The sequence below is a fragment of the Lissotriton helveticus genome, chromosome 6 (assembly GCF_964261635.1).
Source record: "Lissotriton helveticus chromosome 6, aLisHel1.1, whole genome shotgun sequence".
Taxonomy (NCBI): Eukaryota; Metazoa; Chordata; class Amphibia; order Caudata; family Salamandridae; genus Lissotriton; species Lissotriton helveticus.
In genome coordinates this window covers 488,240,298-488,484,090 of record NC_136067.1, presented here as the reverse complement: position 1 = coordinate 488,484,090, position 243,793 = coordinate 488,240,298, and the positions used below count along the sequence as shown (strand labels likewise).

The 243,793-nt window shown below is 45.3% G+C and overlaps 1 protein-coding gene across 2 annotated transcripts; it reads right to left on the bottom strand.

The window, feature by feature from the left end:
• Window positions 1–211: 211 nt before the first annotated feature.
• TMEM14A (transmembrane protein 14A) lies at window positions 212–175,660 on the bottom strand. 2 transcript variants are annotated; one of them, XM_078647936.1, is made up of 5 exons: window positions 175,540–175,660; window positions 155,282–155,364; window positions 131,728–131,829; window positions 62,114–62,201; window positions 212–545 (listed from the first exon to the last, which is right to left on the bottom strand). In XM_078647936.1, exons 2-5 carry the CDS (start codon window positions 155,355–155,357, stop codon window positions 506–508), a joined length of 306 nt encoding a protein of 101 aa, XP_078504062.1. In that variant the 5' UTR covers window positions 155,358–155,364; window positions 175,540–175,660; the 3' UTR covers window positions 212–505. The 2 variants fall into 2 exon arrangements, with proteins under 2 accessions (XP_078504062.1, XP_078504061.1); XM_078647935.1 differs by having other exon boundaries at window positions 175,369–175,591.
• Between the last annotated feature and the right edge of the window lie 68,133 nt (window positions 175,661–243,793).

Here is a 243,793-nt window from a genome sequence, read left to right as displayed (position 1 = left end):
CTTACAACCTCCTAGGATAACTACTAAAACGAACAATAGATTTTCTTTTAGTTTGAACGCTGACAGTACACTTGTGCATTCTACTTCAACAGCCGTGGGAAACCGATATTTGCTCTAAAGTGGCGTTTTCTCTCAGAATACATTTTTATAAACAAATCAGACACTAAGAAACTGGAGCTGGGCCTCAGTTATTAATGCAAGACAATACAAATCTGTTTTCAAGCACTGTTTATTTCACTCACCTTTGTAAGTTATAGCGGAAAGTGACAATTTTGATTAAAAACATTCATATAAAACTTTTAGAATACAAATGTTATATATATATTTGATTCATTTAGTAATAGCTATCTGCAGCATTTACATAGTTTTTTCTAAAGATCGATACCAGGAATGTATCATATTTATTTATGTTTGCATAGGAATGTTGTTTGAATCTTAGGTCCACAGAACATGATTGCTTGTCAGTGTAATTAATGCCATGGTCTCCGTTCCCTGCATCTGGCTTCTACAGGAGCATACAAACAAGTCTCAAGATCATGAAGAGGCTGCAAAAAAAAACAAGAAAAAAGAAACACGATTTAAAGATAATTTTCACCACCAAGATATGGAAGCTAAGCTTTTTGCAGGAACTATTCATAATTAGCATTATTATAATAGTTTGCTACTTGTTAGAAATTGAGTTTTTGATTCAGGAGGGTGAAAACCTTTCACAAGCAACAACCAAAACCCTTGTCAGGGTGAACCTCAAAAGTCACTGAATTAGCCTGTGCTTAACTTTCTGGAAACTTGGCACAAAAGCATCAGGTTTAACAGAGAGGCAATGTAAGAAGTGAAAACAACACACGATAAATACCAACCAATTTATAAAATAGAGTAAAATGTAATAAATAATTTGGCACAAAAACAATAAAAGTCAAATCAGTAGAAGCAGAGTTAGGATTTTTTTTAAGTTCTTAGTAAAAACTGGCACCTAAAAGATCAAAGCGCCAATCCACGAACATTTAGCCTCAAGACCAAGGCAAAGTAAAAACGTATGGCCGACCGCGACAGAGAGCGGTTAAGATGCACAAAGTGAATTGGGCTTGGTCTCGGCTTACCTTCAGACTTGGAAGAGATTTTGAGTAAAAATGTTTGAGAAGGTAAAGTTCAGTGGGTATGGCAGCTGGTGGTGTCTGAGGAGGCAGCCTCATCAGGTGGGCCACTGGATGTAGTCACGGTGAAGATTTCTATATATTCGGACGTAGTCACTTTTTTGGAAGTCACAAATCTCCAGTGGGACTAATCTGCTGGCTGCAGCCGAGGAGGGCTCCACTAGGCCGGATACCCCTCTGTGAGGAGCCACTAAATAGATGTTGCTGTTGCGGAGAAGAATATAGAGGAAACTACTACGTCAGGCCGACCGGCAATGCACCCTGGATGGATCGGCGAGCAGGTAGGTCCTGGTCTCCTCTAGTTTCTTAAAGCACTTTTTGGCTGAAATTGTTTTTAAGTCCAAAGTTTTGGATTTTGGGCACATTTGGCACCCCTACCAAGGGTCCAGAACTGGGTGGGCACTACTTGGAGGGTAAGACTCACTTCACGCAGGGTCTAGGTGTCGGGTTCAAGTTGTTGGAGCTTTCTGCTTCTCTGTAGATCAGAACAGGAGGGAGGCCAGTCAACTAGCCCTTGTAGTCACTCTGGGAGACCTGAGTTCAAGCAGCAAGGCAGTCCTCCGAGGATACACAACACAGCAGGTGTCAAGCAGCAGGGCAATCCTCTGGGAACAGTAGGGCAGTCCTCCGAAGTGCAATGCAGACCTTATGAGTGTCCTACGCAGGTCCAGGAATGAATCGAAGAATGGGTTTGAGGGTCCTATTTTCATACCTGGTGTAAGCATTAAAGTTAAAGAAACTTCTAGAGTTTTCCCGCAACAGTTGGATCTGTAGTTTTCTTTCTCCCGAAAGGCTCCAATAGGACTAAGCTGACAAAGGGCTAGGGTAAAATTCTTTGTGAGAGTGCTGAGGCAGCTCCTTTGAAATGTAGGTGGGACAGGGAACAGCCCTGCTCCACACATCCTGGCGCAATGGTCCATCCTGCCAAAACCTAGTCCCTCTTTGTCTCACTGTCTGTGAGGAATATACAAATGCCAACTGCCACTCCAATCACAGTTGTGCGACTCAGGACACAAGCTGTGAGTTCCAAATAGTTAGGACAAGAAAATAAATTTTTCTAAAAATGGCATTTTCAGAAATGTGACTTAAAATCCGACTTTACCAATAAATAGGATTTTAAATTGCAATTCTTTAGAAAATCAACATGACATGTCTACCTGCTCTCAAACAAACATTCTCACTTAGTAAATGTATTAAGGTAACCCAATGTTAGCTGATGGAAGAGGTAGGCCTCTCAGTAGGGAAAAACAAATGTAGGAGTTTTTCACTACCAGGACATGTAAAACTTAAAAATACATTTCCAATTTTTTTTAAATACAATGCTCCCTGCCCTATGGGCTGTTTAGGGTCTACCTTATGGGTGACATATGTATTAAAAAGAGAGGTTTTAGGCCTGGCAAAAGGGTTATTTTGCCTGGTTGGATTGGCAGTTTAAAACTGCACTGAGGAAGCAATGACAGGCCTGATACACATTTTAAAGGGCTACTTAATTGGGTGGCACAATAGGTGCTGCAGGCCCCATGCTAACATTTAATTTACAGGCCCTGGGTACGTTATACCACTTTCCTATGGACACTTAAGTAAATTAAATGTGCCACTCGGATGTAGGTCAATTGTACCCTGCTTCAAAATGTGAGCGCAACAATTTAGCACTGGTTAGCAGTGGTAAAGTGCACAAAGTCCTAGAGCTAACAAAAACAAATTTCAGCAAAAACAGGAGGGGGGGATGGCAAAGTATTTGGGGGAAGGGACAGGTCAAACACTACATAGAAAAAAAAGTATGGGTCACCATCGCTATGGGGCTCAGCTGATTTTTCCAAAACAAGCAGTGTAGGAGAGTAGGGTCTGCAATCCTATGGTCACCCCAGATTTTAGCTTTTTGCTTCACTGGTTTACGAATTTCCCTGGCTGTGGGCCTGCTAATCAGACCCACAGCCTAGCTGTTCTCTCTCTAAATTGACATCCATGTACTTTAGGTGCATTTACCAATTGGTACTGGGCCACCTTATCAGTCCCTGTACAGTGTACCTTAGGTACCCAGGGCATAGGTTTACCCAGGGCCTACCAGGGGCTGAAGCATGTATTATGCCAACCCTGGCTGGCCATCTAAACAGACACAACTGGCTGGTAAGACAGCTGGGGCAAGGTGGTGTAATCACCCTTTGCTATAGATATAGTATACCTATATCTAACCCTAAAATGGGCACATATATTCCTATCATTCACTCCTATGGCAGGCTTTATCAATCCTGAAGGCAGAGTGCTTGGAATTATGTGAGATGGTGCTCTAGCATGAGCTGAGCCTGTCTGCAGCTTGCGGAATCAAGTCCTAATAGCTGTTCCATTATAACGCTATACCATATACTCTTAAGTGCATTATAATCCTTGCGGTTGAATGCTAACTTTGGTATAGCATTATCAAAACATGTCGAGTAAGGTGTCATACGAATTGGAATACTACCCCCTCACCAATTCTGGCGACGGGGGTAGCATTCCACCCTTTTAGAGGGACACGACATGTATGTAACTGTGAACCCCGGTTAAAGTTATACGAAGCCTCAGCATCACAAAATGGATGCTTCCACCACAGACACAAGTCTGACCTCCTGCTGCTGTGAGTCCTTCCAGCGAGGGAGGCCTGGACAAAGGGTTTCCTGCCTTGGGAGGTGCTAGCACCACCCCAGACAGGATTTTGTGTATTGAGGTAGGGAGGGCTGAAAGGAATGAGACATGCCTGGGGCACGCAAGGTGTCCCTGTGCATACCCCGGTTCAAACCAGTTGCTGGGGCACTCCAGCCCCAGCTCTGGTGCGAAACCGGACAAAGGATACCTTCCTGGTCCCACCCATGGGAGGGACCTAGTCAGCAGTACAGCCCCCTTTAGCAGGATAAAGGTAGGAGCTGGTCACATTCCAAATTAGATTTATCCTGAACTACTCTACAAGAAGAAACTCTGGACTTCGACGTTCTGCTCCACAGAAGACTGAAGAATCTCCCTTGTGGGCAAGGAGTGTCCACCCTGCAACTGCAGGCACCATCAAGCGTCCTAGCGGTTCTCTTTGTCGTCCTTCTTGCCGGAACCAGACTTCAGAGCCTGATGAGACCCGGACTCCCAGACCTCTCCGACCTCTACCCGCATCTGCAGCACAGCTGAGACCCGTGGGTGCGACGAGACACGTGGGACCGGCCCATCTTGAAGAAACTGCACTTCGCTTCCAGCACGACTTCTGAGGCATCCTCAAGTAAGTGCTTTGGGGATTGAGAATCCCCAGCCCCGAGCAGCTCCTGCACCGAAGACCAGCCCTCCAGCATCCATGAGATCTGCGTGGGGCCCTTTTGCTCGACTGCTGCTCGACGCGTTGTCTGGTCACTTGCCGGCTGGCTAGTGGCCTCCTAGACGAAGATCCTTGAAATCTACACTGCTGGTCTGGTTGCTCCAAACTGGCCCTTGCTCCCTTCCAAAAGAGGAGCACCCCGGACCCTCCTGGTCCGCACCAGACGCCGTTTCTACTCACCGCGTGGGTTGCCTTTGCCAAGGCCTGTTGACTCCAAATCCGGATCCGACACTGCTGACAGCGAGAGCCTGCGTGGGACAGCTCGTGCCTCCATCCTGGTCGTCGAAGACACCTCCTGGTCCACGTGGCTACAGAGTCAAGCGTCCACTCTTTACCTGATCGCGACGACAGCACCTGGTTCCTTCCTGGTTCCACACCGGTCACTGGCTAGTGACTTGAACACCGTCCCCTCTGCTTTCAGGTCCTCTTCTTCCTCGATCCACCCTTGGATCGCACCGGACATCTTCCTCCTGGTCACCTGCAGCATCTTTCTTCAAGGCTCCATAGACTTCTACGCGGAAACCCAACACACTTTCACACCTATGCACCCGCAGCCCGTGGGTGAGGTAACGAGAGCATTTCGGTGCTCATAGGTAGATGGACTCTCCTAGTGTCCAGGTATCCAGTCGTTTTAGTCCTAACTAGTCGGAACTGTCTGTTACTTACCTTTTCGTAATTTGTTCTGCCCATTGACTTTGTTCCGCATCTCGCGTGTGAGTTCACACTCTGCACACGCGTCCCGTGGGCCTCCTGCTACTTACCTAAGGTGAGGGTAGTGTTGTTCCTGCGATCCTACAGCCTCTGGGCATCTTCATTTCCTCTATCGATTTCCTTATACCATTTACTTAGTATATGGTTTGTCGTGCCCCTAGGGCACCATTGTAATTTTGTGCAACTTATCGTATTTTTCTTAAGAGATTGTCATGTGCTTAGCCCTCTGATCTCATAAAGAGTTCAGAGGTGTTTGTTATTAATAAATATACTGTTTATTTTCATAACAACCTGTGTGGTGTCCTTTCATTTGGTATTCAAGGGGTTATATGTGGTAAAACAGCTGGCTTCACATGCCAAAAGAGTTTAGCCTAAGACTGCTTTGTCCATGCTACCATTAGGATAGCTGGTCTATAAGGTTGACTTACAACCAATCACCATAAGGGTTGTTTGGACTGATACAAGGTGATCACTAGAACTAGTGAACATCATATATCAGGCCAACTTCTCACATTGGTGTGCAGCGGTTGGGATTTGAGCTTGCTGTTGTTTTTACCAAATATAATCTTAAAATATCATTTGAAAGATCACATAAGGTACCATAGGTACATATAACAAGCTTAGAAATACTCTGAGTTCTACTGAACCAGCTGTTGTAGTAGAAAGGGCCTAGCACACCCTGACTACAACTCTTAGCAAGGGATCAGTAGGAAAACCCATAGTGTAGGTAAGTGCATCACTTACACCTCACTAGAAAGCATGTCTACCCATGGAGAGACCTCAGTGACTCCCCTAGTGGTTAGTGACCCTCCACAGGTCCTTTCCAGATATGCAGCACTCAGCTTCCAGGAGATGAGACAATTGTGTACCTCCAGGAAACTGAAACAGGGTTCTAACCCTACCACTCCTTTTCTGTTAGGTCTCTTAGAGACATATGATGCTAGAAGGGCTTCTAACCCAGGCCCCTCTGATCCTGCAGATGGGAGCCTGCCCCCCTTAGAAGGTGATCCAGACTCTAACCTCCCTGAAACAGAGAATGTAGATAGTAGGGAAGAAGGGGACTTATCTGAGGATGAGGCAGACAATGGCCAACCTTTTGTCAGCAGACTTACTAGGGCCAACTTAGGCCTACATAGGGAAGGGTCTGGGGGAGCCCCAGACCTTACCTCAGGCAGGCCTAACTTTGGGATTAGAAGAGATAGGTCTCACTCCAGGGACTCCAATAGATCTGTTCACTCCCATGCCTCTCATGCCTCTGCTCAGAGGAGGATGACTTCCCCTCAGAGGAGAGAGCATGAAGCAAAGATGAAGGAAGTTAATCTGATGATTCAAAGGGAAGAACTTGCCCTTGCCAAAGAGAAACTTGCTTTTGCCAGAGAGCAACAGTTGAGTGGGGTAGCACCCACTGGTGGCAGCAATATCCCCAGGGATAAAGACAGGAGTTTTGATAATAGACACCTGAGTAAAAAAAGTGCCCTCCTATAAAGCAGGAGATGATATCCACAAATGGATAACTGCTCTGGAGAGAGCCTGCAAAGTACAGCAGGTACCCCAGTCAGTGGGCAGCAATATTGTGGCTCTCCTTTGAAGGTAAAGGTAGAGATAAGCTCCTCACTGTTAGAGATGAGGATGCTAATGATTACCAAGTCCTGAAAACGGCACTGATTGATCGGTTTGGCTTAACAACTGAACAGTACAGGTTGATGTTCAGAGACACTCAGAAAACTCAGGCTCAGGATTGGACTGACTTTGTTGATTGTGCCACTAAGGCTTTGGAAGGCTGGTTACTGGGAAGTAAAGTTACTGATTACACAGGATTGTATAATCTTATTATGAGAGAGCAAATCTTAAATAATTGTCAGAACCAGTTGTTGCATCATTGATTCAGATCTGACCTCTCCCCAAGAATTGGGAAAGAAGGCAGACAGATGGGTCAGAACCAGGGTCAAGCAGCAGAACCAGAACCAGGGTGCTGGCCAAAAGAAAGCAGACCAAAAGAGTAGTAATCAGAATCCACAAAATGACCAGAAGTTTTCAACAGGGCCCCAACAATCCAAGGAGGGTGGGTCCCAGAATTCCCAAAAGAAGAAGACTGATGTTCCAAAGAAAGCATGGTGGCAATACTTTAAAAGTAAAACTCACTGGTTTAGTGAGTGCACCAAGAAAGGCCAAACTCCTACCACTACTGTCCCTAAGACACCTGCACCCCCTAGTACAGTTAGTAGTGGTAGTGTACCACCCAAGGCTATAGTAGGGTTAACCCTGGGAACTGAGGTGGGTTCTGACTTAGTCAGAATACCTACTCAGGCTGTTCTCGTTTGTACTGGGGACATGGATATGACCCCTACTGTAAGTCCCAGTACTCTGGGCAAATACAGGCAAACACCTTTAATCAATGGAAAAATGTCTCAGGCCTACAGGGCCACATGTGCCAGTGTCACTATGGTGACACCAGCCTTTGTGGACCCTGATCAGATAATGCTAGGTTCAGACTACCTAGTGACCAATGCTAGCAACGTCACTACCAATCACAGTATGGCAGTTGTTAACTTCTCCTGGGGAGCGGTAACTGGCCTCAAAAGGGTTGTAGTTAGTTCAGACCTCCCAGTAGATTGTCTCTTGGGCAATGATTTGGAATCCTCCATGTGGTCAGATGTGGAGTACAGGACTCATGTAGAAATGTTAGGTCTCTCCTCACATGTCCTTGCTGTGACCAGGTCACAGGCCAAGAAATGCCCAGCTGAACAAGTGCTGGATCCTGGAACAATGGACCAGACACTACCCAAGAGGAAGAGCAGTGGGGTTAAGGCAGTGCCTTCCCCCCTGCCTCAGGTTGAGGATCAGCCCTCTCAGGAGGCTGACCCAAAGACCCCAGAAGGAACTGTCCTAGAAGAGCTTGAACCTGAACAGGTTGAGTTTCTTGGGACAGGGGGACCTTCCAGGGCAGACTTAAGACAGGCACAGTTAGACTGTTCCTCCCTTGAACCCCTCGGGCAGCAGACTGCTGCTGAGGCTGCAGGGAATGCTACAGGTGCCCACAAGGTGTACTGGGATGAAGGACTCCTATACTCTGAGGCAAGAGACCCCAAGCCTGGTGCTACCAGGAGGCTGGTCATCCCCTTGTCTCTTAGAGGTTTCCTTCTCACCTTAGCCCATGAAATTCCCCTTGCAGGACACTTAGGCCAGAACAAGACTTGGGACAGGCTTGCCCCTCACTTTCACTGGCCTCATATGTCTGAAGACACCAAAGAGTTTTGTCGCTCTTGTGTCACCTGTCAAGCCAGTGGCAAATCAGGTGGCACAACAAAGGGCCCTCTTATACCACTACCTGTGGTGGGGGTGCCCTTTGAAAGAGTGGGGATAGACATTGTTGGACCAATGGACCCCCCAACAGCATCTGGGCACAGATTTATACTGGTGGTAGTGGATCATGCCACCAGGTATCCAGAAGCTATTCCCCTTAGGACCACTACAGCTCCTGTTGTGGCCAGGGCCCTACTTGAAGTTTTCTCCAGAGTGGGGTTTCCTAAGGAGGTTGTCTCTGACAGAGGTGCAAACTTCATGTCAAGATACTTGACTGCAATGTGGAAGGAGTGTGGTGTAAATTACAAATGTACCACACCCTATCACCCACAGTGCAATGGGCTTGTGGAGAGATTTAACAAGACCCTAAAAGGGATGATAAAAGGGTTACCTGGAAAGCTTAGGCGAAGATGGGACATCCCTTTACCCTGCCTCCTGTTAGCTTACAGAGAGGTCCCACAGAAGGGGGTTGGCTACAGCCCTTTTGAGCTTCTGTTTGGGCATCCTGTAAGAGGACCCCTATGTCTTGTGAAGGAAGGATGGGAGTTACCTCTCAAAAAGCCTAAGCTTGACATAGTGGACTATGTACTTGGTCTCCGGTCCAGGATGGCAGAGTACATGGAGAAGGCATCCAAAAACCTTGAGGCCAGCCAAGAACTTCAAAAAGCTTGGCATGACCAAAAGGCTGTCCTGACTGTTTATCATGCAGGACAGAAGGTGTGGGTGTTGGGAGCCAGTGGCCCCAGCAGCTCTCCAAGACAAATGGTCTGGACCCCATACCATCATTGAGCAAAAGGGAGAGGTCACCTACCTGGTGGACCTTGGAACTCCCAGGAGCCCCCACAGGGTGCTTCATGTAAACAGGCTCAAGGCATGTGTCGACAGGGAGGACATGGGCTTGCTCATGGCCACAGATGAGGGACAGGAGGAAGAGAGCAACCCTCTCCCAGACCTGCTCACTCAGAACCCTGATGATGGGTCAGTAGATGGTGTGGTCTTTTCTGACAGCCTCTCTGAGAATCAACAAAAGGATTGCAAACAGGTTCTTCAATCCTTTAGATAAATGTTCTCACTGACACCCAGTCAGACAAACTGGTGCACCCATGAGGTGGACACTGGTGACAGTCTGCCTGTCAAGAGTAAAATCTACAGGCAACCTGACCACGTCAGGGACTGCATAAAGAAAGAAGTACAAAAGATGTTTGAGTTGGGAGTCATTGAACCCTCAGAGAGCCCTTGGGCTAGTCCTGTAGTTCTAGTACCAAAACCTCACACCCAGGATGGTAAGAGAGAGATGAAGTTTTGTGAAGACTACAGGGGTCTCAATGCTGTCACTAGGGCAGATGCCCACCCAATACCTAGGGCTGATGAACTCCGATACATTGGCTTCTGCCAAATTCTTGAGTACATTTGACCTAACAGCTGGTTATTGGCAAATCAAGTTTATTTATATTTATTTATTTACTTATTAAGCGCGAACTGTCACCCCAAGGGTATCCTGGCGCTGAGACTGCAACTATCCTGCTGGCGAACTGTCACTACCTAAGTTTAGGGAACAGAAAAGTTTTGAGGTTCTTTTTAAAAGGGGTAAAATCTTTTGAACACCTCAGCGGAAGAGTGTTCCAGAGTGTGGCAGCCGCGAAACTAAACGCACGGCCGCCCATCCTCACTCTATTGACCCTAGGCACTGTAACTAGGAAAGCAGAGGCAGATCTTAAAGGTCTGGCAGCGCAATACCAAGAGAAGAGGTTTTGAAGCGAGGTCGGCCCCTGTCCATGCAAAGCTTTAAAGACAAGACAGAGAGCCTTGAAACAAATTCTCTCTTGGATGGGCAACCAGTGAAGGTCTGCTAGAGCACCCGAAGAAGAGGCAGAGCGAGGGCGGGATAGGGCCAGTTTTGCTGCCATATTTTGAACCCTCTGCAGCTTTAGGATCAGTGTTTTTGGGGCTCCCAAAAGTAGTGCATTGCAGTAATCTAATCGACTGAGAATAGAACTGCGCACTACTTCTGCCCTTACCTCCTCAGGAAGAAGCGGTAGGATTTTGCGAAGGGCACGAAGTAAGCCCATACAGCCCGCTATAGTTCTATTCACCGAGGCATCAAGCTGCAGATTGGGTTCAAATAGGACTCCCAGATTTCGGGCCGAAGCGGGCGGGGAGTTCGGTCTAAAGAGCAATGAAGGACCTCTGTTTTGGAGCCGTTAAATTGGAGCGAGTTGGCTCGTAGCCATTCCGCAGTGGCCGACATGCAGCAATGGAAAGTGTCACGCGATATTGCCCTGGTACCCTCAAATGAAAATATCAATTGGGTGTCATCGGCATAATTGATGACAGATATGCCGAATGACTTTACCAGGGCAACCAGGGGGCGTAAGTATAGATTAAACAAGATCGGGCTGATCGCCGATCCCTGGGGAACACCCTGAGTCACAAGCTGCATGGCGGAGCGAAAAGGTGGTAATGCCACAGCCTGCTGTCTGTCACGGAGATAAGATGTTATCCATCTCAGAGCCAGATCAGTGACTCCTGCACTCCGGAGGCGGTCCAGTAATACTGCATGGTTTACCGTGTCGAACGCGGCCGACATGTCAAGCAGCACTAGAAATGCGGACTTTCCCATGTCGACACGCATTCGAAGATCGTCCAACACGGTAACCAGCGCAGTCTCCGTGCCGTGAGCTGGCCTAAAGCCGAACTGTGATGTATCCAAGCCGGAGTTGCTTTCCAGAAAGTTGGACAGTATTTTTGTGACCCACTTCTCTACCACCTTTATAATAAAAGGAAGGAGCGAGATAGGTCTATAGTTGGCCGGGCTTAAAGGGTCCAGAGAGGCCTTTTTAAGCAGTGGTGTAACAATTGCCATCTTCCAACTATCTGGCACTGTTGCTGTGTTCAGTGACTGGCAGCAGATGGCATGGAGCGGAGGAAACCGCTCTGTTTGGAATGCCTTCCAGATCTTATGAGGCATAGGATTCGATGGCGATCCTGAGGACACACCATTTGCCAGGACACCAAACTCCTCCAAGGAAGGACAAGGAAAGCAGGACAGCTGAGTCTCCGTAGGAGGGGGTTCTGCAGAAGGAGGCAGGGTAGATGTAGGCAGGCCACCCGTCTGCAGTCCACTCAAGATTTTCTTAATCTTATCCTCAAACGCAGAGGCCACGGCATCATCTAGATATAAGTTAGCTGAGGATGCCAAGGCCAACACAGCATTTTCTACCCCAGGAGGTCATTACCAATTTGTGATGATGCCCTTTGGTTTGAAAAATGCACCTGCCACTTTTCAAAGGTTGGTGAACCAAGTTCTCACTGGGTTGGATTACTTTTGTGCAGCATATCTAGATGATATTGCTGTCTTCAGCTCCACCTGGGAGGATCACCTGATCCACCTGAGGAAAGTTTTGGAGGCCCTGCAGAAGGCAGGCCTCACTATCAAGGCCACCAAGTGCCAGATAGGGTAGAGTCAGGTTGTGTACCTGGGCCACCTTGTAGGTGGAGGCCAGGTTCAACCATTGGAGAGCAAGATACAGGCCATAAAGGACTGGGCTCCTCCAACCACCCAGACACAGGTCAGAGCTTTCTTGGGCCTGTCTGGTTACTATAGGAAGTTTGTCACAAATTATGGGTCCATTGTGACACCACTTAATGACTTGACAAGCAAGAAAATGCCAAAGAAAGTTCAGTGGACAGTTAGCTGTCAGAAGGCATTCGATGACCTGAAGCAGGCCATGTGTACTGCACCTATTCTCAAGAGTCCTGACTACTCCAAAACAGTTCATTGTCCAAACAGATGCATCTGAGTTGGGTGTGGGAGCTGTTCTATCTCAACTGAATATTGATGGTCATGACCAGCCCATTGCTTTTATAAGTAGAAAGCTGACCCCTAGAGAGAAACGTTGGTCAGCTAATGAGGGAGGCCTTTGCTGTGGTTTGGGCCCTGAAGAAGTTGAGACCATACTTGTTTGGAACTCACTTCAAGATTCAGACCGACCATAAGCCCCTCTTATGGCTAAATCAAATGAAGGGTGAAAACCCCAAACTTCTTAGGTGGTCCATTTCCCTACAGGGGATGGACTTTACAGTGGAGCACAGACCAGGGACTGACCATGGCAATGCAGATGGTCTCTCCAGGTATTTCCACTTAGAACAGGAAGACTCACCTGGTCAAGGTTAGTTTAATGTCCCTAAGTTTGGGGGGGGGGGGTTATGTAGGAGAGTAGGGTCTGCAATCCTATGGTCACCCCAGATTTTTGCTTCACTGGTTTACGACTTTCCCTGGCTGTGGGCCTGCTAATCAGACCCACAGCCTAGCTGTTCTCTCTCTAAATTGACATCCATGTACTTTAGGTGCATTTACCAATTGGTACTGGGCCACCTTATCAGTCCCTGTACAGGGTACCTTAGGTACCCAGGGCATAGGTGTACCCAGGGCCTACCAGGGGCTGAAGCATGTGTTATACCACCCCTGGCTGGCCATCTAAACAGACACAACTGGCTGGTAAGACGGCTGGGGCAAGGTGGTGTAATCACCCTTTGCTATAGATATAGTATACCTATATCTAACCCTAAAATGGACACATATATTCCTATCAGTCACTCCTATGGCAGGCCTTATCAATCCTGAAGGCAGAGTGCTTGGAATTATGTGAGATAGTGCTCTAGCATGAGCTGAACCTGTCTGCAGCTTGCGGAATCAAGTCCTAATAGCTGTTCCATGATAACGCTATACCATATACTCTTAAGTGCATTATAATCCTCGCGGTTGAATGCTAACTTTGGTATAGCATTATCAAAACATGTCGAGTAAGGTGTCATACGAATTGGAATACTACCCCCTCGCCAATTCTGGTGACGGGGGTAGCATTCCACCCTTTTAGAGGGACACGACATGTATTTAACTGTGAACCCCGGTTAAAGTTATACGAAGGCTCAGCATCACAAAATGGATGCTGCCACCACAGACACAAGTCTGACCTCCTGCTGCTGGGAGTCCTTCCAGCGAGGGAGGCCTGGACAAAGGGTTTCCTGCCTTGGGAGGTGCTAGCACCACCCCAGACAGGATTTTGTGTATTGAGGTAGGGAGGGCTGAAAGGAATGAGACATGCCTGGGGCACACAAGGTGTCCCTGTGCATACCCCGGTTCAAACCAGTTGCTGGGGCACTCCAGCCCCAGCTCTGGTGCGAAACCGGACAAAGGATACCTTCCTGGTCCCACCCATGGGAGGGACCTAGTCAGCAGTACAGCCCCCTTTAGCAGGATAAAGGTAGGAGCTGGTCACATTCCAAATTAGATTTATCCTGAACTACTCTACAAGAAGAAACTCTGGACTTCGACGTTCTGCTCCACAGAAGACTGAAGAATCTCCCTTGTGGGCAAGGAGTGTCCACCCTGCAACTGCAGGCACCATCAAGCGTCCTAGCGGTTCTCTTTGTCGTCCTTCTTGCCGGAACCAGACTTCAGAGCCTGATGAGACCCGGACTCCCAGACCTCTCCGACCTCTACCCGCATCTGCAGCACAGCTGAGACCCGTGGGTGCGACGAGACACGTGGGACCGGCCCATCTTGAAGAAACTGCACTTCGCTTCCAGCACGACTTCTGAGGCATCCTCAAGTAAGTGCTTTGGGGATTGAGAATCCCCAGCCCCGAGCAGCTCCTGCACCGAAGACCAGCCCTCCAGCATCCATGAGATCTGCGTGGGGCCCTTTTGCTCGACTGCTGCTCGACGCGTTGTCTGGTCACTTGCCGGCTGGCTAGTGGCCTCCTAGACGAAGATCCTTGAAATCTACACTGCTGGTCTGGTTGCTCCAAACTGGCCCTTGCTCCCTTCCAAAAGAGGAGCACCCCGGACCCTTCTGGTCCGCACCAGACGCCGTTTCTACTCACCGCGTGGGTTGCCTTTGCCAAGGCCTGTTGACTCCAAATCCGGATCCGACACCGCTGACAGCGAGAGCCTGCGTGGGACAGCTCGTGCCTCCATCCTGGTCGTCGAAGACACCGCCTGGTCCACGTGGCTGCAGAGTCAAGCGTCCACTCTTTACCTGATCGCGACGACAGCACCTGGTTCCTTCCTGGTTCCACACCGGTCACTGGCTAGTGACTTGAACACCGTCCCCTCTGCTTTCAGGTCCTCTTCTTCCTCGATCCACCCTTGGATCGCACCGGACATCTTCCTCCTGGTCAACTGCAGCATCTTTCTTCAAGGCTCCATAGACTTCTACGCGGAAACCCAACACACTTTCACACCTATGCACCCGCAGCCCGTGGGTGAGGTAACGAGAGCATTTCGGTGCTCATAGGTAGATGGACTCTCCTAGTGTCCAGGTATCCAGTCGTTTTAGTCCTAACTAGTCGGAACTGTCTGTTACTTACCTTTTCGTAATTTGTTCTGCCCATTGACTTTGTTCCGCATCTCGCGTGTGAGTTCACACTCTGCACACGCGTCCCGTGGGCCTCCTGCTACTTACCTAAGGTTAGGGTAGTGTCGTTCCAGCGATCCTACAGCCTCTGGGCATCTTCATTTCCTCTATCGATTTCCTTAGTATATGGTTTGTCGTGCCCCTAGGGCACCATTGTAATTTTGTGCAACTTATCGTATTTTTCTTAAGAGATTGTCATGTGCTTAGCCCTCTGATCTCAAAGAGTTCAGAGGTGTTTATTATTAATAAATATACTGTTTATTTTCATAACAACCTATGTGGTGTCCTTTCATCTGGTATTCAAGGGGTTATATGTGGTAAAACAGCTGGCTTCACATGCCAAAAGAGTTTAGCCTAAGACTGCTTTGTCCATGCTACCATTAGGATAGCTGGTCAATAAGGTTGACTTACAACCAATCACCATAAGGGTTGTTTGGACTGATACAAGGTGATCACTAGAACTAGTGAACATCATATATCAGGCCAACTTCTCACAAGCAGGTTAATCCATATGATCGTCTTCCATTATATCTACTACGATAAATACCCAGCTGCATGCATCTATGTCTGGGCAGCTTTTAGAAGGGATTGCTTTTCTCTTTCCAGGCCAGCATTAACCTTTTGAATTTGTCCTTTCATTGGAAGGCATTTAGAGGGTAAAGATCCAAAATAGGACAAAGACCTCTGTCCTTTTTCGGTGCAAGTAAGTAGCGGGAATAACATCCGGTGCCCACTTCAGAGTCCGACACCGACCTTATGGTCGATAAGCAATGGCAGGGCAGAGCCCTACTGGACAATCCGAAGGACCCATTTGTCAGACGTGAAGTTCTGCCACCTCTGTAAGGAGTGGCAGATCCTACCTCATATAGGGTCATTGTGGGTAACTAAGGGCATACTAAAGAGGGTTACAGGTTATTGCTGGCACTGAATAAATGCACTGTCTCGGGTGGCCTGGGCTTGTTCTGCCTGGCCCACAGGCCCAGTCTTAAAAGGGTTGATACTCCTATGTGTGGGCAGCAGAGTTTAGTGCTGTCAATATGCCAAGCCTTTGGCATATCCCTGAAAAGGGAAAAACGGTTGTGAAGATTGCCAACTGGTGCAGAGACCCAAGGAGCATGCCATGGCTCAACTCTTCTAAAAAAAGCTCCAATGCCAAGTCCCCATGTTCACCAAAAATATCCATTTGGGATGCCTGGACGTCCCCAGGGAAGCCTGTAGACCTAATTCAAGTAGTGCTGAAGCACTGCATTTATACCAGTTTCCCACCCTAAACAATTAGTGTTTAGGCCTGTTGAATGACATATTTGGCCACATCCAGGGAATATTGAATGGTTTGGGCCAAGGAAGCCCTAAATCTTCTGGCATCACTAGTAAGATCTTACCAACCATGTCCCAGAGTGTAAGGGTCCCAAGAGACAAGTGGTATTGACCAACCTCAAAGCAAGGCTGGCTGTCAAAAAACATTTTCAAAACCGTCTCCTTATGTGTGATATCTCTGTCTGGAGGACTATATGGAAAGGTGTTCGGATTCACTCTAGCTAGTGGATGCTTGGACCATCACACACTCCGGGGTTGGATGCGGAGTTAAATAAATCAGGGTCGCCTGGAGCTGGTCTATGGTGAAGTTTGACTTAGCAATTGACAGGAGGGCCAGACCACTGTTTCGCCCAACTAGCCAATAGCATGTCAGTGAGGGCCACATTGAAAACCAGAAGAGTTTCAGTTGGTGCCTGACCAGGCTGAAGGACATCAGCAAGGATATTTTATCAAGAACTTTAGCAGCTCTCCTAATGGCCGTGCGCTTTCCTCAGTTGCTGGACCAGGGGAGAAACCCACACAGTATTGGGTGAGGCACTTCCAAGTCCTCTTAGCAGATGACCCCTTCAAAGTGTGGGGTAAACTCATTGCCATCTCCCCCATCATCGTCTCAATATGGCAGACTCTAATCAGAGTATTGAGTATTGGCTGCACCACATCAGAATTGGGGCGCAACCTAACTCGGGGTCAAGAGAAAGTCTTCTAGGAGACAGACACCACAATATATTGCGGCTCCTCTTATCACACTGGCAGCAGTACCTGTGTCGACATTGAAAGTACTAGTGCAGATTTTGCTGCCAGATCTGAAGTCCGCAACAACGCCAGTGCAGAACCCAAAGCAGGTTCAAGGGGCGCACAGATGGTGTTGAGGAAAGATCTGCTCACAGTAGCCCAATTGAAGATCCCTGCATATGCTTGGGGCTCCAAGACATGCCTGAGAGAGACTAAAGCATACTGAAGATACACAGCATAGCCTACCTAAAGGCTTCTATGTGCTGCACTGTTGCTCATGGACCCAAAAAGTCGGGTGCATCAGTATCGGTTCTGTAATCGGCTCCTAGGTGGACCAGGAGCAAGACCAAGAGGCTCTGGTGATGACGAACGCTGGGAAGGCAACAAGTCCTGCTCGGACCTTTTGGTTTTTTTTGGACCAGGATTCTCCTAAAGACTACGACGCGATGAAGACCTGTTGCGGGAATGACTTCAGGGGCGAGCCTGCATTTGACTTCAACTGGGAGCACGACCTGCATGGAATCCTGTGGCATTTCACCATGTAGAGCTTAACCTCACGTTCCCAGATTGCCTTTAGGTGCATTAGGGCGCAGTTCTCGCAGGTCTTGCAGTAGTGCATCAAACATCAGGGGAAAAACCTCTTTGGGATTGGTCACCTACATCGATGTGTGAAAGTTAAAACCCTGTAGTTTTTTGAAGTGACATGTACTTTTGCACACGAGAAGAATATTTTAGAGAAAAATGCCAAGAAAAAATAGCTTCAAAAGAAGAGGGAAGCTGCGGATCCATACTTGAAGCTACAGAAAACAAGCACTGGCAAAACCAATAGCTCGCCCCAACGCAAGAGGTATTGGCTTTGCCAATGTCTTTTAGCCATGTTGTACAGCAGCGTGGATGTGAAGCATGGCTAAAAGTAAAGTTAGAAAAAAGTGTGATGATGCGGCCAGCACAGGCACATCATATTGTGCTTTTTTTTCTTCTGATGGGTGGGGGTGTGCAAGATGGATAACAGAAGAAAGAGAACGGGCAAGATGGCCAATGGTAAGGCAAATGGGAAGGAGGAAAGGAAAAGGAAAAAATGGAATATGAGCGCTAGCGTCAGATTTGTGCATGTTATGGCAGGTGGATGGTGGGGGGGAGAGCAACACAGAAAACAGGAGGGTTCGGTTGGGAAAGGCAACAGGGGTGGGGGTATCAGAGGGGAAGATACAACAGGAGCATGAGGCAGGAGGGGAAGAAGCAACAGTAGCATTGTGGTGGGAAGGGAAAAAGCAACAGGAATTGGGGTAGTAGAGGAAGAAGTAACAGTAGCACGGGATAGGAGGGGGAAGAAGGAATAGTAACACAATGACTGGAAGGGGGAAAAGCAATAGGAGCACAGACGGTGGGGAAGAAGAAGCAACAGATAAGAGAGGGATGAGAGGGGAAGAAGCAAATAAAGAAAATAGTAACTGTAAAATAATTCAATCGGGTGTTTGTTAAGCGAGACTACTCACCCGTAAGGGTCTCAAGGTGATGGGGGTGGGGGGGGGGGTGAGGGAGGTCACATGTTTCAGTCCATCAAGGAGGGGGGTCTGTCGAACTGGAAGAACTTAGAAGAACACAAATAAAGACCGCCATCCATGGCCTACTGATGACTGAGTATCTCCAGGCCAACACAGCCCCAGCAGGCCTTGTAGTCCGGAATGAACCCTTCATCTTCTTACATGATAAGACATTCAAAATTGACTGGTCCAAAATCTCATGGAGATGTACCCGAGATTGGATTGTGTTAATTATCAAGACTGCTAGCAGGTTGGCAAGCGAACTGAAAGTAGAAATACAAACCATTGAAGTTCGCCTAAAAAGCTACGAATCCCCGGCTGATCTGATAAAATATCTTGATGAAATGAACAAATCCCTCAATGAGTTCGAAACCACCCTGAAGGACAGTAAATATGAGAAACTAAAAAAAGACAACAGCAGGTGGACAAAAGAGAGAGTGTACCCTTATATAAAAGACGACTTCAGATCAGCAAACGCAAATACAGACGATGAATCATCGGACACTGGGTCAAACGGATCTAGCTCGAGTCGTAATAAGAGCCCAAGGTCTCACGGGGGAAGGAGAAATTTCCGCAGACCAAACTACCGTGGTCCTAGAGGGTGGAATAACTTCCAACCCCATATGGGATACCCGCAACAACAACAGTTTGGTCCACAACCCCCCTTTCAACACCCACAGGGCCCATTTCCCGTGTGGGGATATCAACAACAAGACTATGGCTATTTTGACAACTCGGCGCCTTTTTTAGGGGCGCGCCAGGGACCAACAAGGGGAAGGAACCGGAGGGGCACCTCGGTACATTGGAACACAGGAGAGGAAGAGACCCCACGGGTAGCCACAAGAAGCATGACAGGCGCCAAGAAAAACCAGAAGTGAGTCTGGTGGTTAATCTCTCAGACTGTGAACTCACAGAAGCACAGCACGCAGTACTGGAGAAAGGCCTGGGTTATGTCCCCACTGCTAAGATGGACAAGTTTCACCTATGTAAGGAAGTCCAAGAATTCATACGACGTCTAAAGTTGCAAGTCTTCTTTAAAGACAAAAGAGATGAGACTGAACCTGGTGACACGAATCTCAGACCAAAATCCACGTTCACACCAATGAACAATACCCTACCGATCGAACTACTAGCGTTCGAGAAGTCGGTCATGAAGGAACTCGAAGACATCAACCCACGGGAAAGAAGTACCTTTCAGAACACGACCGATGCAGAAAGACAAGCACTACGGGAGTTGAGCAATAACAAACGTATAGTTATTAAACCGGCAGACAAGGGCGGTGCGACTGTCATACAGAATGCAAGTCAATATGACACTGAATGCATGAGACTGCTCCAAGATGAAAGGAACTATGAAATCCTCCACACGGATCCAACGAATAGGATAGCAACGAAAATCCGCACGATGGTAGAGGAAGCCGTGACCCATGGCTGGATTACTAAGAAGGAAGGAGAGTTCCTGTGCCAGAAGAATCCAAGGACCCCCTACCTGTATACACTTCCTAAAATACACAAAGATTTACAAAACCCTCCGGGACGACCCATCGTATCCGGTATTGGGTCAATATTGGAACCCCTGTCGAGGTTTGCAGACGCTTTCCTCAGACCTATTGTTCAAAAAACATCAACATACCTAAGGGACACTAAGGATGTATTGAATCTGTTAGAAAGCATCACCTTTGACCCCAACAACCAGCTATTAATCAGCTGTGATGTGGAGAGCCTCTATACTAGCTTGCCACATCATGCTACTTTGGAGATTGTGGAGGATGTCCTTTTCGAAGACTTCTGGGAGTACCAGACACCACGTAATGTGGTGATGGAATGTTGTTCCCTAGCCCTTAGAGAGAACTTCTTTGAGCATAAAGGGACACTCTATCTACAAAAACACGGCTGTAGCATGGGAAGCACATTTGCTCCCAGCATAGCAGGTCTATATGTGCACCACCTGGAAGTGACCAAGATACTCCATCCGAATAACCCTTTCAGAGACAATATCAAGGTATGGAAACGATACATCGATGATATCCTGATCATCTGGGATGGAGATGAGAGGACCTCCAAACAATTCCTGAGCTGGTTGAACTTGCAAGATAACTATTTGAAATTCACCAGCACTACCTCCAACTGTAATTTGGTATTCTTGGATCTGAACATCTTCCCCAAGGAAGGCAGACTAATGACCACAACGCATTTCAAGAACTGTTTACTGCTGTACAACAGCTTTCACCCGAGACATCTGCGGGACAATCTCCCATATGGTCAGTTCCTGCGTCTCCGCAGGAATTGCACAGAGATTGATGACTACAAACTACAGTCTAAAGACCTGAGAAAGAAGCTGGAGGCCCGATTGTACCCAGATAAAATCATCGACCAAGCATACAAACGGGCGAAAAACAATTGCCGAGAGAGTCTTCTGGAAGACAGAATACCTAAAGACGAGGACAAGAGACCCATCTGTGTAACCACCTATAACACCTGCTCCAACCAAGTGACCAAGATTATCAACAGAAACTGGAAGATCCTGAATAGTGGAGGATTGCAAATACCAAAACCGATGTTCTCCCACAAAAAAGCACAGAGTATAAGGGATGTCTTGGTCCACACTAGACCCAAAACAAATAGCAACACCGTACTAAATAACCCAAACTTTGTACATGGTCACCATCCTTGTGGAAACTGCAAAGTGTGTTGTCTCACGAGGAAAAGCAACAACATAACTTTTGGTGACGGGACAACTTGGGAGCAAAGAGGCTTCAGCAACTGCAATAGTACCAATGTGGTTTACTTAATCACATGCCCCTGCAATTTGGAGTATGTAGGCATGACAAGTAGGGCAGTGAAGATCCGAATAGGTGAGCACAAAAGTACTATAAAATGCAGAAAAACCAGCACAAAACTGACGAATCACTTCCTGGAATTGAACCACAAACCTGAAGACATATCTTGGACTGTGATAGAGCAAGTGACTAACGAGAGGTTCCTCTTAGAAAAAGAACAGAGATGGGTGTTCCGCATCCAATCACATAAAAGGGGACTGAACGATGACATACCGTGGGGACAGCTGTGATCCCCCACTCTCTGGATGCCTTCCTCATGTAATCAATATACATTGAACGTATCCATTTTTAGTTTAGTCTGCAGGGCTTGTTCTGGCAACCCCCGGGCTGTACTAACCCTGAGGGAATGATGCGCAACTATTCCTGGCTGAGGTAACCCACTAGTGACTGGCGGGATTGACCCATGGACTCTCCTTACAACAACAGCACTGCGTTGTCTCTATATATAATTATAAACATCTATCTTTGATGGTGAGACCTTTTCCATATTTTGCACCTTTGCCCTCGTTTTTCTAACTACAATTCGTTTTCAAAAAAATACCACTGTAATAAATTTTGCCCCTCGAGCACAACCAGGGAACATTTATTTTAAAATAGGCAGAACCACATCACATTCTGCACCAATCTCCCGAGCCTCGAGACTCTACGTGCTCTCTCAGTAATGAAAAGCGAAAAAAGACTACCGCTTACAGTCCTCACGCTGTGCCGAATAACGGCGGCCATCTTAGGTACTGCGCGCTCTAGTCCTTCTCCAGGGCGTTTCCCGCTAAGCTGAAAGGGATAGATAGACTATATCTACCCGGCAGACGAGTGATCACACAACCTCGGAGCTGCGCGGTAGGAATGACAGGCGAATTGCTGAGCCGGTAACGTGAGTAATAGACTCGGACCCCGAGTCTCTAATAAATGGGTCACAGGGCCACATTTTGTTGTAAGAAAACGATCGAACCACATCTAACTGCGGGGGCGGCAACATTTATTTATTTTTTCAGTAGACCGAGCCAATCCTCCTCCGCCTGCCAGCTCATGGGGCACTAAGAAATTACGGAAAAGTATGTATATAACGAATGTACTAATCATCACCACCATTGGTACTACTTCTGTAAACAACAATCTTGATAAATATAATATATAGGTCCTTTTTGATACCTGTGTGATTGGATGAGTGAGTGTGTTGAGCCACTAATGTATGGGTGATGAGTGGATAAGGAACCATGTCCAGTCGGATGGGTTTGGATGAAATGTTGGACATAGTGTCTAATAATACGAGGTGCATACTGATTAATACACTAAAATATGTGGCGATAGAAATGGCACTTTGCGTAACGATATTTTATCAGATTAGCTGATGTTGAGTACGCAAGCTGGAATTAATGATGTATAATCCACGATCAAACGTGAATACATGAATATGTTTGTGCTTTTTCCTTCTCTTCTTTTACAGGGACCACTGGTCACTTGTTTGGCACTGATTTTTGGTGCTTTGCTTCACCTGGGCCAGCTCATGCCCCGAAGCACAAATATCCAGCCTATTTTTGCTGGCTTATTTGTAGGACATTAGGCTTACTTTTATATAACTGAGCTATTCATAGCAGGGATCTCTACATGGTCCTGATGAGTAGGCAGGAGGGGACTGCCTATGAAACATGTCGACTTGGTAGTCAGTAATTGCTCTACCTACATCCCCTTTTTAACTTTCCCAGCCAGAGAAACCAATAAAATACATTTGTTCTACTAGCCAGGGAATTTTTAATTTTTGTATTTTTTTGCATTCACTAGCTAGATCCCTACACTTCACTGATCACCCCTGCACCCACACATAGCTCTGTCCCATTGAAAGTGCTCCCGCGTAGTCCGTCTGGTCGTAGCACGCCCCGCCCCGTTATAGGGACGGGAAGACCCCTATGATGAAGCATGACACTAACGGATTTTTTTAGTGTGTGAGGGGTATTTTAAACAAGCACACGTGCTCCCATCTTTCCATCGTTAAGGGGGAGCCCTCATTTCACTATAATCAAAAATTCTCTAAAAAATAATTTGCACCACTACACATTGATAGAATCTCTATGTTTATATGAACTGTCCAGGAGGGTGATTCTATCTCAACCTCTACGCTTCCCCCTTTGTTTTTTGTGGGTCTGTCGAAGAACCAGGTTTTGAGGTTGCTTGCGAAGATGGGGAGCGATGTTGTCTGTCCGAGGTGGAGCGGAAGGTCGTTCCAGGCTCTGGCCATGCGGAAGAAGGAGCAGCCTCCCGATCTGGTCTTTCTGGTGCAGGGGACCACGGCGTAGGAGAGCTGGGCTGATTGTAGGGTCCTTTGGGGTGCGTGGAATTTGAGTCGGCTGTTCAGGTATGTTGGACCGGTGTCGTGGAGGGTCTTGTGAGCGTGGGTTAGCATCTTTAAGGTGACTCTAGCTTCGATGGGGAGCCAATGGAGTGTGCACAGGTGCTGGGAGATGTGGAAGTGTCTTGGCAGGTTGAGGACCAGTCTTGAGGCGGCATTTTGGATGTTCTGTAGCTCGCAGGTGAGGTTTTTGTTTATTCCGGCATAGAGTACGTTGCCGTAGTCGAGCCTGCTGGTGACCAGTGAGTGAGTGACGGTATTTCTATGTTCGAGGGGGATCCATTTGAAGGTCTTACGTAGGAGGCGGAGGCAGGAGGACGAGACGGAGTTGATCTGGCGGTCCATTTTGAGCTCTGAGTCCAGGATAATTCCCAGGTTGTGTGCGTGGTCCGTGGGGGTGGGCGGGCTTCCGAGGGCGGGGGGCCAGCAGGCGTCGTTCCTGGCATCGGGGTTTGGGCCCATGATGAGTACTTCTGTTTTGTTGGTGTTTAGTTCTAGGCAGCTGTTTTTCATCCATTTGGCGACGGCTTCCATGCTTTCTCGAAAGTTGTGTCTGGCGGTGTTGGGTTAGTTGGATAGGGAGAGGATGTGTTGTGTGTCGTCTGCGTATAACAATGTTGAGTCCGTAGGTTCTGACGATGGGGGCAAGCGGAGCCATGTAGACGTTGAAGAGCGTAGGGCTGAGGGAGGACCCCTGGGGGACACCGCAGGTGGTAGGTGTGGGTTACGAGAGGAAAGGGGGGGGGGTGGAGTCTGACCCGCTGCGTTCTGCCGGAGAGGAAGGAGCGGATCCAGTTGAGGGCCTTGCCTTGGATCCCTGCGTCGTGGAGTCTGCGTATTAGGGTGCGGTGAGAGACTTTGCCGAACGCCGCTGAGAGGTCGAGGAGGAGGAGGGTTGCTGTTTCTCCTTTGTCCAGTAAGGTGCAGATGTCGTCTGTTGCAGTGAGGAGGGCGGTTTCCGTACTGTGGTTTTTTCTGAAGCCGGATTAGGAGGAGTAGAGGATGTTGTGCTCTTCGATAAATGTGGCGAGTTGGCTGTTGATGGGTTTCTCGACGACTTTCGCTAGGAACGGGAGCAGGGAGATGGGTCTGTAGTTTTTGAGGTTGGTGGGGTCCGCCAAGGGTTTCTTCAGGGTGGGGGGGGGGGATTGATCTCCGCGTGTTTCCAGTCATCGAGGAACGAGGTGGTTGTTAGGGAGCGGTTGATGGTGTGGCAGAGCATGGGTGCGATGGTGTTGGCGGCTCTGTTGAAAATGTGGTGGGGGCAGGGGTCCGTGGGGGCCCCAGAATGGATTGACTTCATCGTCTTCAGTGTGTCTTCGCTGGTGAGGGCTGTCCAGTTGTCGATCCCTGGCTTCAGGGTGACAGGGGTGGTTGATGAGGGTTCAGTGTGTTGGTTGTCTTCTTCAAAGTTGTCGTAGATGCTCTTGATTTTGTGGTGGAAAAAGGTGCAGAGTTTGTCGCAGAGGTCTTGTGAGGGAGGGATGTCGGTGGACTCACTGGTGGGTTGGGCGAGTTTTTTGCTGTTGTGTGCATGAGTGGAGATTCTGTGTTCAATCGCTTTTTTCCTTGTTTTTTAATGAATTGGTAGTGGGCGGCTCTGAAGTTGTTGTGGGCTTCTGTGGATTTGGTGTTCCTCCAGGCCTTTTCGAAATGGCAGCAAGTGCGTCTGGACTCTCGAAGTTCAGTGGTGAACCATATAGCTTTCTTGGTGTGGGTGTTGTTTTTCTCAAGTGTGTTGGCGCTGTCGGAGATCCATCTGTGCAGGGTTTGGGCTGCAGTATTGGGGTAGTCGTTTCCGCGATGGTTGGGGTGGAGTTGCTGAGTGATGAGGTTAGCTGGTCATCGGTGATTCTGGTCTAGTTTCTTCGTGGGAGCAGGTGCTGTTATCTGGGTATGGCGATGTTCACAAGGTGAAGTGGACGCATCGATGTCCAGTCCATGGGAGTTCGGTGGTATGGTTGAAGGTGATTGAGTTTCCTGTTGGGAAGAGGGGGGGGTCGAGGGTGTGTCCTGCTGAGTGTGTGGGTTCGGTCACGATCTGGCGGAGTCCAATGTTGTGGAGGTTATCCAGGAGGGATATGGTGCTGGGATCCAGTTGGTTGTCGAGGTGGACTTTGAGGTCTCCCAGTAGGGTGTAGTTGGTGGACACGAAGGCATGCCGGGAGATGATGTCTGTGATGGAGTTGGCGAAAAGTCCGCGGTGTCCAGGGGGTCGGTAGTTGAGGGTTCCTCGGAGGGTGGAGGTAGGGCTGGCCAGTTTCTTGAAGTGAAGGTGTTCCATCAGGGAGTGTGCTCAGACAGAGGGTGGGTTTGTGGACAATGGCGATTCCTCCCCCCGGGCGGGTGGGCAGTCCTTCCTGGAGATCTTGCATCCTTGGGAATGACGATGGTGATGTTCGGTCCCGAGGTGGTGTTGGTCCAGGTTTCGGTAAAGAATGCTACATCTGGGGTGGTGCTGTCGAGGAGGTCCCAGATTTTAGCGGCTGTGTTTGTGGAGGTATTGGACATTGAGGAGGATGCATGGCAGGGTCTTCGGTTCGGTTGTGTTCTTGCGGGCGGGTTGCGCTGGGTCCTTGGTCTTGGCGGTGCTGTAAGTGTGCCGGGTGCGGTGACAGCTGAAGGGTCCGTGGGTGTCGGCTGGTGATGCTAGCTTGCAGTTGCTGTTGCGGCCTGGGTTGAGAGCGTGGAGTGCCGCTGGGTTGTAGTGTTGGCGGTGCAGAGATCCAGGGTCCCTGGCGCTGGTCGCAGTTCTTTCATGAATTCAACACACAGCCACCTCTCGAGTTCACATCAATGACAACAGCAGCAAAACGCATGTCCAAAGGTAATCCAGAAAGAGGACCTATAAAATCCAAACATATATTGAACCATGGTTTCCCTGGATCTGTGATGTGCCCCATACTACTTTGAAGACCGATTTTCAACCTTTTCTCACTTTCCTTACAGCAAAACAACCTTCCACCCAACCTTTAATTTGGTCATCCATCCCTGGCCACCAAAACTCCTGTTTTATCCTCCTAATGGTCATACCTCGGCCAAGGTGACCTTCATGAGCCAATTTGAAGATGTGTAGTCTCAAACCAAAAGGTGGTACAAAACGGTCTCCTCTCATTACTACTCCTGAGCCTGAAACAGACAATTTGTCCAACAGTTTCCAAAATGGTCTGACTGGGAAAGGCACCATACTTTCTCTAGGGGCACCCTTCCTTATCAAAAGTATTACCTCTTGCAAAATTGAATCCTTTTGCGCTGACGGCACTCGATAGTTGGCAGTTGTACTGGACTGTCGAGGTGGTTGGATGCCAGTCTCGAGAACGTTTCCTTCACGAAACCACGAAGCGACAACATTTTTGGCGACGAGAATAGGATTCAAACAGGAGCACAGCAAATCACGGTCAGAGGCGATCGCCGATCACCAGGTTGCGAGACAGATCCAACCAAAATGCAGCACGAAGAAGGATCGTCGCTAAAAATGTTGTGTTGCTTCGTGGTTTCGTGAAGGAAACAATATCGAGACTGGAGCAATTCAGGTAAGTTTAATGGAAGTAAGCAACCTGGCATCCGACCACCTCGACAGTCCAGTACAACTGCCAACTATCGAGTGCCGTCAGCCCAACATTCGGATAAAAGGAACTTAGAACTGCAAGCGCATGCAGAGAATGCAATGACAGGTAAGATAACATCTTAACACCTCACTTATTGGTGGAGCTGCGAGAGAGGGAAGGCAATTTCACTGACAATGAGTCTGTGGTCTTGCTTGCCTGTCCCCGCAGCAGCCGCCATTAAGTAGGGGTCGCACTGGTCGCTCTGGTGGGGTGGGAGGGGGGGGGGATTAGGGCCGCGGCGCTGAAAACGGGCTGAAAAAGGAAAAAGGCAAAAGAAGAGAGAAAAGTGAAAATAAGGCAGCAAAAGTACAAGGAAGAGTGGAGGAAAGACGCAGGAGAGTGAAGGGGGGGAGATAGAAGGGAGGGGAAAAAAACAAGTGAAAAAGGACAGAAAAAGCGGAGCGAGAGAATGGAGACAGAGGTCCACTGGACCACCAGGGATGAGGTGCAGGTGAAACCTGCAGGTGGAGGAGGGCCTCGAACACCAACACTTGTGAGTCCAGGGGCTCGGGGGAAGGCCTGGTGGACCTGCGAGGGAGGAAGATCAATTTCACTGACAATGAGTTAGAGTAGAACATGTATGTATATAATGCTTACTACCCCTGACCGGGGGGAGTAGGGGGAAGACTACTTTAAGGAGGGGTACTCCATTTGGGAAGAGGGATTTGCAGTGTCAAATTCAGTAGGGAAGTTCTTGTGATTGGGTGTCTCCTCTTCAGCGAAAGCATTGGATAAAATGTGTGCCATTGAACTTGCTAGTTGCTGGGCACAAACAAGCTGTTGCGCATGAGCACCAAAAACAGGTCAATTCGGAATCAGAATGAAGAACCTTTATTCGATTTCAGGAGCAGCCGTATAAGTCCATAAATAGAATAAAAACAGGCGTACATATCCAGCGTCTCCTTAGCATTTACCAGCACTAATGATGTAGCATAAAAGTTCATAAATACAATAAAAACAAACAGGCACGACCAGCTTATCTTTAAGCGGTTTACATACAGTGATCATTTATCACAAAGTGTTAGAGTGCAGCAAAAACAGGCAACATATCTTAGATCTCCTACTGTCTTAAACAAGTTAAAGCCATTCAGACCTAATGACACATACATCGTCAGTATAAAAACATATAAAAGGTCAGGCAAAAAAGCAAGTTTTGTCAAAGCGAATTGTGCTACTGGAAATCACTTAAGCATGCAGGAAGAAAATTACACAAAAGAAATTCTATTGGTGATTTGCTTGAGGACATTGTCTAAAATTTCTATATTTCATAAGACTGAAAACATTTTAGTGAATCTTGAAAAAATAAAAAAAATTACATTTAGCATGGATTGAGGGAAGCCATCATTGCAGGGGCATATTCTAGATTTGAGGTTATGCTGGTAGCCTGGCTGGAAACAGAGAAGGTATTTAATCGTGATGGCCCTTACACGAAACAATAACCAGAGTTCCCATCTCCCTCCAACATTCCACAAATAGCTAGTAGGGGAGTTCTCTGTGCTTAAGTGTAAATAGGCCGCAACAGTCTGTTTAGATGTCTCAGTTTGTAGCCTTTGAGCTTGTGCCTGCGCTAACAGTAATGCTTGTACTTGTTTCTTTCCATGAGAGGCGTGTAATGCAGTATTGGAAAAGGCATTGCTGAGGCCAATGTCTTCAAATGATATCTTTACGTACACCAGCCATGGGATAGTGAGTGCTCTGTCACAAGCTAAGCAGTCAATTATATCTCTTGTAAGAGAGGCTTCTGCTTTTCCGATGGGCAACCACAATAGGGGTGGTAGGATATGGTCAATCAGATAACCTGACCCTGGGTGACAAATGAAATGCGTGGGGGGTCTGGGACCGACAGAATCTTTCTAAGAATTTTTTTCCCCTCTATTGGAAGGTCCGTAGAATCTGCAGTGCTCCAAATTTCTGCCTCATAAGATGCCACCGGGACACATTGAGAAGTGTATATATGGATCAGTGGGGCGAGTGCTCTGCCACCTGGTGGGGATGGGATACTAAGGAATGAGCCTACTGCCCTGGATATCTTTGCACCACACTACATTATGCTTGGAACCCATGAGCCAGCTGCACTTAAAGTTACCCCCAAACACGGAAAAGTGTTAGTAACGATTAGAGCCAACTAGAACACTTGGAAGGCGAGTGCCCTTAGGGCCACACGCCATTATGAGTGATTTTGTGAAAGATCAAGAGTGGTCTTAAATTCCACAAAGGAGTGAACTAACAAGAGCAGGGCTTTGGGTGTGCGGGCAAAACCGGTCAATTCATTATAGATTAAAAGCACAAATTAGATAACTGCTCATTTAAAAACACAGAATTGTGCATTTTACAAGTTACAAAAACACAATTTGAAAACAATCAGCTATACATGTAGAATATGATGCTCGTCCTAAGTCAGAATTGAATTACTATTTTGTTAACAGGGGCCACAAAATGCGATACAGCGGAGCAGCAGGCAATCTCACATTGAGCATCCACAGAATGGCGCAACGCAGTGGACCTCTGGGTAAAGACAATATTTAAGTGGAAACTGAAGGGGGATGAAGACCAGCTTCTTAGACTTAAATAAATGTATGATTCCTATCAAAGTGCCCTTTGAAACAGGCTACACAAGCAGTTGTAATATTAACCGCTACACAAACTGTACTGGAAGGGAGCGGGAGTAATAGAAACTTGATTACCGTGCAAGAGATAGAAAAAAACTAAACAACAATGCCGGCAGTAATGCAGTACCCTGAGGACATTCAAAATTGATAGTTAAGCAGAACATGCACAAATTGCTTACCAATTATCCATTTCCCTGGGGCCTGAGTCACTGCCATTCTGTCCAAGGAGTATCCAAAGATACGGTGCATACATCCGCACTATAGCTCTTCTGCTACATAAACAATACCTTTAACAGAGCCTGCACACGTTGTAAACAAAGTATCCTCTAATACAGTTGTAAGTAAAGGTGGAAGTGAAGACAGCACGCTATGGACAATTAGGAACCAGCAAAGGAAAATAACAATGAAATCAATGAATGGTAATAAATGGGCAGGCTACAAGCCTCTTATAGTAAGCAATACCCTTCATAGTGATAGATCAGGCGCTGTTGCAGGCGAGACCTAAAAAGGAACGGACATCAGCACACATGGATTGCACTTATAAGCAGCTCTCTCATCTCTCCCTGGACGGAAAGTCGTCGTTGAGGAGTTGCACACCACTACCTACAGGCGCATAGGAGCACTGCTTTTTGAGGTTGCAGATTCAGTCTGGCACCTGGGGAATATTCACAAGGCAAGGGACTCTGCAGGTAGAAGTATCCATTAGAAATAGTGGTGCTCGTTTTTGGAACACCAGTCTTCCCAAGATACTGGGGATGGTAAGGACTGGGAAAGGTGGGGTGAGCACACAGGCCTGGAACAGTGACTAATGTCAACCCCTAACCCCACCCCCTCATGCCCTTGGTGGTTGGGTTAGGAAGAGTGAGGAGGCCGCCTCCTTTGCCTCCCATCGTATGTGGACACACGCAGTACAAATGCCATCCATCACTATGACCGAGAGTCCAATCAGAAAATAGATATTGCATGGGTTGATCAAAATGTGGTGACACTTCAAACACATTCTTTTTATATTTGAGGTTTTGTATGCTATTTCTGTTCAAACCTGCCGTATCCCAGTTGCCCTAACCTGAGTAATCCAAAGAATGAAGGAAGAATTGATGGAAGCTTATTGGATCAAAATGCGTCGACACATCCTCAAACAGGAGGCCCATGTGGGCCAAGATGGAAAATGGGCAGTAACTTCTCTTACATACAGAGGATCTTTAACAAGGGCACAGAAGGACATAGTCAACATGTTCCTCGAAGGAAGTCTCACAGTTAACGAGAAACGTATATGTCCCACAGATCTTACCTCCTATACTGCCTTCATCGCCACCTATTAATTGCCCTTGTTCTTTGGACATGCATAATAAGAACACCTTTCCAATAAGTGAAGTACAACTAAAACAGGACCAAGATTGAATTAATGAATTTATAAAGTGTGAAAAACTGCCTCCAGGAGAATTCAGGTGCTTAGAGAACAGTGCTCGATACTGGACCGGAAGGACTAGGTCAGATTTCTGTAATGTTAGTACTCTGTGAAGAATCAGGTTTTCAACTTTTTGCGAAGGAACTCTTCTTATGGCACGTAGGAAAGATCAGGTGGGAGTTTGTTTCACAGGTGTGCTGTGTTCAATGCAAAGGATCGTCCTCCTTTCCTAATTTAGGCAATGTTATAAAACCCCTGCTCGGTGAAGGATTGCTACGGGACTTGCAGGTCCTATGCAAGCAAGGCACTAGAAAGCCTGTGGCTAGCAATAAGTGCTTGGACGCTCTTCGTTCATTTTATTTGTCTGGCTATAATCCAAGTAGATCACAGTTTCCAGAGTCTCCACACAATAGACAAATAGCAAAACAAGGAAACAAAGGAAAAATCTCTGGGGTCCAGCTTCTGTGGGTTTGAGCCTTCTCGTAAGGTCTTCGTCAGGTAGAAAACCTTCTAGGACTCATCCGTCCCCATAAAGCATTCAGGTGGCCCAGAAATAAAAAAAGACAAAGATCAAGAACTGGTCAGTCCTCCTGTTTAGAGCGCAACTTTTACACCCTTCACCTGTGCAGGCCGTCACCAGTGTGCGAGGGAAAACGGGGTGAGTAATTACTCATTGACCGTGCCCTCAGTCATGCCGTATCCCCCTTCAAACCCCTGTCTGTTAATTTCCTCCAATATCTTAACAAAGGCACTTGTCTGGGGCTACGGTCCTCCAGGATCGTAGCAAGGGATGTCACGGCGTCCTGGCTTCCTCTTGGACATCTGGATACACAGGTATCTTGGGTTGGGGAAGTCGCGGTCTCCCTGTTTGTTTCTTCGTCCTCAGGGCTCCTTGGTGTGTTCTCCTGGGCTCCTCCCTCGGATGGTTCTCCTCTCCGGGAGTATTCCGTCCGTCGCCCTTCCTGGCGTTCTTGTCCCCCGAGCTCGTGGTCACAGCAGCTCCTTGCTCTAACAGACCACCCCTCAGCCCATAGCGTCTTCTTTTTTTCCTCGCTCGCCGGCTCTCTGGGTGACATCTCGTAGCGGACAGGCGTCTCTCGACCGCCACTAGGCGTTTATAAAACGAAGGAAATAACTAGATCGGGCACACCTTTAAATTAAGAATAATACATTTAGCTATAATACTGGCATTATTTATTTGGATAATTGCTTTCAATTTACACTTCTAAAAACGGGGACACTTCAATTTATAAGCAATTTAGATAATTGTGGTGGTACACATCAACTAAATGCACGACCACCTAAATCAATATAATGCTCACTGTTTTGTTGTGAGGCTTTTGGCTTTCAACCAATCGGAGCCTAGCTTTACTGTGACGCTCCGGACGCCTTACCCAATCAGAGCGCGGCCACTCTGACGTAGGGAGCTGCTGCAGCTTCAGTCTCTCCCCACACGGTTTCACTCGCAAAACCAGCCCCTCCCTTACAATTTTCGATCGGGGCACATTTTAATGTTTTTAAACTACGGAGAACAATTTATAAGGTATAAAAAGTCATGCCCCTAGGGATGGGCTGGCTGCTGCTTTCTGACTTTCCGATGAGGGTGAAGTGCTGTCGGACATTGCGTGGAGCACGTAAGAATCCTCAAAGAACTTTACTTTAATTTCTATCTATTTAGCTCAGTTAGGGACTTAGGTTTTAGAAATGCTAAACTTTATATATTCACTTTAATTTTGATTCACTTGCTTAAATTGTATTTTTCTCACGTTTCTTTACAATCATACTTGCTTCAATGCTAATAAAATTCATTTATAAAACTATCAACTTATATACCATAATTTAGTAAATAAAATCTTACTTTTGACAAACAAGCTGGTCTTGGTTATTCAGAAGTGTAGGTTACTATTAGCTAGATCACGTCGCCAATGGTGGTCGTTTAAATGGTTAAGTTTTATTCTAATGACAACATTCTTTCCGCAGATGTATAAATTTGGCTTATTCCTGCTAATGAATAATAATTCTTGATTTATGCTCTTTTTATTAATACTGAATAAATCTTTCTTTATGACATTTTCTAATGCTTGTTTAATAAAATACCAAAACCTAAGTTTTTCTAGATGTGTTAAAATAAACTTTCTAAAATGACAAGCTGGTCTTGATTATTGCAGATGGTTTAAACAACTATATTTAGATCTTATCGCCTCATGATTCAAGCGCTCTATTGTTGTTATGGGCCTAGTGTTGTAGTGTAAGTTTTGTGGTAGTAGATAGTGTCATTTGTGCAATATTTTGGTGAGAGCGCTGGATCAATTTCACATCTGCGGAAAGAATGTTGTCATTAGAATAAAACCATTTAAACGACCACCATTGGCGACGTGATCTAGCTAATAGTAACCTACACTCCTGAATAACCAAGACCAGCTTGTTTGTCAAAAGTAAGATTTTATTTACTAAATTATGGTATATAAGTTGATAGTTTTATAAATGAATTTTATTAACATTGAAGCAAGCATAATTGTAAAGAAAAGTGAGAAAAATAAAATTTAAGCAAGTGAATCAAAATTAAAGTGAATATATAAAGTTTAGCATTTCTAAAACCTAAGTCCCTAACTAAGCTAAATAGATAGAAATTAAAGTAAAGTTCTTTGAGGATTCTTACGTGCTCCACGCAATGTCCGACAGCACTTCACCCTCATCGGAAAGTCAGAAAGCAGCAGCCAGCCCATCCCTAGGGGCATGACTTTTTATACCTTTCTACGCTAACTAAACTACGCAAAGGAAAGTTTTCAGAAATCTTCGACGTCCCATTGGCTGAGAGTGACAAGTGACATGTCACCCACATTTCAAAAGTTCCGTTAGGTCACTTTTCTTAAGGACCATTGTCTTTTCTGTATGCAACCAGGAGCTTCCTAGGTTTGCTACAAATGTCTCATTGCTTCCAATTGACTTCCGCGGATGCCAAGTTAAAGGCTGACAAAATATTCTTTTTCGACCTTGGCCATGTCCGACAGAATGATGATAGCACGTCAGTTTTTGCTTTGTGAACGCAGCTTTTGACGAACATTTTATTTCAGAATGGGCGTCTCGTGACTTTTGCAGAAGTAAAATTCAGCTTTTTGTAGCTTGAGTAAATTAGGCCCAAAAGCAGGCAACTTATGCTTTCTAGTATAAAACAAACACAAGAAAAGTATTAATGTAAGAAATAATGTAGATTCTGTATCCACCCCAAGATTTACTAATTAATTAACCCACCCGATTAATCAAATGTTACCTAGCCAATGTAAACAAATAAAGCAGCGTTTATATCTACCAGTCTTCGTTAATCCATGAGACTTATATGCACCTAGAATAGTAGAAATGGGGGGACTAACATGTGTGCTCATAAACGTGCATAATTGTTGCATCTTTTTGTTCGTGCAAAATAATAAAATAATTTATTGTTTTCGTTTTTGTCATTACTAACTGCTGCAAACTTAAAAGAAGCATGTGCTTGTTTTGCTTTTCCTTGTCTGTGTGATGTCATTTCTACTATTCTAGGTGCATATAAGTCTCATGGATTAACGAAGACTGGTAGATATAAACGCTGCTTTATTTGTTTACATTGGCTAGGTAACATTTGATTAATCGGGTGGGTTAATTAATTAGTAAATCTTGGGGTGGATACAGAATCTACATTATTTCTTACATTAATACTTTTCTTGTGTTTGTTTTATACTAGAAAGCATAAGTTGCCTGCTTTTGGGCCTAATTTACTCAAGCTACAAAAAGCTGAATTTTACTTCTGCAAAAGTCACGAGACGCCCATTCTGAAATAAAATCGGACGGTTTATATACGTTGTTTTTGACATACATGTTACATGCATGATACATATATGTTGGTAAATTCATAGGATTAAGTTTTAACACATGTTGAGTTTGTTTATTTTGTGCTATGTGTGTACCGGTACAAAAACTGTGTGATGAGAAGGTAGTCATGCAGAATATCTGATCTGTTTCTGTGATATCGCCGAGTATCACTGTTGGTATCGCCGTGTACCAGAAGTATTGTCGCCGTGCAATACAGTGTTGTCGCCGTGCAACACAGTTTTAGGGCTAGGTGTGAATCTTGTAATAGTGAGGGTTTTCTAAGAAATTAGAGCAGCATGAGAATAGGGACAAAGCGCCTTCCATAAAACTCACTGTGATAAGAGTATTAGTTATATTCAAGCTTGAGTGAAGGGCAGGGTAATGTCGGTGCATGATTATCTATAAACAGGTTAGAGTCCTGTACGGGTACATGTTTTATATCTATAAACAGGTGAGAGTCCTGTACGGATAACGGTGTTATTTTGCTAACGGTGCATGATTTCTATAAACAGGTGAGAGTCCTGTACGGATTTCATGTGTGTCTGAAGTTAGGGAATTTTCAGTGTGAAAGTGCGTGATTGTTTTGTAAGGTATGTTCAAGTGGAACTCTTAGATACTGTCACTTCGCGGTGCGTTCAGAGGAAAATGAGTTCATATTCTTACGTGTTAGAAGGGTAGGGTAAGAGTTGCTCTACTGGCAAATGGAAATTATCCTTAGTGTGAATAGCGCCGACTATTCCGAAGTGTGGATACTTGAATGTATGTAAACTATCCTAATTAGAGAAGCAGACAGATGAGTTTCGTTTTATGTATTCACTAAAATGTACCAAAAGTAATTCTAAGGTACTTAGGAATGTTCTAGGTAAAGTCTGTACCATTCTAAGACTTTCTAAAAAGTTGTGCGTTATTTAAATGCACTTAAAAGCACTGCACGCTATTTAAAATCATTGAAAAGTGCCCCGATCGAAAATTGTAAGGGAGGGGCTGTTTTAGGAGTGAAAGCGTGTGAGGAGAGACAGAAGCTGCAGCAGCTGCCTACGTCAGAATTGCCGCGCTCGGATTGGCTAGAGCGTCAGCATTGTAAATGAAAAGCTGCTCTCTGATTGGTTGTTGCTCGATGTTAAATTAAAATAACCACTGTCTGCCGAGAAAGTGTCTCACTACTCCCAAATTTCCCTCAATACATTAGCTCTATGGTTTAAAACAGAGCTGATATGTGTGGCAAGAAATTATAATAATATTCTATAGAGGAAGGGCTGTTTACTGTATGAGAGCGCGAAAGGGGAGAGCCTGCAGCCACAGCTCCTGCATGCGTCAGAGCTTGCCGCGCTCTGATTGGTTTATATGCCTGGAAGTGTCAGAGTAAGCGCTCTTATTGGATAAAGCGCGATTACATTTTTGAAATATCATTTAGATTGTAAACATTTGATTTTACTGATTGCGCTATTTTAGAAGGCTTGAACCCCATCCCTACGAGCTTTCCGCTATTTGTGCTCTCTTGGCAGGCTTCTTAAATAAGTGAGCCCTTAAACATTGTGCTTGGTTGTTCACGTTAACAAATCGTTTTCCGCCGAGTAATTAGTGAAGGAAGGGGGAGCTATCAAGAAGCGAGGGAGAGGGGAGAGAGAACAGCTACAGCGCCTACCACCGCGCTGCCATTGATTAGAAAGCCGACGCGTCATGCACGGAGCCGCGCTCTGATTGGGCAGAGCTCCGTGTATTGAATGGGGACTGGCCGTCTAATGTGGGTTATATAGGAGAGCCGCGCTCTCATTAAGCAAGGTACTGGTGAGGTCTTTGCGTATAAAAACGCTGTGTTTCTATGACCTGCTGGCATCCCTCAATATCAAAGTAGTTACGAAGGGACCGCACTGTGACTGGTGGAAGTCCCGTCACGTCACAGAAAAGGCCGCGCACCCATTGGATATTGACGCGCAGCGTCATAGCAGGGCCGCCCCCTGATTGGTCTAGACGCCGCGAGGCTCCGTGAGCCCCGCTCTGATTGGGCGAGGCTCTACTATTTGTTAAATAAGCTATGGCTTACGTATTACATGCCCAGAGATTGCTTGCTATTTAAAAATACTTCCCAAAGCGAAGCGCGAGGGGAGAGAGACTGCAGTAGCAGCAACATACACATTGGCAGAGCTGTTATGTTGTGTGTAATTTGTCAACAGCGCTGGAGCTGGCTGTGACGTGTCCTATTACGAATTACGACCTGATTGGTCAGAGCTTCGTGCATTAATGACTTGCTGCCAAGTGCTGAATCTGAGATAATAAACAAATCGTGCTACACTCTGAGGGTTTCTAATGTCTGACTAAGAGTTGCTGGCTTGGTTAAAAATTTAATTTGTCTAAAATTCATTAAGAACAAGCTTGATGTGTCTTGATTAGCTAGGAACACTGTAGTATTATACAAAAGCTGCGACTGGATTGGTTAAAACTCTGGCAGGCACTAGGATTAGTAGAGCATTGGGTAGCAACACGTTGATTAGCTGAAACACTTGTGCTAAATGCACATTGTTTACTTTTTGCTGGAGATTTAGTTTTTCCACAATATAAATGCCCAAAGCTTCATTTTAAGCTTCATTTTATTAATAGTTTTTTTTGAAATTTAAAACAACACATTTTGTTAATTAGTGAATAAAAATAGTAGATATATTAGGCTAATTACATCAAAGGTGATTAAAGTGATGACATTAATTATTAATTAATACAATATTAAGTAGTAGTACAACATAATTAAATAAATAAATATTTCCAAGCATTTTTGCTAGTTACTGTCATTACTGGTGTAATTAGGAAAGTTGCACTGTGTTCAAAGTGGCAACAAGAAATTATATGTAAATTAAGGCAAAACAGATTAGGTTTTCTTTTTCCACAGGTATATGTTGCAGAAGGTGTGTAAGTGAAAAATAAGTACATTTTAAACACATGTGATTATATGTTGGTATTGTTATAAATAAAATTTTTGCGTTGCTATTGTTTTTGCAAATTCATATTTTTCTTTACAGGTTAATTATAATTAGTGATACAGGTAAATTAGGAGATATATTAAATTGATCAAATTATAAAGTTTTATACACCTGATAGTATTAAATTAATTAATTAATTGATCAGCAAGCACTGCAAGGCAAATTTAGAGAGTACATTTACCAAATTAATTAAAGAAAATGTCTTCCTTATATAAGAAAATGAAAAAGGTTGTAGCCAAATGCGAAAGTAAATTAAAAATTCCCAAATTAGTGAAAATAAATAATAAAGATGTCAGAGTAGAAAATATTGATCAATGTAAAATTGATATTGTAAATATGGATCAGAACAGAAATCCAAAAAGACCCCCAGAGCAGATTAATGTAACATCAAAAGTCCAAGATCAGATTGACATAATGTCAGCTCAAACTTCTTCTAAAATTAATGCAATTGAAAAACATGATGAAATTAATTCCGCAGTTTTAAAGGTCCCATTAACTGAAAAGGTTTATTCTATTGTACTTGAGATTGAATTAGTAGGGATTGCAACTCAGCAAGAAACAGAGATAACTTCAGTTCTAGCAAATGAGAAGTCTGATACTGATCTGATTAAATTGATACAGCCTGATGAGTCAAAATTATGGTCAAATGAAAAGGAGATTGAGATAAATGAGCTAAATGAACAGTTACAAATACAGCGACAGGTAATGACTCAACAGATTGAGATGGCTTCATTGCCATTACAAATTTTTGTTAATAAACAGACAGAGAAAACAGATACAGGATTAAATAAAGAACAGGAAAACAGTCCAAAAGGATTAAATACACTTCCAGAATGTTGGAATGAAAATGATGGTCTTTTAAGTGAAGACATCAAAGTAAAGGACGCAATTGATCAACAGATTAAAACATTGACTTCTGCAGGTTCGCTTTTCAGAAATGCAAATTTAATTAAAAGATTGATTGATGATATTCAATTGGCAGAAAGGTTTGCTGTCGTGATATGTGCAGCACACAAAATGAATGATGAACATGCTTTGAGTTCACTAATACTAACATCTGTAGTTGAAACATGGCAGGTGGTCAAAGGCTTACAAGATGATGCAACTCATGAGGAGAATAACACATGGTTGAGAACAGATTTTAGACAGCGAGATGAGAATGATATTTGGATATACAGAGATGACAGAATAGTTTTGTTAAATAACATGATTACTGATATGGACAGAATGTACCATAAAATTGCAGAATTTCTTTACCAGAGGTGTCTGACATATCAGCAAGTGAACACAATTAAGAGAACAATTGTGAGATTGGAAACAGAATTACAAGAGAGTGGTTCATTGAACAGATTACAAATGGATTTCTGTAAGATGTCACTGCATTACAAACTGTGCTTCATTTTTGTGATTTACTGTTTGTTTTCAAAATGGTTTGAAACATTTCAGATGCGACATGATGATGAAATTACTGTTGCAAAGTTATCAGATAACAGAAAACATATTGAAAACAGATTGCTCCATTGTACAGATAGACTAGAAATTTCAGATGTTGAGGAGCATGAGAATGTTACTATAAAAGATAGAGATGTAAAATTGTGCCTAGCTGCAGGTACAAAGTGGACAGATGTTCTTCCACTTGTTTTGATGTTTCTGAGAAACACTACTGATAAAAAGACAGATTTAAGTCCACGTGATATTATGATGGACAAGGTCATGAGACAAACAATTATACCAGAGAAAAGAATGATGCCTATCAATGATAGCATCAATTTGGAGAATTTCAGGAATTTATCAGATGAAATGATTACTGTGTTTGATGAAGATGAAACTGAAGTGCAAACAAGAGAAAAAGAGCAAGCACTTGATCTGTTACCAGGAAAAAGAATCAGGAAAAAGGTTCGTCTAAAAGGGAATTCTCTAGTGCCAAGGTGGCAGAAAAGGAGGCTAGTCAGTCTTGTCACGATAAATGCAGAGAAGTGCAAAAGACTGAAGAGGTGGATTGACACTGGCCATACTTTTCGTGTAACTACACCTGAAAATCCTGATGAGGATAGTGTCACAATTGATGATTCAGATTCTGAAGAAGAGCCTGAAGAGAATCCAGATCTTGAAGATCGACAAGTTGGTCGACATCTGGAGAACATGAATAGAAAACAAGCCTTGATTGAAGAAGACTTGAAAGTTGTGACTGAAGACTCAGAAAATAATGGAAATCTGCCAGAAAAAGAAGCAGAAGAAGAATGTGATCAGATTGTGATTCAAGACCAGGAGAGTATTGAAAAGCAGAAAAGTAGCTCTGAAAGCAGGAACAAGAATTCTGAAACTGGGAAGTTGAAGGTAATTGAAGAAGAAGATGAATTGCCAAGTACCAGCTACAAAGATGACGTTCCTAACGGAGTGAAGTTGCTGAGTAAAGAAGTACCTGAGTCCAGAATGAAAATTTCTGACACTGAAACTGATGAGAATGATGAAGATTCTCAAATAAGAAAATTCAGAAAAGGAGCTTGGAGAACAGAATGTAATGTGACCAAGCAAAAGAAGAAATTACTAAGAAAAAGTGATAACTGGCCAGAAGAAAATGAAGGCCTAATATTCAAATTGAGACACAGATCAAAGAAACAGATTGATGAAAAATCAAGTCAAAAAGATTCTGTAAAGAAAAGTGAGGCAGGAAAGAAAATAGAAGTGATACCTGTAGTGGAGGTAAATGATGAGAGTCAAAAAGAGATTGAAAACAAAAGTGACAATGATTGAAGTATATACCTGTTAAATTTTAGGTATTCTGTTTTTGGCATAAGGCTGAAGAAATCTTGTTAGATGACACAAGGTCGAAGAAATTCTGTTAGCTGAAAAATTAATTTGTGACATTAGGTCGAAGAAAAACTGTTAGAAGGTTTAAAGAAAAAAAAAAATTGAAAAAAGGGGGTGTTAGAAATTTTTAGAAAATTTAGGTAAAATTTTTAAAATTTTTGTTTTATTTTTCTTTGCAAGCTTAATGAAAACATAATTCTGCTTTGGTTAATTTAGGTTATTGTTCTTTTAGAAATTAACAAGGAGAAGTTTAAGGTTAATATGACAAGCAAGATACTGACATTTTATTAGTTATAGTTTTTGCAACACTTTTGCTGAAGCTTAGTTGTATGTTACACAAGAGAAAGAAATAGAACTGGAGGGGTTTCTTAAAACTCAATATGAGAATTGTAGATAAACTGATGAGATAAGTCTTTAGAAATACTAACACAGGTGAAATTGAATCATGTTCATCTTAGATAAAATCTTTGCTAAAATATTGGGTGGTGGTGTGGTGATTTGTTAATCACCAGATGAGGGAGTTGATGGAGCGGGATAGAAAACAGAAATCTGTTTAAACCCGTGAAGTCACACTTCCATAAATAAATTAATAATGCTAACAATTTGTGCTGTGTGTATAATAATTCAACCTAGTTTTAAGTTGCATTTTCACAAAACACGCGGGAAACTAATATGTGTGCTCATAAATGTGCATTATGTTGCATTTTCATGTATGTAGAAAATAATAAATTAATCTTGTCTATTGTCATGTCATAACTAATAGCAGCTGTTTTTGAAATAATGGCATGTGCTTATTTTGCTTTCCTTGTCTATGTAATGTCATTTCTACTATTCTAGGTGCACATAAGGTTTTATGGAATTTTGAAGACTGGTAGATATAAAATGCTGCTTTATTTGTGCTTTACTGCTAGGTAATTTAGACTAATGGGTTAATTATTAGCAATGATGGGAGGCAACAGAACAAACTGTATTTCTTTCATTAATTATTCTTTGTGTTTGTTTATATAATAGTTTTACAAGTGAAGCTTAGAGATGGCTGCAGAAAAATAGTACCCTTTTAAAAGTGGCGCAGGGACAGTGGCGCAGAAAATTGACGCTTTCTGAAAGAGGCCTAATGATGAAAATGGCTCAAGTGAAAATAATTCTAAAAGGATGGAAAAGGCCTCTGAGCTTTTATTTTGAAAGGTTTTGGATTGAACTGCTAAAAAGATGACTCTTTGGAGAAATTTGCTAACGTTTGCTAACGTGCCACGGGAGTTTAGAGCTGACTAGCTCAAGGTTAAAAGGAAGCTGTCGCTACAAAATGTAGCAGACTAAGGAAGAACTGCCAAGACTTCTAAATGAACAATGGACTAGTGAATTTGCCCGGGCATGTAAGAAGGAGGTGTCACAGTTTACTGTGGTACGAGGTGGCTCAGCCAATGGAGAACTAGAATTCGTCTGCTGGAATATGAAAAATAGTTAACTCAGCTAAAATTAGGGTATAAGAATAGGTTCAGAGAACACATAGTTGGCTTACGCTCGAGAAAATTCTGGAGGACGATGTTATGCTGATGGACTTTACACGTGAGGACAGGAGTTTTTATTAATTACTTTATTACTAGGTGATGAGGGTAGAGACAGAAATATAGTTAGGATTTTGGAAATGCTTAATTTTACATATTCTGCTAATGAATAATAATTCTTGATTTATGCTCTTTTTATTAATACTGAATAAATCTTTCTTTATGACATTTTCTAATGCTTGTTTAATAAAATACCAAAATTGATGGTTGCTAAGGGTAACCAAGGTAATATGTTGGTTGCTAAGGGTTACTAAAGTGTTATGGTATGGAAATAGGATCGATGTTTTAACACATGTTGAGTTCGTTTTTCGTGCTATCTGTAAGCTATACCGGTATAGATTGTGTGGCGAGAAATTAGTCACGCAAGCCATCTGTTCTGTTTGTAGTGATATCGCCGAGTATCACAAGAGGTATCGCCGTGTACCATAGTGTTGTCGCCGAGCAGCACAGTTTTAGGGCTAGGTGTGAATCTTGTATAGTGAGGGTTTTCTAAGAAACTAAAGCAGCATGAGAATAGGGACAAAGCGCCTTCCATAAAACTCACTGTGATAAGAGTATTAGTTATATCCGAGCTTGAGTGAAGGGTAAATTGGCGTCGGTGCATGATTATCTATAAACAGGTTAGAGTCCTGTACGGGTACATGTTTCATATCTATAAACAGGTGAGAGCCCTGTACGGATAACGTCGTTATTTTGCTAACGGTGCATGATCTCTATAAACAGGTGAGAGTCCTGTACGGATTTCATGTGTGTTTGAAATTAGGGAATTTTCAGTGTGAAAGTGCGAGTTTGATTTGTATTTTATGTTCAAGTGGAACTCTTAGAACTGTCACTTCGCGGTGGGTTCAGAGCAAAGCGAGTTCATAATTATACGTGTTAGAAGGGTGGGGTAAGGGTTACTCTACTGACAATTGAATATTATCCTTAGTGTGAATAGCGCCGTCTATTCCGAAGTGTGGATACTTGAATGTATGTAAACTATCCTAAATAGTGAAACGAACAGATGTTGTCCTTATAGTCATTGTTAAGAATTAATTTACACTGAAAAGTGTTCTTAAAATGGCGCTGTGAAAAAAAAAAAAAAAAATTGTGAAGGAGGGGTAAGCGCCAGGAGTGAGAAACGAGAAACCGCAGCTGCTGTGTACGTCACAGAGCCGCGCTGGGATTGGGTGACCTACGTCACAAGCTATATTCTGATTGGCTCTTGAGTCTCTGACGACCTGTGAGCTGATTGGTCCTTCAGAAAAACTCCAAATTTATTGGTTGAGCAGAAAAGTGACGTAGCTCAACTGTCATTGGCTTGTTGGTGTGTTTCGCGCACGGATTGGTTGTTTTGCGGAACATCCCGGAAATATTTTACGAACGATTTTGTGAATTAGATTTAACTCTTAAAAATGAGTTATCATTTTAAACATGTTGAGAAAAAGCCAACATTATTTCAGAAGTTTAAGAATTTATTTTCACCTGACAAGAAAATCGAAACGCGAGGTGGTAAACTACTTCATAAGTATAAAACACCTGCAGCGTATATGGAAGGTGAATATGGATATCATACTGTCTTATGGTTCGATAGTTGGAAACGCTATACTAAGAACGACGGTGTTTTAACTTGGCCTGATGATGGTTCATTTAACGTAAAAGTCTTGAGAAATTTACGAGAGAAAATGAACGCTCTTGTTCCGAAACCGAGACCAACTCAATTTGAAGCTTTAGTTGAGTGGGAAGACGAGATGTATCAATTACAAAGAGAAGCTAGTGGAATTAAAAGACCTTCTAAAAATCCTCCTTGGAGAAGAGAAACTCATGAAGATAGATTGCGAATGTGGAGACAGGGAAACATGAGTGAAGGATTGTATTTAATTCAGGAAATGGTAATGGGTACTCCTACAGGGAAATCTATGGAAAGTGAATCTGAGGATGCAGTTATGGAAGAAATATATACAACTGCTAGAAAGAATCAGCCTTTGAGACCTCCTAGATCATGGTCTACTCCGGTGGTTTCTACTGAAACTTCACCGAGTGCACCTCCAATTAATGAAGCTCCTAAACTTTATCCAAATAATTGTGAAATCATTGAAACTCCTAGAAGACCAGAATTTGATAATGCTCGAAATGAAGGTAGACATTTTACAATGGCTCCAAGAGCAAGAGAAGCTCCAAAAGATTTTACAAGAGAGGCAAGAAATGTTGAAGATGTTGATTATAATGAATATTTAAGATCTAAAGAAGAATTAATAAAAAGAATGACAAAAGGCATGGAAGCTGTAACAGTTCCAGTAACGATTGGTCCTGTTCAGCCTGTATTTGACCAAAAGGAAACAAACAAAACAAGATTAACTATTCCTTTAAATACAGAAATTCAAAAGGCTGCTGAAAAATTTTATTCAGACTTATCTGAAATAAACTCTTCTAAATCGAGAATGCCTGATTTAACCTTTAATGAGGATTTATCTCCAAAAACACCAATGGGTGCTATATCAGATATAGGGAGTCCTGAAGTCAGGGTAACCACACCAAAACTTGATGTGGCCAAATTAAAAGCAAATATCGAAGAATTAATAATTGGAACAATTGGTCCAGATAGTTTAAATTACTATCGAGATGATGAACTACTGTTCATTTGCAAAAGCATACAATGGAAAACAAAAAATAAATATGATCAACTAGAGGATCTAGCAGCAGAACTTGAAATTGATGTGAGCAAACAAAAGAATTTTGCGAAACATTACAGATTAGACTTTTCAGAAAGTGACATTGAGAGTTTGAACTCAATGGGAAGAATAGTTCATATAAAAGATTTGATCGTCTATATCAAAAAGTTAGGAGAACTGAATAAATGGAGAGTAAAATGGACGAAAAAGAAGGAAGATGAAAGATTGGAAAAATTGTCAAAACAATTTCCAATGAGAGAAATTGCAGGTGGAGGATATGTTCATGTCCCTTGGTCGAGACAGGACATTCTGTTATTTACAAATGACTTTCCGAAATTGAGGGAAAAACCAGTTGAGTGGTACAGGCAAGTCGATAGATTTATCAAAGTGTCAAAAGTTCTGTGGATTGATTTAGATGGATTTTTTGATATTGTTGTTCCATCAGATCTTTGGACAGAATGCAAGATATCGATTAGTTGGCCAAAAACAGAACCTGAGCGAATCAAAGAAACAGGTGCTCCAAATCCACTTGTAATGGATTTTTATGAAAAAGTAATTGTTTGGATGAAAAACAAAATTCCACCCAAAGAAGTCGATTGGGTTAAAATAGAAAGGACAGAACAGGAAACAAAAGAATCAGTTCATTCTTTTTATGAAAGACTACTGTTAATCTTTAAACAATACAGTGGTTATGAAAAACTAGACGAAAAAGACATGAGCCATTTTGTCTATAGATTTGTTTATGGACTAAAACCTGAAATTGGAGAAATGATCAGAAATAGCATTGTCGGATGGCAATCACTATCTGTAGATGATATTCTAAGAAAGGCTAAATATTGTAGCGATGAAATAGAAGTAAAACAGAAAAAGCTCAAGGAGAAAGCCATGTGGGCTCAGGTAAAGGTGGCTGAGCAACAGATTGCCAACATGGGTAATAAGAACACTAATTTTGTTCAAACTGGAAATACAAACCAGATACAAGGAAAGTTTAAAAATAATAATTTCCCAAAGAAATTTAGCCCAAAGATTGAGGAGTTGAAACAAAGATTACCTTGTTTTAATTGTGGCGAAATTGGACATTGGAGAGACGAGTGTCCTCATCCTCCTAAAAACTTAAAGAATCCCTTATTGAATCCACAGATGCAGAATGGTGTTGACCTGCAGCGACAGCTACAGATGCAACAGGGGTTAAACGAATTTAATATTCAGCAACAGTTACAGCAACAGCAACAACAACAGGTGAATAATCGTCAAGACCAATTGCCACAACCACCTTTTCCGAATTGTGGGGGAGTTCAAAAATATAATCCAAACGTGGGATTTCAGGGAAGTGAACAGGTAATAAAACCACAAAAACAGCAAAAGCAGCAAAGAGTTCAAATGCAAAATGCTTCACAACAGTTTTTATTAACAGAAAGTCAAGACAGCGATTCTGATGATTATTGCTGACGGTGCCCGAGAGAGGAGGAAGAGTGTGTTGTTGGAGCCACTCTTGAGGTTGACCAGTCAGGTCCTTTTGTAAACGGGAAAGTTAATGATGTAGACATCACTTTTCTAGTGGACACTGGTGCTACCCGTTCTACTGTTAGATCAGTGGAAATTGAAAACCTACCTCTCTCTGGGGATACCATCCAAGTTGTCGGAGTAAGTAATCAACAAATTAAAACTGACTTAACTGATCCAGTACCAGTTGAAATTGGAAATTACAGAGACAAACACAGATTTGTGGTTTGTAATAGTAGTCCAGTGAATCTATTGGGCAGAGACATCCTATGTAAAATGAATTGTAGAATATATTGTTCTCCTGATGGAGTTGAGTTACAAACAATGGAGGAAGATGGTTTATACAGAATGACAATGATGATGATGGAAGCAGAAGAAACAAAATTGTTTCCTGCATTTGAAGAAAAGGATTTACCTGAAGAACTCAAGGAAAAAGTGAAATCTGAAATATGGGATTTTACTGGAAATGAGATGGGTCTGATGAAAAACGTAGATCCAGTAAAGATTACATTAAAACAGGGAATAGAATTTCCAAACATTCCACAATATAAAATGAAAACAGAAACAATTGAAGGTATTACACCTATAATTGAAAAATTAATCAAGCAAGGTGTATTAAAAGAAATGGAGAGTAGTCCTTGTAATTCACCAATTATGGGAGTTAAAAAGTCTAACGGAACATTTAGAATAGTACAAGATTTGAGAAAGGTTAATCAAATTGTCGTTCCATGTTGTCCTGTGGTTCCAAATCCAGCAGTAATTCTATTCCAGATTCCACATGATGCTGAATGGTATACAGTCATTGACCTTTGCAATGCATTCTTTACTGTTCCCTTACATCCAGACAGTTATGAAATCTTTGCTTTCAGATTCCAAGGTAAGACCCTCGGATGGTCAAGAATCCCTCAGGGCTATACAGAAAGTCCTTCAATCTTTAATGAATTATTAAAAAGATCATTAGAAGACCTAAACTTACCTGGTAGGTCTACGCTAGTGCAGTATATTGATGATTTGTTAATAGCTGCAAAGACAAGAGAAAATTGTGTAACAGACACAATAATTCTGTTAAATCGCCTTGCAGAAGAAGGACATAAAGTGTCCCCAGCAAAACTACAGTTTTGCAAACAAGAAGTAAAATATCTTGGTCACAGAATTGCAAAGGGAAAAAGACAAGTAACAATAGAGAGAATAAAAATGATTCAAGCAATGTTACCACCAAGAACACAAAGACAGGTCAGAATGTTCTTGGGAATGGTTGGTTATTGTCGACAATGGATAAGTGGATTTTCAGTAATTGCAAAACCATTACAAAGACTGACAAAGTCAGATGTAAAAGATCCAATTATTCTCAGTGATGCTGAGATGGATTCTTTTGAGAACCTGAAAAAGAGCTTATGTCAAGCTCCTGCTTTAGGTATGCCAAATTATGAGAAAGATTTCGAACTATATTGTAGTAAGAGAGAAGGATGTGCATTATCTGTGTTAATTCAGAGACATGGAAATTTAAAGAAACCTATTGCATACTTCTCTGCAGTTCTTGATCCAATTGCAAAAGCATTACCAGGTTGCTTGAAAGCAGTTGCAGCTACAAGTATCAGCCTCGAACAAAGTGAGGGGATCATTATGGGATTTCCTGTGAAAGTTTTTGTGCCTCATTCAGTAGAAATATTACTGACAAGAGGTAAGACTCAGCATTTAACAAGTAGCAGATTGACAAAGTATGAGAAAATCATACTAGGAGCAGATAATGTTTCGATTTCAAGATGTTTAAATCTGAATCCTTCTACATTACTGCCTGATTCTGAAATTGTTGATGACATTGAAACAGAACATGAATGTTTAGATGTTATGGAATTCTGCACTAAACCAAGAAAAGACATCAAAGACAGACCTTTGTCTGAATCGGATTTTGTCTACTTTGTAGATGGGTCATGCTTAAGATCCGAAGGAGGTGTCTTAAAAGCTTCATATTCAGTTTGTACAGTCGCAGATGTTGAAGAAGCATCATGTCTTGAAGGAGTTCGTTCAGCACAAGTGGCTGAATTAATTGCTTTAATTCGTGCATGTGAGTTACCATCATTACTGATAGTCAGTATGGATACGGAGTTGTACATGATTATGGACAACTTTGGTCACAGAGAGGATACATGACATCAGCAGGATCACCAATTAAAAACGCAGTTTTCATTAGGAGATTAATTGAAGCAATACAATTGCCAAAAGAAATCGCCATTGTTAAGTGTGCAGCGCACACTAGAGGAATTGATTATATTTCCAAGGGAAATGCCTTCGCAGATGAAACAGCTAAATACTGCGCAAGGAAAAATTATTCTTACAATCGGGAGAGGAGTAAAGAAACTGATTCAAATTCATTAATGCTAACAACAGTTGTAGAAACATGGCATGAGATTAGAGATTTACAGAATGAAGCAGAAGATGAAGAAAAAGACTTGTGGTTAAGATCAGATTGTAGACCACGTGAAGAAGATGGAGTGTGGGTTTACAAAGATGGTAGAGTAGTCTTACCAAATTGCTTGATTGCTGACATGGCCAGATTATATCATGGTCCAGCACATCTGGGAAGAGATTCTATGGTTAGACTTTTCAGAGAAACATGGTTCAATACTAAGTTTAGAACTATTGCAGAATCTTTTTGTCAAAGGTGTTTGTCATGCCAACAAATGAATCCAAACAGAAAATCAGTGGTGGGGACAGGAATAATTGGTCGAGAGGGTGGTCCCTTTACCAGGTTACAAATGGATTTCATTGAAATGCCCTTACACAATTGTTTGAAATATGTGCTTGTAATTGTTTGCTTATTTTCAAGATGGGTAGAGGCTTTCCCTACACGACATTGTGATTCAATTACAGTAGCAAAATTAATGCTCAGAGAAATAATCCCAAGGTACGGTTTTCCAGTCACTATTGAGAGTGATGGAGGAAGCCATTTTGATAACAAACTAATGAAGTTAATTTGCGAAGCTTTGAGCATTGAGCAGAAAATACACTGTGCATACAGACCAGAGGCATCAGGAGTGGTTGAACAAATAAATGGAACAATTAAAAACAGAATTGGAAAAATGTGTCTTGAAACAGGTGTAAAGTGGACTGATGCTCTTCCACTTGTTTTGATGTCATTAAGAAGTACACCAGATAAAAAGACAGGTTTGAGTCCTCATGAAATTTTAATGGGAAGAGTTATGAGGCAAGCTTTTGTACCTATAGGTAAACTGTTGAGCATAAATGACAGTGCTATTTTGGATTACTGTAAAAGGTTATCTGATATGGTAACTTCTGTGTCTAATCAGGTGGGAACTGAAGCACAATCAGATGAAAAGGTTTTGACACATGATCTGAGACCTGGCGATTGGGTCAGAACGAAAGTACATCGGAGAAGGAATTGTCTAGCTCCTAGATGGCAGAAACCTAGGCAGATAATTTTGATCACTACTAATGCTGTAAAGTGCAGAGGATTGAAACGCTGGATTCATCCTAGTCATACTATTCCAGTACCAACTCCTGAGAGTTCTGATGTTGAAAGTGATACCACAGATGATTCTGATTCTGAAGCAGAAGGCGAAACAGAAGGTGAAATAATTCCAGATTCTGAAGATCGACAAGAAAGTCGACATCTGGAAACTGTGCCAGTAAATGGAAGTTTGACAAGAAAAGACTTAGAAATCATTGAAATAGATTCTGAAGGTGAAGAGAATCTGTTAAAAGGAAAGATAACTGAGGATTCGGTTGTCTCTATCGAAGACAAAGAAGCAGAACAAAAAGAAGTTTCAGACCAGGAGAGTATCGAAAGGCAGAGAACAAACTCTGGAGTAAGGAACAGAAATCCGAAATCTGGGAAGTTGGGGGTAATTGAGGAAGAGGAGGAAGACGAATTACCGAGTACCAGTGATGGAAGACAAAGTGAAGTTCCTGAAGGAGTGAAATTGCCGAATAGATAAGTTCCTGAGTCAATTGAAATTTCAGACTACGAAACTGAAGAAAGTGACGTGGATGGTGAAAGTGAAAACAGAAAGAAAAGGACTTGGAAGTCAGAATCAAATAATTCTGAACCAAAGAAGAAGTACGTGAGAAAAGCAGACTACTGGCCTGGTGGAAGATTGAGAGTCAGATTGATCAAGAAACCAAAAGAACAAGTTGAAGAAATCAGTAGTCAAAAGAGTCCTGGAAAAGAAGTTGGAGTTGGAAGAAAAATTGAAGTAATATCGAGAAAAGGGAAGAGAATAGTAAGACCAAACCAAAAATACAAGTCTCCTGAGTGGACTTACTTAGTAATTCCACCTGTTATTGACATATATGATAGTAGTGAAGAAGAAAACGAAATCCAAGAAATTAGTGACAATGATTGAAGTACAGAAATATTAAATTGGCAAAAGGCTGAAGAAAATGTGTTAGTTGACACAAGGTCGAAGAAAAACTGTTTAGTTGAAGAAAACTTATGTATGACATAAGGTCGAAGAAATCTTGTTTAGGGTTTAAAAAAAAAAAAAAAAAAAAAAATATTTTAAAAGGGGGGTGTAAATATAAATTTAGAATTTTAAAATTTATTTTATTTTATTTTTATTTTGAGGCTAAAATTAACCAAAAATGCCTTATGTTAAGGAGAGCACTTCAAAGTGTTCTGTTTTTAAAAGATGCTGTAAGATGACTCTGGTGTGTCTGCTCATTTTAATTCTGCTCTGGTTGGTTTTAGCTGTGATTATCCCTTTGGAGATGAATAGAGAATTACACAAAGTTAACATAACAAGCAAAGCTCTGGTTAGCCAAACTAAACATAGTACGTCTGCAAAAGTTATTGATCATCAGCCTAACATTCATCAAGATAAATCAATTGGTGATTTTTCAAGTAATACATTCACAAAGCTATTGAGTGAATATGTTAAGGTAATGGATGCAAAAGACTGCTACGTCTGCGTTAAGTTACCTGCTTCTGTTTCTGAGGGAGTAACATATAATATGCTTCCTCTCACTTATGCTGTAACATGTAGTGTGTTAACTAGTTTATTTTATCAAACTGGACGTTTAGAATATTACTATTCAAATTATGATGAAATTTTTGCAAATATTAAGATTGATAATGCTTTAAATAAGCATAAGAAAGCAAAGCAAATGAGAGAATTTTTCCTTGTTACTAACGAACTTACTTATGAGTATGCTTATAAAAATAATCTAACTTGCAAATTAAGTGCTGAAGGAAAGAAATTTTTGAATATGGTTGAGGAGAGAAGAGCAATTTATAAGAGGAATGAATTAGTCAAGCAGACTAAGTCAAGTTTCTGGCAGAAAGAGGATGAGAAGTTAAATGGCAAAATGCTTGAAAATATTGCAATTCACATAGACAAACCAGTTAGTGGAAAGCTTTGCATTAGAAGAGATAATACACTTTTTGATAATTACTTTGTAGGTGCAAGTAACTGTGAAGATACTTATCAGATTTTGGGAGGTTGGGGATTCAAAGGTGGAAAGGATCCAATCTTTCCTGGGATTTATTTTGTTTGTGGTGACAAAGCCTACTACAACCTTCCAGACCACTGGTATGGAACTTGTTATGTGGGAATTGTTTTTCCTAAAGTGTTTCATGTTGACAGAGATTCAGAAGGATTGTTTAAAATTCATAATTATGTAAATAGAGTTAAAAGAGAAACTTTTACTGAAGTTCTGGGAGATATTTTTCAAGCAGTAATACCTTTTGTTGGTATAACCTTAAATGCAGGGAGAATTAGAAAATTATCCACTATAGTTGATAGATTATCAACTGACACAGCTGATGGGTTTCAATTAGTAAATGTTGAAGTTATTGCAATTAGATCCATGGTAATTCAAGATCGCCTTGCTTTAGACATACTCCTAGCAAAAGAGGGAGGAGTCTGTGGCATTTTACATGTACAACATTGTTGTACATATATACCTGACGAAAGTAAGAATATTGAAATGTAGATTAAGAATATTACACAAATGCATTCAGAGATAATTCCTTTAGAAGAAGATGATTTTACAGGGAAACTTTCAAAAAGGTTTCAAGCAATTAAAAACTGGTTTCATGATATCGGAAGTTCAATTCTTGGCAAGATTTTGGCACCTTTGATTATAATAGTATTCATTTTTATTTTGACCAAAATAGGTTGTTTGTTACATAAAAGAAAGAAACAGTTGAAAGAAAAGAAAAGAATCTATAAACTTAGAAAAGAAGAAGAAAGGGAGATCGAATTACAGGAGTTACATAGAGAGCGTTATGCTAATTCCAAAGATTATGCAGAAACAGACTTTTAGGTTTACTGATACAAATGAATTTGAATCGATTTCTTAGAAATTTAAATTATCAAAATTTTGAGTGCTGGTGTGGTGATTTGTTAATCACCAGATGAGGGAGTTGATGGAGCGAGATAGAAAACAAAATTTTGTTTAAACTCGTGAAGTCACATTTCCATAACATGAATAATAATATTAATGATTTGTGATTTGTTGTGCTAATACAACTTAGATTAAACTTTACACATGGGGGGACTAACATGTGTGCTCATAAACGTGCATAATTGTTGCATCTTTTTGTTCGTGCAAAATAATAAAATAATTTATTGTTTTCGTTTTTGTCATTACTAACTGCTGCAAACTTAAAAGAAGCATGTGCTTGTTTTGCTTTTCCTTGTCTGTGTGATGTCATTTCTACTATTCTAGGTGCATATAAGTCTCATGGATTAACGAAGACTGGTAGATATAAACGCTGCTTTATTTGTTTACATTGGCTAGGTAACATTTGATTAATCGGGTGGGTTAATTAATTAGTAAATCTTGGGGTGGATACAGAATCTACATTATTTCTTACATTAATACTTTTCTTGTGTTTGTTTTATACTAGAAAGCATAAGTTGCCTGCTTTTGGGCCTAATTTACTCAAGCTACAAAAAGCTGAATTTTACTTCTGCAAAAGTCACGAGACGCCCATTCTGAAATAAAATGTTCGTCAAAAGCTGCGTTCACAAAGCAAAAACTGACGTGCTATCATCATTCTGTCGGACATGGCCAAGGTCGAAAAAGAATATTTTGTCAGCCTTTAACTTGGCATCCGCGGAAGTCAATTGGAAGCAATGAGACATTTGTAGCAAACCTAGGAAGCTCCTGGTTGCATACAGAAAAGACAATGGTCCTTAAGAAAAGTGACCTAACGGAACTTTTGAAATGTGGGTGACATGTCACTTGTCACTCTCAGCCAATGGGACGTCGAAGATTTCTGAAAACTTTCCTTTGCGTAGTTTAGTTAGCGTAGAAAGGTATAAAAAGTCATGCCCCTAGGGATGGGCTGGCTGCTGCTTTCTGACTTTCCGATGAGGGTGAAGTGCTGTCGGACATTGCGTGGAGCACGTAAGAATCCTCAAAGAACTTTACTTTAATTTCTATCTATGTAGCTCAGTTAGGGACTTAGGTTTTAGAAATGCTAAACTTTATATATTCACTTTAATTTTGATTCACTTGCTTAAATTGTATTTTTCTCACGTTTCTTTACAATCATACTTGCTTCAATGCTAATAAAATTCATTTATAAAACTATCAACTTATATACCATAATTTAGTAAATAAAATCTTACTTTTGACAAACAAGCTGGTCTTGGTTATTCAGAAGTGTAGGTTACTATTAGCTAGATCACGTCGCCAATGGTGGTCGTTTAAATGGTTAAGTTTTATTCTAATGACAACATTCTTTCCGCAGATGTATAAATTTGTATATAATTTGTAGATAATGTGTATATAGATTTAATCTGACCACCTGATTCAGTAGGCCCAAAATATGTCAGGTTTATAAATGGGTCCATAATTTAGTATAGATTTTTGTTTATAGGTTATGAAGTTGGGTAGCGTTGTTTATGATATATTTTCTATAGGCCGCTGGATCACAACTTCCTCGTTTGGCGGTCGAGGGCTGGCGCCATCTTGGTGTTCCCGGCTACCGGGTGCTCCATTTCACAGGCAAGGTTGGGAATCTGAATGTAGTTAGCGGAGGAAGATTTAAGTGACTGTATGGGGCAATTCCTTCTACTCCGCTCCCTGATTTAAGAGGGTTCTCTCTTATGAGAAGCTCTACAAGTTATAACTAAGCTTTAAGGATTTCTTTCTTGACTGAAACCACTAAAGGTCCTTTAGATCTTTGGAAATAAACTGCCTAGTGGGGATAACGAGGATTAGTCTACTCACTGTATTCTGAATTAGTTGAAGGTGGTAGATCAAACCTTTGTGAGCCCTAGCTAAAAGGGAGATAGTATCATCAAGCCTAGTAGCGATGATCACAGACAATAAATATACCTGTTTTAATGGAAAGGATATCAATAATTTTTTGAGTGCTCAGAGAAGAGAAAAACAGCAGGCCACAACAGTGGAGATTTGGAATATAAGAGACCAATCGGCATCAAATTTCACTCCCACGTTTATGACAACATTTGATGGTGGTTGAGCCAGGCCTTGTTCCTATGGCCACCAAGCCTGAGACCAAACAGAATTCGGGGTTGTGAAAATCAGGATTTCAGTTTTATTGGTATTCAAATCAAGACAGCTGCCTTTTATCTAGATCACAATACAGAAAGACAAGCGTTGAAAAGTTTCTGAACCAGTGTAGAAATGTCTGCAATCAGGACGATCAGCTGTGTGTCATCTGTGTAATAATTCCCAGACAAAGGACAATCAAATCGGCAAGGGAAGCCATACACCAGTTTAATAGGGTGGGGCTCAGTGATGAGCCCTGAAGCATCCCATACTTCTGACCAGATGCAGAGGAGGAGAATGCGGAAAGACTGTTTGACAACGGTTAGAAAGAAATTAATGTAGCTATCGGAGTACCAGACAACAGACACCCAGCTGTTGTGATTGCTTTGTGTCCTCTTGCGGACACCGTTTGTATACTTTTACATTCTCTTGTTCTCCTCACCCGCTCTTCTCTCTTCTTCTCTTCTTTCCTCTTCTTCCTTCACCTTACCTCTCCCCTTGCTTTTCTTTCTTCCATAAGGAGGAGGATGTGTTGTCATTGCTTTGTGTCCTCTTGCGGACACCGTATTCTGTAGCCTACGTCATCAGCTGTCATCTGTGGAATGTTGACAGATGACAGCTGGCAGCAGGTGGTGTAAGATTGTACGCTCCGTCGTTACGGAGCCAGTGTTGGTGCTTATTGAATAAAGAGCTTACTTTCAACATGCCGACCTCGGATCATTCTTTACACCAGCTCCCTGCATCTGTGAAGCAATACAGTGTGTGATACTGTATCAGCTGGACTGAGAGGCATGTAGTGTAGTAAGGAGTGTGATTCCAAATAGACAGCGGAACATTAATGTGAGAAGTTGGCCTGATGTATGATGTCCACAATTCTGGGGGCACCTTGTATCAGTCCAATCAATCCCTTATGGTGGTGGTTGTAAGTCAACCTTATAGACAAGCTATCCTAATGGTAGCATGGACTAAGCAGTCTTAGGCTAAACTCAAGAGGGCATGTGAAGCCAGCTGTTTCACCATATGCAATCCTGTAATATCAAATGAAAGGACACCACACAAGTTATATATTATAAAAATATATGTATTTATTACTAGAATAATCATCTGTACTCTTTATGAGTGCGGAGGCGCAAGCGTTTAAACAAAAGCACAGTTAAACATATGAAAGTTGTACAATTAGGGATAGGCCCGGTGGCCACTCAAACCATATATTAAATAAGTGGTATAAGAACCGCTTTACGAACAGTAGTAAGGCCTAGGGCCTTGGGAATCGCTGGGACTACACTGGACTAACAGTAGTTAGGACGGGAGTAGCCCGCGGGATTCGGGTGCAGCGCTAAAATCACACGCATGCACCAATGCAAAGTCAATGGTGCGTAAAAGTTACAAAGTTACTGTTTTAGGAGTCTTCCGACTGGACAAGAACTTAGCCACTTAAAACTAGGACACTAGAGGTGTAAACCACTACAGGAGCACCAGTGTTCAATCGTTACCTCACCCACAGGAAGCGGGTGCATAGGTGCCAAAGTGTGTCGGGTTTCGTCGTGTAGATCTATGGAGCCTGGAGATGAAGATGCTGCAGGCGGCCAGGAGAGAAGGGTGGATCGAAGATGTGAAGTACCTGAAAGCAGAGGGGACAGAGTCTGGGTCACTAGCCAGTGACCAGGAAGGAACCAGGAAGGAACCAGGCGATGTCGGGCGCAATCAGGTGGTTGTCGTGAAGCTTGTCTCCGCTGCCACGTGAACTCTGGGGCACAGAGGATGACCAGGAGTGGATCACGAGCTGTCCCACGAAGGCTCTCGCTGTCGGCGGTGTCGGCTTCCGGATCGGAGTCAACAGGCCTTGGCAAATGCAACCCACGCAGGAACTGCAGATCGCTTCTTACTCAGACCAGCAAGGTCAGAGAGGTGGCTCCTTTTCAGGGGAGCGAGGGCCAGTCTGGAGCAACCAGACTAGCAGAGTAGTTTTCAAGATTCGTCGTCATAGAGGCCACTAGCCAACGGGCAAGTGACCAACAGACGCGTCGAGCAGCAAAAATGCAAAAGGGCCCCACGCAGCACTCGGTGAGTGTGGAGGGGTGAGCTTCGGTGCACGAGCTGCTCAGGGCTGGGGCTTCTCAAACCCCAATGCACAGCTTCGAGGATACCTCAGGAGCTGCACGGTCAGCACTTCGCAGTCTTTTCAAGATGGCCGGCCCCACGCTTCACGTCGCCTCCACGGGTCTCAGATTCGCTGGGACTGTGGATCGGGCTGTTGGAAGTCAGGGAAGCTGGGTCTTGTCGATCTCTGTCGCTCGAGTTGCGGCGGGAACTGCAACAAAGCAAACCGTTGGGCGCTGGATGGTGCCAGTTTGCACAGGGTGGTCACTCCTTGACCACAAGGGAGATTCTTCAGTCTTCCACGTCGAGTGGGATGTCGAAGGGTCCAGAGTTCTGTATCAAAGTTTCAGTCAGGATAAATCTAATGCTCATGGGCACAGCTCCTACCTTTATTCCAAATCAAGGGGCCGGATTACCTGCTAGGTCCCTCCTATGGGTGGGACCCAGGAAGGGGGTGGTTACACCCCTTTCCCTTTGTCCAGTTTCACGCCAGAGCTGGGGCTGGAGTGCCCCAGAACCGGTTTGACTGTATTTTGCATGGGACACCTTGTGTGCCCCAGGCAGTGTCTAGTTTCACTCGCCCTGCCTGCCCCAATCCACTATCTCCTGTCTGGGGTGGTGTAACACCTCCCTGTGACAGGAAACCCTTTGTCCAGGCCTCCCCTGCCAAGTTTCGGTCAGCAGCAGGAGGCCAGACTTGTGTCTGTGGCAGCAGCATCCATTTTGTGATGCTGAGGCTCTGGTTAGTATTAACAGCATTTACTGTTACCCACATGTCTTAGCCCTCTAGAAGGGTGGAATGCTACCCCCGTCGCCAGAACTGGCGAGGGGCTAGTATTCCAAAGTGTATGACACCTTACACGACATGTTTTGATAAAGCCAAACCAAAGTTAGCAATAACCGCGAGGATTATAATGCACTTAAGAGTATATGGTATGGCAATATCCCAGAACAGCTATAAGGACATGGTTCCGAAAGCTGCAGACAGGCTCGGCTCATGCTAGAGCACCATCTCACATAAAACCAAGCACTCTGCCTCCAGGATTGTTAAGGCCTGCCATAGGAGTGACTTATAGGTATATATGTGTCAAGATATAGGTTTAGATATAGGTATACTATATCCAAGCAACGGGTGATTACACGACCTTGCCCCAGCTGAGTGATCAGCCAGTTGTGTCAGTTTGGATGGCCAGCCAGGGGTGGCAAAAGATATGCTGCAGCCCCTGGTCGGCCTTGGATGCACCTATGCCCTGGGTACCTACAGTACACTGTACAGGGCCTTATAAGGTGATTCAATCCCAATTAGTTATGCACCTAGGGTACATGGAGTCCATTTTAAAGAGAGAGCAGATAGCCTGGGGCCCTGATTAGCAGTGTCCCAGGCCAACTAAGTCGAAAACCAGCTAAACACAAGGCAAAAAATCTGGGGTAACCATAGTCAGGTATCTACCTTCCTACAATTAATCAATGTTTCCATTATCTCAGAGGCTGTATGATGCCGGGAAATAGGCCTGAATTTAAAGACACCAGGGTCAACTGAAGGTCTCTTTAGCAATGGTCAGACCTGAGCCTATTCCCAGGACTGCTATACCATGGCTGTCCAAAGACAAGTGTTGAAAACTTCATTACGGACTAGGACTGGTTTAATCAAGTTGATTACCAATTTCAGGCTATCAAGGGGCATGGATAGGGGCATGGCTTGAGTGGTCAACATGGTGGACGGGCTTTGAGCTGGCTCCTTTGCTCATTTCGCTTATCCTGTTTTTATCTTACCTGGTACCCACCATCGCCATTTGTAGACTTGCCAACCGCACTCCCCGTCACTCCATGCCATCAAGGAGAGAGCAGACAAGGTACAGGTGTGGCAGGTTGCTGAGTCCTAGGGACCAAGTCCGCGACCCATGAGGTGTGGACACCGGAGTGGCGGCCCGGGTAGCCACAGATTGCTGTGGCAGACTGAGTGAGACTCTCTAAGGTAGATGCACCTGGCGATCCTGGGGAGTGGCTGAGTGCAGTGACCTGAGATGGCATGAAACCCAGAGAGTCCCCCCTATATGCACCAGTTCTAAAACTGGTGGGCCTCCCCCATGGAAAGCCGATCACATGTTTTGCCGCTGCCCAACTCTGAGTGGACAAGGCAGGGCTTACGACAGTGGGGGGGGGGTTTCTGCAGGGAGTCCTCATTCCCTCAGAGGAATTGGTTTAGGACTTTAAACATAGCCTACCTCTTTTCTGGCATTTGGTGAAGCACACCTTTGCTTAATGCTCCTATAACTTAAGGGTTTATCTGGGAGCACTGGCCTCTGGACTTTGAGATGTGCTTGGAACCTAAGCACCAAAAGCAGGCATCATGCAGATACGTGACCAACATCTGTTTCGGAAGTCGCCGCTTTGTTTAAAGCCTTTGTCGGGGAGTGTCGTAACTTTTCAGTAGTTTCTGAAAATCGATGAAAGGTTTTGGACCGGAGCTTTGGATCAGCGTCAAAGGGCACAAAAAAAAAGGAAATTACCCCAGCGTGTAGGGAGGGTGTCTATATCGGACTCCGTGTCAAAAATCTAGAGGGGAGATTAGGCTACTCCAGTGTCCAATGGCACACCTTCTAGTGAGTGGGAGCTGTTGTAGGAAATGTTTTCGTATTGAATCTGGTGCCATGCGGGGTAGGGGGGAGAATTCAAAAGTTGAGGAATCTGTGGTATCCCTCAGAATTAAAAAAGGTTTTTGTAATTTGTATAAAAAAAATACAAATGATCCCTGCGTGAAAACTCTCAAGAATGGTCATTAAGCTCAGTGTCTACAGAGGAGATATGAAATCCTTAACCCCAGGGGAGGGTAAGCAAGAAGTGCCTAGGGCATAAAATAATGAAAGACTATTGGTACTGGAAGAGATGGAAACACAACAAAGTGTGAAATAGTCCTAACCTCAACAAAAGGATATGTTACCCAACACGTTTTAGTAGAAGTAAGAACACAATCCAGAAGGGCAACAAGGAATGTAAAAAGTAAAAAACTAAAACTTAAAACACATATAACAATATTAATGATCAATTATCAAAACGACAAGTCAAGACATGCACAGAAGGGTCAAGAAACTGTTAGCAAGTGCTGCCACATCATCAATAAGTTTAGGGCCCGCCAAGTGCTCTGCAAGCGAACGCACACCTAGTAATCTAGAGATGATCTGAAAGTTACAACTGCTGAAAAGAGAAATACAGAACAACCCAGCTAGTCTATTCCCATCTAATATACAGGAAAACTATTTAGGTACCAAAATAGTTATGACAAAAAGAACAAGCAAAATGATGTCCTTTATGAAACTCATGGAGAGTGGAAATGAAGTCCTCGACAAAGGAATAGTGGAAACAAGCATTACAAAAGCAATAGGTCTCGATTTGTTGGGAGTTGGAGTTATTGGCATTATAAATGCCAATGTTTCTTACCAACCCATGTTACAGGGTGCAGTACTATATGTGGCGAAAAGAGGTCCAATGGGACCTATTCTAGCAACATGGGTAGGTAAAAAAACATTGACATTTAAAACTCCAATAAATATAACACTAACAAATGCAAGACCTATTGCAGTTGAAATGCTTGTTTATGTCTGAAAGAAGTGTGATTATTGTATGGATTAGGCAATACCTGCACTGGCTTAATTGAGGGCAGATTACAGTTCAAAACGTACTGAAATGGGTTTCTGAGCAAGGCACCTTGGAGCTGCACTGACACTGTAGAACGTAAGGAAGGACCTCGGGAGACAGAAGGAGCCACAGCAGAAATCAGTGCTCCTGTGAAGTATTTTAGGGGAGCGCCGATAACGAGAGGGTAGGAAGAGCGAGACGCCGCAGCGAACTCAGATAGATAGGGCACATGTTGGTGTGTGGGCAGAGGCACCCCCATTGCTTAAAATGGGAAAAAAATGTTGAGTTGGCTGAACCACACACAACAAGACGTGCGGCCGCTATTATTTAATATGGAAAGAAAAAACAGAGTTAGATGAGCCGCGCACAAGACGGGAGGCCGTCATTATTTAAGTTTCTTTTTTTAAACGAGTTGGGTGAGCCACCCACAGCAAGATGCACGGCCACCATTATTTAAGATCACGCGCAGCCTACAAACTGTAATGAGGTTAGAAAAGTACTTAGCTGATTAACAAAATAGTACCCAGTAACAGTAAATAAAACATACCGAGTAACAACACGAGTAGAAGGGCCAGTGCTCATGGGAGGTAACAACAGAAGTGAGGGAGGTACTAAGGAGGGACTAAAGTCTATTAAATCAAAAAACACCATTTACAAAGAACAGGGACTGAAGCCAATTAAAAAGACAGGCAGAAAGTGGGCGGAGCTTTATCTTCCTCTTGAATACTGCATGTCTCGAAGAGACAGCGCAAGCACTGCCAAGGCGAGACCGAAAAAGGCACAAAATAGGAGGAATAGACAATAAGCAGTAAGTATGTAACATAGGAGGGGTTTCGTTACAACTATAGTACTGCCTATCCCGTCAGACTAAGGGCAAATCAACAATCTGTAATCTAGACATGGACTTTCCAGGGCTGATGGTAAAATGGGTGACTTGTGTATTTGTGTTAATCCAAATTAACAGTTAAGAGAAAATGGTAGTACAACACAAGGCTTTCTACTTAAGTTGGTTTAGACAGCTGTACGTTTAAAACAGATTTGCTGCACTTTCCATTAAAAAGGCAATGCAGACATTAAAGAAGATCTGTCAGCTCTTTACCTGTGCTTGATCCATGGCAGCCAATGACACCTCCTGCATCTGTCTGTTCCACATGATTCACTTATAACTACTGAATGAGTTTAAAATGCAACATTTAAAACCGATAATTACACAAGAAACTGACCTTAAGCCAGCCACGATTCCAGCAGGCATCACTTTCCTTGACCTCCGGTACCTCACCCCCATCACAATGGCCATGATGAACGCAACAACTGTGACAGAGAATAACAGCCATCATCAATTACTGCAGTTTAGTCCTATTACATATGCACAGTACAACCTACAATGTTACTGAATGACATTTAATTCTCAAAATTAACTGCCAAAGTATGTGCCAATTGATGCAGGAAAACCTTTCCAAGTCACACTTCCCATTCAGTAATGCCAGCTAGTTTCCTGGGAATGAAAGGTGTGGTTTTGAATAAGTAAGAATCATACACATGCCACAACAGATTTGTCGTTCATATGACAAGGCCAATGTTGAAAATCTCTTTATGAAATACCTTCTAGCAGTTCCACAGAGCGTTTCAACATATGTTTGTCATGTAGAACTAGGGGAGCCTTACTTGGAAGATATTATAAAAACGGACCCAATTCTACTATGGCACAGAATATGGACAGTTGTCGAATGTGAATTAAACCGCACGATAATTAATAATGCGGTTGGGCTAGAGAAGAGTCACAAATTAAGATGGCTGTGTTATGTGAGGAAAGTCCTCACTGTATTGGGTATGGGGTATTATTTCACATAACCATCTTCTTTATGTAACATTCCTAGAAAATCCTTAAAAGAAAAGTGTATGACTTATCTGCACGAGAATAGAACTACGATCGAAATGAAGAAAATAACGGTAGTAGCCCACGAACAAATCGTGTTTTCTAGAAATGTACAACCTTATTTGAGCTTACCAATGAGTGACCATGAAAGGTTTTTATTAACCCGTTTTAGATTGAACTTGTTGTTTCGGTTACTCAGTTTCCCAGCAATGAACGATTGGTCAAAAACTTTGATAAAATGTCCCTGTGATGAATTGTCAGTACAAACAGATAAACATATATTATTCTTTTGTAAATTTTATTCTGTACCTAGACGAACGTGGGTTATTCCACTTCTGAAGACTATGGGAATTAATCGCTGTCGCCCTGCTTTTTTAGCTGTACAGAAGCTTGATAGTATTTTAAGTGTCGTATTTATTTCCTCATTCCTCAAAAATGTTTTTAAATCACGAAAATCAATTGCAATCTGAATTATGTGGAAGTAACCTTGGTGTATTGTAATCGACTGTATTGTAAATCTTTTTAATCATGATTTTCTTTTACTGTACTTTTATGGTTATTCTGTCTTAATAACCGAATAAAGTTTTGAAATGAAATGACAAGGCAAATATTTAGCATTCCAACCCAAAACATTATCAGGAGTATAAATATTAGCATAGTACTCCATGTCCTGTTGATGCTGGCTTATGCAGTCCTCTCCTAAAATGTCTGCTATAGTTTCCAGTCTTTAATCGCCTACCAAGTTTCAGAGAAAGTTCAAGGATGGCCATCAAGTTATTGTGAATAGGTTATTAGGTAGACCGATAACCGCTATAATAAGTCTATCTTCATGTCGAAGGTTGAATCCTATTCCAAACTAAAAAATACCATGGCATCTACTGGCAGGATCAAAAATGGCAGCCGTACCAAGGAGTAAGCATGCAGCATGGGGGCCACCACCGCTTGTTCCCTCAAAGCAGTACCCTCACCAGCACCCTCATGAAAAGTGCAATAATCTGACAGATGGCAGAGGGGATGGTGAACGGGTCTTGTGAATAGAAGAAAGCATTGGACTAGGATTACGAGCCGCCTATTTCCTGTTCCGCTAAACTTGCCATCCACTGGGGAGCTTCACTAACAAGGAGAACACAGCAGGGGAGGAGGAGAAAGGCGACATCACGAAACAAGCATTGAAAATGCAATAGGTCTCGCAATAGAAGAGTTTGACATTTTTCTTTTTGCAAATGGATGAGTGGCGTTGCGTGGATGAGTGGCGTTGCGTGGATGAGTGGCGTTGCGTGGGTGAGTGGCGTTGCGTGGGTGAGTGGCGTTGCGTGGGTGAGTGGCGTTGCGTGGGTGAGTGGCGTTGCGTGGGTGAGTGGCGTTGCGTGGGTGAGTGGCGTTGCGTGGGTGAGTGGCGTTGCGTGGGTGAGTGGCGTTGCGTGGGTGAGTGGCGTTGCGTGTGTGAGTGGCGTTGCGTGTGTGAGTGGCGTTGCGTGTGTGAGTGGCGTTGCGTGTGTGAGTGGCGTTGCGTGTGTGAGTGGCGTTGCGTGTGTGAGTGGCGTTGCGTGTGTGAGTGGCGTTGCGTGTGTGAGTGGCGTTGCGTGTGTGAGTGGCGTTGCGTGTGTGAGTGGCGTTGCGTGTGTGAGTGGCGTTGCGTGGATGAGTGGGGTTGGAATGCAATAGGTCTCGCATTAGAAAAGTTGTAGTTATTGGTCTTGTAAATGACATATTTAATTTATTTTTTCGTTGTTAAAATTGCTAAATTGATGGCTTTGTCATTTACAATCCCAATAGTTATAACTTTTGCGAATGTGACACCGATAGCATTTGGAATGCAACATGTTTTGTATTTACGTGACTTATATGGCAGCTCTCGTCGTTATGCTACATCTCTAGAGAGCAGGAGAGTGCAGCAGGGGAGAGAAGCACAGCAATGCAATATGGCAGCTTGAGTCAAATGTGCATGTGGTTTCTCCCTACGGTTAATCTCACTCGCATTTAAAAGTACGGACCAGTCTGTTCTTTGTGCAGCACATTAAAGATCAAATGTGAGCCCCACAAGAATGTACTTTAACAGTGAAGAACATGCCCTCCTCCTGTTATACCGGGCCCAGAGAACGCAAACTCTAACACTATGACCCTCGCAAAGTTGATACGCAGGAGTAGCCAGTGTTCAACAGTAGCTTAATATAATGCCACAGCATGTGATAGCATGTAAGGCCACTGAACGCGATAACATAAGGGCCCTGGTAGAAGTTTTCTGTTGAATTGAAAGTACTTTTTAACAACAGATGGGCCCTGCGCGCCCATAAAAGTTGCCCTAAAAGCATGGCGGCGAAAGAGCGCACACTGCAGTCGTACGACCGTCCCCCCTGGCAAAGTTGTTAACTGCTCGGTTAAGTGCGTGTAAACATTGTGACAGCGGCTTAATGTAAGCCTACTGTAGACAATAACATTACATCCTAGTTTAAGCGAATCTCAACAGTTTTAATGGTAACCCCGTCCCACCTCGCAAAGTTGTTCAGTGCTCTGTTACATATACATTGTAAGCGTAAATGGAAGCCAGGAACGCAAGGTCTGTTAAGTGCGTGTAAACATCGTGACAGCGCCTTTATGTAAGCCTCCTGTACACAATAACATTACATCCCAGTTTAAAGCGAATTCCAACAAAAGCACGGCGGTGAAGGAGCGCACACTGTAGTCGTAACACTGTCCCCCCTCGCAAAATTAATACGCAGGAGTAGGCACTGTTGATCAGTAGCTTAATATAATGCTACAGCACGTGATAACATGTAAGGCCCCTGAACGCAATTACATTACGGCCCTGGTAGAAGTTTTCTGTTGCACTTAAAGCATTTTTTAATAACAGATGGGCCCTGCGCGCCCAGAAAAGTTGCCCTGAACGCATGGCTGCGAAGAAGCGCACACTGAAGTTGTAACCTCGTTCCTCCTCACAAAGTTGGGGAGATGTGTTGTGGCTGCCTGCTGTTCATATGGCATCGCTGCTGTGGTTCCTCTGAAGCTTTGTCACAGCAACTTGTTAATTTATGTTAGTTAGAGCGCCCCAGGCCGTGACTGCATCTGTGGTAAACTTTGGCGTTAGGTGAACTTAATTTTATTGCAAGTGGGGGAAATGTGCTGCCTATGACTGCAGGAAATGTAAAGGAACTGGGTCGTAATTTTAAAGGCAGGACGCTTAGTATATTTATAATGGTGGTAAAGGGAGAGAAAAAGAGGGTAGAAAACAGAGATGGTGCCTAAAAGCAATGTGTAAGAGGATGAAAACTGTGCATACCGTTCGTGGTTTCGTTGGACGGCGGGAGAGAAAGGACCGGGCGTGTGAGAAGCAACGGTGCTTAACAGAACACGAGGAATTGCTGTGTCACATGCTTGTCCAGCCTAGGCTGCATGGAGGAGTATATACAATAAGGATCGGGGTGTGCCTAAAGAGGTAAGGCACAAGCGGAAAATATAGGTTCAATAGGCCAGGGCAAGGAAGAGTGAGAACCGCGGGCCAGATCGGTCAAGCGTGAGAGGACAAGGACGGAATGGTTGCCGGCTTGAAAGTAGATAAACAAGCTTCTGTGATCTGCGACACGGCGGGCAGGGGAGGGGGCGGAGCGGGGAGAGGTGCGACACGGCAGGCAGGGGAGGAGAGTAGGAGGAGGAGGGGGGAGGAGAGTAGGGGAGGCACGGCCTAGCGGCCGTGCGCTTGAAAGTAGATAAACAAGCTTCTGTGATCTGCGACACGGCGGGCAGGGGAGGGGGCGGAGCGGGGAGAGGGTGTGAAAACAGCAGGGGCCTGGAGTGCGGCTGAGGGAATTGATGTGCACGCGCTTTTAAGCTCAATGCACATGCGCATTGAGCTTAAAAGTCACGGGCACTGCAAGGAATCGCCACGATTCCTTGCAAGTTAGTTAAAGAGTGGTTAAGCCCCAATAGTCTCGCAAGCTCGATGCGCATGCGCATCGACAGGCGAGACCTAAAAATGCTTACAAGTAACCACATTACTCTAGAATTCTTTATCTAATTGTTCCCGGTAAAGAAGTATCAAAGGAATAGGGCCTGCTGAAGGTGTGCGCAGTAAATGACGGAGCCACCCTGCAGACGTTTCTGACAACCAAATGGCAGGAGATCACACATGAAGCTGCCTTTGCATTTAGAGGAAGTAAAAACCCATGCATGGAGCAGCCTCCTAACTGTGGTAACATATGGAGAGTACCAGTTAGAAAAATCATGATTTTTCACTGGGGGTAGAAAAAGACTTCCCTCAGTTTGTACAATTAAGCATCTCCTGACTCCAAATCTCTCTTTCATACGTTGCTTTGGACTCTTGATTCAGCCATGTCTTTTGAAATAAGCATTGGCAAAGCCAGTAGGTCTCACTTATTCAAGAGCTGTTGGCTTTGCCAAAGTGTTTAGCTATGTTGTACACCAGCGTGGCTGCTGTTCAGCATGGCTAAAAGTTGGTGGAGTGGAGTAACGTATAGTGGCATAGAATAGAGTGTCGCAGAGCGAGTGTCAGAGCGGAGCAGATTTTTTTCAAGTGGGATGGCACAGAGTTAAGTGGCATAGAGTAGTGTCGTTGAGTGGCTTGGAGTAGAGTGTTGTAGAATGGAGTAGAGTATCAGAGTGGAATGACAGAGTCGTGTTTTGGAATAGTGTGTCAGAGTAGAGTGGAGTCAAGTAGCGTGGATTCAAGTAGCATGGAGTGGCGTAGGAGGAGTTGAATAGAGTAGTGTGTTGCAGAGTGGCATAAAGTAGAATACAGTGTGGCTGATTAGAGTGTCGTAGAATGGAGGAGAGTACAGTGGCGTGGAGTGTAATGGAGTGGTGTAGAGCCGAGTAAAGGGCCGTGGAGTAGAGTGGATAGAGTGGAGTGGCATTGAGGGGTGTAGAGTGGAGGGACATGGTATAGAGTGGCATTGTGTGGAATGGCATGGAATGGCGTAGAGTGGAGTTGTGTGGTATGTCGTAGAGTGGAGTGTCATGGTGAGTCTTAGAGTGAACTGGAGTAGAGTGGACTGGAGTGGTGTGTCAGAGTGACGGGTCGTAGAGTGGATTGTTGTAGAGCTAGGTGGCATAGAGTGGAGCAGAGTGTTGTAGTGTAGAGTGTCGGAGTGGAACAGTGTTGTATAGTGGAGCACATTGTTGTGGAGTGGTGTAGACTGGAGTGGCATAGCATACAGGACTTCCTGGCAGCCGCTAGAGCATCAAGACAGCCTGATTAAAGTCTAGTGATTCAAAAGGAATTAAAACATTGGGCGCCTTTCTAAAATAGGTGTGGCCATGAATCCTAAATAGGAATCCTTCACAGGACAAGGCCTAAAACATGTGAACTAAATCATGTGCTTGACAAACTGTGCCCCCTGACCAGTATTTGGTTGCCTCTATGTGCCTCAGATAGTGCATCCAAACAAATGACAAAACAATGAATACCTAGAACAAGCCTGATCTATGCCTCTATCGATGCTTATCAGATAAATGAGTACCAATAATGATATTGTTGTGAATAATGTGTAAATTAAACAATACAAAGGTTTGTTCAAGGGGGAGTATCCTGAATGCGTCAATGACTCCAATTCTACTCTTCACATCACTTTCTTCTGCAAACAATTCATCTGTGTTGGTCACTTGTGCTCCTTTTCTCCCCACACCTCTTTCTGGAGTCCTTTCATCTGGAAATCTCACACTTACTCACCACACTGAGATGGCGGTCACTTTTTTTCAGGAGGGAAGTCTCAAAGGTAAGGGGAGTAGGTTTCTACGCACACTAAGGTCCTTTGAATGGAACCAAAGAGAGTTCTTAAAGTTCAAAGAGTACCACGTGTAAGGAAGAATCAGAGCTGACAACATCCTTTGCTTCGTCACCAACACTGCAACATCACTTCCTGCCCTCATTTGGAATTGGAAAGATTTTCTAACTTCAGGGATTAAAATTAATTATAAAATAAGGGACACTGGGTATTCAACATATGTAAGAAAGTTGGGCTAAGTTGATGGGCATGCTGGATTTCGCAGATGCTGCAGAACATTTGGAATATCTGGTAGCCAAAATTAAAGCACAGCTAAATATATTGTATGAGGCTAACATTCCCCGCTTGTAGACGTTCTTCTCAAGGGTCTGTCTTTACAGATGGGGGAAAACTTGAAATCTAGTTTGATAGAATTGCTTGCATTAAGAGGAATTTCATTACCCGAGTCCCTCTATGGGACTCACACTTCGCCCCGCACATTTCCAAAAGGAATGGTACAACATTTACAGGAGAAATTGTTGGCTTTCACCTGGAAAGGTAAATCCAAGCTTGTGTCCAAAAAAGCTCTCCAACGGGAAAAGTATGATGGGAGGAGGGGGAGGGTTGTTATTTGTATACATTTAATGATATGTACGTGCTAAACAACTGTGAGCCATGACAGAGTTAGTGACACCCAGCAGTCTTAAATTACGGGTACATCTAGAAGCTGCGTATTCATGCAACCCAATATGCGCCTACCATGGCTTCGTTTCCCTGAGATCATAAGAGATTTTAATAGTTCAATGACTTCCATATTTCATAATTCAGAGTTCCATCCAGCAACAAGTGATATGGGCTTTGGTAATTGGTTTAAGTATGATACGTTCACACTGAACAGTTTGCTTGAACCCGGTAAACCCATATTGCTGGGCATATGCTGTCAATGACAGATGAAGATAAGACACAATTTTCTCTATGAACAATTACTACATTGGCTCAATGCAGGTTATCTCAAGGCGTTAGCCACATGGGATCTCACACCTACAGAAGCCATGTTTACAGAACATGAAACAAAAAAGGTACCTCCTGATTATATCAGGAGGTAGAGTTGGGCTGCGAATTAGATTAGAACTCATTTTCATATCTGGGAACAAGCTGCTTCCTCTTCTACCTGCACCCAATATAAAGAAAATATTACAAGGTCGGTATGCTCAGTACTGGACTACAACCAGCCTCGGCGTGATATCTGGTTCCCCAACGGAATGATGGTGATGTGAAATGGAGAGGCACAATGTACCACAAGTGGTGGGGGTGCACGTTCATTCGGTCCTGTTGAAGGTTTATAATCTCAAAATTAGAGTAATCACTGCAATAGAACTGCAAATAAAACACTCAGCCATAGTCCCGGGGATACAAGAGAGGACTCCGAATCACCAGTCACAATTTTGAGTTGTTAATTACCCACGGACTCATTGCAGCCCACCTACACCAGCAAAATCTGGAGTACAAACGTTCGATAAAAATTGAGACACTATTTCGCAGTTACATTAAACAGGGCAGATCCGCCTGGTGCCTAGGTCAACTACTCAATTTATTACATGCACTTAGATTATGTGACCCTAGTTCTACCAATAGCTCCACCTCATAATACACTGGGGACTCGAAGGACCATATTTACCAATCGGCATACATATTATACATTGGGTTCCGCAAGTTATTATGTAAAGCAGAGGCGCAAGGTCCCGAGACAAAAAGCATGAAGGCGAAAGGGAGATAATGGGATTGGGAACGATTCTTTTATCTGCTGTAATTTCTTTATTTGCTGTTTGCATATGTTTATTATTTAATTTCTTTATTGTATTGCATTTGCACTCGCTTCAATTTGGTTGATATTGATGATGTTGTATCCTGTGAATCCACAAGGGTAAATGGACGTTTTATGTGATCCTACTTGTTTGTTGATAAAGATTTTGCATGTAAAGTTTCTAAACACCAATAAAAACACTGCGCAAAAAAAAAAAAATCCACAGCTTGGCTGAACTTGAAAATGCCATTTCTTTTGATTGTGCTCTAGTATGGCTGACCCTCAGATAAGGGTAGCAATGTTCCTTTCGGAACTGCAAACATTTCCAGTAAGGCAAGACGTTAGGGTGAACACAGCTGGCTCTGTGCTAAGAATAGTGGGCACTGTAAACTCAACTGCCAACAAAAGAGATAGGTGTGAACAAGAGCGCAATCCATATGAGACAGGCAACAATGGGAGAAGTTGGCCTCAGCTCCTTCATGAAACAACTCAAAGTCATCATAACACGGAGAGACCTGGTCTTATGCAGCAGTTGCAGATCCCCACAATGAAACAATTTCTTGGGGCACCCCACACGGACTGCAACTTGATCAAACAGTGCAACTGGCACTGCAGTTGAAAATGCGGTCTCCCCAAAAGCTGACTGGGTCTGGAAAAAGCTAGTAGTCTTTTGAAGTGGAAAGAATAGTCGTGCTACAAGATGCTTGATCCCTGAAAGCATCACAGATGGTGATCACATGACATCACACAAAGGGATAGCCTTGAGGACTGTTTTGGTGGGAAACCTAAAGTAAGACCGCCAGACAGGTCCTCTGGAACAAGTGAGGTGTCTATCCTTGCAATTTCTGTGGTCAGTATTGTCTCCATCTTGCACATACCATTGGCACACTGGATGATGGCACTACTTCTCCTGAGGCACAGCCGGGAGCGACGTTCTTTACTTCTGTTTTAAAACTGTATTGTTTGCGTGTTTTTAAACACTGTATACTTGCCTGCTCCTAACTTAGGATTTCCCTTGGCTATTCAACACCCCTGAACAGCGGATTCAGCGCTGCAGCGGGCGAGGCTGGCTTTGATTACAATTGCCGCCATTCTTGCGTTGTGCAGGCCACGCCCACCTACTTAGGCCACGCCCCTTTCGCCAAACATATTTAAAGCGCTGAGAACTAGCGCCGCCTGATTCACTACTTCTCCTGAGGCACAGCCGGGAGCCACGTTCTTTACTTCTGTTTTAAAACTGTATTGTTTGCGTGTTTTTAAACACTGTATACTTGCCTGTTCCTAATTTAGGATTTTCCTTGGCTATTCAACACCCCTGAACAGCAGATTCAGCGCTGCAGCGGGCGAGGCTGGCTTTGATTACAATTGCCGCCATTCTTGCGTTGTGCAGGCCACGCCCACCTACTTAGGCCACGCCCCTTTCGCCAAACTTATTTAAAGCGCTGAGAACTAGCGCCGCCTGATTCACTACTTCTCCTGAGGCACAGCCGGGAGCCACGTTCTTTACTTCTGTTTTAAAACTGTATTGTTTGCGTGTTTTTAAACACTGTATACTTGCCTGCTCCTAACTTAGGATTTCCCTTGGCTATTCAACACCCCTGAACAGCGGATTCAGCGCTGCAGCGGGCGAGGCTGGCTTTGATTACAATTGCCGCCATTCTTGCGTTGTGCAGGCCACGCCCACCTACTTAGGCCACGCCCCTTTCGCCAAGCGTATTTAAAGCGCTGAGAACTAGCGCCGCCTGATTCACTACTTCTCCTGAGGCACAGCCGGGAGCCACGTTCTTTACTTCTGTTTTAAAGCTGTATTGTTTGCGTGTTTTTAAACACTGTATACTTGCCTGCTCCTAACTTAGGATTTCCCTTGGCTATTCAACACCCCTGAACAGCGGATTCAGCGCTGCAGCGGGCGAGGCTGGCTTTGATTACAATTGCCGCCATTCTTGCGTTGTGCAGGCCACGCCCACCTACTTAGGCCACGCCCCTTTCGCCAAACGTATTTAAAGCGCTGAGAACTAGCGCCGCCTGATTCACTACTTCTCCTGAGGCACAGCCGGGAGCCACGTTCTTTACTTCTGTTTTAAAACTGTATTGTTTGCGTGTTTTTAAACACTGTATACTTGCCTGCTCCTAACTTAGGATTTCCCTTAGCTATTCAACACCCCTGAACAGCGGATTCAGCGCTGCAGCGGGCGAGGCTGGCTTTGATTACAATTGCCGCCATTCTTGCGTTGTGCAGGCCACGCCCACCTACTTAGGCCACGCCCCTTTCGCCAAACATATTTAAAGCGCTGAGAACTAGCGCCGCCTGATTCACTACTTCTCCTGAGGCACAGCCGGGAGCCACGTTCTTTACTTCTGTTTTAAAACTGTATTGTTTGCGTGTTTTTAAACACTGTATACTTGCCTGTTCCTAATTTAGGATTTTCCTTGGCTATTCAGCACCCCTGAACAGCAGATTCAGCGCTGCAGCGGGCGAGGCTGGCTTTGATTACAATTGCCGCCATTCTTGCGTTGTGCAGGCCACGCCCACCTACTTAGGCCACGCCCCTTTCGCCAAACTTATTTAAAGCGCTGAGAACTAGCGCCGCCTGATTCACTACTTCTCCTGAGGCACAGCCGGGAGCCACGTTCTTTACTTCTGTTTTAAAACTGTATTGTTTGCGTGTTTTTAAACACTGTATACTTGCCAGCCCCTAACTTAGGATTTCCCTTGGCTATTCAACACCCCTGAACAGCGGATTCAGCGCTGCAGCGGGCGAGGCTGGCTTTGATTACAATTGCCGCCATTCTTGCGTTGTGCAGGCCACGCCCACCTACTTAGGCCACGCCCCTTTCGCCAAGCGTATTTAAAGCGCTGAGAACTAGCGCCGCCTGATTCACTACTTCTCCTGAGGCACAGCCGGGAGCCACGTTCTTTACTTCTGTTTTAAAGCTGTATTGTTTGCGTGTTTTTAAACACTGTATACTTGCCTGCTCCTAACTTAGGATTTCCCTTGGCTATTCAACACCCCTGAACAGCGGATTCAGCGCTGCAGCGGGCGAGGCTGGCTTTGATTACAATTGCCGCCATTCTTGCGTTGTGCAGGCCACGCCCACCTACTTAGGCCACGCCCCTTCCCAACCCCCTCCCTCACTCGTATATAGGATGTGTCCCTACCGGAAGCGCAGCGGACGCGCCGATTGCGCGCCGAAGGCGCGCCTAAGGCAAGCCCGTCTGCGCCCGTCCGCGGCCGGTCGGGCCTGGGGCTTGTCATTCTGCCCAACTCACCTCCTTCGCTCCTGGGGACCTGATTGCTCTACACTCACTTCGGTCACTGGACACTTCCAGCCATTTAAGACTGCAACAACTAGGTATTTATCAAGCTCGCAGTATCTTTCCTGAGCTACTGACCCTCCCGTCTCTCCTCACTTCTCAACCCACAGTCCCCTTCCCTCCTTATAATCCCCTGCCCGCTCAGGCACCCGCTAATATGGAATTAGCAATTATATACCTTAATACTCGATCACTAGTCAGTCACCAACTTGACATTTACCACCTCCTGGACTCAGACCGACCTGACATTCTTCTCCTAACAGAGACCTGGCTGAATGAGGATTCCTCCCCCGACATCTTGACAGCCATCCCTCCGGGGTATTACATACTTCAAGCCAATCGGCCAGCTGGTAAACCAGGAGGCGGCGTAGCCGCCATTATCAAACTCTCCCTCAGGTTCACTTCCCTTTCTCTATCCACCATCCCCCAGGTGGACTGCCTGGCAATAAGATTCGAATCCTCGGTGTCCCCCCTTTCCTGTGTCCTGGTATACCGTCCCCCCAATCTATGCCTAAGTTCCCTTCTCACTTTGGTGATTTGCTTTCTCAGCTCACAATTAATAATTCCAAACTCCTGGCCCTGGGAGATTTCAACTACTGGCCGTTAGACGCCCATGAAAGCTCCCAATCCTTGGCTTTTACTGATCTATTAACTGGGCTTAATGGTCTTCAACACGTTCATTTACCCACTCACTCTAAGGGCCATATCCTAGACCAGGTGTGGACCTACAATCTTGAAATCAAGTCACTTACGATTTTACCCTGCCACTGGTCAGACCATCATTTAATTTCCTTTCTCCTCCTGGTCCCTCCTCCGCCCCCTCGTAGCCGAGGCCCCAGCCTTTTGGCTCGCAATTGGAACAAAGCCGACCTGGACCTATTCCTTACCTCTTTAACATCTTCAGTTCTGCCCAGCTCTGGCCCTATTGACTCCCAAGAAGCCGCACTTGTCAAATGGCTAGAATCCGCCAGCGACAAGGTTGCCCCCCTTAAGTTAATTAGAACTAAGCGCCCTCACGACGCACATCGATGGTTCTCTGACAGCCTTAAATCCTTAAAATTAGGACTCCGCCAAGCCGAGCACCGTTGGCGTAGAAGCTATGATCCCTCAGAGAAACCACACTTTCTAAAATTACTGGGAGAATACAAACTGGCAATTTCAGCTGCCAAAACTGCCTACTTCTCCACAAAAATTCTTAATTCCGCGCAAAAATCTAAAGATATTTTCGCCATTGTGGAGGAGCTCTCACATCCGGATAGGGTGACCATCAAACCCCCACCATCTCAGACACTTTGTGATTCCCTTAACTGCTTTTTCATAGAAAAAATTAGCAAAATCAAAAATAGTATTTCCTCTAGACCCCCGGCTATACCCCTCGTTGAGGCTGCTCCCTCTTTTAACCCTCATTCCCTGACTCAGTTCCCCCCCATATCAGAAGATGTTTTCCTCGCCCTGCCTAACAAAGTCTCCTCTGGCTCCCCCACAGACTGCTGCCCTCCTGCGATTCTCCGGGCTGCTTTTTCAGCTTGCCCCGCCCTTCCGCTGGCCCTCCTGAATAGCTCCCTTCTGCTCGGTGAAGTTCCCAGCCAGTTTAAGAACGCGGAGGTAGTACCCATATTAAAGAAACCCAACGCCGACCCCACGGTTATGGGCAACTTCCGTCCCATCTCCCTCCTTCCTTACCTAAGCAAAGTACTTGAGACATATGTAACCAGCATCCTCAGTTCCTTTATTGAAGATTCCAACTTCCTAGACCCTCAGCAAGCCGGGTTTAGACCCGCCCATTCGACAGAGGCGGTCATTCTCTCCGTAATGGAGGAACTTCGTAGAGGCGCTGATTCCAACATCAGCCAAGCCTTGATTCTCTTGGATCTGTCGGCGGCCATTGACACGGTCGACCATACCATCCTGGTCGACCGTGTCAAAGAGGCTGGTATCAGAGGGACGGCCCTTAATTGGGTCCGTTCCTTTCTGACGAACCGCCACCAATCTATCCGACTTTCCCAATTTTCGGCGGACAGGATGAAACTCACCTGCGGTGTGCCGCAGGGGTCGTCCTTGTCCCCACTCCTTTTTAACCTGTACCTTACCCCCCTGATCCGCTTCCTCCGGGGAAGGAATGTCACTGCATTTAATTATGCAGATGACATTCAGCTCATTTTCAATCTTGACTCCTCGATTGAAGCGGCTCAGGACTTTCAGTCTACCCTCTGCCATATTAGTAACTGGATGGGCGCTCACCATCTCAAACTTAATCCCGACAAGACGGAGCATGTTCTTGTCGGAGGCTCATCCAACCCCTGGAATTCTACCTTCTGGCCCCTTTCCCTTGGCCCCTCTCCTTGTCCTGCTGACAAGGTAAAAAGCCTGGGGGTCTACATTTCACATGATGTTTCCATGAAACATCAGGTCAGTGCTACAGTGTCCTCCTGCTTCCACCAGCTTAGGAAAATTCGTAAAATAGCCCACTTCTTGACCACTGAAGCTCTCACCCTGGTGTTGCTGGCATTAGTCATCTCTCGGATCGACTATGCCAACGCCCTGTACGCAGGTATCCCACAGTATCAAATCAAAAGACTACAGCTGATACAGAATTTACCATCAACCAAAACATCATCACGTCCGTCCTCTGCTCAAAGCCCTTCATTGGCTTCCTGTATCGGAGCGCTGTAAGTTCAAACTAGGCTGTCTGACCCATAAATCCTTGGCCGGTATCGGTCCCTCCTTCATTTCTTCTCTTCTGCACCCGTATGCCCCTTCCAGACACCTCCGATCTTCCCATCATGCGCTCCTTCAGACACCTAGGTTTAGGCGCAAAAAGCACGGAGGTCTCAGATTCTCTCTTTTGGCCCCCTCACTTTGGAACTCTCTTCCGCTGGAACTTAGACTTTCCTCCTCTTACCCTCATTTTAGGTCTCGCCTTAAAACTCACCTTTTCCGCAGTGTTTACATATAAGCTTCTTTCTCCTCCCTCCTTTGTCTCCTAATGAATTAGTGAACAGCGCCAAGAAACCGTCCGGTGTAAGTTTCGCTCTATAAATCTTTTTTACATTACATTACAATAAGCAACAAGTAACCCTACCAACAGCAATAAGCAACAAGTAACCCTAACAACATGTGTACGGGAGTAAATAATTACCTTTTTAACTATTCTGCAATCTTGCAGCACTCGCAAAATAAGTGGGATTCCTTTTATCAAGGCTCTGTGAATCTGATTTATATGTTTGCCAGTAGGCATCACTGCTGATTCACCTATTGCACCCCAAAATTAAATGATTGCTGACAGAGTAAACGATCACGAGGTCTTACAGCCTGATCATTTGCATAGGAGGATCCAGTTTAGGATTTCTCCAGCCCTACGATACACTATGGATATCCCCAAAGGTAACTAGGTTTGCAGTTTTGGGAGGGGGTTGGTTGCGAATAAGAAACCTTTCAAAATGGAGTCAATAGGGAAAATACAGGGGATATTCAGAGGGAAATGAAAAATAGAGAAGATCAAACAACTGGTGCAGTCAGCAGAGGAGTTTGGTACATACATGCATCCATTCAAGATGTGAACTCAAAATGACTTTTACTATTAAGTAATCAGGGCATTATCACATGATCCCTCTTCTTCGCCCAGTTCATAGTAATGAGGACCCATGAACCATTAACAAAGGTCACAAAAGTACCAAAGAGTGACAGAAACAATCTGCTCTACACAAATAGGTAGTCAGCGCCCTTGCGATATTCAGAAGGTGTTGCAGATCCCCACTCTCTAAGTAAGGGGAATGGCCAAGCACTGTAAGCTTTATTTCAGGAAGAAAATGGACATCTAAAATGGTAAAAAAAATACAATATATGCCCTTCCTTGGCTAACGATCATGGGACTGTCATTGACATTTTCCAGCACTAACATGCTTGCACTCACCTAATGGTTTCTGCTCAACAATTCTGTTAGAAAGGGGGCTCTCTATTTGACAGAGGTATGCATTTTTGTCAAAGTAGGGACGCTTCCTTCTAGTCAGAATACGGGAGTTACACACTTTAGATATCCCTTGCTAACCCCCTTGGTAGTTTGGCACGAGCAGACAGGCTTAACCCAATGTCAATGTGTAAAGTATTTGCACCTAGACACCCAGTAACAGTGAAAACACTACAAATGGACACCACACCAGTTTAGAAAAATATAGTATCTTTATCTAAAACAAACAAGGCCAAACAACATAAATCCCACATACACAATTCAATATAGGACTTTTAAAAGGTTTCAAGCAAACTTGTACATAGAAATCTATGAATGCATGACTTTTGCACAAAGTACTTAAAATGTGTCAAAACCCAACAGGCAAAACAACCACAGAGAGGGGGAGCGTTGAAAAACAAAGTGCAAACGTCAATTCCCGAGTCCTTGGAGAATTAATTTGTTATATCCGGTTTGTATTTATTTATTCTATCCAGCCTACCTGCCTCCTAACTGCTCAGCCAGAGTGACAGTGGGTATTGGAATGTTGATGTGACTGTGATGAATGGAACGCAAGGGTGCCTGTGTGGATGAGTGGTGACAGTTGGAGATGGGCTGAGAAGTAGACAGGCTGCTCCTGGTGTGGCTGGCGCAATGGATTCGATTCACCTGGCGTTAAGACTGATGTATATAGCAACTTGCAACCAATAAAGAACCCTACAAAACTCTTCATGGCTACCGGTCTTAAGATTCAACCTATTTTGGCGACGACCTGGACCGAAGTGTACTGCAAGTTTTAAAACGGTCTATAAATGGAGAAGGATAAACTTCAGAAACCAAGAGTAATTACAGGGAGCAAGAGATACTACAGTATTCAACTGTAACAAAGTTAAAAGCGTCAAGTTAGAGCTACAGGCAAGCAGCTCCACCAGTGTCCGTGTCATCGGACGGTCCCACCCACCAGTGTCCTTCACATCGGACAGCCCCAGCCTGGACATGCTCCATTGGACTCGTTGAAATGGCATTTATCCTTGTGGGTAAGTGGTGCGAGTCACACTACTTCCACATCTCTATTTGGGTATTTTCTACATCCAAATGGACTTACACGTTTTGGTGGTACTTAGTATCATACAAGTTGCACATCTGTGGCGTTTACAAGAAACATGGGTTTATGGACGTGTGCACTGCAAGGGAGAATACTGCGTCTTTCTGCCTTTTGAATTGGTCATTGACAGCGTTATTTTGTCTTGCTGTACAGGGCCGTTTTCTCTGCATGAGTCTTGTTGCTGTGTATGCACACTACTTTGTCGGGAGAAATGCCTTGTTGCAAGTGGTTTGTCTGTGTTTCTATGCGTGCGGCAAAGTTGACAGGTTAACTCTTTCAAACGGAGGCATGATTCCTGTAATGCATGCGCATTACCTTCTTCTTGGAGCTGCACTGTTGTCTCCATGGCAACAAGGTTACGTCTCTGCATCTACGCCGAACAGATAGCTGCTTTTCTAATTTTAGCAGCATGACGCAACAGGCAGCCACCCGGCACTACCGTAACAGCGTGCCGTCATTTCGGGAAAATTGACGACTCACAAGCTGCGGGTTTGATTACATTGGTGTTGGCCTTCCGGTGCAGTGCTATGCACGAGCGGAGTTATTTCTTCTCTTGTGGTTGTGGATGAGCGTCTGTGTTTTCACAAGTTCACGGATGAGAGTCTCCTTCTCTGCAAGTCTGGACATCTGCATGTGTACTTCACTTTTACCGGAATTTTATGAAGTCTGGGTACGTTACATGTTCAAAATGTTCGGCAGTTTCACTCAAGAAAAGGAGCAATTTTGTATAGCACCTGCATCTGGGCCTATATTGACTATTTTGAAAGTGGTATGGCTTGTGTTTTCTCACAACGTTGTTACACGCATGGCAGTAACAGTACATTTATGTGCTTGTGTTTTTCATGTATGGGTCACAGACACTTTCATTCTTTCCAGATTTGTGTTATGCAAGATTTACATATTCATGTTTAGGTTTTGTCCATTAAGATGTACTCGGGTGAGAGGTCGCTCACCGGGGTTGATTTACAAGTTTAAAATGTTCATGTATATGGGCAATGAGTTTTTCCTTTGTTAAGAGTTTAGCGTGGACATATGTTCATCTTTTCTTTATTGCTTTGTTATATCACATGCTCACCGGCGAGGGTTATAGGTTTTAAAAATTACAAGAGGTATTCAAGATGAATTTGTATGACAAAGTTGTATTTCTAGTAAAGTTGTGTGATGCCACAGTTTATGCTTCATTACACATGGGTGGCACTTGAATTAGAGTGGGTGGGAGTCACTTTTTACTCCCTTACATGAGGGATGGTCTTGGAGATTGGATGAATTTTTTCTGCACTCCCTTACTCGAGGGTGGTTCTAGTCTGGGTGGGTGGTTCCCCACTTCTCTGTGTTGTTCTCCACTACATACAATTTGTGTCAAGTTTAATGTGTGTAAGTCGCCCTGCGCCTCACATGTTGTAGTTTTGTGTGCAAGTCACGTTTTGTTGTCTTGTGTATAAGTCGCCCCACGCCTCACTTATTGTTGTGTGTGGAACTCGCCCCGGGCCTCACTTCTTCTTGTTGTGTGTGTAAGTCACCCTGCGCATCACATTTTGTTCAGTGTAAGTCACCCTGTGCCTCACGTTGTTGTTGCTATAAGTTGCCTCGCCTCACCGAGTGTACACTCTGTGTGGTCCACCTTGTGGTCCACGTGTGCTTCGTCTTTCCCTACACGGGTTTGGTCTTTTGGGTTTTGTCCCTTACATGTTGGTTTCACCCTTTGTGCCTGTTGTGGTCTTTGGTGTTTGTCCTTGGGTGTGACCCGCCCTTCACTACATTTTTTTAACAATTCTTTATTGGGAAGGATGGCTATATTGCTTGCCAATGTTTTATTCTTGCTTGCCAATAATTTCCTTTTTCTTCAGGTTACGCAGTGTTCTGACTCATGTGAAGTTGTATTTAGCTTTGCTTCCCTGAGTTTAAATTTTTTCTGTGTCTGTATATTTCCTTGTCTTGTTTATAGTAATTCCCATGTTTTTTCACACTTTTTTTTTCATTTAAAAGGAGGGGGATAATGTTATATCCTGTTTGTATTTATTTGTTCTTCCCAGCCTAGCTGCCTCCTAGCTGATCAGCCAGAGTGACAGTTGGTATTGGAATGGTGGTATGACTGCGATGAATGGAATGCCTGGGTGCCTGTGTGGATGAGTGGTGACAGGTGGAGATGGGCTGAGCAGCCGGTAGGCTGCTCCTGGTGGGGCTGGCGCAATGGATTCACCTGGCTTTAAGACTGATGTATGTAGCAACATGGAACTATTAAAGAAACCTACAAAGGGGGTGAGAGGAAAGCTGCATGGGTAAACTGCTTAACTCTGCACAAAACCGCCAGGGTTTTAAGTGATCCCTGCTTCTCCCAGCCAGGGCCAGGTGAGCGTCTAATGTGGCAGCACGTATTCCTGCAGAGTGGAAAGCCCTTCACAAAGGTTGACTAGAAATCTTTCTGATATTAATTGCTGTATTTTGGTTATAAACTGGTACGGATTGGTGAAATCTTTCCTCAGTGTTAAAGTGAATAAAAAATTTCAAAATAATGAAGCAATGCTATTCCAAAATACGCAGCATAACATAAAATCATTCACATTTTATTCCCACACAATTTAGTCAAACCGGTCACGTAATTTGGTCCTCACCTGCCTTATAATTCCAGTAGCCCTGCCTACAAGTTTAGAATTTTTTTGTCAGGAGGGGGTCCTTACCCCTCAAAAAGTTGACAGGGGGGTCTCGGCATCCAAAAATTTGAAGACCACTGCCCTAGATTGTCAGTATTGGATGACGTTTCACAGCAGCCACAAAGTTCATGTTTATTCTAAGTAATTACTTAGAATAAACCTAGAACGCTTGAACTGCTGTTAGCTCAATCCTTGGTTGTCTACAGATTCAAAATCGCTCTAAACAGAGCTGGAAAATTAGGATCATAACGTTGCTTGGGAACAAATATCACAGAGCCATGGAAACTACAGTAGAACACGGTCAGACGTCCAGTCTGAAATTCCGTTTGTCTCGCTTTTTGGAGTTTTGGCACACCAGTTAAATTTCGGAATCTCTATTTTATTTGTCTCCTCGAAAAAGACTACTGTATACTCTCCACTCGCTCACCTTCAATTTTGTACATCGCTCATTCCCACTGAAAAATGCAAAACTGTGTAAAGTATTTTTTAACCCCACACACCCATTTCTTACTCTGAGGTTTCTACATACAAATGCTTTGAATAAAACTGCAACCACAGATTTAAATCTTTACATTCTTTTCAAGTTCAATAGTAACACCAACATTCTCTCAATATTCCCTGTTTCCGGTTAATACCTTCAAGTCCATACTACGGCCCAACCGCCGCATGAATACTGACAATAGGCATTACCCGCCTTTTGCCGATTAACACCCTTGGTCCACGCACCTTATCTCAGTGCAGACTTTTGCACTGTAAGAACTGACACCCGGACCAGGAGCGGTTTGGAATTATCACCGTTCCCCCGATAACGTATTTATATACAATAGTGCAGCCCTGAAGAGTCATTGGGTTAACACCCTTACTGACGAAACACGTGTCGGCTGGTTTCTGTTTTTTTTTGGATCTCCTCTGAATAGGAGTAACATTCATACACCAAATAAAAAAACAAGAATAAGAATTGGACACTATTGTGTGATCTTATCCATTCAGGACATTTAATTTGATTACCTATATCATTGAATTTGTTGTGTGCGCTTGATTTGACATTTACTGTACATAAGGGTAGTGTTCTCACCCTTGGGTTTCAGAGTTATAGGGTTTTCTCTGAACAAGCTGCACCAAACTACCGTACCCTTTTCACAATTACTACACCACTACATGTTGTGCGCCATTCCTTCTGAATATTGATAACCCTTCGCGGAATTGTTAATAAATATTCCCTGTTATGTTCAGTTTAAAACAAAAAATCATCTACAGTACAAAAGATAGGAGAGACAATGAACCCCATGAAAAGTTTCATCCACAATGCGCAGGAGCGTTAAGTCTCTTGTACATTTCTGCCTCGGAGGACTAAGTGCCCTGAGGTATCCAGGCTGTTTCAAGCTGCACTTTACTATGAATGTGTGTTACTTTAACACACCTCAGCGTTCACAAAGTAGTCCAGTTCTCAAACCCACCTTAAGCAATGACTGACTAATTTTAACGTTTGGCTTGGCAGAAGAGCTTTGTGCAAGCCTATTGCTTCCAATACTTTGAACCAGGGCACAAGTCCTAAAAAAAGAAGTGGGGGGACTCTCCAAGGTAGGCGTGGTCACAGGAAGTGACATCACGACAGGAAGTGACATCACGACAGGAAGTGGCATCACAACAGGAAGTGGCATCACAGCAGGAAGTGACATCACATGTAAGGCAGATCTATCATTTGCATATAATGCAAGATTTAACAATTGAAGCTGCTTGGTACTTAAGCCTGTGACTTAAGGTCCCTGCATGGAGGAATTAGCAGCCCAAATGTGGATGAAGTTTGGCGAAGGTGACATGAACACATTTTCAAAACGCTACAGGAAAGTTTGACTGCAAGATTTAGTATACATTACAGGTTCCCAGAGAGGCTGCTTCCCACACTCGATAATGACTATTACACACAGTAGGGCTCCATATTCACGTTATTCTATTGATGAGTGTTATATGTTATCTCCCCACCTATTGTAAACTAGCGACTCTGTATTAAATAGTTTTGTCCCAGCTGCCTCTCTCTAGCTGTGGCTAGATTTATTTATTTTATTTATAAAGTTTTATATAGCGCGAACTTGATCCCGAAGGATATCAGAACGCTTTACAATTTGCAGCAAAGGTAACAAATCAGAACATTAGTCTAACATTGGGAATCTTGGCTGAAGACAATGGAGCTGCCGGGGCATTAGCTTGGGTCAATGCCTAAATTTTAGATATATTAACTGGCCATTGTATTTATTTTAGCAGATTTATTTATTTCTATTTATTTTAGGAAATGTATTTAGTTTTGGTATATTTTAGTTTGACTTATTTGCCTTAATTTACTTCAGTGCAACAAAATATAAACATTGCTTTACTTTGTATTAATACTGTTTATTTTTGTGATAGTTCCTAAAAAAAGGGCCGATTATGACTCATGCATTGTAATGGTTGTTTCCCCCTTTACAGAGACTACTTACTATAAAATCGGGGTGGGCCTAGCTCATGATGTCATTTTGTGGGGACCCCTTGAAGAAAGCGGGCAGAACCTTTGCAAAACTTTGTGCCCCCCTATCCAGTAGTGCAATTATCCAAACACTGACAGGATTGAGCCTAAATTAAAAATATACTGACATACGTAATGCCAAGTCAGACGTCATCATGGAGTCATATTTAAATGAACAATCCAGCACCATCCTACACCTCCCCATTCCACAAAATTATACAATTCAGACCAACAACACAAACTAGAAGGGGGCGTTGCTGTCATCATTAAACATTCCATGTGGAAACAGCGACACACGGAAGAACACACAAGGGTACACCATCATACTACTTACATTTTGTAGCCTGGTGTCAATTGTTCAATGCAGGGCGTAATTTGTGCCAGTGCTTAGCGCCGGCACTTAATTGGCAGGGCCGGGTCTAGTGGGACTCTGATTCTACACGCACGAGGCGCACAGTGCATGTAAAATGTTTTCATTTAACTTACAGCACACTTGCTAGTACTAATACTTAATTAACTCCTCAAGTCTTGTGCAGCCGCATCGCATTGTGTTTAGTTTTTCACATCTCAGTTTACCCTTAATTGTTCACGATCACTTGAATAATGAAATATTCTGAGTGGGAGAGCTCTTTGGCAGCACTCTGCCAGGTTTCTCTCTCGTCACTCTCATGCTGCTGTGTTAAAGAGCCTTGGTTCTACCGCACAAAGAATTAGGGTGACCAACTGGCATTGGTGCAAATTCAGGACGGTGAGTGTAAAAATTCAGGACAAAGGGTCAAAATTCAGGACACAAATTCAGGACAGGAGGTCAAAATTCAGGACAAAACTTTAGGACAATAGGTACGTTTTACAGACACATCAGAGGTTGTGCAATAGTATATAAGTAAGCCCAGCCATTTCCAAAAGTATTCAACCATTTGCAAACCTATCCATCATGTATCCTTCCATCTATCATTTCACTCATCCATCCCTTCATCCATCCTTTCACTCATCCTCCATTATCCATCCACCCTTTCACCCTATCCATCTGTACACTTATCCATCCACTCTTCATCCCATCCATCCATTCACTCATCCATTCAGCCATTTACCCTTTCACCAATCCAGCCATCCTTTCACTTACTAATCCTTCCACCCATCCACTCTTTTAGTCATCCATCCATCCTCCCTTTCTCTCTCCATCGACCCTTTCACTTAGCCTTCCTTCCTTCCATCCATCCATCCACCCACCCATCCATCCATCTACTCATCCACTCATGAATCCATCCATTGCCCCTATCACTCATCCATCTATCATTTCACTCCTTCACACATCTATTCATCCTTTTGTCCATCTACTCTCCCTTTCACTCACTCATCCATACTTACACCCACCCTTTCACTCATATGTCCATTCATTTACCCTTGCACTTATCAATCCATCCATCCATCATTTCACACATCCACCTACCCCCCATCATCCACCCACCATCCACACACCCACTCATCCATCCTTTCACCCACCCACCATCCAATCCACTGATCCATCCTTTCACCCATCCACCATCCACCCACCCACTCATCCATCCATCCTTTCACCCACCCACTCATCATCCATCCATCCATCCTTTCACCCACCCACTCATCATCCATCCATCCATCCTTTCACCCACCCACGTATCCATCCATCCATCCCTTCACCCACTCTCCATCCATCCATCCTTTCACCCACCCATCCATCCATCCCTTCACCCACTCTCCATCCATCCATCCTTTCACACACCCATCATCCATCCATCCATCCATCCGTCCTTCCCCTCATCATCCATCCATCCATCCCCTCATCATCCATCCATCCTTCCCCTCATCATCCGTCCATCCTTTTCCCTCATCATCCATCCATCCTTTTCCCTCATCATCCATCCTTCCCCTCATCATCCATCCATCCTTTTCCCTCATCATCTATCCATCCATCCATCTGTCCTTCCCCCTCATCATCCATCCATCCTTCCCCTCATCATCCATCCATCCATCCATCCTTCCCCTCATCATCCATCCATCCTTTCCCCTCATCATCCATCCATCCATCCATCCTTCCCCTCATCATCCATCCATCCTTCCCCTCATCATCCATCCATCCTTCCCCTCATCATCCATCCATCCTTCCCCTCATCATCCATCCATCCTTTCACCCACCCCCTCATCATCCATCCATTCCCTCATCATCAATCCATCCATCCCCTCATCATCCATCCATCCACCCTTCCCCTCATCATCCATCCTTTCACCCACCCCATCATCCATCCATCCATCCTTCCCCTCATCATCCATCCATATATCCATCCTTCCCCTCATCATCCATCCATCCATCCATCCACCCTTCCCCTCATCATCCATCCTTTCCCGTCATCCATCCATCCTTCCCCTCATCCATCCTTCCTTTCATCCATCCTTCCCCTCACCCATCCATCCATCCTTCCCCTCATCATCCATCCTTTCCCGTCATCCATCCATCCATCCCCTCATCCATCCTTCCTGTCATCCATCCATCCTTTCCCCTCACCCATCCTTCCATCCCATCCATTTATCCTGCCCTTCATCCATCCATCCTTCCCCTTACCCATCCATCCATCCCATCCATTTATCCTGCCCCTCATCCATCCATCCTTCCCCTCCATCCATCCATCCATCCATCTCCTCATCCATCATCCTTCCCCTCACCCATCCATCCATCCCATCCATTTATCCTGCCCCTCATCCATCCATCCTTCATCCTTCCCTTCATCCATCCTTCCTTTCATCCATCCTTCCCCTCACCCATCCACCCATCCCATCCATCTATCCTGCCCTTCATCCATCCATCCTTCCCCTCCATCCATCCATCCTTCCCCTCATCCATTTATCCTTCCCCTCATCCATTTATCCTTCCTCTCATCCATCCTTCCCCTCCATCCCTCATCCTTCCCCTCATCCATCTTTCCCCTCATCAATCATCCAGCTACCCTTCCACCCATACATCCAGCTATTTACATTTTCTCTCCATCCTTCCCCTCACTCATCAATCCATCTATCCTCTCTCATTATCCATTTATTCAATCTTTCATTCATCCATTCACCCTTTCACTAATTCATCCAGCCATTCTCACATCCCTTCACTTACTCACTCGCCCACCTTTCCATATTAATTTTGAGCTGAGCCCTTTTGAGAAGAGGCCCATCAAGAACTTCACCCTCGCTGCAGGGGCCGTTCCAGGACTGGGACAGAAGCCACCCAGGGCGGAGACAGGATCCACCACAGGGGGGGACAAGAGCCATCACAGGCGGGGGTGGACTGGAGCCACAACATGCGGGACAGGAGCCATCACAGGCGGGGGTGGACTGGAGCCACCACATGGGGGACAGGAGCCATCACAGGCGGGGGTGGACTGGAGCCACAACATGGGGGGACAGGAGCAGGAGTCATCACAGGAGAGGGAAGGTGATCCACCAGGGTGGGCATGCAGTATTCTAGTATCATCTTGGGCTTCTCGCTCCCTCCTGCACAAGACAACGAGAAGACAGGCTCTATGTCCAAAATGCCACCCCCCACTGTGATATACAGTACTTACAGAAGATACTCTAAGAGAACTGATTGAACTGATTGTCCTCCATACTTTGTTCATCAGTGTGGGTGCGATTGTGCCATTTCTTTATTGTATTACATTATGCATGTTTGAAGAACCGAGGTTTGCTTACAAATTAGGGACAGTAATTAAGCTCGGTGAAGAGAAGCAGGTGCTGCCTCGGTGTAATCAGGGGTGTAATCTGGCCGAGTCTAGGATGTTTGGGGCCCTGGGTAGAAATGGATGTGTGAGCCCCCCTCTAAATAGCAGATACAAGACGCATTCAGGGCTGTTTGCATGCGAATGGATGCCCTGCTCCTGAACCTGCAGCACCTCCCTCTGTCACCTTCACGCACCTCTTAACAGCTCATCAAGGGCTGGAGGTGTGAGGGCTGCCATCCCGCTGTGCCTCTACAGTGCTGCTGCTGCTGGGGGTCGGAGCTTTCATACAGCCTCGGAGTCAAGAAGGGAGGTGGGGGCAAGCTGTGCCCGGTTCAAATTACGGAAATGCTTTATTTACTTTGTGCGCGCCGCGCTCCCGTTTTTTTAATGGTGGACGCGGTTTTGATTTAGCAGGGTGGACGGCGTCCACCCTGAAAAACCCTCGGAAATAAGTGGGGGGATGCCGTCCACCCGCGTGGTACCCCGACTCGTGCCCTGCTTTGAACTATACATAGAGTGGGCTTTGACACTACGCAAAGGAGTATTTCTCTCTTCCCTCATGCTGCTGGCTGTTTGGTGCATTATTCCACCTCCTGCGAATAGCTTGCATTGAAATGAACGAGAGACTATTTTGCATCTCAAAACTACACAGAATCATAACACACTCAATTAATGTTTAGTTTTATTCCCCATTGAGTTTCGCTGTAGCAGGCATATTTTTAATAAGTTAATTTTAATAAAGGTAGCCAGGACTCAAAATGCAAGCCAGACGCATTTGCTTTACCAAGATTATTTCGTTACGTTGCTGTGATAATGTGAAGTACAAAAAACGTGTTCACTGTTGCAATAAATATGTCAGAAGTCTCTCCTGCTATGCCAGACTCCACTCATGGGTCACAGCCTGGGTGTAAGTCGACTTTGAACTTCATGTTTACCAATGAATATCGACTTTTCTGGATACCTCCGGTGTTGGTATAGGCAGTTTCAGAGGGGCAACTAGAGCCAAATTCCGGGGGGGGGGGGGGGGGGGGGGGGAGAAAAACTTTCCGGGGGGGGGGGGGGGCTGAACTTTTAATCAGTGGGCAGAGTGGAGCTGCAGGGCCTCCAAAAAGGGGTGAAACAACAGCAAGGCCTAATTAACATTCAAATGGTCTTTTAAAGACCTGTGAAACGTTCGGGTGCGGCTGTGTGTGCGCCCGGGATCTGTCTCATCCCGGGCTGTCACACACGACGGGGGGGGGGGGCTGAAGCCCGGTGAGTCCAATGGGTGTTGCGCGCCTGGGCAGTTTTCGTACTGCACGCATGGTGCCAACAGTAAATTCACCACTGGCTGAACACCCCCGCCTCTCGCTACATCACACACAAAAACAAGCCGAGTATCGAAGGACGTAAAAATGTTTTAAGGGTTTGACGCATAGATACAGTTGTCAACGTCCTGCAGTGGATGGTCCTAGAACCCTGATGATACTCTCTCTGTCTACATCGGTTTATGGTATCAGGTTAAAAGCGACCTCAAAGTAAATTATTTTTTACAAGGTTATGGCTGTCCTTAATGTGATTCCCATAAGTGTTTAAAGTGTTCCCATCCTAGTTAAGATAAAGACAATAATGGAATTACTCCACATTAAGAAGATGGATGTGGATTTGCTACATCTACATTTTGCTAATTGATGATACAAATCAGGTTCAATTCTAGATCTAAACTTCAATTAATTAGACTGCACCAAAGATGGCAATACCCATTAAATCTTCTGCATGGAAGAGAAACATGCCTGTACAGGGGGATGCATACCTGGGTGACAGTGCACATTAAGAGAAAGACTCTTTATTTTACTTTCTGTTTATGGTCTGGAGAGTGATACGACACGGTTATTTTCTCATTTGTTCCATATGGTAGCTAACATTTTCTGAAGTTACTTGGTTGTGACAGAGGATCTTAATATAACAACAAATCAAGACCTGGATAGCAGTTCTCCAAACACAATCTTTTTAGGCCTCCATCCATGCAGAACAGCATAGAGGACCTTGGTTTAACTAATGTCTGGTGGGTGCAACATAACCAGGAAAGACGCTATAAAAGCATATGTAAAATGCAATTGAGAAAACCTTTTCGTTTTTAACAAAATACATGAAAATTAACTGGTCTCATCCTCCATAAGGTTTCCAAGCTCTTTCCGCAAACGCATCCGTCTTGGCAGCTCTCAATCCAATTCCACAGACGCCCTCACATACCTCACTGAAAACCAATGAAGTAGTATTCAGAGACCCAGTGTTGAGGCACATCATCAGGGAAGCCTGGTCACAAAAATTCACAGAAGGCATATCTTGAAATGTGATCCGAGATGTAAATGTAAATGTAAATGTGGGATTCTTGTAAAGCGCACTGTTACTCTACCCGAGTGTCCTGGCGCTGTAGACCGCTGGGGCACACCGTCCTGGTTTTCCCTGTGAGATGGTCCCTTTTCTGGGTATCTCCAGGGTGAAACCAGGCATCCCCGGCGTCTGTGGGGGGCCGTTGTAGAGACGAGGCAAGCTTAATGCCCAGAGTTACCGAGTGTGTTCCCTGGTTAGAGTAGGCACTGAGGCGAGAATTATCGAGTCCGTTGACCCTGGTCCAAGATTCTGCCGTGTCGGGAATTGAACCCTGGTCCCGGGCCGTTCTCTGCTCACAGGTCTGCCGCCTCTAACCAGTGAGCCACAACTCTCCACGGATGCGGCCGAAGATGATGTCAGGGGAAACTACTAAAACACACTCCAGCTTTTGTTAGATTAGCAAAGCAGAGAAAACAGACCTTGAATGGTCACATCAAGAAATACAACTTAAAGCAACCTGTGCCTTAAAGTTGACAGAGATGAAAAAAGTACGGGCAAAACAAAACCTTATTAGAATTTTGAGAGCTCCCTTGAAGACAGTGGAGTAGCTCTAGGCTTACATTGTCTTGTATAAGCCCAGAGCACCAAGATTCCAATATTTGTCTTCATGTTTCTCCATTTTTTATTTAGAACATTTTACCCTTAGGGGGTGGAATGTTCTAATATAGCCTTATAGCCTGCCTTGGCTCAGGGCTTTAACAAGGGAAGCAGGCCTTTAATGGCCTGTATAGCCCAGCCACAGCAGGCTATATGGCTATTAGAACACTCCACCATTAGAGGGCAGAATGTTCTAACAAAACAAAGGCATAAGGGAGCCCAAAGGGGTTTAACCCCTTAAGTGCTGCGCACGTTCAGTGGACGTCGCGTGCACTACCTCTGTAGTGCTGCGCACGTCCGCTGAACGTCGCGGCCCCGCCCGTGCAATAGAACGTTCCGCACCATCGCGGAACGTTAAGCGCAGCGGAGGGGTTAAATTGCCTCAAGCTCCCTGAGGCCTTAGCTACCAGCAGCAGCTGTGAATGACAAAGATTGGAATGTCGGAGGTCCGGGCTTTTACCAGCCATTAGAAGCACAGAGCACTCCGTTGTCTTTAATGGACATCCCAACATTCCAATGTTCTAAACGCTCTATAGCCATTATGCCACGGGGTATACCTGGTTGTTAAAGGCCCTCTTCCCTTGTAGTAACTCCGATTCAGGGCCTTTAACAAACGAAATAGCCTTCCACATCAGGCTATAAATGAGAGATGCAGCACATATGGTGCTTTACACACAAAAGCTTAACTCCGAAATGAAACCAGAGCCTGAAACCACATACACAAAATCAAAGACCACAATTGGAAAATGCAATCATCCATGAATACTATAGCAGTCTCTTTAGTGATTATCACTTCGAACTATATAAAGACCAACTGTGAAATTCTGTGAAACAAGACGTCTATCTCAGTATGTAGTTTCCCTGGTTTAGATGCACATTTGTTGGGGTCTGCCAAAAAGCCCATTACAGAAGATGAGGCACACTGCGATTTCACATTTACATGCAAAAAAGCCCCAAATCCAAATGGCTTCACAGCTGTTTTTTCCTTATTGAACAATCCTTACTTGGAGGGGCGCTAACAAATGTTTATAGTACATTAGAGCAAACAGGCTCAGTCACAGACGGAATGATGGAATCCACATTGTCACTATTATTGAAACCATACAGAGCCCTGAAAATTAAGGCTTTTATCATCCTATGACGCTTTTAAAAACTGTGGTACTAAAATGTTTACTAAGGTTCTTAATGCACAACTGGAAAATATTTGGGTAACTCATATCTCAATTAAGAACAGGCAAACTGAGGAAAACGTCCGAAGCCTGATCCAACAAGAACCAAATAATTCTTACTTCATGCCGGGGTGGAGGGGGGGCATAATAGAGCCGACTGGAAGTGTTTAAGACATTACAGAAAATTGGTGCAAGTCCAATAATGCAAATATAACCATGCATCAACTTGATTCGTTTCTCCACAGAGTTTAATATTAATGCACATTTCACAAAATCTTTTGTACTGCTGAGGGGAACAAGACAGGGATACCCAATCTCACCACTCCTATTCCTCCTCAGGATGGAACGCTTAGTGAAATAATTTAGTTAGAGTCTTCTAAACTTTGCAAAACATTGGCATTAATCAACAATGATACTTAGTGCTTTCCAACTGCCCTAACCATTTCTCGTCTGGCACTCGGGGAAGAGTTCAGGCTTCTCCAAGAAGCATCTGGTTTCAAGCTCAACTACTAGAATTCTAAGGGCATGGGAAATGGGTCGAGAAAAATGATATTGGAAAGATGCTTAATTGGTTCTCGTGGTCCACAGAAAACATTTTACATTGTTGTTGATCTTCCCTACAACCAACAGAACCTAAAAGTACTAGCCTTTCAATCATCAATATTTTTTTGTTGCTGTTTTGGTTTTAAATATCGTACATCGCACATGTGCAATGACAGACGGGTGCTTGGTGTCGAACTTGCTCTCACACAAAACAAATATTAACTACAGTGACTAAAATTGTGTATACACAAAAGACAAACAATCAAAAATTCAATAGTCGAACCTGTGTATCACATTAAATCTGTTTCCACAGCATCTTTTTCATTTAATGTAAAAGGGACTCCGTCGGTTTGCTGCGATGTCAACGAGCATGTGGTTGTTACAGTTTAAAATTGTAGTTTTGACCTGCCTGTGATTGTATATGTTATCACCTGTTTTGTGTTTTAAACTTGTGGTTTTCCCTGCCCATGATTGCTTGCATTTAACGTGTTGAATTGTGGGATTTGCAGTCCAACCTCTGTAGTTTGTCCCCCTCATTCCTTGGTGACAAATCTGTTTTCCCTCCAAATTTCGCCTTTGCTCTGTGCTAAGACCTGTGTGTTAAAACAGTGCACCCCCAGCCACCATTTTTGTGTTCACAAACCCTATTTCTCATCCTGTGCCTCTATCAATATATTTAATCTTAAATATACTTACTTCATTTATGTATCTATATACTTTTAATGTACTTATGGATCTATATATTTATCACTTTCTTCAAATTTAGCATTTCCAATGCACTAGCCTATTTCTCAGCCTATACTTCGCTCAGTATATCTTCTAGCCCAACCTTATGACTCATCTCAAACTTCTTTCTACTACTCCTTCCAATGCACTACCCTATCTCTCATCCTATACAGCTATCAATATATCCTCTACATCCACTCATTTATCCCAAACCCCATACCACTACTATGATCGCCAAAATAAAGCTTTCTAGACTCTCTCCTGTTCTACCCCTCCTTGCATCATCTTCACCCTTTTACTACACCGATCCCCTAAAACAAACCTTTCTAAACTCCCCCCTCTGACTCCTCCCCTCCCAAACTCCTTTTTACTCATCCAAAAGCCTCTTCCTACTGTTAAGACCTAAAAAAAAAAAAAAAATCCTTCACTCTTCTATCCCTCCACTATCCTTTTCAATAAAAATTAACAGACTAACATGTTCACTTCTCAAATTCCATATTCAACTATACTAATATACTGCCAAATAACTGAATAACAAATCTACTAAAATTACTTCATATTTATACTATACTAATTTTCAACACTAACCCTTTATGGGTTCCGGAGTGGCATGCTACTCGTCAGAAAAGCGCTTCAACACCCATCAGGGGTAACAAGTGCTATATGAATGCAAATCTTTCTTCCCCTTTTATCCCTCAGATATCCTTCTCAGTCCAAGTAACAGACTAATATCCACCACTGAAATTACCTCATATTTCACCATATTAATTCACCACTAATCCTTTATAGGCTTCCTGAATGCGTCAACAAGTGATAAATAAATACAAACCTTTGTCCTCCTCTATCCTTCTGCTATCATTCCAAATCCAAATAACCGACTAACCTATCCAACACTTAAAATGTACTTGCATGTTTCACTATACTAATTCAACACTAATCCTCTATGGGTCCCGGAGTAGCGTGCTACCCGCCGAAAAAGCGCTTTGACGCCTCGTCAGGGGTAGTAAGCCCTATATAAATGCAATTACAATACAATACAATAAATCTACTTAGGCAAATGACAGATAGGCCACTCAAAAAATAAATAAATCACTCGAAGAGCTAGCCAAGGTTATCCAGGAGGAAGTTTATATCCAAGACCCGAGATCGGGTTGCATAATACACAAAGGTGCACAGGAGTGTTACTGAAGGCAATAGCAGTTGCAGCAGTCATTGGTGTGGCAGTCAAACTGTATACCAGAACACACACACATAATATATGCATGAAACAGCTCACGGCTCTCAGCACTAGCTAATGCTACCGGCACAGACCAAGGTTTAAAAGTAGGAGGGAAAAAACAGCCGTCCCTCACAGTCGGAGCGTGAAGCAGCTCATCGCTCCAACAAACAATATTTGTCTGCCTGAGGAATAAAATGGAGAATAATCATGGTTTCAGACACGCGTCTGGTTAGTGCCACCAATCAGTGTCTGATTTCCACCTCAGTGAGATTGTTTTGGAAGCAGGAGAAAGAAGCCAGGATTCTGTTGAAAGGTGCAGGCGTGCCTGTGAGGTTAGATGCCCAGTACTCAGTGGGGTGTATTGCTTGGTAAGAGCTCTGGCCTGGGAAGCGTTCCTCCAGGATGGAACTGGATCTAAGGAGGATCCCAAGAGTAGGAGCATGCACTAGACCTATGATGAGCAGCATGTGTTGATACCGCAGGATAACCATAAACTCATGAGAGGGAAGAGGTACTTCAGATCTAGTCTTCGGTCCTCTCGGTTAACAAATAAAACACACAGCAAAAGATCTGCTACATGGCCTGAACTGTAAACAGCACATTTCAGTAGCTACCCACACTAAAGGTCACATTCTCGACCGAGTATGGACGGCCAACCTTGACATCTCCCCTCCCCTAGTCTATCCTTGTACCTGGTCGGATCATTCTTTTATTTCCTTCTCACTGAAACTTACTTTATTCACCCGTCCCCCACCCACTACTAACTTCATGGCACGTAACTGGAAGCGAGCTGATATTTCTCATTTTCACTCTATTTTGCTCACTACAATCCCCAGTGACATGACCTTGATTAACACGCAAACAGCCATCCTCGATCAATCGTTAATACATGCGAGTGATGTGGTCATCCCGATGAGAACCATCAAATCCAAACGCCCGCATGAGGCTCAGCGCTGGTTTACTGACCAACTTAAACTGGACAAATTAGCTCTTAGACAAGCTGAGCGCCGGTGGAGACGTAATTATGATCCTCTACTAAAAACGGCCTACATTGACCTATTAAAACTGTATAAAAAAATCGATTCTATTGGCCAAATCCTTTTATTTCTCCCAGAATTTTTTTAGCTCTGCTTCCAAAACTAAGGACATTTTTTCCAATCGTAGAAGAACTTTCCCTGCCCGACCGTGTTACTGCACAACCCCAACCCTCACAGGCTCTCTGTGATTCCCTCAATTCGTTTTTTATCGATAAGATCACCACCATCAAAAATAACATTCCTTCCCCCTCCTCAGCCAATGCTTGCTCCCTACCTCCAATGAACCCCTGCCGTTTGTACGAATTCCCCCCCATCTCCCAGTCTGAATTCACCTCCCTATTACACGCGGTCAGTTCTGGCTCCCCCAATGACTGTTGTCCCCCTCAAATTTTGAAAGCTGCCTTCTTGGCCTGTCCGGGTCCCCCGCTAGCTCTTTTTAATCACTCACTCGCCACAGGCTCTGTCCCCGATGCTTTCAAACAAGCAGTTGTTGTACCTATACTCAAAAAGCCTGGTGCTGATCCATCTGTTTTAAGTAACTACCGGCCGATCTCCCTCCTACCCTATTTGGGGAAGGTTTTGGAGACCCATGTAACCCGTTGCCTCAGCGCTTTCATTGAAAAATCCCACTTTCTTGACGACCAGCAGGCTGGATTTAGACCGGCCCACTCAACGGAAGCAGTCATCGTGGCTGTAATGGATGCGCTGAGACAAGGTGCCGACATGAACCTGGCCAAGCCCTTGTTCTATTAGATCTGTCGGCTGCTTTCGACACGGTCGATCACGCCATCTTGATCAACCGTGTCGGAAACGCTGGCATTCAGGGCTTGGCCTTAACATGGATCAGCTCCTTCCTGCACCAGCGCTCCCAATCGGTTCATCTATCCACCTTCTCTGCCCCCTACTCTTCACTCTCCTGTGGTGTTCCCCAGGGTTCTGCTCTTTCGCCCCTCTTGTTCAATCTTTATATGCAACCCCTCTTAGCCTCCCTCAGTCACACCCCTGTCACCATTTTCAACTATGCGGATGACTTACAGTTAATTTTCCCCATTGACTCCTCCCTCTCTTCCTGTACCAACTTCCAATCCACTATGCTTACCATTTCTGAGTGGATGTATTTCAGCCAGCTGAAGCTCAATCCCAGCAAGACGGAGTTGGTACTGACAGGAGGGTCTTCCAACCCCTGGAGCTCCAGTTTCTGGCCCCAATCTCTCGGCCCCCCACCCTGTCCCGTCAATACTGTGAGGAGCCTTGGCGTTACTATCTCTAGTGACTTATCCATGAGACCTCAAATTAACACCGTCACTTCCGCTTGCTTTTACCATCTGCGTAGAATTTGTAAAATTCGAAGGTTCCTCACTACAGAGGCTCTCACACTTGTCATCATGGCCCTTGTCACCTCCCGTATTGACTATGCCAACTCCCTGTATGTGGGGATCCCCGCCTACCACCTTCATCGGCTCCAGCTGGTGCAAAATCAGGCGGCCAGACTGGTCTTTCAACAGCCTAAGCACCAACATGTCTCGCCCCTGCTGAGGAGACTGCACTGGCTCCCGGTTGCCTCTCGTATTTTCAAAATGGGCTGTACTGTTTTTAAGTCACTCCTCGCTCTTGCCCCTGCCTTCACGTCCCTCGGCCTTAAGCGTCACATTCCCCTGAGAAATCTTCGGTCTTCTGCTCACAACCTCCTAATTGTCCCCAGGTTCAAACGGAACAAACATGGTGGTTCCTGTTTTTCCTTTCTTGCCCCTTCAACCTGGAATTCCCTTCCCTCTACTATACGACTTTGTCCCGATTACACCTGTTTTCGCAAACTTCTTAAAACTCACCTCTTCCAGCTAGCCTACGAATAAACCTCACTGCCTACCCTCCCTGCTTTGTCTATGAGCGCCATGAAACCGACTGGTGTCCGTGCGCAGTAAAAATCCTTTTAACATAACATAACATAACAAAGAATAATAGGGCTTTGTATATCTGTCAGTACCGATTTGGGACAGATATGCCACTGGGAAGGGCAAGACTCACACCATTGTGGCATTCCCACACTTGAATTCACCTGGGCTCAAGTAGGCTACAACCAACAGTTTGTGAAAGATGGATTCTTTCTGTTAGTTTGAAGGAAGAGAAAATCTCCCAGTGCCAGAGAGAGGAAACGTTCAAATAGTCTTCAGTATCCTTAAGTATTATTTCATTTGTGCATACTTTGATTGGATTAAAAAGATTACTAGAGATGGATTGAGGCTATTAGTCCCCTGAATAGAAAGTTGCTGCCGACATTTTACTGATCGGGAACGGTTCCGGGGGCTGAAAATGTCTGCGAAAGCCAACATAAGGGGTCAGGGTGGAGGTATTCGGTCCTCATGTTTGAGAAATGGGGGTGCTAGTGACACAAGTTGTGTCTCCAAAATTGCTTTTTTTTGTAAATACGCGATATTTGCAACGACGGCGCGACCGCCATCACGGCCCCCTGTATACCATCACAACGTCTATGCAAATATTGGTGGAAATATAAAATATATATATGTTTGTAAGCACACGCCGGTCACTGTCGCATACTTAAGTACACACACTCAAACTCAGACACTTATACACCCATTCACATACCCACTCCTATATCCAGTCAGATATTCATGCACCCACTCACATACCCACTCAGATACTCATACACCCACTTACAGACTCACTCATGAATGTACTCACAGAGACACACACACTCCCTGACAGACCCACTGATGCACTCATAAATCCACTCAGACACTCCTACACCCAGTCACTCACACAGTCACAGACCCTCTTGGAGACTTATGCACTCAGTCACTCACTCATACACTCAGACTCACACACCCACCCGATAGACTCACTCAGATATACACATACCCAATCACCCACTTGAAGACTCATGCATCCACCCACAGACCCGCCCAGATACTCGCCCTTCCAGTCAGACCCACTCACTCATGCATGCACCCATTAACTAACCCACTCAGAGAGTTATGCTCTCACTCACAGAGCCATTGACGCACTCATACACCTACTCACAAATCCACTCAAATACTTATACATCCACTCACAGATCAACTCACACACCCATACAGTCACACAAATTCACTCACAGACCCAATCAGAGACTTATTTACCCAGTCACTGATACACTCAGAGTCTCATGCACCCACTCACAGTCCCACTCAGACACTCATGCTCCCAATCATTGCCCCACTGAGGGACTCCTGCACTCACCCACTCAGAGACCCACATAGACACTCATGTATTCACTCAGACAGCCATATACTTACTTTCAAAGGCACTCATGCACCTACTCACAGATCGACAGAGACTCATGCAACCAGTCACAGACCCAATGAGACACCGATGCACCAAGTAATAGATGCACTGATGCAGTCACGCAGTTTGTTACAGAACCCTTGATAGACTGATGCACCGTTTCACAGATCGACGGAAATACTTATACAGCGAATGAGAGACTTACTGATACAGTGATGTATGCAGTCACAGGTTCCACTAAAAGAGTTATAAACGGTGTTATAGACATATTAAGGGAGTTATACATGCTATTATAGAGTCTTTTAGATAGTAATGTGTTTAGTGTGTTATAATCTATTTTGCAGTTATAGGTTTTGTATATGGTGGAGGCTATTAAATGTCTGCTTTTGTCTGGTCATTTAACAATGTCTTCGCTGTGATCACGGCTACCGATATCATTGCGGCGTACAGCATTGTGAAAACAGAATATCAGTTTAAAAGATTGTTTTTATACAAACTCCCAACAAAAATAGGACTTTAAACAGTGCAGTAATAAACCCCCAGTGTCTAAAATACTGTAAAATGTGTGTATATTATGTGTTTTACACCTCTTAAAAAGGCGCTATTGTTGCGGTTATCAAAGTCATCAAGAAGATGGAAAGTAGGGTTCAAACAGTTTTAAAAAAAAACTTACTAGAAAAATGTGTACAAAAGTTTAAACAATGATATAGTTAGTAATGTGTGTATTGTAATACTTAGAATGCACTTTTTAAGTAATTTTTTTAAAATGTGGCGGTAGTTGAATGTGTGAATTTGTTTTGCGATTACGCAACATGATCGCGATCGTGATGTGGTAAATTTCAAAAATTCAAGAAAAAAGAATTCTTTAACAAGAAAAGGAACATAATTGCGGCCCCTTGGGTGGCTCTGACAAGAGCTTTTGTGTTGATTGGGTGTATAAAACAGCAACAGATAAGACTGTTTGCAGAGTTTCAGAATGCTTAGAAACACCCTATTCCCTTTGTCTGTAAAGTGAACTCCATCACTTCTATATATTCTGTGCATGTTAAAACGCAGTTTGTTGTTGCGGATAGAGCCCATGTTATGGTCTCTGAGGAAAACAAACAGTTTTATTAACATGTTTCCTGGCTTTATCAATCAGTGGACAGAATCGATTAGGCCACTTCAATTTCTGTCTTTTGCATATGTTAGAGTACACCAAGACAGTGTGAGGGAAAAGCATCATCAAATCAGCAAAGGTATCCTTCAATGGGATTTCAAGTCCTACTCCAGTTAATATGTCTGAGTCACAGCCACCACAGTGCACAATCATGTGGAAGGTTAAAGGGACGTTATAGTTAGGAAATAGAATTTGAAAAAACCTTAGAAATTCACTGAAAAAAACAAAGATTACTGGGACGTTATAGTTAGGTTGACATTTCACTCGTACAAAACCAGACAAAATTCAGCAGTTATAGGTACCTGAGCTAACTATAACTCACGCCCCTGCAATGCACTGCTTATGACCTCACATATTACATCACTCATGGCCTAGTCAGTCACATTAGTGAAGACATCTCAGCATCACCGATGACATCATCCAGAGAAACACTGACACACCCACCTACACCCCATAAATCCCACACAAACATATTCACAGAACCCATACAAACCGTCACACATCCATACAGCCAGTAACACCCTTAGAGCCAGTAACGGAACCACTAACTCGCATATAAAGCCACTCATGCACCTACTCACTTACTAATACATGGAGACAGACACACTTACACATCCACTCATACACCCATACAGCTACTGACACAGTAAATGAGCTAACCATACACCTACTCACACACCTGCTCACTCACCCATACAATCAGTCACACAGCCACTAACTCACCTATACAATTACTCATACAGCCACTCAGTTGAATATAGTACTACATATACTCACTCACCTATGCAGTGCCTGAGGGAACCACATACTCTCCCATACAACCTCTCAGTCACTTACACATACAACCATTCAAAGACCCATTCACTCACACATACAGTCACTCATACACCCAGTCACTCACCCATGCACCCACTGACACCCATTGATGCACCGAGACAGCCACTCAAGTGTCCGGTCACTCGCCCATACAGACACTTGTGTATCTGCTCAAACATCCATTCAGCCACTGATGCACCCTCTGATTCACCATTTACAACCACTGATACACAGACTCAGTCAACTATACAGATACTCACACATCCCCTCACTTGCTCTCCTATACAAAAACTCACACCACACCCACTATCTCATGCATACAGTCTCTTATATACTCAATCACTCTTCTATACACCACTTACACACCCACTCACTTACCCATACCCACAGCAGGTTACCTTAGTATAAATGTTGTTAACACTCAGTCATTTTTAGAAAACACTCACAATCCATGGATGAGGTCATCGGTGAAGACCTCTCAAATGACAACACTGATATCATCAGTGATGCCACTGACCAGGTCATGAGTGATGATATGTGCAGTCATAAGCAGTGCATGGCAGGGGGCGTGAGTTATACTTACTGTAACTGCTGAATTTCCCTGGGTTTGAACGAGTGAAATGTCAGCCTAAATTTAACATCCCTTTAACCTTCGGTTTTTTCAATGAATTTCTAGTGTTTTTCTTTATTCTATTTCCCAAACTCTAAATCTGGCCCTTAATCTTGACTCAAGGGGCCTCCTTTCCATACAGTCCTAGCTGCTGCTTTCATTTTTACAAGGAGATGCAAACTGAGCTTGGATAAAGCCGTCAATAGACCACTTATCTTAATAGAAATTTATAAAGCGCACGGTCACCCAGAGGTTTCATGGGGCTGATCAGGCAGAAGTCACATCAAAGGGAGGTTACCCAAGAGCTTGCTAATACAGCCAGGTTTTAGGCATTCTTCTGAATGCCAGGAGATTGGTACTCGTCCGGAATGCTAGTGGCAGGGAATTCCAGAAATTTGGGGCGAGGTAAGAGAACCTACACCCTCCCTGACGTCTGAGTTTGAAGGTAGGAATAGACAGGAACTGAAGGTGGGCGGACCGTAGGTTGCGAATAGGTACATGCCTAACTAGTCGGCAGCTAATAAATTTGGGGCTACTGCCACGCAGGGCTTTAAAATTTAAACACCCTGACTTGAAGGCGATAAGTTGGGAAAGAGGAAGCCAATGAAGTTTGTCCAACAGAGGTCTAGCGGATAGCCATCTGGGATCCTTGTGAATTAGCCTGGCGGCCTGGTTTGTACCGGGTGGAGGCGCTTGAGTAGGCCCAAAGGGAGGCCAAGATAAATAGAATTGGAAAAGTCCAACCGAGACAGGACCAGGGCAATCACGACCTGTATCAGAGCAGAGTGGGTGAGCAAGTGGGCAATCTTCCTAATCCTGCGAGGCTGAAATAGGCTGGACGAAACCACTGCCCCCACTTGGCCTCTAAGAGAGAGATCGACATTAATGATGACCCCAAGACTTTTTACCGATTATCAGGGGACGGGAGAGGGACCCAATTCCACCGACCAATAGTGAGGGCCCCAAGAAAGTTCACTCTTCCCAGGCAGGATTAATTCAGTCTTGCCCGGGTTAAGTTTCAGGTGATTTAGGTTCATCCAGCTCTGAATGTGAAGCATCGTAGTTTGGAATTGGAGAATGGAGTCAGAGGAACTATCCAGGGTAAAGACCAGCTGGAGAGCATCCGCATAGTTAAACGTAGTGACCATCATATTTTTTAAGGAGTGAATCAGAGGCCGAAGATACAGATTAAAAAAGAAAGGAGAAAGAGACGAGCACTGAGGAACTCCGCATGAAGTAGCAAGTTCAGGAGCGGTGAAAGGGGCGAGGCGAGCAGCCTGGGTTCTACCCTCGAGGAAGGATTTGATCCAGCTGTAGGCAACGCCAGAGATGCAGCCTCTTTGACACGGTCCAGCAAGATGTTATGATCGACCGTGTCAAAAGCGGCCGACAAATCTAATTACACTAACGCTTGGGCGCTGCCTTTATCGGCATTGGCTCTCATAGTATCAAGCATAGCCAGGATTACGGCCTCCGTAGAATGCGCAGGCCTAAATCCTGCCTGATGCGGCTCTAAGTATTCTGTCTGTTCTATGAAATTAGAGAGACTCCTGGTCACATGAGTCTCTAAGATATTAGCCAAGAAAGGGAGAAGAGAAATGGGCCGATAATTGGAGAGATTCACAGGGTCAGCCCCCGTTTTTTTGAGTAGGGGGATGACTATACCATTCTTAAAGGCATAAGGGACCCTACCCTGCGTGAGTGACTCATTAAGGAAGGGTAGCACACTATGAGGAAGGTAGGAAAGAATGTCTCATGATATAGGGGGGCAACAATCGTTAGGTGATCTGGATTTAACACGGATCAATAGATCTGAGAGAATCGACGGGCAGATGATAGGAAAATGATACAAAGTGGATGCATTGATTATCGGATTGTCCAAAGATTCCCTAGGCAGTGTGATGGAAATACTGGCTTTGATGGTAAAGATCTTCTCCAGGAATAAGTTGTTCAGGGAGTCACATAGATCTTGAGTGAGAGTTTGTTTGGGAAGGATCCTTTCCGAGTTACAGAGGTCATTAACTATAGAAAAGATTTCCTTCGACTTGTTCTGGGACCACTGCAACAGGATACGCTGCAACAGCTGGCACAATGTTTCTGGCAGCTTGCTCAAAACATCCTAGAGAGGCATATGAATTCTCCAATGAGTAATTATTATTCCCCACGTGACAGACTGATCTCTAAGATGTAGTTCAAAAGTAGATTATTTGTTCTAGTTACAGATCATAAGATACTAGTAAGTACCATTAGCAAAAGCATATTCTCACTCCAGTCGTCCCATGCAAGTTACTGCAAATAGATACACACACATAACAGTCTGGAGTACTACAGTCTACAACATACATCATCACTTAATAAGCTATCATATATATAGGCACACATTCACACACACAAAGTTACAGCACAATGACCAAGCTCAATGCTTATATCTCAGATAAAAATCTGTACTAGGTTTCTCAAAAGAGTAAAATGATTCCAGTTCTTCCCCTCCCAACGTTAGTTTCTAAAGAGCTCCACCCTCTTAGTCTACAATATAATATAAAGAATTATGGAAGGTGAAACTTTGTGGACGGTGTTCTTCAAATATGGAATTGGAGAATTATATTCCAAGAAAAGAGAAGTAAAAAACAATTGCCTTGTTACGACTCAAGACAAAAAAGAAGGAAACCAAAATCTGTGGTAACTTTACAAGTCCATGAACTGTTACCCTAGGATAGTCTCCCTTGTAGGGTTAAGGAAAACACTGCAAAGGTGAACAGGAGCCCGGAGATTCCTCCAGTAAACAAATACATATTTGTAGTATCTAATCTTCACTGTATCTTCTTTACATTACCCATCTAACTACAACAGTAGGTGCACATTTGTTGTAATTAAACAGCGATTAGATTGAGCATTAGCAAAAGACATCTTAGTTCTAGCCGTTATCTTGACATTTAACGGACTCCATTTTGTATTCATGGCAGCCATTTTGTCTGCCACATGCTACCTCGTGCCGACCATGTGCTCTGTCCTATCTTCCTGTCCATGACACTTGAATCTGCCCAGCAACAGGCTATTATTAGCGTCCCCTTGTTTTGCCGCTGACCGTTAGGGTTCGCATCTGTTAGTGATTAGCCTTAGATTGGAATGTGTTAGCCGATACCCCCAAGACTGTTAGCTCCTCCCACTGATCGATTGTGCTTCTCGATATTCCCTTATATGTACATAAAATGTGCTCTTGTGCTTTGTACCGCCTTTTTTGAGTCCCTGTGTGGGTATAAATAAACCATGCATCCCTAGCTTCGGGGTGCTACTTCTTGCAATGCCGAAGGGTACTGTTTGAACCGTAGCACCACCTCATGAGGTGTAATAAATGTTACGTTTTCTATTTCCAGTTTCTGTGCCAACTTCTTTCAATCGGGTCTGAGGACTTCATGCAGAGAAGGGCGAACCCCTTGCACTAGCAGGTCTGGCTGAGGCCTGCACGACAAATTGGCGCCCGACACGTGGGGCTCATCGGCGACTCGGATGCCCGAAGGATTGGTCGTGACGAAGGTTTGGAACTTCGGTGAGGACGCGATCGCTGCCAGAGAAGACCAGAGTCTTGGCACCCGAGGCGTTTCTTCCCTTCTTTCCGATCTGACCATCCAGGCGGCGCCGGTCCTCGACTGAGATCTCTTCTGTTGGTTCGCCGTGCAGTGACGTTTGGTCGAATTTAGAACTTGGCAGTTGGAATCTGGACTCCTTATGATTGGTAAGAGCCGTTTTGCGGCACCTATTGTAGGTTTTGGATGCCCTTGTATGGTAAGGTAGTTTTAGGAACACTTACTGTGGCATATTTGTATTTGGAAATGCAATATATATATATATATATATATATATATATATATATCTGAAAGGGTTCCCCTCTCGATAGATCCAAGGAAACACAAAAGACTCGCACTCCAGGGTCCCTGTGAAAATCGTTTATTGGCGACGCGTTTCGACCAGGCGGTCTTCTTCGTTAGCCAGCCACAAACACACAATCACCATTTTAAAGTGCACCAAGGAAGTAGTGGAAATTGACATAGGACCACATCCCAAAGCAAACTACAAAAGTAGTAAAAACTACAAATGGGGTAGAAGAAAGACCCTGTAGTGCAATAGGTAATATGAACTAGTGCTTAAGACATAACTGAAAACCACATTTCATTATTTTAAATACATTAAACGTATGTACACCATACTGGTACAGTAGAATTGATTAAATTAATACAATTACGATCTGGCCAAGTGGCCTATGTAAATAAATAAATCTGAAGCACTGGAAGTATAGTTTCATGCATTTGCACAAAATCGAGTCCAAAAACAACATAAGTGTAGGCCAAGTGGCCTCGTATCTCCTCTAGGCAGAGAAAGATATATTGCATGTTTGAAAATAGGAAATACATTTCTCAGGGAGAAAAAAGAAAAGGAGGAAAGACAATGTATTCGTCCCGGCCAAGTGGCCAAATGATCTAAATATTAGGGGTTTTCATAGCTTATACACTAGTGTTATAACGCTACCTATTTACATGTTATCAAACTGCCGAGAGACATATTCTGAAACTACATGGGTTCTGGAAGGTGGAGCTTAGTCAAGGGGAGTGAGGGGGTTGCAAAAGAAGGCAATCATTAGATATGGCTTGATAATAAAACAGGTAGTGCTAAAATAAATCTTTTAGCGCTGTGGTTAGTGCAAGAGGTGAACCCTATACTATCTGTTGACAGCCTATTCAGACCTACATCAAAGAGTATAGTTGTGGGTGTGATTGTGCAGTTAAAAGGTGGGGTTCTGGTAGTGTGCAAAAAAGGGAATGGGGAAATATAACCGAAAGTGAGGTGGTGGTGGGTTATTCGCAGAGTGCGAGCTTCCCCATGTGCAGGCCCAGGTGGGTCGTCACGAGGTCGTCTTGTCTAAGCTATACTGTGAAGCTCCTAACTCCACAGCTATCATCAGAGAGGGTCCTCTCCGATGGGATAGTGTGTGTTGGACGTTGCAAACACAACAGCTGGGGATGGAATATATTATATATATATATTTGTAGCAAATAAAGTTCTTGAATTCAGTAAGTAAAAGTAGGTTTGATTTATTGTAAATAAATCCAAGTTAAGTTAACAATAAAATGATCCATAGATGTAATAATAAAAACCCCACCAGGAGCAGTTCTTCTCTCGCTCAGCCTGCCTGCCATCAACTGCCTCTACTAAGAGCAGTCAGGTACCAAACATTCTAAGGTGTCATCAAACATTCTACCAAACATTCTAAGGTGTCATCAAACATTCTACCAGATGCAGTGGCTAAGCAATGGGGAAATCTAAGCAAGGGAAATGCACAGGATAAGTAAGATGTAACACATCCCCCTTCCTTAGAAAACAACAAACAAAGATAAGAGAATACATTACATTCTTAAATATAACAGTTGAAATATACATTTTCAAATATAATGACCAAAGGAACACATTACATTGCATTCTTAAATAACAGTTGAAATATAATAAGGATTGCATTTTCTAATATAATGACCCTTCAATTATAATGACCCCATCCCCTTCCTAAGAAAAATTAAACAGATGTTCCTATAATCCACCACTTGGACACAAAGGTCCTTAAACTTAAAAAAATTTGAATTGGAGTACACAGCTCACACAACTTCCATATCAAATATAAATACAATATGTTATATTATATAATATAATAGAATTCACTAGAATGGAAAATTATGGATTTGATACATAACATCAACAACAGAATCCACTAGAATGGAAAATTTGGATTTGATGCATAATTTAATAAAATCCACTAGAATGGAAAATTTGGATTTGATACATATTAACATCCACAAGAATGAAATTGGATGGTTTAGATAAATAAATACATTTGTAAATAGAGCAACCAACGGCTCCTTTAAACTTAACAAACTGAACGCCTCTAGAACATTAGAGCATTTGTGTGGTTCATATAAGCCAAATAGAGTGACCTGCGGCTCTTCATAACATAAAACAATTGAACTTCTCAGAGTACATATCAAGAAAATTGATCAACCTAACAATTGAACTCCTCAGAGTACATATCAAGAGAATTGAGCAACCTACGGCTCTTCATACTTTAAACAATTGAACTCCTCAGAGTTTATATCAAGCAATGGAGCGCCTCAAATTGAGCACAGATGTGGCTCCGCAAAATACACATCCAATAAATTCAACACTAGGACAACTTATCCTCTGAAAAGAACACCTCAACATATATTCGTGGTTCATATCAGCATATCAGTATCAACACCTCAAAAACAATTGAGCACACTTGTGGTTCAAATCAGCATATCAGTATCAAACATAAAATGAGCACCCCAACAAAAGTTGAGCACATAAATAGCATATTCCTTTAAACGTAAAACAAAGAAATTAGAGGATACACATGAGATTCAAGAAGTATAAACTCCACACTAGTCATTGTTCAACTAGCCAAAATAACAAGGCACACCACGACATCACGGGTGTAAACCTGAAGAATGTAAGCAAACCATTCAACAACACAATAAGCTCCATGAAATGTCTTTTAACAACCAAAATATAGAGTGACAAATACCGCTCAGGCGTAAGCTACGCCACAAAATAAAACATGCCACCCATTGAATACCGTACCCAAGGTACCCAAACTAAAGGACATTAAAATCGAACCAATTCCAAAACACAACAAACAAACTACACCACAAAAAAAAAACACGCTGCCTTATAAAACCATGAAGACAAATATCCCTGCAAAGAAAACAAGTTAATGTTACGCCGGTGAGCGAACTCTCTAACCCGAGAAGTGCAGAACTCATCCAACGCTGATCGACAAGAGCTCTTTTCCAGTATCCACTTAGATTATCACAACAGTCACTTGCTGAAGTCCAGTCACTCGTGTGAAAAAGAACGATGTAAACGCTGCACATAGCACTAATAATGTAGACAAATGACATCATCTAAGTGCCAAGATGCGAAGTTGTTCATGAAAAACCAGTGATAATAAAGTTCCTGGACTCTGTAATATTTCTCAGATAACGCTGCACACACCGCACCAGATGAAAAGATCCGCAAGAATGTCACAGAAATGTGACATGACATACAGTTTCCTGCACAACAAGACAAGTAGATTGTTCGGATTGCCGTGGGAAGAGTAGAGATTCCAGATCGGCCAGAGTGTCTGACGTACGCTCACACACTTGCGACGTTCTTCACTAACTCCCCATGCGCATTCGACGACGTCACCAGAAGATCACAGATAGTAGTCAGGAAGGATCGCTCTGCTCCAATTAACCAACTGCCACAATGCCAGCGAAGACAGCAGGGCACACACGAGGTGATTACTACGTTTTTTATTGTTTTAAAATTCGCCTCAAGAGTTGAAAAGTAGAAAGCATCAAAACTGTGCCAGAAAACTTCGGTTTCAAAACACCATAACAGTCGCATTTCCGATGTTCCCGCAGACACCGCATTCAGTGCTCTGTTCAATAATAACAGAATTTCTCCTCCAGGGGCCATGGCAAAACTAAATGTCATTTTCCAATTTCTCACACACTTGAAGCGTCGAATACTAATGAATGTTGCACAGCTGATGACAGAAGCATGTCTCTCTTCAAACATGACAGACATCATCATAAGCAAATAGTTAGCAGTTATAACAGGTCTTCTTAAATCCAAAAGGAAACTGTGGGAGACTCTCTCCTTAAAACACAGAAGCCTTAACGTAGTAGTTCACTCCAAGTTCTCTTCAGATTCAGATCAAATCATGCAGTTATAATTCCTTCAGCTTCAATCCAAATCACGCAGTCAGAATTCAAACACCCTGGGATAGTAGGCTGTCCAGATGACTGGGGACACTGGTGGAGTGAACTAGGGCGTTTCTGTAATTTTACCTTTTCTGTTCCGGCTTAAGTAGTTCCTTAGTTGCAGTAGTAATTCATTAAAACAGTCCTCTTTCCACACATAGGTTCTGTTCTGTTCTGTACCTCGTCGCCAATTTGTAGCAAATAAAGTTCTTGAATTCAGTAAGTAAAAGTAGGTTTGATTTATTGTAAATAAATCCAAGTTAAGTTAACAATAAAATGATCCATAGATGTAACAATAAAAACCCCACCAGGAGCAGTTCTTCTCTTGCTCAGCCTGCCTGCCATCAACTGCCTCTACTAAGAGCAGTCAGGTACCAAACATTCTAAGGTGTCATCAAACATTCTACCAGATGCAGGCAATGGGGAAATCTAAGCAAGGGAAATGCACAGGATAAGTAAGATGTAACATATATATACATATACATATATATACATATACATATATATATATATATATATACATATATATATATATATATATATATATATATACATATATATATACATATATATATACATATATACATATATATAGCAACCCATATAGGCAGGCAATGTGAAGATTTTTCTTCAACTATTTGATTTGAACGGCGCAACGTACTACAGCTACTTTAAGCGCTACTTTGTGTATAATATTGCATATTTTGCATTATTTTTGGCATGCCTGTTTTTAGCGCACTTTGAAGGTTGTGCTGCTTTTGTAATGGTACCAGTTTACGACTTGAGGAATCGCAGCTGGCTCGCCCAGAGGGGACACCTAATAGAACTATGTATGTAAAATTTGGTCTTTCTGCCATAATGTACAGCACCTTGTGGCATAAATATACCAAAAATGATCCTGAGTTACGGTGGCCACTAAATGGGTCATTTGATGCACGAAAGATGTATGTATGTGGAACGATGTATGTTTGAGCGAAGGTCTAGACGTGACATGTTTGAATGTGTGCGTATGTGGGAAAAAGAAGTGCGGCAGCAAGAGAAGCGTGAGCAAGCGTTGATTGACAAGGAACAGCGAAAGAATGTGTATGAGAAAGCGCTGGAGTTGAGAAAGAAAGAAGTGAAAGAGAGAGAGGAGAAAGAACATAGGTTGCAGGTATCTGGCCAATATCCTGTCCGACAGCCTCTCTATCCTGTCCTTAATAAACCGCAAGATGATTTTTTTGGTATTAGATCGACCTCCACCTCCGTATGCCATTCCCTCCGCTCCGGGCGATGGGGATTCTGTTACAGAGCAACAAAAGGCGCGGGACACTCGATCCATGCTGACTACTGCGCGTTCGTCAGAAATTAGACAAGCTGCTCGTATAGCATTTCGTAATGCCGATTCTGCTCCCAATCTTTTAGTTATTATGAAGGACTGGTCGGAAAAGGAGCAGTTATGTTTTGTTGAGACATTTGCTGATGAAGTCGTAGAAATGTTTCGAAAACACTCCCCAGTATTAGAACATAATGATACAGCAGATGATCGTAAACAGCTACATGATGGTACTTTTGTTTCTTCTCAGGTGGACGACGCGATTAGACGATTGGTTAAATTACGAAACGAGGCGGTTCACCTGAAGGAGCAGAAAAAGCGTACGGACGAAGCTGCACAGCCCAATTTGTCCGGAGTGTCGCAGTCTCCTATCTTCGTAACAGATAAGATAATACCAGTCGAAATGAGACTTATGCGGGAAGCCGCGCCCTTGTATGTTCCTCCTAAAGGAGCGGGTGATAGTGATGATAAAAACTCTACTGATGCTAAAGGATATTTTATTTATAATTGGGTGTACACTCCTTGGAATAGAGCAGATGTAATGGCGCTTAAAGCAGCGTTACCTGATCCGCGTAAAAATCCGGCCGCTTTCTATGAAGAAGTTGAAGGCGCTTTAAATTCCTGTACTATGACCTTATGCGATATAGACTTGTTTTTCGGGTTAATTCTGCCACCAGATATGTGGCGGACTGTTCGGAAAATTGATGACAGTGTTACCTTTGGTGCTGACTGGAAGGACTTAGAACAAATGGATGTGGATAGGGAGCCCGCTAAAAAGCCACATCGGTTGATACTAGATCTCCCCGCAGCCATTTTAACTAAGCTTAAAACAGTTATCCCCCCTAAAAAGATCGATTGGACTGTCTTAGCATCGTGTAAACAAAAGGCTGATGAATCAGTTTCTGATTTCTTTACACGCTTTGAGGAAACATTTCATGATTTTAGCGGTCAGTCTTTGACGGATGATACTGGCAGACATCTGTTTGTCGACAAATATGTCACAAATCTGTTGCCAGGGATAGCTAGCCGCTTAAAAGCCAGTGAAAGTTCTTGGACTACCTCTTCTCCGGCATCCGTTTTGACGATGGCCCAATACTATGACCGTCAAGAATTAGAAGCGAAAGGTAGCGAGGAAAAGAAATCCAAAGATTTAAAAACGAAAATTATGTTAGCTCAAGTCTATGGTCCGCCCTCTAGAGGTTATGATAGAGGCTACGATAGAGGTTACAATAGAGGCGGACGTGGATCTTTCAATACCCCCTATACTCGTACAAATTTGTCTATCAATCAATGTGCGTATTGTAAGCAGTTTGGTCATTGGATGGCGGATTGTCCAGTGTTGCGTGCCCAACAGAATTCACGGGGGCGGGGACAAAGGAGAAATGGTTCAGGTTTTTCAGGGCCTAGGGGAAATACGAATGATCGTGCTCGATTTGATACTAATGTACGAAAGCAAAATGGTCAAAACACTTTTGATAGACGAAACCAATATCAAGTGTCTGATTATGTTCAGCCTGACCTTTACGATTCTGTTCATGCATAGGATTGCCTAGGATGGGGTAAGGAATCAGTTGAAGTTCCAGTAGATCAGACGGGTCCCTATGTTACAGCACATGTTTTGGGTTCCAATGATCGATTTCTGGTTGATACAGGAGCTACTCGTAGCGCTTTGTCTAAACAATTGGTTCCAAGGGCTCCCCTGTCTGGCGTAAGTATTACTTAGATAGGTTTCGACGGAACACCTTCCCTTAGCCCATTGTCACAACCACTTGCATTCCACGTTGATAGATTTAGTGCTCCATGTCCATTTTTGCTTTCTCCAAATACACCAGATATTATTGTGGGTCTTGATATGTTGAAATATTTCAGAGCCACAATACGATGTTCCCCTGAAGGAGTGCGTGTCATTTTGAACGATAATCACTCCGAGCCTGAAAGAATTTGCTTTATTAAAGGAGGATATTGCATTGGCTTCGCTTCCTGAAAGTTTGTGGGCTACCTCAGACACTGATGTGGGTCAAATGGTTATCCCACCGGTTCAGATTAGTGTCAAGGAGGGAGCTGTGTTACCTCGTTTGCCACAATATAGGATTTCACAGGAGGGTGAAGAGGCACTCACACAAATTGTACATGATCTTATCCAAGTTGGGGTTATTGAGGAAGTCCCATTTAATGTTTGCAACAGCCCGATTCTCCCGATTTTGAAGAGAGATACTGATACAAGAGTCTACAGATTCATCATAAACTTGAGGGAAGTTAACAAGATTGTCGTGCCGCAGTATCCTGTGGTTTCTGACATTACCACACTTCTTACTTTGGTTCCTCCGACTGCTACTACATTTTCTGTGATAGACTTGAAGAATGCTTTCTTTTCGATCCCTATTCATCCTGATAGCCGATACTTGTTCGGTTTCACTTTGAATAATCGATCGTATAGATTTTGTAGAGTACCTCAAGGCTATACTGAGAGTCCGAGTATTTACAGTCAAGCATTGAAAAGAGAACTTGATTCTTTTGCATTACCCGAAGGTGTAGCTCTCATACAATATGTCGATGACATCTTGCTGGCAGCCGACACTCTAGAACAGTGCGAAAAGTGTACTCTGTCTTGGCTTTCTTTTCTTGCTTCCCATCATCACAAAGTGTCTCGAAAGAAGCTGCAATATTGTAGACCAAAGGTAACCTACTTAGGTCACCTTTTGTCTAAGGAGGGACGTGCATTGACATCAGATCGTATACAAGCAATTTTAGACACGCCCGTTTCTACTACACAGAAAGGAGTACGCGCATTTCTGGGTCTTACTTCCTTTTGCAGACAGTGGATTTGGGGGTTTCATATATTGTTAAGCCTTTGTTAGCACTTTTGACAAAAGATACTCCCGTACCCCTTCCATGGACAGATAAATGTGAAAAAGCTTTTCGACAGTTACGACAAGCTCTTTGTTCAGCACCAGTGTTAGGCTCACCAGATTATACGAAGCTTTTTACACTTTACGTGCATGAGAAAGATGGATGTGCATTGTCAGTTTTAGTCCAGTTACATGGCGATAAGCAATGTCCTTGTGCTTATTTTTCAGCAGTTCTTGATCCTGTTGCTAGAGCATTACCTGGGTGTTTTCGCTCAGTTGCAGCAACAGCTGTGTCAATACGACAGAGTGAGGGAATAGTGTTGTCACATAAGCTGTTAGTGTTGGTATCGCATGCTGTTGATGCCCTTTTGAATCAGACAAAGATGCAGCACTTAACTAGTGCTCGTCTTACAGGATATGAACTGACATTGCTAGCTCCTCACATTACATTGAAGAGATGTGCAACTTTGAACCCTGCTACTTTGTTGCCGTATCCAGTGGCTCAGCCTCAGTCACAAGAAACGCATGATTGTATATTCTTGACTGAGGAACAGACAAAGGGTCGCATTGATCTGCAAGATACGCCCCTTCCAGATGTGGATGGTGAACTATGGGTTGACGGGTCTTGTTTGAAATTACCAGATGGCACAACCTCAGCCGCATATGCAATCACCACGCTTGAAACAATAGTGGAGACAGCTCGCATACTGCAGAAATCGGCCCAAGCAGCTGAATTGATAGCTTTGACACGAGCATGTGAGCTTAGTGTTGATTTATGTGTGAACATTTACACAGATAGCTGCTATGCTTTTGGAGTAGCGCATGATTTTGGCCTACTCTGGCAGGAAAGAGGCTTTCTTACATCTCACGGAATGCAAATAATGCATGGAGAATTAGTGCATAATCTTTTGATTGCATTGACATGCCCAAAGAAAGTAGCCATAGTGAAATGTAGCGCACACAAGAAAGTGACAGACAAGATTGGACAAGGAAATGCCTTTGCAGACCATGTGATATGGAAAAATGGTCCAAGACCTCTATATTTTATGATGACTCAATTAATCAGTAACTCTTTTGAATCAACAAAGTTGGGAGCATGTCACTCAGGATCTGCTCGATTCAATTAAATGTTTTTCATTATTCACAACAACAAGTTGTAGAGACAAGGGCAGCAGCAACACATAATATCTAGCCTTGAGAATTATTTAATAAACCAAGGACCACATATTAATCATTTCATACATTAATTTGAGTTATATATCAAAAGGTTACCCCAATGGAGCGTGCAGATAGAAAAGGAAGTAGAAAAAGGCGTGTGCAATTTAAGAGGGAAAGGAATTCACAGAAAATTATTGTGACAAAATATATTCATTGATAATTAACCTAACAACAAGCGACAAATCAATTGACCATGCTGTTCAACCTGGCCAAAATGGAATACCATTTCATTTGCAAGTTTTAATAAATGTTCATTACTCCTCAGTGTCAAAGATCTCCGCACATTAGTATACAGAAACACAGAAAAAAGGGAGTCCAGGTCTTTATAATTATATACGTCGACGTTTCGACTCGTCTTTACGACCTGACGGTTATTTGAGCCTGAGTCATGAGAGTCTTCTTCAGGACGAAAGAAATAGAAGGTTAACTTGGGATCATAGGTGACCCCTTCCACAAAGATGGGGGTGGTGCTTATTCCCACATACCCAAGGATTATTCTTTAATCCAATACGTCACTCCGTGAGGAGTTGATAGTAGACGTGGGATAGCGAGCAATGGCTAAAAACGAGGAGATGCACTTAGTTCAATACGGGCACAATCTTCCACAAAAAGGTGAGGGGGGTTCTCTGTATTGTGGAGGGACTGCTGATACTCATTCGGGTCGCTTTATTTATTGTAGACTACTGTATTTTAAGTCTCAATTCGGGTAGGTCACCTCCTCACTCTGTAATCACCAACCGAAAGTTGAGCCTTCCGTGCCAATTCCTAATTCTAATGTTAAGGTTGTGCTCTCCTCAAATTTCTCAATATGGCATAAGCCTATGCATAATATCCTCAAAAAACCTCCTTACTTAGGTCTCCATGTTCCGAGATGTGGACAAACAGTCCCACATGGTTGCTCGGGTATTTTCAATTAACTCGAGCGTCTCGGTGTCGTTGTTAGCTAACACCGACACCGAGACGCTCAAGTTAATTTTGAGGATATTATACATGGGCTTACTATCAACTCCTCACGGAGTGACGTATTGGATTAAAGAATAATCCTTGGGTATGTGGGAATAAGCACCACCCCCATCTTTGTGGAAGGGGTCACCTATGATCCCAAGTTACCCTTCTATTTCTTTCGTCCTAAAGAAGACCCGCATGGCTCAGGCTCAAATAACCGTCAGGCCGTAAAGACGAGTCGAAACGCGACGTATCTAATCATAAAGACCTGAACCCCCTTTTTTCTGTGTCTCTGTATACTAATGTGCGGAGATCTTTGACACTGAGGAGTTATGAACATTTATTAAAACTTGCAAATGAAATGGTATTCCATTTTGGCCAGGTTGAACAGCATGGTCAATTGATTTGTCGCTTGTTGTTAGGTTAATTATCACTGAATATATTTTGTCACAATAATTTTCTGTGAATTCCTTTCCCTCTTAAATTGCACACGCCTTTTTCTACTTCCTTTTCTATCTGCACGCTCCATTGGGGTAACTTTTTGATATATAACTCAAATTAATGTATGAAATGATTAATATGTGGTCCTTGTTTTATTAAATGATTCTCAAGGCTAGATATTATGTGTTGCTGCTGCCCTTGTCTCTACAACTTGTTGTGAATAATGAAAAACATTTAATTGAATAGAGCAGATCCTGAGTGACATGCTCCCAACTTTGTTGATTCAAAAGAGTTACTGATTAATTGAGTCATCATAAAATATAGAGGTCTTGGACCATTTTTCCATATCGCAAGAAACCCAGGTCCAGTACCTTTTGGGTCACCCCATTACTTTAATGGATTTGCAGACCATGTGACACGTGAATCTGCGATGAGAAGAAACACTACTCCTATGTATGTAGTGAAGTCACAAGCTGAGAGATGGCATGATGCTAGGCAAGAAGTACAAGAGATACAGAGGACAGCCTCTGACAAAGAACGTGAACAATGGTCTAAAGAAGGAGAGTTAGTTGACGAAGGTTGTTGGAGAAATAAACAGATGGATAGGTGGAAGCTGCCTATAGCTTTCGTACAACCAATGGTTCAGATGGCACATGGGCTAGCACATGTTGGAGCTTCCGCAATAACGAAAATGCTTACGCAAGTTTGGGAGCATCCAGAAATTGCTAGCACAGCTAAGAGAGTAGTACAGTCTTGCATGATCTGTTTACAATACAATTCTGGAAAGGGAACGCGAGTTCCATCTGGAGGCTTTGCTACACCGACCGCACCTTTCGAAGTCTTGCAAATGGACTACATCCAACTTGAGCGCTGTAATAACTTAAAGTATGTTCTAGTGGTGGTTTGTGCTTTCAGTAAATGGATTGAGGCGTACCCCACGAAGGACAATACTGCTATTACTACCGCTAAGGTGCTGCTGAAGGAATTCTTCCAGAGGTTCGGTGTTTGCAGGCTTTTATGGAATGATAACGGACCTCATTTCGTTGGGGAAGTTATCAAATATGTCTTGAAGGGATTGGGAATTAAACAGAAGTTCCATGCAGTGTTCCATCCACAATCTGCAGGATTGGTGGAAAGGTATAATGCTACTTTGAAGCTGAAAATTGCGAAGATTCAAGCTTCTACGCACTTGACCTGGCCAGATGCGTTGCCATTGGCATTGTTGCCCATCAGATCAGTACCACATTCTAGGACGGGTCTCACCCCGTACGAGGTGGTATTTGGACGACCTATGAACATTTGGGGAGTTCCAAAACAGAGTTCTGTGTATGATGTACCTTGTGTCTTGATGAGTGACTATTTGGCACAGTTAACCGACAGTTTGGTTTCTATTCATCAACAGGTTCGTGAAGCACTTCCTGACAGATCTACAGGTGAAGGCCATGAGCTCCGTCCTGGTGACCTTGTGATGGTTAAGGCGTTTGAGAGGTCAAGCAGCTTGGAGCCAAGATGGCGTGGACCAGAACAAGTGCTACTTGCTACGAGAACGGTACAAAAGGGGGTGGTGATGGACGGAGCATCTGAACCAATCAAACACTCACACCCAGTCAAAAGATCTGGGTTTGATCCATCACCGTTCTTTAGCCCACTCTGCCACCCCAGTTCAGACATGGCTTATATGCAAATCAGTCTGACCCTGTGCCTCATGGGAACAGTCCAGCCCGAACTGCCAAGCCATGCCTTCCCTGGACCGGAAACAAGCTTCCGAGGACCGGTTTCTTGCCACGAGAACAGCGGTTCAAGTCACCAACAAGAAAAATTGGGTGCATAGCACTCATGGTGGGAAGGTATTGTCGACCTTGGTGGAACCTGCTGTGCTGACCGATCACCGAGAGATCTTGACCACGGAGAAAGGCCCTGCTGTATCACCTGGCGAATCTGCGGAGTTCTTCCCGGACCAGAAGACTCTTGGAGCAACGCGATACAACTTGAGGCCGAGGAAAGAGTCTACAGTTTTTTGAGAGAGACAGGTTGAGCAACCCCCCTGGGTAGTGGAAACGGAATGCCGATATGACAAGGGAGGGGGATCAGCCCTGCGTAGTGTAGTGACACCTGTCTTGATCTGCGGTGAAGAAAACAACGTCTACCCACAGGAGAAGAGCTCCTACGATTATTTTGTTTTTGAGAAAGCTGATTTTGCTGCTATGATAACCTCTAAGAAAAAGGCATTAGGAGTTATAGGTGTTTTTGCTGTTTTGACAATTATAGCAGTGATCACTTGGTCTGTTGAGATGATGATTCCTGCTCGCAAGTTTTTTATGGTTCCTACTACTCCAGTCCCAGAAGAGCATCAGCATTTCACTCTTCCGTATCATGAGCAAAAGCATCAAGAATCTTATCTCAATAATACGTTTGTCCAGATGCTCCATCATACACACAACGCCACGAATGCTACAAATTGTTGGATATGTGGTATGCTTCCAGCACATCAAAAGAAAGGTGGAACACCGTTTATTCCACTTCCTTTTTCGCATAATGGTTCTTGTCGAGCCTGGTACACTCTTCTATTTTCAACTAAGAAACCTGCAGTAGGTGGACTTCTTTTTCGTCTGAATAAAGAGTGTTATCAAGATGAACATGGGTATCCTCAAGCAAATGGAACTATATGGGAATGGGAGGAATACCGACCGGACAATGCTTCCACACCATATGTTTTCACCCATACGAGAGACTCTACCACAAGTAACCAGTCTGTAATCACTGTTACAAGGACTGTTACAAGGACTAAAGCCGACTTATGTGTACAAAGTACTGGACGAATTCCAGTTGGAACTAGTGATTGTGTTACTGTATTAAATATAGATGGGCAAAATGACAGTTCGTTTCTGGCCTCACACAACACGTATTTAGTGTGTGGGAACCATGGATATCATAGACTACCAGTATGGTGGTCTGGCACATGCTATGTATCTTTTCTATTGCCTCCTGTTTTCCTGGCACCTGCTTCATACCATCGAGATTTTAAACTGTTTAGAAATATTTCAATGAATCGTTATAAAAGGAGTGTAAAAATAGATGATGCAGACCAGACAGACACTAGTCTGCAACAATATGTTGATTTTAATTTGGGTTTGTTTCCTTTCGTGGGTGCTGCATTAAATAGCAGGAAAGTACGACGATTGACTAGAGTTGTGGAAACTGTCACTAATCAAACTGCTATAGCTCTTGGTAATATTACTGAAGAGTTGCAAATTGCTAGAATTGTAACTCTCCAAAACAGGATGGTGTTAGATGTTATGTTAACAGATAGAGGAGGTGCATGTAAAGTTATCGGTAGTAGTTGCTGCTGGGGGTTGGAAATTATTAACTATTCTCTGTATTGTAATTGCAGTGATTTTCACCTGTTGTATGTGTATCCACTGTGGCCCAATGCTATGTTCTATGTGCATAACTGCTTGTATACCATCCAAAAGAAATACTGTGAAAGCACAACACACGTTGGATAAAGAAGTAGCTAATATGATGCGTATCGATATACGAGATGAATGTTTTGATTACCCCAGGAGAGCGTATGTCTTTAGCTAATGCTAAAAGGGTCGTCTGTTGTAATTTAACAGCGATTAGATTGAGCATTAGCGAATGACATCTTAGTTCAAGCCGTTATCTTGACATTTAACGGACTCCATTTTGTATTCATGGCAGCCATTTTGTCTGCCACATGCTACCTCGTGCCGACCATGTGCTCTGTCCTATCTTCCTGTCCATGACTCTTGAATCTGCCCAGCAACAGGCTATTATTAGCATCCCCTTGTTTTGCCGCTGACAGTTAGGGTTCGCATCTGTTAGTGATTAGCCTTAAATTGGAATGTGTTAGCCGATACCCCCAAGACTGTTAGCTCCTCCCACTGATCGATTGTGCTTCTCGATATTACCTTATATGTATATAAAATGTGCTCTTGTGCTTTGTACCGCCTTCTTTTGAGCCCCTGTGTGGGTATAAATAAACCATGCATCCCTAGCTTCGGGGTGCTACTTCTTGCAATGCCGAAGGGTACTGTTTGAACCGTAGCACCACCTCATGAGGTGTAATAAATGTTACGTTTTCTATTTCCAGTTTCTGTGCCAACTTCTTTCAATCGGGTCTGAGGACTTCGTACAGAGAAGGGCGAACCCCTTGCACTAGCGGGTCTGGCTGAGGCCTGCACGACACATTCATGCGCTCTTATCATCGGAGTGGCAGCAGTGCCTGCATCTGTTCAGCCGAGAACCTAGGTCAAGGGGACCCTACTCATACGGAACCAGGATAGTTAAATAATTGACGAAAACAATGGTTCCTGTGGAATAATATCAAAGTGATATTGATATACTTATGCACAATGGCAATGAAGAGGATTAGAGTGATGTGAAAAGGAAAAAAGACCTCATACACCTTACTTATTGTATTTCACAATCAAGTGTATATAGTTCGTGAAAGAAATCAAGATATGTAAAAGGTAATAATATCACAGTAGTGCGTAGTGTCCCCAGTGAGAAAAAAAAGGAACCTAAAATATTGGTGACAAATATTTGTGACATATGTACAAGGTTTCCAATTAATCATAGAGTCGACCATTTTTATGTATACAAAATGTACAACGCATTTCTTATGCAATGATAAGCGCTGGTTTAATGGTTCGCTTCTGTTATCTGCCGACAACGTTTCGACCCTTTGTGCATTGTAGGGTCTCTTCAGGACCTAGAAATGTAGGGACATCTGAAGGGTGGTTTGCGCAGCCGTGTAGTAGATGTGTGCCACAAGTGAGTATAGGAAAGAGACACAGAAGAAGATACTAACAAGTGTCCCAGCTGGGCGCCCATGTGAGGGTAGAGTAGAGGGTATAGTAGGGCCTGATTCTAACAGCACGACAGAGCGTGCGTTCCTGGTACGATCTCCAGTTGCTATGAATGACGTGCACACAGAAGGGGCGTCTGCTCTGTCCTGGGGGTTATGGATAACTTCCTCCGAATAAGGCTGGATTAGCATTACTTGTTAAAAACGGGTGGATGAGTGCCGGAGGTGCAGTCACTCCGTGTTGGGGTTAGAAGATACCACCTGACCGTCAATCAGTCATTTAAGTGGTCGACCTCTAAAGTATTTTGAAAGGAGATCAGCCCAGCCTGCTGATGCAGCCCGTGGGAGCAGGACAGCGTGTGTCTGTCTGCTTGGCCTAATAACGCATTCAGCAGCAGCTCTGGATGCTCAACCATTGCATGTCTCACCAACACCCGCACTGCTTATGAGCATGCGGGGTCTGGCTTAGCCATTCCAATTGGTCCTGCAAAGATGACCAACATATTTTGGTGAGGTAAAGAAGCTACTGTTTTGCACACAGAGAGGGGCCATCTTTATTATATTAGTGGTAAGTGCTTTTAAGTCTCCAGCTACAGTATGTACAAATGCACAACATCCTTAGCACAACTAGTTTGATCATGATGAAGTGAAACTTTCCAAATCCTTCTCCACACTCAGTTCCACAGCTTTCCTTGAGGCATACTAAACTCATAGGTCTTTCTCACTATTACAAACCAATCACTTTACAAATCACAAAGGCAACAACTGTTACATATGTTCAACACAAGCCTGCCGCTGTACACCTATAACAGCAGTGTAAAAAATCTAACCAATTCCAAAAATTCTTTATTTCGGCCACATAGGCCATAAAAGATACAATAAAATACAATACAAATATTTAAAAAACAATACAATATTTACATATAAAAGATCTACTGGACCTGCATGGGGTGAGGAATACAAGGTAGTACAAGTTCAAGAAGACATTTTCTTCCTTATTATCCATGCTGCCATCAAAAATGTTGACACCGCAAAGACAATGTGGCCCAGAGTGTTGGTCTTCATGACCCTGTAAGCCTGTAGGTACTTCCTGAAGCCTAGGTTCCGACACAACGGTGCTATCCAACGCCTCCTCGCGCTTTGGTAAGCGCGGCAGCCAAACATTATGCGTAAATCATCTTCATCATGGGTTTTACAGCATGGGCAGAGTTTGTCACCCCCTGTGGACCATTTGTAAATGAATACTTTGGTGGGGAGTGTACCAAACCTCCATTGCAGGAACAGTTTCCTCGCCAAGAGAGGAAAAATAAAATCCATAAAAGGTTCAAACACATAAGAATTTTTGCATTCCATAAAACGTCCCGTCAAGGTGCCACTATTATGAACATTATCCACGTCAACAAGGTTTTTGTTTTTGTACAGCTGGGCAAGAGTTTTACGCGTAATCCTTTGACAGCCCTGAGCTGGGTCATCCCATAGGTCTTGCAAATTCAGGGTGAGCAGTTCCGACTTGATAAAGGCCAACCAGGGAATTTTGCAGTTGGCATCCAGCCTCATAACATGAATGAGGTCCTGTCTATAATGATGCAGTTCCTCGGTGGTCCATATCCGGTGCCAAAACTTCACGGGTTTTGACAGGAGATCCTCAGCAATAGAGGGAAGGCCCAAGTCTAGTCTTAGGGGAAGGAGTGGCGTACCTTGTGGGAGAGCAAGTAGGCGTCTCAAAAAGCTATTTTCCACACCTGCCAGAACCTTCCCTGCTTTATGTCCCCACAACTCACTACCATACATGGCAGCTGCCTTCGCTTGGGACCTGTATGTTTCCAGGGCCGGGCTAACGGGCTTAAAGGTGGACTTGTTAGCCACCTTCAAGAGTGCGCCCGATAGCTGGGAAAGTTTCAGCCTAGATCTCGCTATTTGGCAGTCCCATGATAAGTTTTCTTGAAGTGTTACCCCCAAGTAAATAAAGGTCGAGACCCTCTCAAGGCTAATTTCCCCCAGTTTAGGATTGGGTCTGGTTTTGGTAGGAGGGTTGAAGATCATAAACTTAGTTTTTTCCGTGTTCACCTCCAGCCCATGTTGACGACAAAAGAGGCCAAAACCATTCACAATCCTCTGGATCCCCATGGGGGATTTGGAAAGCAGGAGGGTATCGTCAGCAAACATTATTGCCGGGACCCTCCTGCCTGCCAAAAGCGGGGCGTCATTGTCCTCCACAGCGTCAAGATGTTGAATGACGCTGTTAATGAAAAGACAGAACAGGGTCGGGGCCAGGACACAGCTCTGTCTGACGCCTCGACGGATCGGGAATTTGCCCGAGAGCTTACCATCCCTCCCACACCTTACTTGTGCATAGTTGTTCTCATGCAACCTAATGATGATACTAAGGAGGTGGGGGGGCACTCCTAGCTTCTGCAAAACCTCCCATAGTTTCCCTCTGGGGACTAGGTCAAAGGCTGACCTCAGGTCCACGAAGACCATGTACAATCTTCCTCCCTCTAACGTTACCGTCTTCCAATATAGGAGAAGGAGGCGGAAGATTTGGTCCATGGTCGACGTGTTCTTCCTGAAGCCAGCCTGGAGGGGGCTCAAGATGTCATTGTCCTCCACCCAGTCTAGGAGATGGTTAAGGATAAGGCGCGCAAAAAGCTTTTGGGGTACATCTATTAGGCTAATAGGCCTGTAGTTGGCGGGGAGCAGAGTGGATCCCTTCTTGTGGATTGGAACAATCTCTGCCCCCAGCCAGGACCCGGGGATTGCCATACCTCCTAAAATGGCATTGAAAAGGATGAGAAGGTATGGACCCCATATGTCCGGGTGATGCCTGAAGAGATCCCCGGGTAACCTATCCAGGCCTGGCGCCTTCCCCATCGGCAAATGTTCCAGGGCCGCCTCCACTTCCCCCAGTGATAGTTCCATAACAAGATCTTGGGAGCCTGGGGGTGCTAGCAGGGCTGTATCAGGGCAGGAATTAATATCTTGGTAGAGTGCCCCAAAGTGGGCCTCCCAAACCACGAGGGCAATGTTGGGTTCAATTGCCTTTTCGAGTTCCCCTATCCCATTATTTACAAGGGCCCAAAATTTCCGGGAGTCCCTAACTTTTAGGGCGTCATGAAGGTCCTGCCAGTGGTTCCAGTCCCACTCGGTCCTAGCGGTCGCCATCACTGATTTATAACACTTCCTAAGGTCACGTACCTTGGCCTTATTTGACCCCTCTTTTATTGCAGCGATGAGCTCAGATTTTGCTACCCTACAAGAGGAGGTATACCAGGTGGGAACATAGGTCTTTTTCTTTCGGAGTGGCACCACCGGGTGGAATACCTCAGCCAGATCCCTCACTAGGTCCTGATGTATGTTACCCAGTTTCTCATTGTATTCTGGGATTCTTGGTTCATTTAAAAGTACGTCCACCTCCATGAGCCTTGGGAGTGCCAACTCGTATAGTTTATTGATAGCCTCTTCTGAACTCACAAGCTTTCCCCACTTAACCCGGCGCCTATTTGTTGTAAGGAGCAGTTCCCCCGAGTCTTCCCCTCGATTTACTGCGGCTGTGCCCGCTGGAAGCAGAGGGCACTGGATGTTTAATAAAAGGGCATTGTGGTCGCTGTCTGACCTATTTATTACCTTAAAGTCGAGGACTTTAGGCCAGAGTGTAATATCTACCATGATATAGTCTAACCTCGACTCATGGCCCCTTCTGTTGAAAGTACACACTGAGGGGGTATCGGATGGAGTACGACCATTACAAGCCCTCAGTGTGTAGTTCAGGGTAAGGGACATGAGTTGTGTTGCTAGGGGGGGACCAGGCTTTGGGGTGAGGGGAAGACGAGGGAGGGACCCCCCAATGGTCATCCTCGGCCGTAAGGGCACCATCCAGTAGGCCCTCCAGGGGTTCAAAGTGGCAATTGAAGTCTCCTCCAAGTACCACCTTGAAATCTCCCGGAAGTTGACCCAAGAAGGTGGACAGATCGTTTAGGGTCGGTGATTCCTTTGGCGTGGCAACTGGTCGCGAGTAGACATTAACAATAGCCCACGATGGTTTGCCAGGCCATGTGAGCCGGACACACTGAATGTCCTACGAGAACGTATTTATCTGTTCCGCCTGGCACCCAGTGTGACTCGCAATCCAGATTGCCAAGCCACCTGACGGCCTCCCCCTCCCGCTCCATTTGGCAGGGATTTCAAATATTTCAAACCCTCTCCTAGTTTGGGTATCCCTCGCCCATGTTTCCTGAAAAAGGAGGATGTCACTGCCACCCACTAGGTGATCCCACTCCGGTGAGCCTTCCTTGTTTGCAATTCCTGCCACATTCCAGGAGAGGATTCTCAACCCCGGATCTGTTGGTAGGATACCTTGGCCTCCAGTAGGGGGTTGCACCCTGACTATGGATGGGTAAGTGTCTGGCGGAGCAATATCGCAAACCGCGATGGCGGATGGCCCAGCCAACTCCGCCACCCCAGGTTGCAAGATATGGACAGACCCGGTGTTAAGTGGGGGCCCCAGTTGACCCAAACTATCGTCCGTGATATCCGTTCGATCTTTTACGGTATCCTGTGGAGCGTGTTCAGTTACAGGGGCTGTACTCAAACCCACCCGAGTTTGCAACTCATCCCTCGTCTTCCCAGAGCCAAGAAAAGTCTCCCCGGTTTGTGGTCAATCGACCTGATCCAAACAGGAAAATCTATTATGGTGTATAAAATTGGCCTGGGCAGGTGGTAGGTAATGCCTTGATCTATAACGTGAGCCATCTACAGCAAAGCCTACTCTGGTCCACCCCTTCTCCCTCCCTACCTCCGTGTTGCTAGCAATCGGATAGAAGTATGAAAGGGGTACTAGTTCTATGTTGGACTTATCAGGTCTTGCAAGCCAATTGCAGATGTAGTTGGCAACGTGTGGGCTTTTAAAACTTACAACGATACAGTCCCCTACCCTATTCTTTAGAGTAGGGCCAATCCATGGGATCCTCCTGAGCATCAAAACCTCGCCTTTCAGATTTGGGGGCAGCGGCCTATTGATACTAAGCCAGCTTATAACCTTGTTACGTAGAGAGTCTTGGGGCTCCCTTATGTCACCAGTTAACTCAGGTACTCCCACCATAATTGCCGTGTGTGGAACTGCTTCTGGGGGCAAATTAACCACCCTGCGCCTATCACGGGGGGGAGTGATACCACCAGTGGGACCATGGGAGGAACTCACTACCCTCCCCGATTGCGGCGCAGGAGGTGGCTTAGATCTCCTGGGGGCCGGGACAGGGGGCCTAGACGCTGAGGGTAGCAGAGGGCGCGTCTGGGACACAGACACACCGTTTGTGCTCAGCGGTACCCGATTAGAAGCCTGGGATGGTGCAGAGGACTGCGGTCTGTTCCCAGATTGATCCCGGGGAGCTACAGGAGCATTAGTAGCTGACACAGGGCTTTCCCTTATGTGGCTGTTTTCCAGGGCCTGGAGTCTACTCTCTATGGCGTCCAATTTGACTGAAATGGGGGTTAACAAATTCTTAATGATGACTGTAAGTGAATTAATTATTGTGTCAGTACTATTAGAAGTTACCCCACCAAAGATAAATGGGCCCGAGGGCAATGGAAGGGACGCAGGAGCTGGAGAGCCCATGTGATCCGACCTAGACCCTGATAAAATGAGCTCAGGGGAGGCCGAAATGTCTGAACTATCAACCTGGTTTGCTTCAGCTATATCAACTTTGGCCCTTTTTGCCTTCTTTGGTTCCCTGGACCTTTTCCTTTTTGGCGGTTGTTCCACTCTGCTGCCTACAGACTCTGTAAGCAGGGCAGCCTGTCCCGCTTCGTGCGAGACTATTCCCGTGTTATCCGGAATGGCAGAGTGGTCAGAGATCCCAGATGGCCGGGGAGAGTTCCTGTCCCTCTGTGATAAAGGAGTTCTTAACTGCTGGAGGACCGACTCAATAGTCTGATCAATACTGTCCAATAGTGACATATGGGTGGCGTCCAAAGGAATAGGTGTACTTGCATCTGTTGAAAAAGTATCCCCATGGTCCAGAAACACACTTTCGGGACCCATCTCGAGGTGCGCTTCTGTGACTGAGTGGCATTTGCTAGTTAAAATACTCGCCTTAGGGAAAAAAAATTCCAGAGTACTTATACCTTGTTGGGCAGACTTACTCCGTGAAGTTCTAGTCGCCATTATGGAGTAAGCGGAGGGGGCTGAGGGGCAGGGAGCGTCAGAGGGGGGGCCCGGTCCGGTCTCTGCCGGCCTCTAACGGCCTAAAACGGCCCGCTCTTTGCCCGGTCTTCGCCCCGGGGATCGCCCCGCGCGCGTCCCGCGATGCGCGTACCCAAGAGCTCCTAAGTATAGCAAGGGGGCGTGGCACTGGGAGGGGGCGCGGCGCGGCGGGAAGAGGAACCAGCTGGCGGTGTTGTGAAGAATGCTGGTCCTCGCAGTCCCGCTCGCCGCGCCTCTCACCTCCACTGCGGCCGGATTTCAGCAGGAAATGCCCCAAACAGCGCGTTGGCTCCCAGCTACTCCAGTAGCGAGCTTGGCTTCACTATGGTCAAGATTTCTGGCTCGAGCGGCACCCCGCTCTAACTGTACAACACTACACAGCAGAGACACTAATCAATCCCATTCCAACATCAGCTCCACCCTTCATGAACACTTAATACAAACCCAAACTCCCACCATACTGAATAACTGAAGAACCTGGTCCTGATCATAGAACTTTCTGTAAAACAACCCAAATAGGAAAAGATCACCACATCATGCATTGCAATGTACAACTCCCAGTTCCTACTGTGCAATGACTCTACTCTCAGTAGCGGTCCAATCACTTTAGGTAAATCTAGACTGCAGCCCTCCTTAGGACATGATAGCCAGACCTACAAAGCCCACTTGGCATTCCTCAAAACTTCATCCACAAAAACACTGACTCAGCTAGCACAACTCAAAAAACCCTCCCAAAGCATACTGCACAACATCAGAACCCTTGTATCCAAAGCAGCCAATATGTCAGGACTTCTGCTCAACCAAAACTCAGACATCTTCTACCTGATCGACACCTGGCTTTCCTAATCCTCTATTCAATTCATGGATATCCTACATCCAGAACACTATGAAATAATATGTTGTGACCAGAAATAAACAGAAGCAGTGGAGGGATATAATTCACAAAAAATGTACATCTATTGCAACAGAACACAGTAAGTATACTACTCCTTCCTCAAATGTCCTGGCACTGGAAACCTAACCATCTGTTTGATTTACCACTTGCAGAGCAACAGTGTCCCATTTTGCCCGGAGATCATCAAATACTCAACCAAGCTGCTACTTTGATCCAATCATCTTTTGTTCCACTTTAAACTTTCAAGGAAAAAAGTTAGGGTCAAAAAGTAATCACACTGACATCCTTCCTCAAACTAAATGTCCACAACAACACTACCAAAAGCCTACATCTAGCAAAAGGTCCATCTTAGATAGCATCATCGTCTCATCACTCCTATTAGTGACAACCTCTAATCACGGAGTAAATCAACAACCACCAAATCCCTCTTTTTCTAGATCGTTCATATGCTATTACCAGTAACGAGGTAAAGCCTTGGACATATGGGATACCAGATGCTGTTAGGCACAATACCCACTCTCATTATGCTAATAACATAAGCTTAGCAGACATCTTGTGCACAGTGGAACATAACTCCAGTCTAGCCAAACTAACAACTTACACTCTTGCCTGAAACAAAGGTAAATTCCTACAGTCTCTCCCACCAATCCCAAACTCCTTCCTTAAATACTGGAGAAAATCTCACACAGCCAACATACTCAATCCAAAGCTACTTTCTTTGTAAAACAACTGAAAGAGCCAAACAAAATGAAAAAAAGAATTTGCCAAAAGAACTTGAGCTATTCAGACTCCGTAAACACTCCAACTCTACAATAAAGCCCTCAACTCTGATCAGTGCTCAGACGTAGCTAATATTTCTACATAAGATCTTGAAGATTAGCGAATAAAGATTAAGCTCCACATCACACGCTTTTCTCAAATATTCTCAAATAAAATTCAGAAAAGTAAATCGTCTTCTTTCCCCACTATTGATAGCACCATTGTAGGGTACATCACCTCCCACACTGAGCAATACAGCTAGTCTGAAGATCATCTGCCTCTTTACGTATCTAAAGCCCCTACACAAACCCTATGCCCCGCTGGCACACCTAAAACTCTTCCATGTTTCAAAGCATTATATTCAATGCAATAAATAAAGGTATAATTTCCACATCCATAAAACCAAAAGCCATTCCCAGCAAAAATACAATTGTAGCCCCATCTCTGGCATCCTTTCATTGATCAAAATCCTCAACAGCCGTGCCTGATGATGTCTTGCAAGTGCCGGATAACTGAAATGTCTGGCTGCTGTGATGCAGGATCTCTCGGAGGCATTCAACTCTGTGGTCCATGAAATTCTGGGGAAACCACTTAAATAACTGTCTGGGATGAATGTTCTAGCGGTTCAACTCTTGCCTCAGTGACCACTTACAAATCAAATGATTATAAGCAGCATCTTCACCCTCTCACCAACACTTTTTGGTGTGGTCTCTGTACTATTTAACCTCTACCTAGAGCCACTGGGAGACCTCCTGAACTTTATAAACCTTAACCAATATTGTATATACCAATACAACTAATAAGAAAAAGCTGGATAATTCAATAAATGCATAGACCCCATAAAAAACAGAATGGCTACGGAAAAAGTAAAAAGAAACCTCACAGAGACCTTCTGAATGTCCTCATAATTTAAAATAGAAACAGCAAATAAATAGCTTGAAAACCTAATAAACACAGGTTTCACTTCCATAAGTCTAACAAAATGGGAGTCCCTCAGGATCTATTGCGGCAATAAATTGGATATGGACATGCACATTGGGGCGTGATCCAACACCTACTTTAAAAGCACTTTTCTGGCTCCTACTAGATGCTTAATCTACTTAGAAACCTGCGCACATCACCATCATGGCTCTAAAACTAACACCCCAGAACGCTATTCGTCAAACAAACACTGTTAGATCCAAATCCGATCTCGGACTTAAAAACATCCAGTTTTCAGAAAAGCTCAAATTAATCTCACTTTTTACATATGCCCCCAAGATCAAGAATGAATTCCCGCTGAAATCAGGGAAGCAAAATCCTATCTGTTCTTCCAAACCTCAGGAACACCTGCTTGCCAAGCAACAAATCTCTCTGCGATACTCTCCAGCCATTTCTTCCTCTCCATTCCTAACCATTTTATCTACATGTGGTACAAGTAGCTCCCCACTCTCTATTTGCTCAGATACTACCTTTTTAGGAAACCCTTACTTCCATTCAGTATACTCAGTCTGCCTCACCCCCACTTTGTTATATCCCACTCCCTTACCTTTAGGCTACTACATCAATATATGGCATGCATTCCCTTCACCCTACTATGCATCAAGTTGACTTGAAGGACCTTCATGCTATGCCCAGCTTATATTCCTACATATACTTGATATCTCTCTGAAACTATGTATGTATGCATGTATTTTGCATTGGTTTCCACCGCCTTCCCTTCTAAAGGTTCTGATGTATTTTGGGACAATCTGCGATTCACAAAAAGGTGAAATAAATTAAATATTTAACTAAGTAAATTTATATTACAGTGTTAATTTACAAATAACATTAATAATCTGATTTGAACAATGTACATTTAATTAAAGTGTCTCACATGGTACAGGACATTAACATAACAAGGTGGTGAACAAGTCCTAAACTGACTACAACCGATCTGAAAAACTTCTTTAGAGAGGTTTGTGAGCAATACATTTATCAATTGGGCTAGCTCACAGGACCTATTTCAGAAATCCTGCTTCCTTGTAGGCTACAGTAAATATCAATTGCCGAAACGTTTATACAGTTCTATGAGTTAGGGAATCAAGCCTAGGAGTGGTAAGAATGTATTTCAATGATGACTCTTTATGACTGCAATACAAAGCAGGAATTAAACATCTGTTGTTATGTGATAGGTCACACATTCAGGACACAATTATGCCCTAGCTGCTTGGAGAAGATCAACCTTCACATACTGAAGGACGAAGAAAAATAGGTCCATCCAGTCTGCCCCTTTTCCATCTTTCTCAAACTATGAACGTTAATTAAAGGCTCTAGAATAGTTTCCTTCAGATAAAGAAAGCATATTTATTTGTGTTACTTTTTATTGGTTTTATCTCATTATGACAACAACAACAAAATAGTTTGAGTGTCTTGGGCTACCACCATCATTATCCCATAATGTTTTGAGAAAGTTTTCCCATATACTTTGAAATCTAAGTACTTCTAACACCACTTATTTGCATTCATGTCCTCATATTTCACAGTGCTATACTTCATTCACTGCCCCCAAGCAAATAGTTACACTATCTGTCCCAAATCTTCACATATTTTTATAGGCAGCCTCAGGCTCTATAAACCAGCTGTTTAGTTTTGGCACATAAGTTCATGTCTCGCATCTATTCGCCACTCGTGGGTGCTTTATCTGAGCGCCATTGTTCAGCGATGTTCCCCTTGGCTATTAGTACACCCAATCTGACCAGAGTTCTAATATAACATGGACCACCCCATCCTACCACGAGGCCCAGGAGCATCATCTTGGGATCAAAGATCATTCCCCTACATAACACTTCGCCCAGTAGCCATGCTTACTCTGCCAAAGGAGTGATATTACTGGACATTATCATAGTACATTAAGATATGTATTCGATTTGATGACCCTGAAAACTAACAAATATCCTCCCGTTCAAATATCTATGTGTGTAACTAACTAGAAAGGTGTGACTAAGTATTCGTCTCACAATTTATTCTGTGGATTTTAAATGTTCCTCGTATTTGTGCTCCATGTTTTGGGCTTTTTCCTTAAAGGTTAACCGGACCCTCTGCGTAACTATAAAGCAAATGCAAAGAAATTATTGTTAAAAGAGAAACTTTGTGCTCAAGTCCCTATTTTTAAACGGAGTGATATCACTGAAGAGAATACAAAAGTAAATTCCATTTATATAATTTCTTTACAAACCGTTACGGGTTGAGTGATGATAGCCTTTAAAAAAAAAGTGCCTGTTCAGGAACTTAAAAAAACAAAAAAACGAAATCACTGCCATGTGGCATCATCTAAATTGCTCCTCGAAGCAGCTGCTCCAAACTGCCCACCATCTGCACTACAACGCACTCTTTAATCACGGTGTCCTAAAGCAAAAGTACTTACAGAAAGATGGTGTCACGTTTCTGGAATTATACGTGATGCATAAAGCTCCATAAGCAGCCACAAAACCGAAGAAGAGACCAGCAGCCAGGGAGACTAAGCTTCCTACAACAAGTAAACAGAGAATTAGAGATCAGGAAAACTTAAATAATCAACATAAAAAAAAACATTTACAAGAACCCGGCCATGCTTCCCGAAAACATACCTCTTTAGAACCACGCATTATGCTTAAAACATGTTTGATCTTGCCAATGTTTGCATGGTGGGTGCCACGGTAAAGGGGGATAGCTAGTGTCCCATTGACATGCCTTTACCATGCAACAAGTCAGTGACCAATACCTGGCTGGTTCGGCTTTAATTATAAAAGTTGGCTGAGGTGCTGACAAACCCAATCAATCTAACTTTTAGTTATATAAAATACAGGTGTCTCCCCGAAACCTATCCAGTCCCTGCTCCGAGCCCAATGTTGGATTCAACTTAGAACGGATTGGTACTGATCAGACATGGTTTCTTGTTAGCCAAATCAAACCTTAAGACAGTAATGGTCTGGATTAGACAATCAAAACAGTGTTCAGGTGTTCAAGCTCTGTCAAGTGCTAAAGAAATGACACTATAAAAAGAAAAACATTTTCTGCAACCAAATTCAGATTATGCATACATTCGCCTGAATATGTGTAGAACTAAACAAGGAACAGCTTATAACAAACAATGTCTTGTACATCCCTACTCACATTGTCCACTAAACAAGTCACACAATATAATTACACATCTCACTTTGTTTTTTGGGAACAAGTTGGCTCAAAATAAACCCTTATGCGATTTTAGCTCGCATCTTAAGTTTCGTGGTTTTCATCAGGACATTAATTTAGACTGCATGCACACTATTTGCAGAAATCATTGAACACAATTATTCAAAGTGATGTTGTAAGATATCTTCTGTTTCTACAATATAAAACATAACTAAATCATTAACTTCTCAAGATTGAAAGGAAATGCGATAAAAAAAATATACTAATACCGGTGTAATACCTTAAATACTAATGCAAGGTGTTTGTCACAGTCACTTCTGTTTCCCTCAGCTTGGAAGCTGGCATTTATTCTTCCCTTAATAAGAAACCTAAGGCGGCCCGGCTATACTAAACAATTTTAGACCAATTTCTTTTACTGGCCAAATCTAATACATTTTGGAGAACTGGACCATGCGAATAGGGTTTACTTGGGCCTTCCTGCTTCCCTGACGCAAAACTCCATCCAGTCTGTACAAAATGGTGTAGCAAGATTGATTCCGAGTATTTCTGATTGGTAACCCATCTTGCTGCATTTGAAATGTCTACCCTGGCTGTCAATAGCCAATCATATTAAATGTAAAGCACTTACCATCGCTTTTAGAGTGTTTTCGGGATACGGACCCCTCCCCCTACCTAAGAGAATGATTCCGGGCTTGCAGCAATGTAAATCTCTAAGATTGAACAGCCTCAGACTTCTGCAGGTGCCAAAGATCTTGACGGCCAGAAAAGGGGTCAGATCGTTTTCATTCCTGCCGTCCAAACTGTAGAATGCAATTGCCAATCAGCCTTCGTATGTCTCCCTCTGAGCTTATGTTCAAAAGGAGACTAAAACCCTTTCTTTTTGATAAAGCCTAGATCTTTTTGTACTTTTACCTTTGGGTCAGCCTCTCTTGTTGATAGCGCAGGGACAACTCTCATGAGGCAGCCATGCGTGGTTTAAATGCCATTTAATTGATTGTGGGACTAAACCAAAAGTAAGAAGAATATTTTAAGGGTATTCATCTTGCCTAATTACCAAAAGAAAATGGTAGGATAGGATAGAAGAATAATTTCCAGAAAGAAAAATAAAAAAAATAAAAAGAATATATGTCAATGGATGGGGAACCTCCAAAACACAGATCCTATCGACACCCCAGGCCAGCATAGACACAGGAGTGGTACCAAATGAAAAAGATGATCTTTTTTCTTCACTGCTTATCTCTACTGAAGAAAAATCTAACATGGGGTAAAACTGCTTGAGCGGTTCCATCACCCCCAAAGAATTAAGTGTGAAATTTACAAGACATTGCTCAATGATAGTCTAGTTTTTCCCCATTCTCCTCTTTATATGCACATCCTCAATAGAAGATCGAATGAAAGTTCTTTTTTGATTCCTTGGGACTTGGAAGACTTCTAGGCCACCACAGATTTAAGTTATAACTCGGAGAAGAATGTTATTTCAACTACCACGAGTCATGATGCTATCATCTGTACCAATACCAAATTGCCTGGGGAGATGGAGAAACAAAAAACAACACCATAGGACACAAATGAAAAAGAGGTCTACATTTTAAAATGGAGACTTGGAGTATCAAAAATGTTCTGCTATACGATAAGTAATAAAAGGAAGTATTCCAGGGTCCTGCAATGAGGCAGTAGAAGATACATTCATGGGACTCCATAAAAATCCCATGAAGCAGAACATTTAATTCCACAAAACTACTACTGTAGAATGGTTTGCTTATTCCTGCATTTACTACAGGAAAAGAGGAAGGGCAAAATATATAGGGAGTTAGAAAACTATGGGTCTGATCTTAAATTCCACTGCAAAACATACTACAAACTACAATTCGCAAGTTATGTGCAGAGTTTTAGGACTCCGCACTGCCTATACTTATTTGTTCAGAGTTCTCGGCCCGAATGTGGAGTCTTTGCATAGGTAAGTTTACATATTAGTACTAAACGTAGTAGGAACTGGAAGGAGTGGGTGGGGAAAGGGCAGTTATACTACTAAAAAGGATGGGATTAGGGAGAAGTAAGAGGGGTTTATGGAGGGGACCAAGAAAGGGTTTATGGAGGGACATCACCCACCACACAACAGTGATCCAATTGCATAATTCTGGGGGTGTAGACATGTAAATTACACTTTTGTTGTAAGTTTACACTGGAGTTTGTGAATACCGAAAGCACTAAACTTACTAAAAAGTGTAACTAACCTTTATGGATCAGAAACTCCGAGACTCAAAAACTAAATTTCTCATTTCCCTTCTCAATAGCCAGTAACTATAAAGAACACACCAGAATGTGCCAGACTAATGCTCCAATTTCCTTTTCTACTTCCGGATTTCTTAAATTTGTAACCAGACTTCCATATGAGAAGGAGAGCTCTAGAGACCTACTGCCACTATGTTCATCACATTCACGGACCAAAGGAAGTCCTAAAATACATTGCTGAAAATGATTTTAGTGAGTTCAGAAGTTTTCTTCAACTTCACTTCCAAGAGTGCCCCTAACCACCCCATCTCCAAGCAAGGGAACAGATGGTGGGGTGAGCCTTGCTGGCAGCGGGACATTTAGACTCCTCCTGCATGCTTGCCAGCAGGGTCAGGCCGTGGTGATGGAGAGGATCAGCGGACCAGGGCCTCCATCACTGGAGGGCCTCAGAGTCAGGTGGCTGTGAGCTGCTCCTGGAAGGTTGAGGACTACTCACCTCACAAGCACCTCGGACAACTCTGGCAGGCCGGGGGGGGTGTCTGGTTTCTCGTGCCCACCCTCGCATCTGCAGCAACCGGATCAGGCGAGGAGGAAAGCCATACCACAGATTGACCAGCGGGGCCAGGCAGGCCTCCATCACTGGGAGGGCCTCAGGGTTAAGCAGCCGCAAGCTGCCCCTACTGCTGGGGGGTAGAGGACTACCCTTCCCACTACCCTTCGGTCAAATCAGAAGGCAGGGCAGCGTCTATTCTCTCGGGGTCCGCCCTTGCATTTTAAACTGCTTGGTCGGGCTACGGTGAGGAAGGGACTGTGCCGCAGAGGGTCCCAAATCACCCGACGGCTGTCCCTTATAATCGGCAGACCCGGGGTCCCCACTGAATAGACCTGCTGTTAAGGGTGCCGGGCTCGACCTCCGTTGATGGTGCCTCCTGACCCCTGGAGACAAAGAGGATTACCTTCTACACTACCAGGCGCTGCTCCTCTTGGCCATGGGGTGCCAGCGACCAGACTCTGCACCTGGTCCTCCACCTGACGGCAGACCATCGACCAACCCTCCCCCGCACAGCTGCACTACCGTGAACAGGAATGCTGAAACACAGGGTCCCGGACAGGCGAGTACTGGGGAATTGCCCAAGGAGACCTGGTGTCATACTGTAGCCGCATGGCAGGGTCAACATGGGGGAAGGACAAACATCCCCCTCCTTCCGCCTAACAAGGTGAAATTGATAAATTTACTAAGCCAATGCTTGCTCCAGGTGAGGCTTCTTCAGGCCTGCCGTTGCCCAAGGCCTCTGTCGCCCACACTTTGTCCATTTTGCAAGCAATCCAACACTCCCGGACATCACTAAAGGGCAATATTGGTGAACTCTAATAACACTCATCACTGCTTCATCAGGATCTCCTCAACAGGACAGAATATCAGAGGCTGAGGACTCGCTCCGTACAGATCAATCCTAAAACGCCACTCTTCAAAACATGTTTATCTGCTAGAGGCATGTGCAGAGGGGAGCTCTAGATGTAATAACCTTCGTATCATGGAGATCCAGGAAAGGTTGGAGGGCCCTCCTCCCACCCGGTTTTTAACAGACTATTTGAAAAACGCGGTGCCGGCTCAGAATGTATTGGGGTGCTTCACAGCGGAGTGAGCGCACAGGCCCCTTGCCCCCCAAGCCACCTCGCCCAATTATTGTCCCCATATTAAACTTTTCTGAAAGAGACGCTGTGTGACTTCCTGCCGAATGGAGAATGTGATGTGTGACTCGTACAGGTGATGTTCTTTCCAGACTAAAACCTCAGGGTTCAACAACAGCGACACTCCTTCACAGCAGTCAAACAAAAAATGAAGGCAGTGAAACTTTAATTCATGCTGCTGTTCCCGGCTCACATTAAGGTCCTTTTTGAGTACAAAATGCTCTTTTCGATGGCCCAGAGAGTGGACGCGACAAGGTGGAAGAACGACCAGACAGCGGACGAAGACGCCTCGTGCATTGAGACCGCCCTAACAGCCAAGGGTTCTCAGACACTTAGCAACACCTGCTGCGCAGGAGATGGAGAAGCAAGTGCGGGATTTGATCAGCGGAGGTAACCGAAAACTGTTGTACGAGACATCAACCTTCCTCAAAGGGGGATAAGCCGGCATCTTCCGACAGACTGGTGTCATGATTGTTGGATTGCTTGGGTTTCTGCTCATGGGTTCCTGCTGTGACCACCAGTCTGCCAATAGGTCAGTCTTTTGGTGTGGGTGGGTCGATGGGTGGCTGGGCTCTGCTGGGATTATCCCACTCCAAGGCCTGCCTTTGAGTTTGGGGTTGTGTTATGCGGATTGCTTCTATCAGTTGGGGTTTGTTTTTTGGGGAGTTTTTCTAGCTCATTGGTGTAAAGGAATAAGGCTGGGGACTACATCCCCTGTTGGCAGATAATCCTAGTTGATTCCACGACAGACGCTTCTGGTTGGAAAAGTATTGGTGTGGAGGTCGATTCTTATCTCTGTTCTTTTCTTTACCTTTTAGGATGAGGAGTATGAGAACAAACAAGAGGCACACACACAGACTTAGGATTTGGCCTTCGACAACGCTCACACTGTTGTCACGTCATGTGCTCCGCTGTCTCCAGACATGACTGACAACGCTATTACTAAATACCAATACCAGAGACACATCCTGACCTGGAATGTGAATGAGCTCCTGGACCGGGTCAAGAGAGGGGCTGTGCTTAAAAAGGCTAAACATCTAGAGGCGGATGTGCTCCTTCTACAGGCGACTCATTTACTGAGTAATAAATGCCTCTTACAGGACCATATTAATGCCCTCTCCACTCACAAAAGATTTCTTGACAACCCGCAGTGCACTAGTAGCATTGTTTTTGCCAAATGCTGGGTAAAGGGGGATGATTTCAAGAGGGTGGTTGACTGGAAGGTGGAAACGAGTGGGAATGACCCACATGGGCCCTCCCAATTAACGTGATTCATGGAGGCACAGGGCCGGTCAGACACCTGGAGAGTTCTGCACTCTCAGAAAACGTTACACACTATATTCAGGCACCAAGGAGATGTTATCTCATCTGGACATAATCCAATGCTGCGGTTGACAGAGTGGGGGTTGCACATATACATGCTCAAGGCCTCTCAGAGCACTCCTCAGTGGAAATGCAGCTGCGGATAAACCCAAGAAGTGCAAGATGGGGATGGAGGCTGGGAGTGTGGTGACTGCAGGACCCAGAGACAAGAGCGTGTGTGGCAACCATGCTAACCCACTACTTGGCTTACAACACAGGCTCAGTTACCTCACAGGGAAAACTTTGGGAGGCACTCAAGGCCTCCCCTAAGGGAGGACATTAGCAGCCTTATAGTAGATCAGACCAAACGACAACAGCTTTAAGTGACACTGGAGCTGGAGAGGATGGTGGTGGCCACCAACTCTGCTGTAGTGCTCACAGGCTTGCTACATGCCCAGACAGTGCTACAACAGAATATCCTGACTGAAGCCAGACGGTGTAGCTGGCGATGCACGTTCGCATTAACCAGCGGATCCACAAATCTACTAAAATGCTACATTAGCTCTGCACTAATTATATCAGCAGGGAACCAATAGTGTATGTCTTAGACATGGAAAGGAACAAGGGGTGCAGGGACATTGAAGTAGTCCACTGTTTTGCATCTTACTATGCTGACCTCTAGTCTCCCACAGAGAGCTCTGACATAGCTGAGCTCTGGCGGTTTGTAGAGGATCTTCCGACTAGACCTTTTTCGCCTGAGAACAGGGCATAATCTAGCAAGTGGAGGTCCTGGGCGAGATGCAGCCAGGCAAAACACCTGGCCCGGGGGATTCCCAGTGGAATTCTTTAAAACCTACAGGATCAAACTAATTGACCCATTGCTTGATTTCTTCATAGAAGCCCAGGGTTAGGACAAATCCCCCTCGATTGACGGCTAGCAGAAATAGTGGTCCTACACAGGCCAGATGGTTCTACTGAATGTAGCGCCTCTTATTGTTCCATTTTGCTTCTAAACGTCGAGGCTAAGATATGGGTAGTTGCAGCATTTGCCACCCACCTTATGATGGTGATACCTGAACTAATGCATTCAGACCAAGCCACCTTTATGCCAAGGCAAGATACCCTGGAAAACATACGCAAGGTACATAATGCGTTATCACTGTTCCACAACTTGCCTGGAACCCACGGACTGTTGTATGTTGACTTCCATAAAGCCTTGGACTCTGTGAACTGGACCTACATGTTCCTTCTTTTGTCCAAGTTAAACTTTGAGCTCAAACTTAGAAGACAAGTGTGTCTACTCTATAAAGATTTGAGGGCTCGCTACTGATTGGGACTACATTTTGACTCCTTCCTGGTGCTCAGAGGCATAAGGCAGGGATGCCCCATACCGCCTCTGCTGTTCACTACCGCCATTGAACCCCTGGCTGTGTGGGTGAGGACTGATGCACAACTCTGGGGATTTGGGTGGTCTCCGTGGGTGGCAGACAGTATGTGGATGTTGTTCTGTTCTTTGTGGTAGACCCCCGGGGTCCAGCCCCAAGGCTCTCAAGATACTTAAGGTATTTGGCAGGTTTTCGGGGCTCCATGTGAACATGGCCAAATTGTTAATATACCAAATAAAGTGCACATACCCTGACTTGGAGTAGGCAGCCGGCTTGCAGATTTGTCCTAGAGGCTTTAAATACTTAGGAATATATATGACAGATGACCTGTCATATATATTCCAGGTACAAGAACATACAGCCCCAAATAGACTGCCTGACACGAAATTTAGAGTTTTGGTCGAGCCTCCCATTATCGATCTTGGGCAGGTCTGCAATATACAAGATGGGGGTCCTACCTCACTTCCTCTACCAACAAAACTAACCCTTCCCCTTACTGTGAAAGGCAAGACACAATCTTGCAGAGCTATAAATTGAACTACCAATGCCCACGCATTGCTCTATACAATTGTTTTTAAATCGCCCTCCAAAAGTGGGATTGCAGCACTGGACCTTCAATCTTATTACAGGGCCTCCCACTTAAATATTGTAAACGTGCGGTGGTTTGACTCGTCAAGAAACTCAGCGCTCGCATCCAAAAAATGGCCAAATGGTGAAACTCCCCTGCTGCACCTACTTTATGGAGGCCCTGACCCGGGCTTTCTTCCTCCAACCTAGAAAGTGGTACGGCAAGTCTGGCGAGAGACCAATAGGGCCGTGGGATGGTGGAGGCAGCTAACCGAGTAACCACCCGTCTGGGTGTGGACCTTACAACTACAGGTGACAGCCTTACAGGGATTCAAATGCTGGGATACCATAAGACATCACTAATTTGGCGACTTGGTGACAGGGGCAACAATCAAAACCTTCACAGACCTTCAGATTTAATAGGAGCTGCATTGCAGCCAATTTTACAGATACTTACAACTCCGCCACACTTTATTTCCCTACATAAAAGATTTGGAAGAGCTACCCGACTTTAGACCCATTGAGGCAAAGATATTTCTGGATGAATTGATGACATTAAATCTCGATAATCTACCTCTCTTCGATGAATACCTTGGCAGACACATCTGACCATCTGAGTGAGGCTTGGACTGAGAATTTGGCCCCGCTGACAGACAATGACTGGAGAGAGGAAAGAGCTTCCCCTCGGGAGGTAGTGTTAGCCTCACAATAGCAATCTATACAATTAAAATATCTACACAAAATCCATTACACAAGAGAGAAACTGTGGAAAATGGGGAAGATAGACACACCAACATGCCTGTGCTAGAGAACATCAAGGGGTGACTGGCTACACAGTGTTTGGACATGTGAAAGGCTAGAGTCCTTCTAGGAAGGTATCCTGTCATGTCTGGGGAGAATCCTGGGATGAATCAGAAGCTAGTAATGAAGTGTGCTACTGGAGTGTAGGCACATCCCTGTATAGGGCACACTGATTCGGTTCTAGGCACCAGAGCAAGCTGTGCCGTAGAATTCCAATTGAAGTTCAGAAAGCAAAGGATAGTCTTTCACAAAAATGTATTCCATATAGTTCATATTTTGCTCATATGAGTGAAGGAATTGTCGATGATATCATGAAATTACACGGTGCTCCGATGCATTTCGGACAAGTAGTCCTTTATCAAGGAGCTCTACAAAGGATGCAACAGGAAAAATAATCAGTAAAGAACCTTCATGGTGAATATACAGCCATTTAAATGACGGGGTAAGTGAGGCAACCGCGTGCAGCCCAAATGTAGTGAAAAGTATAAAAGGGTCGGGTTCAGTAAAAAGTTAACGGTTGTGGGTGAAAAACGAAAATAGCCCATTAACGTGTTATGCTCAAGGGAGTGAAAATCCAATAAGGTAAAAAGCGTGCCTTTTTAACAAAAACGGGAGACGTGCATATATTAACATACCGTCTGTGAGAAAACGAGATAAGCAAATTCCTGCGTGGTATTAACTACCGCGCGTCTCAAAAAGCTGGAAAGGGTGGAAAGCAGTACTTACTAGGTTACCGGGTCGTGCAGCATGCAACGAGTCGGTGTCGGCTGTGGTGGCTCGGCAAAAGTGATGTGAAGTTAAACTAGAGGGTGGTGATGGAAATCAAAAAAGGACTGTGGCCGGTAAAAAAGGCTGGAAACATACTATGATGACGGCGGCCATCTTAAGAAGACTAAAGAGGTGAACATATCAATGGGAAATTAGGTTAAGCAGCAGCAGAATTACAGTGCAAAGCGACAATGAAATATTTAATTACAAATAACAACTGAGTTCAGTGCGGTCGTTAAGACCAAATGGCTTTTGTGACTGAAGTCTATAAATCCAAGACGTTTCGCGTTGTAAAAGGATCTTGTTGTTGTCTCTCCCTTCTGTTTTTGGGACCAACTCAAGGACCAAGTATTTGAGTTGAGCCACATTGTGGTTTGCCTCGTTGAAATGGGTGGCTACATTGGATTTAGAGTTTTTGGTAAGGATATTGGACTTATGTTCATTAAGTCGGGTTTTAATCTTTCGGCTGGTCTTGCCCACGTAGATCTTACCGCAAGGGCACTTCAAAAGATAAATCAAATTGGAAGAGTCACAAGTGGCATCCACATTCAGTTTAATGTTGAATCCTCGCATTGGGTGGTTGATGTTATTGCCTTTGATTATGTTGTTGCAATTGTTGCAATGATAGCAAGGACGTGTACCTGTATGTTGTGTGGTTCCCCCTGTCATGATCGGTCTAGATAGAATTTCCTTGAGATTCCTTGGTCTGGTGTATGCAAAGATGGGTGGTTCTTTAAACAAGTTTTTGAAATCAGGCTCTGAAGAGAGAATTCGCCAATGTTTAAGGATGATGTTTTTATAACATTTGCTTGAGGTGGAATACCTCGAAACAAGGACCAATCTTTGGTCTGCTGGTTTCACTGTTCGTTGTAGGGTTTTCTCTCGAGGTATTACAGCAGTTCGTTGGACTGCATCTTGTAGAATATCGTCGGGATATCCTCTGTTTTTGAATCTAGCTTTCATAGATTCAATTTGGGTCATCCTTATTTCAGGGTCAGAAACGATGCGTGTGACTCTGAGTAATTGGCTGTATGGTAAATGTCGTTTCAACGAATCCTGGTGAAAGCTGCTGAAGAGTAGAGAATTGTTACGGTCAGTTGGCTTGCGAAAAAGATCAGTTTCAATGCCTTGGGGAGTGAGTTTGATAAGAACGTCCAGATAAGTTATCTCCTGATCACTGATGTTCCAAGTGAACTCAATGCGATCATCTTTAGTGTTGAGTTCAATAAGGGCCAGTTCCAGATTTTCTTTTGAGTCTTTCCAAATAAAAAACAGATCGTCAATATACCGTACATAGAGTTTTAAGTTGCTCATCCAGTTGGCATTCTTGTAGATGTGACTGAGTTCAAAGTTGCCCATGTAAAGATTTGCGTACGTCGGTGCCGCACAATTGCCCATGGCCATGCCGGACATTTGGAGGTACCACTTGTCGTCAAACTTGAAGTAACTGTGATATAAAGTGTATATCATCAGCTCCAGTATGAAGGGTTTCAAAGAGTCGTCCATTTCTGCTGAAAGTAGAGCTTGTTCTATAGCATTAATTCCTCCGTCATGGGGAATCGAGGTGTATAGGCTTTTAACGTCAGCTGTGCAAAGATATAGTGTTTCATTCTCACCAATTTGTATTGTGGTTAATTTATTCAAAAATTCGGTGGTGTCTTTTATATGACTTTGTAGATTCAGGACCATAGGTTGTAGATAACGGTCTATTAGTTTTCCTGTCGGTTCATGGATCGAGCCTCTAGTAGAAACAATAGGGCGAAATGGAGGGTCCATCAGGTTTTTATGAATTTTGGGTAGCATGGTGATAGACGGGCTTCTTGGATGTTCTACCGTAAGGTATCTCTTGGTTTTGTCGTCAATAATGCCATCGGATGTGGCTTTGTCAATAATTAACTGTAGTTCATTACGGTAATCATTGGTGGGATTACCTTCCAGAGGTAGATATACATCAGGGTCCATCACGTGTTCACGGGTTCTTTGGTCGTAGAGCTGAGTGTTAAGAATGACAAGAGCGCCGCCCTTGTCAGCCTTGATGCATTGAGTTCACTTGGAACATCAGTGATCAGGAGATAACTTATCTGGACGTTCTTATCAAACTCACTCCCCAAGGCATTGAAACTGATCTTTTTCGCAAGCCAACTGACCGTAACAATTCTCTACTCTTCAGCAGCTTTCAGCAGGATTCGTTGAAACGACATTTACCATACAGCCAATTACTCAGAGTCACACGCATCGTTTCTGACCCTGAAATAAGGATGACCCAAATTGAATCTATGAAAGCTAGATTCAAAAACAGAGGATATCCCGACGATATTCTACAAGATGCAGTCCAACGAACTGCTGTAATACCTCGAGAGAAAACCCTACAACGAACAATGAAACCAGCAGACCAAAGATTGGTCCTTGTTTCGAGGTATTCCACCTCAAGCAAATGTTATAAAAACATCATCCTTAAACATTGGCGAATTCTCTCTTCAGAGCCTGATTTCAAAAACTTGTTTAAAGAACCACCCATCTTTGCATACACCAGACCAAGGAATCTCAAGGAAATTCTATCTAGACCGATCATAACAGGGGGAACCACACAACATACAGGTACACGTCCTTGCTATCATTGCAACAATTGCAACAACATAATCAAAGGCAATAACATCAACCACCCAATGCGAGGATTCAACATTAAACTGAATGTGGATGCCACTTGTGACTCTTCCAATTTGATTTATCTTTTGAAGTGCCCTTGCGGTAAGATCTACGTGGGCAAGACCAGCCGAAAGATTAAAACCCGACTTAATGAACATAAGTTCAATATCCGTACAAAAAACTCTAAATCCAATGTAGCCACCCATTTCAACGAGGCAAACCACAATGTGGCTCAACTCAAATACTTGGTCCTTGAGTTGGTCCCAAAAACAGAAGGGAGAGACAACAACAAGATCCTTTTACAACGCGAAACGTCTTGGATTTATAGACTTCAGTCACAAAAGCCATTTGGTCTTAACGACCGCACTGAACTCAGTTGTTATTTGTAATTAAATATTTCATTGTCGCTTTGCACTGTAATTCTGCTGCTGCTTAACCTAATTTCCCATTGATATGTTCACCTCTTTAGTCTTCTTAAGATGGCCGCCGTCATCATAGTATGTTTCCAGCCTTTTTTACCGGCCACAGTCCTTTTTTGATTTCCATCACCACCCTCTAGTTTAACTTCACATCACTTTTGCCGAGCCACCACAGCCGACACCGACTCGTTGCATGCTGCACGACCCGGTAACCTAGTAAGTACTGCTTTCCACCCTTTCCAGCTTTTTGAGACGCGCGGTAGTTGATACCACGCAGGAATTTGCTTATCTAGTTTTCTCACAGACGGTATGTTAATATATGCACGTCTCCCGTTTTTGTTAAAAAGGCACGCTTTTTACCTTATTGGATTTTCACTCCCTTGAGCATAACACGTTAATGGGCTATTTTCGTTTTTCACCCACAACCGTTAACTTTTTACTGAACCCGACCCTTTTATACTTTTCACTACATTTGGGCTGCACGCGGTTGCCTCACTTACCCCGTCATTTAAATGGCTGTATATTCACCATGAAGGTTCTTTACTGATTATTTTTCCTGTTGCATCCTTTGTAGAGCTCCTTGATAAAGGACTACTTGTCCGAAATGCATCGGAGCACCGTGTAATTTCATGATATCATCGACAATTCCTTCACTCATATGAGCAAAATATGAACTATATGGAATACATTTTTGTGAAAGACTATCCTTTGCTTTCTGAACTTCAATTGGAATTCTACGGCACAGCTTGCTCTGGTGCCTAGAACCGAATCAGTGTGCCCTATACAGGGATGTGCCTACACTCCAGTAGCACACTTCATTACTAGTCATTTGTAGTCGCAATTGAACGGATGCGACACCTGTGGAGCACCTGTAAACTCCAGTAACTTCCCAAAGAAACGCTAACCCACCACACAACCAGCTGTGCGCCAAGCCCCAATCCCATAATGAATCAGAAGCTAGCACTACTGCATGTGATGGAGATTGCAATAGATATCAAGCCACTTTGTTGTGGCTGTGCCTGGTGGTGGTGAAAAGAGATATAGCCAAAGAATGGAAACTGCCAAACCCGCCTACCCTGGAGTGCTGGAGGCAGGGCTCAGATAGATGCACGAGTCTAGAGATCCCTGTGTATGCAGCAAGAGGCTGTCCACAGAAACACTTAAATATGGCCCAAGTGGTGCCAATAGAGGTACATTCACTTGGATCCAAAAGGGATACCATCACAATCATTAGATAAAGAATTCAGTACCTCAGCGGACTGTGCCATTTGCATGCGGAGCGAAAATTGATACATGAACGAGCCGATAATTGAGATGTGTAACTGCTCACAGGTATTATAAACATTATGCCAGCTTACTCAATTGTTCCCCTAATGTACGATGGTGGTGTTGGTTGCATCTGTATTAAAAGTCAATAAATTACTTTCTAAAAAATATATCTTCCTCTGCATGAACTCATCTCTGTGTTTTAGCAGTATCCACTTACAAACCATTTCTGAACTACTGTAGATGCTTCCCATTAATGTGGTCAACAATTTTTTATGGTGGCAGACATAGGGAAATATACATTTTTTAAAGAAAATAATACATTTTACTTGGATTTAGAAGCAAGCATGAGTAAATGGGGTTTTAAACACATTATACGAGTAGGATGGTGTTCTCAGAATATTATAGATCTACGTGCCACAATGGAAATCCCATATTTTGGACCTGACCTTCTCTGCGTTGAAGTTACTCACACAAGCGTCTTTTGCCCAAATACACAAAGTTGTATAAAATTCAAATCGTATGTCTATTTAGGGCTCTCTAAGATTTTGGCGCGCTGCTAGAAATCTCTGTTTATGTGTTATTCATGTGTAACATCGTGTTCTTAGTCTTAGAGTCAAAAACCTTTTGTATCTGTAATGTTATTTATTGTACAATGTGTATTATGTCTGTTTTATGTTTATATTGATATGTCTTTAATCACATAATATATCATACAATAATTTTTTCTAATTGAATTAAGTCTTTGTCATTTTTGTTATTGTCGATGTTCTACGGTCAGTGTGTGTGTATCATTAATTGTTGGTCCGACCTTTGAGAGGACAAAGCGATTTCCTTGAAGTAATTTCTTCCCCGTGGCAGAACCACTGTGCTTATATTGTTGATAGTACCCAGATTCTGCAGGATACTGGGACATCCAATTGATAATATCAACCTTTATAAAGTTGGCATTTTCTTGTCCTAACCGTTTGGTGCCTGCTGCTAGGTTCCTGGGTTACATGAGTGCGAATAGCTTAGCTGTTGGCCTTTGTGTATTCCTCTCAGACAGTAAAACAAAACGGGACTAGATTTTGGCAGGATGGGCCATCCTTCGAGGATTGGGGGCAGAGCTGTTTCCTGCCCGACTTACACTTCATAGGGCTGCCTCAAATACACTCGATGGAACCTGACACTAGTCTTTTGTCACCCAAGACTTCTTGAAGCCTTGGCAGGGGAAAGAAATGACTTCCCAGAACCAGATGTGGGGAGAGAGAAGAGGTCACCCCCATTTCAAAGGATGGCACCAGGTAGAAATATTGGATCTTTTGAATCACTTCTTCAGTGCACTCCTGGGCCTGCGGACATGTACAGAACAAGGACTGGCTTGTTTCCCAGAGGACTGCCATTGCTGCTTGAGGTCTGCCTTGCTCTCCAGAGATCTATCCTGCTGCTTGAGGCCTGCCTTGTTGCTCAGAGGACTGCCCTGCAGCTACTAGAGGACTGTCCTGAAGCTGGAGGCATGCCATGTTCCACAGAGGATTTCCCTGCTGTTTGAGGTCTGCTCTGTCCTGAAAAGAAAGACCAGACCTGCTCCCTTCAGCCCAGGCTAACCTGAGTGACTCCAAAGTCCAATTGGCTGACCTCCTGTTCTTAGCTATAGGGAAACAACAAGCCTCAGAGGCACCTGCAACTGCCCAGCTGCACTGGACCTGCCTGGATCTATAATCGGACCTGGCCGAGCCTTGCTGGTCTCTGCTGGAGTGAGTCCCTGATCCCCAAGAGGTGTCTCTCCAGGTATGGACTGATATCAGAGAAGTGCTCCTGGCGTAACTGAAGGTTTCATCAAATCCAACGCAAAGTTTCACAAAGCTTTGCCACACTGCCTCATCGCAACCTCCACCATGCAAAGCGAACCTTCACTAAGCAATACCGCGACGACCTTGTACCAAGGACATAAAGTGAAACTCTCAGTGGTACAAACTTGGCTCTGCGCTCCTTGTGGTAGGCCTGAATTAGTGACTTTGTCCCAGTCCAGCACGACTAGATAGCCTCAGTTGGTGCTTTGAGGGTTTTGATGCCATTTTAACTTAAACCCTTAAAACTAAATATCTTGTTCTACTGATTTAATTTTTTTGTCCCAATATTATTTTCTTATCAAAATGTATTCGACTTTTCTAAATAAGCACAGATTTTTCTTGTATTGTATTTTCACGTTATTACGGTTTGTGTGCTGCATAAATACTTTACGCAGTGCCACCAAGTTAAGCTTGACTCAATCAATCAATATTTGTAAAGTGCTGCTTATCACTCCAGGGGGGTATCCAGGCGCGGGGGATGGTGAGAATTAGTCAAAGAGCCAGGTCTCAAGTGCCTTCTTGAAGTCGGTGAGAGAGGGGTTAGTTCGGAGGTGGAGTGAGATGTCGTTTCAAGGCTTGGTGGCGAGGTAGGAGAAACAACGATCGCCACTGCGGCTCCTGTGAATGCGTGGGGCGAGATAGGCGGATCGGAGTTGTCTAGGCAGTTAGTGAAAAGTCAGTCGGCGGTTGATGTAGGAGAGTCCGGTGTTGAGGGCATTGTAGGTGTGCGTCAGCAGCTAGAATTGGCATCTCTTCTGGACGGTGTGCCAGTGGAGGATTTAGAGGTGGGGGGCGGAGGGAGGGGGGAAGAGATGCTGGTCCATTTGGGGGCATCGAGGAGGAGTCTGGCGGAGGCGTTCTGTATGGTTTGTAGACGTTTACGGAGATGAGAGGTGGTTCTGGCATAGTGTGCATTTCCGTAGTCCAGTCGGCTGAAGTCCCTGTTGTTCTGGTGCTGGCGGGGAGCCACCTGAAGATTTTTCAGAGCATTCGGAGGGTGACTGCTTTATGGCAAGTGACGAGAGGGTTAAGCACAGTTTAATTTAGTCTTTTGTGGTTCATCCTGAAAAGGATTGTGGTTGTAGCCCATGTGGGTCTTCCACCCTCTCAACCAATAACCAGATTTCTTACATTGTAATAATAATATTTTTTTTCAATTCAAGCTGTTGCTGGGTGTCCCTGGGAATCAGGTTTCTTTTCATGTCCAACTCAAACAATGCTTCTTTTGGGATCTATGTACAAGAAATCAGAATTCAAACCCATTATTGGCATGAATTAGTGCTACCTCTATCTTGAAACTGCACCATTCCTGATACAGCTTAAACCTGAAACTTGTCTTGCTTCAACAAAGCAATTAATTCCTGAACGTTTTCTTTCCAAAGCGAGGGTAAAGGGGCGCGAAAAGTGCACTTCAGAAACTTACTGTCCAAATCTTGTGCGAAAGGTTCATGCAGACGCACGTTTTCCAAATACCCAGTTGCATTTCCTCTTTGTACACTGTATTTGTGCGTTTTTGCTTTGCAAAGGCGCTAGTTGGCAACACAAAAATAACTTAACTGTCATAAACAAGGAATGTCTGACCAGGATTGGTCAACATGCTGGCTGCATTAGCGCACATGTGCCTATATGTGAGCAAAGCAAAACCAACGGGGATGATGGACGAAGTGTTGAACACTGCAAGCACTCACCCAAAGTCAACTGATCTGGGTTTAATCTATCATCATTCTTTAGCTCACTCTGCCACCCCAGTTCAGACATGGCTATATGCAAATCAGTCTGACCCTGTGCCTCATGGGAACAGTCCAGCCCGAACTGCCAAACCATGTCTTCCCTGGACCGGAAACAAGCATCCCAGGACCGGTTTCTGGCTAATTTTCAGCACAATTTTTTAGGTAGAGGCCAACAACATACCCCACAAAGGGGCAGGGTGAAGAAACCACAAAGATGGGTCAATCCGCCAGGGGAGCGCAGAACGAGGAACAACTTCTACCAGTGGTAGTTCCTAATGAGATACCAGATCCCACAGGGGGCGTCTCCTTGGAATCTACATCAGAAATTATTCCCATCTTTAATCTTTCTAATCTAAACCTACAAACTGAACTCTTGAGATTCTTCAGGCTAATCCGTTTAAAAGCCTTTTTTCAATTACACCCTTCACCTACCATCCACTCGAGCACACCCTTCCGCCCACCGTCCACATTTCTGCCTTCTGCAAGCATGGTTCCCTCAGAAATCGTGACTTTTGAAAAACTGGTTCAAAAGGACCTTCAAGCCCTAGAGAAGAAAAAAATTGTTTATTCTCTACAATATCTCCCGCCAAGAGAAGGATGCCATAGGCACACTTAAGAACAATCCTTCACTAATAATAAAAAGTGCAGATAAGGGAGGAGGGATTGTCCTTCAGGACATTGATTCCTACAAAGAGGAAATTCTACGCCAACTAGCGAATACAGACCATTATCAAAGACTAGCAGGGAACCCCACTAAGGGCATCCAGGAGACTGTACTCCGACTCACTTCCGATGCCTGTGCTGAAGGGTATCTGAGCAAGAAGGAGTTTAATTTTCTTAATGTAAAAACTCCACGTCTACCCGTCATATACACTCTCCCTAAAGTGCATAAAAGCATTGACAATCCCCCGGGTAGACCAATTGTCTCCGCCTGCGGGTCAGTCCTTGAGCCATTGGATGCCTTTGTGGATTTCTTCATAAAATAATTCGTGCCAGGAACCATCTGCTTTGTTAGGGACACTATGTCCATGGTAAACCTAGTTGAACACTGCCCCTTCGATCCATCAGTCAATACATTATGCACACTGGATGTAGAGTCGTTGTATACGAACATCCCTCAGACAGCGGCTCTACTAGTCATCCAGAAAAAACTTGATTCTCGCCCACGCCCACATAAAATACCAACTCTTTTCATTCTCCAACTTCTTGAGTTATGCTCGACTAGGAATTTCTTCACCTTTGATAATGTTTATTATCAACAGATCAAGGGGACTTCCATGGGGGCTATTTTTGCCCCCAACCTGGCAATTCTCTTTATGGACGCACTTGAAACTGGATCGATTCTGTCAGATACTAACCCTTTTCACTCAGGCATTGGGTTGTGGCGCCGTTACATTGATGATATTTTCCTTATATGGAATCTTGACATCAGTACGCTACATCAGTTCCTGCACTGGTTAAATAATAACTGCGCTGACCTTACTTTTACACTCTCGCATGACAAAGCACAGATTGCGTTCCTGGACCGAACAATCTACCACAAGGAAGGTGAATTACTCACACGCCTCTTCAGAAAGCCGACGGAGCGGAACACGCTCCTCAGCTATGACAGCAACCATCCTAGGGCACTAAAAGACTCTCTGCCATATTCCCAGTTTTTGCGGATAAGACTAAACTGTTCATGCACATCAGACTACTTTAGGGAGGCCAATATTTTATCCAACAAGCTGAAACACAGTGGTTACCCGAGAAGGCTAGTTAAGACTGCATCCAAAAGGGCATGGTACTGCCCAAGAGAGGTTTTATTGACACCGAAAGTACGTGACAAATCAGAAAGGATAGCTTGTGTCACCACTTTTTCGCCTGTGTCGCATAAAATCAGAAAATCTATCCTCAAGCATTGGCCCACGATTAATGCTGGCCCAATTAACTTCGAGAGACCCCTTTTTGCCTCCGCAAAAGCAAGAACCTTAAGGACCATCTGGTTAGAGCGGCACTACCTGCCCCTGCCCCTAGATCAACTATTGAATCAATTTGGGACCTCCCTCCACTGCTGGGACATGTAAAATGTGGCGGATGTAATGTTTGTGAATATACAATTGAGACACGCAATTTCAGTCACAATGGCGTCAATGTTGAATTGAAATCTTTTTCCAATTGTAATTTTAATAATGTTGTTTACACGATATTGTGCCCTTGCCCTAAAATGTATGTGGGGCAGACTACTCAGAAAGCCAAGACCCGTATTTGTCAACATAGGAGTCGGATTAGGTGCAGGACTCCCAATGCACCATTGGTTGAACATTTCTCAGAAAAGAACCATACTGAGGATGATATTCGATGGACAATCCTTAAGGTTGTCAAATTACCACAAAGAGGTGGCAACTTAGCTCAACTCCTGAACCGCGAAGAACTCAAGAGCATAATCCAATTTGACACTATACGGACTGGCCTCAACAGGAGCAAGGACTGGACTACCCTGCTGTAGCTTGGAAACCCACAAATGAACTTGACCTCATGAACTGTACTTTGTACCTTGTCAAATGACCTCGAACTACTATCCAGATGGGCATTATATTGTACCACTCACCAACTACCGCATTGTCCTCTGAAATATGAATGTGTAAAAAGTTCTCAATCTGTGTATACTTCACAGTTTTTTTAATCCAATGTCACTTATGGTTGCCCTTCACTCGCGCCGGTTTTAAACGCACTTATTTAGTTATTCACGTCCCACAATCAACCCACCACTCACCCTTCCAAGATGTCTGCCACGACTTGCATGCTCCCGCGGTCATGCCTCACAAACACACAGGCACGTGACCTAGGCTCATGATCACCTGACTACAGAGCCCTTGGCTTATCAACATGGCTGCGCTTTGAATCCCAGGTGACACGGACGGCAAGAGCACCTCGGCGAATTTCCGCTGTCCTTGCCCGCATAACCTGACATTGTTCAGCAATTTGGTAAATCTATTATCCCCCTTGGCCGCCCGCCCCTTACTTTCCACGGACCCCCGGTTCCGGCTCTCCGTAACTCGGTCCTTTTTTCTATCACAGCGGATCTTCCCAATTAAGACCGCCTGGAACGACGTGTAATCTTACACCGAAGCCTATTCTTTATACCTCTACATGCTGCAGACCGGTTAAATTCTTGGTAGGTCCTTGGCATCAGCGCCGTTAACTACCAATGCATGCTATATCCCCCTTGAGCTAACTAATTCTCCATTCCTTGATTCTACAGCGCAATCGTGCTCACATTAATTTGCAACTCTTAGCCAGAGCAATCCTAAACGGCTCCAAGCTCCGTGTGTTACCCTCAGCATTACGTTCCCTCCCACCCGAGGTAAGCCTTAATGCCTTTGAGGCGGAATGTATACCAGCTCGTCTCAATCCTGCTGAGCCCCCTCACCGGCATTGCTATAGACCGATATGCACATTGCATGTTTGTAGCTCCCTATAATGCATGTTTACACACGCCAGGCACGATACGGATTTCAGATGCTTCATAATTATTCTCCTTGAAATTAACACCGCGACTCGCACTCACGTCGCTTACGCTGTTATTTCCGACCGGCACTCACTTCACAACGCGACTTTACAATGTTTTCTCAATTCATGATTCAATGCAGCTTAATTCACCTGTGCACATGCCTTCAAAAGAGGGCATGTGCATGTGCACCATCAGGCTCACTGCGTTTCCGAATAATGCAAATGTGTTGAAACCGTTTGAAATGCTGACTTCTCATACTTTGACCCTCTCAGAAAACAGTATTGTTCTTTTTTCCCTGTTCTTTCTTTAAACAGGCGTATTATTCAAACCAGGCAAAATATTCTTATTTCTAGTCCTGATGATGATCCTTCTGAATTAGAGCAATGGATCGAAACGTCGTCGACTTTTTTAAGTGGACATACATGTAACCATTGTGTATGTTCTACTCTGGAGAACACTACCTACACTGATTTAAAAAGTGTCCAGGTTGCTCATTTTCTTTGCCTGTGAAACTCCTTTTCTCTCTATATTTTTTTCTACCACTGTCTTTTCCACTAGTACGGTACAGGACTGCGCCCTACTTTCAGTAATTGAGGCCTTTGTATCTAATTTTATTGTGTTATTCTATTTAAAATAAATCCCTGGTCCGGCTGGACAGGAGAACTATATAGTACCTATTGTGTTCTATATCACATTTGTTTATATCCCTTAATTTGCTCAGGACCTTTGTCTTTTGAAATAACTCCTCATTGGTTTAACCTCATCACTGTGGCACGAATTCCGCCTCAGTGCTGACATTCCGATCGCGGGCGTGGTCATGACGGCTCCCGGCCGTCATCAGCACACGCCCACCGTCACTCATGACAGCCGGGAGCCGTCATGAGCATTGAAGAGGTTAATAAAGAATGACAAGCACTAGTAAAGCCAAGAGGGCTGGCATTGGCGAGCTGGTGCAATGGTTAAATGTTGTAAAGACAAAAAAAGGGTTGGCTTTTGGCGAGCTGCTGCAATAGTTACTTTTTCTTGCAAGCATACGGCATACAACGTTTTTAAAAAGCATGGTTATTTAGCTTATAGGATTTTGCAAGTTCCCAAGGTGGTTAGAAACATCACAAGACTTTGTTTTTAGTGGGTTGAAAAAGAAAATACAGTGCCAAAACTCAAGAGGACTCCAGCTTCTTTGATGCGTCCATTAACTATTAAATTTCCATCCTGTAAACATACATGACGCTGTGAATATTTTTCTGCACATATGCGCTGCAATATGTGTAAACTAACTTCTTTTACATATGTATATCCTCAAAAGCAACGCCGATCATGCCCTGAACCGTAGCCAGTGGTATAGCTTCCATTAGTACAGTGGCACCGGGGCTCAAATGCATAAGGGATCCACTTAATCCTGAATAATCCTGTATTTTACCATTCAAACAGCGATCCTGGGGCCCATTTCCTTCCTTGCATTAGAGCGGAGTACAAGCAAAAGCAAAGAATCAACTCAACGTCTAGCTGTTTACAGATAACCCCTAACCTTAAGTTTGCTATTTTTTTACAACCAAATATCAATGTTTAACCTTAAAATCATCCCTGCATTGATTTAACTCTATAACCCTGCTTATGATTTTATCTTCAGACTTGATTAGCAGGGTTTACTACTGGAATATTGACATTTAAATATACACATGTCAAAATATCATGGCTATAACTAACTACCAGAATATTGTGAAGGTATTATACATAGGTTTACTATACTTAAATCCGCATACATGTACCTTGGCGATATATATTTTCAAGATATGTAGATTCAAGTTTAAAATTAGTAAATCTATACTTACCAATGTGTACTTACAGTCAGGATACTCTGTATATCAATATTATGGCAGGTCTATATTTTTATACTCAATAGTTTGACATATAACCATCAGTAGAGCCTCCAAGTTGATGTTACCAAATTGTGCAACTAGCACAAGGTTGAAACTGATCATCGAGAGTGAGACGAAATCAGAGAGAAAGAGAATCAGGACACTCAGGAGGTATTTGAAAATAAATGTGTGGAATGCTTGTTTGTGTGTGTGTGTGTGTGTGTGTGTGTGTGTGTGTGCGCACTCTTGAATATATAAGGATTGCATCAAATGCAAGTAGGAACAGTAGAACATCAAGAAGCTGCAAATATTACAAAACAAGGAAACATTAACATGTGATGTATGACATTCGTTTTGTGTAACGAGTTAACACATTTTGTTGATATTGGTACATTTCTCCCATGTTTTGGTATGTCCTGCAACTGGTGTAAATGCTAGTCTCCCTTGTCCTGGGCACATCCATTATTATTAGCCTGAAAGTGCAAATAGTACTGTTGCTGGCTTGGCCCATTCAGGGTTTAGAAGCTCCTTCCATTGTTCCCAGCAGGTCTTCAGACTTCAATTTATGCGCATATATTGCTGTTATTCTGCACATATGGAAAGTTTGAGGCAATGCAAGGGCAAAATGAATACTCAACAGAAGTGTTTTTGTATCATCAGGTCTCATCCGGTCTACAACCCCTCCCACTACCAATCTTCTGCCTCGATTTGATGAGTACCTGCACCTACTTTTTTCCATTTAAAGGACTGCCCATGTGGAAGAGTTCACCTCACCCCATAAAAACAGTAAAGTCAATTTCTTACAACTCTTACCTTTCCGCGTGTAGCCCAGCACACCACCAAAAGCCAGCACGCCGGCATAGCAAAACCCAATCCAGTCCACAACCATGATTACTCTGGGGAGAGAGGGAGAAAGGGGAATCTCTATAAAACAGATTCAAACATTGGAAAACTTTTATGTGTATCGCGTCATCTACAGATGCGAAAGTGAAACTGCTCGGCTGTATCAATCTCAAACTTTGGAAAGGTTAACAGGTCTTTTGGTAAATGACTTACACAGAGACCTACATCAACTTTTTAGGTGCTGCTTACAAGAGTTGAAATATGGCTCCACTAAATCAACATCCCTCACCACCATCCCAGAATTAGTGATAGCGGGGATTCCGGTAATTCTGTGGGAGGGGGTGGGATCACAAGTGGGAACCTAAGACTGCTATGATAAAATTACTGAGGGAATCAGCACATCCAGTCCCATAAGTCTGGTCATTCCTAATTACTCCTTTCTACGACCTGCAGATCCATGATGAAATTTACTGGGCCTTGTAAATTGATAGGTCCACTAACTGCCTTTACATGCTACATGGGAAGTCGAAAGGCATTTGTTATCGCCCCCTGGGCGTCACACCCAAGCACCAGCTCCCCAAAGTGCAATCACATGCCTCGAACACCAATGTTCCCTTTACTTGCGGTGCACCACAATTCCAGAACACAGCTGTAACTTTTGCTTTTCACATTTCGTTATTGGAAATCTACAAGTAATGGGTCAGCTGGTTTTGACAGAATTGTAATGCTTGAATATTTTAAAACCTGCAACAGGCAGTCGGTCAACTGATAGATAACAGTGTGATGCAGGGGTGTCTAACAAATAGCCAGGCCGGTCCGATCCACAACAGATTTTCAATATGAACATTACCGATATAAAAACGCTCTTTTTAGATGTATATGTAAATAGTTTTAGCTTTATGTGACTAGGCCGAAAATCTGCCATGGACTGGTCCAAGGATGAGAAACCTTTGAGGTAGTGCCAGTAGCAGCGCAGCTGAAAACGAAAGCATCACACATTATAGTCGCACTCCCAATGGAGGCACAAAACAGTAATGTTTGAGACCTATTTCTTTACTGAATAGTGTTGTACCTGCTGCTCAGCCAGTGCGAGTGTGGTTTGGAATGTTGGTGTGGAATGTTGGGTGAGTGAGTTTGTCAGTTGGGAGAATGGGCTGAGCAGCAGAAGGCTGCTCCTCGTGGGGCTCTCTGTAACTTTATCTTGAACCTTCTATCTTAATAAATACCATCTCAAGTGTTACCAAGGAACAGGACCCGGTATTCATTACAACAAATAGCTGAGACTTTGCAGTATTTCTGAAACAGCAAACATCTGGTCAAAAGGCACGGAAGAGACAAACTTAGCGTGAATTGTGGTTAAAATCGTTAATATGTAATGGACTTAAAACTGGACATTTAGAACGTGCTGCACTATGAGATGACAGGTGAAAATCTAAACCGGAAAGACATTGTCTACAACTCTGATGTATTAAGAAAAGGACATTATTTACAAGATAGATAAAAGGAGAGCGTATCCCCATCACTCAAAGCAGAAGCAATGGCCCTTGCGCTGCTACAGATCTAGGGAATTCTGTCATGGTAGCTTTTACTACCGCAACATAACCATTTAAAAGTACGATAGGCTGTTAGGTAATGCTTTAAAGGATATGGATGTGAGAATACAGATATGAACTTCTAGACTAGAACTTGCTATTTTAAGGTTAGTAATGCAGACCTCTCCCGCCTGTTGCTAATGACTGAAAACATATGTATCTGTCTAAATCAAAGCCAAAGGAATAATGTATGAATGAGGCGAGATCAACGCATGTTAATCAGAGGACAGCAACTGCTCCAATCAGCAACCACTGAAGAATTGACCAAAATGGAAAACGGCCAAAACCAACAAAGCAAGGATGGCCTACAGTGACGCCATGTTGACATGACAATATATTAGTACGAAAGAGCAAAGACAACACATTTAAGAATACACTACATAATCACTTTTGAATGCAAAGAATGTATTCTCTCTGTCAGGGATACCAATCCTGCCTCTACTCCAACTAAGATAAGGTTTGTCACCGATGGGACAGGTCAACCAGATCAAAAGCAGTGGACAGGTCCATGAATCTTAAATATACCCGTCCTCTTTTAATCATAACATACTTCTCAATGATGAGATCCCGGTGGGGGGCGTGGCCAGCAGCATGGCCGACTAGACGTGCCTTGCCGGGGCTCCGGCCGAGCTGCACATACATCCGACACAACATATCCCCCACGATCCCCAAAACGGCACAAAAGGGAAGAAAAGACACCCTGTTACCTGGGAGGACTGCCTCAGTGGCAGTGTGGAGCTGCTTCCATCAAGAACTGGACGGTACGGCAACCCCAGCGGCTGCACGGCAGCCATGGTGATGACCGCGGCGCTCGGCGGAGCGCGGCGCTTTTAGTGCCCCACCTCTGGTCATCCCTCACAGTGCCCGGCCGACAGGAGCTCCGCGACCCGCCTGGCCGCCAAGAGTGACTGGATCGCCGCTGGAGGGAAGGAGGTGAACCGAGGGGACTGCGGACGACCGGCTGCCTACACCAAGATGGCGGCCGGCGGTATGTGGGGCGGGCAGTGAAGACTGAGCCCCCCTTGCTGCCATCCCAGGGTCGCGGTGGGACTGAGAGACACCGTCGAGTCAGAGCGGAGGTGAGCCAGGGGCAGAAGAGCCGGAGGCAGACTTCCCAAACCACGGGGAGTGGAGACTGCCTCACGCTCGGCGTCCGCCTTTACCAACATGGCGGCCGCGCTGCAGAGGCGCCCAGACTGACTGGCACTGGCGGAGGAGAAGTGGCGGAGGGCCGAGACCCGTGAGGAGAGTAAGGGCCCGGGCTCACCCATTGGGACATAGTCTGCTGGGAGACGAGGGCGTGAGCCGGACACACGGCCCCCTGCCTGCAGCAAAGGAAAACGTTTGTCAGTACATGGTGGGACCCCCTAGGGGAGCTCTGGGCTGCGACGGGAGGAGTGCCAGGGGGACCGCTGGTGCGGCAAAGCGGACAGGGGCACCCGGAGATTTTTACCGTCATTCGCTGCACGTGGCTGGGCCCATTAGCATCACAGAGGAAGGAGGCCTACATAGGGAGCCCCCTGGCCTACATACTGACGCAGCATGGGGAAGGGTGACCCGACGCACAGAGCCACGAGGCGGGGCCCCATGGACGATTTCACGGCAACGCGGTCTGGGGCGGCACAACAGTCTCTGCAGCCCGACGCGTGCAATGACACGGCCATGTTGATGGAGGCCATCCAAGCGTCCAGGACTGACATACAGGCATCCCGGACGGCCCTAGAGACGAAAATCGGAGAGGTGGAGTCCGAGGTGACCCTACTGTGGCAGGACTTCCGGAACCTGACGGAGAGGGTAACGGCAACCGAATCTAGATTGACTGACAATGAGGAATCGATCAATACCCTCAAGAAGGACATGGCGGAACTACAGGCCTCTCACCGTCACCTGATGTGGAAGGTGGACGATGCCGAAAATAGGTCAAGGCGCAACAACCTTCGCTTTGTAGGCTTTAGAGAGGGGATTGAGGGAAGGAGTATGTCCGCCTTCCTCCTCGCATGGCTGAAAAATACCTTCCCAACAGCGCAGTTCTCCCAGTGCTTCATCATCGAAAGGGCACATAGGGCGCTTCTAGCCAAACCTCCGGAGGGAGCACGACCGAGACCAGTTATAGCGCGCTTCCTGAACTATGCGGACAGAGACCTGATCCTACGGGAAGCCAGGAAAATGGGGGAGATCCGCCTGGAGAACACCACCATAATGATCTTTCCGGACTACAGTCAGGAGGTCTCGAAGCAACGCCGCTCGTTTGACTCGGTGAAGGCAAAGCTGAGAACTTTGAACATTACTAACATGCTCCTCTTCCCCGCCAAACTCAGGGTAATTTATAAAGACAAATCCATCTTTTTTGCTCACCCGGAGGATGTGTGGCAGTGGCTCGAAGAGCGACCTATTCTGAACAGTAGAGAGGCAGCGGGTCGAGCTGCGCTGGACAAGACGGTTCGAGAAAGGCCGCTCTGGGAGGTGCCGAAACCACAGCGGCGGGGTACACGGAGGACGCAGAAGAAAGCTCCGGCGACACCGTTCAGGCCACGAGACAAGGAAGGTGAGAGAGGAAACAGATCGGCGTCCCCGGGCAATGACTCTGTGGCGGGCTCGAGATTCAGCTGCCTGAGGAATGGAATCCGTTCAGAAGGTGATGAAGTGGAGGACTCGGAGGATCGCATGTCCGGAGGAGAGGAGGAGGAAACAATGGACGACTCAGTACATCCGCTGGTCACAGAAATCCAGCAATTGGAACACGACTCCTCAGGCCAGGGGGTGAATATGGACACTCAGGACTCACATTCGTGATCATTGCTGTATAAGGATCGGGGAAGATAGCGGCTCGGCGAAACGGAGCACGCAAGTTAACACACCCCCTACCGTTCTTTGAGTTTTTAGTACTGATTTTTGTTTAGCGTGGGGAGGGATGTGTGGGAGGGCGACAGGCCTTCTCCCCTGGATAGTTTCGGCCCAGGTTGGGATGCAACTGGAAGGGGAGGGAGGTGGGGTGGGGGGTGCGGTGGGGAGTTGGTTCTTGTATTGCCTCCTGTTGGAGTTTACGAGGGTTGTGGGGGGGGGAGGGGAATCCGTTGAGGAGACACGAAAGCACGTTTTGACACTTCATCCCAGACACCCGCCATCTGCACCGCGAACAGCTGAGAATCAACCCACACAATGGCAGGTACACTAGCACCACAGACTAAGGTTGAGGGGGAACTCTCCATTCTAACGTGGAACGTGAATGGCCTAGGGTCAAAAATTAAACGGGGATTAGTGAATACATACCTTAAGAGACTGGCACCGGACGTCATTCTCCTGCAGGAGACGCACCTCAAAGGAGAAAGATGCGCATTTATAGCGAGAGGTAGACACAGGGTCCTGGCACACGCAGGGTACACCTCAGACTCTAGGGGGGTTGCGATCTTGGTTAAGAAATCAACACCATTCTGCGTCACACGCACATGGAGTGACCCGCAGGGTACATACGTGGGGGTGCAGGGGACATGGAGGAGACAGCGCTACACTATAGTGTCGGTCTATGCACCGCCGAAGCTCCAGCCGCGCACGCTTCGGGCGATCGCGTTGATTCTCATTGACACAGCAGACACCATACAAATTGTGGGAGGTGACTTCAATGACGTGATGTCAGACGAACTAGACCGTACGGGGCAACCACGCAGAAGGGGAGCGCAGACCGTTTTGGCGCAAACAATGGCCACGATAGGACTCACCGACACATGGCGATGGCGCCACCCTACACAAACCGCTTACTCCTTCTACTCAGGGGCCCACAAAGTCTTTTCAAGGCTAGACTATATTTTCATGGCGAGGCAACACCTAAAGATAGATGATGAAATAGAATACAAAGCGAGGGGTATCTCAGACCACTCACCCCTGTACGCGAAGGTAGGTGGGGCAAGGCAGAGGAGAGGTACTGAATGGCGCCTGGCGGCCTGGGATCTCCAATCCCCGGAAATTGCGCGTGGCGTCAGGGCTGACATCAAGGTCTACATAGCCGAAAATGAGGGGTCAGTTTCCTCAGGGGTAACCCTCTGGGAGGTGATGAAACCGGTTCTACGAGACAGAATCCAGGGAAGGTTGAAAGAGGCACGACAGAGACAACAGAGGGAGATGGCAGACTTGGAAGCCTCCATCCTGACCCTGGAGGAGGACTACCAGGCACATGAGGGGGCAGACACATTGCGGCGACTATTGGATGCCCAACGACAGTATAGGGAGTTGGTCTCGAACGAGGCAAGGACACAGTCACTGGCGACCCTACATCGTTTGTACGACGTGGGGGACAAATCGGGTAAGCTCCTGGCCTGGCTCAGCAGGAAGGAACGGGACGCAAGATGGGTGGAGCGAATAGAAACGGAGGACGGTGGTGTGTGGTGCACCGATGTGGGGATAGCGGAGGCATTCGCGACCCATTACGAACGATTTTACAGAGCCAAAGACCTGGGGGACGTAGATGTAGCACTACGGTATCTGGAACAAATGGAGATACCAACGCTATCTCCTGAGTCCAACTTGGTGCTGGAAGCCGACATCTCGCTCGATGAGATAGCAGAAGCCATAGCAACACTAAAAACAGGCAAGACGCCGGGGCCCAACGGATTCCCAGCGGAATTCTTCAAGAAGGCCTCGGACCTCCTGACACGCCATCTTAAAAACCTCCTTACTGACTCATATCAGCAGAAGTCGCTGCCACCGGATCTCGCGTTGGCCACCATCGTCCCGATCCATAAAGAGGGCAAACCTAAAGAGGACTGCGCGTCCTATCGCCCCATTTCTCTCCTTAATATGGAAGTGAAGGTGTTAGCGACCATCTTAGCAACTCGCATGAGAGTGGTGCTCCCAGACCTTGTCCATATAGACCAGTCGGGGTTCCTCCCTGATAGAGCGACAAAACTGAACCTTAGGCGCACCCACAACTGGTTGCAAGAGGTCAAGGAGAGAAGCGAACCACACTGGTTCCTCTCACTTGACGCAGAAAAAGCGTTCGATGCGGTACATTGGCCCTTCCTCATGGCCGTACTGCAGCGGTTTGGCTTCGGACCTAAACTCTGTGACTGGATACAGCTCCTATATAGGGCCCCAAGAGCACGGGTGAGAGTGAACGGGAGCATATCCCGAGAATTCAAGGTTGAACGGGGCACGAGACAGGGATGCCCGCAATCCCCCCTGCTGTTCACACTTACAATTGAAATCTTAGCGATTAACATTAGACGAAACCCGGACATCCATGGCTTTTCACTAGGCCCCTCAGTGGCAGCACAGGAAAAAATATCACTCTACGCGGACGATGTACTCTTATACATTACCAACCCCGACATAACAGTACCAGAGTTATTTCGGGAACTGGGCAGCTTCGGAGCGAGAGCAGGCCACACTATAAACTGGCACAAGTCGGTTCTCTATGACCCACAGGGGAGGGAGCAATGGGGTGATATCCCCGAGCGCCTGGTCACTACCTCCACAGGTTTTCAATACCTGGGAATATATATTACACTAGACAGGAAACTCTCATTCTCCAAAAATGTCGACAGAATCATTGGGAACGCGGTGCAGGACATGGACAGATGGAAAAGGTTGCCGCTCACGCTCCTAGGCCGGGCGGCGATGTACAAAATGATTACCCTGCCTAAATTCCTATATGCACTCCAAAACGAATACTACCCACTCCCGACCAACACGATACAAAAGTTGCACGCAGATCTTCGCACCTTTCTATGGTTGGGAAAGCAACCACGAATAGCCCTGCAGACACTCCAACGACATCAATATAGTGGGGGCATATCTCTACCAAACTTGGAGGCCTACTACTGGGCGGAACACCTGACCCCGATAAACGACTGGATACATGTCCCGGCAGACCACCCGACGTACGCCCTCGAAAGACACACACTGTCGCACAGAAACATTCTATATTATTTGTATGGTGGTAGGATTAGGAGGTCGCTACTACCGGCAACGACGATCACACTGACAGCATGGCGGCAGGCGACCAAACGTACGGGATGGGAGGGAAAACCCACCAAACAAACGCCGCTGTGGCATTGCCAGTGGCTGATAGAACTTGGTAAGCTCAGGGGCTTCAAACGGTGGGACGATATCGGTATATCGCACATAGGTGACGTGATCCACAGGGGGGAATTGAAGTCTTTCCAGACACTTGGAACTGAATTCGGGCTCCACCAATCACAACTGTTTAAATACACGCAATTGCGCCATGCCTGGAGGGCACAACACGTTTCACTTACGGACATACCTGAATATGCACCACTGGAGGGCAGACTCCTCCAGGAACATATCATGGGTAAAGCGGTATCCCTCACTTACAAAACCCTAACCAATAATATGCTAGGCGACCTGGCGAGACTAAGGGGCGTGTGGGAGGCAGAGGTGGGCGAGATGGAAGATTTAGACTGGGAGATGGTCCTCATGCACCCCCGTGAAGTAGCGATCAAATCCAGGTTACGTCTCATTCAGTTAAACGTGCTGCATAGGACATATTTTGATAGAGTGAGACTACTCAAAATGGGGTAATAGTAGACTCCACATGCCTTAGATGCGGTAGTCGGCAGGGGGACTTCTACCATACTATATGGCAGTGCGCTCAGATACAAAACTACTGGACACACATCTTTACTGACCTAGGGGAGGTGCTAGGGGTGGAACTTACACAGGAGCCTAAGCTGGCCCTACTGGGCATGACCACTGAAGTAGACCTGCCGCGACCTCTGCTCATTTTTCTGGTACTAGCGCTGGTGGTGGCCAAGCGGGACATAGCAAAATACTGGGGGGCCACAACATCGCCGAGCATCGAGGAATGGAGACAGGGGATGGACCTCTACATGGCAGCGGAGAGGGTAACTTATCAGGCAAGGGGGTGCCCCAAAAAGTTCTGCAGAGTGTGGGCCAAGTGGAGACAGTACCATGGTCTGGAGGGGGGGCAGTGAGGGAGGGAACTGGAGGGAAGGAGAGGAGTGCTACATAAAATGTGATGGACAAGGACCTGTATTCAATGTGACTATAAGCTACGAGGTACCGCGGGACTGTGGGAACAGGATGTGAACTAGTTTTGTTACAGATTGTGGTTGCGGGGGGTGGGGGGGAAGGATGGGATGGAGTGGGACGGGTAGTGCATAAATGTGTTAATGTACGCGGGGAATGACCCTCGACAGCAACCCAAGGTGTGATAAGTGTCACGGCAGAGGAGTGTCGCATTTGCGGCAGTTCAGTTGAACAGTTGAGGGGGGAGGGGGAGTTGTGGGTTAAAAGGGAACAAAGTTCAATCTAAAAAAGCAGATATTCAATATGATCTGGATTGTTATTAACGGCCATGCTGGTTTTGCCTCCAACACGCACCTTACTAACGCCGCCCAACCTCCGGGGTGTGGGCTGATGGGCTGTGTGACATTGTGTTTTGCCTACGTTTGGACTCTCCCACATCTGGGACAAATGAGACTTGCATACCATGCTGGCCTTTTTCTTTCTCTGCAAAAAAAAAAAAATGATGAGATCCCGGTGGAGTCATAGCTCTTTTGCTGCCGGTCCCCTTGAAACTCCAAGTGGACTACTGAAGAATTTTCCCTTTTCTACTGTCCACTCCTGCAGCCTCCCCAAGTGGACGTGACCCAAGTTCTTACCGATGTTCAACCTAAGTGTGATATCGATCTGTAACAACTGTGATTGGTTGTTCAATGCTTTTTGAAGACTGGGATACCAATGGATAATCCCACTATTTGGAAATCTGCCAGATCCATATTGCATTTCAGACCGTGGGAAATAAAGCGATCCAGAAAGTTTGGTCACAGTGTTTTAAGATGGCTGGCGGACTCATTGACAGAGTTCCATAAATTTCTGGGAGTGTGAAAAATGGATCCACATCATGTTCAGACAGCTATTGTAATCCTATGATAGTCAGTCGCTAGCCACAACCACTCTTGCCGACTGGGCCATACAGTGCCTGAAACACCATCACACTTGTCAGCATGCAAAACACTACCAATTTTGACTTTTCCTGCAACATGCTGACAAGCCATTAGTGTGCAATTCAGAAGGGAGTCATCATAGCTACAAATGGCAGGCTAGAACCTGGGCCTCGCCTTGTCCACTTGCATGGCTTTGGTTTTTCACACTTCGGTCTACTTAAAGAGGCGAGGATGTTTAGATGATAATCACACTGCCGGGCCTGCCTATAGTCCCCTTCTGCCATGCCAGTGCACCAGACCCTACTCAGCATTCCTCCTTCCGTCGAGCCCTGAAATGCCAACTCTGAGAGCAGGGTGGAGTTGAGGATGACTGAGGGTGCCACCCTCAGCATGCTCACTACCGGAGTCTGCAGTCTCTAGTTCAAACATGCTTGTGTTGTGCTCAGTGTCCTTGGCAACCTAGTGCACATCAGAGCATCTTGCATTCTGCCCCTGGATAGGCTTGCATTCAACCACAACCTCCTTTGACAGCGCCTACTGTATATCCCACCCCTTCATAGGCCAGACTCTGACTTGTACGTCAGACTTAGTACTCCTAAGGTTCCAGGACATCATGAAACCCATAAGGTGACAAAGTAAAAGATTGCAAAATGGCACAGAAACCGGTTATGTTAAATTGTTTTTGTAAGTTGCACAGCTACCCAAAAAGGGTATCCCAGCGCCAGCCTGAGGATGGAAACAGAAGTATGGAATTATTGGTTAAACAGCCATGTTTTTAAATCCTTGGGAAAACTTGCGAAATTTGTTTCAAGACTGAGAGATGCAGGCAAAGTATTCCACAAAGTGGGACCGAGAAAGGCAAAGGAGCACCCTCCCATCCGTGAGAGTCTGACCCTGGATACCAAAACTTTCCCTTGAGTAGTGGAACGCAGTAGTCGTGAAGGATAGTAGGGTTGGGCCAGGGCTTGCAGGTACTGAGGAGCAGTGCTGGACTTGATCTTAAATAAAAAGCTTAAAGCTTTAAACTTAACAAGACTTTCCACTTTCAGCCAATGGAGATCGATATTAGATAACTGGTGATGGAAGTGGCTCTAGGAATTCGGCATAGTAATCTCGCTGCAGCGTTTTGTACTACCTGTAGCTTCCGCAATATATCTTTGTTGGCCCCTAGATAGAGAATGTTGCCATAGTCTATTCTCGAGGTCACAAGTGCCTGGACCACTGTTTTCTGGGTGGAACAAGGGAGCATCCAGACGACTTTTCTCAGCCATTTCAATACAGTAAAGCAGGTCACTGCCACTTTTACTACTTGCTGTCTCATGGACAGCCGGTCATCAACAATAAAGCCCAGATTGCGGACCTCTTGAGTGGGCTGGGGTGGAGTACCCAGTTCAATGGGCCAGTGCTCTTTATTGTTCCCTAAAATAATAACCTCGGTCTTGTCTCCATCAAGTTTAAGCATGTTTGTTTGCATTCATGCTGCAACTTTCCTTAGGCCGTCTTGAAGAGCTGACGAACCAGACACCTTCTCAGAAGAAAGAGAGAAGATGATCTGGGTATTATCTGCGTAAGAGAAGAGGGATAGCCCAGCCTCTTCTGCAATAGTCGCCAGTGGTTTAACAAACATTAACAAGCATTTACAATGCAACGGTTTCGCCTTTGGAAAAGTTTGAGCTATTGGCATTGTAAATGACAAAATTTGTATTTATGTGTTGGTTTTGAAAACAGATAAATAAATGGCATTGTCATTTACATTGCCAATAGCTCTAAATTTTCCAAAGGCGAAACCGTTGCATTGTAAATGCTTGTTCCAGACGCGTGTTCCTCACTGAGGAAACAGTAGCAGCATTCATGTCCTCCTGTCTTGCAGCAGGTTACCAACAGTCACAATCCTCAGAGCACAGCCTTCAATCTAAAACACGAACACCGCGAAACACCAGAGTCAGGCATTTCCAAGAAAAGCAGGATCTTCTGGGTTAAAATGAACTCCGGAAAAGCGCTTGCAACAAATCTTTACCTCCTTTGACAGCTGCCCAAGCCGGGGTCCGTAATTAGCGCTACTGTTTTCACGGTCTTAATTCGTCATCCTGCGTCGGATTAAAAGGTGACCCAACCTGTCTGGATTGAAGCATCCAGATCAGAGATCACTGCAGCAGAAGCTTTCCACCACAAAGCCACCTAACCCAATAATTCAGCTGCTGAGGGCGATCTGGGCTGAAACAGTGAAGGCAGGCAACTGTAAGGAAGGCACAGTGCTATGCGAGCTGGTTGGAAGAAACTTTACGTTTGCCACTTGTCTGTTTAGATCTTAACGCGCAAGTTTCTACACTGAAAAAACGATAGTGGGTGTGGGTTTTTTTTGTGTGTGTTTTTATGACCGCAGACGTGGGTTTCGATGGAAACACTTGCCCCATCATCTAATGAAAACCTGGCACTGCCATTAAGTAGGTTTACATTCCCGGCCAGGTCCGGTTGCAGCACTCAACACATTCCTCTTCCACCACGTTCGACTCCACCTAGGAGCACGTTCTGCGCAGACTAACCTTTGCCACATCGCCGGCTGCCTGCCGTGCCTTCATGCTTGGCAGAGTCATGCCAAGTCTTCCACCCACAACCCGAGCCCTGCCACCTCGCTCGTCTCTCCAGGGACCGCAGCGTACTTCGTGTGGTAGAAACCTCTCATGACTAAGAAGTAGGTCACAGGTTATTCGAGAGGGTTGAACTCAGCCGAAACCGCTCCCTGGAAACGGGCGGTGCGGCACGCGGACCCACCCTTAGTGCAAAGGAAGCATCCGGGCGGTGCGGCACGCGGACCCACCCTTAGTGCAAAGGAAGCATCCCAGGCTCCAGCCTCTCTGAAGGGAGGGTACAGGCAGCCACGAGCACAGAATGAATACGTCAGACGTGTCGGAAGCACGTCGCTGCTGCACTCCACCTGTGGGAGCGTGTAAATAGGCATGAGTGATTATGCACACGCTGAACAGGCTAACCCTACGCTAACAAGGTTGTTAACTACCAGTTACAATCTTACAGCAGCCTTCGATGTTAAAAGAAAAAAACAAGCATTGGCAAATCTAATAAGTCTGGCCTTGGTAGGGTTGTGCGGGCGGAGGGAGGGGGGAGCGGGACTAAGGAGAGCTGGGGGAGGGGGGGGAGCGGGACTAAGGAGAGCTGCGGGCGGAGGGAGGGGGGAGCGGGACTGGAACAGAGCAACAGGTCGTTTCGCGATTCGGGGGCGTATTTGCGTGCTCTCCCCTTCCCATTGGCTGGAAGGTAAAATTCCAGCCAATGGGAAGAGGAGAGGGCGTGACTTAAAAAAAGACACGGAAACGCCCCCGAAGCGCGTCAAGGCGGGCCCTGAACTCAGTGACGCTCCTCTCCTCCAATGGCTGGCCAGCATTTACGAGGCCAGCCAATGGAGAAGAGGGACATGTTCAGGCCCCCATACTACTAACAAAAGATTTCGGCTCCGCCCACCCACTGCTTACGCAGTGGGACGGTAGCCGAAACCTAAAAAGCAGTGGACTAAGAATAGAGCCCTGAGGGACTCCACAATCAGATGAATAAAGTTTGGATGTGGCAGCAGAGGAAAAAATGTGAAAAGTGCGGCTGGTAAGGAAAGATGTCAGCCATTTCAGAGCTAAACCAGAGATGATGAGGGATTGAAGGGATCGTATTAACACGGTGTGAGACACCGTGTCAAAAGCAGCGCTCAGATCTAGTAGTATGAGGGCTGCTGGGTCCCCCATATCCAAGCGGTGTCTTTGCATTTCCGTAACGCCCAACAGAGTTGTCTCTGTTGAGAAACCGGCTCCGAAACAGGACTGATAATCATGTAGAAATTAGGAGGATTCAACGAACTGTGTAAGTTGGTAGTTTATATGTTTTTCCAGAATTTTAGAGTATATCGGAAGAAGGGAAATGGGCCTAAAATTGGAAAGTTGGGCAGGGTCAACATTGGCTTTCTTCAAGAGCGGAAGAATCATAGCATGCTTCCACTCAGGAGGAACAATTGATTACTGTATGGAGGCATTAAGAAGACCATAATTAGTTCAAGGGAAGGGGTGTCAAGTTGTTGCAGCACCGTAGAAGGTAAAAGATCCCGAGGTGAACCTGATTTTATGCTGGCCACATTTTTTTAAAAGGAATTAATGTCTAGTAGTGACCAGGATTGCAGTTTATTGGTGGGTTCTGTCTTATCAGTGGACTACGGACTAAAGCTTTGTTGCATAATCATAGCTGTCAAAGAGCCGCTCAGCGTGGAGTGAATGCTTTTAACTTTATTCACAAAGAAATAGGCACGGTCATTGCATTGTGAACCTTTTAAGACAGGGGGCGTAGTTTGAGTATCTGATCCCGAAAGTTTTTTAACCATAGAAAACAATGTTCGCGAATATTTCTGTGCATTGGAAATAGTACGTGCGACGTAATTTACACGCGTTTCTTTGCAGAGCGCTTGATATTTTTTTAAGCATTTTTGTCTTTTATTTTGGACTCGATGGTGTAATTTCTCCTCCAGTGTCTTTCTAAGTTTTTGCATTTGCTTTTTTCTACTTTTATTTGCTCCGTGAACCAAGGGGCAGGGGAGCGGTGGTTATATGATTTTTTATTAGAGACAGGAAGGCAATTGTCACTGGCTTTAAAAATTCAGCTATGAATTGCATCTAAAGAAGAAGTAGAGACGTGGGGAAAAGAAGGAGAACTGTCAGAAAGAAGCTTATTAAAGGCGTTCATATCCAGTTTGCTCCAGTTTCTAGATTTCTGCTGTGGGCCAGAGATAGCTATGGGCAGATTGATTGGAACAGTGTAATAAAATTTGATTGCGTGATGATCTGACCAACATAGGGGAAGAGATGGTGAACATTCGATATCAGACAGGTTGGAAAATATGGGGTCCAATAAGTGGCCTGCCTTATGAGTAGGGCCCGTATTACACAGCAGCAAGTTCATTGCTGCGAAATCAGACATCAGCGTGCTGCAAGAGGGGTTATCCAAATGTATGTTAAGGTCGCCCAACATGGTGAAATTTACCGCCTTGAGAAGGTGAGGGGAAATTAATTCTGGAAATGAAGCCGCCCAAGAAGTCGGCAAGCCAGGGGGGCGATAAACAAGCATGCCAGACAAGGTAAAGTGAGGGGTCAACAAGAGTTGAAAAAGGCCTGCTTCACAGCCTTTGAAGTTTGCATGAGTAAGATTTTTTTTTTAATTATGGCGATACCACCCCCTATCTTAAGTTCTCTGTCAACCCTAACTATAGCATAGTTGGAAGGTAAGCGAGGCTACGTATGGGCCTGAACTCGCGTGCAGCCATGTTTCTGTTAGAAACATAGCATCAGGCTGTTTACTACTTAATAGGTCGAATATATCCAATTTGTTTTTGGGAAGGGAGCGGAAGTTAATATTCCAGAAGGCAAAAGTCGTGTTAGTTGATTTGCAGCAGGAGGAGGGGCAGTTATTGTGTTGATGGGGGACTATTCACAGTAATTGCACTATACTCCCCATTAAGACATTATTTGTCAAATTTAAAGCTACAGCAAGGGCATTTAGTAAACTCATCCAAAGGATCAAGATACTCATACTCAGGCTGGGGAGGCAATGATGATTCAGTAGCTGCGCATATGTATATCTTATTGAGACAGGGTATTTTAAAAAATATTGGACAAGGATTGTGGCCCCTGGTCCCGTCGGGCGCAGACGGGCTTGCCTTTGGCGCACCCCCTGCGCGTTCTGCGATGCATCCGGTTTTTATCGCGGGAGGGAGGAGCCGCTACAACGCCGACCTCCTCACGACCGGAAGTGGTGTAAGGTGGTCAGAGTCCCTCCACAACAATCGGGATATACCCGCGGTGGACCGGGGACCGATGTTTAGGTAGGTGTGAGTGAAAGTTACTTTAAAAAAAATGCAGCGAGTCAACAAGCATACCAACCAGCACCATTGGTACATTTCCTAGTATAATCTACCACATATAGCATAATATATACCACTTCATTCTATCTGCCTTCCTCAGATTGATACACCAATGCCTTAGAATGACAGACCGCTTTCAGGAGAGGTGTGGCGCCGCGGCCAGGGCGACTGATGCTGGAATCTGGGGACCACGGTTCGATCCCCGGCTCAGGCGGCAGGTTAGCCCAGCACCATGTGACTCTGGGCAATAGCTCGCTTAATCTTCCCGACGGCCCCCAGCGCCTAGAGACCCTTACGGGTGATTGTGCGCTTTACAAATGTGGACTTTTTTTTTTATATCTGCAAACACCCTGAAATATGCTCACCCCCTTTGTTCCTGTGCTCTACCTGAGACGTACACTCCCATCCCGAGGATTATACAACAACCCCAAAAGCACATGCACTCACTTGAGACCCTCAAGCTAATAATACAAAGTAATAGAAACCTGCATCCTAGCCAAGGCCTCTAACCCCCAAACATCATAGATGACCTTCACTCATGAGATATACATCCTACTCCTGTGAAATGTATCACACCTTGAGGTCCTTAATCACAGCCTAAGACCTGCATACATTCCTCATATTCAACTACTTCTGACTGACACTTCACCACTGAGAACTGTATTCCAGATATGTGCAACTCTCAGACACAAGCACCCACCTAATGCCTGTACCATCCTCCTCACCTTGAAGATATGTTCCCACTACACTGAAAACTACATCCCAGCTACTAAGAACTGCAGCTCACCCCCAAGAAACCGTGCTAGAATGAGAATCACATATAAATGCATATAACATTTACACAGACAAGAATCTTCTATTGGCCTTCAAATACATTTGCATTTCCCCAATAATCAACATGTAAAAAGCACTATCAAAGCCACTATGTCTGTCATTGGTTATCAGAGTATGTGCTCTGTCAATGCTTGTTTTGTTTCTGTAAAACTATAATGTTGAGGGGCTGCCAGGACATTACGAATATAAAACAAATAGCTAATAGCAATCCTTTATTGTCTCAAAAAGCCAAAATTGCCTCAGCAGTCTCTCCCACTGAAAAGAATTACTTTGTAGAAAAACAACAATATATCCTTCGGTTGGCAAAAACTAAGAGAACTCTTACTCATTCACTCACCTAAACCACACACATTTAATCATGGGGGATACCGTACCAATTGAAAAAGCAGTGCGCCAGTACACAAGAAAAATATTAGAAATGTTATGTATCAACTTATAAAAAAGATTGAACCCTAGTCATTTGGTGCACAAAGGGTTCCTCTCATTTTTTCATAGGAATTACTTTGTATGCAGGTGTGTTCTTTGTGAAAGAGGAGAATGATGTCACTCACTGTGAAGTTCACCAATAGTTGAAGTGTGCTAACCCAGTTGCCCATGCTGTAGTCCACCGAAGACAAATGTGAACAAGCACTGGCAATGCCAAAAGGTCTGGCTTTAAATGAATGTTGTGTGTCAATGTGAAGTATTACAAGTAAATAGCATGGGAATAGATATTATTTTTGTGGAAGCAAAGAACCATAGAATAAGATAGGAGAAGGTTACAAGGTCAGGTGATAGTTGCACTGTCTAGCAAGACCTACAATTTCATGGAGGCTAATAACTGCCCTCCTCTTATCTGTGCTGCTGGCAGACAAAAGCAACATAAATTACGTAGTTATCTAAGACACTTTAATAACATTCCAATATCACGCGTGTGACAATGAACGTTCAAGCTTTGGCAGCTGGATAAATAAACCAAAAAATCACAGCTGCCAGAGGGCAAGCGCCTCTTTGTGGAAAACACAACTTCTGCTGAATCAAGCCATGTACTCATGGCTCCCAACATGTAGGCGGATCCAAAGCCCCTCTCTAGTGCAGCCCGGCCAAGTGCCACGCATAAATTGTTAGACTACCGCATTTTAGCGCTGGTGTCTACATCACTGCATTGAAATGCAAGTTCACGCATTATCAGCAAGATAGCGCCTATGTGCAACGAGGCGCTTCAGCAGATTGAGTCACAGGGTTGGTAGTTCACCTGTGTAGTGTGAGACAGGAGAGGTGCGTTGCTATTGAGATGTAAGCCTGGGACTAGGAGTTGTTTACTTTAAAGAAATTGCAACAGTAACATTATTCCAATTGCTCCAGCATCCGGCACTGTTCGTATTCCGGACCAACCTCAGTGCTGTAGCCTGTTTTAAGAGCACAGAGAGCAGCAAGTCTGTGCACTGCTGCGTAGTGCACTGTAACATAGCATTCATTTCGATGGAGGTCAGTCCTGACTCCATGCCTCGACCTGCCACCGGGGCCCAGTCTGATAAGAAATTCTCTGGCTTGATATAGAGAAGAGAGCAGCACTGGCAACATTCGGAGGGCGAGGCTGGCTCAGGATGGACTAATTTGAAACTAAGGGGCATATTTACTACAAAATGACGCAGCGCGCCGCTGCAAGGCATCTTGCTGCGCTGAGCTGCATCATTAGGAAAGTGCAGGGTGCGTCGTATTTACAGCAATACTAAGCATCCCTGTGCTTTCCTCTGCGCACAATTGGCGGCCTAGCGCCAACACAGGAATCCTTGAACCATAATGCAAGGGTGCCTGTGTTGCAGCCATGATTTTTTTGTGTGCAGGAAGTGACACCTTTCTGCACAAAAACAATCATCGATTGTGTTTTCCTCCTTCTGTGTGTGCTGCATGCACAGAAAGAACATAAAACGAGGAGAAGTAAAGGTATTTCTACTTGTTGCACCACGGTAGAATCCGACGCATTCCCATGTTTATGCAACATTGCAAATCTGGGAATGCATCAAAATCCATGGGTGGTGGGTGGAAACGCCCACAGCAACACCCATGGAACGCCCCTTTCACGCAGAGTAATGCGTGAAAGGGGGCCACATGTACAAGGCCATGAAAAGCCACACATTGTTGTTTTGCCTGGCCTTGTAAACATGGTTCAGCATTGTGCGCCAATGGAGTGTCAAAAAAAGTGACGCTCCAGTGGTGGAGAGGCCTTGTAAATATCCCCCCAATTTCCTTAACACAGGACATTCCAACACTGTCTGATTTATTTTTAAACATTCCACCGCAGCATATTTTTCTTAAAAAAACACATACACCACAGCGCCCTCACAATGCCGCAATAAAGTAAGACATAGATAACGAGGCAAGTTAATGGTGCTTATTTTACGTTGACGAAATCGCAGTAAATCTGGCCTGAACTAATAATCACTAAGCTAAGATAAAACTCAGTCTGTGGTTTTGCATGAAAGGGAATAGAACTATTATATTTAGGGCAGTATTAAAGTTTCAACAACCATATATGAAGAAGGCTTTTGTTAAGTATGTGCTTTAGAACTTATAAGAACTGTTAACCCATTATAAATTCAGGAAAAGTTCCCAGAATGCAAAGGAAAACAAGCATTGCGAAAGGCACTAGGCAAGCAGGTGTGAAGGTTCTTTTTCTTGCTGGCATATGAAAAAACATAAAATGAAGAACAGATGCCTACTTAAACATGGCAGCCACATGCTTGCAGTAAGTGTTAAATTAAAAAATATATATAATCATCAAATTATACTGTACTACAACAGTAGGAGTGCTTCCTACCAGGAGGTTGAACTCTGAACAGGTAGACACCAATTTTTCAGTTTAATGCACAGAGCAGGAACATATGATTCTTAATACCACAAAAATAGGAGCTCTTGCAACTGCTTTACTGTAAGGCGGAACAGCTTTAACACACAAGGTTGACTGAAAAACAGAAGTATAATGAACGGAAAAAAACGAACTGGCAAAGTATTGGCCCACCTGCCATAGCACTGAAGTGAACTTCTGTTTACAAAGATGTGCACGTTATTACATAGGTGCAGTCTTTCGTAAGGAAGCCAAAGGCTGAAGTGAGCTACCCAGTACCGTGGTGGGTGGATTCTTTTATTTAAGCTTTTTAAAAATCAGGCCACAACTATAAAATATGCTTCTAAGCCAGGCCTAAAAATGGAATGGGCCAGTTACTCGTAAATGGGCCCGAGAAACTTAAAAGCTCTGCAGCACTACAGAGCCCACAGCATGCTCTGCGGGGACACACGTCGAGTCTTTGCATACGTAGCAGACACAAGCATTCGTCCTTCCACCTGCACAGCAGGGACCTCAGTCCCCCCTTGGATCTGGCCCAGCCATTGTCGACGCGTACGTGCCGCGAGCTCTACCGGGTTGTGAGCAAAGCATGGGCACAGGAGACGCCCTGTGCTAGCTAGGTGCTTCAAAAAGGGAAACGAGGGTTGGTTGAAAGTGCATCAACGAGGCAATGTTTCTCAGCTAAAGAACGGCTGTTGTGCAGCAAGAAAACGCACTTTGCTATAAATATACATTATGGCAAGTGCATGACGTAAAAAAACGAATATCACAAGTTAACCCTTCATTAACGGCCCCGGGGTGCAGAGCAAATATACAGTTTACGAGATTCTTGCAAAGGACGCAGGCTACCACCCATATGTTGCTTGGCGTGGGAGTGCTAGTGTAGGGATCACGTTACGTGTAACCAAGGTGCCCCATTCCATCAGAGACCCCGCCGCACCCCCTGCCCTCGACCCCGAGCGCCTCCTTACCGCGGCTCTTCAGTTCCCCGCCTTCTTTTTCTGACCTTCCAACTTCAGCATCTAAAACTCGTTGTTTCTATTTTCCAGGTCTAAATTGCAACCCAACTCTTTCCAGCTAGCCGTCGGCAGGAGAAATGTGCTTGACCCCTCAGAAAGAAGAAAAAAATCGTAAAGCCTCACATGCTGTAAGTGAAATGTTTACTTATTTCTTAACCGCCAGGGACCGAGCCTCACTTCCTTCCTGTAACAGTCAGCGTTGCCGTGCGATCTCAGCATGCCACCTAGTGGTAACATTCAGTACACTTCAGGTCCACACACTTCTTGAATAACAATACAATTCGGTAGTGCTTTATTAGCAAGATTAACAAAAACATACTGCTAAAGTTGGTGGCATACATCTTCTTCACATGTAGCTATATTTCCGGTAACATATTGTTTTCTGCAAGCTGTAAACTATTTAGCAGTCTTTTCATTGAGTAAAAAATCCATCTGTAGCACTGAAAGAAAACAACACATGATATTTTTGGGGTCGAGGTTGGTTACACACAACCATTTGTGGGCGTACCAAGAATTTACAATCCGCCCATTGCTTAGCATTGGTTGGCGTTATTGTCACTCTTGTGTGTGTACTGGCTTCTTATTCGATTGCTTCCTTATCCCACTTGTAGTGTCGTCCCTACAATGATGACAGACACGTGGAGATCTTTTAAGGAGCCTTTATTCTTGCATCTGCTCTCTACCCCGTCCTTCTCCTAACTGCCCCCTTCCTGCGCCTGCTCCTCCTCTTCCTGCAACTCCCCGACTCCACCTCCCAAACACTAGACTGCACTTTGCATTATAACATCTCCCCCTTTCTTAACAACAAAGAAATTAAAGTTCTGACTTGGTCATAGTTCTTCAATCAGCCGTACAGGTCGGCGAATGGCCCGCTTGGGCCACAGGAACACATCTTCATTCCCAGATTCAATTTCAGTCTGATTTTCAGGCATATGTGCGACAGAGTCAATTTCGGACCTCTCTTTGCTTGGTCGTTCAGTCACTTTGCTGAGGGCATCTTTCACTGCCGGAGTTGCACCGTTGAAAGTGTGAGACGTTACGTGTGATTCTCTTGTTCTCTGCTTCCGCTGTTATCATGGTCCCTTTTTGTTGTGTAACTACTAAAGGTTCAGCTCTGAACTCGCAGTCTGTTTTCTTTTGTTGTTCCTGCTTGACCAGTACCCAGTCCCCTTCTTGAATGGACGGGGATCTAGCTCGCCGCCGAGCATCGGCATAGGACTTCATCTTGTTTTTGTTCTCACGATCAGCAGCGACCAGCTCTTCATGTGCACTCTGGGAGGACACTGGGAGTAAGGCACCTTCCCAGGTAGGTATCCGTGTCCTGATTGGTCATCCCGACATGAGTGTGGCAGGACATTTCCCTGTAGTGGCATGTGGAGTTGTGCGCTATGCTCGCAGAACTTCATTTAGCGCCGCTTGAAGGTCTTTCTTGTCAAGGGTAGCCTGCTGGAATGTCTTTTTTAGCATGGCCATGAACCTCTCCACCAAGGGGCCATAAGGGAGTGATTTTGCGATGCCTAAAGTTGAGATGTTTCGCAAACGCACTGAATTCATGGCCATTGAATGGCGGGCCATTGTCCGTCTTAATTTCCTTCGGAACACCCCATGCAGGGAAAACTTCGTCCAGAACGGCAAACGTGCTGGTGGCATTGGTGGACGGCACGAACTGGGCTATGGGAAATCTGCAGTACTCGTCCATGAGAACTAAGACGTATTTTCCAGACTGGAGGGGTCCATAGAAGTCTAGAGCGAGTTCTTGCCATACACTGCTGGGTAGTGTCGACATCTGGAGAGGAGCTGGAGGATCTCCTTGACTCACAAGTTGGCACTGAGGACAATCCTTTAAAGTGAGTTCAACCATCTGGTCCAATAAAGGGAACCATACCCTCTCTCTGAGCGCTCGTTTAGGGACCACCACTCCTTGGTGGCCCTCATGTGCAAGATTAATCACACCCTGACGGAGTTGCATAGGGATGAGTATGCGGTGATCCCTCAGTATGAGTCCCTCTTCAGTGGCCGACAATTCCTCACTCACGTGTTTGAAGGCCTGCATCTCTTGTCGGAAGTTCGTGTCTTCATCTTCATCCTCATTGGAATGACGCCAACTGTTGGTCTTCACCTTCTGCAGGATGGCGTCTTGGGCTGTGGCCTCACATATGGCTTCCAGGGGGACCGCTGGTGGTCTGACTTGGTCCACTACAAAGTGAATGTACTCTTCGGCCAGGGATGGTTTTGATACATGCACCATCTGAGGGTGTCTTGACATATAATCAGATGGATTGGCTGACTTTCCAGGCTTGTGGACTATGGTGTAGGTATACTCTTGCAAGCGTAATCCCCAGCGCTCAATTCGAGGTGGCATTTTGGCCCTGGGGTTTCCAAATATAGTTACCAGTGCTTGATGATCAGTTACAAGTGTGAAATGCTTGCCGTATATAAAAATGTGAAAGTGTTCACAGGCCCACACTACGGCAAGACTTTCCTTTTCTGGTTGTGAATAAGCCTTTTCAGTATCCGTCAAACTTCTGCTGGCATATGCCACAATGTGTCTCTGATCCTTGTCATGGTCAAATTGAGCTAGGATCGCTCCCAAACCGACTGGGCTGGCATCAACGGTGATCTCCGTCTTCCTTTTGGGGCTGAAGTAAGCCAGGTTGTCAGCAGACTCGACGGCCCTTTTGATCTCTTGGAACGCGTGCTCACATTGTGGAGTCCAGATGAATGGCTGCCCTTGTTTGGTAAGAGCACGTAACGGATGACTGATGGTAGCATAGTCTTTAATATACCTGGCACAGTAACTCGCCATTCCCAGGAAGGATCTAATGTCACTCACGTCTTGTGGGCTTTTGGTGTCATTTAGAGCTATCACTTTCTCGGGATCAGGTTTCATCACAGCTCCTGAAAATACATGTCCAAAGAATTTTAGGGTGGACCTGTGGAATTCGCACTTTTCTTTGTTGAGTGTGAGGTTGGCCTCAAGGAGGGCATGGCACATTCGGTCCAATGCTTTGTCGTGTTCATGAACAGTTGCGCCGTATACTAAAATGTCGTCACTGTAATTCAGCGAATTTGGTATATGATGTATGATCTGGCGGATGGCTTCTTGGAAAATCTCCGCGGCAGACGAGACTCCAAAACGGAGTCGCTTGTAGCGGAATAGTCCGAGATGAGTGGCAAAGGTAGTTATATATCGTGATTTCTCATGCAATTCTAACTGGTGGTATCCCTTGTTCAGGTCTAACTTGGAGAAAACTCGCGCGCCATTAAGGGCGGAAATCATATCACTCAAGTGAGGTCCCGGATGACGTTCTCTCTCAATATCTGTGTTTGGGACCCTCATATCTACGCACAGGCGCACCTTTCCTGGAGTGCCTTTCTTCGGCACGATCACCACTGGTGAAACCCACGGGGTTGGGCCTTCTGTCTGTTCGATGATGTCTGTTCGCAGTAACTCTTGAATTTCGTCTTCCACTGCTTGTTGAAGATGGAAGGGAACTCGCCTGTGGTGTTGCGCTACGGGTCGTACCTGTTCGTTAATATGTAAACGAATTTGATACTTGGCCATTTTTCCGAGTCCAGAAAATAACTTGGGGAATTTGTGAATGATGTCAGGGTCATCGCTCACTCGATACAGGATTTCCACAATCCGGAGACGTTCGGCTGTGGGTAGACTGAGGAGACAGTCAGCTTCCGGCCCATCGATGACATGGATGTGGGCTGGCACAGACATAGTTTTGTGTGTGAGAGTGGTTGCAAATTTTCCAATACATGGGAGGTTTTTTTTTTACATCCACGTATACACTCTGACGTTTGCCGGGCTGAGGGCAGGCTGCGGCTGCATTTTCTGATATTCAGTGACTGGGATGTAGTTTAGCGATGCCCCACTGTCTAGCACAAATTTGGTTGCATGTTCTCCTACACGTATGTCTAATCTGGGTATTTTTTTAACTGGTCCGGGTCAGCGACCATGCTGATGTATTCATCGCTGTACAGCGATACTGGAGACGCTGACCTTGACTCTCGGGATAGCGATCTTCTCATCCATTGCGACTTGCGAGACTCTCTGCTTGAGTGGGAGGAAACAGAGGATGACCCTTGGCGATCTTGAAACGCTCTTGCGTGATGTCGCTTAGTGACGGGCGAGAAGATCTTGTTGTCTCCTTTGGCTTTTCCTTACGATGTTCCCCACCGACGTTCTCGAAGTGGTTCTCACTTTCGACACTGCTGTCCAAGCGCTGAACAAGCATCCGTGTGTGGAAAATCATATCTGCACCGATAACACTTAAGTGGACGTTCTCGTCTCTTGTCTCTGCGGCCTGACTCATGGCGCTTGTGTCCGGTATAGTGTTGGCGGGAAGTGGGTCTGACAGTCCGCCGTCTCTCTCGAGAATGTCTTCGAGTGGTACTGGCTTGTATCCGGTATGCTTGTTCTCGTTTCTCAGCACGTCCCGCCTCCATTTTCTTGGCATGTGCCTCTGCTTGTTGTTGTAACAAAGAAAGGAACTTCAGGAGGACAATTTTTATCGGGGTCCAGTGTGCATGTCCAAGTCACTAGTAGCACAAAAAAGCATAAAGTTCCCCAGTAGGACTAAAAAGAAGGAGTGTGTGTGTGTGTGTGATGTAAGTGGAGAAATCCAAGAGGGAAGGAGAAAAGGGGAATTTCCCTCTTGGGAACTAGAACCCTCACACACCCAGCGAGCTAGGTGTCATGCTTCATCATATGGGTCCTGCTCCTCGTCAGACTGGCGCTGCAATGTCTGATGGGCACCCGCGAAGGGGCTCTTTAGCGGAGATCTTTTGTTCCAGCCATATGGTGCATGCGTGTGAGAGGGCAGGTGAATGTGTAGTCGTGGAAAGGTGGTGGTGATTAAAAAAGGTTAGTTAGTCCACAAGGAATTTTAATAGCGTGGCTAACTCCCTTGGTTAAAATAGTGGGAGGGGAGATAGACGCCACAAGTGTATGTGGCGAAGATATCTGCAACCCTCTGTTTAGGTCGACATGTTTCTTGCTAATCTAGCAATTCCTCAGGACCTTGGTGTCAAGTACTACACCGTGAATTAAAAAATTGATTTCATACAACCTTTAATTGTTAAGGTCTGTGATGGGGCAGGCCAACTGGTCCTGCCTCAAGTGGTGCAACCTAGAGAGAGGGAGAACATATAAGGAGATGTGTCAGAATAGTTCTCCTCAAGATCATAGGTGCATTTTCCTATATACAGAACACACACACTAAATTGTTTAAAGTACTGTTTAAAAGACTCAGCCGAGTCAAAAGAAAAGAAAAGAAGATTGGACGAAAGCGCGTACCCTAAGTTTGTCCCTAAGGTGCCCCGCAGTCTGCTCCTGTGGGACCTGCACAGAGGAGTCAGGGACCTAGGAGAAGTGAGGGAAGGGGAGGGAACAATTGGTTTCCTTAAATGTAAGCAGGTGTTCAATTGTTGGAAAGGACCATTCACAACCGGGATAGCCTAGCCAATTCCACTGCTGGTGTCCAGTGCTCACTTATCAGAGCAGTAACTGTAGCAGAATAAGGCAATCGGAGGAGAAACCGGAGGTACACTCATTTCTGAATTAGTGGTGATTGACAGGGTAAACACCGAGCCTTGCCGTGCCCCTCGAGCCTGCAGCGTCAACAGGGATTGAAGACCTGAGAGTGCGAGGAGAGGAAAAGTCCGTGCTCTTCTGTCAGTGTAACATCCACTAAAGGGAATGAAGTTAAGATTCTCGTCTCCTGTATAAGCCCATGTGCCCCAGGTTAGCCGGTCTCTGTTAATACAATAGACCTCAGCATGCAATTGCACGAAGAGCCACGAGTGTTATCATGGTGCCTTACCCGTAATGAGCCGATACCAATTCAAAGAAACTTACCCAAACGGAGTGCGGTCTCTGCCTGCACACCTACCCCCACGCGTGATCCGTGCGGGATCTGGAGCGACTGGTAACGAGGTAGCCGTGGGTGTAGCGTACTTGTACTCTGCGCCTCCATGCTCCGGCGGGTGCAGCGGGGGGCGTGGTCACGCGTTCAGAACCCGCGCATGCGCGTAGATTGACAAGAGCTCGCCTCGGTCAGAGAGGACGGAAGGCAAACGTCTGGGCATATCCGTCGGCCATGTTGGGTGGGTAAGAGTTATGGTGCTGAGCAAAGGTTCCTTGGACCCAAATGATCGTGAGATCGGCAAATACGGTGTAATAATACTATGTTCGGGGATATGGAGACGTTGGGTCTCATATCATTCCAGAACGTGGGGAGACTCAACGTAAATAATGAGTTGAGAGCTCGTAGTGGTGGAATCGAGCCCGAGTTGGTCAAGCTGCAGGGGCGGAATGGGGAGGGGGTAGGAAAGTGGATAAGCAGAGGGTCTGGATGTGGGTATACATTGTTAGTGCAGGTCACTAGAATGATCTAATTATGAAAAGATGACCAAGGTACGGCGTCATTCAAACCAAGTGTATCTAGTTTGAGGCGATGGACCCATCTTTGTTCAATCCTGAACAAGCCTTCTTTGGTGATTCCAGGGTGGCATTCTAGAACCAACCAGCGGATACTGTCAGCTGTGTGTCCCATTTGTGTGTAGTGTTGGTACAATCTCGTGTGCGTTTTGAGGCATCTTATGTTGCTTTTGTGTTCTTGAATGCCCAGTTTTATTTGTCTCATTGTCATCCCAATGTACTGTTGATCACAGGGACAAGTGAGGAGGTAAATACACTTGGCGCTATTGCAATTAGTATGCCTTCGCAATTGCCAGATAAAGGTGTTAAGATAGCTGGATCTCTTTGGTAACATTGGTTTGGGGGCACACAGTACAACCACCGCAAGGAAAGTGGCCAACTACTGGAGGGAGATCCCATAAGGTGCTCTGATTATTTGTATTCAGTTTTTTAGGTCTTGTATGCACCAGAGCATCCTTTAGATTGGGTGTGCATTTGAATGCTTGGTCATGGACTCGGGTCATTTCTTCAATTTCATCTAAAGTATGACTTTTCCGTAGGAGGCGCCTTCTGATAATTCGTAGTCTGATGGCATCTTCTGTGGAGAAGTTGTTGAAATCACAATACCTGGAGAGTCGTCAAAGCTTTGTTATGAACGTACTCATTAGTTCGTCTTTTTCCTGACAGGCTAGGTTGAAAAGATATCTTTCATAATCTACGTTTTTCTTGTGTAAAACTTTTTATTCAGAGCATCACGTACTTTCGTATACGATCCGGTCTCGTCCGTCGGCAGTTCCTTGATTAGTTTGCAGACCTCTTTTCCAACCAGGTTCCGCAGGGCAACTAAATTTTCATCATCATCGGTGACCTTTGACCCCAGCATAAAGTCCTCGAAACTTGAGCCATTCCTCCCACCTGATGCCCATTCCACCTCCAGCGATGAGGGCAAGTGGTTCTGGGGTGCGCAAGTATGTGACACCTGTTCTGGCTGTTTGAGTTGGTGCAGGTGCCGTTGCAGCTGGACCCGTAGCATTCCTGTGCGGTGATGTCGACATTGTGTTTTCTTTGGTGTTGACTTTGTTCGTGCTTGTTTGTTCCCCTTGCTGTTGCCCTTGCTTGTGCTTGTTTTCTACTTGTGGTTGCCTTTGCTTGTGCTTGTTCTACCCAATTTTTCACTGGCCTGACCTTAAGATGGCCGCTCTGTGTTTTTGATAGGGATTGGGAGCCACTGCCTGACTTCAAGATGGCCACTGCTGTTGAAATCTCGTTTCCCACGAGATTTGGCCTCATTTAATCTCCCGGCCCCGGCTTCTATCAATCAGCACTCACCGAAGGCAGCCGGTGTTTTTCCAGGCAGACGGTGAGTTCGGGGTGGGCTCCCAGCAGCGGCCCTGCACACTAGCTAGAATCAGGGGTAAACTCCAACTCTCAGCGCTCGACGGCGCTCTCGCAGTTCACTCCACGCAACCGCTCGGTTATGGAGCTGCAGATCTTCACCGCTGGCCACTGCAATCTCGGCGGCGGTTTCATTTTCTTTTGGCGCTCAGACTCAGCGCTCAACAGCGCTGTCACGGCTTCGCTCCACGCGGCGGGCCAGCCACGAAGCTGCGGGCATTCACCACTCGCCGATGCAATCTCGGCGACGTCGGTTGCTCAGGGTGCGTGTGTCATGGTGGCGCCTTCCTGCACGCTCTTCATCGGACGGGGTCACTCGTTTCCAAGAGTCCGGGTGGTGGCATAGCATGCCATCCCACCCTCGTCGCCAGTTGTAGTGTCGTCCCTACAATGATGACAGACACGTGGAGATCTTTTAAGGAGCCTTTATTCTTGCATCTGCTCTCTACCCTGTCCTTCTCCTAACTGCCCCCTTCCTGTGCCTGCTCCTCCTCTTCCTGCAACTCCCCGACTCCACCTCCCAAACACTAGACTGCACTTTGCATTATAACACCACCTTATCCATCTTGTGTTTGTCCCTGCCCTGGAGCATAGCCTGTTTACCCTTTTTATGGCCGGGACGGAATACTAGTCACAGTCAGCAAATTGCTGCCAGCTCTAACGCTCTGGCATCAATTTGTAGGCACACATGCATAATGACACATGCGCATGCGTGCACCTACAACATAAATGACGCTGCTACTGTGACGATGTAATCGATGGCATTGCTTCTTTTTTTTTTTGACCATGCTGCATGCCAGCACCCCAGATTTAGGATAAAGACCCTAATTTTTTAGCTCTCCCCTTCACTGTCGGCAATAGCCAAATGGGCTTGGAGTCCACCCCTGAGTTGTGATTCCATGGCTTTTTTTGTCTAATTGGCCATTGTGTGTCATGTAGTTGCTCTGCTCTCTAATGGCCCTTATGCCCTGGGAAATGTCTTCCAGCTTGTGAGGGTTATTTTTATTTTTCCTGTTATGGACAGTCATTTTTTTCCTGGTGGTCCTGCACAGGACAACTGTATGTCAGAATGTCTGCTTTACATAGGACGGTTGGCCTGAGGTACTAATAGACTAATGTCCCTGGGTCTGTCAGTCTATGGTTGTGTTGGCGGAACCACAGGAGGCTCAGAAGGCAGAAACATCACAGATCGCCTGACTATACAGAACAGACGGACTGAGAGTTTGGCAGACAGGGTAGTCTGCCACAGAAGTGGTGGAATACCCCGCCCCACCAAACTCTAAATAACTCATTGAATTAGTAAGCTAATGGAAGGTCTAATTCAGTAGCTAGGGTATGTAATACATTCTTTATTGATTGGTTAAAAAAACCATTTACAATTACAACATGACAAGAAAATTAGTAAAAGTGAATCCGATAAAATGAGTTTAAAACAGTTAATTTAAAATAACTTAAGATTCAGAGGACCAATGAGTTCTAGTAGTGTTCCGGTACAGTACTTAAATCTGAATTATTTGTAGACTGGTTCTGATATTGTGTCTGTTAACACCACCATCTGCTATAATGAGGAAACTTTGGGTTGGAGAGTGGCTTCGAGGGATTTTATCGCTTTGTGGACAAATTTTGAAAGCCCAATGTTTAGCTTGACGTTGTCAGGGTCAAGAGCGGCCATTATTGCCTGGCGGCAAGATCGAACTTCCAACTGGATAAATTGGCCTCGCAACAGTGACCGTCTGACTGTGAGCAGTGCAGGACATGCACAGACGATATGTTCAATTGACTCTGAATGGTAGCCGCACAATCTGCATTTCGTGCAACTACTTGGCCGCCGCCATTCCGGGAGGTTCTTCAAAAAGGGCCATTCTCCCATCCTCAGGGCTAAAAACTTGCGTTTCCAATAAAGTGCGTATGTGCTTGACAAGTAGAGCGGTGGAGCACCCACTTTAAGATTGGCGATTACAGCCCAGTCATGTCTCCTCTTTGAAAGGATCGCCCTGTCAGAGTGGAAGGACCACAATCTAACAGATTTTTTGATAGCAGACTTTAGCACCGGGACAGATGGATTTATGTCCCAGAGATCTTTTGCACCTAATAGCTGTAGGCTGTGGTCCAGGAGTTGCCGATGCTTGTAGCTGGTCTGTTTATGCTGTATTTCCTGCCAGAGTCGGGCCTTCAAAGAACCCACCTCGGCCTGGCGCAGACTATGGCACAGTTTGATGAATGCACCTGCCTCCACTCCATGCTGGTCTTGGAGACCCAATTCAAGTCTCACTTGAGCTGGTGAGGCAGATTTTGGCAACCCAAATGCTCTTTTGAAGATTTTTGTTATTAACTTGTTTAATAGAGTACTGGTTGCACCTTTGGTGATTTCGTGGCCATAGGTCAGGGAGTTGATTACTTTGGTTTTCATTACTTTCAGCATAGGTATTAAGCTGGGACCTAGTAGCTGTTTTGCCAGCTTTGCAGCAACCACTTCTAGCGACAGAGCTTTCATTTTTAAGGCTTCTTTGTGCTTGATAAATGAGCCTTTTCTATCCAGATGGATGCCCAGGTATTTGTAGCTGTGGGTTGAGTCTAACTTTGTTTTGCTAAAATACCACCTTTCTGTTGACCTTTTTTGCTTCCCAAAAGAGATGGTTTTGGTTTTTGACAAGTTGAGCTCTAGATGATTACTTGTCGTATAGGGTAGCAATTCATCCAGCAATCTCTGGAGACCCACTTTTGTGTGACTTAAAAGCACAAGATCGTCGGCATAAAGCAGGTTAGTGATGCGAGTCCCATCAAGTTGAGGAGGGTGGCAGTTTAAACTGTCGAGAACTGGAGAAAGATCAGATATAAACAAGTTGAAGAGAAGTGGGGCCAGTACGCACCCTTGTTTGACGCCGGTTTCGGTTTGTATCTTCCTGGAGACATGGCTGCCTTCGCCTAGCTTAATTCTTATCCACGTTTCAGTGTGGAGTTGAATAATCGCCTGAAGGAGAGACCGCGGGATGCCCCACGATTGTAGTTTCTGCCATAACAGGCCCCTAGGCACACGATCAAAGGCGGCTTTGAAATCTACAAAGCAGCAGTGCAGCGGGATATGTTGGCAGGTCGCTTTATCCAGCAAGACGGTTAGCGCTAGCAAATTGATTGTGGTACCGGTATTAGCCACAAAGCCCGTCTGATTGAAAGGAAGGAGTGCAGTTGATTCGGTCCAAGCCTGTAGCTCCTCCAGTAGAATATTTGCGTAGTACTTTGACTCCACATCAAGAAGCGCTACCATTCGGTAATTTTTTGGCTCATTTCTCTTCCCGCCTTTGTGGATTGGATGGATAACTGCACCACGCCAGGATTCTGGGACCGTGTTGTTTAGACTGCAGTAGAGAAATAAAGGGGTCAAGTATTCTGACCATAGACTGATGTCAGATTTAAACATAGCTTGGGGGAGACCGTTTGGGCCTGGGGCTCCATCGGCTCTGGCTTTCCTTATGCAGCTTGAGATCTTATTTTTTAAGGCGACCAGCGACACCGTAGGCTCCAGTGCAGTGTCACTCGATAGTTCCTTGTGTGACAGATCTTCAGATGGAATTGCTGCAGGGGAAGCCCGCCTCAAACTCTCCAGTCCCAGAAGAAATCTCGTGGAGTTGACAGGGCCGGCAGAGTTGGTGCAAGCTTCGTTTGTGTCGGTGACTCTGAAGTGCAAAGATAAAAACTTGTACCAAACTGCTTCGCTGATGTTTGCGCTGCCGTATCCACTTGCACTTTGATTACTCCTATTTACGAGAGACCAGAATTGCTTTGGGTTAGGATTTTTAGTTTCGTGGATAAGCTTTATCCAGAATTGATCCGATGCCACTCGTTTTTCCTTTTGTGTGGCGATTCTGAAGGCGGCTTGAGCTTGCTTATAGTTATTAAAATAGGTTTTGCTGCTGGGGGACTTTCTTGATTGACGGAGTGCTCGATTCCTTTCGGTTCTTAGTTTCCTTGTGGCTTTTGAGATATGGAATTGTAAGATTTGGTTTCTTTGGCCCCTCTTTATTGGAAGTTCCTGGAGAAGGAGATTTGTAAGAGAGGTCCAGCCGCTGACAACGTGGGTATTTAGCGCTAAAGAATTTTGTAGTAGGGCTCTGCTTTTTTCCGTCAGGGATGGAGCCGAGGATTGTGACCACTTTATCCGCTTTAAATCCTCTGTGTGACTCCCTGAATGGGAGTGGGCCAGTTCTTGATGATATGAGTTACTGGTAGAGAGTGTTATTATTTGTGCCCGATGATCACTCTCTCCTTGTGGAGCAATTTGATAGTTCTTAATCCTTGCCAGTATTTCTCTGCTCCCTAGGGTAAAGTCCAAAAAGGAAAGGGATCTGCCGTCTGACCGGGTCCAAGCGTGAGGGATGTCAGATGAGAGGCGCCCATTCAGTATGGTAAATCCTAGGCTGTTAAACTGCATTGCCACGTATTCACCCAATTTTGATGATTTATTTCCAACCGGAATTGACGGGGGTGCAAAGTGTAGGGGAATACTGGGAGGGTCTGATCCTGGGTCGTCGGCAAGGTTGCAATAAAGATTAGTGTTGAAATCACCTGATATTATGCCTGGTATACTGCCATACTTGCCAATTAGATCGCAGATGGAATTGATCAGGGTATCCATTTTGAATTTTTTCTTATTGGTGCAGGGGGATATATAAACATTGAGAATGAGCAGCTCGGGGTCCGTGGGTGAACTTCCTAGGATTATTCCAGAGAGCCAATTCTCTTCAAATTTAATCTGTTCGATGCATTGGGCTATTTTTGTCGAAGCATAGATCGAGAGACCGCCGCTTGGTCTACCGAACTTGGACTGCCTGGTGGCAGGGGTCATAAACTCCAGATAGCCCGCTATTGGAATACTTTCTCCTGCCCATGTCTCCTGCAAAAGGAGGATGTCATATTCTTTTAAAAAACCTAAAATGGCGGGAGATTGTTTTTCCCGACCAAATCCGTTAATGTTCCAGGAGCATATCGTCAAACTATGGTTAGTGATGGTTCAATCGGACTGGTATCTAGATAGAATCCCCGGCAGCCATAACCAGTCTGCTTCACCAGGATTTCGATGGTTAATTGCTCGGTCGGTGGTTCCCGTTTGAGAGGTGCCTCTTGCGGACCTCAATACAGAATAAGGGATTGAGGAGGAACTAGGAGTATCTGCCTGGTTATTTTCCAGTATTGAGGGATAACGAGGGGGACTTGGTATTGTTATTAATATCCCCCATGCTTTAAATTGATCGATTTTCGTCAGAACCAAATCCCGAGTTGCCGGTGATGCCAGTGTTACTAGTGTAGCTTCGCCCATGTTGGAACCGATGAATGGAACAAATTTGATAGCAATTATATCTCTCGATTGCAGTTGATTCAAATCTGGTAGGGTTTTAAAAAGTTTTAATATATTCCCTCGGTTAAGGAGGTCATGGGGGCCCCTTGAAGTAAATTCTGGGATAAGCAACAATTCGGTGTTCTCATTCCTGCTTTGGGGCAAGCTGGATTCATTGACAGTTACTGACTGTTTTTGCTTTGGTTTTTCCCCCAAGTGCTTTCTTGGATCTGTGGATATGGTGAATGATAAAAGGGGGAATTCCTTGTAGTTGGTGTTTGAGGAATATGGGGCTTGGCTTTTGTTTGGAGGCACCAGCTTGCGACAGTTTGCTGGATTGCCGACGTGCTTGCGACCAGATTCTGTGGCTGTGCTCTGCGTGCATAAGTTGTTCTCCTTAACGATGGGAAGATGAGAGAAGGTGATTTCCTGAGATGGCAAGTGAATAGTTGCGAGGCTGTGTTGCTCTGCTTCCGATACTGGGTGCTCTAAAGATGGTTGTATAGAGCTAGAGTTTACTTGTATGGGCGGCAGGAGAGGGTTTCCAGGGACTCGAGGTGGCACTGACAGCTGGATGGGCCTATTTGAGGGATCTGTCTGAGGGGACTGCAAGATCAGTGATTGTTGGAGACTTGTCAGATCTCCTTTCAAAGATAGTGCCAGTGCGGCCGGTGGAACGTTTCCTGAACGTACTGCGTCGCTTCTAGGAGAGTTGCTTATGTTTGAGTTTGTTACGTCAATTTTTAATTTGTTCCGGCTTTTTCGTTGTCTTTTCTTTTCCCTTTTCGACATCCGATGTAGATTATGATTTCTAGATGGTTCGCTGGTCGGTAGATTGACTACAACTGATTCTACAGTGTTTGGTGAGGATAGACTGGAGTGGGCTTTCTGGCAGGGTGACTCATGTGCCTGGCTTGGCGCCTCGGTTGGAGAGGCTAACGACTTGGACTCCAATGGTTTTTTTATTTCCGTTAGGACGGCTGAAAGAAATTGGGGCAAAGATGAGGGGGAGTCAATTATGGGGGAGCAACAGCACACTGATTGCACCAGTTGAGTTTGGGCTTGAGCTTTTATAATAAGGGCGTTTAGCGCCTCCAATTTTTGATCAATCCCGGCAGTGTACACCGCAAGTGTGTTTAGTAGGTGCACCTGCATGTCCATCTTATCGGAGTGATATGTTAATGCTGCTGACGTTGTTTGGAAGGTTTGAAGTAATTGGGTCCATAGATTGTTGAAGTTAGCCGAGTGGTAACTGTCCTGCCTTTCGGGCTCTTTTGGTTCAGTATTAAAAAACGATAAGTCCAGAGAGGTATTGATTATATTGATATTTGACCCCTCATGCATGACCTTTTGACCCGCTTCTTCGCCTTGATTTTCCTTATCCAGAGAGTGATCTGGATCTCGTTGGGGTTGGGCCCCGGCCTGTACAAATGAGGCTTTTGGGCTCTTTTGGGGCTTGTACGATTTAGGAACGGTTGGGGGGTAAAATACGGGTGAAGAAAGCAGGCTTAAATTTAGTAATGGTTGGAAAGTTGGCGGATCAATATTGCTGTGCAGCGTTACATTGGATGAGGCTTGTTCTAACGGAATTAAATCATGGGCTGGTGGTTGAAGAAGGGGCTCTTGAGATGGACTGAGGACAAGGACTTCTCGGCCGCTTTTGCAGGGGGATTCTGTTACTGATGATATAGTGTTAGGTTGCCCTAGGTCGAAGTGCCCTCCATCAACAATGTGAATCATTGGCTGAATCGTAGTTTGATATGGCCGTGGCTCAGGAGCTGCAGGGGCAGGTGCCCGTTGTTTGTCCTGAGTGCTTGTGTGGTTTTTTCTTGCTGTGGCTGGGACTATGACCCTAAAGTAATCCCTTAGAGTGGGTTTAATGTTTGTTGATTTGAATTGATCTTTGGGGCCGGACAGTTGTTCCTCGACAGTTGAATAGGGGTATTCTAACCCTGGATCGGACACAGTCCTTTGGTTTACTGGTGTTTGAAGAGGCAGGGGTACCACCGGGGGTTCAGCCAGAGGATCACAGAGGTCCATCTTCTTTACACCTTTTTTGGGAGGTTTTGGTGGAGCTGTCCTTGTTCGTCCTGACCTCATCCCGGGTGCCCCAAGGCTTTCCAATTGATACGAAAAAAATTCCTATTGGCTATTTTGAAAAGTGGTCCGGGTTAATAAATTGGGGCAAAAAATTAAATTGATGTGAACCTTTTTTTCTTTATGTTGAAATTTACTAGATATTTGAAAAGGTTTACCAATACCGGGAAGATTCTTGGGAATCCGCTTTTCCAGAGCCCAAACAGACGTTGTGGATTATATTTCCTGGTTTTTTCCTTGTTTTTTCCTTTTGTATTCTTTTCGGCTATTGTGTTTTAACATTGGGTATCTTTGGTTGTTCCTTGGTTGTATCTCAGTAATTTAATTTATCTGAATTATTAGGTTCTCCTTTTTTCCTAATTTGATGGTTATTGACTCTGATGTTGCGGATAAAGGCGGCTGATTATTACTTTTGTTCCTGTATGATTGTAGATTTTGAACTGTATTATTCAATTAGCTGCTGTTCGGGTGTTGGAATTATACAGTTTTCGCTGGAATGCTTTGCATATATTTTGATATGACCTAGACTGAAGGTTTTCCCCCTCATGCAAGGCGAAAGTTGGGGCAGGACGGGGTTGGTGGATAGATATGGGGGGGTTGCGCTCCTCAACCTCCTTGGCCTGCCCGTTGATGGACTCCCCCTCTTACACTGCCTTTTGATGGACCATTGTAAGCTCGAGAAGCTTCTCCCCCAGGGCAGAGGGACAGAAGGGGTGCCTCTCACCTTCTGGACTGGCTTCCGCTGCACGATCCCCTGGCTCTCCTCTCCTCCCCCTTGGAGATAGAGGCAGTGGTAGGGAGTGATAGTCGTCTGGGCGTCTGGACGTCTGGATGCGGCTGAACGTAGAAGCCGGGCAGAAGCAGAGGAGCGGGGGAGCTGAAGAGTAGAATTCACGGCTCGACCCCTGCTCAACTCGTTCTCACGCCGCACTCAACTCTCAGCTCTCTGCCTCTACCGCTGAGAGGTCCGCTGCTGAACTCCAACTCCGGCCCCGAACTCCAACTCCCCTGCTGAGCGGCCACAGCGCGGAGGAGCAGAACGGGGAATCGGGAATCGGACCGCCGAGATGGGCCGCCTGCCTCGACTGCAGGGCCGCGGAAACACAGGACAAAGCAGCAAAGCAAATGAGCGGGAGGTCAGGGGTACTGTAAAGTGCTGTGGCCGCAGTTTTTTCCGCAAATTTTTCCGCAGCCACTCCTTTGCCGCCTCGCCACGCCACGCCGCCTCGTCTCTCACTGCTCTGCTCTGCACTGCACTGACGACGAACTGCAAAACCCAGACTGGATACCTGAAGCTAGGTAGCTAGGGGAATGTCATGTGAGGGAAGAGTCATGGAAATCTAAAGACAGTCAGGGCCCATGGCCCTATGCCTTTACATGTATACTCTGCAATAATGCATATTAAAATATTCAAGTGTTTCCGTAGGAGATATTGTTTGAAATACTTCTAGGAGGAAGGGATAAAAGTTGCTATTCTGAGATGTGGAGTAAGGGCATGCAATGGTATAGGGGCATTCCCTGAGAAGTTCAAGTAAAGGATTGTCCTTTGTTTTTACATTTGAGACCTCCAAGTAAAAGTCGTTTTGCTTCCCACATTTATATCCCTCGAAATCTCGATAATGGGAGTCAATCCGGGGAAGACAGAACAGGTGCGATATGGTTGGATTTCATTATGTTAAATAGTGGTTATGATGTGTAGTGTATATACAACTTTTTTTTGGGGGGGGGGGACAAAGTGAGTTTTAGGAAGACCAATTATTTAGAGCTGCCACACAAGACATTTCCAGTTCCTATATTGACATGCTAAGGTCAGAGCTGTCAATGAAGAGTTTCATTTTTCTAAGTAGTCTAAAGTTGGTGGCCTGAGTATCTTGCCATATCTTTGTTGTTTGAATCTAGATGCAGGGAGGCATTTACATGTGTGGCAATGCTTTTAAGTGTATATTTTGTGTTACATCCAATGCAGGTCGGATTGCATGTAGCACAGGTGAACATAATAATTGCTTCTGCATTTAAAATGAACCCAGCAAGTGTTTCATGTAGGCTAAGCTGACATTTGTGCAACTAATAAATATGTGCTGTATTGATGTGTTTTTGTGATTTAATCTAACAAGACAGGGTCTCACTCACTTTGTTAACGGAGGTTTCCAGGCATCAAAGACTTCACTGCACCAGCGTTCCTTTGCACTTTTTGGACTAGCCCACGAGGCTCCCTGCTCCAGCTGCAAGAACTCCTCGCCGCACCCGCTTCGCGGGTGCCGCTTCGTCGGAGGGATTGTGCGTCTGCAGCAGCGCGGGAGGACAGGCAAGGCGGCAAGGCGGTAAGGGGCGCGAGGCACCGGCGGGGCTGCGAGCGTGCAGGGACTTCGTTTCCCAGAAGTCCCTGCGAGACCAAGGAAGAGCTTCCGGTCCGCTCTCCCCGCCGGCCCGCCCCCCGCCCACCAAAGGATTTTAAAAATCTCCCTGCAACCCCCACTTTGTGTCTCACTCACTTTGTTAACGGAGGTTTCCAGGCATCAAAGACTTCACTGCACCAGCGTTCCTTTGCACTTTTTGGACTAGCCCACGAGGCTCCCTGCTCCAGCTGCAAGAACTCCTCGCCGCACCCGCTTCGCGGGTGCCGCTTCGTCGGAGGGATTGTGCGTCTGCAGCAGCGCGGGAGGACAGGCAAGGCGGCAAGGCGGTAAGGGGCGCGAGGCACCGGCGGGGCTGCGAGCGTGCAGGGACTTCGTTTCCCAGAAGTCCCTGCGAGACCAAGGAAGAGCTTCCGGTCCGCTCTCCCCGCCGGCCCGCCCCCCGCCCACCAAAGGATTTTAAAAATCTCCCTGCAACCCCCACTTTGTGTCTCACTCACTTTGTTAACGGAGGTTTCCAGGCATCAAAGACTTCACTGCACCAGCGTTCCTTTGCACTTTTTGGACTAGCCCACGAGGCTCCCTGCTCCAGCTGCAAGAACTCCTCGCCGCACCCGCTTCGCGGGTGCCGCTTCGTCGGAGGGATTGTGCGTCTGCAGCAGCGCGGGAGGACAGGCAAGGCGGCAAGGCGGTAAGGGGCGCGAGGCACCGGCGGGGCTGCGAGCGTGCAGGGACTTCGTTTCCCAGAAGTCCCTGCGAGACCAAGGAAGAGCTTCCGGTCCGCTCTCCCCGCCGGCCCGCACCCCGCCCACCAAAGGATTTTAAAAATCTCCCTGCAACCCCCACTTTGTGTCTCACTCACTTTGTTAACGGAGGTTTCCAGGCATCAAAGACTTCACTGCACCAGCGTTCCTTTGCACTTTTTGGACTAGCCCACGAGGCTCCCTGCTCCAGCTGCAAGAACTCCTCGCCGCACCCGCTTCGCGGGTGCCGCTTCGTCGGAGGGATTGTGCGTCTGCAGCAGCGCGGGAGGACAGGCAAGGCGGCAAGGCGGTAAGGGGCGCGAGGCACCGGCGGGGCTGCGAGCGTGCAGGGACTTCGTTTCCCAGAAGTCCCTGCGAGACCAAGGAAGAGCTTCCGGTCCGCTCTCCCCGCCGGCCCGCCCCCCGCCCACCAAAGGATTTTAAAAATCTCCCTGCAACCCCCACTTTGTGTCTCACTCACTTTGTTAACGGAGGTTTCCAGGCATCAAAGACTTCACTGCACCAGCGTTCCTTTGCACTTTTTGGACTAGCCCACGAGGCTCCCTGCTCCAGCTGCAAGAACTCCTCGCCGCACCCGCTTCGCGGGTGCCGCTTCGTCGGAGGGATTGTGCGTCTGCAGCAGCGCGGGAGGACAGGCAAGGCGGCAAGGCGGTAAGGGGCGCGAGGCACCGGCGGGGCTGCGAGCGTGCAGGGACTTCGTTTCCCAGAAGTCCCTGCGAGACCAAGGAAGAGCTTCCGGTCCGCTCTCCCCGCCGGCCCGCCCCCCGCCCACCAAAGGATTTTAAAAATCTCCCTGCAACCCCCACTTTGTGTCTCACTCACTTTGTTAACGGAGGTTTCCAGGCATCAAAGACTTCACTGCACCAGCGTTCCTTTGCACTTTTTGGACTAGCCCACGAGGCTCCCTGCTCCAGCTGCAAGAACTCCTCGCCGCACCCGCTTCGCGGGTGCCGCTTCGTCGGAGGGATTGTGCGTCTGCAGCAGCGCGGGAGGACAGGCAAGGCGGCAAGGCGGTAAGGGGCGCGAGGCACCGGCGGGGCTGCGAGCGTGCAGGGACTTCGTTTCCCAGAAGTCCCTGCGAGACCAAGGAAGAGCTTCCGGTCCGCTCTCCCCGCCGGCCCGCACCCCGCCCACCAAAGGATTTTAAAAATCTCCCTGCAACCCCCACTTTGTGTCTCACTCACTTTGTTAACGGAGGTTTCCAGGCATCAAAGACTTCACTGCACCAGCGTTCCTTTGCACTTTTTGGACTAGCCCACGAGGCTCCCTGCTCCAGCTGCAAGAACTCCTCGCCGCACCCGCTTCGCGGGTGCCGCTTCGTCGGAGGGATTGTGCGTCTGCAGCAGCGCGGGAGGACAGGCAAGGCGGCAAGGCGGTAAGGGGCGCGAGGCACCGGCGGGGCTGCGAGCGTGCAGGGACTTCGTTTCCCAGAAGTCCCTGCGAGACCAAGGAAGAGCTTCCGGTCCGCTCTCCCCGCCGGCCCGCACCCCGCCCCAATCACCAACTACATAACGCCATACTACTCCCGCAGCGCGGGACGCAGCCCGGACGAAGACAGGACAAAGACTGGGCCGTTTTAGGCCGTTAGAGGCTGGTAGAGACTGGACTGGGCCACCCCCCTTGGTTCCGTATAGGGTTGTCTGCCCTCAGACTGTAACTGTAGTGAGCACCACACAGAAACTGTAACTGTCACGCATTATGTGTACTCGGGGGAGTCGTAGTAAGACTGCGATGGGGTTAACTAAGCCAAAAGGCACTCTGGACGATTTTCTCGTTAAGACAAATTTGGCAATAGACGCCGAGATCACTAAAATGCAGAAGAGGGTTTCAATGGAGTTAGATGCTGCACGCAGGCTTTCCCAAACATTTGCAAACTCAAAAAAATCCTCCCTGGGAAATATTGCGTTCGCTGCATCTCCCCAACAGGTGGAACGTCCGCCACCTCTGTTGATCCAAGTTGATGTTCATCATTCTCCCACTCTCCCTTCTCCACCACTAATAGACTCCTCATTTATTTTTTCCCCTATGACCGCCCAACCTAGTGAGGGTGATCCACCTAACGAACAGGGAAATCCCACCATTTTGTCGCTTAAAAGTGTCCCCTCCTTCTCGGTAACAAAAAGTACAAACCCAGGTAGTCAAGCCTTGAAGAAGAAAAACAAAATAAAATCCGCTTTTGCTCGAAAAAAAGCCAAAGTTGCTAGGCAGCAGTTTTTCAACCGTAGAAGATTTTTACACAACGAAGGGGACCCTAAACGAATATCACCCCCAGTTATCCATCAAATAGGTGGTGATAGTAACCTCATTACTGTCCCCATGGGAGAGAATCTTATCATCCCTGAAGATAACCTTACACTGGGAGGGCCAAATGAAGCAGGGAGGGATAAGGATAAACTGGGCAACGATGAAGACTTTCTTCAGACAGTCTGGGTCACCTTAAAACAATTATTGACACCTTTCGAACTCAGACTGTCACGCATCGAGAACCACCTATTGGAAATGGACAAAACATTAGTATCTCTAGCCACGCTCAGCTTAAAACAGCTAGAAGTAATACATCCTCATATTAATGAGAGTCCATTACTGGCTAGAAATGATGTTATCCAATCTCCTTTAGCCTCTAACATTGGCACCAAAACAGCGACAGCATTTAAGGAGGTCCATCCTGCCCCGTTGATCTCGACTGCAATTTTACCCCCCACTACATCCAAACCCACTCCGATCCCTAAACCTAGGACACTTGTCAACGTTGCTGACAATCCCCCAAAAATAGAGGAAAAACCACCTAAAAAATATTTCCAGCCCAAACCCCCCTCTAGAGTTGAGCAGAAGGTCAATAATCCCATTACCCCTCTATTAGAACATACCCCAAAATTATACCCGAACCATCAGAATTTTCGAGGAGGCTACATTGATCTTCCCCCTGAGGTTGGGCCCTATGTGGCTATTTTGGCAGGGGCACCTCCGCTTGCCCCTGAGATTGTGGAAACCCAGTGGTCCTTAAAAAACAAAGTGATCCACTGGCTAAACACCAATAGGCAGATTCCTCATACCAACAAGAGCAGGGTATTAATGGTCAGGAGAGTCCCCTGGGTGGGCCGTACCTACAAATCGATACCAGGAGATTGCATCGTGGTGTCTTTTGCGGACCCTCATACGGCCCATCTTATTACCACATGGGACCAACACATGAACGTTGAACAAACTATCGTCACTAAACCCCTAACCTTTTTCTACCCTCCAAAACAGCTAGCAGAGTGTCCTGGGGCTTGGACCATAGTCCACAACCATAACTGGAGGGGACAGGGGCAGCGATGGCAACCTCCTAATAATTGGTGGGAGGGTGCACCCACCATGAATAGGTTTGGATGTTTAGACCAGGTGGATTGACTGGGAACAGTCGATCAAACACTCCGATCAAGTGATCAAAACCATGCAAAGATTGATAGTAATAGTAACACATCCCTACCCATCGTTAACAACTTGCCCCACTTGATGGCGGTTTCACCACCCTCTTACCAGCACCCGCCCCCTGTGCGAGTCACACAACACCTAGACATGGTTGCTTTGCAAGATCAGGTAGAGGTAATGGAGAGTGAGGGCCATACACAGCAGGTAGAAAATGAAGAGAAACATTCATTACTATCATGGAATGTAGCAGGACTGGGCAACAAGATCAACCATATACCTTGGCTGGAGACTGTCCAGAAGCACGGTATACTCTGTCTACAAGAAACCTGGCTTGTAGAAGAAAAGCATATCATGGGGTATCAAACATTTCATACACCTGCTGCTCCCTCTACCCATGGCCGCAACAAAGGGGGTCTGTGTATATACATGTCAAATGTGGGGGATACAAAAGTGCTTAATTTCCACTCTGACCAATATTTTCAAATTCTGTCTTTTAAATGGGGCTCCACACAAAAGGTCATACTGGTGAACTTTTATAATAACATGCCATTACATGAAATGGAATCTACTCTAAATAAAATGTTAAACTGTATCCATAAAGTGAGGGATCGAAATATAGGAGACCATACAGTTATATGGGTGGGAGACTTTAATTGTGCGGTCTGCTCACTTTCTGAGTTAGGTTTGTGCGGCCTTGCAGATCGTGATGAGGACTGTCCTTTTCATTTCTCACACACTAAGCTGGGGTCTCTCCTTAACAGTATTATGTTCACTTTTGACCTCACTTTTGTTAATCAGGCATGTTCTCCTCCTGTTCCCTTCGCCCCAACATACAATGGAAGAGGTTGCGAAACTACAATAGATTTTGCACTGATATCCCCCATTTCGCCCAATTTTATAACTTCTTGGGAGATAGGGGATGATCCAATGAGCGACCACTACCCGATTATTTTTGGGGTTAGACTTCCACTGGAGAAATCAAAGGAATTTAGTGGCCGACTGTATCCATTGGAGGTGACCTTAACAAAGATAAATGGTTACGTCCTTAAGTGGGAGAAGTTGAACCCCACAATCTTCTTCCATAATTTAATATCATCCTGTTTTGCAGATATTTTTGTCTGCTTGGAAGAAGATGTGGAACCTAAGGTGATTATGGCAGCTTTCACTAAAATACAGGAGTACATAAAAAGTGCTCTAACTAAGGTCCACAAAAAGAAGGGGAAATGTGCTTCGGGGTGGTTTGACTCTGGGTGCACAGCTGCCTTAAAGAAACTGAAGAAAGTCTCAAACGCCATGCCGAAAAATAGGGCCCAGATTCTGAGGCTAGACGAGAGTACAAGAGACAAATTAACCGTAGGAAATTAATGATGAAAAAAGAAGCCTGGGAAGCACTGGGAGAAGCTGCCAGGAATAAGGACACTAACCTTTTCTGGAAAGTGATCAGATCAGTATATAATGATAAACACACTGATAACTGTATAGATGTGGCTATTACAGCAGACCTTTGGGTGGAACACTACGGGAAACTTTATAGTAACCTACAGGGAAACAATACGAACCAACAAAAGGCACTTTTACTCCCAAATAATCCTACCCGAGAAAAGCAGCCAAGTGATCCCCCAGCCTTGCCGTATCCAATTGATCTGGTCTTTACCACCCTAGAAGTTGAACATGCAATCAGGGAAAGTCCTTCAGGGAAAGCTCCTGGTCCTGATTATACACCAGTGGATGCCTATAAAACAAATTTGGAATTCTGGGTACCCCTTTTAACGAACGTCCTGAATATGGGAAACAAATGTGGCCTAATTAACACCTGGTCAGATGCCATTGTAGTCCCCATTTTTAAAAAGGGAAACAGGGACGATCCGGCTTGCTACCGTCCCATATCCTTATTGGACGGTCTTATGAAAATTGCAGGAAGGATCGTACTAAAAAGGATACAGCACTGGGAGACGGAAAACAAGGTTATTTCGGATTTCCAATATGGATTCCGAAAGGGATTGGGAACCCAGGAGCAATGTCTAAACCTGTCCTTATTAATGTCAAAATACATTGAGGCTAAAAAAGGGGACTTGTATGTTACATTTGTTGACCTCAGCTCAGCATTTGATTGTGTGGATCATTTGCAGCTTTGGTCAACTTTGGAGCATATTGGGGTGGATCCCACTATTGTGACATTTATCAAGGAACTTTATAGAGATGCTGGTGCTAGGGTGAGGTTCGGGACCCAGGGGCAATGTACACAGAAATTTTCTATAAATAGAGGGGTCAGACAAGGCTGTATACTTGCGCCCCTTCTATTCAGTTTCTATATAAATTCTGTGGTAGACCATTTGATAAAGCTCCAGATTGACTATCCAGCCGTCAATGGTAGGCCTGTACCCATCCTATTATACGCCGATGATGCGGCTATTATGTCGAGGACTAGGCTAGGGTTGCAGAGAGCGGTAAGAGAATTTACGTCCTATATGGGGCAAAGACACTTGAAAGTAAACATCTCAAAAACTTTCTCTATGCCGTGTACCAGAAAGAGCAAAAGGCCACAATGCTCGATATACCTTGACGGACAAAGAATTGAGACCACAGACACCTTTTGTTATCTGGGGGTTGTTTTTGACAGAAAAGGAGCCTGGAAAAATGCAGTTTCGGCTAGGAGGCTTGCTTTCACTCGTGCTATTGGTGCCCTGAGATCTTTTGCAACGAAAATTGGGGGCAAACCGACCGCTGAAATGATACAGATTTATCAAGCAAAGTGTGTAGCGACAGTTACCTATGGAGCAGGCTTATGGGGCTTTGAAGATGTGACCTCACTCCAGATTTGTGAGAATCTTTTTATTCGTTATTTATTGGGGGTGAGTAAATCTACTTCAACCTTTATTACTCACATTGAGACTGGCCTCAAATACCTCAGTGATTCCATAAAGCTGTCACCGTGTTTACTTTGGCATAAAATTTGGACCACCAGGGAATGCCAACTTAACAGAGAACTTATCACGGACTGCATGAACTTGGACGCTGTATCAAAAATAAAATGGTTGTGTCATGTACGATGGATGTTTGCCAAGATTGGCCGTCCTGAATATTATGATGACCCAGAGTCTTTAGAAAACCTGTCTAGGTCGTCCCTCAAAAAACTTCTAATTACCCACCTGGAGGGCGTTAGATGGGATGCAGAGAAACTCAAAAATACCACCTTGAGTTATCAAAGAATTACTCCCACTGAAGGTCTGCAATTGTATCTCAGGACCGAAACGTCACCTTATTGTCGCATGCTTCTTACCAGGCTGCGTCTCGGCACCTTTTTTCGCATGGTCACTTTCCCAAAACAAAATGAATGGACTGTCCCGAACCTAATTTGCCCATGTGATGACCACTCATCACAAAGCAATATCCATATTATGTTCTTTTGTGCTTTTTACTCTGCCCCAAGAAAATTGTACTTATTACCACTCTTAAAACACTGGGGCATAAGAACATGTAAAAACGCCTATGAAAAACTCCTACTGTTAGATGAGGTATATGTCACTTTTGTTGTTTCCCGTTTTTTAATGTCAGTGATGAAACATAGAAGTTCTATGACGTAACCCTTACATGTTTTTAACTTTTCCATACGTTTTTACATGAGGTCTACTATTGTAATTTCACCATTGACTTTTATTACTTGTAAAATTGCTTTATTGAGTCCTATAAATTCGTTGGGGATAAATTTTTAAAAATTTGATGTGAAAATGTATTTGTTTGCTTTTATGATTTTATCAAAAAATCGAATAAAGCTATATTTGATTTGATTTGATTTGACAGGGAAGAGAAATTTCAATCTCCTGGAAGGAAGGCTATTTATTTAGAGCTGCTCCCCTCAAGGGCAACCCAACAGCAAGTGTGACCACAGGCGGGTTGAACGAAGGGAGGAACTCAGGCTGACGAAACGCCACTGCAAGCAATTGAAGCACAAATCTGCCCTAAGATGCTACCTACAGCACAGAACACCAGGTGCAAAGCTCTTGCAGATCGCATCAATGCCAGCACAAACGGCAGCAAGGAAACCTTCAATATTGTGAGAAAGTACCCTCTTTCTGCATGGTGCCCCCACTTTATGCTGAACGGCTGATGTACTTTGACTGAGTGTGCCCTGGGCTCCTGCCAGTCAGTTACCCAGGGCCTATATTCTTTCCTTAAAACTGCATTGAAGACAATACCCAATTGGCATCTCTGGCCACAGGTCAGCCCCTGGTAAAATGTACCACAGTTACCCAGGGCACTGTAACCAGGGAAGGCCTCTAAGGTCTGCAGCACTTATTGTGCCACCCTTAGAGGTCATGTACCTTTACACTCACTGTTAGATTTGGGGGGTCTCTAGTTGGCACATGTTGGTACTTTTAACAAAGAGGAACCATTGCCTCTAGTCAGGATAAGGGGATTACACTCCTAAATAACCCCTGATAGCTTGGCACAAACAGACAGGCTTGTCTCAGAGGCTGTGTGTAAAGCATTTGTGACCACATACAGTAACCCAGTGACAACACTACAAATGGACACCACACAAGGTTTTATATAAAAAATAAGTACACTTTATATATATTTACCACAAGACCATAAACGATGAAAACTCACAATACTGTTACTTTAAGATGGTAGTTTTAGCTTAGTTCAGTTCAGTTCTTAAGATGCAACACTTTGCGTCAATGTACCTTACGATGTGTTGCGCTTCCACAACAAGTAATGTTGCAGCGATGGGAATGCGGCAAAGTTCCGGTGCAAAGAAATAAAGACGTGAAGATCTTCCAGATGCGGCACGCTTCTCCGGGGATGCGAGAAGTTCTTGGTTCGATGCGTGGACTGCAGCGGCGACACCCTTGTTCAGCGATGCGACGGCAACAGCTTCAGCTGCGACCCTCTTCTCCCACGTTTGCGTGAAGCTTCCGCACGAAGCGTCAACTACAGCGACGACACCCTTGTTCAGAAATGCGACGGCAGCAGCTCCGACGGTGGTGCGCTTCTCGGGGGATGCGAGGCGCTTTCCTTCATGCGGTGCAATAAGACAGTTCCGGCGGTGACACCCTTGTTCAGAAGTGGGACGGCAGAAACAGCGACGGCGACACGCTTCTTCCTCGTTGCAATACTCTTCTCTCGATGCTGTGCAATACGACAGCTGCAGCGGCGACACCCTTGTTCAGAAGTGCGACGGCAGGCAGCGGAGACGGTGACACACTTCCTCTTCGTTGCGAGAGGCTTCTCACGATGCGGTGCAGTGCGACAACTCCAGCGGCGACACCCTTGTTCAGAAGTGCAACGGCAGCAGCAGCGACAGCGGCACACTTCTTCTTCGTTGAGTCGCGCTTCCAGCTCCTTGCGACACGCAGTCCCTCAGAAGGCCCAAAACAGCAGCAGGCACTTCCAAAAGAACTCTGGGGAGCTGGGGGTTGAAGTCTGTTGTCCCTGAGACTTCAGCAGGAGGCAAGCTCTTTTCCAAGCCCTTGGAGATCCTTCACAAGTTGAAAGCAAAGTACACAAAGTTCTTTATCCTCTCTTTGGCAGTAAGGCAACCACTGCAGGCCAATCCCATAAGCAGCACTTCAGCTTAGGAATAGCCTGTCCTCCGTTTCTTCAGGTTCCTCTCCTCAGCAGAGGTTTCTACTTGTAGTCCAAAAGTGATCTAATTCCTTGGGATCAGGGTCCCAATATTTATACCCCAAAATCCTTTGTTTTCTGAGAGGAGAGGGGCCTTTGCCCAGTCAAACCAGTTCTGAAGCACTCTGTTTACCAGACTTCTCCTTTCCTTTCACAGTGCAGGGCAGAAACATCAGACGCCCCACAGGCGGTGGAGCCAGCATTGTGGACGGCAAGTACAGCCCTGGAGCACTTTGTTGACAGGATTCCTTCTCTTCTTTCAATGTGCAGGGCAGATACATCATCCGCACCCCAGGAGGTGGAGCCAGCATTGTGGAAGGCAGGCATAGCCCTATTCAAGGTTCAGGTGCACTCCTCCCTCTAGATGCAGATCTCTCTATTCACCACTGGGCTGACTCATCCTGTCTCTTGGAATCCCCCACCCCTTACACTCACAAACTCCAGACAAGGAATACACAACCTAGCAGAGGCAGGCTTGAAAGGTTAGACAAGAAAATACCTACTTTCTAAAAGTGGTATTTTCAAACACAGAATGTTAGAAACAACTTCACTAAAAGATGTATTTTATCATCCTGAGTCCAGGCATACTAAACTCGAATTTCCACCATCTTCTCTGAGTCAGTTAGAATTATAAGAATGTAATAATCTAACTTCCCATTTTGGCCTATGGAGAACAGGTAGCCTTGCAATAGTGAAAAACGAAAATGGCTGTAAATCACTTTTAGGACATGCCACACACATCAGGGCTTGTCCTACCTTATGCTTACAATGCACCCTGCCCTTGGGCCTACCATAGGGGCGTCTGATATGAAGAAAAGGGAAGGTTTAAGGACTGGCAAGTGAGTGCACTTGCCCAGTCAGCATGACAGTACTAGACTGCACGCAGGCTCTGCAATGGCAGACCTTAGACACATTTTACAAGGCTGCTTCTGTGGGTGGCACAACCAGTGCTGCAAGCCCACCAGCAGCATTTGGACTTACACTCCCTGGGCACACTCAGTGCACTGTACTGGGGTCTGACAAGTAAACCAAATAGCCAAACATGGAACCACTGATTAATATATCAATTTACAATAGGGAGCACTGTGGCACTGGACAGCAGTGGCACAGTGCCCAAAGCATCTAACACCAGCAAAAATACATGAGGCAACAGTAAAAAATGAAAGGGAGACCCACGCCAATGGTGCCAGGTCTAACACTCACACAATGCCTTTGCAGGCTGCGTGTTTTGGTGTAGAACAAAGTGAAGAGTTGACATAACACACATCCCTGTGTGCCATGCCTACACCGCCCTGCCCTGGCATAGATCAGTCACCCCTCTAGCTGGGTGCACTATACCAGCGGTGAGGGTACAGGTGCATGAGCCCTATACCCCTACAGTATCTAAGTCAATTCTTAGGCATTGTAAGTGCAGTGCTGCCATTAAGAGAATAAGGTGCTGGGAGTCTGTCATTACGAACTCCACAGTACCATAATGGCTGCACTGAAAACTGAGAAGTTTGGTATCAAACTTCTCAGGACATTAAATCCACACTGATGCCAGTGTGGAATTTAATGAAAAATGCTCACAAAGGGCATCTTAGAGATGCCCCCTGAAAAACGACCTACCACTAGTGTCCAGGCGGAGTGGCTGCTTTCAGCTGCCACCACCAGGTATGTTACTGGACACCTAGGTCGAGAGCCTGCTGCTCTTGGGTGCCTGAAACAATGCACATCCTGGGAGGAGGTGCCAAGCCTCCTCCCCCAGGATGGGAAGGGTCCAAGAACCGGAAGCTTCAAAGGCTTGCCACCTTTGTGAGTTTTCCCAGGCCACTTGCTGCTTCCAGCAACTGGTCCCCACTGGTTCTGATCCCCACCTCGGGCGACATAACCAAGTGAGGAAGGAAGGTGTGCCCACCTCTGCCAACTCCACCCCTCATGTGGGGGAGGCAAGGTGAAGCACAACTCTCAGTCCCGGCCCAGTCCCGGCCCTCTTGCAGATGGGGGGACCCAGCCAATCAGGGTGAGGCTTACGCCCCCCCTTCCACTGGAGGGTGCGGTGGCATAATAGGGGGTATACCCACCCCAGGGAAGGGACCCATTAGTCCCAACCTTTTACCTACCTGTAACACCCCTAAATCTAGTATTTTGGGGCACCCCTGAACCTTGCTTCCTCGCACAAGAAACTACAAGATGAAAAGAAGAAGGACCGAACAGCCGTGTCGAAGTTAAGAAGACGAGGACTCCCACTAGTTTGGCCCCAGCCCTACCGGCCTGTCCCCACCTCGAGCGCAACACATCGTAAGGTACATTGACCTCGAACCTGCCGAAGCGAAACTCCTGCCTTTAAAAGAAAAGACTATCTCCAGTGAACACAGGATTTGTTCACCAACAACAGACTCCAGCTCTGGCAAGATCTACAAGTCTACACCACTCTGCACCTTACGCCCACGGCCCGAGTTCGAGTGGCCCAACAACATGAGGAGGTCTCCCTGGTGATCTTGGCCCAAGATCTGGGGATCCCTGATCTGCCTCAAGCCTCCAGCCGATGCCTGCATGGGCGTCCGCAGGGGAGGGCAAGGGGGGGCACTTGCCCCCCCCTGGAACACCGGTCCGTCACTATTGACAACCCCCACAGTGGTGTTTGTCTGCAGGGCCGTCAATTTTAAAAGCGTGAGAAAGCGCTTGCAATGACGGTCCTGCTGATGGGCAAGAGAGAAGGTCCGGGCCTGGCTGCTCCCAAAGCTTGAAGCAGAGGCGCACCTAGAGTCAAATTTCGGGGAGGGGGGCACATTTTTCAAGTTAAGGAAGAGTGGAGCTGCAGCCAGGGGCCCTAGGAAGGGGTGAAAACCATCAAAGCCTCATTAACGCCGGCACCGAATTACACAATTCGCCCAGAGATTGCAATGGGTGTGTCTGCCTGTTTTTTGCCAGATCAATTGGAAAGTCCTTCTGTGCACTCGTGATTTATTCGTACTCAAGCTATATTCCTTTCTTTTGTTGGTGCTACTACATCCTGGTACCTACTCTTTAGGTGCCCTTTCGTATACCATATCGTGTGTGGTGCAGACACTTCTGTTCCGATGGATGTGTGCACTTTTCAGCGAACATTAAAGTTTCATCAATTTCTTTTCCATGGTAATAATCAGTGTTAACTCTTTTTCAGTTGTCAACAAAATATTTTAATTCATATTTTGGTTTCCATTGTTAACTGTTGTTATACGTTTTTTAATATATCCATTATTTCTAAAATAAAATAATGGATATATTTAAAAACAGTTAACAATAGAAACCAAAATATGAATTAAAATATTTTGTTGACAACTGAAAAAGAGTTAAAACTGAACAGAAGTGTCTGCACCACACACGATATGCCTGTTTTTTGCACCATAAGCACTAGTATTACAGAAGGGTCTGCATATGAGATGGATTAAAGAGTTTACGCCTTGAGCTCCTCATGTTCATTGCAGTATCGAGTGTAGCCCCTGGACCACTGTCTGTACTCACTGTCGCCTGCCATGATTCACGAAGGGAAAGCTGTCCCACAGGGACAACTTTTCTTTTCTGAATCAGATCAACGGTTTGCGACTGCCATTGCGTTTAAAAAACATTGATATATGTCATTGTAAATTGCAATTTGAAGATAGCACCCTTTTCACTGCCCCTCCAAATTCCAATATGAAGTAAGATGCAGAACCCCTTTTGTCAATCATGAAGTTAATACACAACTCTAAAAAGGGGTTTTGCAGTAGCAACCACTGTGATGCTGCAAATTGTAAGCTTTATGACAACAACATCCTTTTGTATTTGAGGGCCCTAGATATTTAGATAAAGCAGGATGTGCAGTGAAAGGAATGACATTACAAATGAGTAGTGCCTTTAATGCTCTGGAAATGCTAGGATCTCCAATCTACCTCTCTACCTCTACCTCCCTACCTTTCTCTCTACCTCTCTCTCTCTACCTCTCTCTCTACCTCTCTACATCTCTCTCTCTCTACGTCTCTCTATGTCTCTCTTTACCTCTACCTCTCTCTCTCTACACCTCTCTCTCTACACCTCTCTACCTCTCCCTATCTCTCTCTCTCTCTCTCTCTACCTCTGTCTCTCTCTACCTCTCTCTCTCTACCTCTCTACCTCTACTTCTCTCTCTACCTCTCCCTCTCTATCTCTCTCTCTCTCTTTACCTCTCTCTCCACCTCTCTCTCTAGCTCTCTCTCTCTACCTCTCTCTCTCCACCTCTCTCTCTCTACCTCTCTACCACTACCTCTCTACCTCTACCTCTCTCTCTACCTCTCTCTCTACCTCTCTCTACCTCTCTCTCTACGTCTCTCTCTCTATGTCTCTCTTTACCTCTACCTACCTCTCTACACCTCTCTCTACACCTCTCTACCTCTCACTATCTCTCTCTCTCTCTCTCTCTCTCTCTACCTCTGTCTCTCTCTACCTCTGTCTCTCTCTACCTCTACCTCTCCCTCTCTATCTCTCTCTCTACCTCTCTCTCTACCTCTCTCTCCCTCTCTCTCTCCACCTCTCTCTCGCTCTACCTCTCTACCACTACCTCTCTCTCTCTCTCTAGCTCTCTCTCTACCTCTCTCTCTCTCTACCTCTCTCTCTCTCTCTCTCTCTACCTCTACATCTTTCTCTCTACCTCTCTCTCTCTTCCTCTACCTCTCTCTCTACCTCTCTCTCAACCTCTCTCCCTACCTCTACCTCTACCTCTCTCTCTACCTCTCTCTCTACCTCTCTCTACCTCTCTCTCCCTACCTCTCTCTCTCCCTACCTCTACCTCTCTCTCCCTACCTCTACCTCTCTCTCTCTCTCTCTCTCTATCTCTCTCTCTCTCTCTCTCTACCTCTCTCTCTATCTCGACCTCTACCTCTCTACCTCTCTCTCTCTACCTCTCTCTCTCTCTCTCTCTCTACTGCTCTCTCTCTCTACTGCTCTCTCTCTCTACCTCTACCTCTCTCTACCTCTCTCTCTCTCTCTACCCCTCTCTCTCTCTACCTCTACCTCTCTCTCTACCTCTCTCTCTCTCTACCTCTCTCTCTACCTCTCTCTCTACCCCTCTCTCTCTCTCTCCCTACCTCTACCTCTTCCTCTCTCACTCTACCTCTCTCTCTCTACCTCTCTCTCTCTACCTCTCTCTCTCTCTCCCTACCTCTACCTCTACCTCTCTCACTCTACCTCTCTCTCTCTACCTCTCTCTCTCTACCTCTCTCTCTCTACCTCTCTCTCTCTCTACCTCTCTCTCTACCGCTCTCTCTAACCCTCTCTCTACCTCTCTACCCCTCTCTACCTCTCTCTCTACCTCTCTCTCTTCCTCTCCCTCTTCCTCTCCCTCTCTACCTCTCTCTCTTTCTACCTCTCTCTCTACCTCTCTCTCTCTCCCTCTCTACCTCTACCTCTCCCTCTACCACTCTCTCTCTACCTCTACCTCTACCTCTCTCCCTCTCTCCCTCTACCTCTCTCTCCCTAACTCTACCTCTACCTCTCTCTCTCTCTACCTCTCTCTCTACCTCTCTCTCTACCACTCTCTCTCTCTCGCTCTACCTGTACGTCTCTCTCTACCTCTCTCTCTACTGCTCTCTCTCTCTCTACCTCTCTCTCTCTCTACCTCTCTCTCTCTCTACCCCTCTTTCTCTCTCTACCTCTACCTCTCTCTCTCTCTCCCTACCTCTACCTCTACCTCTCTCTCTACCTCTCTCTACCTCTCTCTCTACCTCTCTCTACCTCTCACTCTACGCCTCTCTACCTCTCTCTACCTCTCTCTCTACCTCTCCCTCTTCCTCTCTCTCTCTACCTCTCTCTCTCTACCTCTCTCTCTACCTCTTTATCTCTTAACCTCTCTCACCCTCTCTACCTCTCCCACTCTATCTCTACCCCTACCTCTCTACCTCTACCTCCCTCTCTACCTCTCTCCCTCTACCTCTCTCTCTCTCTCTACCTCTCCCTCTATCTCTATACCTCTCTCTCTACCTTTACACCTCTACCTCTCTCTCTACCTCTCTCTCTCTCCCTACCTCTACCTATACCTCTTTCTACCTCTCTACATCTCTCTCTCTACCTCTCTCTCTACTTCTCTCTACCTCTGTCTCTCTACCTTTCTACGCCTCCCTCTCTCTACCTCTCTCTACCTCTCTACACCTGTCTACCTCTCAACCAGTTGAATTCCGGGAAGCCCAAACCATCAGTATTTCAAATCTGCGCATGAAACGTGGGTAGGATGAGCCGTGCAGCTCAGAAATGGATGTTCTTTTTACATCATTTGTATTTAATAGAATTGGGAAGCAGGAGAGCAGTCTCACAGTTGAGATAGGGATTAACATACACTGGTGACAGCTTTTGAATTGGCTTTAAAACCATTCAAAGATGGCTTCAGCATCTACGTGGGATGTGGTGGACTAAGTGGCAGCCGGAGCCATATAGCACTGCTTGTCATTTAAAAAAAAACAGCATTGACATAGCCAATAGGTCTCCCCTTTGGGACCTTATAAGTGTTTAGTTATCTAGTACAATATCCTTGGTGCAACAACTTCAAGTGTTGCATGGCTAAACACTTATAAGCTCCCAAAGGCGAGACCTATTGGCAATACCAATGCTCTGTTTCATTGTGGTTGCCAGGTAATCTGCTGTGAAGCCTCACATGATTTTTCTCCCACCCCATGGGTTTCTTTGTTTATTTAAGTTCTTTGTCTTATTAGATTTTTTTATTAGTTTATTTAATACTTGTGCTCAATCCTGTCGGAGGATGGTGATGAAGTAAAAATGTTGCCCCCCCCTGGAAAAATTTCTGCGGACGCCCATGGATGCCTGCAGCCTCAAACCGGAAGGTCCCCCCAACCGTGACCTGGAGCTGGTAAGAAGATCCGACCCTAAAAGGCACCCCTGCACCCGACGCCCCACAGCCTTGGGTGGCCCAACCGACAGTACCTAACCAATTCCCAGCATCCCAACTTACCTCTCCAAGTGGTGGTCGCACCCAGAAGACCTTCATCCTGAGCCTGCAATGTGTTTGCAAACTGGAGAAACCCCATTGAAAGCTACAGGGCACCCGATGCCAAAACAGCACTCTGCACTTGACTGCCCCAGTGCCGGTGAGGGTGCACCTTTTGTGCTGGCTTGAACCCCTATTTGCCCTGAGCCTAAGTCCAGGAGCTTTGCTCCCACAACCTTGTGGCCTGCTCGTAAGCAGCCACCAACCGGATGCCCCCTAACCCCCTTTGGATAACATTGGGCCTCAGCACTCTGCACCCAGCCGCCAATGAGCCACTGAGGGTGTAACAAGTGTGCATCCTTGACCCTGGGGGACGCCTGAGTCTACCGCCAGAATACCAACTTCCACAACTGAATACTTACCTTTGAACCGACAACCCTATTTTCCTTCATGGGATAACTGACTGTTTTTCTATGAAAAGTTCTGTGTAGAGTTGGAAAATCTATGAAACCCTTTATAACTGCAACTAAATAACAAAATCGCATTTACATACCTGTTTCCTGGAAATGTCCCAGTGCAGTATCCCGGCATACTGCCCTGTGTAAGAAAAGTAATTTACTTGACATTCTACTAAAAAGGCAATATAAAGTATATGTACAGTATTTCAAAGAGCATTGCATTACTAGTAGTCAGTAGCGGTCGGCAGTAGGAGTTACTGCAGGGCGGTGACGTGGGCAGGGGGAGGGGCATGGTGGGGGGTAGTAATGTATGGATTACGGAGTTTTACAGGTAAGTAAGTATTTAAATAAATAAAACGAATTTCGTTGCGCGCACTGCATCACCAAATGTGATGCAGTGCGCGCAACGAAATTCGTTTTATTTATTTAAATGCTTACTTACCAGTAAAACTCCGTAATCCATACATTACTACCCCCCACCCTGCCCCTCCCCCTGCCCACGTCACCGCCCTGCAGTAACTCCTACTGCCGACCGCTACTGCTAGTAGTTCTACTGTAATCAAACCAAAAGTATATATACAACTGCAATACAAACTGTTTACAAACTGTATTATTACTGCAAAGTACTTATCACATACCTGTGCCAGGCTTGCTTGGTTCTAGGACTTGAAATAACTAAAAGAATATTTTTATACAAAACCAATTGGTCTGAAGTTCAGTCTTTGATTGTGTGATATCATTTGCTGATTGAGTGTATACAACAAATGCTTAACACTACCCTCAGATAAAGCCTTACTGCTCAACCACACTACCACAAATAGAGAGTAAGGTGCTATCTACTTTTACCTCTGCCTACCTTTGGGGTTCCACTGGACTCTCTGCACACTATACCTCACTTTGGTATGGTATGTACAGAGCCACCTTCCTACATATATCATCAGAAATATTTCACTGCATCTCGTGCCACTCCCATTAACATGACCAAATGGAAGAGGAGTAGAGGCTAACTTAACAGAATACATTTTTTACCATTCACCACCCCTGCTCTAGAAACCCCTTCTGACCCAACCACACTTTCCAACTACAGACCAGTTTCTCTTATACCAGCAAAAGTCTTAAAGAAACTAATCAACTGATGCATCACCGACCGCCTTATCAACTAACAGCTCCTCAACAGCATGCACTCCGTATTCAAGCACAACCTCAGTACATAAACCACATTCATTGCTGCCACATACAACATCTGCATGATGCTTGACAGAGGAGACACGGCAACCCATATTCTCCTGGACCTCTCTGCAGCATTTGGCACGGTCTCACACCCTATTCCTATCAGGTCACTGCACGACATTGGCATCCATGGACCTGCTCTCTGCTGGATCTGCTCCTTCTTATCGGATAGAACACAAGCTGTCAGTCTGCCACCTTAATCCTTGGAAGCCCTCAACCCTCGTGCGTAGTGCCTCAAGGTTCATCGCTCAGCCGCACTGTAAGAAAGTGACTCTTTTTGCATGGTTACCCCCCACTTTTTGCCTGACCTCTGATGCAACCTGACTTGATGTGCCCAGGGTTCCTGCCAATCAGGCAGTGGTGGCTGGTGACATTTGAAAGTGGTGAGGCGTAAATGACCAGTACCCTGTGGCGAGCAGGCTTAGTGATGGAGCCCAAGCGTCAAAAGGGGAGTTCAGCGATATACTCACTGCAGGATTTTTAAAAAAAAGAGTGGGCAAATGGTACATTTTCAAGTGAATTTAGAAAAGCAAGAATTGTAATTGCAACATCAATAAAGAGTTTCAATGAGTCATTCTAAGATCTGTGTGAGTGGAACGTGGGTGCAGCGGTCCCCCATAACACTTGGGGAATGGGCCCGTCTCCTGGTTTCCATCAACCTTATGCCATGCTTGTGTAATGTGGGAGCAAGAGTCCTCCATATTGCCCAGGAAAATGAGGCTTGTTGAGTTCTCCATGCTCTTCATGTTATGTTTGTGTAGTGTGGGATAGAAGGGTTCCCATATCACTCAGGAGATGGAATCACCTTAGAGCCATCAGCTTCTTCTGATGTTTGTGTAACCTGGTAGCAACAAAGAACCCCTAAGGAAATTGTGAAACTTCCAGGTTGCCATGAGTTTCAAGACATTTTAGTGTAATGAGGTACACTAATATACTCCCCCCTCAATAGTCTAAAGTGGTGTCACCTCCTTATCTGCACACATCACCCCTCATTGAAATTATGGAACTTTCAGATCTCCATAATCGTTAGTACATGTTTTTGCAAACTTGTAACAGCAAGTGACACAGCAAAAAATTAGTGCAGCTCCCAGATCACAGCAAGCTCCATGTCATGTTTGTGTAACCTACGAACTACAAAATAACCCCCCCTCCCCGAATTTGTGGCACCTCCAAGGTGTCCATGAGCTTCTAACACACCTGCAGTATGTCGACCTATACAGAATGAGCTACTAAGGGCCCCATTAGGATGGCGGGCGGATCGCCCCCGCCAGGCGGGCGATCCGCCCGCCATCCTTGCTCTGAAAACCCCCCGCCTTATTAGGATGGCGGGGGGGACCGCGGCGGACGGTAAGACCATCCGCCGCTTTTCCGCCCCGGTCGCAAGGCGACCGGGGCGGAAAAGGTATAATATGATGGCGGTGTCTATGAGACACCGCCAGCCATATTATGATGGGCCAATTTGAATGCCTTTCCGGCATGCGGAGAATCCCTGCGGGGGCCCGTTGCGGGCCCCCAGGGACTCTGGGGGGTGGGGGGTTCACATGGGGGGTACCTATGGTACCCCCCGCATTTCAAAGTGCAACTTGGCAGGCACCGCGCGGTGCCTGTCATGCAGCGCCGGACTGGGAACCAAAACCGGCCCTGGCAAAGTGCTCGGCCGCCCCCCCCCCGCCCCTCGGGCGGGAGGGGGGCGAGCGCTTTGCCAGGGCCGCTTTTCAGCCGATTTTGTTCCAGGGCCGATTTTGCAGCTATGCTGCAAAAACGGCTCTGCAACAAAAACGGCCCCCAGGGCCCAAAAACGGCCCCCACCCTTGCGGCCGACCGGGGGATTGCCCGGTGCCCAAAACAGCCAGTCCGGGCCTGCTGTCATGTTGTGCTTTGAAATGCACGACGTGCATTTTTACCATTGCGGTGGGTGGCGCTTTCACACCGCGCGCCGCAATGGTAAAAATACAGGATGCGCCCGCCACTGTGGCGGGCGCATCCTAATGCCACCATCGGGACCCCCTCCCTTATGGCGGGCAGTCCCTTTTTCCGATGGGATGGCGGGCGGACAAAGTCCGCCCGTCATCCTAATGGCGGCCTAAGTTCCCCAATGATGAGTATATTTGTAGTATTACACGCACCAGGAAAGCCACTCCTGAGGTTAAGTAACCAAAAAATAGGCCACAAAAATAAAAAGTACGTTTGCAAATGCACACTTAGAAACGAACCACAAAAAAGCACACGTCCCTGATTCCTGCACCCAAACACCAATGTCCACTAAGCCAATTAACAATAAAAAAATGAGGAAGAGAAAAAAATAGTGAACTTTACCTTTCCTTATCAGGAAAGGTGGCTGCAGTGGTCCTTGTTGCCAAAAGGACTGGTCCAAAGGGAGGAAGAAGAGAGAAAGAACAACTGAAAAGAGATAGAGAAAGGGATGCAAAGAAAGACTCATCTGTATACGTGCATGAGTGCGCATATATACACACATACTCAAACACACCTGAGTCTTTTACACACACACACACACATAATAAACTAGCATTGTACCGTGACAAATACGCTGAGCAAATCCCTGTCATCTGGTGCTCGGTAAGTATTCCTGGCTCATGGAAAGAGTCCATGTAGCTTTCCTGCTCAGAGGCCGTAAAGAGAACCAAATATAAATATTTCAATGTCTCCATGAACTCCAGGAGATTAGGGGGGGGTCAATAGGCTAAATGTGCCAGAGCGAACGAGCCCCCCCTCCCACGTCCTTGCCCACTTGAAGGCTGGCAGCACCCGTATGAGGAAGAACCCAGAACACAATATAGGGGGCACATGGGACTGTGAGGTCATGTTCTTTCCGTAGGGAGTCATTGAGGTTCATCCATCATTCACAGCAGGGGTCGATAGTGTGGAGGATTCTATTATAACTATTTGGGAGAGGGGGTATTCAAAATGGGACTTTAGGACCGTATTATAAAGATCACCAAAGGGGCACATTGGACTTTTGAGCAGGAGTCTTTTAGGTGGAATGTTCCATCGCCAGAAGTCTCATAATGGAAACATTTTATTTTTTTGCAGAGTTTTATATAGCGCGAACTAGACCCGAACTGAATCAGGTATCAGAGCGCTTTACATATTGTTCCAGTTACTTTACATTTTTATGTTTTCAGTTACTTTCATTTTAGGCACGGGGAGATTAAGTGATTTGCCCAGAATCACAGGAGGTTTTGGCGTCGTTACCGAGACTCGAACGGAGAGGGGGTGCTTGGGGTCCGGAGAGATGCGCTTGGATTACAGTGGGGGGGGGGGTCACGCCGGGACACCGTAACACCATTATTCTGTGGGCTGGGACCGTAAAATTGGGGCCAAGCCCATAGTTCGAGCACTCGGACAGTCCTGCCAAGTATCACGCATCAAGTGTGATGCTAACACATTTCAGTGAAATGCAATGTCACGCATTTGATGCCACTCTCTCTGCTGTCACACAAAGCGCTAAACTAGTAGATTACTGGAGACTCCAGGCTGCTAGTTTACGTGCGTGCCTGGCCTGCGCCGGGGCTGCTCCCACAGACTTCACTTGCCGGCCCGGGACCGAGCTGCCAGAAGCACAGAGCACAGCAGTGAGGCTGCTACAATGCATTCTTTTGTGAAAGCCGTAGCGCGGCGGTACTCATAGTACGGCCCGCGGGCCATTTGCAGACATGCCAACCCTCCCGATTCAGGCGTGAGACAACCGATTTCAGGGCTAGTCTCCCGTCTCCCGATTCCTGCAAGCAGAAACCCGATTCCACAGGGGTTTCAGCTGACAGGGCTTGGTATTGTGTAACGTGCTAATTCTTCCAGAAAAAGTCAGAGGGGCGATGCAGGAGCTAGGAGGGGTGAAAAACCAATTAAGCCTAATTAACAAGTGCAGGTCTTTTAAAGATCTGTGAAGTACTCGGGGCGGCTGTGTGTGTGTCCTTTTCCGGGGGGGGGGGGGGTGCTTCTGAAAGGTAAGAAAAAGAACATGCATTCGCGTTTCAAATGTCCGATCCTGCAGCAACACACTTCCAAAGCCCACACGATAGTAATCCGATTAAAGGCACCATTCTCCCGATTTTTTTTAAAAATCTCCCTCTTTGCTCTTCTGAAATGTTGGCATGTATGCATTTGCGGCCCGCCAGACCTTCCCTGGCGGCCCCCATGGAAAACAACAGCAGTCAGGGACTCGGCGCCATTACTGCTGTTGTGATTCCTCGGGGGCCGCATTTGCTGAGAAGAGGTAACAAGCATTTGCAATGCATAAGGTCTCGCATTAGGAAAGTTTGAGCTATTGGTATTGTAAATGACACATTTGTTATATATGTGTTGGTTTTGAAAATAGCAAAAATAATAGCTTTGTCATTTACAATGCCAATAGTTATAACTTGTGACACCTATAGCATTTGTAATGCAATATGTGTTGTATTCACGTGACTTAGATGTATTGATATTACAAATAACAATGGCTTTGAATTTTTTTAATAATTAATACTTAAATAAAAGTTATTGTAATTTATAATGGCAATAGCTTAAACTTTTGTAAATAACTTTTCTGAAGAATATGTTCAGTGCATTTTATTGTGACGAAAATCCAAGAACAGAAGTGAAATACTAACCTCTTTTTGTGACATTTGTAATAAAGCTTGAAACATTGAGAGATCATATTTGACCCAGTTGTTGGTAAATGGTTGCACAGATTGATGCTGTGGTGGGGCTGAGAGATGTTGTGGTGGCGACTAGTGATGCTGTGGCATTCAATGATCCTGTGGTAGCGCATAATGATGTTGTTGTGGTAGCGCATAGTGATGTTGTTGTGCCCCTTAGTGATGCTGTGGTGATGCGATAGATAGAGTGAGTGGGATAGATAGATAGAGTGAGTGGGATAGATAGATAGAGGGAGGGCGATAGAGAGATTGAGTGAGCGAGATAGATAGGTAGATAGATAGATAGGAGTGAGGGCGATAGATAGCTAGACAGATAGATAGAGTGATGGCGATCAGTATCTAAATAAGTAGATAGAATGAGGGCGATAGATCGATAGAAAGATAGATAGAGTGAGGGCGATAGATAGAGTGAGGGCGATAGATAGATAGCGTGAGGGCGATAGATAGATAGAGTGAGGGCGATAGATAGATTGATAGATAGATAGAGTGAGGGCGATAGATAGATAGATAGAGTTAGGGCGATAGATAGATAGAGTGAGGGCGATAGATAGAGTGAGGGCGATAGATAGATAGCGTGAGGGCGATAGATAGATAGAGTGAGGGCGATAGATAGATTGATAGATAGATAGAGTGAGGGCGATAGATAGATAGATAGAGTTAGGGCGATAGATAGATAGAGTGAGGGCGATAGATAGAGTGAGGGCGATAGATAGAGTGAGGGCGATAGATAGCGTGAGGGCGATAGATAGAGTGAGGGCGATAGATAGCGTGAGGGTGATAGAGTGAGGGCGATAAGATAGAGTGAAGGCGATAGATAGATAGAGTGAGGGCGATTAGATAGAGTGAGGCCGATAGATAGACAGATAGAGTGAGGGCGATTAGATAGATAGACTGAGGCCGATAGATAGAGTGAGGGCGATAGATAGACAGATAGAGTGAGGGCGATAGATCGATAGACAGATAGAGTGAGGGCGATAGATAGATAGATAGTTGTGTGTGTGGTTGTGTGTGGTTGTGGTTGTGTGTGTGGTTGTGGTTATGTGTGCGTGGTTGTGTGTGTGTGGTTGTGTGTGTGTGCTTGTGTGTGTTATGCTATGTTTTGTTGTGTTTGGTATGCTATGTTTTGCTAGGCTATGATATGTTTTGTTTTGTTATGCTATGCTATGTTTTGTTATGTTATGTTTTGTTATGCTATGCAATGTTTTGTTTTGCTATTCTATGCTTTGTTATGCTATGCTATGTTTTTTTGCTATCCTATGCTTTGTTTTGTTATGCTATGCAATGCTTTGTTGTGTTTGTTATGCTATTCTTTGTTATGCTATGTTGTGTTGTGTTGTGTTTTGCTATGCTATGCTTTGTTTTGCTATGCTATGTTTTGTTATGCTATGTTTTGTTATGCTATGTTTTGTTATGCTATGTTTTGTTATGCTATGCTTTGTTATGCTATGCTCTGTTTCGCTATGCTATGCTTTGTTTTGCTATGCTATGTTTTGTTGTGTTTGATATGCTATGTTTTGCTATGCTATTATATGTTTTGCTATGCTATGTTTTGTTATGCCATGTTGTGTTATGCCATGTTTTGTTAGGCTATGTTTTGTTTTGCTATCCTATGCTTTGTTTTGTTATGCTATGCTCGGTTTAGTTTTGCTATCCTATGCTATGTTGTGTTATGCTATGCTATGTTGTGTTTTGTTATGCTATGCTATGTTATGCTATGTTTTGTTATGTTATGCTATGCTATGTTTTGTTATGCTATGCTATGCTTTGTTATGCTTTGTTATGCTATGCTATCTTTTGCTATGCTATGCTTTGTTTTGCTATGCTATGTTTTGTTGTGTTTGATATGCTATGTTTTGCTATGCTATTATATGTTTTGCTATGCTATGTTTTGTTATGCCATGTTTTGTTATGCCATGTTTTGTTAGGCTATGTTTTGTTTTGCTATCCTATGCTTTGTTTTGTTATCCTATGCTATGTTGTGTTTTGTTATGCTATGCTATGTTGTGTTTTGTTATGCTATGCTATGTTGTGTTTTGTTATGCTATGCTATGTTGTGTTTTGTTATGCAATGTTTTGTTATGCTATGCTATGTTTTGTTGTGTTTGTTATGCTATGCTTTGTTATGCTATGCTATGTTGTGTTGTGTTTTGCTATGCTATGCTTTGTTTTGCTATGCTATGTTTTGTTGTGTTGTGTTATGCTATTTTTTGTTATGCTATTTTTTGTTGTGCTTTATTACGCTATGCTTGGTTATGCTGTGCTTGGTTATGCTGTGCTTGGTTATGCTGTGCTTGGTTGTGCTGTGCTTGGTTGTGCTGTGCTTGGTTGTGCTGTGCTTGGTTGGGCTGTGCTTGGTTGTGCTGTGCTTGGTTGTGCTGTGCTTGGTTGTGCTGTGCTGTGCTGTGTTTTGCTGTGCTGTGCTGTGTTTTGCTGTGCTGTGCTGTGTTTTGCTGTGCTGTGCTGTGTTTTGCTGTGCTGTGTTTTGCTGTGCTGTGTTTTGCTGTGCTTGCTGTGTTTTGCTGTGCTGTGTTTTGCTGTGCTGTGCTGTGTTTTGCTGTGCTGTGTTTTACTGTGCTGTGCTTTGCTGTGCTGTGTTTTGCTGTGCTGTGTTTTGCTGTGCTTTGCTTTGCTGTGCTGTGTTTTGCTGTGCTGTGTTTTGCTGTGCTGTGTTTTGCTGTGCTGTGCTGTGTTTTGCTGTGTGTTGCTATGCTGTGCTGTGTTTTGCTGTGCTGTGCTGTGCTTTGCTGTGCTGTGTTTTGCTGTGTTTTGCTGTGTTGTGCTGTGCTGTGCTGTGTTTTGCTGTGCTGTGTTGTGTTGTGCTGTGCTGTGTTGTGTTGTGCTGTGCTGTGTTGTGCTGTGTTGTGCTGTGCTGTGTTTTGCTGTGCTGTGCTGTGTTGTGCTGTGTTTTGCTGTGCTGTGCTTTGCTGTCCTGTCCTGTGCTGTGCTTTGCTGTGCTGTGCTGTGTTGTGTTGTGTTGTGTTTTGCTGTGCTGTGTTGTGTTTTGCTGTACTGTGTTGTGTTTTGCTGTGCTGTGCTGTGTTGTGCTGTGCTGTGCTGTGTTTTGCTGTGCTGTGTTTTGCTGTGCTGTGCTGTGTTGTGTTTTGCTGTGCTGTGCTGTGTTATGTTGTGTTTTGCTGTGATGTGCTGTGTTGTGTTTTGCTGTACTGTGCTGTGTTGTGTTTTGCTGTGCTGTGTTGTGTTGTGTTTTGCTGTGCTTTGCTGTGCTGTGTTGTGCTGTGTTGTGCTGTGTTGTGCTGTGTTGTGCTGTGTTTTGCTGTGTTGTGCTGTGCTGTGTTGTGTTGTGCTGTGCTGTGTTGTGTTGTGCTGTGTTGTGTTGTGCTGTGTTTTGCTGTGCTGTGTTTTGCTGTGCTTTGCTGTGCTGTCCTGTGCTGTGTTTTGCTGTGCTGTGCTGTGTTGTGTTGTGTTTTGCTGTGCTGTGTTGTGTTGTGCTGTGCTGTGTTTTGCTGTGCTGTGCTTTGCTGTGCTGTCCTGTGCTGTGCTGTGTTTTGCTGTGCTGTGCTGTGTTGTGTTGTGTTTTGCTGTGCTGTGTTGTGCTGTGTTTTGCTGTGCTGTGCTGTGCTGTGCTGCGTTGTGCTGTGCTGTGTTGTGTTTTGCTGTGCTGTGCTGTGTTGTGTTTTGCTGTGCTGTGTGTTGCTGTGCTGTGCTGTGTTGTGTTTTGCTCTGTTGTGCTGTGTTGTGTTTTGTTGTGCTGTGCTGTGTTTTGCTGTGCTGTGTTGTGTTTTGCTGTGCTGTGCTGTGTTGTGTTGTGTTTTGCTGTGCTGTGCTGTGTTGTGTTTTGCTGTGCTGTGCTGTGTTGTGTTTTGCTGTGTTGTGTTGTGTTTTGCTGTGCTGTGCTGTGTTGTGTTTTGCTGTGCTGGTAAGGGTATGTGAGGGTGTGTGTGAGGGGGTGTGAAGGTGAGGGTGTGAGGGTGAGGAGGTGTGTGAGGGTGAGGAGGTGTGTGAGGGGTGAGGGGGTGAGGGCGTGAGGGTGAGTGTCTCAATGAATGTCACTGCTTCGCCTTCTTTGAAAATGTTCAGTGCTGCAAATAGAGCATGCCGCCGTAATTATCACAGCATGAGGCCCCAAAGTGATAATTATCACAGCATGCAGAGAGCCGCCCCACTCTGCTGGAGCACTCAACTGCACATTAATTATAGTTGAGTGCTCCAGCAGCCTGGGGCGCCTGTTGACATGCTGTGATAAGTGGGTCTCATGCTGTGATAATTGTTGCAGCGCCTGAGGAAGTGGAGACTCCTGCTGGGATAATTGGTCTTGTGGCGTCTGGCGGGCTTGCAGCGCCTGACGTCCAACAAACGTGCACAAGCTGCTCAACCTTGAAGCTCGTTCACAGACCTGGGTCGGCTCGTTCCCAGCTCTGTGTCGGGCTCGTTCACAGCTGCTACTCCCTTGACAGGGAGCAAGGCGGCTATAGAACTCGCTGGCGGGAGCGCTTCGCGCTCCAACGCCAGGCGAGCCCTGAAAAGGGGCATGCGCAGACATGTAGTGTCTCGCATGCTCATCTGCGGCCCCCGCCCTCATCTGACCCTGTGAGGTCATAGGCTTGGTTCACTACAGGTCGGGATTTTAAAAGAAGGCACGCAAGTTGCTGCCTTTCTTTATTTACCCTTATTTATTGCGAGTGGTTTTGCAGATTAATGTACGTGAATGCGACAGTAGATGGCGCTGTTGTGACCAATTGTGAGTTAATTATTAGCTAAATTTACTTTTTATGCAAGTTTGTTCTCAAGGAGTTAACTGGCGGGGCTTTTGGTGGGCCAGGTGCTTTAAAGCAGATGCTTAGACGGTCGGGGGGCTCCATTTTTTGACTTCAGGGTGGAAAAAAAATATGTATATTAACTCGGTAGAAGTGCTGCTCAGAAAGCTTTTGTCAGTTCAAATCGACAAGTTTTCATTCTTTCAGTCTCGTGATTTCAGACCTGAAGCATTTTCTATTCTGTATACCCAAAGCCATAGTTTTATTTATCTTGTGCAACAGGAAGGTAGGAATGTGAGGTTATGTAGCCTATATTCCTCACCCTGAGCTCCCCTGAATTGTAAAGATCAGCCATGTCACTATATTCCAGGCTGCTAGCATTGGTCGTTTTTGAATCGAAACACTCAGTGGTAAAATCTTCATTGGCGAGTTTTTCATCACTGTGCCTGTCCTGCCTGGTTGTTTGTCCAAAAACCCTGCAGGAGTAGTCTTTACTAAGCCATACACACTGTAAGACCGAATAATCTAGGGTCCTTGTACCAACATGAAACATTAGTAGCACCAACACACTTTGCCACACAAAATATTCTTCGAGGAGAGAACTATTAACTGAAAATAAATGTCCTAATTTGCAGTTCACTGATATTACTTCCGGATAGACTGAGTGAACTCGAGTGATGAAGTAGAGGTAGGCGAGCCTCAAATTAACAGGGAGAGGGAGATAAGAGTGGGCTCTCTGGCTTTAAGAGCCCATGCAAGGAGTCTTGAAAATATATGGCTTGCAAATAATGCAACAAGCATCAAGTTAGACTATTATAAGGTGTCTTCAAAATTCAAAAAAAATGGTGCTGTTGTGACCATTTTTGCCTTCAGGGTGGAAAAAAAATATATATATTAACTCGGTAGCAGCACTACTGCTGAGAGAGCCTTTCTCAGTTCAAATTGACATGTTTTCATTCTTTCAGTCTCATCATTTCAGACCTGAAGCATTTACACTATTATATACAACAAAGCCATAGTTTTATTTATCTTATGCAACTAACAACCACTTGGGTCTCCATTTTCGCCCGTAGATAAATCTCAACTCAACAGCAGCTCAAAGCCTTTGAGGTAATTTCAAATTGGCTCGTTTAAGTTCTTTCAGTTTCATTATTTCAGAACTGAAGGATTTTCAATGTTATATATTATATACAACAAAGCTGTAGTTGTTGCTTATTTATCTTATGCAACTAACTATTGGGAACTCCATTTTCGCCCTCTGGGTGAAGAAAAAAAATCTCATCTCAGTAGCTACATCATTGCACAAAGATTTTGATGTAATTTCAAATAGACTGGTTTTACTTCTTTCACAGTCTCATCTTTTCAGAACCGACACATTTTCAATATTCTAATTTATATACAACAAAGCCATAGTTGTTTCTTATTTATCTCATGCAACTAACAACTATTGGCAAAGCCAATAGTCCTGACTTGTTGCAGGTACAATGTTACTGGTTATATCTGATTATCTGGATCCAATGACAAACAGCAACATACCAGTAGGGTGGCACACTATGCTAAAAAAAGATTTTTGTTTTTAAACCAACCCCTTAATTTTATCGGTCATGGCCCTTTGAGAGAACCCTCAGGTTTTTCATCCCACTAAAAGCCCTGTAACCAGGCAATCCATGTCAGTTATGTGTTAATATCGCCGTAGTTCGATCTAAAAATCTATTTTTAGGTTCTGCTGTATGTCTGTTAATAGTAGAGAAATACTGCTATTTAAAGAGAGAGCGCGAGAGACTGACTGGCTATGAGAGAGACTGACTGAGAGAGAGTCTGACTGAGAGGGAGAGACCGACGGAGAGAGAGAGACTGGCTCAGGGAGAGAGACTGACTGACTGACTCAGGGAGAGAGACTGACTGACTGACAGAGAGAGGCTGACAGAGAGAGTGACTGATTGACAGAGAAAGAGACTGACAGAGAGAGCGACTGACTGAGCGACTTACTGAGAGAGAGACAGAGACTGACAGAGAGAGAGAGACTGACTGAGAGACTGACTGACGGAGAGACTTACTGGTTGAGAGAGAGAGACTGACAGAGAGAGAGACTGACTGACGGAGAGACTTACTAGCTGAGAGAGAGAGACACTGACTGAGAGAGAGAGAGACTGATGGAATTGGGGTCAAATTGTGTATGGAGCTGTGCAATGCCTCTTAAGATGTGCTCTTTGTAGTTACATCTGCTTTTGAAATATAGCATTCTCACATTGTCAAATGTTTTGAAACAGGTTTGATTTTTTTTACTCTAGCCCCGCCCCCACTGATCCTGCCCCCACTGACCCCGCCCCTACTGGTGCGGCCCTCAGCCACAACCCACACTGTAATTTTGGTCCCCGGCAGAAAGTTTGTGAGTACCCATGCCGTAGCGCGTTCCCACCCGGCGCGGCGCCACAGTCACAGCTTGAGTCTTACGACCCGGCCTAAGGCAGTACGTATGCTAAATTCTTCTGTCACCTGTGGCACAAGCGGGGTGGCTGCGCAGGCAGATTGTAGCGTTGGTAAGTATCACACTGACGCAGAGGTGTTCTGTAAATAGGTTTTATTCCCGGAGCGCCGGGAGCTTCTGGTTCTCGCAACGGTCGGCGCCAACAACCCAAAATGGCCGCCTTCGGTTTCCTGTCTACCCTCTTCCTGTTCCGGCGACGGAACACTAGACCGCTACTACATATCTCCCCCCTTTATGCAATGATCAAACAATTAACAACAAAGTCCTTACTTCCAGTCCATATCATAGTCCTTGAACTTCTCGGGTACTTTTACTCTCCTTCCCATTCGGGTCCTCACACTTTCTCTGTTACCTTCCGCTCCCAGCTCCTTACCAATCGATCTTGCTTCAGTGTCTCCCTTATCTTTGTCCATAACTTCTCCTTCACTTTCTGTCTTGCGCTCGCTCCTCTCTCTCCCTCTTGTGTCCGCAACTCCTTCTCCCTCTGCTACTTGCTGCATACCTTCTTCCACATTCTCTCCACTCCTTCCATTACCTTCTCTTTCTTCTTCTTCACCTACTTGTTCTGCTCCTTCCATGGTCTCTTCTTCCCACTTCAAAATCTTGCTACATTTAGCCATCCGATCCATTGACCACACTTTTCCGTCACTTAGCAGGGCCGAACGGGCGTAGGGCTCCACGACTTTCAAAGGTGGTGAAAACTTGCTTTCTCCTTTCTTCTTCAAGATGGCCAGTTTTACGCGAACCCACTCACCCTTCTCCAAGCCTGCTTCTTGAGTGTTCCTCCTCTTGTTGTAGTGGGCCGTGTATACCTCTTGAGCTTTTTCCAGGTTTCTTCTAACCACCGCTGGTGACCACTTACTCTGCACCACTAATTTCCTCCATGCAGTGTTATCTTTGGTGAAAGCCTCTCTTCCTCTCAGCACTTTAAACGGGCTGTATCCCGTGCTCCCCGGGGTGATGCGGTAAGCCCAGATCATTTTCTCCAACTCTTTTTCCCAATCCAAACCATCGTCTATGGCCGCTTGAATGGTGCCCATGATCACTCGATTAAAACGCTCCACCTGGCCATTTCCCGCCGGGTGGTAGATGGGCGTATGCTTCACCTCAATGCCGTTCCTATCCGTAAAGGCAGTCCATTTTGTCGAAGTGAATTGGGGCCCATTGTCGCATGTGATTAATTTTGGGATTCCTTCTCTGACAAGCGTGGTTCTTAGGAAACGTACCACCGCTTCTGTGTCTACCTGCTCCATGATCTCCACCTCCGGCCACTTGGAATACTTGTCGATGAGGACTACTGCATACTTCTGGGTCCCTTCTTTGTCCAGTATGGGGCCCATAATGTCCACTGATACCATTTCCCATGGCCCGTCAGGTATGGGAAACTTCCCCAAAGGTGGTCTTATCAGGCTCTGTGATTTGTCCGCCTTGGCGCATGACTCGCATTGTCGCACGTGCCGTTCAACCTGCATATCCATGGCGGGCCACCAGTATGCTTGTCTGGCTAGAGCCTTGGTTTTCGTGATGCCTTGGTGCCCCTCATGGAGTAGTGGCATTAGATGGTCCAGGATGCTTTGGGGTGGGACCACTTTATCTCCTCGGAGTAGGAACATCGGATTATCTGCCAGCGATAGTTCGTCCCGTACTTCCCAGTACCTCCTCAGTTCTTCTTTGAGGTGTCTCTTTTCCGGCCACCCGTGGACTACGTATCCTTTAACAGCTTCCAACTCCGCGTCCTCTCTGTATGCTTCTTCCCATTCTTGGGCACTTATCACCCCCTCCGTGTCTTGTATGGTGGCCACCACATACTCCTCCCAGACCTGCTTTTCTCCGCTGTCCGCCGCATCCATGGCCGCTGCTCTGCTTAGAAAGTCTGCTACTTTGTTCTGCGGCCCCGGAATGTGTTCTACATCGTAAACGAAGTCCAGCAGTCTGAGAGTCATTTTGGCAATTCTCGGAGTGGCATGGTCATGGCCACTGGAGGTTAGAACTCGGACTAGGGGTTTGTGGTCTGTTCTCACCAGGAATTTTGCTCCCCACAAGTACTGTCTAAATTTCTCCATCGCCCAGACCACCGCCAACATCTCCTTCTCAATAACGCTGAATTTTTCTTCGTTGGGAGCCAGCGACCGCGAAGCGAAACTGACGGTAGATGTCTCTCCATTCTCTGACTTCTGCGTTAGGACTGCTCCCAGGCCGCGGTCACTGGCGTCCGTGGTGAGGATCGACTCCGCACTCGGGTCGAATCCTTTGAGGGGGATGGCCACACTCATCTCCAGTTTGAGGGCCTCAAACTCTGTCTGTTCTTCTTGTCCCCACTTAAATATGTTCTTTTCCCTGAGCAGCTGGCGAATGAAATGCGTCTTCGTGGCAAAGTGAGGAATGAATTTACTGTAATACTCGGCCATCCCAAGGAATGACCGAACATCTTCTTTCTTGCCAGGTGTAGGGGGCTCTAAGATGGCTTTCATATTTGTCCTTTTTGGTTTAATGCCTTGTTCGCTCACTTCATGGCCCAAATACGTGACAGACTGCACCCCCAGCTTGCACTTTGACCACTCAGCTGTCAAACCATTGTCTTGTAACCTCCGCAACACTTTGTGGAGTTTTTCGTTGTGGTCCTGTTTCGATTTGCCCATTACCAAAATGTCGTCTTGAAAGAACAACACGTCTTTTATGTCCTTCAGCAATCTGTGCATACGTTTTTGGAATACCGCCGCTGCCGAAGCTAGGCCAAACGGCATCCTCACAAATTCATAGCACCCGAAAGGTGTGATAAAGGACGTTAGGTGGCTGCACGATGGGTGTAGTTTCACTTGATGGTATGCCGACGACAAATCGACTGTAGAGAACCATTTGACGTCTTTTGTCCTCGCCATCATCTCATTGATGCGGGGCAGGGGAAATTTGTTGATGACAATGTTTTTGTTTAACTCCCTGAGATCAACACAGAGTCGTACTTTGCCATTTGGCTTCTGGGCCACCACCAGGGGTGAAAGCCACTCTGCACTCTCTATGGCCCTGATCACTCCTTCTTTTTCCAACCTTTCCAGTTCAGTCTGCACAGCATCCCTGCTGCGGAAAGGGATGTTCCTCACCTTGTGCACTACAGGTTTTGCTCCCTCTTTCAGTTTAATGAGATGGTTATACTTTCCTAGCTCGCCAATCTGGCCGTTGAATACCTTGGGGTATGCCTTCTTCCACACTTCGAGATCTTCCACTTGATCCATGTCCATCAGAAGGATTTTTTCGATGCCTCCTGGGTTGAGTTGGATTCCTAGTGCTCCCTGGTCCTTCCAGCTCAGGACTGAGGGGCCCTTCTCTGCCACGTATAGCTTACAGCTGGCGTGGCGGCCTCTGAACTCGAAGAGGAGAGGGCAGTACCCCAACATGGGGATCTTTTGTCCTGTATATGTGACCGGTCTCAAATCCATCGGTTGAAGCGCCTCTTTGATCTTAGGTGTGAACTTCTCCTCCCAAATTTGTCTTTGTACGATGGATATGGGTGCTCCACTGTCGGCAATCATCTCCATTGGTACTCCGCCGATGTGCATGTTCAGTCTTGGTCTATCTGTATCCGACCCATCCATTTCCAATACCTGGACATCTATGTATAGGAACTCTACCTCGTACTCAGCGCTTTCCTGGTCGCTAACGCCTTCTTCCCGTTCCTGGTCCACATATCGCACCATCGCGTTCTTTGGTTTTCGGCGACACACCTTTTCGTAGTGTCCAAAAATGTTGCAGTATGAGCATTTCGCTCTGAACGCAGGGCACGCCTTGTCATTTCCTAGATGTGCAGTGCTGCCACACCTGTAGCAGCTTGGCCTGCCTCCTTTGTTAATCTTGTTGTCTTTCTGGTATTTGTAGTTACTGTTGGGTCTTCCACCCTCCTGATTCTTGGGCATGTCCTTTTGCCTCGGTCGTTCATTTCTCGACGAAGTCATTATCCTGCAGACTGTTTGCGACTCTCCCGCTTCCTTTTTAGCGGCCTGCGCACAACGCCGTGACAACTCCGCCTTCTTGACCATCGCCCAAATTTCGTTGAGTGGGGCATCCCCATTCACCCACAATTTCTCCTGTATGTGGGAGCTTGATGTGTGCATGATTATTTGGTCCCTGATCAGTTCATCGTGCAGTTGGCCAAATTTGCACGTGAGGGCCAATTTCCACAACGCCACTACATACTCGTCCACTGTCTCGCCGCTCTTCTGCTTCCTCTGAAAGAAAGTGTACCTGTCGATGGCGACGCATACCACCGGCCGGTAGTGTGCATCTAGATCAGCGATGGGGTGGGCGAACACGTCCGTGTCCGTGGCAACCCTCTCACCTTTCACTATGGTGTCGTACACTCTGATCCCTTCTGGACCTAAGTTATGCAACAGAATCTTCTTTTTTCTTTTGCTCGAGAACGGGGTGTCACCTTCTTCCTCTAGCGCCTCTAGATAATTCAGGAAGTACCTTTTCCAGTCTTCCCATTTCCTTTCCGGCTCGCCACCTCTTGTCAGAAACGGGACCAGTTGCGTGAGGGATGTAGACTGGGACGCCATGTTGGCCGCTCGTCTCCTGACTTGCTCTGTGTGGCTTGTTCTTCCTGGGGGACTCCCTGGTGCGTGCTGCCTGTCTGTTTCCTCTACTCTGCGATCCTCGTCGCTCTCCTCCCCTTGCTCTGTCCCAGTTAGATGGGCGCTCTCCGTGTGGCCGTCCTCACTGACCTGGCGCGCCGAGCTCGTGGCCGCCGCAGGCCTCTGCAGATCCGCCAGGATGCTGGACTCTATGCACAGTGGTGGAGATGGGTTTGTCCGTGCCTTGCCCCTGTTTGCTCCACGTGTGCTTTGTTATGCCTAGCGTCGAGGTGTGCTGCCCCCTTGGTCGTGATCCTGGGTGTTTTTATTTTCATTTATTTCCTGGGCCAGGTGCTTCCTGTTACCTTTTTGGAACACCTTGTGTTCGCGCTCTTATTTCAGCCTCGCGCTCTTATTTCAGCCTCTGGACGGCTCCTCTGCCGCGCTCCGGTATTGTGTCGGCTTTTCTCACGCCCGATGCGTGATGTAGCGTCGTCAGTGGTTTTGTGGTGGATTTACATCCCATCTATCGTCGCCATTGTAGCGTTGGTAAGTATCACACTGACGCAGAGGTGTTCTGTAAATAGGTTTTATTCCCGGAGCGCCGGGAGCTTCTGGTTCTCGCAACGGTCGGCGCCAACAACCCAAAATGGCCGCCTTCCGTTTCCTGTCTACCCTCTTCCTGTTCCGGCGACGGAACACTAGACCGCTACTACACAGATCATGAGTCTAACTGCGGCAAATGGCAGTGCCGCTTGCACCACCGCGGTCATATTTTAAAATGAGCATGATTGTCCCGCACAAATGGGAGTCAAACCACGGATCCCGGTGGCTGCTGGAGCCGGGAGCAGCAGTCACAGCACTGATCAGTAGACACTGGCAGAATCAAGCCCGAGCAGAGCACTGTGTTTTCCGTGAGAGGATAATAGAAACTACAGTTATCCTTCTGCGATCAAATCACGGCAGTGCGCCTTGCCTTTCTGTGTTTCCGGCAACTGGCGCCACCCTTGCACTGTGTTGAGATTATGGCCAAATGAAGTAATGAGTGACTGCGGCAGCGGGAAAATAAAAGTTTATTTTTCAGGTATGCACCGGTGACACCTGAAAGCAGAGAGAGAGAGAGTATGAGGCTGGCGCCCTCTTGTCCAAATGGCACTTAATTAGCAGTGCACTGTGCTAACCTCAAACCTGCGAGGCTCGTCAGCGCTCATGACAGGCAGGATGTTTTTAACTTTATTATCCTGCCAGCCCCCAGGAAGGCATAACTGGTGCTCAGGCGGGCCCGCCCGAAAATAACATGCTCAGGGTCCTGTATCAAAAAAACTGCTGCCAATTAGATCAGGACAATCTTAAGGAGAGCTGCCTGTGGCTCTCTGTTCCCTGCGACTCGGCTTTAAACTCCAGCTGATTCACGAGACACGTCACACCGACAGCCAGGACCCTCTGCAAGCTGTTCTAAATAGGAGGACGAAGTTATAAGAAAGCCAATCCCCCTTACATCGGGCCGTGTTAGCTCCAAAATCCGCGGTACTCCTTTTACCTACCTCGAATGAAAGGCTGAGGCCCTACGTGCCACTATGGATCTTGTAGGTGGTCTGGACGTTACAAGGAGCGCTGAACCCACTGAGGTTTTTAAAGCAGAATCGAGAAGCGCGCATGTTACTCGTTTTATGCCAGGGATCACTCATGTGGCTCGGGAGATGCCGGGAGTGCTCAACGATTACCCGTCCAGTGTCTGCTGCTAGATCAGATCTAGAGACAGGCTCACATGAAAGTAACAAGCATTGGCATAGCCCGACGGGATCTGATTATATGGAACTAAAACAGTTGCGTCTGGCGAACATGGCAGTCGCGGGTAGGGGACTCGCAGGCAAGGGTCACGGGAGGGGGGGGGATAATTAAAACTCACCTTATCGGGTCCTCCTGAGTCCCGCGCGGCCTCAGCTCCTGGCAGTGGCAGGGTCCCAACAGGAAGCAGCCACAGGCAGCCTCCGTCCCTGGCCCTAAGCCAATCATAACGCTGCGATGGCAGCATTGTGATTGGTGAGGCGCAGCGGAGAGCGCCCCAGCAAGGCCATTTTCCCTATGTAGGCTGCATCACGCAGCCTACTTGGAGAAACAGGGAGTGCGCATGACTGAGGGGCCGACCAAATAGTTAGTACCCACAACAGCTGGCAAAGCCACTCCCCCCTGCCCTCGAGCAGGACGGCCCACCCGCCCACCCCCAACCTGGCACTCCAGGCAGTGCGAGAAGCAGAAACATAAAATGGTAGTTTTGCCATTTTATGTTTCTGCTTCTCGCACTGTGAGAAAGCAGTGGGGCGACGCCCCCACACCCCTATGGAGGAGCCACCACTGCAATCAGGTTCCCTGGGCCTGTGTTCTTTCCCAAACCTGTATCTTTTAACACACAATTGGCACATCTCTTGCCACAGGTAAGCCCCTGAAAAATGACCAGCCATTTGCCACCACCAGACAGGTTGCTGAACCCCTGGATAGAGAGCCTCCACTCTCTGGATCCAAAGACAAAGCCCATCCTGGGCAGAGGCAACATGCCTCCTCCCCCAGGATGGACTGGGTCCCGAAGGGGAAGCTTCAAAGGCTTTCCGCCTCTTGAAGCTGACCCTGCCTTATGCTGTCCCCAGCAACTGGTTCCCACTGATTCTGCCCTCACTTTTGGGCTGGAGAATCGGCGGGAAAACCAAGCTAGGAAGAGTTTGGTGTCCACCTTTGCCAACCCCCACCGCTCAGGTGGGGGAGGCGAGGTGAAGCACACATCTCAGTCCCCTCCATCTTGAAGATTAGGGGACTTAATCAATTAGGGAGAGGTTCTTGCCCCCTCCCACTGGATGGTGGCATAATAGGAGATGTACCCACCCTAAGGAAGAGACCCATTGGTCCTGACCTGCACACCCCTTTAAACGTCCTTAAATGTAGTATTTAGGGAAAACCCTGAACCTTACCTCCTCAGATTCGAGGAAGAAAGAAGGAGGACTGAAGAGCCGTGCTAACCCAGGAGGACAACTACTGCTTTGGCCTCAGCCCTACCGGCCTGTCTTCTGCCGACCTGCTTACGGCGAAGAAACCAGCGTGTCCAGCTGCCAGGCCCCTCAGAGCCTGGAAGACATGCCCAGCAATCACCTTACAGACTCTGTCCCCCGTGAGCACTGGATTTGCTCAGCAAAGACTCCAAGACCAGAATCTGGATTCCAGTGGCTCCACAATTCTACACCACTCTGCACCTGATGCCCACTGCCTGAGTTTGAGTGGCCAACACCACAAGGCGGTTTCCCCAGCGATCCTGACCTGAAATCCGGTGATCTCCGACCTTCCTCAAGCCTCAAGACGATGCCTGCACTTCAACCTGAACGGTCCCCCATCAGGATGCAGGCGCTGGATGGGGTCAGTGCGAGCGCTGGCTGCGGGAATCACGATAACTGCAGGCGTTGACAGGCATCGGAGCTGTGGTGCAGGCCGGGTGGTGTGCTGTGCACTTCACGAGTGGTGCCCCTGGCCTCAATGCAGGTCACGGCATCATGGCGGCAGCACTGACTGCGTCGGAGGTTGCTTTTCTTGCTTCTCTTAGGTTTCTTCCAGCTTCCAACTGCAGGAACAACCTCCAGATGCCCCAAACTGGAACTGGCACCTCCTGGCAGGTCAGAACTCTCAGCAATAGAGTTCAGGGGAGCTGGGTGAAGTATTTATGTCCCTGAGACTTCAGAACAGAAGGCCAGCACACACAAGTCTTTGGAGATTTTTCTTCAAGCAGGTTTCTCCGCACATTTCCAGTCTTTGTCCTGTCCTTGGCAGAAGCAGCAAATACAGGACAACCTCCCACAGCACACAGCAAAAGGGCAGTACTCCTCCTCACAGCTCTCCAGCTCTTCTCCTTGGCAAAAGTTCCTCTTGAGTCCAGAACTGCTTTAAAGTTCTTGGGTTTTAAAGGCCCACTACTTATACCCCAGCTCCAAACCAGTTCTGTCCTCACTGGTGCAGTATGACCACAGGGGGTGGAGATATCATTGTGCAAGGGAGACAGGCCCTATTCAGGTGCAAGGAAAACTCCTAACAGTACTCTAAATGTAGCCAAGGTCTATTCATCTCAGCTCTGAGTCATCCAGGCAGGGCTAGGCACACCTCAACCCCCCTCCCCCCCGAATGGCTCTCTACAGTGAATGCACATCCCTAGCCCCTGTCACGCCAAAACCAGACAGTGAATACACAAACAAGCAGAGGCACACAGAATGGTTAAACAAGAAAGTGCATACTTTCTAAAAGTGGCATTTTCAAACACACAATTTAAAAAACATATTTACTAAAATAAGTGTTATTAAATTCTGAGTTCAGAGAGCCTAAACTTTATTCCTCTATCTTGTCCCAAAGGGAAGTGTTAGATTTGGGGGTCTCTAGTTGGCACAGGTAGGTACTTGTGACAAATAGGGACACTTGCCTCTAGTCAGTGTAAGGGGGTACACTCCTAAAATAACCCCTGCTCACCCCCTTGGTAGCTTGGCACGAGCAGACAAGCTTATCTCAGAGGCAGTGTGTAAAGCATTTGTGACCACATACAGTAACCCAGTGACAACACTACAGATGGACACCACACAGTTGTATATTAAAAAGAAGTATTCTTTATATAGATTTAACACAAGACCATAAATGACAAAAATACGCAATACTATACTTAAGATGATAGTTTTTAGCTTAGTTCATTTTAGTTCTTAAGATGCAACACTTTGCGTCAATGTACCTTACGATGCGTTGCGCTTCCACAACAAGCAATGTTGCAGCGATGGAAATGCGGCAAAGTTCCGGTGCAGAGAAATAAAGACGTGAAGATCTTACAGGTGCGGCACACTTCTCCGATGATGTGAGAAGTCTCGATTCGATGCGTCCGCTACAGCGGCAACACCCTTAGTCCGTGATGCGACAGCAACAGCTTCAACTGCGACACTCTACTCCGGCGTTTGCGAGAAGCTTTCGCACAATGTGACAACTACAACGCCGACATTCACGATGCGACGGTAGTAGCTCCGATGGCGGTGTGCTTCTCCGGGGATGTGAGGCACTTTTCTCGATGCAGCGCAATACGACAGCTACAGCGCCGACATCCGCGATGCGACGGCAGCAACAGCAACGGCGACGCGCTTCTCCTTCGTTTCGAGACTCTTCTCCTGATGCGGTGCAATACGACAGCTACAGTGGCGACATCCTCCCTTGGAGTTGCGACGGCAGCAGCAGCAACGGCGACACGCTTCCTCTTCGTTGCGAGATGCTTCTCTCGATGCGGTGCAATACGACAGCTACAGCGCCGACATTCACGATGCGATGGCAGCTGCAGCGACGGCGACACACTTCTTCCTCGTTGAGTCGTGCTTCCAGCTCCTTTCGGCACGCAGTCCCTCAGAAGGCCCAAAACAGCAGCAGGCACTTTCAAAGAACTCTGGGGAGCTGGGGTTGGAAGTCTGTTGTCCCTGAGACTTCAGCAGGAGGCAAGCTCTTTTCCAAGCCCTTGGAGATCCTTCACAAGTTGAAAGTAAAGCACACAAAGTTCTTTCTCCTGTCTTTGGCAGTCAGGCAACCACTGCAGGCCAATCCCCTAAGCAGCACTTCGGTTTAGGAATAGTCTCTCCTCAGTTTCTTCAGTTTCGCCTCCTCAGCAATAGTCTGTCCTCAGGTTTCTTCTTGTAGTCTAATTTCATGGGATCATGGTCCCAATATTTATACCCCAAAATCCTCTGTTCTCTGAGGGCAGAGGGGCCTTTGCCCAGTCCAACCCACTTCTGAAGCACTCTGTTTACAAGACTCCTTCTTTCCTTTCACAGTGCAGGGCAGAAACATCAGATGCCCCACAGTAGGTGGAGCCAGCATTGTGGATGGAAAGCACAGCCCCGGAGCACTTTATTGACATCATTCCTTCTCTTCTTTCACAGTGCAGGGCAGAGACATCAGGCGCACCACAGGAGGTGGAGCCAGCATTGTGGAAGGCAGGCATAGCCCTATTCAGGTCCCAGGTGCAACTCCTCCTACCCTCTCTATTCACCACTGGGCTGACTCATTCTGTCTCTTGGAATTCCCAGCCCTGTCACTCAAACTCCAGACAAGGAATACACAACCTAGCAGAGGCAGGCTTTGGATAGTTAGACAAGAAAATATCTACTTTCTAAAAGTGGTATTTTCAAACACAGAATGTTAAAAACCAACTTCACTAAAATATGTATTTCATCATTCTGAGTTCAGGCATACTAAACTCGAATTTCTACCATGTTCTCTGAGTCAGTTAGGATTATAAGAATGTAATAATCTAACTGCCCATTCTGTCCTAAGGAGAACAGGTAGCCTTGCAATAGTGAAAAACGAAAATGGCTGTAATTCACTATTAGGACATGCCACACACATCAGGGCTTGTCCTACCTTATACTTACAATGCACCCTGCCCTTGGGCCTACCATAGGGGTGTCTGATATGAAGCAAAGGAAAGGATTAGGGACTGGCAAGTGGGTGCACTTGCCCAGTCAGCGTGACAGTACCAGACTGCCCACAGGATCTGCAATGGCAGACCTTAGACACATTTTGCAAGGCTGCTTCTGTGGGTGGCACTACCAGTGCTGCCATCCCACCAGCAGCATTTGGATTTACAAACCCTGGGCACACTCAGTGCACTATACTAGGGTCTGACAGGTAAACCAAACAAGCCAATCATGGAATCACTAATCAATACAATAATTTACAGTAGGGAGCACTTGCACTTTGGCACTGGACAGTAGTGGCACAGTGCCCAAAGCATCTAACACCAGCAAAAACACATGAGGCAACAGCAAAAATGGAAGGGGGACCCACGCCAATGGTGCCAGGTCTAACAGGAAGGTATACTTTTAAGATGTTGCACAGTATTTCCCATGTTATCATGTGGGACAGATAGCCTTTCAATAGTGAAAAACGAAATTGGCAACATTTCACTACCAAGACATGTCACACACACCGGTATATGTCCTTCCTTTCACATACATCGCTCCCTGCCCAGGCGGGTACCCAGGGCCTACCAGAGGGTGCCTTAGATGTAAGAAAAGGGAAGGTTGGGGCCTGGCAAGTGGGTGCTCTTGCCAGGTTGACATGGCAGTTCAAAACTGCACGCAGACACTGCAGTGGCAGGCCTGAGTAACATTGCAGGACTACTTAGGTGGGTAGCAAAATCAGTGCTGCAGTCCCACCAGTAGCATTTGATTTACAGGCCCTGGCCCATTCGGTGAAGTTTACTAGGGACTTACCAGTAAATCAAATATACCAATCAGGGAGAACCAATTTCAATAGCAATTTATACAGTGAGCACTTGCACTTTGACACTGATTAGCAGTGGCAAAGTGCTCAAAGCATCTAAGCCAGCAAAAACAAAATCCAGCAAAGCATAAAAAATACAGGCGGTAGAGACAGAAATTCTGGGAAAACCACACCAAAGATGCTAAGTTCTAACAATACCAAAGACCCTTGCTGTCTTAGAAACAAAACCCCTAGTGTGGCTCCAGGGGTTGCCAGTGTAACCTATTGGGGTAATTCTCCAGATGGGGTGGTCCTCCTAGCTTTTACTTGGAAAGTGGGCGCACAAGGTAAATTAGAGATTCCAGAGGGGAGTAGACACTTCCACCTCCTTCTGGTGAATGGAATCCTAGCTACTGCCCTGAGAGATACCTGCGCCAGTCAAACTGTGGTGCATGACAAGTTGGTACTCTGAGACCAGTGTGTCCCAGGAGAGACTAAACAAGTAAAGGCTATCCCAGGGGAGGTCACTGTTACGCCTGTGGCTGTACTGGCCCTGGAAATAGCTAGGTCCCTTAGTTGAAGAAGAGTGATAGTCAGTAAAGACCTCCCTCTTGACCTTCTCTTTGGGAATGACCACCCTGAGGTTGGTCTGAGCCAAAGTGAGGCACTGATCCAGTGCCAGGCCTCACCCAAGGAATCTGAGGGTCTGAACCTGCAACTAGTGTAGGTAAGCCACAAAACAAAAAGAAGAGAAAGGGTGGGAATGGTGGACAACTGTTAGCCACAGATCGAGTGGATCACGAAGATTCTACACCGTGGGGGAGAACTTCAAAGTTGGCACTGGTGAAGTCCTATCTGACCCACAAAAAGTCCTGACTAGTCAGGCAGCTGTTCAGTCTTAGGTGGTGGCTCCACAGCTAATAGAAAAGAGAGTGGAAGACGGGTGTTCCCTACAGGATGTAGTGACCCCCACTCCAAAGAAGCAGACTTGCCCCTGAACCCAAAGGAATCTGTATAGTAGCTCCTCCACCTTTCAGTGAAGCACTGTGGATGTGGTTCTGGGCACTGACAGTTGTCAGCGGCTTCTGCCGGGTGCTAACCTTTATGGCTGCAATCTCCTTGGCATTGTGGTCTTACCCCATTACCAAAAACATAATAAACCCTATGACCCTACTGGTCATGGAGGAGTTGTTCAAGTTGTGGGTGACCCCTTTGGGTAAGCTGGGTATTGCCCTGACTAAGATAGGGTTAGCAGAGGTAGATACTTCTGATCCTAAGATGAAAAGATTGGGGCAGGAAACTAAAGAAACAGATGGAGTACACTTCAGGCTAGGTCAGCTTTTCAGAGGGAGCATTCTGGCCAGAAAGATATAAGGCAGAGTAGGCCCTGCAACAACCCAACCATTTTAGTTTCTTGTCCTCGCCTGACAGACTAGGTAGGCTCTCCCACAGTGTGGCTGAGCTTCCTGGCCTGTTGCCTTTGGGGGTAGGGGTGGGGCTTGTGTATGAAAAAGGGGTTCTGGTGCAGTACCCTTCACTTCCAATTTCTGCCTGGTATCTGATGCAAGTTTGACTTTGTACTGGGTCTCTGCTAACCAGACTCCAGTACCTGTGTTCTTTCCCCTAAACTGTACCATTGTTTCCACAACTGGCACACATCTGGCTCACATATAATTCCCTTGTAAAAGGTACTAGTGGTACCAAGGGCATTGTGACCGTAGAGGGTCTCTAAGGGCTGCAGCATGTATTATGGCACCTTAAGAGACACCTCAACTAACACATACACCCTGCCAATGAAGACTGTGTGTTTAGGTGCAGCTAAAATTGAAGAGTCAACATGTTGCACATCCCTGTGTGCCATGCCTACCAACTACTGTCTGTGGCATTGGTAAATCACTCTTATAGCAGGCTTCACTGCCCTAAGGCAGGGTGCACTATACCACAGATGAGGGAATAGCTGCATGAGCAAAAGGCCCCTACAGTGTCTAAGCCCATTCTTACATATTTTAAGTGCAGTGAAGCCATATTGAGCACATGGGCTTGGAGTTTGTCATTATGAACTCCACAGCTCCATGATGGCTTTACTGAATGCTAGTTTGATGTCAAACGTCTCGGCACAATAAACCCACAGTGATGCCAGTTTTGGAATTATTGTAACATCCACTCAGAGGGAATCTTAGAGATGCCCCCTGAAAAACAACCAACTCTCTGGTGTGCAGCTGATTGGTCTGCACCAGCCTGACACTTCCAGACATGTTTCTGACCCCTGAGTTGGAACCCTTGTGCTCTCGTGGGTCCGAAACAAAGCCTGCTCTGGGTGGAGGTGCTTCACACCTACCCCCAAGTAGGAACAGCATTCAGCGCGGTGAGCCTCAAAGGCTTCCAGCCTTTTGCTATGCTAGCCAGGGCCTTTCCAGCTAGTAGTGATGCCTGCCCCCGATCAAGCTCCACTATTGTCAGCAAGGTTGACGGGAAAATTAGTAGTCAGGAGAGGTGTGCCCCCTCCCAGCTAGGACCACCCCTAAGGTGTCCTGAGCTACAATTACTCCCTCCTTTGAAAAGCCTCCAGATAAAGTTTAGTAATTTAGGGGCATCCCTGTACCAAGGTATTCAGATTCCTGCAACCTACAAAGAAGAAGGACCAAGAAGACGCAGTGCAGCAAGGTCTGAATACGACTACTGATTTAGCCCCAGCCCTACCGGCCTGTCTCCAGCTTTAAAAAACCTGCGAAAAAAATAATTTCTATCTGGTGGCCAGCGACTGCCAGCAACCAGAGGAAAACTGCCACTCTTCAACAAAGAACGGATCTTCCGAGGACAACAGCCCTGTCCAGAAGAATCCATCTTCAAAGAATTCAGATCCAGCTAGATCCGTGTCTCCTACCCACTCTGCCCCCGATGCCCACTGCCCGAGTCTTAGTGGCTACCTGTCCAGTGAAATCTCCCTAGAAATCCCGACCTCAACTCCATTGGTGGCTGACCTCTCCTGGACTCCACAAAACCACCTGTAGCCTCTATAGAAAGGATGCTCCTGACAGCGACTGGCTCCGGTAAAGATAACACCAAAAGGCCCTCTGCATCTTCCGCCCCCTGAATTTGGGAAGCTGTGACAATGGTGCCCAGGCTTCCACCAACAGCTCTACTGACCTGCCCAGCTGTTGGTCACCTTTGTCCTGCCTCCTGGTCCGAGCCTGCAGCCTCTTTGTGCGACCAAGATTTCCCTTTACTTGCATTGGCCACCCGACACTGATCTGCACCATACACCCGGCGGCCCCTGTGCCACTGGTGGTGTTTGGATGGTGCTGCTTTTTGACTCCCCACTATGCTTGATCTAACCCCAGGGTCTGTGCCATGAAACCCAAGGTACTTACCTGCCAACCGCACCCCTTTTTGGGCCCTCCCAGTCTCCATTGACTGACATTGAGCCCAGTGACCTCTGCACCCGGCTGCCCAGTGCCACTGGTGGTACAGTACCTATCTTGGTCTGATCCTTGACCAGTGTTAATTTAAACCCCCAAGACTGGATGTGTATGTTTGTACTGTTACTTTCATATTTTACTATAGTAATTCACAACTAATCCTTTATGGGTTCCGGAGTAGCTTGCTACTTGCCGAAAGAGCGCTTCAACAACCCATCAGGGGTATCAAGCTCTATATAAATGCAAACCTTTTTCTCTCTTCTATCCCTCCACTATCCTTCTCAGTCCAAATAACTGAATAGGATATCCTCCACTCAAATTACTTTAGCTTTTCACTATACTAATTCACCACTACACCTTTATGGGTTCCGGAGTAGCATTCTACTCACCGAAAAAGGGCCTCAACATCTTGTCAGGGATAGTAAGCGCTATATAAATGCAATTACAATACAATACAATGGGTCATCACAAATATATATTCAGCCCCGGTAGGAAAATACTTGTATATGGAAGAGTTTCAAAAGGTTTTCAGATCAGAAGAGGGAAAAGGCAGCGTTACCCACTTTTTCCACACCTTTTCAACCTTTACATTGAACCTTTAGCTAATATGATAAGATCTACTGAAGAAATCGTTCCTTTTAGTTTTAAGGGTTGGGCTCTGAAAGTGGCGTTATACGCTGATGATTTAATGATCTACACAAGCAACTTGAACGAAACGCTGGTTAGCATAAATTACTTATTATTGGACTTTGAGAGGTTATCCGGTTATCAAATTAACCACCAAAAAACGGAAATTATGCATTGGAATATAACACTACCCTTGACTGAGTCTAAAAATAAAATCAGATATTTGGGGATTGAAGTTCCAAGAAGTATCGAAGATGTGGCACAAGTCAATCTTGATCTTAAAACCAAAGAAATGAGGAAACAGTTAAAATCATGGAGCTGTTTACATCTCACATTATTGGGGAGATCAAACATCATCAAAATGGCTATCCTTCCAAAGTTCACATTCATATTCAATGCAATCTCTTTGGAGTTCATTTCTGTGTAAATACAAAAGATACAGAGTGAAATCAACTCCTTCATTTGGGCATCTAAAGGGGTAAGAATAGCCTGGAGAAAGCTTTGCCAAAAGAAAAGTAGGGGGGATTGCCAGTCCAGATTTAGCCATGTATTAAGCTTTTCATTTTAAAAACTTCAGGATTTTATTTCTCGCCCGGGAGTCCTATCCCGCCTTTTGGAAAGCTGTAACCGATCACGATCAATGTCTTTATAAATTCGGCCATCCCAAATACTTTAAAAAGATCAGTCTAAAGGTATTAAGATCAGCATATAAAATGTGGTCAGAGATAAGGAAAGTGTGGAGGTTTCCGTATTATAGTCCTCTGGCCCCAATATGGAACTCGCCGGGCACTCCAGAATGCCTGAAAGACGCCCTAGTATGTCCTCTGAAAAAAGCAGGAATAGAGAGGGGGGGACCTTCTTGAAAACGGGAACCTTAAACACTGGGACATCTTAGCGGAAAGAACCAATAACGAATTATCAAGATTCAAATACTACCAAATGGCCAGTTGGACCAGAGGACAAGTAATAATACCGGACCCGGGCAGTACGCTAGAGGAGAACCTACAAAAAAAGCCAATTCGAAAGGAAGTTTCATTGTGGTACTGGCACTTGATCGAGGGAAATGAGGCCGACTTTGATACACCAGAAGACAGTTGGAAGAAAATCTTTCCGGATAAAGACGTGCAACATTCTTGGCAAGTATCTTGCACTTTTTTATGGCACATTATTGCTTCTGCACCTCTTAGGAGAAACCATCTTTTTACTTTGCACAGGTCGTATTGGACACCCTAAAAAATTGTCCAAGATGAACACACACATGATGAAAAAATGTCCTAAATGCGGAGAGATGAAGGCCAACGACATACACATGTTTTTTACATGCACCCACCTTGACGTTTTCTGGCAAGCAGTCGGTAAGATTGTTGATAAAGCTCTAGATTTCAAAGTCAAGGTAAGCTCTTTCACTTTCATTTTTGCCACTTTAGACACTGCTGAATCTAGTATTAATTTAAATAAAAAGCAGAACCACTTGCTATTTATGTCTATGCTATTGTCTAGAAGAGAGGTGTGTAAACATTGGATTCTCCCATCACCTCCTGAAGTAGACGATTGGGTTAGGGCAATAAACAAATTCAGAAAGCGGGATGAATTGAGAGGGAATACTAAACGTACAAACTATTGGGAATTATGGGACAGGGTTAGGTGGTAGGACAGGGAGGGAAGTCCAATGATTTAAACAAACACGATTGAGCAGGTTCTTTCTATGGTGGCACCCCGCTCGCACAAATTCGATGGAACTTGCTGGTTCTTATGACATGGCTAATTTTCGCCTATCTGGGTATTCCGATTCAGAGGTGACCCTGTTGCCATTGGCATAAAGATCGTATAAATGAGGTCTATAAAATAAAAAATACAAAAATACAATATAATACTGTTTCAAATGAGGAGAGTGCTCTCATTTTGAGGCTGTACAGCGAGTCCTTACCTATATAGAGTAACCCCTATTCCTAAAGCACTACAGAACGGCCTAACAAACTGTAAAAGGGGCTATAAAAGTGCAAACAATCTAACATTGCTTTACTTTGTAGTGGGGTTAGTCTAGCATTTATTGCTGGAAGCTCTATTGCGACCACGCAGAGTCACATTGATGCAGGTTTTCTTTCTCTTGGTATGTTTGTTATGCCTAGAGAGAGTTATTTTTCATATTACAGGGTGACAGTTTCATTTAATTATATAGATGCAGATTGGGAGGATTGCAGTTTCAATATTCTTTTTACTCAATTGCTGCAGTTTCAATATTCTTTTTACTCAATTGCTTCAGAGAATTAACGTCCGACTCAGGGTTGGATTGGGATTAGGAATCACCCGGGCACGCTAAAAGAAAGGGGGCCACATTTTGCATATTGCCTTGCCTCAAAACACTGCTTTGGCGAAGTTTTATAAAAACCTGAAAACAATTGAGGCCACTTCTGCTCAGACCCCCTGCCCCCGCTCACTATGCACACATTAATTGGCCGGCCCAGCGAGAGAAAGGGAGTGACACCTATGCCCATTGATAAAAGGGAGGTAATGGACGCCCATCTGCTTCCAGAAAAGCCACTCAGGGCCCCACTTGGCCGCTGGCGACATCTGAACACACCAGACACTGCCCAAATCGTCCCCCCATGCTGTCAAAAAGGCATCCCACAGCTGAAACTTCGATACCGGCCCCTCAGCCATTGCCCGAGTGCCCGCCTTATCAATCCGACCCTGGTCCCACTCCCTTGTTGTTTGCAAAAATATATGAAATGGGGCCAATCAAGATAGTATTTTTTAACTTGGAGTTCCGAACTGTTTGAAGCTGTAGAAGAACAAAGGGTAAACAAGCATTGGCATAGCCAATAGGTCTCACATTTGGGGTCTATAGAGTGTTTAGCCATGCAGCACATTATGCTGGGTTCTACAACATTTACTGTTACATCACATGCCACTTGTAAATGGCCACCCACACCCACGGTTGGGCTTTCTTGCTATTTAATAAACACTGAAAATGCAATTCATGACCAGATAGGGCAAGTCTGCAATCTAAAGGAAATTAAGTGATTAATGAAAATAATGTTATTCCAATAATGCCTTAAAAACTTCACCAGTCGGTGATGCAATGAAAAAAAGTCTCTATTCATCAATAGGAGTGGTATCAAACATTTTTTTTTATTATTTCTGAAGCTTCTTTCTGAAATGTGTAAGTAAATGAGGGATTAATTTGTCATATTATTATCAGTTTCAACATGCTTACTGTAAATTTGCATTGTGTGTAATAGTCGTCATTAACCAGGGTTTACAAAGTGCAGTGCCTAGATGGAGCCTAAAGGCGTTCTTTTCAACGTATAATGTGCCATGGAGGTCTTAATAATGTAATCAGACTACCCAGTGCATCACAAAACCTAACATAATTCAATGAAAATGGTCTCATAATCATCAGCTACCTTCCGGAGAAAGCCTGGAGCACATAATGAGCTTATGGTGCACTCGAAAACAGTGTCAATATATTTCATTAAAAGTGTACTAATAAGGCTTGCAGTTTTTGGGCTATATTGATTAGAACATAACACAACATAACTTTCCAATAATTTCAGCTGCCCCACATTATTATGCTGATATCACAAATATATTCTTCATTTTTTTCTTTGAAATGCTTGGTTTTTCTAAAGTGTATGAAAAAGTAATTTCTGGTTTATCTCTTGATCAACCTGTGAAGTGGCAGGCAAGCCTATTAAATCAATGGGAATACCACACATACCCAGGACAGGAAAGAAGGTATAATGACGATTAACATTGAGTTCACAATGGCATCTACTGCACGTAAAGCTGGCACAAGAACTCACACTCTTTGGACTGTTCAGACACCAGAGCCCAAATAGAGGACCTTACTTGAGAACAAGCATTGGGGGGGGGGGTTCAGGGAAACAGTGGGGCGTTAGGGAGACAGAAGCAACACATAAGAGGATGGGAAAAACAGAAGCAACACAAGGGGGTACCTAGGCAATATGATGGAGGGTGGGGGATACCGAAGCAACACATTGGAGGGCGGGGGTGACACCAAAGCAACATTAAGAGGGTGGGATAGGTAAAAAAGTAGCATGGGGTTTGGGATAAAGCATTACAAGTGTGTGGGTGGGGAGCCGAATAATAAAGGGGGGAGGAGAAGGACACAGGTGAGGAGAAAACATAGAGCTGGCGGGGAGAAGCATTATGGCGACAGACAAGAACACAGAGTGCTGGGCAAGAGAAGAACATGAGAAAGACAGGTTGAGAACACTCATGAAGTACTTGATAAAAGAAAAAATAGTGCTTGAAATACAAGCAGTAAATGCAGAGATTACAGCCAATTAAAGAGACGGTAAAACAGGAATGCACCACAGGAGGGACAAACACAAGACTGCCACGCTGGGACATGCATAAGAAGCAGACAAATGAGTAACTAGAAAGCCAACTAATGGTAAGCAATAAGCGTGCTCCAAATCCCTCCATATTCTTGGTAAGTCACAATATGCCTCACAATAGCCAGTGCATGTGCTGTCTAGTAGGCTCGATCTAAAAAGTGTTTTCCTTCTACTTTACTGCTCTCAGCCAGTGTGCTTGCTAAGAGGAAGTAACAGGCTGCTTGACACTGTTTATCTCACACTACATGCAGAAATAACCACAAGAAAGTTCA

Excerpts from the sequence above, each read along its gene's own strand:
- TMEM14A (XM_078647936.1), bottom strand. The coding sequence starts at position 155,357 with ATGGTTGTGGACTGGATTGGGTTTTGCTATGCCGGCGTGCTGGCTTTT. Across the intron at positions 131,830-155,281 it reads GCTGGGCTACACGCGGAAAG|GAAGCTTAGTCTCCCTGGCT; the intron begins GTAAGAGTTGTA and ends TACTTGTTGTAG. Across the intron at positions 62,202-131,727 it reads AAACGTGACACCATCTTTCT|TTGTTGCGTTCATCATGGCC; the intron begins GTAAGTACTTTT and ends TCTCTGTCACAG.